This window comes from Sceloporus occidentalis, unplaced genomic scaffold, assembly GCF_023333645.1.
Source record: "Sceloporus occidentalis isolate IW3139 unplaced genomic scaffold, rSceOcc1.0.p SCAF_3, whole genome shotgun sequence".
NCBI classification, from domain to species: Eukaryota; Metazoa; Chordata; class Lepidosauria; order Squamata; family Phrynosomatidae; genus Sceloporus; species Sceloporus occidentalis.
Window position 1 is genome coordinate 69,406,463 of NW_028316983.1, and position 288,358 is coordinate 69,694,820.

The 288,358-nt window shown below is 42.2% G+C and overlaps 4 protein-coding genes across 19 annotated transcripts; 1 reads left to right on the forward strand and 3 right to left on the reverse strand.

Moving 5' to 3' along the window:
• Positions 1-6,737: 6,737 nt before the first annotated feature.
• On the reverse strand, positions 6,738-31,194 carry ELOVL1 (ELOVL fatty acid elongase 1). 8 transcript variants are annotated; one of them, XM_089514929.1, is made up of 9 exons: positions 31,113-31,130; positions 23,491-23,600; positions 20,049-20,116; positions 19,202-19,392; positions 16,939-17,019; positions 16,614-16,670; positions 15,567-15,672; positions 8,121-8,257; positions 6,738-7,824 (listed from the first exon to the last, which is right to left on the reverse strand). In XM_089514929.1, the coding sequence occupies exons 3-9, from the start codon at positions 20,092-20,094 to the stop codon at positions 7,579-7,581; spliced, it is 864 nt and encodes a 287-aa protein (XP_089371055.1). In that variant the 5' UTR covers positions 20,095-20,116; positions 23,491-23,600; positions 31,113-31,130; the 3' UTR covers positions 6,738-7,578. The 8 variants fall into 8 exon arrangements, with proteins under 8 accessions (XP_089371055.1, XP_089371054.1, XP_089371056.1 ...); XM_089514928.1 differs by lacking the exon at positions 31,113-31,130 and adding an exon at positions 30,926-30,976; XM_089514930.1 differs by lacking the exon at positions 23,491-23,600 and having other exon boundaries at positions 31,113-31,194.
• A 36,431-nt stretch (positions 31,195-67,625) lies between these two features.
• On the reverse strand, positions 67,626-83,338 carry MED8 (mediator complex subunit 8). 2 transcript variants are annotated; one of them, XM_089514942.1, is made up of 8 exons: positions 83,025-83,338; positions 80,566-80,629; positions 76,276-76,394; positions 73,745-73,889; positions 70,855-70,995; positions 70,031-70,112; positions 69,576-69,824; positions 67,626-68,268 (listed from the first exon to the last, which is right to left on the reverse strand). In XM_089514942.1, the coding sequence occupies exons 2-8, from the start codon at positions 80,605-80,607 to the stop codon at positions 68,204-68,206; spliced, it is 843 nt and encodes a 280-aa protein (XP_089371068.1). In that variant the 5' UTR covers positions 80,608-80,629; positions 83,025-83,338; the 3' UTR covers positions 67,626-68,203. The 2 variants fall into 2 exon arrangements, with proteins under 2 accessions (XP_089371068.1, XP_089371069.1); XM_089514943.1 differs by lacking the exon at positions 80,566-80,629 and having other exon boundaries at positions 83,025-83,336.
• SZT2 (SZT2 subunit of KICSTOR complex) lies at positions 83,046-189,201 on the forward strand. 7 transcript variants are annotated; one of them, XM_089514936.1, is made up of 72 exons: positions 83,048-83,178; positions 89,738-89,863; positions 91,140-91,313; positions 91,660-91,830; positions 96,212-96,343; positions 98,510-98,669; positions 99,434-99,540; positions 105,488-105,698; positions 107,621-107,791; positions 111,251-111,482; positions 111,859-111,988; positions 123,918-124,060; positions 124,532-124,684; positions 126,753-126,867; positions 127,506-127,711; positions 128,561-128,785; positions 129,298-129,376; positions 130,049-130,140; positions 131,200-131,368; positions 131,810-131,930; positions 132,019-132,132; positions 133,428-133,625; positions 134,103-134,203; positions 135,118-135,250; positions 136,170-136,298; positions 137,702-137,906; positions 138,186-138,298; positions 138,622-138,850; positions 144,831-144,984; positions 145,081-145,173; positions 145,307-145,388; positions 152,667-152,945; positions 153,141-153,276; positions 153,404-153,520; positions 153,615-153,678; positions 153,886-154,071; positions 154,663-154,956; positions 155,095-155,281; positions 155,970-156,044; positions 156,368-156,506; positions 157,002-157,110; positions 158,447-158,570; positions 159,095-159,247; positions 159,976-160,078; positions 160,264-160,378; positions 160,514-160,625; positions 161,456-161,574; positions 161,808-161,972; positions 162,331-162,415; positions 164,712-164,885; positions 165,079-165,261; positions 166,076-166,236; positions 167,111-167,277; positions 167,537-167,634; positions 168,944-169,076; positions 171,291-171,418; positions 171,510-171,619; positions 173,672-173,854; positions 173,931-174,201; positions 174,575-174,654; positions 175,616-175,741; positions 176,046-176,248; positions 176,532-176,625; positions 177,921-178,001; positions 178,343-178,417; positions 181,324-181,537; positions 182,636-182,819; positions 186,487-186,609; positions 186,958-187,447; positions 187,657-187,773; positions 188,198-188,266; positions 188,604-189,201. In XM_089514936.1, exons 1-72 carry the CDS (start codon positions 83,131-83,133, stop codon positions 188,745-188,747), a joined length of 10,686 nt encoding a protein of 3,561 aa, XP_089371062.1. In that variant the 5' UTR covers positions 83,048-83,130; the 3' UTR covers positions 188,748-189,201. The 7 variants fall into 7 exon arrangements, 6 of the variants coding, with proteins under 6 accessions (XP_089371065.1, XP_089371064.1, XP_089371066.1 ...); XM_089514937.1 differs by having other exon boundaries at positions 176,535-176,625; XM_089514939.1 differs by lacking the exons at positions 182,636-182,819; positions 186,958-187,447; positions 188,604-189,201 and having other exon boundaries at positions 83,046-83,178.
• Positions 189,202-190,057: 856 nt separating this feature from the next.
• Positions 190,058-201,145, reverse strand: HYI (hydroxypyruvate isomerase (putative)). Of its 2 annotated transcripts, XM_089514944.1 has the most exons (8): positions 200,869-201,144; positions 198,753-198,864; positions 191,865-191,979; positions 191,409-191,487; positions 191,064-191,113; positions 190,778-190,847; positions 190,411-190,545; positions 190,058-190,190 (listed from the first exon to the last, which is right to left on the reverse strand). In XM_089514944.1, the coding sequence occupies exons 1-8, from the start codon at positions 201,080-201,082 to the stop codon at positions 190,117-190,119; spliced, it is 849 nt and encodes a 282-aa protein (XP_089371070.1). In that variant the 5' UTR covers positions 201,083-201,144; the 3' UTR covers positions 190,058-190,116. The 2 variants fall into 2 exon arrangements, with proteins under 2 accessions (XP_089371070.1, XP_089371072.1); XM_089514946.1 differs by lacking the exons at positions 190,778-190,847; positions 191,064-191,113 and having other exon boundaries at positions 200,869-201,145.
• Positions 201,146-288,358: the final 87,213 nt, after the last annotated feature.

The window sequence follows — 288,358 nt, forward strand, 5'->3', positions numbered from 1 at the left end:
TGGACAAGAGGCCTCTTGGTTGCTGATCATCCAGCTGCTTAGTTGCTGCTCCCAGGGTGACCAGGTGCTAGGGAGAAGATTCTTCCCAGACAGGATGAAAGAAAGCAGGAGCTGTAGCACAACTCCAACTTGTCAGCCAAGTCCCAGCAAAGCTTAAGCATGGTCCCAAATTTGAAAGCTCCTTTTTGCCGCCACTTCTCCCCCGCAACCATGTGCTCTAACTCTTTGCTCCAGTCTGTCCCAAAATGGCACCATTCCAAACCACAGAAGTGATGCCCTGTGCCCAAGCCTCACAAGTTTTCCAGCTGCCACTACTAATGAAAGATGCCAGTAAGGGACTGAGCTCACATGGGCAGACAAAGAGTGGGATATAGCACCACATAAAATGATTGGTAAGTCTCTGGTAGATTTTTGAGGACCCTGAAAAAAGGTTTCATGCAATCCTCATCCCTACCAAGGTCCTAAAGACTGCTGGTTCCCCTTGTCTTTCTTGCACACCAATACTTTGACATAAGGTCCCCCTGCTGCCTCACTTTTCCTTCATCGCCCCACTCCCCGGAAGTACTGTACTTCCCACTTTGGGAATCACTTGCTTTTAGCAAAACAGCATGAGACAACAGAAGATTTTTATACTGGATACATACATGTTGAGGAGATAGCAAGAGAAAAGTATGGAGGCAGCTTGAAGTACTGTTCTTTCCTGAGTGATTCTTTCCATTTCTTATCACGCTATCAAACTGAGCTTCTGATAATAAATTTGCATTTACCTTCAGCCTAAACCTTCTATGAGCAAACTATTGCAGCAGAAAGACTTTCAGGGGATCTGCAATTGAAAATTGCATTACCTTGATTTTGTAGGCACAAAGTCCAGACTGCTTTGTGCACACAACAGTACAGTGGACCCTTGTTATACGCTGGGGTTTGGTTCCAAGATCCCCCATAGATAACAAAATCCGTGGATGCTCAAGTCCTATTAAATATGACATAACAAAATGGTGTTTCTTATAAAAAATGGAAAATCAAGGTTTGATATTTGAAATTTATACCTTTTTTTTAACATTTTCTAACCGTGGATGCTTGAATCTGTGTATAAAAAAAAATCAATGTATAAGAAGGCCGACTGTACTTCTGACCACAGAAAACTTTTGACCTATTGGAGATATTCTGCTTGCTGTTGGGTGCCTTCAAGTTGTTTCCAACTTGACAAACCTATCATGGGGTTTTCTTGGCAGGATTTGTTCAGAGGTTTGCCATTGTCATCTCCTGAGGCTGAGAGCATGTGATTTGCCCAAGGTCACCCAGTGCGTTTCATGGCTGAACTGGGAATCAAATCCTGGTCTCCAGAGTTGCAGTCCAACACTTAAACCACTACACTGGTTCTGCTTATAGAAAGGTCTTTTACTTTGCCCCTTGTCTCAGCTAATCATCATCATCCTTCTATTCTAGAGGGTCCTTCAGCCCTGGAGAATAACTGAATTCTTTTCCTCTAACTGGTAATTTGATTGTGTTGTAGGCTGGACCTTATGCCTAACTAGTATAACATAACCAGACAGAGACACCCTGGATTCCAAGAGGAGTTGCTTCATTGCTGCTAATGAAGTTTAAATTTGACCTTTGTATTTGTCCTCACATGGCCAAGAGAGGAGTGGCCTCTGCCTGCAATGAGAGCCTTCCAAGCCAACTGTGCTACAACAGAAAGATCTGATAAAAAATGTAGGCCTGTGACTCTTTTTAATAGTCACTTTTCTTCTGTATGATTTTTAAAAATCTTTCGCGAGATGAAACAGCCAATGGAGCTTTGAAAGCTTGAATGATGTGTTTTGTGCATTTTGGTTGGCCAATAAAGACAGCACACTTTTGTGGATTTTGTTTTATAATTCAGCAATGTGTTGGTTTCCTGCCTGTCTCTAGGTGGAGAAGGAAGAAAGCCCAAGTTGTGTGGATTCCGTCTCACCAACAAGGAAAATTATACTTTCACAGCATCTACAGTATAGCTTAGAAGACAGGCATTGTCAGAAAAGCAAATAAATGATGAAATTAGCTTCCTTACAATAAGTTAATATTCTTCAAGTGAAGCTCCCCATGAGGTACAATATGTTTGCAATTAAAATTAACATACAAACAAAGACTGTATTTTGTACAGAGCTTCAGGGACAATTTGTTTTGTAGGAAACAGTTATCCTTGCTCTGGGGATTTTCACTATTTCCAGTAGAAAGCAGGCAAAAGAGCAATAATTGCTACAGTTACAGCTTAGAGTACAAGTTAGAATAAACTGTTCCGTGTTCTGCTTTTCTAGAAAGGCTGAAGGTCCAGAGCACTTCATTACTGAAGCAGTAGGTAAATTATAGACATTGTGGCAATGCCGTCACTAGGGTTGGTGTCACTCAGCACAGTAACATGGTGTCACCCCCCCCCCCCCATTGATCTCCTACACCACACCATACAGAATACTTAGGCCCTCTCCAGATGGGCCTTTTAGCACGTACCAAGTACATGCTAGGGTTGCCTTGGAGCATCCTTTACAGACTCTCCCTAATCTTAGCACGTACTCTGTACATCAAAATGGTGGCGCCCTGTACAGATTGGCACTGCCATTTTGACATGACGGCCGCACCATGTCCAAATGGCACAGCACAGCCGTGATGTGCTCACGCCGCTACAGGGTGCATAGGGCGCCCTATTTGTGGCGCCAGAAGGAGCTCTGAAACGGATCTCCTTCCTAGGGAGCACCTCGTTTCTGCAGCCGCCAGACAGCTGCGGGAATGAAGCCGGGGGAAAGGAGCCAAACGGCCCCTTTCTCTCCCGGCAGCGGCTCCCTGGGGTGTCCTGGGGCATGAAGCCGCAAGGACACACCTTTCCAGGCTGGGGGTAAGCGACGTTTTGCTGCTTCCCCGAGGCCTGGAAAAGCGGTGGATCAGGGCCTCCGGGGCTGCCACTGTGGCTGCTCAGGCCCCGATCCGGTGGGGAAAGGGGCAGGTGCTGGCCGCCCCAAAGGGGCGGTCTGTATCCCGCCTTAGTAATGTTTTTGGTACATTTTAAAGGGGCATAGGTGAACACCATAGCTTGTTTCTGCCCAAAAGCGGATGTTTGAGGAGCTATGGTGTCATCCCCCCTCAGGGTGTCATTTGGTGCAGTCTACACACACACCTGCATCCCTCTAGTGATGCCACTAGAGTGTGGTGGGCTTCACTGTATTGCTGATTTTGTCAATATTTCTAGATAAATCCAATCAGTGATTGAAATGTCTCTCTTGGATTTGCTGGACTTGTACAATGGAGAGTTGAATTCTTATACACTCTGTTATAAATACAGGTTGAGTCTCTTTTATCCAAAACCCTTGGGATCAGAAGTAGTGTTTTGGATTTTGGAATACCTGTATTTGCATATATGTACATACTGAGAACTTAGAGATGGGACCCAAGTCTAAACACAAAAGGCATTTATAATACACCTTACACAGTAAAGGTAATTTTATAAAATATTTTAAACAATTTTGTGCAGGAAACAAAGTGTGAACATTGAATCACCAAAAAGTATGTCATATCTCAGCCACCCATGAAAAAAGTTTTGGTTTTTGAATGTTGCAATTCTGGACAAGAGAGACTCAACCTGTACAAACTAGAATAAAGATTGCTTACTGAAAGATGAACACTCTAGTTTCCAGAGTTATGTCTACTATGTTTGGTTGCTCCAGGGGTGTAAACATTTTTTTTGCCCTGAATGCCTTTCAATGTGGGCGTGAGGAGCATTTCCACATTTGGGGGGGGGGGGAATTTAGGCCCAGGATAAGCCTTTTTTTAAAAAGCCTCTTCTGAGTCTAAAATGGTGTAGGTAGGCCCTAAAACATGATGAAAATGCCCCCACCCGCAATCCTCTAAAGGGCATTTCATGACAGATTGTTTTGTTGCTGTTGTAGAAGTGGGGGATACAGCCCTGCAAGGTGTCCCAGGATGCCACTATGGCTTGCTAGTCTTCGAGCCATTTATACTTATGGTGCCCTAAGGCGAACCTATCACAAGGTTATCTTTGCCAGATTTCTTCAGAGGGAGGTTGCCTTAGGGTTGCTACTTGAAGGCACACAACACCTGTGTGTGGACAGAAATGTTCTGGACCAAGCCCACTGGAAAATCTATTAAGCACTGTACCTCTGTTTAATACTTTGCATTGTAAACAGTAGTACCACCCCCACCCCCAAATGTATGTAAACAGTTTTAGTTTAAAATTAGGTAAAAGGTCTTTAAATAATAAATGAGAATGAGGCCAATTGACACTCCTAACTCCTTCTGTCAAGAGTGTCACCTGAAAGTTACCCGAAATAGTGGGTGTACTCACACTGCAGAAATAAAGCAGTTTGACACCACTTTAACAGTCATGGCTCCATCCTGTGGAATCATGGGATCTATAGTTTGGTGAGGTACCAGAGATCTCTGACAGACCAGGCTGACTACCTTACAAAGCTACAAATCTCAGGATTACACAGGATGGAGCCATGACAGTTAAAGTGGTGTCAAACTGCTGTAATTCTACAGTGTGGCAACAGCCAGTTACTATATTAAGCACAGCAGACTGTGGCCCTAGCATAACAGGTTTCATCTATGGATTTATTTATATCATGTATCCCAGCTAGTCCCAACAGAAACCTTCACAGAGTTCTGGACAGCCACATTTTAGGTTTACAGTATTTCACCCTCATTAGGGCATACTGTAAAACTGAGGCATATCCAAACAGAATGTGAAGCCACAGCTGTCCACACTAACAAAATTTGATTTACTATAAGCTACTGTAAGTACTTTTAGTATGATAGACTACTGGTATATAATGAATAAACTAAACAATATGTACATGAGTTCTTGGTCATCCAGGTCCACAAGTAGGAAGGGACAAGACAAAAACAACTCAACAGGAAGCCATACTGATAAAACATCATGTGTTCCTGTTCATTATTCATCCCTGCGTGATGAGTGACCAGATGTTAAGTTATTTAAGGGTGGGGGTGAGGCGAAAGTGACTGGTTGTTGGTTTTTTGGGTTTTTTTTGCAGTTCCCCTTTCTTTTACCTAAAATATTTTTCCAAGGGGGGAAAAAGACCAGTAGTGCCCTCTAAAGCTCCCAAGAAGGTACAATTGGCCCTTTTACCCTCTTTTTTCCCTTTCCAGCCTGTCAAAAGTGTGATAAAATGACTATGGGGTGGAGCTACTGGCCATTTTTGATGGAACTGGGGCGGGGGCGACTCTCTAGAGTGGTAACTCCCTATCCTTTGAAGTTGCCCACCTCTAATTTAAGCAACACCCAGAATTTTGAGAATAGACATGCACAGGAGAACCAGTAAGAATGTTTTTACTACTTCCAAATGCTATCCCTAAGAATACTTCAATTGTTTTTCAGTCAAAACAAGTGTATAAACTTGGAAAACTACTTTAAAACATTCATTTACAGTTTGTCACACTTGGGTTAGGAAAAAATGGAGAAAAGGAGCAGTGGAAAGATTATGTTTGGATTACAAAAACTTGTTTGAATTTCAAAATAAATTTTGATGAAAAATTACTGTATATGTTATTAAAAATATTTAGCATGGACAATCTCCTCAGTAGTGTTCCTACAGTTTTTCATAGCATATAATCCAGGTTGTGTTTCATCTATCCCAGCAGGGACAGAGATCCCTCTACAATATTTATTCTTTCAAAAGGCATCTTCTCTAATGCCTCCAGTTATCACATTCAGCAATACACATTCACAGTTACAGTTGACATTCTAGGCATAGGACACAGTATATTTTGACATGGTGCCAAATAGATTACTTGTTCCATTTATTTTAATGTAATCTTATTTTGTGCACTCAGTGTAATAGTTGCAGCAGTCCCATTAGTCAAACTCAACTAGGCTTACACAAAGAGAACCAAGGAACAGGATCTCTTCAGGCTTAGTAGCTGGATATTGGGTAAGAAAAGGAGTCAGCTCAAGACAGGGCAATAGCTGACATGAAGGAATTTCCATATAAGGACAGACACTTTGTAAATACTCTTCTGCCTGGATTGGGAGGGAAGAAAGGCAAGAGCCTAGTTGTTCTGTTCAACAAATTATATTAGAACTGTTGAACAAAGGCAGCCTGTATGCATGAAGAAGGTATTACTTAAGATTTAACATGCAAATCTGTGGCCTGGTACAGAATGCTGGTTTGAGGTGGCCTCGGGCCAAAATTAGGGCCCAGGAGTGTGGAGTATCTGCACACTCCCAAGCCCTAGTGCGCAACAGCAGCACCATCATTGCAGCCTCCCGTCCACACAGGGGCTGCCATGATGACACAAATGTGGCGGCCGTGTGCAGAAAAAAGAACCTGCTTTTAGCAGGTTCTTTTTGGTGCAGAGGGAGCCTGCACAGTTTGGTTGCTGCGGGCTCTCTCAGAAGCAAAAACAGGCGGTCCAGCTGTCTTTTTGGGGCGGTCTGTCGAGCCCCCTAGATCCTTAGCAGAAGTCATTCAAGGCATTCCATGCTACATTGGGCAAATCGAAATGTGGTTGCCTTGCCTTCTGATTCCTTGTTTTTTCACCTGCTCCTACCCACCTCTTATACTAAACTTAGTCTTGGCATACTGCCAAAACAAGTAACTGGAAATGAAATAAAAACCTGACTAACATAACATAACAGTTTGTGGAACAAGGGAATGTTTGCTCTCCGTCCCAGGAAAGCCTGACTAATCATGGATCCTAAGTCTTGAAATCAAAACCAAGAGCCACAATTCTCTTTCTGTCCATTTATTTCTGTGAATACAAGTGGGAAACTCAGATAGGAGGGAAGCACCTCCCCCTGAGGGGTTCTCCCCAAGGCTTACAATACAGGGAGATTCTGCTCCTTGGAGCAGATTCAATAATAATAATAAAAAAGGCACACAGAGCAACAGCATGCAAGCTGGACAGCAGAGTCCTTTTTTTCTCCCTGGGCCTCAGTGTGGCCAAAGCCTGTGGTCATCAACCCATAGGGAGCAAAGTTCAAAGTTATTGCTAAGGTCCTGGGATCAGAGGAACCAAAAGTTGTGAAGTTATGTGGAGGAATGAACACTGAGGCCAACCAAAGTAACCGGAATGAAACCCTTGACCTATAGCACCCCACCTGCATACAGAGCAGGGAAAAAATTCAGGGAGAGTCAGACCCCACAGGAACAAGGGGCCAGTCACATTCAAATATGAATGGTAGGGCACCTATAGGGCAAAGAAGATGGAGTGAACAAAGGGCAGCACAAACTTGGAGAGTAAGGAACAAACATTCCCACCTGGATCACATGGAGTACATAGAACTAAATGGATAGATGTGCCCCATCTGGCAGGGTTCTGCTTTGGTCCAGCTCTGGAAGGAGCCCAGCCCAGGGCAGATACAGGCACTTTGGAGACCTTGGGCTGGATCCAGCACCGACAGCCCAGGCAGCCTTTCTCCCCTAGGACAGGTGAAGGCCAGGCAACGAGGGATAACAGGGCAGTTGGAAAGGTGGCTTGGAACTGCAAGACAACAGTCTGTAGGCACTTGGTCTGGCTAACAGGCTCAGACGTGGGGCCAGATGATCCGAGTCACCTTGATCCCACCCCCTAGTTGGCTTTGGTTTTGCCATTAGCAATGGCACCGTTCTCATGGAAGCCATTCTGCTGGGTTTCTGGCATGACCTTGGGCAGACGCTTGCCTCTTGTGTACGACTGGTACCAGAAGTTGGAGAAGAGGATGAAGAAGATAACGCCGTAAATCCAGATGAGGTGGATGAAGATTGGGAACTGGTAATCGCATTTGGGCATGAAGTAGTACTGGGAGATGTGAATGGAGACAAGCACAAACTGGAGCTGGGAGCAAAGGCAAGGGAAAGGTTATATATATATATATGAAGATGAAAGCCATATATATCCCTTTCCCCACCCACACAAGAGGACAAACTGAGCTAGAGATAGTCAAACTGGAAGAATAACTAAGACTCTAGCATGAACAAGAAATGCTGAATTTGATCCCTTCATTCTTGGTCATTCAACAGCCAAGAGAAGGGGGGAGGGGTAACACAGTATGGCATACCACTGCCCCAAACTAATTTATTCAGACAAAAAGCCATGGCCTAATTCTCCATGTCCTTTCTTTCATTACTCACCAGCTGAATGGCAGTGATGTGCTTCTTCCACCAAAGGTACTTTTGGAATGCAGGGCCAAGAGCTGAGAGCCCATAGTAAAAGTACATCACCACATGTACCATAGTGTTCACCATAGCATGGAAAGAGCCCATTCCTCCTGTAAGTAAATAAACAGAAAGGAAAATCAAACGTAAACAAGAAATAAGATTTATAATCACCAAAAGATAAGGTCTGTTCATGGGTAATAAGACGTATTACACACATAAAGCAAGAAGAGAGTAACCTGAGGCATCAGAGACCATAAATACAGTAGAATCATAGAGCTGGAAGAGACCACAAGGGCCATCCAGTCCAATTCCCTGCCATGCAGGAATACACAATCAAAGCACCCAACAGATAGCCATGAATCCTTTGTTTAAAAACCTCTACCACACACAAAGGCGGGTTACAGACCGCCGAAAAGCGGTGGTCTGCTGCCGCCGCTGGTTCCAGCATCCAGGAACTGCAGCAGCCAAACGGCGCGGTTCCCGGACGCTGCAAAGAAGGAGCGCGAAATTCGCACTCCTTCCTGCACCCCGGAAGAGACGCCGCAAGTGCCGAAGCGCGAACTCATGGCGTCATTTCCGGGGCGTGACGTGCGGACGCAGCATGTCCGCTATGTCAAGATGGCGGCGGCCGTGTGGAACGGCCGCTGCCATTTCGTATGGACTCAGTCCGTACTAGGGTTAGGGGTGTCTGGAAGAGACACCCCTTTCTAACCCTAGTACGTGCTGAGCACGTACTTTCCTGCCCGTTTGTAACAGGCCAGAGTTAGTGTGTTCCACTGTTAAACAGCTCTTACCATCAGAAAATGTTTCCTAATGTTTCTTCCTGTAATTTGAATCCACTGCCCTGTGTCATAGTTTCTGGAGCAACAGACTACAAGCTTGCTCCTCCTCAATATAATATCTTTTCAAATATTTAAACATGGCTGTCATGTAACCTCTTTCCACCTTGGAAACCTTTAAGAAGGCCATTAAGACGGATCTCTTCCGGCAGGCCTTTCCAGACTAGGTCCACCTCTATTTTCCTGCCTCCCCCCCCCTCCACTTCTCTCTTTTCTCCATCCCTTTTTCCATCCTATCTGGTCCCCGCTATACATTTCTTTTTTACAAATCTTCCATTGATTTTAACTGTGATTTTACACTACTGTTTTAATATCTGTCTGGTTTAATTTCTTTTTAGTATTACTATGTTTTTATACTGGGAGAGGGGGAGGGATACGGGTTTTAGAATTTTAACTGTATCCTTTTTTATTGTTGTAATCCGCTTGGATTCCAAGTGATTAAGCAGAATATAAATATTATTATTATTATTATTATTAACTTATCTTTTCCAGGCTAAATATACTTGGCTCCCTAAGCCGCCCCTCATATGTTATAGTTTCCAGATCTTTTACCATTCTGGTTGCCCTCCTCTGGAAATGTTCCAGCTTGTCAATATTATTTTTGAATTGGACACAGTATTCCAGGTGAAGTCTGACCAAAGCAGAATACAGTGGTACAGTGGATCCTTGTTATACGCTGGGGTTTGGTTCCAAGATCCCCCGTGTATAACAAAATCCGTGTATGCTCAAGTCCCATTGCATATAATGACATAGCAAAATGGTGTCCCTAATAAAAAATGGAACATCAAGGTAAATTTATACTTTTTTGGAACATTTTCAAACCGTGTATGCTTAAATCCGTGTATAAAAAATCCGTGTATAAGAAGGGCCGACTGTACTATTCCTTCCCTCAGTAGACACTATATTCCTATTGATGCAGCCTAGAACTGCACTGGCTTTTTTTGCTGTTGCATCACACTGCTGACTCATGTTCACCTTGTGGTTACTAAGACTCTGAGATCCCTTTCACAAGTACTATTGTCAAAAATGGTGTCACCCATCATGTGTCTGTGCATGTTGTTGTTATTATTATTATTATTATTTGCCTAAGTGTAGAACATTACATTTCTCTCTGTTGAAATTCATTTTGTTAGCTTTAGCCCAGCTCTCTAATCTGTTATGGTCACTTTGAATTCAGATTCCATCCTCAGGGCCATTAGCTACCCTTCCTAATTTGGTGTCATATGCAAATTTGATAAGTACACCCCCTTCCATCATCCAAGTCATTGAGAGATGTTGAATAGCACTGGAGCCAGGATAGAACCCTATGGTACCTCATTATTCACCTCTCTAGGATGAAGTGGAGCTATTGGTGAGTAGCATTTGGGTTCAGTCAGTCAAAGAGTTACAAATCCACCTAACAGTAGCATTGTGTAGTCCAGTGGTTCCCAACCTGTGGGTCGGGACCCCTTTGGGGGTCGCCAGACCCTTTCATAGGGGTCGCCTAGGACCAGCAGTGAGGCGGGGGGGGGGGGGAGCCTAGAGCTGCCTCTCCAGAAGCCTCTCAGTCAGGGCTGAGAGGGAGGCAGAAGGGGCTCTTCAGGGCCAGGAGGAGGAGGAGGTGTTGCCTGGGAGCAGAGCCTCTTGCTGGCCATTTGGCCCTTTGGGGCATGCGGCCACTTCCCTTGGCCCCCTCCCTCCCTCCTCTTCTTCTACTTCCAGAGCAGCCTCAGCCCAGGTGAGCTCCTCATTCACCCTCCCTCGCTTTTCTCTCTCTCTCTCTCTCTCTCTCTCTCACACACACACACACACACTGCACTTTGAGACCCCTTTAACTGCCCTGGCTCAGTGCTCTGGAACTCTGGTGTCTGTGAGGCATTTAACCCTCTCTGTCAGCGAGCTCTAATACCACAATAAACTACAATTCCCAGGATTCCATAGCATTGAGCCCTGGCAGTCAAAGCAGTGTGTTTTGGACACAGATATCCTCCTTTTGTGAGTTAACGAATGAATCCAGTCCCTAGCCTTTATATCTCTATCACACACTGCAGGAATAATAACCCACTTTGAGACTGCTTTAACTCAATGCTAGGGGATCCTGGGAATGCTGGTGTTTGGGAGACATTGAGACTTCTGTCAGAGATGGCTCTGAGGCCACAAAAGACTACAATTCCCAGGATTCCCCAGCACTGAGCAGTCTCAAACTGGACCATTTCCTCAGTGTAGATGCACCTGTTCTGGGGCCACAGTGTACTACAGTTCCCAGCATTCCCCAGCACTAACCCAGGACAGTTAAATCACTCTCGAATGGATTATTTCCTCAGTGGGGATGCAGCTTTAGTGAGCAACTCTGGGCATTTCAGTCCAGCTATGTTTTATTTCTGCAGTGTATTTTGGACCAGAGACAAGGTGACCAGACATCCTCCTCCTTTTCCAGGGTATGTCCTCTTCGGTCAAATTTCAAAATGTGCTCATTTGGATCATGGCTAAGCAGCAAGAATTTATAATTACATGGGTCTTTTTAGCTTTTATTTTTGGTCATGTCCTACATTTTTTGCTTGAGTGCCCTACATTTTGGAGGGCATTGGTCATGGTCACCTTGGTCAGAGAGTTTTACAGGGGTTTAACTGCCATTCTGCTGTGGTGCTGGAACAAACCACCATTCCCAGAATTCCACAGCATTCAGCCGAGGCAGTTAAAGTGGTCTCAAACCAGATTATTTCTTCAGTGTAGATGCAGCCCAAGCCTTTTGCCTCTCTTATGCCTGTATTACTGTATTACTATTACCACCACTTCTGCCAGTTCATTTAATACCCTTGGATGTAATCCATCTTTCCTTGAGACCTGAATTCATTTAGACTGGCCAGGTATTCCTGTACTACCTTTTTACCTGTTCTGTGCTGCATTTCCCCACGGCATCAGCTCCATTTTTCCAAGGCAAAGAAGGTATTGAATAGTTCTGTCTTTTCTCTGTCCCATTAGCATTTTGTCATCTTCTCCACGCAGTGGCCCTACCATTTCCATGTTCTTCCATTTGTTACACACATAACTATAGGAAGCCTAAGCTTGTTCTGTGCTTTAGCTTTTCTGACTTTCTCCCTGCATGTGCTGGCTACTTGTCTGAATTCCTGTTTGGTGATTTCCCCCTTTTTTCATTTCCATTTCCACACAGTAGTAACCACTTAAAAATTATCCAAAGTGTTTCTTACAACTTTCAGATTTCATTTAGTATGGGTTGAATAAAACCTGTAACATCTTGTGACTACAATATGTATATATCCCTCAATAATATATGATATAAATGTGGGATATTTGTTATATAACCAATGTCAGGCCTTATCACCAGATATGCACCAGCACATATAGGGCTAAATTTTATCGCTATCAGCTAGAATACACCCAATAAAATGATTGGTGAATGGTAAACCCACATTTATAAATCTCATTGATTCAATGGGTCTCCTCTACTTAGAATAAACAACTGCAAGTCTAAGAGAATTTGATGTCACACATAATCAAAAGATAGCATGAACATGTCTCTGCTCATGCATATTACAATTTATTCAATTTCTTAATTCTGACCACACTAAAGGTTTGCACTGAGTTCACAAGTTGCGGATTGCTTTTTACTAAATTTAGGTGCCTAGTCACATTTTTATAAACATTTTTATGCCGACAGGCTTTCTGTGTACAATGCATAGCAGGGTGGTTTTATGGAGCAGATGAGTTTTTAGTCTGTTTATAACTTTTGTATATTTTATGTGATTTTATAATTATATTTTATATTGTGTATATTTTATGTGATTTTATATATAGACATTTTAATTGTTTGAATTTTATTGCAATTTTAAAAGTTTTATCTGTGAGCCACCTTGGGGGAGCCGCTGGGGAGAAAGGCGAGATATAAAATAAATAAATAAATAAATACATACATAAATAAATTTCAGCTGTGACAATATACATGTAGTCCTGGAGGTAAGTGTCACTGGCTGCAGTGGGATTTGTATCAGAGTAGATATGCACTTAATTGCAGTTTACCTTTTGCGAATACCAATATGGATGGGTGTAGTTTAGGAAATTCTAGGTCTATTTTATTCTTTTTCTGGAACAGAAACTATTAATCTACTATTTTTAAGTTACAGAAAAGTAACTGTGTGATGAAAATGCAGCTGGCAAACGAGCTTATTCCTGTGCTTTCTGCCTCTTAGGGTACTGTATTGATTTTATTGTGAGTGTTATAATGCAACAGCTAAAATCTTAGTGGATGAGAAATGATGTTTCAGCTCCCACTTTTAGTAGTTAACTAAGATCTGAAAGGTAGCAGAAATTACATTTCCACATTTCTCATAAACTTGATAAATCAAAAAGTGAAAATTTCCATTGCAATTGCCCATAATTTATTCACTTGAAGAAAATTCAAAATTAAGTTTATTTGATATGAAATTAAATGTGTGATTCCTTTTGGTTTAGAATCTATCTTATATTCTTCACACACACATTTTTGAGATTCAAGATGGTAAAGAACATATCTTTGTATAGTTGTGCAATATTTATATATGCTGAACAGAAAATATTTTCTGAAAGATTATTGTCCTTATTTTAATTATTGATGTCCTGGTTACACTCAAACTAGACTACTGTTACAAATTCTAGATGGTGCTGTCTTTGAAGATGTTGTGGAAACTGGTACAAAATGCAACTGACTGAAGGTTCATGAAGGCTAAGCATATAAAACATATTATTCCAATATCCTATTGGCTGCACTGGGTGCCTAATTGCTCCCAAGAGCAATTTAAAGCGCTAGTTTTGATAATAAAGACCCTAAATGGCCTGTGACCAAGTTGTATGATAATGTACATGAATAGGAATCTGCCTACACCCTGAGATCAGTCACAGCTTGAGGTCCTGCTGATGAGAATGGACAGAACCTTTTCTGTGATGGGCTGTTATTTGGGGAGCCCCATTTCCCAGGTTTGTGCTCCTCAATTCCTTTAGGTAGACCCTGATGATGATAAGTCTGCTTTTCCTAACACTGCTTTAATTGTTCTAGGGTATTTTGTGATGGCAACTGGTTGTTATATGCATTATTTTCTAGATTTTTTGTCAATTTGATGTGAAAATAGAATCTATGTAATCATTTTTAAAAAGCAAATACAGCTTTGTATATTTATTGCCTTTTTATATATACTTTATGGAGGATTATACTTTGTTTATAATTGGGGGTCTTTTAGTTTTGAAAAAAATAGTTAAGTTTGCTGAAATACCACTATTTTAGAGCACTATATCAGCTTTATATGTAATTCCCATGCATGTACTCCTTAATATTACTTATTGATATAGGCATACATATTCTAAAATTCTAAAGTTCTGTGTTAAGTTGACTCTCCTAGGCAGTCAGCACCATGGCAAAGTGGGGTAGGAGAAAGAATAATGAGCCTAGCCACTTAGTGGCACCTTGACTGAACAGCTTTCACCCTCTAGGTTTGAACAAAAAATACAGCATTACAGTGGTGGCTGTTACCATTGACTCCCCAGTGATGGGCAGGGCAACCCTGCAGTTGCACTGGCTGTGTTACTGGCCCCATTTTGTAGGGAAAACACTAGGGCTCCAATGCAGCAATTACTCAAGCCTTCTTCCCCCTTCTGCTTTCAATGAAGGAGACATTCCTCATAAGTAGGAATCACAGGATGGGCATAAATCATATCATAACATCACTCCTCAGAACAGTGATAAAAGTGTCCCCCACTTATTCGATAGGTTAGGGAGCAGAGCACATAATGGTTCTACATTTCAATGATTTCTGACAGCAATCTGATCCCTATCCTGTCAAATGAATAGGGGGTTTCCTGTAGCTGTTTGGTGTGAAAGGGCACCAAGAAGCAAAGACTGGCATAGACATTCCAATCCAGGTCAGGAGGAACACATAGAGAGTTCTTAACTCCCTGAAGTATCACAGAGCCTAAAAGTACTGGGCCTAGATTTCCCAATTTCTGTTGGGGAAATACTATATGGAATGCAGGTTTTGCTCCCAAGCAGATGAAGTCAGCAAAAAACTGTTTTATGGTATATGGCAATGGTCCCCAAACTGTGGTCTTTTAAGGGATTTTGGACTTCAGCTCACAGAATCCCAGACTATTGACCAACATGGCTGAGGCATCTGGGAGCTGAAGTCCAAAATCTCTTAAAGGGCACAGTAAGGGGATCACTGGTATATGACTTTGATCACTTCTCTTGAAGCTACTGTTGGGCAGGTATCTTCTGTGTTAATGCCTGCTTTTTGCTTTTGGCAAGTAAGGGGCTGGTTCATGGATAGAGTGTAATACTGTGTGTCCCCCACCCAGAGAAGATCCTAGGAATAGGAGATTCCTATATAAATATCAGACTATGCTTGTAAAGAGAACAAAGGATGCATACTCATCAGAAGAGAAGTGTGCAGTCAGACCATGTAAAGCTATTCAAAGGACGGACCTATGATACGTTACATGCCACATTTGTTCATAACAGGGACAGTGTAAGAGAGCCACAGATTTGGTAATAATTGTACAGATCATGGTTTCTCAGAAGTCAAGCTCCAGATTATGAAGTTTCCCTAGATCTCACCTGGGCCAAACTTGACACCCCACCACCAGCTCCAGGGTAGCACTGAATGATGGAACACATGGAGGAAGGTCACCTGATCATTCTTCTTTCTTAGGATAAAGATCACCTGGAAGTAACAGCGCAGTGTGAGAGACAGGCGTCTGATTCTGATCAATGGTATGACAAAGGTCCAAACACACTGCAGAAATCATCCAGTTCAATCCAGTTCCCTGACTCAATACTAGGTAATCCTCGGAATTGTAGTTTATTGTGGCACCAGAGCTCTGACAGAGAAGGCTAAATAAAAATCTTACAAAACTTACAGTTCTCAGAATTCCCTAGCATTGAGCCAGGGCAATTAAAGTGGTCTCAAACTGGATGATTTCTGCAATGTGTTTTGGACCTAAGACATCACCTTCAACTGATGTTACCACAGGATGTTAAGCAGAAGAAAAGTAGCATCATGGGAGGGGCCCCAAGAAGTGATAGTCAGTTATCACTGGCAGCGTCTTATAATTCAGTTTTGATTACTAGATGGGAAAGAGACACAAAAATTTAGCTTGCTCCCCGCCTCTCAAGAATAACTTCCCATATTAATGAACCAAAATTGGTCACTGTATCTTCATTACTGCTATCCATATCATATGGATAAGACAGGCTGGCTGACCACCACCTTTTCCAATTACAAATAAATTGTTGAGGTTTGGAACAAAAATATTCTATTTGTACTTGAATTAAGACACCAGCTCAGGGGTGGGAAAGCTCTGGGAGTCCAGGGGCCAGTTTTCTACATGGGTCACATCTGCTTCCCAAACAAAACCATAAATAGCCAAAAACTCTACTTCCTGTTTTATAAAACCCCTTTGGAGAAGGGAAGGGGGGGGCTATGCTTGCTTTAAAGAGGAACTATGCTCAGAGGCTTCCAAGAGTGAGTACCTCCCTGTTTTGTCAGAATATACATTTTTTCCCAGTGGGAGACATGTCAGAGGGCTTGGGCTGCATGGGGACCACAGACCTTAGTAGTCTCAGGTATGACAGAAGCAAGCAAGGGGGGTGTGTGTCACTTACTGTGTCCATCAGTTCAATGAACTTTGAGAAGATAAAGAGCCAAGCCACACGGACCATCTGCCAAGAGACAGAATAGAAGTCAGATGTCTCATTGGTCATCAAAACACTACATCTATTTTCTCCCTTGACTCTTCTACCTACTTCCCTCCCTTCTGTACCACCGGCCCACCTCCCTTCTTTGCAAAAGATCTCAAGTGTTCTGATAAATCCCATGCTGATCCTTACATTCCAAAGTAAAATGAAGAAACACACAGAGGGACTAGGGGGGAGACTGGATATTGAAGAGTGGAGTGAGGTGGAGGGAGAGGAAAAGGACAGTGCTTACTCGTAGGGCACTGGGACGCTGGGAAGTGTCCACAGGGTCACACCTCCAAGTGTAACCACTCAACCATGCTGCCGAAAGGAACTGCAAGAAAAAGAAGCAATTAGAGCACACCATCCACGTAGTTTTCCCCATTAATACATTTTCCCAATAATAATAATAATAATAATAATAATAATAATAATTTTTATTTGTATACCACTTTTCCTTCAGATCAAAGCTGTTCACAACATACAAGCTACATGTCACATGCTATAGCAATACAATACATCAACAGTGACATCAGCGATCTCATACAATTCAACAAAATTCCTCAAAAACAATGTACAAAGCAGTCAAAGCCATCAGTTGAGGCCTGTTGTTGCTGGCCTGCCTCTCTCCCCCTCAAGATGGTGGTCGGAAGGAGGGCTCTTCGTCTTCCAGGCGAAATCTGTTGTTGCTGGCCTGCCTCTCTCCCCCTCAAGATGGTGGTCAGAAGGAGGGCTCTTTGTCTTCCAGGCGAGGCCTGTTGTTGCTGGCCTGCCTCTCCCACCCCCTTTCTCTCTCTCTCTCTCTCTCTCTCTCTCTCTCTCTCTCTCTATATATATATATATATATATGTGCTATATTCAGCAGCTATGTTTTAATACTCCTTTTTTTGACAATGTAGATCTCTCTTTCAGGCTCTCACATTATGAACAAACTCACAGCAAGTCTGTGGAATTTTCAGCCAAATAATTGTAACACATTTTGCAAGTGTGTGTGTGTGTGTGTCTTATACCAATATATATTGGTCTTATGGCCTCTAGGATTTCAGATCCCATATAATTTATCCAAGTAGTGCATCTATAAATCCAACTTCTGCTATTATCCCTAACAGTCTTATTTTTTACACCATGATACTAAGGCGCGAGACAGACCGCCCCAAAAGAATGGCCTGCCGGTGGCCTAATTCCCTCCGGAGGGAAGCCACAGCTGCCAAACCACGCAGCTTCCCTCCGAAGGAAAAAGAACCTGGAAAAAAAACAGATTCTTTTAGTGCTGCAGGGCGGATGTTGCAAGTGCGCCAATGGTGCACTCATGATGTAAGCGGCGCACGGTGCTTACGTCACAATGGTGGTGCCCATCACTGTGCTATGCTAGGGTTAGGGACCATGTAGTTGCCTCATGGTCCCTAATCCTAAAATCCGTGCCAGCACAGCACAAAAGGGTGGTCTGTACCGTGCCTATAGCAAAGGCAATCCTTAAAACACACTTCCTTTGATTTATTCTAATTAACTTCACTGAATAACACTATATTATGTCAAGGTTGTTTTTAAAAATGTAATAACATTAACAATACTCCTTCACCCGAATTATGACATCTCAAATGTATTATCTGTACTGGGGAAAAGTTGCACATTTATAACCAGACATTCAAGAACTACTAAATTGCATGTATTATGCCACTCAGCATACCAGGCTATAATGGAGACACAACCTGGTCTTGCAGGATGGCATATTTACATATAATATGGATTGTAGAAACTTACAGAGAACATTGTCATTGTGACTAAGCCTTCTGGTTTGGTTTCATGGCAGGAAAATTGTTTTGCATAGAACATACTAGTATGCCATGTTTTTCAGAGGGAACAATTAAGACTTTTAATTAAGATTTTTGGAAAAGCATTTCTTATTATGTTTGAATTCTGGAAGTGCCCTCTCCAAGTGAATCTTCCAGTCTGAATCAACTAATTTGGTGTCTTAGAGCACCTTTAGATATTTTAAAAAATCAGGAAGAATGAATATAAAGCCCTCACACTCTCATTTCTCTATGCTTGTGAGTCTTTTGCATACAGGTATTCACTCTGTATCTACAAGATGACTTTCTCTCTTTCCCCGACTGTAAGAATATCCCTTAGCAATCCTGGTTGCTGGAATATGCATTAGCTGTCAGTTTTTCATAACACTGGGATATTATTACTCAGGATGCTGCAGAGTTATTTGTGGAATTATTTCTGGAGGCTTATCAGAGATTAATTAAGTGAATATCACAAATCTCATTGAAGACATTTGAGACCTAGGATTATATTGTAAACTAGTTACAGACAGGATGATTTTGGGGAAGTGTAATGCACAACCTTCCTGCCTCTTGCCTGATTTAAGGCAAACAGCTTCTTCTGCACCCAGTGTTTACATTTCCCAGAATAGAAGGAGCCCTAAAACAAACACTGGAAATGTACCCCAAGCAATAATATCCATACCACAGCACTGCAGGCTTGACCTAATACAGCAAGAAGAGACTTACCTCATAGACCATGTAGACTGACAGTGCTACCATGGAGAAATTATAAACAACCATGAACTTCTTGAGGTTCATAGGCTTCCGGTTGGCCATGAGCCGTGGTCCAAGTGACAGGACAAAGTAGACATAGCTCAGCAAGATACCAGTCATGAGCCAAGGGGAGCCCATAAGTGGATACGAGGCAATCCGGGGGTCTGCCAAAAAGGGGGAAAAACGTAGATTATTCAGACACATGAACGCATGTGTGCATGGGAACTGCTTCAGTATCAGCTGCCCAATGCACCTGGAATGGGATTCAAGGGTTTGAAGCAGTGCCACCCCTGCATCGGGTGACAATCAATGAGGGAGGGGGGGACTTCCAGGGTGGGCAGAACTTCTGCCCCCAGGCTTCTGGTGGGGTCTCTGGAAGTCCGGGGCCAGAAGGACGTCCGCAAGGGTTGGAGCCACGCCCTCATGGGGCGGAGCCACACCCCTGTGGACACAAGCAGCACCCACGCACCCAAGGAGCACCAGTGAGCACCCATGTGGCCTGAGGAGGGCCAGCCCAGACTCAAGGAGTGCCGGCGCAGACTCGGGAACCACCCACGGAGGTGGAGCAGCTCCCAGAAGGGATGGGGAGAAAACCGGGTATCACCCCCCATTCTGGGGTGTCACCCCCCTTCTAGGGTGTCACCTGGTACAGCCTGCACCCCTCCACCCCTCCAGTGATGCTACTGGTTTGAAGTGAAAAATATTTCTGGCACAAGGGTGAAAGTAGGTAAGAATCATGGGGCAACTACCCACTGGGGATCCCTAGAGGAAAGGTAGGTAGCATTTCAGTCATTCAGTCCTGTGACTCAGTCAAACTCACCTGCTCCCTTCATGAAGTTTTGATACATATTGACCAGCGAGTCCATGGCCACAGTACTGGCAGCTGTTCTGTACAAGAAGCAAAAGAGTAAGTCAAGTCACTAGGAATGAGACTAATGATGCTTAGTCCAAGCTCAATCAGAGAATGGCACTTATCAGCTATCTTAATGAAATAAGCAATTCCCTCACTTCTCCTTAGTCTTAGCACTCTTGTCACTTTTCTGCACTTTCCAGGGAATCCCCAACTGCAAATTTTCTACTCCTGCTATAACCAGCTAGGGGAGGGGGAGAGCTCATGTGCTCTTGAACACTTTCCCCTACCAGGCCCCTAAATCTGGGACACTTTGCCATGTCATAAGAATCAGTTATAAAAGAAAAGTTTAGCATGGTATGTGCCAGCACAGTAGATATAAACCTGTTAAGTCACAATTTCAGTCTAGACCACAAAGCTCTGTGAGCATAATTTTATTCCTATTTTCAATATGAAGCAGAAAAAGCGATCACTGGCAGCCTATGCTACACAAATAAGCCACATGCTCTTTTCTCAGAATAAACAGGCAGATACAGTTTGCCCATGATCTACCTCAATTTTGTGGAAACTGTCAAATAGAAACAATTAGCACCTGGCCCAGCCCTGGCTTCTCAGTATTACTCTACAGGCACAGTCTCCCCAAGCTGTTCACTCACCAGTAAGTGTAAGATAATCCATCCTTTAAGCACTATTTCAGGGGTGGAAGTCATGTGACCCATCAGATATTGTTGGGCTGCAAATCCCAGCATTCTTCATCAATAACTATGTTGGCTAGCTCTACTGAGAGCTGCAGTTTATCAAAACCTGGAGGGCTGCATAAGCCCCACCCCTGGTCTAGATCAAAGATGGGCAAAAGTGTGGCCCTCCAGATGGTGCCGGACTGTACTTCCGATGAGCCAATACAGCTAATAGTAAGGAATGATTGGAAATGCAGTCCAAAAAAATCTAGAGGACACACATTGTCCACCCTAGCTTAGATAAAAGAGGCAACACAAGTTGCCAATAATACACAAAAGGTGAGGCGAAATAAGCCACCATTTCCGATATGGGAGCCACATTCTCTAAGCCAGAGATAGGGAATGTGTGAATTCCAGTGGTTGAATCAAATGTCCCATCAAACCTATCCATAACAAACAATGGTAACACAATGCAAACTGCAGTCCAGCAAGTTCCACATGGTTTCCATCTCTGTCCAAACGTTAGTATCCCTCTCATTAGGTGGTTGCATTAATTTGCTTCTGGCCCTAGGCTTGGTCTCTACATCCCAAGATTGTTATAGATATCACTGTTGGAAAGAGTACAAGTACTAAGTACAAATTCTTACAAAATCGATAGCACTGTTTCTATAGTATATACCACATGCGTGCGAGGTTTACCTTCCTAAAAGCCAGTAGCAGATTTAAAAACTGCAAGGGAAACTGCTAAACCAGATACTATAGTTCTTAAAGGATGATGGCAGCCTAGAGAAATGCTGTCTCTTTGCAAAGGCTTCATTTTTCCCAATGTAGTCTGCTCATCTATAGTAACAAAAACCAACCCCCTAGAGCTAAAGGAGCTCTAAAATTACTATTAAATATCTATTCAGTAATCAAAATAAAAAAAACAATACCAGGAAGATGAAAAAGTGAACATATCTAGAGAATGTAAAGTCTCCCAACAGAAATTCCACACATTCTTTCACACAAGCAGGAGAATTTGTAAGTCCTCCTTGCATCTTTTCTTTTTCTTTAAGCCATTTAGAAGAATGCATAGAAAGAAAAGGTTTGCCATAACTCCTGCTTTTTCAAACCTTAACACTGTGTAAAAAAAAGTATTAAAATACAGGTAAAAAGTAAAGCTTTTACATCCAAAACAAAAAACACTCTGAAAGAATGAGTTAAGAAAGTTCACAGACAAGAAAGAGGAAGAGACGCCCTAAGCTTAGTGGCAACCTGCCAATTCTGTTCTCGATTTATCTGACATTAGGGAAGCCTGGGACAACAGAACAGCCTTACAGAACAGCACAACCAGAGAGTTTATAATCAACAGAACATGTCCAGTTTGGGTAGTATTCTTTTGGCTCCAATGTGACAGTGAAGTACTGGAAAAAATAGGGAAAAGGAATGGTCTAGTTCTGTCTTCTCCAACCTGACACCTTCCAGATATACTGGATTACAAGTCCTATCATTTCCAGACAATTATGACCATTTTCATTTCCCCCGTTTCTGTGCAAGTTCAGAATGCATAATCTTTAAGCATCTTATAAATAACTAGAGCACAGCTAACAAGAAAGACTACCACAAGAACCATGGTTACAGAGAAAAGACTTCTTCTGATGCTCATAGGTCTTGCGACCTCAGCCACCTGGCCAAGTAGCAAGTACTTTCTCTCAGTATCAGAGTATCAGTCACAAGCGTACCAATACCTAGCTGTAGTACATGGAAAATTTAAATTCTAATGAACTAATTTTCCTAGTCTTATGAACACATGAACTTGCCTACTGAGAAAGTAAGCACCAAGCTTAGCAGGGCTTAAGCACAATTCCTTTCACACAACACATGCATACACATATACACACACTGCCCAGGCTACTTCTTTGCTGAAACAGCACTGCACACAGAGACAAGAGAAACTGTTTCGTCCCATATGGGCCCAACCTGTTCAGCCTGTTTGGAGGCAGGAGACTATTCTACTCAGCATGCTATCACACAGCAGCCCAGCCCAGCCTTTAGATTGTGGAGCAATTCTCTCTTATAAAAATCCAGACCAAGAACATAGTACAATCTCTCTCATCTCTTAAGTAAGTGCAAGGGAGACTTACAATGGCCTCAGAAGCCCACTCCCACACATGACAGATCACACACTATTGCCCAGGTACCACCCTTTCCTGGCACCCATACATAATAAAGATGTCAGACAGGACAGACCAGAATAGCAGCTTAAATAAGAATTTTTACCAGTCACATTCTAGTATGTTACTAGAAGGGCCATGAAAAATGAATCCCAGCCTTGGCCTGAGGGATAGAAGTATTTCAGCTAAGAACTCTGACATGCTCCTAACAAAACAGAAGTAAGGGAAATGACAGGGTGCATAAAATTAATGATTAAAAACATTTAAAATGAGATCTTTTAAAATTTAAATCAAATTTATATTATATATATCATATTAAATTTAACTACTGGCTCCCCGAATTCCCTCCTGTTTCCAAAGACGTTGAATTGATGGATGGAATAGTTCATCTGTCTCCCTGTTGTTCCAGAAAAGAATTAAAAGTAAATTTCATCACAAACACATTAAATGAACCTGTACATCCAGTCTCATAATGAATTAATGGCTATCACAATTGGACTCATGCATGCTGAGCTCCTTACAATAAAAAATGGGCAACCAACAAAAATAGTACTGGTCTGTCCAGCACTGAATGGTAATTACCAGTTCTTGCTTCAAGTCCTGAGTTCTCTGTATCTCTCTCAATCTCAGCAGATGAAACTTGCACAATATACAAAGACACAGGCTGAGTGATGCTGCACTCATGCAAGTGGCTGGATCAAGCAAAACAGAAGAATTAATTAGGACAGAAAGTCAATATAGAAAGAAAGGACAAAATGATCCCTCCACTTTGTCACAGGAAAGAACTGTCATAGCTTCTTCTGAGCGTAAGAGAGATTGTATCTTGGAATATTTTGAATAAATTTCTTTACTGGCTAAGTGTAAACAATGCAAAAAGAAGATGCAAAGTCAGCACCCAGAAACCAAGAAATTATCCCTTCCCCAATACAGCCAAACAGGGACCCACCCACCATGTGCTTCCCAATGTGTACCCAAACAGCTTTTATGTAGACATACATACGGGCATCAAATTCAACTATGACTCTCCTTCTACTGCTGCAGTTTTTCATCTTTGAATTCCAGCTCCACCTACCTCTGCAAATAGGGTCCTGGCATAACTATAACAGGACATATCAGGTTCTTAGCCCTGTTGCATCTCCAACCCACAGATGTTCCAAAGCCAACAAGACAAAGCTCCGCACCCACATTGGAGGCTTGCATAGAAGTGTTGTGCCTGGTACTGCCACCCACATTGGAGCTGGGAGGAATCTCTCAATAGTATATTGATGCATAGAGATGGAGGAGGGGATTGGAATGCTGGTATGACTGGCCTGCTGGGGGGCTGAATAAAATATCCAGAGCAAAAGAGAACAGGCAGCCCTGAAATCGAAAGAAGCATTCTTGCAGAGAAGTGTCAAACCCAAGATTTCTCTCCCGCTATCTCAAAAAGCACATTGCCTTTCAGAGAACTAATGAAACATCAAATTTCTCCTGTTTCACAGCTGTGTCATAAACCATAATACAGAACTGTCTTAATCCACATAAGTTGACAAAAGAGGTCGTAATGGCCCAGGCAGCTATAGAAAAAACAACAACCGAATCCTTGAAGTTAGTGGGAAACTTCAGGACTCATCACATGGATAAAACTGTGAAAAGGAATGAAAGCAAAGAAATCACTTGGAAGGTCTTGAAGGCTGAAAGGCTGGTCTGATTTGCTGGTCTAGCCACATGGTTCTCTGGGACCTAAAATGTCACTGCTTCTTAGCAAGCCATAGTTCCCCATAATGTTGAGAGTGGTGTAGTTAAGTCTTATGGATTTGGAAGGGCCCTAAAAGGCCTATTTGGCTCATAATTTTGGCATCCGGACAGACAGGCTCAGGAACCAGATCCACAAAATGTCTTTGCAAAACAGACAGAAATTCCTCTCCTTGCACAAAGCTGAAGAAAGATTCCAATTTCCCCCTCATCTCATCCTTGTATTTTTCAGACAAAAAATCTCCAGTCCTACAACCCAAGTGCCCAACCTGATCTCCTAAAACATGTAGCACTCCTCATAGAACCCTTGTACTGAAACCAATCTATATAAAATTTCTCCCTATATATTTTAACTTGGTGATAAGTCCCAAAACGGCCAAGCACCTCAGGAGAAAAGCCATGTAAAAACAAATTCTCTATCATTTCCAGGCATGTTGTCTTGCCATTAAAGTGCAACCCAGGCATGATAGTTTTGGTTGGTATTTAAGAATACACTATCCATTTTCTTTTCCAACTCAATGAAAGATTACAGATTCACACTTAACGTCAATTTACACGGCTGTAATTATTAGGGTGATTTCCAAACATGAGAGAAAAGTGTTCTGGGCTCTACTGGCAGAAAACAAACAAAACTTCTTTCATTCTGGTATGGCAGCCACCTATGGCTATACCCTCTCTACTTCCAAGCTGGAACTCATAGAGACCGTATCAATAATGAAAGTCACATGCATTTCCTGAGTAATAATCCTGGCTTGATCTAGATAGGGTTCTTGGCTGAGACAAAACAAGATATTTCACAGTAACTGTACTGTTGCACATGCTGCAATTAAATCCCTTGAAGCTGCAGAAATAAATGTTGTGCATAGAACATTTTGCTCAGCAACGGCTGGATAGGAGGCAATACCCAAAGACTAGTGATATCCCCCAAATTCATACATCCTATTAAAATCTAGAAAGATGATGACCACTACCTAACTACCTAAAATCTAGAAAGATGATGACCACTACCATCTTATCTATCAGTATCAATATCTGTAAGAATGAACCAGTACTACAGTATTCACAGAACCAACTAAAATATTGCATGAAAAGATTGTCGTTCATGGTTTCATACTCTTGTCAGAGCTCCAGGACAAATAAAATAGACCCATGACTCAAGGAGGACAGCCTTTCTCAGGTGAGATGACCCATGAGTCATTTATGAATGGGCCTGATAAGAATACAAGCTCCAGGTAGTGAGAACTACCAGCCACTTTCTTAACAAATGGGGGTGGGATATAGCAGCAAATTAGCATGTTATGTATAGGTCTGCATCCAAACTTAGTACAGGGCAGTATAAGCCACCATTTGTTATGCAGTTGTGGAGTGCCTTCTTCCCACAAACTGAAGTTTGTGTTGACACTTAAAATACCACAAGCATAACTTGTAAATAGTGGTAATGGACATCATCTGAAGCAGTGAGAAGTGATAATTAAAATTATTTAAAATTCAAATATGGTTTACCTTTAGTTTTTTGTGGGTTTTTTGGGCTATGTGGCCATGTTCCTGCTGTTTCGCCAGCATCTGTGGCTGGCATCTTCAGAATGAAGATGCCAGCCACAGATGCTGGCGAAACGTCAGGAATAAACTCTTCTAGACATGGCCACATAGCCCGAAAACCCACAAAAAAATATGAAGGCCGGCCATGAAAGCCTTCGACTTCACATGATTTACCTTTGCTCAGATCTAAGCACTGCCCTTGTTACAGAATCCCAGAGATTCTGTGATATGATTGAAGTGTTAGTCCAATGGGCAATGTTCCAAGAACACCAATCTCCCTCACAAGTACATTTCACATAGCTGTTAGACTCATGTGCTAGACATATAGCTGTTAAACTCACTATAGACTATAGCTGTTGGCCATAGTCTATAATGTTGTACACAAGCCAGGGCAAACTTATATTCTGTTATGAGGGAAAACATTTTATTCTGATTTTCCGAGGGAGTACCTGTTAGTCTGTTGCAGCACAAGAACAAAGAACCTTGATTCACTTTAAAGCTACAGTGCTTCTCTCATAGTAAATTTGTCCAAGGAGGCTCTGTTCTGATTAGCTTCATTTCTACCTGTGCAAAAGGAACCTGGTCATAATGCTGCCACATTACTGGTAATTGTCAGGCCAGAGATGAGCAGAGGCAGAATCTGAAAGGCTCAGCCAAATGTCATATTTTCAGAGTAAGAAGCGGATAAAACAAGAGATGCTCCCCAAAGATTATTCCACACCCAACCACCTCAACATCAAGAAAATGTGAAAGGAAGATGCCAACTGAGGACTGATGAGGCACCAGTCCAGTTAGAGGTCATATATTTAAGTCAATTATGACTCTGGAGAACATGGTTTGAATCCTGCCTTGGCCATGGAAACCCACTGGGTTACCTTGGGCAAGTCACATGCTCTCAGCCTCAGAGGAGGGCAATGGCAAACCCCCTCTGAAGAAACTAGCCAAGAAAGCCCTGTGATGAGTCACCATAAGTCGGAAATAACTGGAAGACACGAAAAACATTTAAGAGTCAATGTAATAAAAATCTTAACCCAGATCTTATAATAATTTATTGTTTAAATTCAAATTCAGTTGCAACACTACACAATGGGTACATATGTAGTGTTAGATTTCTTCCTCCTACCAAGAGTTCCAAATGTGTATTATAAAAGCTAAATAGCTAGGTTGGTTTAATCCTGCATGAGATGAACTCAAGGCTTCAGGGAAGATACTGAATCATATTAATGTAGGTCTACTCTTTGTATGTATCGTATAGATACCTCCCAAATGAAGAGGCTCCTTTTTGGTTGGTCTATCCATTAGCAGTGAGAATCATTAGTGCAGCTTACAGTAGCACTTCAAGGATAAAATTTAAGATCCAGCATCTGCTTTAAAAGTACAGCCAGCCCTCCATATTTGTGAATTCTGCATCCATGGCTTGAAAATATGCCCCCTATTCCAAAAACAAACCTCTATTTTGCCAATTTATAGTTGTTCCTTGCCTTCAAGTCATATTTGATTTATGGTGACCCAAAAATGAACCTATCACATGGTTTTCTTGGCAGTTTTTTCAGAAGAGGTTTGCCATTGCTATCTTCTGAGGCTGAGAGAGTGTGACTTGCCTAAGATTTCTCAATGAAGTTCCATGGCTGAGCAGGGATTCGAACCCTGGTATCCAGAGTCACAGTCCAGTGCTCAAAGCACGACTGGCTCTCTGTTTTATAAAAGAGATACTGTACCATTTTACTATGCCACTGTATATAATAGGACTTAAGCAACCTCAGATTTTGGTATCCATGAGGGGTCCTAGAACCAAACCCAAGGATACCAAGGGCCCCCTGTACAAGCTCATCTCCCAAAGTGTGTTCACTTTGGGAGGCTAAATGTAATCCCCAACCTAGAGGAAAAACTAGAAGCGACATGCTGACATATGCATCATTCCCAGAGTTTTTAATCCCAAACTATCAATGCTTTTTAATCCCTAGAGCTTTCAACTGTTGCCTGCAGGTTTATGTAGATGTGTATACTTAAGGATCTGTAACTCATTCTTCTTTGACTTTTTTCCCCTTCTGAAGATTCTCACACCCACTTAACTGCTTGGTGGCTCTCATCTTCACTATTCCAAAATCTGCAAACACAAGGCCTGACTTTGCAACAAATACTGCCTCTACTGTTTGGATGTAGGGGCTGCTTGGCCCAGGAAAACAGTCAGAAGAGAAAGGGTTAAGCAGTCCATTATTCTTATGCTGGAAAATGATATAAAAACATGAATCATGGGGAAAGATATATTTGTGGACATCTAGTTTAGATCCAAAACCACAGGTTTCACAGGAGCAGCTCTAAACTGCAAGAGAAAGAGCAGACATGCCCATATTTTTGAGATATAAAAGTGACAAGACCACAGAATAGGTTGTTTAAAACCACTGTTGCCACCAATACAAGTTGTATCTCTCTACTCCCACTTCATCTACTCCTTGGAAACAGAGGTCTGGGTGGAGGTTTTCTAGAGGCATTGCAAAACAATGTAGTGTGTGGGTGCTATCAGATGCAACTTGCACCTCACTGCTGTTCCCACTCCCAATTTTACAAAGTTATTTAAGTTTGTGCAACTGGATCACCCCTGGATGATGGCATGGACTTGTGGTATGAGTAGTTACTCCTACAGAAGATACTTTGATTCCTTGCCTGCAGGTACAACAACTCATTCAATGACTTGCTAGAAAAGAGTGGTTCATAAGGTTGAAGCAATGGCCGTGGGGATCAGAAGTAGAATAACAGAATCATAAGAGTTGGAAGCAGAGTGAGCAGATATCCTAACTGCAAATGAGAACAAAAGCACCATAAAATGTAGAGCATTCAAGAAAAAAGTAGGATGTTACAAAATAAAAACTAAACACACTAATGTAAATAGCCCTAAAAGGCATTCAAGAGAAAAACAAGACATTAAAAAACAAAAAATGAAAACACTAATATAAATGTAAATGCATGCTTCCAAGGTCCAAAACAGAAATGATCCATAGTTTTTTGTGGGTTTTTCGGGCTCTGTGGCCATGTTCTAGAAGAGTTTATTCCTGATGTTTCGCCTGCATCTGTGGCTGGCATCTTCAGAGCATTCTCTGAAGATGCCAGATGCCACAGATGCAGACAAAACGTCAGGAATAAACTCTTCTAGACCACGGCCACACTGCCTGAAAGACCCAGAAAAAACTATGGATGCTGGCCATGAAAGCCTTCGGCTCAACATTAGAAATAATCCACTTTGACACTGCTTCAGCTCCCTTGGCTCAGTGCTAGGGAATCCTGGGGACTGTAGTTTATTGTGGCACCAGAACTCTCTGGTACAGCACTTTATAGTAATAATAATAATAATAATAATAATAATAATTCTCTGACAGAGAAGGCTAAATGTCTCACAAAACTATAGTTCCCAGAATTCCCTAGCATTGAGCCAGGACAGTTAAAAGCGGTCTCAAACTGGATTATTTCTGCAGTGTGTTTTGAGCCTGTGTCTATATCCCCCCTCTAGTGTTTGTTAATGCCAGTTAAGGTAATTACAAATATTCTGCTGTGTGTTTTTGGACCTAAGTCATGCTCCCAAAACGGGAGGGCGCTTTGAAATTCCTCCTGGAGGGGGGAATGCCGAAATGTAGGGCGTGCCTTGGGCAAAAAAGGAGGACGCCTGGCCAACCTGTTTGGGAGAGGGCCATCCAGCCTGACTCCATTTTGCCAGCACTCCTGACAGATGGCCATTCAGAGCCTCTGTTTGAAAACCTCCAAAGAAGGAGACTCCAACACTCCTCTGAGGCAGAGGCCTGACAGCTTCTCTTAGCTCTGAAACACAATGCAGAAGTAATCCAGTTTGAGACCGTTTTAACTGCCCTGGCTCAGTGCTATTAGGGAATTCTGGGAGCTGTAGTTTTGTGAGACATTTAGCCTTCTCTGTCAGAGTTGTTGTCGTTGTTGTTATTATTATAAAGTGCTGTAAATTTGTATGGTGCTGCACCAGAAATAGGATATATTTCTCTTTCTCTGTCAGAGAGTTATTATTGTTGTTGTTGTTGTTGTTGTTATTATTTTAAAGGAAATATTTAGCCCTCTCTGTCAGAGGGAGTTTCTGGTGCCATGGCCAAACTACAATTCCCAGGATTCCCAGGGCAGTTAAAGCAATCTCAAACTGGATTATTTCTGCAGTGTGTGTGTGTGTAATATGAAAATAAAGCACAATAATAATAATAACAATAACCCTAATGCTGAGGTGGAAATCTCTCTCCCTGGAGTTCTGGGAGCCAAGGGCACACAGGCCAAGCCCTGTTGCTGGGATTGCCCAACTCCCAGCATCCATGATGACAGAAACCTGACACACACACACACACATATATATATACACACACACACACAAACACACACTTAGGAAGAAGCCATGACACTAGAGCTCCCTCTTTCCTAAACCTGAGGTACTTTTTTAATCAGTCACATGCCAGGAACCGCTTTAACTCTTTTTTCCCCTCAAGGCTATGGAATTCTGGGAGTTGGAGTTTGTACTGCAACTCCAACTCCCAGAATTCCATAGCCTTGAGGGGGAAAAAGAGTTAAAGCGGTTCCAAACTGGATTATTTCTCCAATATGGATGCAACCCGTCTCCCTTTTTGTCCCGCCTCAGCCTTCCTCAGGAGAATATATATCAAACCCCAACGGCCTCAACCTCGAGGCTAATCTTCCCCGCAGTCCGAGGCCTCCTCCTCCTCCTTCCTCCTGCTCCTCTCACCCACAGCGTCGTCCCCGAGAGGCCCACTCGTCAGCTTCCTCCTTCTCCTTCTCCTTCTCCTCCTCCCCGCTTCTTCTGGTGGAGAGAGACCCGCTCGCTCAGGAGGCCTCGGCCCAGAGTTAAAGGGGGCCGCCCCGAGCGCTCAGGCCCCGGCGATTGGCAGAGAGAGGCGCTGACTCCGTGTTACCTCAGCCGACGAGGAGGAGCCTTGTTAGGCCTGGCCTCGTCGTCGCCCGCCCCTCGCTTGCTTGCCTGCCTGGCCTTAGACCCACCCTGGGCCCGCTCCCTCCGTGGGGCAACCGACGCCTCCGCCTTCCTTCCCCGCCACTGCCAGCCCGAGTGTGGGGCGTGTATCGAGGCCCTCTGTGGGGCATTTGTTAAAGCACATCGTGGGGCATTTATAAAGCCTTGTGCCCAGGAGGGGATTCCAGAATGGCCTCCATTTTGAGCACTGCTGGGAAGCTGGGGTTGGCATTTATATGAGGCCCTCCTTTTCCAGGACAGGTCCTCCATTTCATCCTTCAGTCCAGGAGGAATGCCCACAGTGGCCTCCATTTTGAGCATGGCTAAGAAGCATGGATTGATACTCCTCTGAGTGTTTTAAACTTTTCTTTGGTCATGTCCTCCATTATGCTGGAGTGTCCTCCATTTTGCAGTTCCTTGTCCTCCTTTGAGGGAGGAGGACACCTGTTGGGAGGGGTAAGGCGCTGCCTCATGATCAGATCTGGTGAGGAACAGGACAGAGGGGGAAATGCACAGTACCTCCTCATCATATGAAAAGCCAATTGCAATTCCTCTTGTTACTCATAGAAAAGCAGTCATTAGTGCTGGAAGTTGTCTGAAAACAATTATCTAGATAGATTTCAGGCCTTTGGCTGTTTTATTGTATGGCCCACACTGGAAGATGGATAGGTCCTTATTAGTACTGTTGGACCTATTGTAGTTTTTGATGCCACCAACCATGATATTCTTCTGGACCACTTCCCTGGGATAGGACTTGGAGGTGCTGTTTTGTACCTCCTCTCTGGAGGGAAGAGTTTACTTCCCTCAGTGCTTTGTTTTCTCCATTACTCTATTTAATGTTTTCCTGAGACTGTTGGAAGAGGTTTTTCTGCAGTTTTAGGGCTTGGATGCCATCAGTATGCTGCTGACACCCAAGTCTATTTCTCCTTTCCATCTAAACATTAAGAAGCTGTTTTCATTCTTAACCAATGTCTGGTTTCAGTAATGGTCTGGATACAGTTAACCAAATTGAAATTTAATTCAGACGAAACAGAGGTGCTCCTGGTCCATCAAGAGGTAGATCAGGGCATAGAGATTAAACATAGCTAGGATTATATTCCCCTGAATCTGGATTCCCGGATTTTGGTGTTTGGGGATGCATTTGCACAGTAAGTTAGTCTGATATGGTCATGATGACACCTGTCTTAGGGCCCAAACACGCTGCAGAAATAATCCAGTTTGAGGCTGCTTTAACTGCCCTGGCTCAGTACAAAGGAATTCTGGGAACTGTGATTTATTGTGGCACCAAACGTCTCTGACAGATACAGACAGGTTGCTTACCTGTAACTATTTCTTCGAGTGGTCATCTGTGAATATACACAAATGGGTATGTCTTCTCCTGCACAGCTAGTTCAGAAACTTCTAGTATCACTAAGCAGAACTTCAATTGCAACTTTTTGGCGGTAGCTCTACCCACCCCTATAAAGCCCCTAGTGTTCCCACTCTTTCTCCAGTTCCTTTTGTCCGTTGCAATAGCAGCTAGGAAGGAACTTCACTCTGTTAGAGTTGCTTGTTTCACTTTTGAATTGACCTAACGGCTTGAATTTCAACCATTTTTCTGGACTATTCTTTAGGACTTCGGATTTGAGATTGTCACTGATTGCTCGACTTCGGACTGTCTGACTTATGATTTGCCCGCCAATTTTGCTTTTCAACTCATTGAAAATGGTTTCATTCAAGCGATGCGACAAATGTGGTGCCAAGATACCCACTTCTGATCACAATGATCAGTGTGTTTTGTGGTTGGGGGAGGCCCACAATATCAAGACCTGCCCACATTGCAAGGTCATGTCCACCCAGGCCCTCAAAAACTGAGACCTGAAAGTTGTATGGATTTTTTAAAATTGTAAGCCACCTCGATTGTCTTTTTGACAGAGAGGTGGGGTAAAAATAAACCTTTTATTTATTTTATATTATTAAGGTGGCCCTGTGGGAGCAAGCCCTGAGACTGACCTCTGCTCCCGTGGCTCAAGGCTCCTCAGCTGAGGCCTCCTCTACCTCCAGTAAGGAGAAGGAAAAAGACACAGGGAGGTCCTAGAAACAGTCTTCCAAAGACAAGAAAGCTTCCTGGTCTGAGAAGGATCATAGGGGCAAAGGGTCCAAAAAGATCTCCAAGTGGAGGCACCTGGAGCATAAGTCTTCCTACTCAAAAAGGGATAGACCAGCCGACTATTTGGCCTCTAAGAGGGCCCGCTCTGCTTCCCTGCTGGGGAATGCCAGCTGTGAAGAGCCTGTGGCTTCTGCTGAATTGTCACCTGCAGACCTTGGATCCGTTCCAGCCTGAGCAGCTTGTCTTCCCCAGGTTGAAATGCTCCCAACTCCGTTGGGTAGGGCTTCCCAGATTGTTCACCTCAATACCAAGTCGGAGAGAGAGAACCAGAAACTGACCCCGTGTCCTGCCAATCAAGGTGACATCGAGGGTCCTCGGGCTTGAATTCAGGAGAGCCCTCAAGCTCAGGCCTTTGATAGGGCCCCTCATTGGGATCAAGGCGGACAAAGACACTAGGCTGGAGGATGAGCCTTCGTTCCAAGATGACCTCCTACAGCATTATCCAGACTTGGTCTACGACATCAACAGTGGCCGATACCTTCTGCCAGTCGATGCTGACCAACTCCACTGCAATCTCCAGTGCCTGAAAGCTCTGTTGCCTTTTCCACTCCTGACAGTAGCTAGGGTCTCCCCTCTGACCAGACCTCCGATTCCACCTCGGCATGTGTCACTCTACTCTCGGCCTCTCCCGAAGATGCCTAAAGACTCTTTGAGGTCAGCTTGCTCTCTCAGAGGATCTTGCTCTCCAACACCCGAGTCAAATGTGGAAAGACTGTCGACACCAGTGCACCTGGTTGACTTGGGCTCCATCTCCCTTACGGATGATAGGTCTTTGCCGACCAGATAGTCCGTATGGCCAACACCCTCAAGATCTAGGCCACCTGTACCAATAAGGGAGCAGCTGACTCGATTGAGATGAGGGTTCACGGGAAGATTCCAAGTCCTCCTTCCATCAGATACCTCCCATCATTGGAAAAGATCAAGTGTCTTGGGCGACCCCAGCCACAATTGCCTCCACCTCGAGGAAGATTGAGAATCAAATAACAGATCTCCCCCTTGGCTCCGGCATGGTTGTTTGAGCATCCCGAGCCAAACTCAGCGATTGTGGAGGGCTCCCAGCTGGCCTTCACCTGGAAGACTTCTTCCTCTCCTTCTGATAAGGAGAGTAAGAAGATTGACAGACTGGCAAAGTAGTTTTATTCCTTGGCTGTGCTGGACTTGAAGGTGGCCAGCTATGCAGCTTGCATGGCAGCCTATGTCCAGCACTTGATGGAATGTCTGGAACCCCTGCTGGAGTCGTTCCCAGATGATAAGAGGGCCCTGGCCATGGCCATCCGGGCTGAGACGCACGCCTTGGGAGGCCAGCAGATTATCTCAGCATTGCACTCCACCAATTGCGCTGTCAAGGTTCTCTCCAGCTCAGTGACCCTCCAAAGACACCTGGCTCCAGTTGTCGGACGGCCCCACAGGCCCGGGCTGAGATTGAAGACATGCCCTTTGATGACTCCAGTCTCTTTAACAAAGAGACAGACAGGAAGCTCAACTTTCGTTACTGGATCAAGGCAGCTGCCAAGAAGCATGGCATGTCCTCAACCTCCCTTCAGTCTCCTCGTTGTCGCTACAGAGACCAATGCCCTTGGTGCCCAACAGAGGTCTTATCAACCACAGGAGCATTAGTACCACCCAGAAGACCAACCCAGACAGCATCAACCCTCTCAACCTTCCTCCTCCTCTTCTGTCCATCATCAACCATCTCAGTCCCAGTACCAACAAGACTACTGGAGGAAAGATGCTGAACAATGCAAGAGGAGGTTGTGAAATGGGCCAGGGCACTTCAAACCCATCCTATCTGGGGACAGACTGAGGCCCTACCTTTACACCTGGACCTCAATCACTTCCAATTCATCGGTCCTAGACATCGTCTGCAGGGGCTATGCCCTCAAGTTCAGAGAGCTCTCGACCACCGGAGCTATTCTTTTCACTGACCCCTCAGACACTTTACTCAACAAAGTGTGCACTCTGTTGTAAAAGGGCACAATCAAGCCAGTAGACCTCGCTCAGGCCCGTTACTGTTTTTTCTCCTGTTATTTTACTGTCTCTAAAAAGGATTCTGGCCTCAGGCCCATTCTGGACTTGCGGCAACTAAACACCTTTATTGTTTACCGCAGTTTTCACATGGTAACCCTTGCCTATTTTGCTACTCTTACAGAAAGGACACTGGTTTGCAATCCTCGATTTCAAAGATGCCTACTTCCACATTGGAATCTGGCAAGATCACAGGAGGTTCCTCGCCTTTGCCATCGGGACCGAGACCTTCCAGTACAAAGTCCTTCCCTTCGGGCTCTCCACGGCTCTGAGAGTCTTCACTAAGTCGTGGCCTGCCTCCACCAGCACATTTTATTTGGTCTGATCATTTAAAAACAAAAACAAAACAAAATTTTGTTTAAATTATGTTTTTGTTTTTTTAAATGATCAGACCAAATAATTTTTTTTTAAGAATTCACAGAGCCTTTTTGGAAGTGTGACTGAAACACTGGTCTTCCCAGGACTTTCTGCTACAGTTGTAGGCTTCTAATAAGTCTGATGAAATGTGACTAAACAGCAAAGCACAGATAAGGTGTTCTGTCACCATGATCACTCTGTGTTTGAATTATAATTACATGGCACCATGCAACTTTCAACATGCTCCTTTCGACACAAATCCCTGTGGGAAAACCTTGTTTGAAAAGACTTTCAAAACTCACCTATATTGATTTCCTTTTAATATAAGTATTTTATGGGCCATGCTACTGTTTTATTGCCATGGCACTGAGGTTTTTGGTAACACTAATTGATTTATATACATGTATTTTGTTTTTGAAAAGGCTGAACTTTAATTTTATTTGATATTTCTATTTGTTTAACACATTGGACAGACTTGAGCTAGAAAATCAGCTTATGTTTATTTAAATAAATTAATTTTGTTTTTAAGATTTTAAGAACTAGATGAAAGCTTGTTTTTTTTTTAATCTTGATGTATTGTTATGTACTTTTTAACCATCTTTTACTGTTTAATTTTATAGTTGGGAGGGAGAGTTGGGTCGGGGTCTTATGGGGCTTGTTGTTTTTATTGTTGTATATTGTATTAACTTTGCTGTTACCCGTCTCGATCCTCAAAGCGGAAGAGTCGGGATATAAATAAATATTTATTTATTATTATTCATGCCTTAACTTTTAAATTATTTTATAGTCCTTAATGTGGAGATTTTAAATTGGTTTTAACATTTGGCATATAAGAAAATTGAATGCTCCGCTTATGACAAGGCAGCAGAATATTAGATATGAAAGAACCAGCTCACAGTTGTTCCTATAACCATACATTTAATACTGTACAACTTCAGTATGGTTGATTGTTACATATGACTTTCTTTTCAATATTATTATGGTTGTTGGAAATCCTAGACAGGCTGAAACACTTGCTGTCTGAACAATTGCATTCAGAGAGGGGGGAATAAGTTGAATACTTTATGGAGGGCCACGAGTTGCTCACCTCTCCACCGTACAGTTGTCTCTTAATACTTTAGTTAGAAAAATGAGAAAGTCACAACAGCAGTAATCTGTCTCTGGTGGGTGGAGTTAGGAATGCCTATGTAGGGAGGGTTGTAAAACTACACCATTGTTGTTGCCCTTCATTCTTATATATAGAGTAGAAATTCTTGATTAACCATGTAGGAAGTAGTGTAGAAACAGTTGAGGACATTAGCTGAACCAGTTGCCCCTACACAAGAGCTGGGCAACTGCTGTGAACAGTGAATTGCCCTCTCATTCTGCTGCCATCAAAATTCAATAGTAGCTGCTGAACCTGCCAACAAACCTGCCCCTGGAATCCTCCATGCAGCTCTGTGGTACCTTTATTTATTTATTTATGGTATTTATACCCCTCCCTTCAGCCCTAAAGGCTCTCAAAGCAGCTTACAATTATTATTTTTAATTAGACGGTTCCCTGCCCTCAGGCTTGCAATCTAAAAAGACACGACACAATAGGAGAAGGGAATAGTGGTGGGAAAGGGGATCAGATCCAGCAGTTCTTCTCTCCCTCTGAGGCATGGACCAAGGCCTGCATCTCTCCTTCCATGGCCAGATGGCACCAGCTGGACTGGAGGGAGTGCTCTGCTTCTTAGAAGGCACTTGGAAGGCAGAGGTCCAAGTAGCAGTAGAACACTTGAGGGAGATGGCACAATGTCTTGCCCCACCATAGATTTCAATACAGTAGGAATGTTCAGTGCCACAGCTCTTTCAGCTTCTTCAGGGCAAATAGTGTGTGGAGACCTTAAAAGTAGGCAAATGGGTGATATGCCATCTTATCCTATAGCCACTCAGTCCAGCATGAAAGGGGTAGAAAGTACTAAATGTCAACCATACTCGCAGTACCCATGGAAACATTGCCATGCCCAGCCGTCAAACTAAGTTGCTAAAGGTAGAGTGTTGTGCATGGAGGAAGCTAATTAAGTCAGTTAGCTGGGAATATGTCCTCAGCCCCAGGACGTTTCACCTGTACTCCCTGAACCCTAGTGCTGCACAGGCAGCAATTATCCTGCTGTTGTGAGTCCAAAGGCATTCTTATAATATAATAATATTATAATAGGCATTCCTATTATTATTATTATTATTATTATTATTATTATTATTAAGAGAGAGTTTGAACCCCTGTGTGCCACAGTCTGCTCATAAGAATTTTTTTCTTTTTGAAGCACAACACTTGAAGAGAGGGAGGGCAAGAAATTCCACACAGTACAGTATCCAGACACTGCTTTGAAGTAGGAAGGTGGCGACATACTACCCGGCTAGGACAAGTGTTTGAGACTTGGTTAGGAGAGGAAAATACTTCTGCCAAGCAGGATAGACAACAAGGAGAACCACAGCAATGCCTGACACAAGCAATATGCAAGTAGCTCACTGAATTTAGTTTTGGGATTAGGAAGCAGACGGTGCATGTTTACATTCAACTAGCAGGCAAGATGAAATTTAGAAGGAGCCATAGTACCTATAGTTGTGGGATTACTCTTGAATCATAGCCTGCTAGAACATGATGATGTAGGCTGTGAGATTTGCTTGAGATAGCTATTTTTAAAACATTATTTCCCTGTCGGGATTAATTAAATGGAAATCCTTGCTCAAGATCTAAGGTCAGTGGAAAGGCCTTTCACTTTCAAGGGAGTGGCTGTGGCTTAGAGTGTATGTGGCTAGGCTCCTTGCAAGTGCAGTATGTTGTTTTGCCTCAGTGTAGCTGTCCTGCCAGAACATTTTGCCACTTTACTTTTTTATATATATAATCTATAAAACATATTGGGATGGGATATTTCCATCTATATTAAAACAAGCAGTAGTGAAACCCCTTTTGAAAAAACCTTCCCTAGACCCCCTGCTGAGAAACCACTATAGACTGGTCTCCCTCTTACCATTCTTGGACAAAGTGATCACCTTCCAACTTCAAGCTGTCTTGGATGAAACCGATTATCTGGACCCATTTCAAACTGGCTTCAGGGTGGGATAAGGAGTTGAGACTGCCATGGTCAGCTTAGTTGATGATCTCTGTCTGGGCATTGACAGGGGAGGTGTGACCCTGTTGGAGCTCTTGGACATCTCAGCGGCCTTCGATACCATTAACCATGGTATCCTGGAATGCCTGAGAGAGTTAGGCATCAGGGGTACTGTGCTCCAGTGGTTCCGTTCCTACCTCTCGGGCAGATTCCAGATGGTGAGGCTGGGGGATAGCTGCTCCTTTAAGAGAGAGCTGACATCTGATGTCCCTCCGGGCGCCATTCTATCCCCCATGCTATTTAACATTTAAATGAAGCTGCTGGGAGAGACCGTCCGGAAACATGGAGCATGGTGTTATCAGTACGCTGATGACATCCAGATCTATTTGTCTATGTCTCCGACTGATACAGTGACTAAGGACGGCATCTCTCCTCTGGATGCCTGCCTAGGGTCAGTAATGGGTTGGATGAGCGAAAACAAACTCAAGCTGAATCCAGAGAAAATGGAGGTACTTGTAATAGGTACCCCAAGTCCAGGGACGGAGATTTGTCATCCAGTCCTGGACGGGGTCACACTTCCCCTAAAGGACAAAGTTTGCAGTTTGGGAGTACTCCTGGATTCATCTCTACAGTTGTCATCTCAAGTAGATGCAATGGCCAGGATTGGTACCAGCTTCGGCTGATATGCCAACTGCGTCCCTACCGAGACCGAAACAGTGGTACATTCTCTGGTAATCTCTTGCTTGGATTTCTACAATGCACACTACATGCGGCTACCTTTGTACCAGGTTCGGAAGCTTAAATTAGTCCAAAATGCGGCAGCCAGATTGGTCACTGGAACATCCAGGTCAGACCATATAACACCTGTCTTAAAATCTCTACACTGGCTGCCAATTAGCTTTCAGGAGCAATACAAAGTGTTGGTCATCACGTTTAAAACCCTGCATGACTTGGGCCCGAGTTACTTGAGAGAACTCCTCTCCCTACATAATCCGCCCCGCACTCTCAGAATAACTGGGGAGAATTTATTAGATTATTCAAAGGTCAGATTAACAACTACTTCCCAAAAAGCATACATAGCCATGGCCCCCAGGTTATAGAATAACCCGCCGGAAGAGATCCATCTCATTACCACCTTAGATGCCTTTAAGAAGGCACTAAAGACAGATCTCTTCTGGTGGGCATACCTACCTGGCCTTCTATAAAGAACTGAAGAAAATTCCACTTCTGGTCGTAATAGCATATTTTAATTGATGTTTTGCTGTTGTCGTGATGCAAATTTTAGATAACTTGATGTTTTTATATGTTTTTAGAAATGATTGCCATTGTATGGAAATTTCTGGTTGTAATCCCACTTCGATCCATTGGGAGAAGAAGAAAAATACAAATAAAATTATACAATATAGTATCGTTACTATTAACATTTTATTGTTTCTTCTATTTCTTCCTTGTTGTCCTTCCATATCTATCTATTTTCTATATGTTCTTTCTTCTTCTTGGTTCCCGTGATATTTTAACAATTATTGTTATTATATCTATCTACATGTGCATGTACATACACACATATATATACATAGCTGCATTTATACACACACACAAATACACACAAATATATGAGTTTATTAAAAAAAGAATTTATGTTTTCCTTTTAGTGTGATACTTTTTTTGTTACCCCATCCTTCTTTGTTAATCTTGATTTCACCCTGATTGTATTGATCTTTTTAGTTATCCATCCAAATAATAACCTTAATTTTGGCTCAATTCTTCTTTTTCCGTTTATGTTATGTGTGCATGTACGTATGTATATATGTATGTGTGTATCTCGTCTTTTGTTACTTAGTTTCATTCAGTATTTTGCTTTATTACATCAAGTGTCTATCAACTCCCCATTTCTTTTCCCAGTATGTAATTATTGGAAGCCACTCTTCCTCAACTTTATTTAGTGTTTTCATATTAATTATGCTCTGGTGGTCTCCCAACTAGATTACTGTACCCTCCTTCTATCAGGGCTTCCTCTTTCTCATCTTCTCCCTTTAATTTCCGTCCAGCATTCAGCGGCATGCATCATTACATCTGCTTGCCGTTTTGACCATGTTTCTCCTTTATTAACATCCCTTCACTGGCTCCCCTTTCCCTTCTGTATTCAGTATAAGCTTCTGTTGTTAACTTTTAAAGTCCTGCATGGGCTGGCCCATCTTTATTTATCTGAACTTCTTTCTCCTTACATTCTCACTCGTACCCTCCATTCTAGTAGTCAAGGTCTGCTGTCCCAGCCTAGGATCTCCACTGCCCCGTCCCGGATTCGTCCCTTCTCACTTGCTGCTCCTCGCTCCTGGAATCTTCTTGCCCCACGAACACGGGTCACCACTTCATTGACGACTTTTAAATCTGAGTTGAAGACCACCTTGTTCAGGGAAGCGTTCCCAGGCACTGTGTGAATATTTATCTGATTTATTAGATAGTGGATGTTGATGTTTTAATTGTTGCCTGTTTTTTTAACTAATTCTATTTTATATTACTATCTACTGTTTATATGTATTTTGTAGATTGTACGCCATTGGCAGGTTTTATATTTTTATTGACTTGATTATCTGTATGTACAGCGCTGTGTACATTTACAGCGCTATAGAAATAAACTATAATAATAATAATAATAATAATAATAATAATAATTGCTGTCAATTTATCCATTTCTCTTGTTTAATTGAGCTTTAAAAGCCATTCATCTATGCTTAGAGGTTTATCTGATTTACAATTTTTACCTATTATTAACCTTCCTGTTGTTATAATGCAGCCTTTCTCAAATAGTGGGGCGGGCCCCCCAGGGGGGTCGCGAGGCTCCGTAAAGGGGGGCGTGAGGCTCTGTTATGCAGAGGTGTACTTATAACAATTTTATAGACAAATGATACTATTTACAGTCGCGCGGGGGGTGGAAATGTTTTCTTCTTCCTAGGGGGGGCATGACAGAAAATAATTGAGAAGCACTGTTATAATGTATAATATGGTTTGCCAATATTTTTTCTCATCTTCTTTTTTTAATGTCAAGTCACATTTAATAAATAAAGCTCTGGTTTTTGTTTGGGGGGGATTGTATTTTCAAGGCTTGTGTATTACTTTGTGGACTTCTTCCCAAAATTCCTTTATTCTACTGCATTTCTACCACATGTGGATCATTGATCCACTCTCCTCGTGACACCTTCAGCATTCATATCTTTTTTAATCTCAAGGGGATGTAGTACCATCTGTTTCTTATTTTTAAAAAGTTTTCTTTTAAATCCTGAGATCTGGTAAACTTATTTGTTTGGTTCCATGCTTTTTAATAGGCTGCTAAAGGAATTGGGTGTCCAAAAATTTCTCGCCCATCCTGCCATGTAGTCTTTTATTATTTCCTGCTCTAATTCTCTTTTTAATGAATAGTTTATTATGTTTTGATATTTTTTGTGTGTCAGATTTCCATAATATTTCATCTTATTCATTTTGGTTAGTGTCTGTACCCTCTTTTTTCACATCTTCTGTGAATTTCTCTTTTAGTTGTAAATAATTAAACCAATGTATATTCTTATTTTGTTCTATAAGTTCTTCTCTAGTTTTAAATTCTATTTTCTTTGATCATTTATTTTTATTAAATCCTTATCTAGCCATTTTTGTTTTTGTTTCCACCTTCCAAAAAAGGTTTCTTGGATTGAAATCCAGGCCGGAATCTTAGTGAAAATTTTCTTTTTTATTAACATCCATATTTTTAATAATGATTTTCTAATTTGATTATTATTAAAGTCTTTATTCATTGAGGATTTGTTGTACCATAAATATGCGTGCCAACCAAACCACAGGCCAGCAGTTTATAAATTCAAAATTTGTTTATTTTCCAATTTAATCCAGTACTGAATCCATATTGTACTAGTTGCCCATGTATATATTTTAAAGTTGGGCAAAGCACAGCCACCTTGTTCTTTTCTTTCCTTTAAATTAGTCCATTTGATTCTTGTTTTGCTCCCCATCCATATACATTTGCTTAGTTCCTTATCCCATTCCTTTATGATCTTTCCTTTTGTAATGATTGGAATGTTAAGTAACAAAAATAATATTTTTTGGAGTACCACCATTTTTATAAATATTATTCTTCCTAATATGAATAAATTTAATCTGTTCCACTGTTGTTGCTCATCCTTTATCTCTCTCTACACTACTTTATAGTTGTTATAATATAAATTTAGATTATTTTTAGTAAGCTAAATTCCCAGATATTTTATTTTTTCCCCAATTTTGCATCCTGATTTTTTCATTAACATTGTCAAGTTTTTTGTTAGTATCCATGATTATTCCTTATTTATTTTAAATCCTGAAAGTTTTCCAGAACTTTTTAATTCATGTAATAGTTATTCATTGTTGTTTGTGGGATTGTCTAATATTACAACCTTGTCATCTGCATATGCTCTGAACATTATCTCATTTCCTTTTTATCTTTAAACCTTTTATCTTGGTGTTAGCTCTAATTCTATTTAGTAGATGTTCCAGTACAATAATGAATAAGAGAAGGGAGAGTGTGCACCCTTCCCTCGTACCTTTATGGATTTTGAATTCTTTGGTTCTTTTTCCGTTTATTCTCAAACATGCAGATTGTTCGTTATATATTTGTTTTATGTCTTCTATAAAGTTCTCTCCCATATCCATTCTTTTTAATATCTCTCACATAAATTTCCATCTAACATTATCAAACACTTTTTCAGTGTCATTAAATAAAAGTGATAATTTCTTTTCATTATGACTATTATAATAATCAATCATGTTCACCTATGTTCTTATATTATTCCTTATTTGTCTTTCAGGGAAGAACCTATTTTGATTTTCTTTAACGATTTCTGACAAGCATTTTTTTAGTCTTTCAGCAATAACAGAGGCATAGATTTTATAGTCATTGTTGAGCAAAGATACAGGCCTATAATTCCTCATCTGCAATTTGTTTTTCCCCAGGGACGTAGCCAGGGTTTTGGGAAGGGGGGTCCAGACGAAGTGCCGCCATTATAATGGGGCTCGGGTGCGGTGGCGCAGCAGCATGCACCATTCATGTTATCTAACGGAAGGGGGGGTCCAGACCCCAAGGGCCCCTCCCCTTGCCCCCCCCTCCCTTGGCTATGTCCCTGCTTTCCCTTAATCTCTTTTGGGATTAAAGTAATAGTAGCCTTTCCCCATTTTTCAAGTTTCCCTTCTGTAGTAATTTGATTTAATGTTTTCTTTAAATGTCCTGTCAGTTCATTTTCAAAAGTTTTATAATATTTAGCTGTTAATCCATCAATACTTGGTGATTTTCCCTCCTTCAAACTTTGGATTGCTTTGTGTATTTGTTCCCTAGTGATACTAGCATTTAAAAGTTCTTTTTGGGCCGGTGTTAATTTTTGAATTGTATTATTATCCACACACTGCCGTCCCAATCCGGCTTTTTGATGGCCCAAAAAGAAGCGGCAAAAAGCCTGCCACCACTGCAGTTTTGTGGAGCTCCTGCGGTATGCGACATATAAACACTGCACTGTCAGAACACTGCAAAGCTGCCCTCTGGGTGGCTTCACAGCAGCTTCCTGCCAGCTTGGAGGTGTGTGTTGTCTAAATGACATGTCCCCAAACTGCCAGGAAGCCACCGCAAAGGGCCATCTGTTTCGCCCCTTAGATATTCATTCTTCAGTATCTGGACATTACTTCTTTTTCCATTTCTCTGCGTACAACATACAAGCTGCCGTTGTCATGTAAAATATACTGTACGTTTACCATATTTCATTTCCAACTTCTCATTTGTAATCATTCCAAGGAGGTAAAATTTCTCATTAAGTCTTTCTTTACACAATAGGATTCTTAAAACAACATCATGTATCTGCTTCCAATACTGTCTAGTGTAATCACTTTCCCACTATAAGTAGATAAAAGAGCCTACCTCCTTTGAATATTTCCAGCAACTCTTCATTCATCTTTGCCAATTTCACAGGTGTTAAATAACACCTATTTTGTAAAAGTTTCCTCTCAAGTCATAGCTTAAAGTAAATTTAACTCTCTTATTCCAAGATTTCTCCCATTGCTCCAAAGGAATGATTTGTTTAAGGGCCCATTTAGTCATACACTCTTTAATAATAATAATAATAATTGGTTTTATTTATATACCACTATTCCAAAGATCATAGCGGTGAACAGCAAGTAAGCTAATTAGCAAGTAAGCTAATTTGCCCCCAACAGTCTGGGTACTCATTTTAGCGACCTCGGAAGGATGCAAGCCTGAGTCGAGCTTGGGCCCTTTTGCTGGTCTTGAACTCGCAACCTTGTGGTTTTGAGTAAATGGCTGCAGTACAGGCATTTAACCACTGCGCCACCAGGGCTCCTCCCATATCCAATTTAACAATACATGGGGCATAGGGGAGGCTGATCCAGAATTTGAAAAGATTTTGAATTCAGACAATACCTGGACAATGGGCACTATCATACAGAGGAGGCAAGTGTGATGAAAACGTGATTAAAACATGGTAATAGCGCAATCGGGGCAAAGATTATCACACCCCCGCACACTTCTCCCATTCGTGTTCCATGTGTAGACTGTAATAGACGCGTCATTGAGTAATAACAGAAACTCCTGTTATTACCCAAAGAATTTGTTACTTAAGCCAGAGGATCCAACTGATTTCCTGAGGAAAATACAGTCCACCCACAACCTCCCAAGGAACACTGTTGTGGCTACTATAGATGTAGAATCCTTATACACCAAATTCCCACATTATCAAGAATACCATCCTACAGCAGACCAAGACTTCAAACTCTATCACGCATAACTGCTTCACTTTTGGAAACAATATGTTAATCCAGATCAGCGGCACTGTCATGGGCACCCACATAACACCACAATATGCAAACATCATCATAGCTGACATGGAACAACGTTTCCTCTGTACATACACTCAAAAACTTCTCCTCTGCTTGTGTTTTCTTGATGACATCTTTGCAGTTTGGCCACATGGAAAGCAATCAAGATGGTTTAGAATATAGACTGAAGTCACCAGAGGAGTTTAGAGAAGAGGGATTAGAATTATCATGGTTTGGTTACAGACAGCTGAGAGAGTGTTATCTAATGGATAGAAAGCAGCAAGGTATTGGGGAAAATGATACTGAATTAGAGAGAGAAATATTATCAAATAAAGAAGGTCTGTTATCAAGGTTGTATAAGGTGGTATTGAAAATCCATACAGAGGAAGAAGTGGTCAAAGAAAATATGATAAAATGGTCCCAAAATTTTGGTTTTGTTCTTGAGCTGGAGTGATGGGAAATGACATGGGTAAAAAGATTAAGGTATACCTGTTCACAGAATGTTAAAGAAAATTATTATAAAGTCTTTTTCTGTTGGTATTTGACTCTTGAGAAATTGAGTAAAATGTACAAGAATTGTGAAAACTTATGTTGGAAGTGTGGCAAAGAGAGGGGTACCATTTATCATATGTGGTGGACTTGCAAAAAAGCAACTAAATTTTGGAAGCAAATTTATTTTGAAATTAAGAAAATTATAGAGCCATGTAAGTTTAGTTTTTCGCCTGAAGTATGTCTACTTAGAAAACTGTTGAAAGTAAGCATGGGAAAACTCTGTTTTATATGTTGTCAGCAGCAAGGATAAATTATGCCAAGAAATTGAAGCTGAAAGACACACCTTCGGTGGAAGAATGGACTCTTAAACTACTGGACCTATTGGAGATGGGCAAATTGTTGAGAGGAATTAGAAATGAACCTTCAAACAAATACAGAGAAGATTGGGAAGAAATAATAAAGTATATAAAGAACAAATTGGGGGGGGGGGGAACAGTGTATTAGGCACGGATCTAGATTAATTTGATTATGTAAGACCAGGATATAATTAAATACATCCTCAGCGACCAAATAGAGATCAAGGTAGACAACTTGAATAATAAAACTCCCAGTGAAAGTTTTTTTCTTTGGTTTAGGCAAAGTGAATTTTATAGGAGTAAAGAACAAATCAGTAGTATATAGAATAAGTTTTCAATAGGTATAGGAAGGGCTGTGTATATGAATAATTTTTTTAGTAGATGATTTGATAAAGCAATTCGGTTTAAATCCAATACCAATCTGGCAGTAGAAAGTAATGTGAATGCAATGTTGAATATTTATGTGTAGCTATTTTTTAAATGTTGTTTCCCCCCTCCCTTCCTGTGTTGTGTTGTATATAATTTTTGTATTATTATTATTATTATTATTATTATTATTAACCTTTATTTTTGTATATTTCCCTTTGGCTCCCCTTTGCTGTTATGTTTGTCTATGTCTAGATCTATATATGTATTGTTTTAATCTTAATAAAATCATTTTAAATAATAAAAAAGCAATCACTTGATATGCTCCACCATAATTTTAGCAACTTCCATCCTGCCATCAACCTGAGCCTGGAACAATTCACAAAACAAATTCACGTTCTTGATACCATTGTGCAATTGCCTAAGGGACATCTAAACACCACACTCTGTCAAAAACCCACTGATTGCTACATATACTTACATGCCTCCAGTTTCCACACTGCCAAATCTATTGTTTACAGTCAAGCTGTCTGATGCAACAGTATCTGTTCAGTTCTACAAGACAGAGACGCAGAACTCTTGGATTTACAGCAGGCATTTCTCAAACTACAATACTCACCTAAGGAGGTGAATAAACCAATTGGCAAGACAAGATTAATACCTAGGAGCTATTTTATTTACTACAAGAGAAAAGCATAAAATGACAGAATGCTCCTAGTGGTCACCTACAGTCCCCATCTGAGATGACTCAAAACTTACCACTCAAAACATATTTCCATAGTGTTTTAATGCAGTACATTGTGAAGTACTTTTAATTTTACAAATCATGAAAACCCAGACCCTGAAGAGGCTCCTAGGTTGGAGGGTGGTTTGGAAAGACAGAGGAGCTATTGTCTTAACAGATTTCTCTGACCATACAATACAGTGGTTGTTTCTGTGTGAAATCAAATTCTAGCAGCTTGCTCCCTGTTCTAGCTTTGCCCTCATTTTGTCAGCAGACACACAGTTGCCTGCGGCTGTGACTGTGGCCAGGAGTGTTCAGGAACTGACTACTATTGTTTATTACTATGGCATTATGGCAAAGGATGCAGTCACCACTCTGACTGGTACATAGATATTCAAATGTCTAAAAGGGAGAAGTCAGCAGGACAGCATATACATTGCAGGAATTGGCAACTGGAATTGGCAATGACAACTGGAATGGCAAAGGCCAAGGTTGGATCTCCCATATTAAATATACGAGTCTTAAGAGTCAGATGATTTGTGTGTGTAATTAGCATTGATAACTATCTACCATTTGTGGTGATTAAAATGTTTCACATACCGACTTGCAATCATCTGTGCAATAATCCTGTAATAATCTTAATACTGTTCTCATCGTAGCACATAATTCTGTAATAAACATCAATACTCCTGTCCTCATAGTACAGATGTCAAAAAGCATGTGGATAGGGATGATTCAGAAGATTTTACTTGGACTTTCAAAAGAATTTTGACAACGGAGTTTATCAAACGGGAGGAATTTCTCTTAAATTCGAATGAAAAGAAAGTGCGGCCAGAACGCATTCACTTAAAGTCGCTAGTTTAGTGAAATTACATGAATGCTCACTGCATTTGAACTGGCTTCCCATTGCCCAAAAATAGCATGTCATTGCCCGAAATTGTGTGTGGTAGTCTATCACGCAATAACGTGAAACCCCATGATTGCATTCAGATTGCCATTGGATTATACTTCCAATTTCCCTTGTCTGATAAACTCCATAGTGGCTGAGGGACTTTAGCAGCCATGGAATAAGAAAAGTACTCTTATAGACTGGCAACTTTTTAGAGAACAGAAAGCAGAGAGTACAAATCATGGACAGTTCTTGAAATGGAAAGATGTAAAAAGTCAGGTCACCCAGTGACCTCTATATTGAGACCAGTACTCTTTAACATGTTCATCTATGTATTGGAATTAGAAATGATCAGTGAGGTAAGCAACTTTGTTTAGGACACCAGATCAGATAGGATAATTACAACATATGTTTACAACATAACACACCAAAGAATTTAAAAGAAAAACAACCTGTGATTTATGGACTATAACAAAAGACTTTGACTTTAGATCACTCTAAAAATATTTGCATGACACATGATGCAGAGTCATTGATATTTTTACTGCTTGAGGGTTATAACTTGTGTTAATACCAACATAATTTTAATAAAAGCTTTTATAAATAATCTAACTATACTTTAACATTTTTTCTATGTTTTCCATCTCCTGGATCAGAATTGAGATTTAGAATTGGGGTGGGGGGAGGAGAGAAGGGAGAATGAGGTCAGAGATGGTATTCATTCATTCATTCATTCATTTAATATCCTGCCTTTCTACCAATACAGGGATTCAAGGCAGCTGCCACAGATTATGCCGTTGAGTTTCCCACATTTGTGGAAATCGCAGGGACTCAAGGCAGCTAACAACAAATTTACAAAGTTAAAAACATTAAACATTAAAAATATGAAAATGTATTTAAAAACTATATACAAACCTTAAAATCTGAATAGCACAGCAGTAAAAAGCCCAACCCTCATGAGTTTGAAAATGCTTGTTGGCACAAAAATGTTTCTATCTGCCACTGAAAATTGCAGGGAACGCCATCTTGGCTTCTCTAGGGAGGAAGTACAAAGTCTGGGAGCAGTCACTGAGAAGGCCCTCCCCTTTATTCCCATCAAATGAGCCTGAAAAGGTGTGAGACAGAGCGGGACCTCTTCAGACAATCTTAGAACTCTACTGGGCTCATGAAAAGAGATATGGATATATGGACCCAAGCTATATAGGACTTTGTAGATCAAAACCAACACTTTGAATTGTGCCTGGAAATGGACCAGAAGCCAATGGAGCTGTTGCAACAAGGGAGTTGTGTGTTCCCTGTAGCCAGCCCCAATTAACAACCTGTCTGCAGCATTTTGGGCCAAATGAAGTTTTTGAGCACTTTTCAAAGGCAACCAACCCCACATAACATGCATTACAGTAATCCAATCAGGATGTAACCAAGACAAGTTCCACCATGACCAGATCCAACTTCTCCAGGAATGGGCATAGTTGGTGCACTAGCTTTAAGTTTCATCACTAGTGAAAACCTGGGTCTTGAGGCTCAAGAGCTGAATCCAGGAATCCAGACTGTGAGCCTGCATTTTCAGGGGGAGCGTAACTCCATCTAACACAGGCTGAACTCTTACTCCTAGGTCTATATTCTGACTGACCAGAAGCACCTCTGTCTTGTCTGGATTGAGCTTCAATTTATTTGCCAGCATCCAGGCCATTTACAGCTGCCAGACATTGGTTTAGCACAGGAACAGCTTCTTTAGAATGAGGTGGAAAGGAGTGGCAGATCTGGGTATCATCAGCATACTAGTGATACTGATTACCCCTCCCCGCAGTTTCATGTAGACAACTTCTCCCGGCAGTTTCATGTAGATGTTATTGTATATGTAGATTATATTCTAGTGTATATGTAGATTATATGTAGATTATATATCTTTCCATGTTAATTGCCTGCATATTCATAGAGTTTCCTGCCTGTTCTATTCTGGAAAATGGAATAACAAATCAATGGGCCATATAAACCGTAAGTGAAATCAATGAGGGGAGCAGTATCATCCTTCTAAGTGAAATATTGCATATATGTGCAAATGCACATGCAGCTGGCAAAAAAAAGAAGAAGACGAAGAAAGAAGACTGAATCACATCTGCCCAAGAATGGAGAGTTGAAAGACTCTTAGAAGTTTATCACATGGGGGGAAAAACGTTCCCCAATGCGTTCTAACGAGCACGAGCGCGCATGGAGCGTGACGGGAACCCGATGGGTCCCAGAACGCTAGTTTACCACATGGCGGAATGCCGCCGTCGCCGCCGGGTGTTCCCATCGGGTTCCCAATGTGTTCCAGGAGGCACCATTCTGGGAACGCTTTAGCATTTGCACATATATGCAATATTTCACTTAGAAGGCTTTAGCATTCCCAGAATGGCGCCTCCTGGAACACATTGGGAACCCTATGGGAACGCCCGGCGGCGACGGTGGCGTTCCGCCATGCGGTAAACTAGCATTCTGGGACCCATTGGGTTCCCATCACGCTCCATGCACGCCCGCGCTCGTGCTCATTAGAACGCATCAGGGAACGTTTTTCCCCCATGCAATAAACTTCTTAATCTGAGTACTGATACTGAATAAAACAAACCTGTGTGTGCCAAGCAAACAATAATGGTTTAGTAATAAACCAGGATAGCCCCAGGATGGATCGGTGATGACTGGGCCAGAACTGAGCCAGCAGTGGCTGACCAAGAAAGGCACCTTGGGATTGTGGTAGATACCTCAGTTAAAATGTCAATCCAGCATACATCTGTTCTGAAAAAGGCAAAATTCATACAGGGGATCATAAATAAAATAGCTTTGCCATATCATACTCTCTCAATGCAAATTTATGGCACAATCAGACTTCAAATACTGTGTGCAACTCTGTTCAGTACACCACAAAAAGGATATTGTATAGCTAGGAAAAGAACAGAAAAGAAAAGGATAACCCAAATTATCAAAATGGTAGTGTAATCTTCCCTTATGAGAAAATATTAGAAGAGCTGAAGATTTTTGAGCTCAGAAAAGGGCAAAGAAAGATCAAGAGGAAAAATATATACTGTGTTGCATATGAGTGTGTTCAGGGAGAAATACTTACCTAATTAAAGAAAATGAGAGTCATTCCATGAAATTAATTATGGCAGATTAAAGACAGATTAAAAGACACATTTCTTCACACAGGTTATAATTAAATTAAGAATTCACTTAAAGATATAATGATTGCCACCAACCTGGACAGCTTAAATGAAAACTCATGAAGGATTTCAGCAGCTACTAGACATGATGACTATATCTTTCCTTCCACTGCCTGAGACAGTATGCTTCTGAAGGCCAGTTGTTGGAGCACATAATTGAAAGAGTACTATTGCGCTTATCTCCTGCTTTGGGGCTTTCCCCAAACATCTGGTCAGTCACTACACTAACAAAATCCTGGATTATAGCTTGGTAAAATCTACCATGAATTTTCTCCTGACACCTGATACCTTGCCCTTGCCCTTCAATACCAAAACAGTTGTAAGCATATCATAAAAAGACCTAAAGGAATCAAGTAGCATCACTGCGACTTGGAAGAAGAAATTTCTAGCATCAGTTTTCATGGACATAGAGTTAGGGGCGAAGCAGACTGCCCTGAAGGACCAGCTTCTGGCTGCCCTTTTGACCACTGGAATGGGGCTGTGGCAGCCGCATGTCGTGGCCTCAATACTCTGTTTTTCCAGCCCAAAAAGAACATGCAAAAGGCCGCTCCTTTTTGGGACAGAAAAAAGCCACCCCTTTGGCCACACTAGCGGCTCTTCCGCATTTTTGTGGTGTGCAGCATCTAACTGCCGCACCGCAAGAACGTCCCATTGCTGCCCATTATCTGGTCAGGCATGTGGCTTGATGCCAGCTTGGGGGCAGAGTTGGGGTGTGTGACATGTGGACGCCACACCCCCACACTACCCTGAAGCTGGCTCTTTTTGCCGGTCTCTTTAGCCAGTTAGTCCAAAGGTGCTACTGGAGTCCTCTATGGTATTTCTTTTTATGCCAAAACAGAGTAACATCAGTATTTCTTTGAATATTACTGTTAACATATTAGAAATGTGTTAGAATATTGAGCATTAATACATTACACTAATCCTTAGATACAAAACAGGTAATACTGAAAGAACAAAATAGGTAATATTGGAGATGGCTGTTTTATATACTAAAGAAGCCATGAAGTCTAATATATCATAAATATTTAAAGACACAGTTAGAAACCTCAAGCCTAGAAAAGAATATAATACTTGGCAAACACTATCATAACATGATTTAAATTGTGGTGGTAATCTTGACATGAAAAATAAACAATAAAGAGGGCAGTGCAGGAGAAAAAATGCTATATCAAAATGGGTGGCTTCAAAAGTTTAATTAATTAATTATTATATTTATTTTACTTATTAAAATATTTATTAATCACTTTTCTTTCCTCATGCCGCCTTGAAGTCATGCACAATATTTTAAAACGTGATTTAAAAAAAAGACTATAAACAATTTTAAAAACCAGTTTTAAAAACCAAAGTTCAGATTGAATAACCCAGTTGTATACATCTCCTGAAAGCACAATAAGATTGAAGAGAGTTCGACCTCCCTAGGGAGGGAATGACAAGGGTAAAGAAAAAATGAGGCCATAGTGACACAACAGTACATCATTTCACTTTGGAAGAGCTCTAGCATAATCCTATTCTCCGGCCAGGAAGTAATTGTTCCCATATTATTGAAAAGATTTGTCCTTAGAAAATAACCATGCCCTTAGAATAACACCATAATTATAAGCACTCTCTGACCTGATGCTGTATCTCAGTGATTAAGTATGTTTAGATAGGTGACAGGTATCTAAATCTACTACAAAAATATCCCAATTGCATAAGTAAAAGGTGAAACAATTACAAGACGGAAATGACTATTTTGCAACAGCAACAAACAGAGAAAGAAACACAATCATTATAGGAGTTAATCATAGACAAGAATCTGCTGGGAAGGAAGCTGACACTAAAAGAAGGATGAAAGATGGGTGAAATTTGTGCATTGTAAGAAACACTGATTCTCCACATCGTAATTTCCAATTCAATCTCAGTTGATGCAGGAAGTGCAAGCCAAAACATTTTTCTTTTGAAGCCAATAACAATGCTTTGGAATGTAAACAGAACAGCCAACTAAGCGAACAGGCTGCTGCAGAATTATCCAGATCGTTCATGACAAAGAACTGCCAACCAAGAGATGAGTAGCATGTTAACAGAAGGATTTCTGTCCTCATCAAGGGGTCTGTCTTATTATATACCCTCTCCTACTTAAGAAAAGGATTATTTTCTGCAGGTTATGTTGCCCAGTATGATACATTTGGATAGAGAGCTATGGTTCAGTAACAATGTACCAACTGGTTGCAGGATACCCACAATTTCCCATATTTTGAGGATCACTGCTGGGAAGGCCCATTCTCAAATCCCAGTGGTGCCATTAGGTATGCACCGCACAGATGATACCCATCAGAGGGAACTCACTATCCATCACAAGACTTTGCAGCCACCCCTCCACCACTGATTGATTTTTTTTAAAAAAAACTATTTTTATTACAAATAATAAAATAAACTTACATAATCATGTGAAAAGAAAAAGAACAACGACAACACTGGCAACATGAATCAAAACAGATAGAGTCACCCCTCCAAGTCTACGGATTTGAGATGCGCGGACATGAAAATCCGCGGAGGGGCAACTGCCATTAATGCCAATGGGATGCAAGGCCATGGCGTGCACCCCACATGCACGAGCCCCATTTAAGCCTATGGGGCTTGAATATGCACGGGGTTTGGAACTCGTGATGGGGGGGAGTCCGGAACAGATCCCCCATGAATTCCAAAGGCCAACTGTATATCAAAACAGGGGGGAAAGTTTGTTCAAATACATAAAATACCTACTATATACAATAAATATTCATTCAATTAGTTGTATTCCTAAGTTAAATATTGACTTCCTTCCATCTCAGTGTTGGTTATTTCTAGGTCATTGTAGTTCTTCCTAAATCTGAATAGTATTTCTGGTATCCAGAAAAAAAATAATATGTCTCTTATGTTTTTTCCACTTGGTAATGAGATTTTTGTTTATTTGTTATCTATCTAATTAACCCCACCCTTGTGGCAGATCCTGGAACGACTAGGATGTCCCCTCAAATTCCTCCAAATGATTACCCTGCTACCTGAAGGCCAGCAAGCTCAAGTCAGATATGGCGACACTCTCTTGGAGCCCTTTCTAATAACAAATGGTGTGAAAGAAGGTTGTGTTCTCGCTCCAATTCTATTCACAATCTTCTTCAGCATGATGCTCCAAAGGGCTACGGCAGATCTCAAAGAAGAAGACGGCATTTATATACGCTACTGTACTGATGGTAGCCTGTTTAACTTAAGCCGCCTGAGGGCTCACACTAAGACTCTAAACTATCTAGTCCATGAGCTGCTTTTTGGTGACGATGCTGCCCTCGTTGCCCATATGGAAGCAGCTCTGCAGCGCCTAACATCTTGTTTTGATACAGCTGCAGAGCTCTTTGGACTGGAAGTCAGCCTGAAGAAAACGGAAGTTCTCTACCCATGTGCACCACAGGAAGAACACTACCATCCCCACATCACTGTAGGCACATCTGTGCTTAAGTCCGTTCAGCAGTTCACCTACCCGGGAAGCATCATCTCCTCAGATGCCAGGATTGATAAAGAGATTGATCACAGATTAGCAAAGGTATATAGTGCATTTGGAAGGTTTCACAAAAGAGTCTGGAGTAACAAACAATTGAGGTGAAGCACAAAAATCAGTGTGTATAGAGCCATTGTACTGTATTCTCCTTTATGGGTCTGAAACATGGGTCACCTATTGCCAACACCTACGACTCCTTGAATGCTTTCATCAGCGCTGTTTATGCACAATTCTAAATATACACTGGACTGACTATGTGACAAATGTTGCTGTCCTTGAGCAAGCAGGGATCACTAGCATTGAGGCCATGCTATTGAGGCCATGCTATTGAGGACACAGCTGCTCTGGGCAGGACACATTTCTAGGATGGATCATCGCCTCCCAAAAATAGTATTCTACGGTGAACTTGCCACGGGTCAGTGTAAGAGGGGCACTCCAAAGAAGAGATACAAGGACTCCCTGAAACAACATCTCAGGCTTGGCCAAATTGATCACCAGCAATGCTCGGCCCTGGCCTTGCATCGGGAGGCATGGAGACGCACTATCCATGATGCTGCAGCCTTTTTTGAAAGCTTACACTGAATGAGTGTTGAAGAGAAACGACAGTGCAGAAAGAACCACAACCCGGAAACATCACCCAAGGAGACTTTCTGCTGTGCTTTCTGCAACCGGACTTGTTTATCTTGAATCGGCCTTTTTAGTCATCAGCGCGCTTGCAGAAAGCATGGAATGAGTCCTTCTTGAATTTTCGTTCATGAAGAAAAGCCAGAGAGGGAGAGAGAGAATTAACCCCACTATATGTATCTAGATATGCATATACTTGGATATCATATTTAAATGTTAGGTGAGCAACAATAAATATGTGTAACAATAAATATTTCTAGCATAATAGCAACCTCTATACAATAAATATATAAGGAACAACAACAAAACAATTTGTTCTCTATATGATATACAGCGCGCCTGCGCCATACGCAGCCTTGAGCATACGCGCTCAAGCCGCGGGGTGCGTGCGGGGCAGAAGGGGCAGCGCGTCCCATTCAATTGAATGGGCGCCCACGCCCGTTGCGCCGCCGTGCACGGGCCCCATTATTTCCAATGGGGCTCGAGCATAGGCGGAATTCGCCTTACGCGGCGGGATCTGGAACGGATCCCCCACGTTAAGGCAAGGACGGACTGTAATACATTTTATGAAACACAAATTAATGCTAATCCTGCTAGAAATAAAGATATCTGGGCTTAATGTCAGATCACCAATCTTCTTCCATCATTTATAACTATCACTTGCTTATATATTTATGCTTGTACCTCATTGGTTTAAATTAAATATCTTAACCTTAATCTGGAACTAATCTATTGTCAAAACACAAAATAAAACAGAAGCCCCATCTATTTTTCCAGAACCTTATTCTTTCCAGTCTTTTTCATAACTGTTGAGTATCTTGTCTTTCATTTACTTTGTCAGTTTATTTATCTAGAGCTACCAGCTCATGAAGTTTCATAAACTAATCTTCTACAGATGGAATTTACTTAACATTCCACTTTTTTGCATAAACTATTCTTGTCACTATTACCATGTAGATCAATATCCTCCAATACTGTCTTTTGGTTGTATTGTTCAACATGTGAATCATATTGAGAAGGTAGGGTTCAGGTGTTTAATATTTTAGAGATTACACCAGTGATTGATTTTGAAGGCTTTTGTTCTCTCTCTCTGGCTGCCTCACTTGTTTCTCCCTTTCTCCGGAGTTTATTGCTTACTTTTTAAAACCAGTTCAAGCCTCCTGGGCTGGAGCCGAGATGCAAGATGAAGGCGGGGATTATCACTCAATAAATCGCCACTGAACCGCCGGTTGCCATTAGCCCGGGTCCAAGCTGGGTCCCAACCGTGCTTCACCAGCACATTTGAGAAGCCAGAAAGCTTCCAACTTCTAAAAAGTGCTGGAAGAGCATAGCCAGGATCTGGCTTGGACTCGGGCTGATGGCGCCCAGCGGTTTAGCAGCGATTTACTGAGCAATAATCCCCGCCTTTATCCCGCATCCCGGCTCCAGCCTGGGAGGCTTGAACCAGTTTAAAAAGGTGAACGATAAGGTCCTCTATCTCTCTGCATCTACACTGTGGAAATAAAGCACTACTTTAATTGACATGGTTCTATCTTACAAAATCTTGTGATCTGTAGTTCTTCAGTAGAGACAGTGAAAGACTTTGTAAAACTACAAACCCCAGGATTCCATAGGATGGAGTTACAACACTTAGGTGGGGTCAAACTGCATTATTGTTACAGGGTAGATGCACCCTCTGTCAGTGCTTCCCAAAGACAAGCTTAGGAGGAAGCAGCCAGAACCATGGTGTGTGTGTTTGTATTTATTTAGGGCATGTCTGACCTCCCTGTTTGTTGTATAGCACATGATAATTTAGTTGCCATTAGTTCACTATTAATAGCATCTATGTGATAAGTTCTGATCTCACTAGCTCCAAGCTAACCTTTCATTATCCTAATCTCATGTTCACCTTTCTACTTCTGGACATGGCTGCTTTTGGTCAAGTGCAACTAAGAAGCCCTTAAAGCAGCATGTGGAAAGGGAGAGGCAGTCGTATTCTCTGGTAAAAGTTAACATGCTGGAAACACAGGAAGTCCTTGGTTAGCTTAACACTAACAGGAAAAACACACCACAAAGTCCCATGGTGGCTCCCACAAGTGGCCTTCCCCACCTGCTGCCGCTATTGCTTCTTCTGCTGCCCCCTCCCCAGCAGGGAACCCCATTCTTCATGTAGAAGAAATGAACATAATTTTGTAGAAAAGAGGTTATTGTAAACTGAAAAATTGAATTATTTTCTGAGCTACTTTAAACAACAATCAAGCTGTTTTTTTAAGGATGCTTTAAAAAATGTTTCTAGGGACTGGGTTCTAGAAACTGTACTAGCTGAACTCAAAATATGTAGAAAGAAAGCCAGACTGGTGCAGATTTATGAAAACATGGCATAGTATATTCTTTTTCCGCTGGCTTTGTAGGAGATATATTGAGAATCATTCCTCAGTTCTGTCTCCTGAGATTTTATCAGACACTGCCCACGTACTTTCAGTAGTACTTTCCTGAAGAAGCAAAGAAGAACTGAGGTTCTCACTGTCTTGAATGCTATAGTAGATGCCAGAGGGTACTATCTTGTGCAACTGTTCTGATTCTCAGTATGCAAAGAGATCTTGTAGCACCTTTGAGACTAATTGTGTGTACTGTGTGAAACTGTGCAACAGAAGTTGTAGCATAAACTTTTGTAGACTTCAGAGATTATCAGACCGGGGGGGGGGGGAATTGGGGAAGAAAAATGTATACTCCTGGCAAAGTTGCAAAATCATGCCGAAGATTTTCAGAAGACATCACGCTTATCCAGGACTTAACTCTCCCATAAATAGTTTGTTGCTGGAGCATTCCTGGATCTTCATGGGTTAAGTTCTAATGTGTCTGAACATCTTTACCACGGTCATGCGATTGCGGAAGTATGCCTTTTACTCCTGGCTTCCCCGCCCCATCTGATAACCTCCTTGGTCTACTTCCTCAAATACAGCCACCCTGCAGCTCCAGTGAGTGGGTGCCGCTGGCAGAGGAAAAGATCTGGTCTTGGTTGTCTCCCCGCTGCCTCCAGAAGTAGACCACATCTACAAAAGCTTATGCTACAACTTCTTCTGCACAGTTTGACACAGTTAGTATGCACAATTAGTCTTAAAGGTGCTACAAGATCTCGTTGCATACTGATATTCCAAACTAACATGGCTATGTCTGTGTTCTGATTATGTTTGCAGCCTTCTCCAGCTCAGCACTCTCAGTGTGTAGGACTACAGCTTCTAGCATCTCCACCTACCATGGCCAATGGGATGGGGAGGACTGAAGTTGTGGTGCAACATGTTTGGAAGACTACATTTGCAAAGACTGATGTATCTAATACATGAAATCTTACCAAAATCATTTTATGGTAAACAGTGTCACAGTTTTGTTGTTGTTGTTCTTGGTTTGTGATGTTAGCTACACTGTTCACAGAAAAGCTACCCTGGCATAATGCTAAATACATTGGGAATTTTGAATTATCATACATACGTACATACCATTGCTGCAGATAAACTGCTTACACTATAATATGCATATTTACATTTGAGCAAATATGCAAATAGAACATATTGTCATAAGCTTAAGGAGTGTAGTCTTAAGCTAGTTTATTTGAACTCAAACTAATTTAATTGCATTAAACTTGCTCATCACCACTGGCTTGGGCAGCTGTGTTGAAACCTGAGGAGTAACATTAGCACAGTTCTTATGACACAAGACCACACCCATTTTAGCTCTCATGCAGGCCGGCTAAGTAGCAGAAAAGGGACTGAGCAGGGAACCTTTTTACAGTGGTGGAGGACATGGAAAGGCTGATAACTTGACATTTGTGACTGCTGAATGTATTGCTCAGTGGAGGGTTTATCAGATTGGGAGCGTGTCACTTGACGTGCCTCTGAAACCAGCTTGTGTTTGGTCAGGGCTCTCTCCAGAACTGTAATCAGAGAAGCTGGACTGTACAAATCCAAGTGGCGTCTCCATATCAGTACCAATGTGGATGCAGGCCGAAGAACCAAGTGGTCTGAATTTATTATTTTATTTTATTTATTCACTTCATTTTTATGCTGCTTTTTTCCCAGAAAGGGACCCCAAGGCAGCTCACAAATAGGGTTGCCATATCCCGCTTTTAGGCGGGACAATCCCAGTTTTGGGGCCTTGGATTGTCCCGCCCCAGTTTTGGCAAGATGTCCTGGGTGGCGGGCTCCCCCCACTCCCACCCATCTCCGCTGCAGCGCTTGCAGCTCCTCCTCCTTTAGGCTTGGCCACAGGACTGCAGCTTCTCCAACTGCCCACAAGAGGCAGCAACCCAGAGGAGGAGGAGCTGGGCTGTGGGGGAAGGTTGGGACCATCTGCGCCGCCATTTGCCACAGCAGTGTGTGCCCTAGCCGGCTGACTACATCTCCAGACAAGGCCGCTCCCGCGGCAACGACCTTCTCCAGCAGCTCCGAAGCTGCGAGGGGTCTGGCAGGCCGGCTAGTCCCCCGCATGAGGCTGCTCCTGCTGCAAGAACCTTTTCCAGTGGCTCAAAAGCTGCGAGGGGCCTGGCCGGCTGGCTAGGTGACCAAAGAAGGCCGCTCCCGTGGCAACAGCCTTCTCCAGTGGCTCAAAAGCCGCGAGGGGCCTGGCCATCAGAGGAGACCCGGAACATCACAAACCTTGACAGCTTCAAAAGGGCTGTCAAGACAGATCTCTTCCAACAGGCCTTCCCTGAATGATCCACCCGGTCTTGAATGGAAACAGACCATCACAAGGAACACCCAAACTGCCCATCCCTTTGCCTTTCTCTCCGACTGGTTTAACTATTAATCTATTTTAAATGTTTAATTGTTTCAATTTTAATTGATTGTTTAATAATATTTTAGTGTGGCAAGGGTGGGGGGGGGGAATAATCAATGAGATGTATTTTAATTGTATTTTATGTTTTATCTAATGTTGTGAGCCACCTTGATCCTACAGGAAAGGTGGCATATAAATAAACCTTTGTTATTATTATCATCATCCTCATCCTCATCCTCTTAATCCAGTTTATAAAATTTCTCCCAAATTTCATCTCCAAAATTGCAAAAAAGGGGGGCAGTAAGCATCAAACACATTTTCTTCCAATATATCCAATATCTCTTAAATTTTAAGACTTAAAGGAACTCAGTGCAACAAGCTAGACAATGATTTCAAGTCCTGATTTGTACTAGAAGCAACTAAAGAAAGACTTTCATAAATTATAATTGAGTTCCCTCATTGTAGCCCAGCTTTCCCCCCATTGGACCACATATTTTGAGCAAGATCACCCGACTTTGTTGCAGCCCAACATTCTGTAGTCACTGAAGCAGTACAGGTTTATTGAAAGATTTGGACCTTACCCGAGATTATGATATAAGCACAAGGGTATGGAAGTTATGGATTAATTCACTGCAAAGTGTGTGTCATTACTCATATACCAAGAAAGAGCTCAAAGGTTAGGTTGGAGCTGTTCAGATGAAAACTCATCACATAGATGCTATTAATGTTGAACTAATGGAAAATAAATTAGCATGTGCTATACAACAAACAGGAAAGTCAGCTATGCCCATTTTAATTATTAGTTTGTAACTCTCCATACAAACCTACCAGAATCCTCAAATCTATAGGGGAAAGGCTTTGTCTCGGTTCTGCCACCATAACTGGATTGTTTGGTGTCTTCTCAGTAGCTGCTCTCACCCTCTAAAACTCTCTTCCATAGGAGGCTAGGCTGGCCCCTCTCCAATTTCCTTCCACCAACAGGCAAAGATTTTTCAGCTTAAGCAGGCTTTTGATGAGTAATTGCTTTCAAGAAGGCTTGTTATGGGAGGGGAAGAGCTTTACTCTTTTAACTTTTGTATACCTTTTAAGTATTTTATATTGTTTTCAACATGTCATTTTAATGAGGTGATTTTAATTGTGTTTTAAAACTGTATTGTTTTTAGTGAGCTGTCTTGGCTCCTAATCCAGGAGAAAGGCAGCATATAAACAAAGAAATAAAGAGTTAAAATTTTTGATAATTACTACAAAAGCGAAAGGCAAACTCACATACTGTATATACTCATGTACTGTATAAGTCTAGAAATTTCAGTCAAAATATTAACCCCAAAAATTGAGTCAGGTCAATGTAAGTACTCTAATAAAAACTGTACCTTAACGCTCATAAAAATAGAAACCATCTCCTGGTGAAACGCAAGAGTGGAATCTCTCCTGGAAGAACAGACCTCCCTCTACTCATTCATCCATCCATCCATCCTTCAATGTGAACACATGCCTCCTGCAATTTTGTTAGTTCTTTGGCATTGTCTTCCTTTGCTTCATCCTTTAGATCCTTTGTTACATGACCCTAATTCTTACTCTCAATTTATCCACAGGCCACATCAAAATCTTTAATTTTGGTCCCAAAATCTGCCCTCGACTTATACACAAGGTCAACTTATAGTCATATACAGTATTTTCTACCAGTTAGCAGCTGATTGAGAAAGATACTTTCTTCTGTTCTTTGAAATACATGTTGTCCTTTTCGCATAGTTCTTCTGTCGTTCTGTTCTGCTCATTTCTGAGATCCCAGCATCTTCACTGCTCCTGACCATTTTTTTGTTGAAAGCATTTGATAAAATAAAGCTTTCTCAATATAAATCCTAAATTGAAAAATCATTTTTAGAAGCAAAACCCAGGAACTTGCTAACTATTAAAACAGTAAACCTGTCCTGCCAAAAAGTCCCTGTTCTGGTATCCAAAGACCTGATTAACTTGTCCTCCTAAGCTTGCTGAAGATTTTTACCAAATCCCTTTCCCCTTTCTTGCAGCTTTAACCAGAATTTCAACACTCCTCAGTTTATCTCATTAGATCCAAGGAAAGGTACCTCTGAAGCTCTGGAGGTCCGTTCTCTACAAGTTATAACTGCCTTATCTGCTCCCATTTTCTTTTGTGTGTTTTGTATAGGGGGTCTTTTGTATGGATTAATGGAAAGATTAGTTCTGTTAGCTCTCTTTTTAAAATAATTTGCATAGCTGAAAACCAACCACTTAATGCAGTTTTTTCCCTAGTAAAACAATGGAGAGGATTGCAGGCTGGTTAACACTGTTGGTTCCTCTTGTTTCCTTAAGTCTGTATTCCTGTCTTGCCAGGCTTTGAGAGTCTGATGGGATAGATTTTAATAACACTGAAAGGGCAACAGTTTTCGGGGGGGGGGGGGGGAATGCAGGAGCTGGGCAAAATGTACAAAGCTCCTAGCCTTGTATTTAATGTATCTTAGGACGTTTTCATACAGGCAAAAGAGACAGGATCATAGTGCGATGCTCCCGTCATTTCGTGCGATTTGGCAAAGATTTTCAGACAACGTCACAGGCCATCACAATAATCCCTGGGTCCAGTGCTGTTCAACATCTTTATCAACAACTTGATGAAAGAATAGAGGACATGTTTATCAAATTTGTAGATGACACCAAATTAGGAGGAGTAGCTAACACCCCAGAGGAGAGGATCAACATTCAAAATGACCTTAATAGATTAGAAAGCTGGGCCAAATCTAACAAAATGAATTTCAACAAGGAGAAATATAAAGTACTGCACTTAAGCAGAAAAAAAATGAAATACATAGATATAGGATAGGGGACACCTGGTTTAACAACAGTACATGTGAAAGGGATCTAGGAGTCTTAGGCCCCAATACACTGACGCTTTTGCACCAAAGACAATCTAAGTGCCTAACTGACGTAACACCAAATAGAAGTTCCAACTACATTTGCCACGATTGAACCTGTCGGTGGCAATTTAACCTAATTCAAGTGCACATTTACCTTACATTTACTCAGTTTAAAATGGATCCTCCATCAAGGACAAATTCAATCGTAGCCAGCATGTTTTTTTTTAAAATGTCATTCAAATGACATGCACCTTCATCACATTGTTTCTATGACGTTTTGCTGGTCAAGTTCAACATTAATCTGCATTCCCCTCTTGTATAGTATGAAGCAGCTGAGGATATTTAAATTTTAAAGGGGTGGCACTACAGTTTTTGGGTGCAATGCTCTCAAGAAATCCGTCCTGAGAAAATCCTGTGATAGGTTCCCCTTGTGGGGAGGCACACTATCTTGGCCTCAGAGGTTAGCCATGGCAAACGCCTTTGAAAATACCTTACTGAGAAAACCATGTCGTAGGTTCCCCTTGGGGGAAGACACACTATCTCAGCCTCAGAGGTTGGCCATGGCAAACTCATTTGAAGAAACCTTGCAGGGAAAACCCTGTGACAGTTTCCCTTTATGGGGGGAGGCACACTATCTCAGCCTCAAACGTTGACCATGGCAAACTCCTCTGAAGAAACCTTGCTGAGAAAATCAAAGTTAAAGAAATCTAAACAAAAGAGAAAAAAAACAATAAAGAGGAGCGAAGCGCTTCTGAGTGAGGCTAAGAGGAAAGAGGGAAAGGAGCCATGAGACCAGTGTCTAAAAAATTGAAAATAAGTCATGTTTTTGCTTGACTTAAGTGACAGTGGGAGTTATCACTTATGTGGATGGCTGGTGTTCTGCAGTCTGAGAATCATGGTTTTTGTTATCTGTGAGGCAGATGTGATAAGATACCAGACCAAAAAATAGAAAGAACAAGGAAATAGGCTTTCCTATATGAGAACAGATGGAATTCTGAGGAGTGCCCAGAATCTGGCTGAATCTCAATGCCTAAAGTGTGGAAGAAGATAATAACCACCAACAAAGAATATTGCACATGTCACAGGAATATATTAGCCTCACTTCCACCCACAAGTAAAATTACAGGTTATTTATTTTGGATGTCAGTTGTAAAACATTATAGCCTTAATTCTAAACAAATACATTCGTTTAATTTGATGTTTTTACTGTGATATTCAACTCCAAGGACCTCAAGGCATTATTTTAATTAATAACAATCTCTGCACGAAAAAGAAAGAACAAAGAAATAGAAACAAACAAATTAACCCAGAAAAGAACAAAAATAAATCAAACTTAGAAAAAAGTAGCAAAATATGCCCCAAAGCATCTTATTCAATATTGCCTGCCAAATGTATTTCTTTCCAGATTTAACTGGAGTATTCCATCTTGCAGATCAAGTTTAGAGGCAACTGTTGTAGATGATTTAATCATCTGCAACATGCATACTACAGGCAATTTAGCTGTCACACTTTAATACTACATACTTTTGTTTGTTTTAAAATATATCTAGAGGACTTTATTTAGTTATTTGCTAGTGATACTAGTATATGGCAAGAAAGAATTATCACTTTTTAATAGGAAAAAACAGGAAAATATGCAGCATTACAAATCCAAAATGTGCCATTCGGGTGCCTTAAGTACAATTAACATGGCTACATTGTGCAGTCAGCAGGGAATGAGATGTGTAATCTCACATCTCCCTATTAGCTCTTTTGAATGCATATGTGAAGACGTGCCAGACAGGAGCCTCAGCTCCTGTTCAGTACAGTGAATCATACAGCAGGCAAGTAAAAATCAACAACTGGTCAGTAACTACAAGATCAATTTGGGCTGCATCTACACTGCAGAAATAATCCAGGTTGACATCACTTTAACTGTCATGGCTCAGTGTTGGGGAATCCTGGGAACTGTGGTTTCTTGTGGTACCAGCTCTCTGACAGAGAAAGCTAAATGACTCACAAAACTGTAATTCCCAGAATTCCATAGCATTGAGCCATGACAGTTAAAGGGCTATCAACCTAGATTATTTCTGCAGTGTAGATGCTGCCTTAGACTCAGCTACTTCTACCACTGTAAGCAGCTGTCAAAAAGACAAAAAAGCTGGCATATCAAAAGTGGAATGGAAAGATGTTCGAGGGGAAAGAGTGCGTGATACCACCTACAACAGTTCTCCATATTCTGTAGTCAAGGATGGGTGTGTATACAAGGTTAACAGATGCAGGATGGAGAGCACTATGTGAATTAAGGGCAGCTATGTACTAAGATGGTGAATACAGAAGACAAGACTCAAGTCAACTAGGAATGGGGGATGGGGAGCAATATGCCAAACAGTAGGGAGCACCTAGGTATTATGGAGAAAGAATCATAAGAAGTTTCATTCAGGGAATTGTTTTGAAACGATGGAAAATTAGATACAGGAATTAAGTTCACAGAATGTGGTTGAAGAAAAGACTCCTGTCCCCAGTGTCATTACAGGAAGGAACAAAAAAACAGAAAAGAGGAATCTGAATAAAAAGGAGAGGGACAATACAGAACATGATAATAGTTTATTGTTGCTGTTAGCTGCCCTCAGGTTGACCTCGACTCATGGCGGTCCTGCTGATATCTCCAAGCCCTCTTGTTCCACAGTGTTCATCTTAGGTCTCGAAGATTCAGGCCCATCACCTCCCTGATTCAGTCTATCCATCTGGTGTGCAGCCTTCCTCTTTCTGCACAGGTTCTGGCCTCTTAAGATGCATATGTCATTTAAACAGCATACCTCCAAAGTGACCTGAAGCAGCTTTATTCTGGCCTTTCTGTGGGCCCTTGGCTTCCAGGGAGAGTTCAAGCTTGATCTGTCTAGGACCCATTTGTTAGTCTTTTTGGCTGTCCGTTGTATTCTCAGCACTCTTCTCAAGCATCACATCTCAAATAACTTTTCTTTTTATCCATTTTCTTCACTGTTCCGCTCTCATACCAGTACATGGTGATGGGGAATACAATGGATTTGATGAGTCTAACTTTAATTCTCAGTTGTATATTTTTACACTTTAGGATCTTGTCTAGTTTTTTCATGGCTGCCCTTCCCATTCTTAGTTGTCTTCTTATTTCTTGACTGCAATCTCTTTTCTGATCAGTGTGTAATCCATGGTACAGGAAATCTTTATTTCAGTTTCCTTGTTGTCTAGACTGAATTTATGTAGATCCTCCATGGTCATTATTTTTTATGTTCAACAACAAGCCTGTTTTTGCACTTTCTTCCTTGACCTTCCTTAGTAACTGTTCCAAGTCTATGATGTTTTCTGATAATAGTATAGTGTCATCTGCATATCATCTTAAGTCGCTAAATGAATACCCAGCTTGTTGGGGGCAATTAGCTTACACATTATAAACCTCTTGAGGAGTGCTTAAGTGCACTGATAAGAAGTATAGAAATGTGCCTATTTATAAAATCCCGAAACTTATCATTCTCCCCAACTGTTGCATCAATATTTTTATCTCACCCAGTTCCTTGCTGTTGTACATGTTCTCTATTATATATAAGCTTCTTGTCATGTCACACATGTCACTTTTCTTAGTAAGACTTCCTTGTTATTTCCCATCCCTCCAACTCAATTTCAAATATGCAGCTTCATTTTATTATTTCCCAGCTATCTAACACACTGTGCTAATTTCCAATGGGGTTATTCTAACCATTTCTTCCAATTAGCAGACTTCAGTGAAGGATTTTTACTTTAAAAAATGAAAATCAATTGTATTAAAATAATCTATTGGGTAATTCCTCTGGACATGCTTATTGATAGCTTTAAAACATTCTAAATGGCTGATGAAACAAGACTGCCAACCCTTATGTGTGTGATCTGTTACTTGTTAATGAAGGAATTATAGACACAATTTTAGACTGAGTAAGAAACAAAATTAATGAAATATGTAAGTAGCATCAGAGGGTGTGGGAATAACCTGTTTCATCAAAGTGATTCCCTGCCCCACCCTCCACAATAGATAGAAATGAGTATTGGATGCACGAAAGCAGCACAAAGATTTTACATTGCAGAACCAGTGTCCAGGGTCAAATATGCCCGTTTTCCAATAGAATGTATGAGACGAACTATATAATGATTTTAACTTTTCCTTCAAATAAAGGCAGGGCTCATTTGCGTAGAAAATACTTGGTGTTTCCCCCATTACTGTGAATTCTGTCATTAATGCTTCCTGACTTCCTTCTGGATGACATTCTGAGTTTTATTTATTTTAATAATGACTTGGGATCAGTACTACAAAGATCAAACATTATGATTTAATGGCCTATTTCAGTGGCAACAAATTCAACAATCTATGTAAAAGCTTACAGCAATCCAACCTAGAAACACAAAATGATTTTTACAAGGCACAACAACTACTAAAGAAAGATATAAGGGTATTTTAAAAAATATGCAGGAGTACATCTTTTACATTTTCTTCTCCTTCTCCTTTATCATCCAGTGCCAATTCCAAAAGAAATTAACTTGCCAAAATAATAAAGTATCTTATTTATGTAAGAAAAAAGTAAAGATCTTGCTTAACATCTATGACTTATTTTACAGACGTACCCTTCCCAAAGTTTGAACTAGGAAGAAGTGTTCTTCCTCTGCTGCTCTGTATGAAGAATATTCTGTATACTTTTGTTCCTGGATGATCAATGCAACCATGTAAACAAATTAGCTTTCTGAGACCCCAGATAACACAAGAAATCTTATTGCTGAGAAGGAAGAAGTGAAGGCTCAGAAAACATGTCCAGCATCAGCTAGAATACTCTCTACTCATCTCTGATAGGGATGCATTGAAGCAGATTTGATATTGGTTTTTATGCCACTGGGCATCTTTCCTGGAAATGGGAAAAGAGATATGTTTAGTGATGTAATAAAAGAAAAGACCACTACATGTCAGCAAAGAAAGATAGGGAGATTCCCTCCAGTCCATCCCCAGCACATGAATTAGGATTTCCCTCACACACATTTTCTGGGACAGGTAGAATTACCTTTTCAGTATTTTAAGTCCCCCATTTCTGAATTTCTCTCCCATTTGTACTTCCTGCAAGCTCATCTTGTGAAGAATCAGTAAGAATATAAGAAGTGATCGGCTAGATTATCAGTACAGTAGCCTGTTAACACCATGGCTGATTAAATTACCCCTGAAAAGCTTATAGGTAGGACAAGAACACAATAGCCTCCTCTTGCAGTTCTCCAGTAACTGGCATGAAATAGCAGGCAGTACAGTAGATACCAATAATCTTAATGCTATGCAATATATATATATATATATATATATATATATATATATATATGACACTACAACAGCATGTTATGTCTCCAAGATCATAACTTGCCAGAAAATTATGCAAATCTAAAGACCAGAGGTGGCCAATTTCCTGATGGCAAGGACCCACACTGGAAATTGTATTGCCACCCTAGTGGACAAGCAGCATCAAAAACCAAAGTACAGTCTTGTGTGCCAAGGTACCCATCACTTCCAGAGTACCTTTCTGCACCATAAATCCCCAGACACTAGAAGAGCAGAACTTTCCCTTTCCTTCTAGAATGGAAGAAAAGAATGAAAAGGATTTAAAAAAAAAAGAGCAACATCATATTTAGGGAGCAACAGTGCTGGGAACAGGTACAAAAATAGCTAGTGGGGTGTCCTTTTCCTGCAGGCAACATACAATATCTTGTCTTGCAGACCTATAATCCTGTTACAGGCTGACATGCCACCTCCTACACCTGATGCAGCTTGTTTAAGGAGACTCAAATGAAGGAGACTCAGAGCAGTTGTGTTTCTCTGAAATTTGTAAATTTACAATATACAGCTGCCCCTCCGAACTCACAGATCTGAGATCCGCGCTCTTGAAGATCCGTGGAGGAGTTATCTCTGCTATTTCCAATGGCATGCACACCCAGGCCACACGCGCAGGGGTTGCCCCATTCAAGCCTATGAGGCTTGAATATACGTGAGCCTCCACTTTCGCGCGTGTGTGTGTGTGTCTGGAATGGATCCTCCGGGAAAGCCGAGGGCCAACTGTAGATCCTATTCAAAGGTAAGAATTTAACTTATATTGAACTCTAGGTTCTTTTTATTGTATTAGTAGCCTCTACATTCTGCTTTCTCTCACCAATGTGTTTGAGAGCTTTTGTTTACCTGGTTGGCCTGCTTGTGGCATCTGTACTCCTCCAAGCATGGGTTGAGACTGGTTTTGTGCTCCAGGCATTTGTACCTGCTGCATGGCAGAAGCACCTGCCATGATACTGTTGCCCCCTGGCTGACCAGACTGCACAGACCCAGTCACACCTGGTGGCCGCCTGTTTGAGAGTCCCTTCCCAAAGGCCACAGCTGCAACAAGTGCATTGGTATCAGCAGGGTTGAATGTCTGCTTGTTCTGCCGTATGCCTGCAAGAGGAAGAATATTCATATAGTTCATCCTTTATCAAAGTGTCTGAGTGTTTAGTCTTGTTTTATACCATACTCATATTATTCCTTGTTAAATTTTGTTCTTGCTATTCTTCGCTTGGTGCTCTCTTTCTAGGGCCAGTGTATCTAGATTATGCATCCCCATCCAATTCTCTTATAATACTCCTGCTACTCCAATACAATACCTGCACTCTCAGACTCTCGGTCCTCTTTGTTGATTTTCTCCAGCAAGTTTGAACACATTTTGTTTAGGCTCTGGATCTGTTTCTGCAACCATAAAATTGGTAAAATACATTAGAAAATGTATGTCACCTTCCTTGTGTTAGCTCACTGCACAAAGTTTGAGCAAATTTTAGGACAAGAAAGACACCATGTTACAAGTATATTAAAAGTTAGACACCTGATAAATATAAAATCAAAGTACTTCAGATAATCATTTTTATTGCTCTGTGTTCCTCTTTTTCATATCTGCTAGCTGGATTACTAGTGTAAACTTTAATCCTATACTGCTCAATTCTACTTAATCATAAAAAGATTTTACACAAGTGTGCAACTCTAGGTTATGGATTTGTAACTGTCCAACAGGATTCTGTCCATTGTTTCTGAAATGACATTCCCATAAATAATCCAGGAGTAATCTGCATTCTGAAATATCGTTAAGAACAGAAAAATTCACAACACATATAAAGACACATACATATCAACACAACAAAGACAAGTGTTAACAAAGTGTGCAGTATTTCCCTTCTTGGTAAACTTGGGCAAATATTTTTTTTCTTTGCAAATTAAACTGATGACAACCATATGTGTATGTGTTGATTATTCCATATGGCTACTGGGAGCCAGGTAAAATTGCTTTGCACTGCCATGTGGCCATTCTTAATACAAAGATTAAAGGTAAGGGCAGGGAACTGAAAAGTAACATAAAAGGGTATTTACACAAATATTTAGCAAGAGAAGTTAATCAAAATTGAAGAATTCTGAATTGGCTAACCACAGGAAATCTCACCTGTGCTACATCAGCACCAATACGAGCTGCATCTGTGCTCAGCTGCTTCTCTTGCTCCTCTACCTCAGGATCAGGTTTGGTTCGTAGATGATCAGGTACAACCTCATGGCTGAACACTGGGACACGTCCTTCTGTCTGCCGCTGAAACATCAAGACTATCAGTGCTCAAAGTCACACTTTGCAAAAGTGCCAGATAATATAAAGCTGAATTTATAGGCCTGATGTGGACTGCAGAGGATAAATGCTATTGGAAATTAGCTTCAGAATGCCAAGATCACAATTTCTGAAGTACTGTAGGGTTTTTAGTTGTCTAGTGATAGCAAAGATAAGCAGTGAAGAAGTTACTTTCACGGAATAACCATCAGCTACCTCTTAAGGCCATCTGAAGTTCCATCCGCTTCTGTCTATGAACAGAAGAGACTGGTATCTAGACTGTAGCAGCAAATACTAGATACACATGAATATACCGCTCACACACACACACACAATTCATTCACACACACACACACACACACATATATATACGAATTATATATAAGATATATGCAATATAAAATGTGTATTTGTGAGTATTCTAATTATAAATTACTTTGGGAACAATACTGGGTGAATTGTGTGAATAAACAATAAATGAATGAATATTCTGTGGATAATATCACACTTTGATCTCCACGTCTACCTAAGATTTGCAGAATTCTAGTTTTTGGAGAACAGTGGCCACTTTCCAAAGACATGAACTAGAAAACATGTCAGTTTTCAGTATATCAGAGACCAGAAAAAAGTGTTCCGTGCACCTAAAGTGCCAAAAACTGCACTATAGGCTGCAAGTATGAGGTATAATTTTTCAATGCTTCCCCAAATTAAAAAAAAAAGTGTAAAGAGAAAAACAATTATCAGTGGGGAAAAAGGTTCAAGTCCATTCCACCTCTTGCTTGAGGCCTGGTACAGACGGGCCCAAAAGGGCGGGCTGGGGCCACCTTTCGTTGCTGCGCAGCAGTGCCGCAGCAATCATATTGTGCAGTGCTGCTGCGCAGCAAAAAAGGAGCACTAAAAAGCAGCTCCTTTTTGTGTTGCCACAAGCAGCCTGCTGTGGCGGTAACACATCACTGCTGCACTGCTCCATTTGGACACAGCACAGCAGCGACGTCATTGCTGTGCCCGCCGTCTATACGGCGCTATGCAGCCATGTTGCCCTAGTCGCATGCTACAGTTGCGGGGCGTGTGGGCGCTCCGCCCCGAGGCAACCCTAGCATGTGATGAGGGCATCATTCAGGGCCCATCTGTACCGAGCCATAGTAACAGGGAAGTAATAAAAATCCATGATCTCTATTTCTTCAGTATCTTATGGTATCATCTACTATCAAACATCACACCATTGATATTTAGTTACATCCTAGTCTTTTACTAAAGCTACCTATAGAACCATGCAATGTAGTAATTCCAGCTCTCAGGGGCCTACCATCTCTGGGCACCACAGTTCAAGAATACTGGCAAGCTAGAATGTGTCCACAAGATGGTGATCAAGATGGTAGATTATCTAGAAACAAGCCCTATGACAAAAGACTAAGGAAGCTGATATGTTTAGCTTGGAGAAGTGAAAACAGAGAGGTGATAGGATAACCATTTTTAAATCTAGAGGCTGAAGCACGGCTGTTTTCCGCCACATCAGAGACTAGGATGTGACCCAATGAATTCAAATTACAACGTATCACCTAAAGGGAGCCCTGGTGGCACAGTGGTTAAATGCTGGTATTGCAGCCACAACGTTGTGAGTTCAATTCCAGAGGGCTCCAGGTTGACTCATCCTTTCATAGGCCAGTTAAATGAGTACCCAGCTTGTTGGAGGCAATTGGCTTACAGATTGAAAACTGTTTAGAGAATGCCGAGTTCATTATGGGCCAAAGCAGACAGCCTGGAAGGAGCGGCCAGAGGCTGCTTTGGCCCCAGTCAGGCCAGGACTGTGGTGACCACATGGCTTGCTGCCGCAGTCTCAAGCTGCTGCCGGCCAGGAGTCAATCTAAATTGACTCTTTTTTAGGTTGGCTTTTCCTGCCTTGGTGAGGCTTCTGGCCACTTTGGGGGCATGCGTCATCTAAGCTGTTCAACAGTGGAATGGACAGTCTCAGTGGTGGACTCTCCCTCTTTAGAGGCCTTTAAGCAGAGATTGGAGGCCTTTATCTAAGTAGTATTTTATTTGTGCGTTCATGCATGATAGATGGTTGAACTGGATGGCCCTTGTGGTCTCTTCCAACTGTGTTTCTATCATTCTATCTACTCTGATACATTTATAGATCTGACGACATGGCACAAAGGTGTACTGTGGGACAGAGGGGGTAGAGGAAGGAGACTCCGCCCTCCATAACTGCCATCTGCCGGCCTGAGAGGGAGTTTACCAGGCAGGTCCAGCTCCATCAGGACTAGCCTGGAAGAAAGGAAGAGCCCTCCCTCCAATCCATCTGCCTTGGTCCAGGCCTCAGAGGGAGAGAAGAACCACTGGACCTCATCCCCTTTCCCTCCACCATTCCCTTCTCCTTTTGTTTCGTGTCTTTTAGATTGTAAGCCTGAGGGCAGGGAACTGTCTGATTAAAAATAATTGTAAGCCGCCCTGATAGCCATTAGGGCTGAAGGGCAGGGTATAAATACCTAAATAAATAAATAAATAAATAAATAAATAAAATAGGCAACATCCTAGTTTCACAGCTGTTTTATATTTCATCCTTTGAAGAGAAAGCAAAATCTCCCCTATTCCCATCCTCTTCTAAAGACAGCTGTTAGTAAGGCTAAAGAATCATTTTGATTTATGACTGTGCTACTTATATGTATTTTCCCAGTGTTCGCCTTTTACCATGCTCAACCTGTCACCTAATGCAAGCTGTAAGCGAGATCCTTACCATGAGCTCTTCATCACGGTCTGGGGAAAGCACTAAAGGAATTATGACCTGATTGCGCAGCAATGGAGTCTTCTCATGCTTCAGCACTTTATTCAGGGTGTTTAGCTGCCCAGAAAGTAGAGCAAAGTTGTCTAGCACCGAAGGCCTGGAATAGATGGGAAAATGAAAGGACATGAGGCACACACAAAAAAAGCATTACTGTGTGTGGCTGAGGGACATTATAATCATTGTTTTACACATAAGGCCATTGTTTTGCGTGTGAGGTTTGACATCAATAAAGTCAAACCTCTCAGCAGCGACTGATTTCATAAACATCTTTAAGTTTAACAAATGTTTATACCAATAGCATGCACAGACTCTCCTATATAGAGCTTTCTGAAAGGTGCTGGAATTACTACATAGGAGAACAGGCCACATAGACCCAACTTCCATAACAGGATGGGAGATTTGAAACCCTTCCCATTCTACATCATTAGTCCAGTATAAGTGAAGCTTGAATAAATTAACTGTTAACTGTTAGGGAGGATACCGTGCAGCTGCCGACAAAGCTACATAGGGACCACCAAATGCAGCAGTCAAACAGGAATCAAGGAACACAAGAGACACTGCAGATTGGGTCAGCCAGAAAAATCAGCAATAGCAGAACACGTTATAAACCACCCTGGGCATAAAATGCTATTTGATAACACTGAAATTCTGGACCATGCCAACAACTGTCAGGTCAGAATGCACAGGGAAGCCATTGAATCCACAAACATCTGTACAACTTCAACAGGAGAGAAGAAACCCTTGAAGTAAACAAAGTTTGGCTACCAGCCAGCCCTGAAAAGCATCAAAATCAAGACCTAGCACATGCCAATGAAAACCACCCAGGGTTAGGGGGATTTCCCAGCAGACAATGGATCATTAATTATATACACACCCTGAGGCCTTGTCATTCAACAATAGACCATCACAGAGATTAACATGTAAATCACTCCCTCTCAACCAACAGTCACACAGTATATAATACCTCACTCACTCCCATGCCAGCATTCTCTGAAGATGCCAGCCACAGATGCTGGCGAAATGTCAGGAATAGTTGTGGAATAAACTCTTCCACAATACGGCCACATAGTCTGAAAACCCCACACAAAATTATGGATTCTGGCCATTAAAACCTTTGACTTCACAAATTAACTGTTCCTCATGAATTCCTGTATTTACAGCAGTGCTTCTCAATTATTTTCTGTCATGCCCCCCCTAGGAAGAAGAAAACATTTCGCGCGACTGTAAATAGTATCATTTGTCTTGTTGCTAACAAGCCTCAAAGATAATTCCCTAAAATGGAGAGGCGCCTTCTTTCCCTTCAAAGGAGCCCCTCTCAGCCGTTGCCTCCAGCGCAGAGCCTCCTCCTTCCTCCTCCAATGGCCGGGCGGCCCGGGTTCCCGCTCACTCCGCTGCTGGAGAGGCTCCCCTCCATGGCCCACTCGGCCCCTCTGCCACCGCCGCCTCCCGCGGGGCTCTTGCGAGGCGGACCCAGCCCTGCCGGGGCCGCCGCCAGCCCATTCCGGCCCATGGCGCATGGGGCCCTCTTCCAAGTAGGTGGCCCCCCTTTACGGAGCCTTGCGCCCCCCATTACGGAGCCTCGGGGCGCGCCCCACTATTTGAGAAACACTGATTTACAGTAAGGATAAAATAAGACAGAAACTGTTGCACAGATTACAGAACTCCTCAACATCATACCTCAAACAAAGGTAGCTCAAAAAACACTGTTTCATATCTGCACAACAATTTCATCCACTATATATTTACTCAGGAGTAAGCACATTCTCCCAGATAACTATGCAGACATATCCTTTGCTTGTCAGCTTGATATAGAATCAAATCTGAGACTGTGACATTTGTCCACATCTTCTAAAAATGTATGAGTAGGGTGAACTTGTTATGGATTCTGTTTGAAATGCAACATGAAGGCTAGTACACTTTAAATTAGAATCACAGAACTGGAAGAAACTTCAAGAGCCGACAAGTCCAACTCCCTGCCATGAAGGAATGCACAATCAAAGCACCCCCAACAGATGGTCATCCAACCTCTGTTGGAGACCCCACCACCATCCAAGGGAATGTGTTCCACTGTTGAACAGCTCTCACTGTGAGGAAGTTCCTCCTAATGTTTAGGTGGAATCTTTTATCCTGTAGCTTGCATCCATTGCTCCGTTTCCTAGTCTCTGGAGCAGCAGAAAATAAACTCGCCCCATCCTCAATGTCACATCCCCTCAAATATTTAAACTGGGCTATTGTATTACCTCTTAACCTTCTCTTCTCCAGGCTAAACATATGTGGCTCCCTAAGTCGCTCCACATAGGACAGTTTCCAGACCTTTCACCATTTTGGTTGCCCTCCTCTGCACACGCTCTAGCTTGTAAACATCCTTTTTGAACTGGATGCAACTCTTACTATTACTACAGTTACTACATATTGTGCAATGTCTACCTCAGCTCTCCACAGTAAGCAAGAATGTCCCCATAACCTTTGTCATACCCTCTTACCAGGTAAGACGATCATATTCATTCTCCAGCTTGTAAATGAAACTGACTAAGGAATTTTTCAGGTCAGCCACTTGACTGATGAGAGCCTCCAAGGACAGTTCCAGTTGTTTCTCTTCTCTCTAGAAAGGACAAAACGAAAGGTTTAATATACCTGCTCTTCTACTCAAGGGTTGTTATATCTCTCACACACTAAAAATGCCCCTCTCCATACCTTTGGGGGCATGTTTTTGTCCCTCTGACCTATTAAAGGCTTTTTAATTCACACCAGGAAATCCCATCCCATGCCTTAAAACAGTGAATTGTGGTAAGGAACATGGTGAAACTGGGGGTGTGGGCACAGGTGTAGTTGTATAAAAAAGCAAAATCTATATTTAAAAAATGGGAGGAGGATCATGGAAGCCCCCAAAACAGCCTTGGGAGCACAAGCAGCCTGTAGGCCACACTATATGCACTCTTTCAATGCAACGACATCTCTGGAAGTCAATATGTGCTGTAGTGATTTTGAAGGAAATATCTAGACATTTATAGGAATCATCTGTTGCCCTTTTAAGGTCTAAAATATGCTATAGAAATAATCCAGTTCAAGATTTCTTTAACTGCCCTGGCTCAGTGATAGGGAATTCTGGGAATGATACTTTGTTGTGACACCAGAGATTTCTGACAGAGAGGGGTAAATGTTTCAGAAAACTATAGTTCCCACAATTCCCTAGCACTGAGCTAGAGCAGTTAAAGAGATCTCAAACTGGATTATTTCTGCAGTGTGTTTTGGACCTAAATCAGCAATTCTTGTGTTGCTAAGTCCAATATGGGAATGTGGTTTCTCTCTACTTTAAATAGTTATGGAGGAAAGCTAGTCGGAGCAACTTCAGCTTCTTCTTTGCTTGTTGTTTCCTTTTATGCTATTGTTAAAGGTGCAAGGACTTTGTCCTACATTGAATCCAGCAACTTTATAAAATGATCATATCACAGAGTAATACAGGATACTGGACAAACTAAACAAGTCAATATTACTGCCCCAGAAGATTATAATGTTCTCTCATCAGAGCAATCGGAATACAGTTAACAAGCTGGTTGGAAAAGCAGCTGAAACACTTCTGCCTGCATGTTGCAAGAAGAGTGCCTAATATTTGTATCTGGGAATGAATCATGCATCAGTGAAAAAGATTGCAAAAGAATCCCTGAAAAGGGACATTGCTGGAAAAATGTATGTGCCCAATGTGTAAGTTATGCTTCATACGTTATGGTCGTCAAGGCATAAGAGAGATGATCAACTATAATATTTGTTGGGGTGCTTCAAAACACAGATTACATTCCAATGCTGCAAATTGTGCAATAGAATCACAATGCAGATTACACATGGTGTCTGACTGCCTATGGCTGTTTGGACAAACCACTTCCCAAGTAAAACATAGGTGGGCACAATTTGTTGTATTTCCTAATTTTTTTTAGTTACAGTAATTGCATTGCTTTTTGTGTAATCTAATTTCAACTATGGCTCTGGAAATCAGGGTTCAAACTTCCACTCAGACATGAAAACCCACTCGGTGACCTTGACCAAGTCACTCTCTCTCAATCTTGGAGGAATGAAATGGCAAAGCCCTTCTGAACAAGTTTTGCCAGTAAAACCATGATAGGTTAGCCTTAGGGTCGCCATAAATTGGAAAGAACTTGAAGGTACACAACAACAATAATCCTATCCTAATTTAAGTCTTTCCAACTTAATTGCTTCCAAACACTGCCACCTTAAGCAGCTCTGGATTGTAGCAACTATGCTGAAAGAAACTCACTATAAAATTTCTCACTGCCATATAACATCCTCATAAAACATGTCTTTGGTTCAAAATTACACAAGTGACTTTCTCTTTACAGCTATGAATAAACAGCATATACATTTTCTCCACACATAAGGGACCAATAATATGGATGCTTGGTCAATTCTAACCATTCATTATGAAGAACCTTACAATAGCAAAACCGGTATGGCCTACACCCTTAAGAGTTTGTAGTCTGTGGGGAGGAGGGAAGTGTGGCTGTAGGAGATGGTAATTTCAGCAACTAATAGGCTAGAAACTACTGAAGTCATATACAAACCATATGTAGAAAAGCCCTCTTATGAATTAGAAATTAGGAGAGAAGAGTGGGAAGAAAAACAATTCCCACAATAAAGAGAAAAAAGTTATGACAGCCTTCAAGGTTTTAAATCAGGGAACGGATCTGTGAGGCTCTCCAGCTGCTGCTGAATTCCAGTTACTAGTATTCCCCAAAGAACTGCTGGAAGTTTGAGTTCAACAATATTTATGACAGATCTGAAGAGACAGGTGTCTTGGGTCAAACAAGACTGCATATGGCAATATTCAAGACTGTGGAAACCAAAGTGGATTATGAAGCACTTCAAAAGATCCCTTTAAAATCATTAGATCTGGATGACAAACCTCTAAACATTAACAAGTGCAAAGCAATGACTACCGATCCAAACAATCCTAGAGATGTAAAACTTTCAGAAATGTTGAAACTTTAAAATACAAAAACCTATCAGCACCCCTGAAGGTTAACAATCACTCTAATAAGTGAAAATCACCTATTTTACACTTTAAAAATATTGTTTGGAGAATATTTTTCCCATTTGTTTTTCAGGTCTTTGTCTCTTTGAGCAATCCTAAGAATTTATCTTCTCAGAAAAAACATTCCTACAATAGAAAATTCATCGAAACTATAAAATCTACAGTAGTGAAAAATAAAAAAAACTTTGAGGAATTATTTTAACAGAAATATAACAGCAATATGAACTCATTGCCAATGTTCATGCCAAAATACTGTAATCAACATTCTCAGACTAAATTGTCTCAAAGTGACTTGGCAAGGAAACTGGCTCCCACTTCCCACTCTTCCATATTTAGGGTCAAATCACATTTGATGACTACAGGTTAGAATTACATGGAACTACACCTAGAGCTGTTTTTGTCTGTTTCTCTCCCCCCCCCCCCCCCAATCTCTTTTCCTGACAGAAAAAAGATCATTGGTAGGTCTAATTTGCACTACAGAAGTAATTCAGTTTGACACCACTTTAACTGCAATGACTCAACGCTATGGAATGCTGGGGTTTATAGTTTATTCTGGCACCAGAGCCCTTGACAGAGGCTATCTCCCCAAACTACAAATGCCCAAATTCCATAGCACTAAGCAGTGGCAGTTAAAATGCTGTCAAACTGCATTATTTCTACAGCGCAGATACAGCCAATAGAAAGACAAACTATAGTCAGCTCTCCATATTTGCTTTGATTAGGAGCAGAGGACCCCCCCCCAAGTGGGAAAACACCAAATAACTCTAGACACCCCAAACCACAAAAAAGGTTAAGTCCACGGATTCAACCCACTATGGATGCCTGTGAAGCAGTGGGATTCCTTGTAATGCAGAACAGGGCATCTGGCAGGGCTTGCTGCTGTCTCCACTGCTGCTTTAAGCCATTTTAATAGTGACTTACAAGCCCTGCTTCATGTTCTCAGTCCTGTGAGGCTTGCAGTCCCTATAAAAATGGCATAGGGCAGCAATGGAGGCATTAACAAATAATCTGTGAATAATCAAATCTGCAAAAGTTAAACTGACAGACGTGGGTGGAGAGGCGACTGTACTAATGGAAGTTTCCAGGAGCAGTTGCAATTCATCTTTAAAACAAGGCCTTGTTTTGCCCCAGCCCATCCAAGAGGTTTTTTACAAAACCAAAAGTAAATCTTTTGGCCATTCTGGTTTTGATCAGGAGGCTGGTATGGTCTATGATAGTTCCCCAGGATAGTGGAAAGCAGGCCATGTACCCTAACCTAGCTGACACCTGTTGATGATTTATAAGATTGATGGGTGCTATTGCATTACAGTCCACTATGGAAAAATGTGTGTGGAAAATCTAAAGTTATACAAAAAGCAGCTGTAATTCTATACCCACCCACCTAAGAGTAGGCCCCACTGAATTCAATGGGACACACTTCTGAGTAGATGTATAGAATACCTTCTAAAACTACAGAAAATCATCTTGTTAAAAGAAAAAGGTAACTGGGCTAGAAAAAGCAAGAGAAAATAGTTTTAATATTGGGGTTGCTATGAGTTTTGTTTCATTTCACATCTTATGTTGTTCATTTTATGATTTTAAATTGTATTTTATATCTAATTTTTCCACATTTAATTATTGTAAGCACCCAAGAGAAATTTCATTTTGGGTTGGCATAAACATGTAATAAATATATATATATATATACACACACACACACACATAAATATAAGCTAAGGCAGTTACATACCTTCTCAAATACTGCACTGGGACCCAGAGAATAACAGGTCATTTCTGGTTTTATGAATCCATTGCTGTAGTTGAAAGGATTTAACAGTGCCATTTTACAACTGGTGCTTTTCTTGGTTTATGGCAGTGGCATCCCTAGGGTTGGTGTCACCCGGTGCGGTAACTCATGGTGTCACACCCCTCCCTTGACATCCTATTCCACACCATACAGAATCCTTAGTAATGCTTTTTTGCACTAATGTTACTCGTAAATTGTAATTCCCATATATCACTGAATGTAAAGCTAATAGTTGTGACATAAACAACTAGCAAAATTTAAATTATACCTTCAAATTACAATATCATATGCATAACCTAAATGTATTTATATATACATAGTGAATATTTGGTTAAAATGTAATGTTTTTAAAGAAAATTTAAAAAGAATATTTAAAAAAAAGTTTTTTTAAAAAATGTAAAATTTTGAAATTTTAATTTTAAAAATTCCGGGGCCACTCCTTTCTTCTCCGCTGAGCTTCACCTCATTCCCACCAGCTCTTAAGGCATTTTAAAGAGAGACAGGCAAATGCCATAATGTTTAGGCCAAAATACAGGTGTTTGAGCAGCAATGGTGTCACACACACACCCCTAGAGTGTCATCTGGTGTGGTTTTGTTAGCTTTGGTATTGCAAAATGGAAGACGTGATCAAATAAAAGCTAGAACCCCTTAAGATAAATGCTTCTTCATCATGCTCAAAATGGAGGACATTTTGATATTCCTCCTTGACCGAAGGCTGAAATGTAAGACATGTCCTGGAAAAGGAGGACATCTAGTCACCCTGCCCTGAGGTCGTCTAACCAGCACCCTGCCGATAATAGAGGCAAACTGCTGCCACAGATGGCCCTCCTGCCTCTTACTATTACCCTGTTTCTCCAAAAATAAGACATACCCATAAAATAAGCCATAGTAAGATTTCTAAGCACTTGCACAATATAAGCCATACCCTGAAAATAAGACATAGTGATAGGCCCAGTGCAGAATGGAAGGCATCAGGAAGGGAGTCGAAAGATTGGGGCCAATGGTTCGAAAGGAAATGGGAGTTGCAAGAAATTCAGGATGGAATTCCAGGTTTGGAGAGTTATGACGATGTTCAGAAGAAGATGGCTTAACACTATATTTGAATAAATGTAGATTGATGTACCGTACTTAATAAAAATAAGGCATCCCCTGAAAATAAGCCATGCTGTGTCTTCTTGAGTAAAAGTAAATACAAAAGTGTCTTATTTTCGGGGAAGACGGTAGTACAGTTGTCCCTTCCCTCACGCGGGGGATCCATTCCGGACACACACACCCCGCATAAGGGAAAAAATGTGGGTGCTCAAGCCCCATTCAAGTGAATGGGGATTGTGCCTGTGGCAGTGTGCAGTGCGCACGAGCCATTGCCTTTTCTGGTGTGTGGCGCTGCTCCTTCCGGTGCGGTTTCCAGCGTATGCTGGAAGCCACGTATGACTAGTCATGAAGGAAAGATATGCCACCTTCAAAGCCTGTGGGTAAGTCTACACTGTAGAAATTGTGCAGTTTGGCACTGCTTTAATTGCCATGGCACTATCCTACAGAATGCTGGGGTTTGTAGTTTTGTGAGGCACCATCACTCTTTTCCAGAGGAGGCTAAAGGCCCTGCAAAGCTGTAAGCACAGCACTCAAAGTGGCCTCAAGCTGCATGGTTCCTACAGTGTAGATGCAACCTCCTGGGAAACGCTGAGGCCTGAGGGATTTCTTCCTAGCATTTGCTGTGGCTGCATGCCTTCCAATCATTTCCAATGTATGGCAGCCCTGCAGAGACCTTATCACAGGTTTCTCCTGGCAAGACTTGTTCAGAGGAAGTTTGCCACCGTCTTCTTCTGAGGCTGAGAGAGTGGGACCTGCCCAAGGTCACCCAACTGGTTTCATGCTTCAGAGGAGTCACAGCCCAACACTCCAGCCACTGGCCTCGCTGGCTCCCTGAGAAATGCTGTGGAAGCAGGAGGAGGTTCTTCCTGGCCTTTGACTGCTTGACAAAGCGACAAGGCATGAGGAAAGGTTGCTGTGAAGAGAGGAGGCCGCATGCAACAGGGATAGACTCAGCCAGGGGAGACTGGGGACGTCGCACTTCCAAAACACACACTGCAGCAGAAAGAATCCAGCTTTGAGGCCGTTTTAACTGCCTTGGCCTCGATGCTGGGGAATTCGGGGGCTGTAGTTTTGTGTCAGAGAGAACTACAACTCCCAGCATGCACTGAGCCAGGGGCGTCTCAAAAACCGGATCCTTTCTGCGGTGTGTGTTTTGGACCATGAGCCGCCATTGAAGTCGACTCGGAAGCAAGTAATAACAGCAAACTACAACTCCCAGCATGCCCTTCTCTTCTTCTTCTTCTTCTTCTCCTCCTCTCTTTCTCTCTCTGTCAAACAACCCACACCTGCCTCCCTGCTAAATACTTCACCTGCATGGCCACGGAGACCGGAGACGGCAATAAAAAAGCCACCGCTACGGAGGCCTGGAGGGAAGTTCAGCCATCCTACTTCCGCTTCCGGGTCGGAGGAAGTTGAATGCGGGAGGCGCCAGCTATGGCGGCCTCGGAGAGAGCAGAAGCTGAGGTACGTTGCGGACGAGGGAGCCTCGACCGTTTGACCGTCACTCACCCACTCTCCCCTCCCTCCCTCTCTTTCTTTCGCCTGGGGGGTTGCGCATGCGCGGAGGGGGGTTTAAACAGGCGTTGTGCTTGCTTTGCAGAAAAACCTCTTGGGGTTTTGTTTGTGTGTGTAGATCTATGTGCGTGCGCGCGCCTGCCTTAGGTAGCCCAGGGCGCGTGCGCGGAGGGGCGTTCCCAGGTTTTCCTTAGTCAGGGAGGCATCAGGCAGCTGAGGGCGGTTGTGCGCATGCGCGGAGCCCGGTCACGCGCATTCTGTCTGAGAGAGAGTTTCCTCTGCACTAAAAGAGGCTGCATTGAGTGAGGGGTTTTGTTTTGAGAGGGAGCCCCTTCTTTGACAGTCAGGAGGACAAAATGAATGCAGTACACAAACAGCAAATACATAACAGCAACAACAAAATCCTATGAGATTGAAGCAGCTTAACAACAATTAAAAACCTTATGACATAATAAAAATATCCCCCAATCCCTCCCTCGTTAAAACACATCCATGCAATACAGAACTTCCCATATAGCAATAGTTATCATTGTTTATTAAATGTGATTAAAAATCAATTAAGACAGTCAGAGATAGGAAAGAGGACATCTTGGGGTAGTTGCTAGAGTAGTCGACAGTGTTGCCAACAAGCCTGGAAGATATTCCCTGGAATGTTTTCCCAAAATCCCTGGAATTCCCCAACATTTACAGGAATATTCAGTCAAAATCCCCAGAAAGAAAATAATTAAGTTCCCCAGATTCCGGAGAATTCCCTGGAAATTGGCAAGGCTGGTAGGCGATTTAAATCCAAATCAGTGGGAGCGACTGTGACAGTTACTCAGGGAAAGCCTGCCAGAAAAGATCCGTCTCAACAGCCTTTTAAAAGCCATCAATGTTGGTGATACGTCGGATTTCTTGCAACAGGGCCATTCCATAATTTGGGAGCACCTGGTGTAAAACTCCTCTGGGTAACTGCAGCCACCCTAGTCTTTGCTGGCTGTAGAGAAATTATAATAATAATAATAATAATAATAATAAAAAAAACTTATTTATATCCCACCTCTCCAAGCTGATCGAAGTGGCTAACAATAATACAACATTAAAAAACAGTAATACATCACAACCCAGAAACATCCACAATAAAAATACATTTTAATCATAAACTAAGCAGGGGCAACTGATGGGAGGCAGCTGAGAGGCTAGTCTGGGAAAGCCTGCCAGAAAAGGTACGTCTTGACCACCTTTCTAAGGCAGTCAAGACTGACAGTATGTCGGATCTCATCCGGCAGGCTCCTCCATAACTTGGGGGCTGCAGAAGAAAAGGTCCTCTGGCTAACCGCCGCCAGCTTAGTTTTTGCTGGCTGTGGTAAGTTTTTACTAGGGAACCTCAGTGTGTGGGGCAGATTGTTTGGGGAAAGCTGATCCCATAAGTAAGCTGGGCCCAAGCCATGAAGGGATAGATAGGGATGAACTCGGGAACAGGACTGTTTGGGTGATAACAGAACAGGTCAAAGAGATCTCTTCATGGCATTCGGGGCCTGTTTATTGCCCCTAAGTGCTGCCAAAATGTCTGCATTTACCCAAAATAGGAATGACATGCTGGGACAGTGAGGGAAAACAGTCCTGATAAGAGAATTTAAGAGGGGGTTGAAAATGTATACATTTCACATCCAATGATTGAAAAGGGGTGTATGTATTTATCCTATGTGTGTCCAGTCAATGTGTGGTTTGCGAGTTCTTCGTTTGAATTCCTATAAAAAGGTATATCACCTATGTTCGGAGGTTCAGACCTCTGGGAAATACTTCTCTGAAGCTAGCCGGCTAATAAACTTCTGAACTTTCATTCACTTTTGGTCCTTCTGGATTGTCTTTCCTGAAGTATCTGTAATAACTGGGCTGTGTATATATACCAGTGGTCTCCAAAGGATATTGGACTTCAGCTCCCAGAATATTGTCCAAAATCTCTTAAAGGGCACAGTTCACTGGGGTCAGAATCAAGAGTTGGAAGAAACCCCAAGGGCCATCCAGCCCAACCCTCTTGCTGCCGTGCAGGAACTCCCAATCAAAGCATCCCCGACAGATGGCCATGCAGCCTCTGTGTGAAGAACTCTTCTCAAGTCCTTTGTGCCGTGTTAAGGTTCTTTTGCAGGTATGTAGAGAGATCTTGTAGCACCTTTGAGACTAACTGGAAGAAAGAAATTGGCAGTATGAGTTTTATAGACTTCAGTCTACTTCCTCAGATGCATTTCAAGCGCATGCTGCCAATTTCTTTCGGTTAGTCTCAAAGCTGCTACAAGATCTCTTGTACAAGAAATAGATTGCTCCCTCCTTTCTTAATGGTAGCTGTCAGGGTGGAAAAGGACATGGGATTGCACAGGTGGAGTATTACAGCCTGTTTGCTTGATGCAAGCATTAGTTTGTAGAGTGATCTTGTAGCACCTTTGAGGTGAACTGAAAGAAAGAAGTTGGCAGCATGAACTTTCCTAGACATCACTTTACTTCCTCAGATGATAAAGGTGCTACATACTGATTCTACAGACTCATGGCTATATCTTTGAATACTTCGCATTAGTTGCCACTCCATATTCCACTTCCTGAAAATGAACCTCCCTTATCTGGAATTTTGAAATCCGAAATACTCCAAAATCCAAAACTGTCCACATTGATGACTGAGATAGTGACACCTTTGCTTTCTAATGGTTCATTGTATACAGTGGTACCTCCACATTTGCTGGGGTGAGGGTTGAAGGACTCCTGTGAATGTGGGAAAATGCAAAAAAAAACCCCACCCCACTATTCTTTTTACACTGGAGGACCTAGTGATTCTTAAAGAGAACATATTAATCAAAACTGCAAATAATCACATCTGCAAAAGTCAAAGTGGCAAATGTGGAGGGCCAACTGTATACTTATTTAATTTATATGTCACCTTTCTCCCAGAAAGGCACCCAAGGCAGCTCACAGACAAAATAATCCACTGTTAAGGGCGACCAAATATCCTCACTGCTAAAGAGGACAAGGCACTGCAAAATGAAAGACCTTTGAAGAAAATGGAGGATATGACCAAAGAAAAGCTAAAAAAAATAATTCAATCTTAATCAATTCATGCTTCTTAGTTCTGCTGAAAATGGAGGCCTTTCTGAAATTCCTCCTGGGCAGAAGGTTGAAGTGTAGGAAGAGGAGGACCTCTGGTTCAATCTATAAAGTGTACCACACAGGTTGGGGTGGTGGTGATGGGGGCACACATGCAGGGTGCCCAGATGTCCTCCTTTTCCAGGACATGTCCTATGTTTCTATGAGGAATTCCGAAATGTCCTCCATTTTAAGCATGACTAAGAAGCATGAACTGATATTTCTATGACTAGGGTTGCCATAAGTCAGGACCTCCAAACTGGGACAAATGTAGGACAGAATTTTCAAATGTAGGACACATTTTATTAAATGGAGGACACGCAAAAATTTGATGATTTTTAAAAAAAAATTCATATAAATGCATGTTTCTTAGGCATGATCAAAATGGAGGACATTTGGCATTATTCCTACACAGATGGCAGAAATGTGCTTCCCTTTCTGGCCAAAAACCAGAAGAGGAGGAAGAGTGGAAGAAGCAGAGGAGAAGGAAGAGGAGAAGAAGAAAAGGAGGAAGCGGGGAGGAGGAGGAGGAAGAAGAGGAAGTAGAGAGGGAAAAAAGGGGAGGAAGAGGGGAAGGATGAGGTGGAGAAGAAGAGGAGGAGGGAGAAGATGAAGAAGAAGGGGAGGAGGAGGAGAGTAAGAAGAAGAGGAGGAGGAGGAGGAGGAAGATGAAGAAGAAGAGGAGGAGAAAGAAGATAAAAGGCTCTTTCCCGCTGCCAGGCCGCCTCCCTGGCCGGTGGAGGAGGTGGAAAGGCAGCGGAAAAGGGTCCCTGCCTGGCGTCCGTCGCTGGGGGGTCCCGGGGGCGGGGCCAAACCAGGGCGGGACCGTGCGGACCCGCCCCAAACCGGGAAAGTCTCGCCCCCCAGCGGGATATGGCAACCCTATCTATGACTGCTTTTTTAGCTTTTATTTGGTCATGTCCCTACATTTTTCTTTACTGTCCTACATTTTGCTGTGCTTTGTCTTCCTTTATGTGTTCACCCTACACATATAGAATCATAGAATGGGAATTCCTGTTTGGTTTGGGAGGAAAGTGTTCTCTGCTGTGGGAGTCTTCTCTGTACTGAAAGAGGTGGCACCCGCTTTGGGGAGATGCATTGAGTCAGTTTTTGGAAAATAGGTCTTGGCAGGGCTGTGTGTGTGTGTGTATGTTTAATTTATATGCAGCCTTTCTCTCTGAAAGGGGCCCAAGGCTGTTGACAGATAAAATAACCCCACTGGGGCTGTGTCCCCACTGCAGAAATAATTCCATATCACCACTTCAGATTGACCATATGTCATAACTGCAAAGGAGGCCAAGCTTAAAACACTCATATAAATATCAGTTCATGCTTCTTAGTCATGCTCAGAACGGAGGACATTTTGGAATTCTTCCTCGACAAGATTGAAATGTGGGACACATCCTGGAAAAGGAGGACATCTGGTCACCCTGGGCTGCATTCACACTGCAGAATTGATATAGTCTGACGCCGCTTTAACTGCTATGGCTCAATGCTATAGAATTCAAAGAATTGACATTTTCTGAGACATTTAGCCTTCTCTGTGAGAGTGCTCTGGTGTTACAACAAATGATTGCTATGGCAATTAAGTGGTGTCAAACTGGATTAGTTCTGTAGTGCAGGTGCCGCCTGTGTGACACCCCCCATGCCAGACATGAATATTACATCACCATCATGGGTGGGAACACCAGGATTCTGCAGGTTGGAGCCATGGCAGTGAAAGTGGTGTGAAATTGCATAATTTCTAATGTAGATGCACCCAAAGTTTCCCACCGTTTTGCACACTTGAGACAGCAAGAAGTCACCAGCAGAGACGATCTCAGCTATAGGCAGGTGCCTGCAGAACAGCTAGACAAAATTATTTTGTTAATTAAGAAGTGCTTGGCATTGGGTGATGGACAGCTTTTGACAGATATTGTCCCTGTAAAACAGGATTGGGCAACTGTGGGGGGGGGGGGGAAGTAGGGGTGACATTAGGCCCCCAGGGGGCCTTGAAGGGTCACCTCACAAACACCATTCCTGCTCCTGCTAGCTAAATAAATAAATAAATAAATAATATCAGTTGTTTGCTCCCAAATAGCCTTTTAAGGGACACAGGGGCATTCTCGCCATGTTTGGTGGGCTTCTTGGGCCTCTAGAGGACATTTGGGGGCATATGAAAGAAAAAAATATATTTTAAATTACAATTTTTTTAATCTCCCTGGGGGCCACATTCAACCTCCAGGCTGCACTTTACCCACCCCTGCTATAAGTTTTAGATCTTCAAGTGAAGGTGAGCTGTCTATATAGAATTTATAGATAATCAGTGTTTTTGTTACTGATAATTGTGCATGGTGCTTATCCTTTTTACATGCGGCAGCCTGCTTAGTTCAAATTAGCATGCTTCATATCTCATTTACAACAATTTTATGCCTTTTTGTTCAGAATTAAGGTTCCCCAAGTTAAATAATTCATGTTGTTAATTTCCATCAAGTTGACTTCCACTTATGGAAGACCCTACGAAGGAGAAACACCCTTTCAACAATAGCCCTGCTCAGGTCCTGCAAACCCACAGCTATGGCTTCCTAGACTGAGGTCATCCACCTGTAGTTCTGTTTTCCTCTTTTCCTACTGCTTCCCACTTTACCAAGCATCATTGTCTTTTCTAATGTGTCCTGTCATCTTATTTTCCACAAAGTTAAATGATGATTGTCTTATGCCTTCAGATAGCTTCTAACCTAAGGCGAAGGTGTCATGGGGTTTTCTGGAGCTCAGAGTGTGTGACTCACCTCAGGTCACCCAGCGGGTGTTCATGGCCAAGCAGGGAATTAATCTCTGGTCTCCAGATCTGTAGTCCAACACTCAGACCATTACACTGCAGCCAGGTGAATGGATGGCTACCTTAATTTGCCATGAAAAGAAGTACTATAATAGCCTTACTGAAAATGAATAACTATTTGTCAAGGCCAATTCCCTATATATAGAGCTGAACAAGTATTACAGAGAGGAAAGCTGGTTACAATATAGGAAATATAAATGGGCATTGTTTTATCTTGACTTGTTCATAAGAATATGCAAACTTGTCATATTTAGAAAACTCTCAGGCTATTGCTGATCTAGGAATAAATCTATTGGAGCCCATTAGGAATTTTCTTATTAAAAATAGTTCATTTAAGAACAGCTTAGATTATAATGTATGATATTACATAATTTAACGCATTATTTAAATTATTTATTAAATACTTATTTAATTAAACATCAAGCACTTCTTTGCAATAATTTCAGTGGTGCTACATACTTTTAACTCAGTTGTTTACAACAGGTTTGGGAGATGTGCAGTTCTCTTTGTTTTTGTTCATTTGTTTGTTTGTTTTGCTAGTTTTGCAAGATGCCCATTCTCTTTCTCTATTACTTTCAGGTGGAAGAGGCCGGCCAAATCTACCTCTTGATGAAAAAAGATTATCGTATATCACGCAATGTGCGTCTTGCCTGGTTTCTCAACCGTTTACATCAGGTTGTCTGTGCAGTCCCTGAATCAGAATTGGTGAGCAAGCAAAGCTGTGTAAGCATACTGTCACCTGAAAAGATCTGCTTGACTAGCACATGGGAAAAGGCTTTTTCTTCTGTCATTCTTGGATGCCCCTCACAGTTGGAATCAGTTTCCACTCTCACTGCTTACAAAAAGGTTGTGAAGATACATGTTTTCCATCTGATCCTTTGAACTTGGTTCTTTACCATATATACTCTACTATAAGTCTAGAAATTTTTGCCCCAAAATGGCATCCAAAATCCTGGGTATACTTATCTACGGGGCAATAGGTCCTTCAACCAAGCCTCTCCCCAGCTGGGCTGCCTCTGCAAGGGATAGTCCAGCTGGGAAGACGCTGGGAAGGGTGACAGATCGCCCTGCAGCCTGTCCTTGGCTGTGCTTCCTCTAAAGGGAAAAGCCCAGCCAGGGAGATGATTATAAACCCAAAGCTTTCCTCGGCAGGGCTCTTTCCCCATATAAGGAGCCTGGCTGAGGAGGCTGCACGATTACCCTGCAGCCTCTCCCTGGCTGGGCTTCTTCCGTGGGGAAAAGCCCAGTGAGGGAGACGCTGAGGAGGGTGCACAGTTGCCAGCAGCCTCTCCCTAGCTGGGCTGCCCCTCAAGTCTGATCATTGATGTATCTACGGGTCATATAAAAATCCACATTTTTGGCCCCAAAAGTTGACCTTGACTTATACATGAAGTCGACTTGTACACGAGTATATACAGTAGTTATTTTAGTTACTTTAATTATATTGTTATTTTAATTATATGGTTTAATTTGTTTTAGTGAGATTTGTTTGGCTGCCTTGAGCACTTTTTTGTAGAACAATGGAGCAAAATTAAAAATGAAAGCCCTGCTTCTGAATGATGAAGTGCTGTACTGAGAGAAATATGAAAAGTTGGTGGTTGATGCAGTTGCTTGAATATTGCTTGAATATAATAATAATAATAAAAGTTAATTTTAACCCCGCTTTTCCAATGTGATCAAAGCGGCATACAGAATATCAATAAAATACATTACAATCCATAAAACCAATACACAGGATTCAAGCAACTCCCATCAACCCCAAACTTTTCATGCTTCTCTTACTACAGCACTTCATCATTCAGAAGCAGGGCTTTTTTTAAAAAAAAAAAATTTCCATCGTTCTACAAAAAAGTGCTCAAGACAGCTAAACAGCCTTTCAGATGAAATGCTTCATCATTTAGATTGATTTTCTTGCATTTTAGATTGATTTTCTTCCACTTTGATATGTTTTCTTCCTGTTTACATGTTCTTCTTTTTGAAGGTGAAATCAGATGATGAGCTGGATGTTCTCAGCATACTGCCAATTAGCTGGCAACCTGATGAGCGTGTACAGCCCAGGCCATATCTCCTTGTGCCTTCCACGCAAGTCACTTTCCTTGCACGTCAATACCGTTTTGTGATTGAACTGGATCTGAGCCCTTCTACAGGGATTGTAGTAAGTGTATTAGTCCCAGTGGCCCATGCTAACCACAGTGTTTGCCATCTCTGTCTTCTTTGCACATCTTCTTTGCCTGTATGTACCCCTTTTCAAAATCTGTCAAAGAGTATATCCTTTTCTTGGAGAAGAGGATACTGTGGTATATTTCTTCTTTGGATGGTGTTCATGTAGTTGACTTGACTGTTGACTATCTAGATTTACTTTCCAAAAGTGAGATTACTGTACATGTTCTTGTAGTGTCTCCAAAATGTAAGTTAGGGCATGCTTCTAGGGAGATGGTGACTCCTTTCTCTAGGAGAACTTCAGTAGAAGTTTAATAGCCTCTTAATTTTATCTTTTTCAGGATGACTCTACGGGGGAAATAATTTTTGATGAAGTGTTCTATGCCCTCTCCCGGTGTTTAGTGGGGTTGTTAAAACCTTTTCGAATCCCAGGTTCAGGCATCATCTACCAACCTGAGATCTTCATCACTATTCAAGCATATTCTTCAATCATTGGGTTACAGACACACCAGGTAGTACTTATACCTTCTTTTTGTCCGGCCTTTTCATTTGAAAGGATGTTATTCTATTTGATAACAAAAGCCTCATGTAGATAGTGTGGAAAGAACTGTAGTATAAACCTATAATTTCCCATAAAATTCAGTTTCCTATTACTAGAGAATGCAGCACAGTATGGGTCTGTGGGTTGAAGTCTTCCACACTGTAGAGCAGGGATGAGTAACATTTGAGGGGCCCAATGACCAGCTTACTCCATTTTATAGCTCCTTGCCTCCCTGTGTTATTTTCCCAAAACCGGGGAAGTTCTAGTCACTGTTTTTTTTTCTCCCTCCTTTTTTACTGTGTGTATGTAAGGAAGGAGAGGTGAAATACAATTTAATGGAGAATTGTGCACTATGAAGGCATGTGAAGATGCAGTTCTGTTTATTGCCCCCAAATTGGGGACAGGGCAGAAACACAAACACCCCAAAGAGAATTTGCTTGCTAGAACAAGCCATATATTGAAATCTCCTGGTTAATTTTTCTCTTTCTGAAGCCAGATTAATGATGTATTGCTGATATGGTTAGAGATATTTATTTGAAATCTCTTGATTCTGCCAAATTGTACTTTCTGACATCAATGCAGTTAGCCAGAACTGCCCACTTTTCCAGTCCTGTTATACATTTTGGTTTCTTCTCCTGGAAGTCTCTTCATGTTTGGTGTCAGGGAATTTTTTGGTTCCTGTGGCAAAGGAAAAATTGGCAAATGAAGCTGACCTTATAATTGTAGATGGTTCTAATAATATGTGTACAGAAATTGATGCTTAGATTGATGCTCACATGTGACACAAATTAATATGCCACGTTAATGCAAGTGAAGGAGGATATGCTGTCATAAACTACATCTCCAGCTGTGCCAGTTCTGTCTCTAGTTACATCTCCAGTGTCAAAATCATGTTATATAAAATGAAAAATCTCCTTCAACCTCAAATGGTTCAACCTCAAATGGAGCAATGGATGCAAGCTCCAGGAAAAGAGATTCCACCTCAACATTAGGAGGAACTTCCTGACAGTAAGGGCTGTTTGACAGTGGAATACACTCCGTTGGAGTGTAGTGGAGTCTCCTTCCTTAGAGGTCTTTAAACAGAGGCTGGATGGCCATTTGTCGGGGATGCTTTGATTGAGATTTCCTGCATGGCAGGGGGTTGAACTGGATGGCCTTTGCAGTCTCTTCCAACTCTATGATTCTATGATTGTCTTACTTTATTTTATCGAAGCAAATAGAAAGTTGCAAGCTGACCTTCCTTTTCTTCCTACCTGCCATTATGACTTGGCTTTTCACCATGTAAAGACGGTGGCAGAAAAATTAGGAAGAACCATATAAAGAAGAGCCTTCAATTTTAGAAGGTACAGTGGAAGCTGCACTCAGAGCAGAAATAAATCACTAGGAACAGATGGCATGCCAGCAGAGCTGCTTCAGAATACAGAGACAGAATCTACTTTAGTTCCAACTGAAATCTGTCAGCAAATATGGAAAAGTGGCCCACAGAGTGGAATACCTCAATATTCATTTCAGTCCCAGAAAAAAGGAGACACGAGATTGCAGTAACCACAGGGCCATTGCATTAATCTCATGTGCAAGCAAACATCATGCTCAAAAATCTACAACAAAGACTTTTTCCATATATGAAATGCCAGATCTCCAAGCTGGTTTCAGGATAGGAAGTAGCACTTGGAATCATATTGCTAACATATATTGGACAATGGAGCTCACAAAAATATTACAGAAGAAAATCAGTCTGCATTGATTATTGCAAAACTTTATTTGTTTAGATGGTGAAAAACTATTGATTTCTTTAAAAAATTGGTATGCTACAATGTTTAATTGTCCTTATGTATAACCTATATTATGAAAAGGAGGGAACATCATACTACTAGTAGAAAATAGCAAAGATTTGGAATAATTACTGAAGAAAGTGTAAAGTCAGGTTTACAGTTGAACTTTAAGAAAATAAAAATAATGACCACAGATGATTTACATAACTTTAAAGTAGCCAGTGAAGACATTGAAATAATTAAAAGATTTTCTAAACCTTGGCTCAGTCATTAATCAGAATGAAGACTATAGACAAGAAATCAGAAGACGACTAGAACTTGGAAGAGCAGTTATGAAGGAGCTACCGTATATACTCGACTATAAGTCAAATTTGTGCCCCAAAATTGCCCCTAAAATTTTGGGCAGACTTATATAAGGGTCAGTACATCAGTAGTGCTTAGAAAGATCCTAAAGTAAGCAAGCCTGATGCCCCAATCTCAATTGAACACCAATTCTTTCCCCCTTCAGTCCGTTTTGCAAGCCTTTGCTTCCTATCGGAGAACCCCCCCATTTAAATCCACTAGCTTCCTTTCTCAATCAGATGTTAAAACCTCTCCTCCAGCACCTGGGAATCAGTTGGGACAGGTCCAGAGGAGAAGGAGGGACGGAAGTGGTATTTCCCCCTTTCCATCCTTCCTTATAGCCCCTAAGTTTTATCCTTGATTTATCCATAGGTCATATAAGAATTCAGGATTTTGACCCTGAAGCCTTCCCTTGACTTATACATGAGATCAACTTGTACACGTGTATATATGGTAGACAAGATCCTGAAGTGTGAAGATATATCACTAAATATTAAAGTTAGGATTGTCCATGCCATTGTATTTCCAATTTCTGTGTTTGATTGTGAAAGCTGGACAGCAAAGAAAGCTGTTAGGAAGAAAATCAATTTATTTGAAATGTGGTGCTGGAAAAGAGTTTTGTGGATACCATGGACTGCTAAAAAGACAAATATATGGGTCCTAGAGCCAGTGTAGCATAGTGGTTGGACTGCAAATCTGGAGACCAGGGTTCAAATCTCAGTTTTGCCATGAAACCTACTAGGTGAACCTGAGATAGGCACAGTCTCAGCCTCAGGGGAAGGCAATGACAAACCTCCTCTGAACAAATCTTGCCAAGAAAACCCCAAACCTTAGGTCACCATAAATTGGAAATGACTTGAAGGCACATTACAGCAAGAACAAAGAAAATAAAGCCTGAACTCTCCTGAGAAGCCAGATGATTAAAGTGAGACTGTTGTATTCTGGACATGTCATGAGAAGGCATGACTAACTAGAAAAGGCAATAATTCTTTGAAGGATAGATGGCAGTAGGAGAAGAGGGAAACTGCATTACAGATGGATGGACTCAATCAAGAAAGCCACAGAGCTGAGTCTGCAAGACCTGAGCAAGACTTTTGATGAGAGGGTGACGTGGAGATCTCTCATTTATAGGGTCCATAAGTTGAAGTTGACTTGACGGCAGCTAACAACAACAAAGTTCACACAACCTCAGTGCACCAGTAAGGTTTCAATAGCCACAGAAAAATACGATGTCACCAAAGCTGCCATAGGTCAATATTCTTTTTTCCTCCTATGCCACAAGTTTTAGACTAGTCATGACAAGTCAATGACTTCTAGACAAGTCAACAACCTATTTACCTGTGAAATGTAGGAGGGTGACTATTTCTTTCAGTTAAAAGAAGAACATAATTGAGTAGAGGAAGGAATCTTCCTCCATATTTTTCTTGCTCCTTTCCACTGCTTTTCATAGTTTTATCCCAGCCTAGTTCCTTTTCCACAAGAGTGCCAATCTAGAGTAGATCAGTAGCAATACCAACTGTAACATTCTGTTGTAGACCTTGTTATAATGTAATGTTGGAAGGAAGAACTGAAAAGTTGTAATTTATTGGCATAATGTGTCATATGGTGGGGGTGGATTTCGGCTGAAAAGGTTCTTCCCCGAGGGATATATTTTCATGTAGAAGTGGGAATCATACAGCTTTCCTTATTTTGTTGGGCTGCATTCCTCAACATTGGCTATGCTACCTAGGTCTGCTGGGTGAAAGAGCTATTTGACAGTGGAACACACTCTCTCAGAGTATACTGGAGTCTCCTCCTTTGGAGGTTTTTAAACAGACTAGATGCCCATCTGTTGGGGGTGCTTTGATTATGTATTCCTGTATGGCAGAGGTTTGGACTTGATGGCCCTTGAGATCTGTTCCTACTCTGTAATTCTGTGAGGCGCAATTCAACAACATCGGAAGGGCAATCCAATTCCCAACCCTTTTTCAGTGACTTCTCTTGATATGGCTCACTTCATAAGAGTAATTGTCAAAGAGATTGTGCTAAGAGAGGATACTAAAATATATTCCCTTTTAAATAGCATTTTGGATTAAAACATCATGTGCTAAAGTTTAAGAATTTTATTTATTTTTTCCTGCTAATGAATTGGTACAGCTCACAGTGTAGATAATGTGAGGCTTGTGGAGCACTTACTCTGTTTTATGACAAAACACAATAATGGGAATGAGGAAAAGTTTCCCCCTGTCTTTGGCTCAGGTGCTGTTCCAGGGTTGTCTGCTGGATGAGACCAATACAGAGACCTTCCTGCAGCAAGTTTATACACAGTTATGCACATTTGAAAACAAAGTGGCTGAGATGCTCCAACAGCAGTATGAGCCCAAAACTCAGGTGAGAAAACCACTATGGCTTCTTGCTGTTTGAATGGGTAGTAAAAGTTCTCATACTCATTGGTCAGCCTGTCTTGGGCCTATTTTCAAACTCCCACTGTCCATAAGTACATGTCAGGAACCTGTAGCTCAAAAAACCGCATGGATGATGGAAGAGCAAGACTTCAGTTACTCTCATGCAGAGGGGGCCTTCTGAAGAAGATGGTCTTTGGGTAATATCTTTTTTGTATACTTGTGTATACTGTAATAGTAAACTAAGAGTTTCATTAGCCTGTTATGTCCACATGCACATATTTATTATGACAAAGATCTGTCTAAATGAAAGAATGAGACCGTGTTGCAGCTACTGTAGCATAGTGACTCCTGGGATCAAGACACATTTGATTCTAGTCTCGCTTTTACTATAAACTAACTAGATTCATTTTATATAATAAATGTCTCTTAGTCTGTGGTATGATAGTAGTAATAGTCTCCTTCCTTAATTGTTGATGTTAAAGCATACTGAGGTAACATTGAGACAATGCTCTGAACATTATGTGAGCATTATTTATTGCAGTCTTCCACTTTATAACAATAATCTTGTTTGATTTGGTCAGTTGGAGGCAATTCTTAAATCTTCATAATCTGGTCACTTCAATGTTAAATTCAAAGCTTGGAGGTAGCTGGGCAAGTGTTGATGCTGTCGTCCCTTCCAGTTTGGAGCTGAGCAATTATATTTGAAATTTGAATAGCAATATAGCAAAGTCACTTGCTGTAAGGAGCAAGGCATTTGTGCTTATCAGAGGGGACACAATGGATGTGCTGACTGAATCACTCTGGAGAGTATGAAGCTTCTTTAAGCTCCTGTTGAAGATCAGTGCAATTCCAGACTGTGTTGAGAAGTCTTGTGTCTGGCAAGTGCTTGGCTGGTGAAACCAATCACACTTGAGTGAGTTAACATGTATTTATAGAAATGTACTGTACAGGATGGAAAAAAGCAAGAAATCTTAATGTTTCCAATAATATTTTCCTAATATTAGGAAAAAATCTTGTCTTTTGTTCTGGTGGAATGTTAACATTTTTAGCTATTTTATGTTACTGTATAGCTTAGGCCCTTTATGTCCCATATGGGAGAAATGCGGTATATAACAGTAAATTAAATAAATAAGTAAAAGCTACCTTGAATTCTTTCTAGCACCCCATAGCATAAATGCTCTTCTGTTCTCTTGTGCCAGTGAGGATAAATGTCATATTCTATAGCTCCAAAAATGGGAGTGAATAGGGGAAATCTGGATGAGAGAATATTTAGAGCTGATCTGCATGGCATATTTTCTGATATATTCGCTTTCCATCTCCTCTGTTTTGAGTGGTTTTCCCCTGTGGTTTCTTGGCTTTCCCCATGTTGGTTTGCTTATAAATAACGCTTATTCTCCTTAAGCAAAGGGTCATTTGTGCCACAGCTGGTAGAGTAGTTGGAGAGGTGGATCCTTGCTCAGGGCTGTGCCTAAAGCTCTCTGAGCACATGCTTACTGGCAACTAGCAAAAGCTGCTGACTTTAGGGTTTTCCAAATAAACAGGCTATGAGATTTGCTTGTTGGCTTTAATGGATAAAAATAAACTTTTATTTTGGGGGGAAGCAGTAGATTAGAACATCATGGAGGGGGGCCTCAATTTTCTATGCTGCTAACCAAATGTGCTTGCTCCTGTATTCATTTTAGAAGCCCGGATGACTGTAGCTGGGTGTGTTTTACACGTGAAAGAGGAACCAATCAATTGAGTTCATGTGTGTTTAGGAACAGAAGGGGGATAAAGGAATGTAGACTTGAGTGAAGATTTGCAAACAAAGTTCTGTGTTTGCCCAATTGCCCCATGGCCAGAGGAGGAGGGGCCAGCCTGCTAAAGATATCCTCCACATACAATTTTAACTAAGGACAGAAACAATAAAATGCAGGCATCTTACTAACATCTTTAATTTTTCTCCTGTTTGGTATGTAACGTCTTGCCTGATGAAGAAGCCAGTGGAGCTTCAAAAGCTTGCAACAAGTATATTGTGCATTTTGGTTGGCCAATAAAGGTATCACTGTTTGGTGAATTTTTGTTTGAATTTACTAAATGGCCAACACAGCTACCCCTGCATGTTTTCAAAAGGTCTGTGTTTTGCTCATGGAAGCTTTATTTCTTACTGCAGGTGGACTTGCCATCTCTTAACCAAGAGCATCTTTGTGATACCCAGGAATCCTCAGGGAGGAAGCTGGGTGTCTCTATGGTCACTGCTGATGTTGGGCTGGTTAGCATGATTCGGCAGGGAATTCTGGCACTCCAGCTGCTGCCTTCTAACTCCAGTGCAGGTAAGTCACGAGGTCCCTTTCAGGTTAGGATTGCCAGGGTAGCTGCTTCTGTGACAGTTCCAGTGGCCATCTGTTTCACATAGCTGAGCCAAGAGAGTTGGAGCAGGAGGGAAAAGACTGGATCTTTCCAAATGTACTCAAGGCTGAAAAAGTGCCTATCCTTTGTAGAGGAAATAAATCCTGAAGTTAAAAGTCTTGGCCTTTCTCATTCTTGACACAAGGCTTTTCGAATGCAAGAAGCTTTTGCTCAGGTATTTACATCTTGATAGCCATGCTGAGTTTATCTGTAGCTTTCAGTCTACATGGAGAGGGTAGAGGCTCTTTGTTCTTCTGTGCCTCAGTAATTCATGATATAACAAGAAGCCGCACATAGAAAATAGAATGGCTTGAATGCTTTTATTCAGCAGGTCAACAGGAGAAGCAAAACTATATATATATTAAAAATGTACAATTATATTTAAAGTCTGGATTGTGGCAAAGCTTTGAATTTACTATTAAAGGGGTTGAAGGTTGAAAGAGGTTGAAAATTGTTCATTTTTTTAGTGGATTGGGCAGTCAGATCGTGAAAACAATCGTGAAAAAATTCTCACATGCAATGCATGCATTTGAATTTATCTTGTATTTCTCAGAACCACTGCATTTCTTCTTTAGCTTAAAGTAGCTGTTGATGGTAAATCTGTTTCAGAACATAGTTCTTTTTTCTCATAGTGAAGTGCCTTCCCTTTCCCATCTACTACTGATGATAGTTGTTTGTTTGTTTACAGGGATTATTGTGATCACAGATGGCGTCACCAGTGTGCCAGATGTAGCTGTCTGTGAAACTTTGCTCAACCAGTTGCGCAGTGGGACTGTGGCCTGTTCCTTTGTTCAGGTGATGTGAGAGTATTGGTTGTGGAAACAGGTTTGGTTGGCTGAACGTGCACTGTGAGTAGCACTGATTGACCACTTACAGCAGGAATGGACAACTGCAGTGGGTCTGGGGGCTAATTTTTCCCTCTTGGACCATCAAGGGGTCACACAAGATGTCAAAAATACCTCCCCCAACAATTTAAATAGCTTGACCACTTCTGTTTTTTGAAAAGCGGGCTTTATTATGTTAAGCAGTGTGGATGTGGTCTGCAATCTCTTCAGAAAATTAATTGCTCTTCTTGGGTCATGAGTACCCAGGGCCACAGTTTTCCAAAACCTTCATTAGAATGAAACTGGACTGTTTCCAAGGCTGCAAAATTCCAGAGATATCTGCCTCAAGAATCTAACTTTTATCAGAAGAGTTATTGCCTATGCTTCAGATATGTTTGATTTCTCAATTCATGCTTAAAGCTTATTCTGATTGTGTGTGTGTGTGTGTGTGTGTGTGTGTATAAATTTAACTATGGTATTCACAATATTAAAACAGTTTAAAACATGCACTTCACATGATAAAGGGCAATTAAAAACAGTACAGTTTAAAACAACACATCATTCTCTTTCCTTAAAGCCTAGTGGAACTAAAAAAAAGTCTTCATCTCTGACTCTGATGGAAGGACAGCAGGGAGGGAGACCTACTAGCCTTCCTGAGGAGGGTGTTTCAGAGGCTCAGGGCAACTGCTGAAAAGGCCCTATCTCATGTCCCTTTTTGCTGTGTCCGTGAAGGAAGTATGACTGAAAGAAGGGCCACTCCTGAGGATGGGAGGGTCCATATAGACATTTGAGAAGATACAGTTGGTCAGCTAGCCTTACCCTAAACTGTATATGATTTCCTTGTTCATAAGCAGTACAGTCCTCCCTCCAGTCTCACCGATTTGGGATCCTCATCCCTTGGCTATCTGAGGGAGGCGAATGGAGGGGGTTAAAATGGGGCGTGCTCCCGCAGCGCGTGCCTGCATGCCCCTGTGGGGGCACACCTGCATTCACACCTATAGGGCTTGAATATGCACAATTTTCCGTTTTTGCAGGGAGAGTCCGGCTGGGTCCCCCATGAAAATGAAGGGAGGGCTGTACTTTATATTGCACCCAGACCAGCAGCAAGTAGAGCTTATTAAGTTTCCAAACATTCTCCAAAGTCAGCACCACATCAAGCGTGCTGCAATTATCCATGATATATTAAGGCATGTGTCATTGCGGCAAAATCAGCCATGTCCAGGAATGGGTGCAGTTGGTTCATAGAATCATAGAAAAATAGAGTTGGAAGGGACCACAAGGGCCATCCACTCCAACCCCCTGCCATGCAGGAACTCTCAATCAAAGCATCCCCAGCAGATAGCCATCCAGCCTCTTTTTAAAGACCTCCAAAGAAAGAGATTCTACTACATTCCGAGGGAGTGTGTTCCACTGTCAACCAGCCCTTACTGTCAGGAAGTCCCTCCTAATGTTGAGGCGGAATCTCTTTCCCTTTAGCTTGCATCCATTGCTCTGGGTCCTAGTCTCTGGAGCAGCAGAAAACAAGCTAGCTCCCTCCTCAATATCACATCCCTTCAGATATTTAAACAGGGCTATCATATCACCTCTTAGCCTTCTCTTTTCCAGACTAAACATCCCCAGCTCCCTAAGTCTTTCCTCATAGGGCATGGTTTCCAGACCCTTCATCATTTTGGTTGCCCTCCTTTTGGACGCCCTCCAGTTTCTCCACATCCTTTTTAAATTGTGCTGGCCAAAACTGGACACAGTATTCTAGGTGGGGCTAGAGTGGCACTATTACTTCCCTTGATCTAGAATTCTAGATACTATACTTCTATTGATGCAGCCTAAAATTGCATTGGCCTTGTTAGCTGTCACATCGCACTGTTGACTCATGTTCAACTTGTGGTCTACTTGGACTCTCTTTCATACTTAGTCTCATTCAGCCTGGTGTTGCCCATCCTATATTTGTGCGTTTCATTTTTCCACCTTAAGTGCAGTATCTTACATTTCTCCATGTTAAATTCATTTTGTTAGCTTTGGCCCAGCTTTCTAATCTATTAAAGTCATTTTGAATTTTGATCCTGCCCTCAGGGGTATTAGCTACTCCTCCTAGTTTGGTGTCATCTGCAAATTTGATAACTATGCCCCCAATTCTATCATCCAAGTCATTGATAAAGACTGGGTCCAGGACAGAACCCTGTGGGACCCCTATCTTTAAGTGTACAAAAGCATTCCTGGCTACCACAGGAACCTGGGCCTACAGGTTCATGGCAGAGTCCAGTAGAACACCCAAATTTTGAATCTGTATCTTCATGAGATGTGTATAATCCCATCCTTCACAGGCTGAATCCCCATTCCTTGATCCTTGCCAACCCAGGGACACCTCTGTCTTGTTTGGATTGAGTATCAGTTTGCTTGTTCTCATCCAATTCATTACTGATTCCAGACACTAGTTTAAAACTGAAACAGGTTCCCTGGAGTTTTATGGAAAGAAGAACTAAACTTGGCTGCCATATAACGTTTAGTTCAGATGTGGAATTTTATAGTGTGAAACTTTATGACTGAAGGACTATCTGTGCTCATTTACCCAGAAGAAAGTTCCAGTGATTCCACAGGACATCTGAACATGCTGGTTTCTGAAATAATTGTTTTATTATTTACTTTTTTATTATTTCCTCTTATTTAATGTGATGTTAGAATTCAGAGACACAGCTCTTGTAGTCTGGAATATCAGTGTGCAAAGGAATCTTATATCAGTATGCAAAGGGATCTTGTAGCACCTTTGAGACTAACTGTGCAAAATAAATTTTAGCATAAGTGTTCATAGTCTCAGTCTGCTTACTCAGATGCATACAGTGAACTGTTGCCCAGAAAGGACCTTTATAATTAGACTGCATGAATAGCCATAGAAATGCAAAACTTGTGGGTATGGTGATGAGGTGACAGGTTCAGTTTTAACAATGGGTGTTGAGGGACAACAGCAACTGGAGGAGAGATGTTGCCTGAGGCCAGGGTGGGTGGATGACCATATGAATGGAGAAAGTTTTGGAATGTGGTGTGTGCAGGCAAGAAGAGAAAGGAGATATGGTAAACTGGTCAAGAGCATCCTCATGAGGCTGGGGTATTAGGCAGCGTTAAAATATATGTAGTGTGCCAGGAAGCCATTGTCTTTGCTCAACCCACTATTGATGGATTGGAATTTGTGGATATGTTCCAGTTCAGCATTTTCTCTTTTAATCTTCCTTTGTAGTTTATATTTGTTTAAAGACCGCTATGGTGAGGTCAGAGATGGAATGCCCAGGATGATGGAAGTGTTCTGAAACAGGTTTTTGTATATTCTCGTTTATAATATCTGATTTACATCCATTTATTCTCTGGCACAGAGAATGACCTGTTTGCTTAATGTAGCATACTGAAGGACATTGACAGAGGATAGCATATATCACATTAGAGGATGAGCAAGTGACAGTGCGCTTAATATTGTGGGTTATGTGATTAGGTCCTGTGATGACATTTCCTGAGTAGAAGTTTGGTCAGAGTTTGACATCTGAGTTTGTGGCAAGGTTTTGTACCCAACTCCCCATCTGAGCTGTGTGTATTTCTGTAAGTAAAAAAAGATGTTTGGGATTGGGAGACTGTAAAGAAGTAAATCCTGTTACCAAGAATCTTTGAGAGGGTAGTCTTATTATCCAAAATAGATTGTAGTTCAGTCATGACATGCTTAAATGGTCTCAGTTTTGAGCTGTATGTGACCACTAGTGTAGTTCTGTGATTTACTTCAGTCTGTTCTGTAATAGATAGGTCCTGGATACAAGTCTTGCTTGTTGATTTGTTTCTTTACCTAATATGATGAGTGCTGTATCTTAAGGAATCCATGTTGTAATTCCATGAGTTTGGCATTCCTGTCCTGTGGGTCTGAGAAGATACAATTGTATTGACAGACTATGTTTTAACTGTGGGTTTAGTAGCATGTTCAGGGTGGAAACAGGAGGTATATAAGTATGTGTATGGTGAGCAGGTTTGCAGTGAGTATAGGGTGCTGCTCAGATGTTCATTGTGCAGCTGTATAGTGGTGTCCAGAAAGTGGATTTGTTCTGTAGATAGTTCCACTCTGAGATTGATGGTGGGCTGGAAGCTGTTGAAATTCTGCTGGAATGACTTGAGTGATTCCTCTCCACAAGTCCAAATTGAGGGTATCATCAGTGTACTTCAGGGAGAGGAGTGTCTAGGTGCAGAAAGTAAGGAAGCATTCTAGGTCATCTATAAAGACGTTGGCATATTGTGGTGCCATGCCCATTATACACATGGCACTTTTTTGCAGTTAGTTTCTAAGGTGATTCAAGATCCCTTTGAATATTAATATGATGTTATAGTTCTTTGTGTACAATAAGATCTAGGGAAGCAAATTACAGTTTGCTTAAGGTAGCAAAAAGGTTTGGATCAGTAGTGACTTGTAATTAGCCCATGTGTTGTTGCACAATGATTTTTTTAAATTCTTAATATAACATTTCACAATAGCACTTCATCCATATGGATATAAGGATAGTGTACATGGTTAAAATATTAAATTTTCATCATGTGATAAATAAAACAGTCAGCTTGTCTTAAAATGTGTTGGTAAACGAAGTTTTTGATTTGCTTTTAGAATAATTCTAATGTTGGTCCAATTAAACCACCATGGAGAGAATATTCCATAATTACAGTGCCACAATCGAGAAGTAATTCCTTGATACACTGTGTGTTCAGGTTACTTGGAAGAAAGTCTCTTCCAATAAATTTCACTCGTGGAATCATAGAGTTATAACATTCCATCTGGCAGTCGCAGTTTTGACTGCCACATGCTTCATTAGATAAAGCTTCAAGATCATCTTCTAGGACATCCCTAGATAAGGAAGCATTACAGTAGGCCAGTCAGGAGGTTATTAGATCATGGACCACTGCAGCTGGATTATTATCTCTGCGCAGCAGCAGACATCACTGGCAAAGCAGTTGGAGCTGATACTCCTGATCATTGAGGCCATCCAAATCTCAAGTGATAGTGCTGGATCACAGAATAATTACAAGCTATGTACTGTACCTGCTCTTTTGAGGACAGTACAACTCCATCCAATACAACCAATTACTGGACAGAGGAACCACCTATCCAAAAGGCCTCTTTCTTGTTGAGAGGCAGCCTCAGGCAGTTGGCCCTCATTACTGACTCCACACACCAATTCAGCACCTATACTGTCTTGCCTGACTCAGGCTGCATCCGCACTGCAGAAATAATTGTTTGGCACTGCTTTAAGTGCCATGGCTCAATTCTGTGGAATCCTGGGATTTGTAGTTTGTTGTGGTACCAGAGCTCTCTGACAGAGAAGGCTAAATGTCTCACAAAACTACAGTTCCCAGAATTCCCTAGTATTGAGCCATGGCAGTTAAACTGTTGTCAAAATAGATTATTTCTGCAGTGTGGATGTAGGCTTAGATGAGGAGAGCTAAAACTGAATGTCATCACATTTGGATGGTACCTCACTACATAGCCTTAATGATCTTACCCAAGAACTTGATAAAAATCTTAATAAGCAAAAAGAGTAGGAGGAATCCACTGCAGTGAAGCAAAATACCCCCGTGCCACTTTTTATATGAAAGAGAAGTATGTTGTCAGACCAGCCTCAGTGAGGACCTCTACAGAACTTATACCTCCAAAAGGAGAGGCATTAAGCAGGTGATACTAGCTGATTTGCTGAAACACAATATCATTGTGAAGGAAGAACCAAAACAGACTGTGATGTTTAACAATAGGATCTGATTGTTTGTTAATGGCATTGCTTATTTTCTTTTTCTTCCCCTTTCCTTTGGTTTAGAAGCTTTGGTTTCCAGCATCTTTGTCAGCTTTGCTCAAGTATTTTAAGACAATATATTTCTTTGCCAACATAGAGGGTTTTTCTCTCATGCAGGTGGGAGGCATCTATTCCTATGACTGCAGTTTTGGTCATGTCCCCAATGTGGAACTCATGAAGTTCATTGCCATGGCAACATTTGGCACATACCTTTCCACATGCCCTGAGGTCGAGCCTTCTTGTCTGGACTTGAATGTCTATCACAAAGCTTTTCTACTATACTCCTTTCTGCGGAGTGGGGAATCCCTGAACCCAGAATATTATTGTGGTGAGCTTATTTACATGGGATAGGGGGGTGGTTACCTCCACTTTGTTCAACTAGTTTTCACTACCAAAGAAGACAATGATCTTGAATTATTTTGTAATGTGGATGTGTATAATAGGACACTTCTGCAAGTGAGTGGGCATGATGGGATTTTGCATGAGTTGAACAAAACAAAAATGAGGTGAGGTGAAATAGTACTACTATCAGTTGTTTGTTTTTCCTTCTAAAAACTCCAGACTAGCCAAAAGCGAGCAAAAGCAGTGCTGTGGTTGCACAGACATTGAAAGTTAGTAACTTTGTTCTTCAAATTTAATGAGTGTTGTAATGTTCCATTCAGCCATTCGTGCCAGTCAAACTTCTCTAGGAAGGGCATTCCAGAGTCTGGAAGCAGCCACCAAGAAGTCCCTCTCCTGTCTTCCCACCAGGTGTACCTGTGAAGATGGTGGAACAGAGAGGAAGGCCTCCCCAGAAGAGGCCGATCAGATAACTATGAACCTGGAGTGAGATTCATTTAAAATTTTTAGGTGGGGGCCATGTTTTCTTAGCAAAAGATTAACCAGAAATTGTCAGAGATGCAGCAACGATTAATGATACAGTAGGACTTATTCCTGTTGAAACCAGAAGAATTAGAGATGTGAAATATACCTGACACAGCCAATTTGTTAAACTAATTTAATGTGTCCTTATCATACATTCTGGCGGCTGATACTTCTTTCACCATTCAAGCATGTAAATGTAATTGTTTTCATGTCAGAGTGTCAGCAAGCTATCTTTTATTAGAGTCCTTGTCTGCATGGACAAAAAAATCCTAAGCACTGGTGCTGTCTGATCACACAGACACTGGACAACTTCCAGTGAAATAATGCCCATTAACCTGACTTTGCCCTGGAGTTGGCAAATTCACAAGAAACTCCAGCGTTTCCCTTAGGGTTTTGTGGTGTGTGAACAGCTGGATAAGGTCAGGATTGAGCAGACCCACTGACTGCATGCCAAGAGCCATGCCATCCACCTTCCCTGCAATGACCATACAAGGAAAGGGGGTAGTATGTTTTCAAAGCTGCGGCTGCCGCTTTTGTACTTGCAGGAGCTCCAAGAACAGACCGCCTAGTGTGGCTTCCACAAAGGGTGGGTTTGTCCATGTGACCAATGAGGAAAGGGGCCCTGCCATGTGATTGGGGTCTTCCTTTTCCCTCTCTCCTCATTGCTTATGAGGCGAATTCATCCTCAGGAGAAGTGGCAGCATGCCTGGTGTCCATGCAAACAAAGCTGCATTGCTGCACCGGGTGTGGTCTGGTTCATGCAGCTGCCATTGTGTTCAGTCTGGGGCCAGTTCCAGAGCATAATGTTCCTGATGCCCCAGACGTACAGAGCCTGAGAAACTGGTCTCTCTTTACAGCATCAAGGCAAGCCACATTACACATTGCATTAATAGGCTATCTAAATATCATGCTTTGAATTAGCCACACCTCAGACAACAGCAACCACATGGAAGGTTTTGTTTTAACCCTTTCATCCTGTTTACATGCCCAAAAGTTCCTCTGCTGACCTTTAGCTGCTACTTGTCTGCTGAAGTTTCTGTATGGTGGGGGTCATTTAGCAGGAATAAAGCAGAGCAGAAAAAGTTAACTCTCTCATACCTTTACTCTGAATCAGGTCAGGGTTCTTCTTTGGCTGGCTTTTTAATGAATAGTTGAGGCCTTTGCTGGCACACTATTTTAAACATGCTGGTAACACAATGTGTAATTTTGCTCTGAGTTGCTATTTTTGGGTTATATGTTCCAAATTAGGGTGTTCAAGATCTGTGATTTGTTCTTGCTGGGGGCTGAGGTTGATATTCCTAATATGCATGCAAGCCTCTTTGTTAGGAGTAAGAGTAAAGGGTGCGGTAGTGGAGGTTATTTTTCATTATTTGTCTATTGTTGCAGTGTCCCAACACAGACTTTTCAATGAACACCTTGTTTCCGCAAGCAGTAACCCTGCACTGGCTATGAGACGGAAGAAACATACAGAGAAAGAGGTGCATGCTGACCTTATCAGTACAGTCTCTGTCCGGTTGCGAGAAGGTTATAGTATCCGTGAAGTCAGTGTCACAAAAGGTGAGGTGGCTTCAGTCTTCTTATTCTGCTTGGTCAGTATAAGCCAGGATTCATCTGATGATGCTTGTCAGGCCTCTTTGTATGACCCTCTAAGGTCCAAAACACACTGCAGAAATAATCCAGTTTGAGACCACTTTAACTGCCCTGGCTCAGTGCTAGGTAATCCTGGGAATTGTAGTTTATTGTGGCACCAGAGGTCTCGTGATAGAGAAGGCTAAATGCCTCACAGAACTACAGTTCTGAATTCCCTAGCATTGAGCCAGGACAGTTAAAGTAGTCTCAAACTCAATTATTTCTACAGTCTGTTTTGAATCTAAAACTGATTTCTCAACTTGATTTCAGATGCTGGTGGATTTTGAGTTCTCAGAGGCCCCAGCCAACACAGTCTAGCTCAAAGATTATGGGTTCTAGAAGCTATAATACACTAACGTTTGGGACCTAAAGTTGGAAACACTACTCTAAGAGATAGTATGGTAATTACAGAATGGGGCTGAGAGACCTATAGTCAATGAGATGCTTGGACATGACTTCCCATTGGTCCCTGCCATCTTGACCAGCAGTGAGGGGTGATGGGAGTAACACTTTCAACTTCTAGAGGACCACAACTTCCAGAGGACCACAACTTCCCCATTGATGTTATGAAATTGGGTTTGGATGGGGAAAACCCAGTTTCAGATTTCATGTCTGTCAAGATTATCAAATGGAATGGCTATCTTGCCCTCTCTTGTTCTCTCTCTTTATATTTACTGTGCTTGAGAGTTCTTTTGAAATCACAGTTGTTTGTTTCATGAAGGAAAAATGGGAAACAGGTGTGCTAAATGCACTGTCTTTACTTGGGACTCAAATGTATATTTTCCTGTTGGGTTGTTTTAAAAATTAGACCTTAGATGCAGAGCAATATTAATTATTAATTAATTAGTTAGAAGTGCTAATAGTTCTTAGTCCTTATCATTTATTGCTTGGTATTGCTTGAATGGTTAGTACAGAGAGTTGAGCCTCAGTTTGCTTAGATATCTATAATTCTAAAGCGTAAATCTGTCTCCATGTGTAACAAATGCCTAAATGTGGTCTCTTTGTCCTTCACGGGATATGTCTAAAGAGACATCAGTATGATTATAATTTACAATCAGGGTTCTAGATATTGACATCACAAATGTTCTGTTGTATCATTGGCTGTTAGTTGTTTACTCTAATGAGATTTGATTATATTTTGCTTGTTGTATATTTTACTTTTAATGACAGGATTCAGTTATCACTCAGACTGCTAATTAAGACAGAAATACTTAACTAGAAAATTAGAATTTGGCTGCAACATCCTTTTCCACCCATCTCATTAAATATCAAAGCTTTCTCATTAAAAAGAAATCTTACAGGTCAGTATAAATATTGGTACTCCATTATCTGGAGGTAGTTTACACAAAATTGAAACTGGAAATTTACGTAGGGTGAATCAATGCCTTTTCTTTCCACACCCTGCACTGTTAATTCAGGTACAGCTTCTCTTAATAATTTTCAAGTTCTAAAGCCTTTAAAATAATAATAAAAATATTTTAAAAATACTAGAAACTGCCACTTTAAAGAAAAGAGAGAGAGAGAGAGAGAGGAAGATGAGATTTTCACAGTTCTAAATTCTAAACTGGGTGCCAATTTTCAGCCAGCATTTTTCTGTATGACTGTTATGGATTTATTATAGCAAGTGATAAAGAGGTAGAAAATCAGTAAAGGTCCTGCGAACCTGATACTATGATACAATTTCTGTTTCCTTGAAAGTCTATTACATTGATCAGAAGTTGGGAAAATTGTGATTAAGATGTACTGATAATAATGGATTATTAAAAAATATTTCTGGAAGAAGCCTGTGTATGGCTGGAGAAGGGATGTGGCAGAATATAAGTGCAGTGTTATGATGGACGCACATTCCATAGTATGATTGTATAATTTTGAAAAAGTTTATTTTCAAAATCATATAATATTATTGTGGTTAACAATAACACAAAATAAAATGATTGTGTGTATGGCTGCCTTATTTTATTATGGAGAAGCTATCTGGCTTCTTGCAGCTGGGTAATTTCTGCCTTTAAACATACAGGATTCATTTTAACTTGATTGGAAAAAGTGAATATTTGACAAGGGTGAACAAATGGTGGCTAGCTAGACTCACTGTCATTTGTAAAGCAGGATTAGACTCAGAGGAAGGAAGCATGAAAACTGGAGAAAGGAACATCAACAATTTTAAGATATGCAGATTACACCATATTTCAAGCACAAAATAGCAAAGACGTAGAATGATTACTTAAGAGAGTCAAGAAAGAAAGTGCAAAGGCAGGTTTTCTGCTGAAAGTTAAGGAAACAAAAATAAGAACAGATGTTTATAAAACTTTAAAGTAGAAGACAGTAAAGATCTTCCATATCTTGACTGAGTCATTAATCAGAATGGAGACTTCAGTCAGGAAACCAGAAGAAGTTGAGGACTTGTAAGGACAGCTATGACAGAAATTTATGACTCTGTTTGCATAATAAATGCAAGAGTTAGCCCTATAAAGTGGCTGCATAGGCTTGTTTTCACTTGGGTATAGGAAGAAGAGAATCATGGGTAGCTTTCTAATTGCTTTTGTACAAGGATTATTTAGGACAGCACACTAAGTGGAAAGTGGTTTGTGTGTATTGTGCATGAGAGAGAATATGTTAATGCTTACTCTTGGCAAATTGGGAAGCATATCCAAGGAGAAGTCACTGGATCCAGCTGTTCTCTGAAATCATTGGACACAGAAGTGACAACAGAAGGAAATCTCTTAGGGAAGAGACTTGGCAAAAAATAATTCGTTTCTGGAAGTCCCCTTTGAAGCCTAAATGAGAAGGAAGGCACTCTTGATTTTGAGTCCGTTCTGGTACACACTTTAAACTGGGCTTGGGTAGAGATTCAAGTGAGTGGATCCCAGCCTTGACTTCCCAAATTTTGGGGACTTCAGCAACTAAATCTCCAGTGTGATGTAGTAGTTTGAGCATTGGACTAGAACTCTGGAAATCACAGTTCAAATTCCGATTTGGCTATTTAAACTCACTGGGTGACCTTGGGCAAGTCACACCCTCTCAGTCTCAGAGGGTGGCGATGGCAAAACCCCTCTGAAGAAACTTGACAAGAAAACTCCATAACAGATTTGGTTCACGTTAGGGTTACCATAAGTCTGAAATAACTTGAAGGCTAACAGCAACCAAATCTCCACCCTGCATAGCCTATCTTCAGAGATTCTAGAACAAGGAGTAGAAATTGTGTGGCACACCAGAAACTGGACTGTAATTTAGCAGCCCTTGCTAACATAGCCAATATTGCAGATTGGTAGTCCAGCAACATCTGGAGGATTGCACAATTCCCCCTTTTGTTTTAGGAATTGTGATGTAAAAATATCTGGTAAAAAATATAATCCTTTTCCTACAATTCCATTGCCCACATATATACAGGAGGCACTCAGCTTGAAGTGAAGCTTGTCCTGCTGTGGAAGCACAATATGAGAATCGAGTACCTGGCAGTGACCCCGTGGCCCCTGGACCCTTCAAAACGCAGCACATGGGTGGAAGTAACTATGGAGGGCAGCTATGACATTTTGCATGACATCAGCTGCACAATGCGCAAGCCCATCACCAGTCTTTACCGCACAACTGTGATACGCCGTTTCTGGAACACCTTGCAAAGGTGAGTCTGATCTGGCAACATAATTTTCTTGAACTTGCCCCATTAGTGGGATGGTGAAGCTCTTGGATTATTTCCAAAGTTTTGGCTAGTGCATACCTCTTGCTTACCTGAAGGTGCATTTTTATGAGGCTATTAAACTGAGGAATGTATATGTGAATTAGAGAGTGCTGCTGCTGCTGTTCTTAACCATTTTGTTTCCCCATCACCAGTGCTGGAGAGTGACTGAACACAGGAGGCTATTTCATTGCTGAGCAAAAAAGTCAGCACTGCTTGTAAGGCACAAATTGAAGTCAGTACTCCCTTGGGCATAGCTCTCATGTGATATAAAACCTTGTGATTCTTAAGATCATTAATGACAATGACCTTATCTTTTCAGCATCAACCAAACTGACCAGATGCTGGTTCATCTTCAGTCATTTGATAGTGCCCCAGAACACTTCACCATTCCAGAAAGCACCAGAAATGGGGTGCCACTGTTCTACATTCCACCTGGGTCTACTACACCGGTATAGTCTTAACTGTCTTACCATTGCTTTCAAGAGTAGAAATGCAGCTCCTCTGCTAAATTTAGTGGCTGTGTGCCTGGATTGTTCTCTTTCCTATCTTACATGTATTGCATGCTGTACTGCCCTGTATTGATCTGTGTGTTGCTATCGAAGGATTGGAGAGCCAGACATTTAGTTCACCTGAGTAAGACATAATTATTGGTAATGTTTCATAAATAGATCATAGGCTTCAGCCCTATAGCTTCAATTGTACTTTATTTCTTTGACAGGATACTGCATGCAGCAGTCCAGTGTTACTGTGCCTCTTTCAGTGTTCCTTAGGTTGTTCCTATGAATTAACTGAAAGCATATTGAGAAAACATGTGTCCCTTAAGACCTTTCAGTAAGAATGCTGAGGGGTTTTGTTTCATGACTCTCCAGTACCGTTGCTTTTGATGTTCTGATGAGCTTCATTTAAAGGTTTTGTTACACTACTTATTCCTGGTATTACTTGCTCTGTGTGTTGGGGGGACATTTCCTATTTAACTAGATAGTTGTAAATATTGTCTATATGGATATGTTGGTTTTTGAGTATATGAATGCTTACCATGGGTTATGCCCTCACTGGTATCCCAAAGCATGCATAACAGTTTAGTTTTCTGCAAGGATTTCACATGGCCAGTCTGGCCCTTCCTCTGACAAATGGAGGGATGCATGGTGGATGAAGATTTTTGAAGCATTGCCTGAAACCACCCATGCCTCTCATTTGTTAGATATGAAATCAGTAGGTCTTGTAGTGGTCCAAGGAAAGCTGCAAATAATACATTTGTCTTTGGACTCTGTAACTTCTGGTGAAAATGATTCTGAGCTCCTTTGCAGACATATTAATCAACCACATGCTTAATGGCATTGAATGGTTTTTGTTTAGGAGCAGAATATGCAGCCTTCTGCCACAGGCAAAGACAAAAGCGCAGATGAAGGAATTGGATGATGCCTTTCTAGGACAAATGACTACACACTCAGAAAAGAGATGTAGTAGTGATGGGTGACTTCAGCTATCCTGATATTTGCTGGAAGTCAAACTCGGCCAAATCCTCAAGGTCTAGCAAATTCCTCACTTTCCTGGAAGACAATTTCATTGTCCAAAAGGTGGAAGAGGCAACAAGGGGATCAGTTATTTCCCAGTAGATAAGACCCCCACATCCTGTACTTTGGGTTATGCTCCTCCCACTCACTCCAGATAGGCAGGAAGTAAAAAGAGAGAACTTCTGGTGACTTCACGTGGGTGGAGCTAACCCTAGACGGCCAGTCTTGTTCTGCCTATCATTCCAGTAGGATGTGTTTGCCGTTGCTCTCCAGTCCTTTTCCTTCTCTTCATTTCTCTTGCTGCCTTGAAAACATGAAGAAAGATTTAATATAACAAGGGCTCCCAGGATTGGAGAAAGGTCTTGGCTTTGCTAATGACTCTCCCTCTCCTCCAAAGCTGCCCCCTTTCATGGTGAGAGCACAGGGGATTTCTGCAAACAGCTTTACAGCACATAGGAGCTGTGGGGACAGATGGTGAGGGGTATCCTCGCCATGTCTGTTTTTCCACATCACCTCCACCCAGCCTGTTCAGGGCCAGGGATTAGGGAGGCAGCTGGTCAGGTTATGGAAACTTCCCTTCTCAACATCTCTGCCCAGCCCGTTTAGGGCCAGGATTCAAAGGACAGGCCAGCCCAAAGCCATGGGAAAAAATTTTCTCTACAACACCTCTGCCCAGCCTGAAACAGGGCCAAGGTCAGAGAGTCAAGCCAGCCAGAAGACACAGGATAAGGGTGAGTAACAGGGGCCCTCTCTCTCCAGCCACCAATGAACCTTTGCCAGATCTAATGCCCTCACTCAGGGCATGCGTTGCCGGGAGGCCTCTGCCATTGCCATTACAGGCACTATACCTAGCATAAGGTTTGGAACCCTGCCACAAAGGGCAGATGAGGGGATAAGCTCTTGGTCTCCCCCTTTCTTCTCATCTCTGGCCCCAGTAGCACCCTATTGGGTATGGGAGGGCCTATTGCAGCCGGGGAAATACATGGTGGTGTCGCCAGGGCTCCTGAACATTCCCTTTGAATTCTCTCTGTGTCTGCAGAGTCTCGTCCAGCAGAACTGTTCAGGGTGGTCAGAGAGCTGACCCAGCTACCTCCCACCCTGAACTCTATATTGTTACCAACTAAAGCCTGCTGTGACGATTTTAACAACAACTTCGCAGTCAAAATCTCTCGGATAAGGGCTGATCTCGAATCCGGTATTATAACAGAAGCAATAGGAGAAGCATCCAGAGCTTCCGTGGCCCCTATTAAACTGGATCACTTTAAGTTTGTAAATACTGATGAAGTGGACAAGCTCCTTGGGAGTGTAAGGAAGACAACGTGCGCTCTCGATCCCTGCCCTTCTTGGTTGACCGCCCAGGGAGGAGATGCAGTAACCACACTGTTACGATCTATAATAAATGCATCTTTCTGGGAGGCTGAAGGGAGGGCTGGTCCTCTTCGAGGAAGGCAGTTGGAGCTCGCCTGCTTCTCTCTCCCAGATGGTGGCTGAAGGGAGGGCTGGTCCTCTTCGAGGAAGGCAGTTGGAGCTCGCCTGCCTCTCTCTCCCAGATGGTGGCTGAAGGGAGGGCTGGTCCTCTTCGAGGAAGGCAGTTGGAGCTCGCCTGCCTCTCTCTCCCAGATGGTGGCACTTTGGTCGTGTCTCTCCTCGGCTTCCCGAGTGGAACCAGTCCGACCCATACAGTCGACTGCTGCTGTCTCCCTGCAAGTGTGCCCCTTGTTGCCGGTACCGGTAACCACTCAGGCCTTCTCAGCTCGCAGCAAGACAAGGTCAGCTTCTGCTGAATCCGCAGACCACTCCATCTCCAACTACGCTCATGCTCAGCAGTCAGTCTCTCACCTTTCTCAAGGCCTCCTCTCCTTCGGATGACATTTTTTCTTTCTCAGAACAAATGATTTGGATGGGCAAAGCCCTAAATATTGAAGTCCTCCATGCAGACTCTCAAGCTCTTGACCCGGTTGATGAGAGGGTTTGGGACAAGGTCCCAACTCCGACCTCCATTGCATTCCTGCCATCTATGGCCAGGACTGCAAAGAGCTCTTGGCCCACTTTGTCCATGGCCCAACCTTCCATCAAGAAGCTTGACAATCTACTGTATCACACCCTCAGAAGAGATTTGGCTGTTTAAACATCCTCGCCCAAATTCAGCAATTGTGGAAGCCTCCCAAGTCCTCTCGGCCCCAAAGATAATTCTGACCTCCAATGACAAGGAGGGTCATAAGCTTGACACCATGGCATGGAAATCCTACGCCTCCACAGTTCTGGACTTCAGAATCCAGAACTATTCAGCATGTATGGCTGCCTACCAACAGCAGCTTTGGGAGAAAGCTCTTCCCTTGTATGAAGACCTCCCTGAGGATAAGAGATGAACAGCCATGGCCATCCATGCAGAAGCTCATGCACTGACCTCGCACCAGATCTTGGCGGCTTGACACTCGGCTGACTGTGCTTCCTGATAACTCTCGGGCGCCCTGGCCTTCCGACGCCACGCCTAGCTAAGTTCTTCGGATCTAATGTCTCAAGCCAAACAGGCCATCGAAGAGCTCCCCTTCGATACTACGGGACTGTTTCATAAAGAGACTGATGAGAAGCTAGACTTCAAGAACAAAATGAACACAGCCCATAAATACAGTATGTCCTCTTCCTCGACTTCTCGTCCTCCTTTCTCTCAACGCCGGTTGGGATGGCAAAGACCCCTCTACCTCCCCCCAACTACAGTAGATCCAACCAGTCTTTGGACTACCAACAACAGCGCTTCCCTCCCCAACAACAAGGGAAATGCTAACAAAATCAAATACAAGCAGCCCTTCCATAAGAAGGATGCAGAAGAAGGCAAATGCCGCTTCTGAAGCTCCCCTCCGCACTTCCTTCTGTCAACTCCTTTTGGGGATCGCCTGGCCCGCTTCCACCACTCTTGGGCATCCATAACATCCAACTCCTGGGTGCTTTCCATCATCTATAGGGATTATGCCCTGGAGCTGCAATCCTCTCCCCCAAGGGGTAACATTCTCACCACTCAGATGCCCTTCTCGACAAAGTGTACTCCTTGCTTCAAAAAGGGGCCATCGAGCCCATCCCTCTGTCCTGGACCCGACATTACCTCTTCTCTCGATACTTCATTGTTTTCGAAAGCCACAGGCGGCCTCCATCCCATCCTGGACTTGCGTTTTCTCAACACTTTCATTGCCTATAAGTGTTTATATGGTAACCTTGGCCTCCATCTTGCCTCTCCTGCAGGAGTCAGACTGGTTCGCCACCTTGGATCTTCGGGATGCTTATTTCTACATCAGCATCCAAGAGGACCACCAGGACCTTCGTGCCTTCTCCGTCGGCCTCAACTGTTTTTGGTACAGAGTACTGTTTTTGGACTTTCCACTGCACTGAGAGTTTTCACAAAGTGCATGGCAGCCGTAGCTGGATACCTCCACCAACAAAACATAATCATCTTTCCTTACCTCAACGACTGGTTGTTTGTGGCCCCGTCCAGGCAGATGCTCCTCTCCCATCTTGAGTTGGCACTCTCTCTCCTTCACCTTGGGACTCATGATCAACAGAGAAAAGGCCACCAGTGGGTGCGCTTCACACAAGCCACCTTAGACTCCACAACCTGCAGAGCATACCTTCCTCACGACAGGTTCCTCACCCTCAGGTCTGCAATTCATCACTCCCTTGCCTTCTGGCGCATCACTGCGCAAACAGCTCAGGTCACCTTCGGCCATATGGCATCCACGACATATGTCATGCCGTGGACCCATCTCCACATGCGTTCCGTCCAGTCATGGCTCCTCTCAGTCTTCAACCCTGCCTTTAACCATCCATGGAAGTGGATCACCATTCCGAGGCCAGTCACCCACTCTCTCCGCAGGTGGCTCAACCCATGCAGTGTCTTGGTGGGCATCCTGTTTGTACCGCCACAACCTCAGCCATCACTGACCACCGATGCCTCAAACATGGGCTGGGGAGCCCATTTCGACGACCTGTCTGTCCAGGGGAGATGGTCTCCCAAAGAACACCAACGCCACATCAACGCGCTCGAGATGCTAGCAGTACAGAAGACACTGAAGGCGTTCTAACCCTCCCTGCGAAACCAGGTCATCCTCCTCCTCACAGACAACACAACTGTGATGTATTACGTCAACAAACCAGGCAATACCAGGTCAGCCACCCTTCTCGGCCTCACCCTTCAAATTTGAAACTGGTGCATCCAAAAACACATCATCTTGCAAGCCATACATCTCCCTGGAGAGGAGAACAAGCTTGCAGACAAGCTGAGCAGGGCTCTAGACTCTTGTCACGAGTGGCAACTGAACCCTCAGGTTGTCCTCCGCCTCTTTTCTCTGTGGGGGACCCCCAATGTTGACCTTTTCGCCTCTCATCTCAACACTCACTGTGTCCACTTCTGCTCCAGGATCCCTTCACCTCGGTCCCGAGGGGATGCCTTTCTCTTCCAGTGGTCTGGCAAAAAGTTCTATGCCTTCCCCCCATTTTCTCTAATCACCAGCGTGATAGCAAAGTTGCACACCGACAGATCGAATGCGATCCTGAGCACCCCTTGGTGGCCGAGGCACCTGTGGCTCGCCCCCCTGCTCCATCTCTCCAACAACCAATTCTGGCCTCTGCTGCTCCGTCCCGACCTCCTGACCCTTTATAATGGTCACATTCACCATCCCGATGTGGACACTCTGTCTAGTGGCATGGAAGATTCGGCCCTGTCCCGACTCTCGGACCTGGTCTGAGAGATCATCCTTGCTTCTCAAAAGCCCTCCACTCAGCACTCCTACGCCCTTAAATGGGCTAAATTGTTGACTTTCCTGTCCTCAATAGGACTCACCTCTTTGGAGGTCAATGTCTCCATTGTCCTGGACTTCCACCATCACCTCTCAGCATCTGGACTCTCCATTTCGTCATTAAAATGCTACCTTGTGGCCATTTGTGCTTGCTACCAATTCTCCATCCGGCCATCCTTCTTCACTGATCCACTCATGAAGAAATTTTTCAGAGGCCTTGCCAACCTAAGACCACCTGCAGTGATCCCTATCCTTGCTTGGAATCTCCAGCTCGTCTTAGCAACACTCACTACCTCACCTTTTGAACCTCTAGCTTCCTGTCACCTCAGGCTCCTCACCTGGAAGACAGCCTCCTTGGTAGCCATCATCTCAGCACGCCGAACCAATGAACTCTGTGCCCTCCGTATGGACTCTCTGTACTTGAACTTTTTTAATGACAAGGTTGTCCTCCGTCCGGACGTTTCCTTTTTGCCAAAGGTTGTGTCCACCTTTCATCTCAGTCAAAACATCGTTCTCCCAACACTAGCCCCGAACCCGACCACCAACACCGAGTGCTGGCTCCACTTTTTTGATGGCAGGTGGGCGCTAGCCTTCTACCTTGACAGGACTGCATTCTCTCATCGTTCTCCCAGACTTTTCATCGCTATTCCAAGCCCAACGTTTGTCCGAATAGGTGACTACCACAATCCTCCTCTCCAATGAGATTTTTGGGAAGACTCCACCTGCTCGAATTTGAGCCCACTCCACCAGGGCAGTAGCTTCATCTTCACCCTTCCTCTCTGGAATTCCCTTGGAGGACATTTGCAAGGCTGCGGTACTGTCACAACCTCTGACCTTTATCAAGCACTACAGACTTGATACCAGACACCGATGTGAAGCAGCCTTTGGTAGAGCTGTTCTCCTTTCTGGAATGCACTAAGGTTCCTTGGCAGCTGTCAAATAACTGCCAATCACACTGTTTTTCTGGTTTAATTATTTATTTATTGCCAAGACACTCCCTCCTCCACAGAGGACTAAGCTTGCCAGTCTAACCCATTTGTGTGCTTCGCAGAGACCACAAAGGAGGAGGACAGGTTGCTTACCTGTAACTGTAGTTCCTCGAGTGATCATCTGCTAATCCACACAAATCCTGCCCATCCTCCCCTCTCTCGTGTCCTTCTCTCTTTCTTGTCTGCACCTACGGTGGACTTTTTGGAGCTGAGAAAGAGCGGAAAGATGTCCTGCCTATATAGAGGGTGGGCGGAGCTACTGCCAAAAAGTCTTCCCTAGCGATTGCAGTAGGATCCAGAAATGCTGTGCAGGCACAGAATAACCCATTTGTGTGGATTCGCAGATGACCACTCGAAGAACTACAGTTACAGATAAGCAACCTGTCCTTTTTGGCTGCCACAGAGCATCCCACAAAAAAGCAGAAAATGGCTTCATGCCCTCACCAGAGGAAGCATGGCCTCTGCCACCCACTCCTAAACAGAGGCTGGAGGGCCATCTGTCTGGTATGCTTTGACTGATCATGGCATAATGGGGTTTGATTGCATGTCCCTTGGGTTATCTTCCAACTCTAGGATTCTATGATTTTCTGAGAGAACACATAAAAGGGGTGGTGGACACTTCTAAGAAGGATGGGGAGAGAGTTCATTACACCCCCAATTGTGTTAGGCTGCCTCATACTGTGACACTCTTGAGGATAACAATTGGGGCCCTTAGCCTCTCTTTTCATCAGAGATGATCCTTTCTCAGGATCCAGACATACCTCAGATAAATGGGGAGCCATGTCCCACAGCAGCCCCCTCTGCCTCTCCCAGCTACCTATGCAAGTGGGAAGGGAGTTGAGGAGCAAGCCAGCTTCTATAATGCAGCCAGGTTACTATAAAACCTGCCTGAGATTGAAAGGGCTAAGCTTCTAAACCCCAGCTTGAAGTTGGGGCTGTTTCAAACATAAAACAAAATGTCCTGTGAATATCGGCTACAGTACAGGACATATACAGCTATCTACCCATGATTACGAATGGTCTTCAGTCACTGCTTACCCAGGAGCAGTTTCCTCACTGCCTGGAAGAAACTTCTGCCCAGACAGCCTCCCTTGATAGGGCAAATAAATGAGGGGATAGCCCCCACAGCAACAGGGCTGGGGCTCAGATTTACAAGAGATACTGGTTAACTTTTTCTGGTGTTCATTCTATTACTGTTAGCCCATGATTCTCCACTATATTTCTTACTCCTCAGGGTTTTTCTGTTTCTGCTCATCCCCCCTCTCTTTTTTACCAGGACAGAGATGCCTGGAAACTAATTCAGCAGGGGAGGGGGCTAGCCATAAAAGCCACATGGTGGCTTTTCTTCCCTCCTCATGGGCCTCCACCCCTGCCTGCATTAGGGCCAGAGCCTTTTTGCCTTAGCTGGAACAGCCTAAGACACAACCTTCCTTATGCATCCTGGTGTCAGCCTTAGCACTTCTCAATAAGACCATAACCTTTAAGAATACAGATTTGTTTAAAGTCTAATAAACAAGGGGACTCAAACAAGGAGAAAGATACTTCCCTCCTCTGGTCACTCAGTGGATCTTTAATGCTTACACACATTTGAGGATCTTTGAGAAGATATCTCAAATGAGATGATAGATACATATTGGATTAATGTGACCAGCCAAGCTCCACTTTGTGGTCAAAAGTCTGTTAAAGGCAATAAACAAACAAAATACAGTTTCTACTATAACAGGTTCTCACTAATACAGGGGGTTAATAAAAATTCTTAATCGGAAACAAACAGACAGCCTCTTCTCCATCCCAGGAGAAAACTCCCTCCCCCGCTCCATGAGTATTTTAAAACAATAAGATCAGGTTTTTCTGCTAAGGGGTTGCTTCAAATCCCATACAGACATCCTGAGGGGATCTGCCAGAAAGAAGAACACAGTTACCTCTTACCTAGTCTAAATAGTTACATTTTAAATAAGAATGCCTGCTGATGGGCTTGCCATTGAACTGGCCCCTGGCTTGGTAGACCTATTGTGACGAGGTCTATCATGCATATGATGAATTGGGCTCAAGACCATGAAGGTTCATGCTGCCAATCTCTTTCGTTTAGTTTGTCTCAAGGTGCTACAAGATTCCTTTGCATACTTTTGTTATAAGGTTAGCCACTGTCTGGGTGGATGTCTTATCCCTGACTAGGTTTACATGGCAAGGTCTGGTCAAACAACATGATTGTCCTCTGCCTTTTTCTGAAGCTGGAAAAATGGATTTCCTAATGCCTATGCCTTGTTTTCTGCTAGCACACATGCTCGGATGTAATATACCATACAGCTCCATGTAGAGAGTTACAGCCAGCCATCTGTATACCCACAGCTTGTGTGTGTGTGTGTGTATTCCAAAAAACCAAACTCTGATTTTACTATTTTATATAAGGGATATATGATATGTCCATTTCCAGTAGATAAGAGCCCCACATCCTGGCCCATCCTCAGGGGTGCTGGCATAGGGATGGTTCATATCCACATAGTGCTTCCCTATGGGGAGCAAGCTAGATTGACTGGCTGCCTCTGTCACCGTCCAGTTCTGTATAGTTTGATATTCAAATAAATTGTTATGTTTTTTTCTGGAGCATTTGGCTATTATAACCACTGTCCGTCTAGGGTTAGCGCCACCCACGTGGGGTCACCAGAAGGTCTCTCTTTTTACTTCCTGCCTATCTGGAGTGAGTGGGAGGAGCATAACCCAAACTACAGGATGTGGGGCTCTTATCTACTGGAAATGGACATATCACAGGTAAGAGCCAATGTCCTTTTTTAGATCTGATCTTAACCAACAGGGAAGACTTAGTTAATGTGGTGCAAGTGGCGGGATCCTTAGGTGGGAGTGACCATATTCTCCTAGAGTTTGTTATACAATGGAAAGGAGAAGCCAGGCATAATCAGACATGCATTCTAGACTTTAGGAGAGCTGATTTCAATAAACTTAGAGAAACACTGGAGGTGATCCCATGGTCAGGAATATTAAAAGAGAAGGGAGTTCAGGACAGATGGGAATTTCTCAAAAGGTAGATACAGAAGGCACAGTTTCAAACAGTTCCAATGAAGAAGAAAAATGGGAGGTGTCTCAAAAAGCCAGGATGGATGACTAAGGAACTTTCAACTGAGTTAAGTTTTAAACGGAATATGTATAAGAAATGGAAAAATTGGGAAATCACCAAAGAGGAATTCAAAGAAATAGCTAGCATGTGCAGGAGTAAAGTCAGAACTCAGAATGAACTCAGGCTTGCTAGAGAGGTTAAGAACAATAAAAAGGGTTTTTTTGGATATGTCCGCAATAATAATAATAATAATAATAATAATAATAATAATGGAAATGGTAGTGCCACCATGTGGAGAAGATGGCGAAATGTTAATATGGACAGAGAAAAGGCAGAATTATTCAACACCTTCTTTGCTTCAGTCTTCTCAGAAAAGGCAAAGGGTGCTCAACCTGAGGAAAATGGAACAGAGGACAGAATAGGGGAAATTCAGCACAGAATAAGTAAAGAGATACTAGAGGAATACCTTGTTAACCTAAATGAATATAAATCTCCAGGACCTGATGGACTACATCCAAGAGTATTTTAAAGAGCTGACTAATGTAATATCGGAGCCATTAGCAATAATCTTTGAGAACTCCTGGAGAACAGAAGTCCCAGCAGACTGGAGGAGGGCAAACGTTGTCCCTATCTTCAAAAAGGGAAAAAAAGAGGATCCCAACAATTATCATCCAGTTAGTCTGACATCAATACCAGGAAAGATTCTAGAGCAGATCATTGAATATCGAGTCTGTGATCATCTAGAATGCAATTCCATAATCACAAAAAGTCAACATGGGTTTCAGAGAAACAAGCCATACCAGACAAATCTTATCTCTTTTTTTGATAAAATTACCGGCTTGGTAGATGAAAGGAATGCTGTGGATATAGCATATTTTGATTTCAGTAAGGCCTTTGACAAGGTTCCCCATGACATTCTTGCAAACAAGCTTGTAAAATGTGGGCTAGACAATGTAATTTGTAATTGGTTGACTGGCCGAACCCAAATGGTGCTCAACAGTGGTTCTGTTTCATCCTGGAGAGAAGTGACCATTGGGGTCCCACAGGGTTCTGTCCTGGACCCAGTGCTATTCAATATCTTTATCAATTACTTGGATGACAGAATTGGGGGCATACTTATAAAATTTGCAGACAACACTAAATTAGGAGGCGTATATAACACCCCAGAGGACAGGATGAAAATTCAAAGTGACCTTAGCAGATTAGAAATCTGGGCCAAAGCTAACAAAATGAAATTCAACAGGGAGAAAAGTAAGATACTGCACTTAGGGCAGAAAACTAAATGCACAGATATAGGATGTGGGACACCTGGCTGAACGAGACTACATGTGAAAGGGATCTAGGAGTCCAAATAGATCACAAGTTGAACATGAGTCAACAGTGTGATGTGGCAGCTAAAAAGGCCAATGCAATTTTAGGCTACGTCAATAAAAGTATAGTGTCTAGATCAAGGGAAGTAATACTGCCGGTCTATTCTGCTTTGGTCAGACCCCACCTGGAATATTGTGTCCAGTTCTGGGCACCACAGTTCAAAAAGGACATTGAGAAACAAGAGCGTGTCAAAGGAGGGCGACTAAAATGGTGAAGGGTCTGGGTCTGGAAACCATGCCCTATGAGGGAAGACTCAGGGAGCTGGGGATGTTTAACCTGAAGAAGAGAAGGTTAAGAGGTGATATGATAGCCCTGTTTAAATATTTGAAGGGATGTCATATTGAGGAAGGAGCTAGCTTGTTTTCTGCTGCTCCAGAAACTAGGACCCGGAACAATGGATGCAAGCTCCAGGAACAGAGATTCCACCTCAACATTAGGAGGAACTTCCTGAAAGTAAGGGCTGTTCAACAGTGGGACACTCTTCCTTGGAGTGTAGTGGAGTCTCCTTCCTTGGAGGTTTTTAAGCAGAGGCTGGATGGCCATCTGTCAGGGATGCTTTGACTGAGAGTTCCTGCAGGGCAGGGGGTTGGACTGGATGGCCCTTGTGGTCTCTTCCAACTCTGATTCTATGATTCTCTTTCTAGGTGCTATCATTGCAGCATAGCAGCTCAGACTCCTGCCACTCACAGTTTGCAGCCTATTGGAAGCCCATCCTGTCTATGGATGCCAACTTCTGGCAGAGATGGCTACACATGCATCGCATTGTTATCCTTTTGGAGCATGACATGTACGTGCTGGCTGAGTTGCTATGAGTTTCCTGGTTGTGAAAACATTTGCAGATAGAGTATGGTTGTGAAAACATGAGCACCACAGATCCATATCTTAGCTAACAATTAAAGCTATAGGAATAGCATTTATATTTCTGTACCTCTTAATAACTGAATTAAGCAGTCTAAGTTATTTACAACGTGTAAGCCAATTGCCCCAACAATCTGGGTACTCATTTTACCAATCTATGAAAGGCCAAGTCAACTTTGGAGCCTCTCAGGGTCGAATTCACAATGTTCCGGCTGCAGTACTGGCATTTAACCAGAGTGCCACCAGGGCTCCTTGCCTTAGAGCTTGTAACCTTGTTTATTCTGACTAGTAACATTTCAGTGACTAAAAAAGGGCTTATACAGTATATGGTTTTTGCCTGGGATGGAAGATGGCAGAGTTCTATGAATAATGGGTAATAATTGCTTGATATGTTTCACAGGCCAGTCCCAAAGCATTTGCACACACCAGGCAACAATGGCCGGTATAGTACAATTCAGTGCCGCATCTCACACTCAGCACTGACCTCTTTGCTGCGTGACTGGAGTAGTTTTGTGCTGGTGGAAGGCTATTCCTATGTCAAGCTCATGCGCAGGTGAGAGATTTAAACAGAGTATAAATCTGTTATTTTATTTCTTACCCACCTCTCCCTAAGGCTCAAGGTCATGTACAACACAAGAAACCTTCTGGGTAGGCCTCCCTGAAAAGATAGATCTTTAATACTGTTTTAAATTCAGATAGTCTATTCAGCTGTCAGATCTCTCCCAGCAGGTCAGTCCACAATGTAGGGGTGACTGATGATGTCCTCTGGATGACAGTTTCCAGTCTAGTCATGGCTGATTAAAATAAATGGATCCTGAATGTATTGGACAGATTATATGGGAGAAGGCAATCGTATAGGTAATCTGGACCCAAACCATGTAGGGCTTTAAAGGTAATGACCAACACTTTGTACTTTGTCCAGGAGTTAACTGGCAACCAGTGGAGTGATTTTAACATTGGTGTGATATGCTTATTCCTAGACGCACCAATAATCAATCTGGCTGCTATGTTTGAACTAATTGAAGTTTCCAAATTTGATACAAAGATAAGCCAATGTAAAGCAATTGCAAAAGTCCAGCCTTGAGGTTAGTGGCACATGCACAACCACCTTTAGGTCTTCCAGTTCTAGGAAGGTGAGCAGCAGGTATATCAGCCAAAGGTGATAATAAGCTGTCCTGACTGTCACATCTATCTGGACTAGTATTTGGGTAGACATAACCAGGAGCACTTCAAAGCTGTGAACAGTCTTTCAAGGTGAGTGTAACCCCATCCAGACCTGGTTGACATATCTCCAACCCCAGATTAGGACCCTTAATGATAAGCAACTCTGTCTTGTCTCGATTCTGTTTCAGTTTGTTCGGTGTTGTTTTTCAGCCTGTTAACTTCGTCTAGGCATTCATTCAGAGGAGACACGCTATAATAATAATAATAATAATAATAATAATAATAATAATAATAAATTTTATTTTTATACCGCTTTTCCAGAAGATCAAAGCGGTGTATACAAAATTTAAAACCAGTTACAAACACATCATAAAATAGATAAAACCAATAACACAATATACATTATACAAATCTAAAACAATCATTCGAAAGGGTGAGGCAGAAGGTTGATGGTGAATCTTTTAGAGACCGAGTGCCCAAACTCAAAGGCATTCCTGCACTGGGTGTTACAGTACCTGGTGCTGGGGTCCAGGACTTCTGGGAGACAGGACTTCTGCCTTCCGGGGGCAGGACCAGAAACAGCTGAAGGCCTGGGAAGGCAGGAGGAAGAAGGCAGATAAAGGCACAAGAGGGTACAGGAAAAGGACTTTCCCCCCGCTCTCCTGTCTCTCCGCATGCCCTCAAAAATGGCTTTGCATGCCAGAGAGGGCAAGTGTGCCATAGGTTCGCCACCACAGCATCAGTGTACTGATAGCACCCCACCCCATGCCTTCAGGTGATCTCTTCCAATGGTTTTATGTAGATGTTAAAAAGCATTGAGGATAGAATGGCGCTTTGTGGTGTACCATATAACAACAACTCTTAAGGAGCAGCTCAACCATCTGGAACCTGCCTGAGAGGTTAGACCGGAACCACTGCAACACAGTGCCTCTGATTCCCAGTTCTCCCAGGCATTCCAGAAAGATACTATGGTTGATGGTATCCAGTGCCACTGAGAGATCTAAAATCACCAACAGAGACACACTCCCGCTGTCAGTACTAAGCTGGAGATCATCTACTAAAGTTGCTATATCATTTTCAACTCTCTATCCTGCTCTGAAGCTGGTTTGAAATGGGTCAGGGAAGTATGTGCCATCCAAAACTGCATGGAGTTGGAAAGCAACTACCCTTGTAAGAGCTTTACAGTATGGTAGTATTTTGGTCCCACCCTTTCACATTTGACCTCATTGATACTCATATATACAGGAATTCAGTTTCTATATATGCAGTTGGCTATATAAGTTATCATTGAGCTGTCATTGTATGAACACGTAACCTTGCATTTCTCTTTCTTGAGAAGTGTGTAAGGCAGGCAGAGGTCCCCCTCCCAGAACAGTGATTTTGTGAGAACTTATCTTGAGTCTCAGTACCACTGTAAAGTCCTTCTACCTGCTCTCTGATGTCCTTTTATTTTGCAGCTCTGAAGATCAGCCTCCTTTTTCATTTTATGTGGTGCGAATAATTTCCAAAGCTCCCTGTATGGTTCTCCGGCTGGGATTCCCCATTGGGACACTTGCAAAAATTAGGAACAAAGTAAGTAGTAGGTTTCTTTTCTTGGGTCATAATGAGAAGTCAGTAAAACCAATGATAGGGTAATGTATACAGAAAAAATTGGTTTAGTTGGTGTCTGTTACTAGGAATAAACCTTTAGCACTGCAGAGCCAGAAATCTTGCACATGTACTTTTGTGTATGAAATCCAGTTAGGGCCAATAGACTAAAAGCATCTGTTCCAAATATAACTCTAGAGCTGGTAAATAAATTAGCTAGAGGACCCACCCTTTCTCTCCTATTCAATAGAAAATTGGCATTTGAAAACAAATAAAACAGTATTTTAAAGATTGCCGAAGTGATGGTATTTCTTGTTTGGGAAGCTGAAATGAGTGAGGATATGTTTTTTTCTACAGCAGAATTGCACATACACGGGGATTTCAAAAAAAGTTCTCTTGTGATGCTGACTATCGGATTTCAGCAGTATATTCTTAACTGTCTTTGAGGCATTTACTAATATTTTTGGCAAGAGCGGGCTGGTCTGCTTGAGAGATTCTGGGGCTGAGTGCGGGCTGCATTATGGCTTCTACAGAGAGCAGGAACTTAACTCAATTTTATATTGCTCAGCAGCAACAGCTGTTTATGTACATCCCCAACCCCTATTTATCTTGACTTCCAACAGATAGTTGAAGAATTAAGGGAACGTATCCTGCAGCTACGCTTTCCACATAGGGTACAAAGCAAAGAGGCAACTCCCAAAGTGAAGAGGAAGATCATTGGCAGCAGCTCCCCATCAAAATCTCCTCCTGTGGCTGGAGCCCAGCCAACCCTCTCAGACAGGCCTTGCCTGATAGTGCTTCAAAAGCCTCTGGATAAGCTTCTCATCAGGTACTAGGGATGGGATGGTCCTGTATTCATGACTGTATGCAGAACATTCAATTTCATTGAACTAGTCTGGGTTTGGGTCAACCAGGCCATGACATATATGATAGAGAGTGTGTGAGCTGCACACATGGAGACCTGAATTTAAAAACTCAGGCTTCTGGAATATAATATGATATAATATAATAAAAGTCTCCCTACCTAGGGCTGTGTGTGTTGCAAGTAAGCATAGAAAGTCACCCTTACTTTGCTATTTTGGAAATCCATCCTTTCACTTTAAAAAAAATGTCTAGAATAGGTAACTGGTGCCTTCTCAATGCTTCAGTTTAAAATACCTATGGGATCCTCTTCCATGGGAGGCTAGATTGCCCCCCTCCATGTTTTCTTTTTGCCGGCTGGTAAAGAAATTTTTGTTTGAGCAGACTTTTAATACATAATAATCATTGAGGGGGTGGGTTATATGGTGTAAAGTTTTAAACTGTGTGTTATCTGAGCTGCCTAGGGTCCCTTTCCAGGAGAAAGGTGGCATATAAATGAAACAAATAAAACACATAAATAAATAACTTCCATAGGTCCTAGCCAGTGTGACCAGAGATGAAGAATTATTAGAGTTGTAACCAAAGCATCTGGAGAGGAATAAACTGCTTCTCCCCAGTCTAGAAGATAGATAATTTTTCCTGTGCTAATAGGATAGGGTGGTATGTGGGGTAGAATTCCCCCTGAAAATGTACAGTTGTACAAGCCCTTCTGAATGTGATTCACCCTGTAGCCTTAAGGAATCCAACCGTATAGCTGTCTGATTGTTAAACTGACACTTCGCTAACTATTTTCTCTCTTCCTCTATCCATGCTATAGATATGAAAAGCTGCCCTCTGACTACCGTGTTCCATGCATTCTTCCCTTGGAGAATCCCCCAATGTCAGGCCCTCTTACTGTAGTGGCCAACCGCACAGCTTCCTCCACTCTAGCCTCCTTGTCTCGCTACTTCTATCACCAGCGCTGGATCTGGTGTGTGCAGTCAGGGCTGGTACCTGCAGTGCCCATCACAGCTGTAGCACAACTCCTGTCTACTCTCACAGAGTAAGTACCCACCTTGTCCTGAGTGGTGAGTTTGAGCCTACAGAGATGGTAGCTGTAGAGATGGATAGCTGCCATGCTAGAGTAATTTCTTCCAGTATCTGAGGACCAGTAGCCCTTGGCAGTACAGTCCGCCCTTTTCTTACACAGGGGGATCCGTTCTGGACACACACACACACCCCGCGTAAGAGAAGAACGCGGATGCCAAGCCCCATTCAAATGAATGGGGCTTGTGCCCATGGTGGCGGCGCACGCTGCGGGAGCGCACCCCATTAATGTGAATGGGACGTGCCCTGCACGCTCCCACGCGGCTCTGACCATATGCTCAAAGTCGCGTATAGCGCGCCTGCATATAACGCAGGCGCACTGTATAGAATAAATAGATGTAAGAAGGTGGAATTTGAGTTCCCAGTGATGAAAGAGAGCATTGCATCGAGTATATTTTGCAAACATGGAAGTAAGCGGAGGATGTACAGGCCTGGTAACCTCGTATAATTCTCTTCTGGGGTACACAGGGTTCGTCTGTCTGAGGGCTTCCATTTTGCTTCCAGTGGTGATGGGATTATCAACATGGTGCTTGAGTTGCCCATTAAGGTAAACCCTGCTTGCTTTGCCTTTTTGATTTCACAGTCCTGCTCTCTCTGATGCAGTATTATCACACACTCTCAAGCAGAGTTTTAACTCTGTTGTCATCATATAGAAAAATGTATGCCAGACCTAGCATTCATTGAGTTAATGTCCCGGCAGGTCAAAATATATTCCCTTGTACCTTCCCTTCTGGTGGTGGCCATGTTTATGTGCCATCAAGTTGGCTTCACCTTAACAGCAACCTTTTAAATGAGAACCCTTCAGAAGACTGCTATTCACAGCCTTGCTGTGGCTTCTTTGAGCCCTTCCCTAGTGCTAAAGCTCCTGCTAATGATCATTGGTGTAGTTTGCACTATTTCTCTGGTGGAAATAGTACTCCTTCCATCATCCCTGTTGAGGGACGCAGAAGATTAACAAGTCTCCTGTCCAAGTAAATGGAGAGTAAGGGTTGTAAACACTTATTATAAGATGATTACTTGGTAACCATAGTTCCAGTTGTTTTTCTGTCATAAAAACACATTTGACTTTTGCAACTGAGGAATTGCTACATGTGGCTTTGGCGAGGTGCCTCAAGCACTGCTTAGCTGTTCATTCCTTGCATCTGAATCGCAGTGCAGTGTCTCAGAAGAGAGATATTGGAGGAGCCAGACAAACTCATATAATTTGCTTTTTCCACAGAGTGATTTCTCAGGAGTAAATGGCAGTGAGATGCATAGCTGTATTGTCCAATATGTGCTGTTCCCTCCACATTCCACTTCTACTAAAGACAGGTGAGGAGACAGATTCCTCCCATTATAGGCAGCTCCAGAAACAGACTCCTTGGAGCTGAGAGAGTTGTTGTAAGAACTTGGGGCTTTGGGAAACCTTGGACTGGCAAGGCTGCTACTGGTTGGAAGGATATAGATGTCCTTTCTGTGCAGAAATGTTGGAAATTAAATGTTTTTGGAGCTGAAAGATCCAGTTAGAGTGGGTGCTAAATTTATGAACATCTTCATTAATGAAAGCATAAGGACAACACAAATGTTACTGGATGGGCAATAAGCCCAAAGAATATTTATTTATTGAAAACATACTTGATATTATTCTCTTGACATCTGGCCTAAGAGTGTAAAGGCATCCTTTTGTCTCTAGCCAAGGTTTGGGAGACTCCACTAAGTGGAGGTGCTAGGATCCTTTTCATAAACCATCCATGGATACAGTTATCTCAACAATTGTGTCAGAGCTAATTCAAAGTCCCTGCTTTACTCCTTAATATTTGGTGATTTTATCTCCCCTTTGGCTGCCTCAGGAGGAACTTCCTGTCTGTATGTGCGCCTTCACTGGACATGGTTTAAGCTAGTGGTTCTCAGCCTGTGGGTGGAACCCCCATGGGAGGGTGCAAGAGCTGCTCAAGGGTAGAGCAAGTCTTGGAGGCCCTGATCACCCTCCTCCTCCTCCTCCACTTTCCGATTTTTTTTTTCTCCTGGAAGGGAAGAAAAAGTCAAGGAACCTGAGGGAGAAGAAGAAAGCTATTTCCTTATAAAGTGCATAAATATGAATCTACATGAATGTGTGAATGAAAATATGTACACTAAACAAAGAAAGTACTTTTATTCATACACTGTGTCAAGCAGGGTTAAAAGTCTGGGAACCAATAATTTAAGCATATACAGTACCTTATATCACATAACTGGTCTGGCTAGGAAGACAGGTGATGGGAAATTCTGGGTCATTCTAGTTACAGGGCCATTAATGTTTTGGAGAGAAAAATATGCCAAGTTTGAGGACTTTTAAGAGGCATAGAATCTACACATGCTCAGGTCACACTCATTGTTTTGGTTGCCTTGAAGTTTTTCCACAGATGATGACAATGATACAGAGGTGGAGGCCATTGAAGTGGACATGGAGTTGAATGTTGTCACAGAGTGCTGGGTAGAACCACAGAGTGGCTGTGTGGATGGTGCACTGGACATCTGGAAACATTTTGATGGCTTACCTTACCGGAAAATCCCTAAAGCGGTATGTTCCTGTGGCAGGGAGCTGGGGAGACAATGTTTAAGGCCAGTTCTATGACAGGGCAGTGACTGGCAGCTGGTGTTTTTGGTTACTTGCTTGGGAGCAGACTGGGATGGAGTTGTCTATATGTATCTTGGAAGATGTTAGGAAGTCTTTGATCGTCATCTATATAGTGAATGTTAGTATTGCTGTAACAATTAAATGCTGGAACTATTTTAGTTGAATCATAATGTGAAGGAGCAATTTAGATTAGAGTTTTCTAACTGCAGGGTTTTGTGGACTCCAAGAAATTGACAGTATGTGTTTTTATGGCCTGTATTTGCATGGCTGGTCTCTGTTTATTTGTGCAGTCTGTGCTATCTTGAGTAGAGTATCTGTAGCACTAAACCTTTTGAGCCCTTGTAGCCTAGTCACCTGGCCCTGTGTTTGACTTCTGTATTCCAGCTGTACCCTCGAGATTTGATGTGCATCCATACTATGCTTGCTTTTGAGTATATCAGCCAGCTGTGCCAGAACAAGGACTGGGTCTTCCCTGCATGTGATCCACGGCTCACTGCTACTGAAGGTGATCATTCCATCATATGTTTTTGGGGCATGTTTGGTGGAGTCATTCTGATGGGCTTGCTGAAGATTAGTCCTGGTTTTTGTTGCAGGTCATAATGCTGGAAGTGGCACCCGAGTGCATGAAATTCCTTTTCATTTTGACCTCATGAAGTTACTGCCCAGATGTCAGCAGATTGAGATGTTTTTCCTGATGCTGACAGGAGGCAAGTTATCTATCTATTTATTTATTTAACACTAACAGTCTAATTTGCAATCAAAATTGAGATAATATACATTCAGAGAATACATTCAGAAAGTAAAAACAGAAAATAAAGAGACAAAGAGAGGGGGAGAAAAATAAAGGAGAAGAGAAATAATAACAACAACATAGTAGGGCTCTCCCCGCCCCCCATCCTAACTAATGAAAATAAACAAAAAAGAAACATTATTTGACCATGACAGATCCAACTAAATAATTTTGGTAGAATTACTAATAACCATAACCACAAATTATTATATGGTTAGATTTCTTACTGCTCAAGAAGTCCATAAATGATTCCTAGCCTCTCAAAAAGTATCCAGTTGGCTTATCCTCTAAAACTCATGTTAGTTTGGCAGATCAGACTAACTCGGCAACCTTAAAAATCCGTACTTCTTCTTCTTCATGGTCTCTGTGAATCCACACAAATGGGTTATCCTGCACCAGCACAGAACATATTAGAAACTTTCTAGAGCTATTAGAAGTGTTTTGGTGGTAGTCCTACCAACTCTCCAGTTGCGTTATTGGCACCTCAGTTCCTTTTTTCCACTGCAGTAGCAGCATCTCAGGAGCTCTTCAGATTTTCATTTTCCTGACAGTCTTTAAATCTTAAATAACCTGACAGGATCAGTCTGCATTTTGGTGGTAATTTCTTCATTTCTTCTTCGTTTGTACTTTAAGAGGAGCACTGAGATGTCTGAGGAAATAACGGATTTAAACGGCCATTCATCTCGTTGTTGCACTTGGCAAAGGCCGATTGTATTCAATTTTCTTCATTCTTTGTTCATATTTTAAGAGGAGCACTGCAATGTTTGAGGAAATAATGGATTTAAATGGCTGCTTGCCTTGCTGTCACGCTTGGCAAGGTCCCATCGTATTACTGAGGTGAAGTTAACAGGTCTACCATGTGAGCTCAGCCTATCTGAGACTTTGGGGCAATTGGGAGATAACTTCATTTCTTTTGAATAACCACAACCCCCGCCTCCTCACCATGGTCCATGAATTTTGGTGCCTCTTTTATTAAGAACTGTTATCTTACCATGGCTATGAACTATACTTAACTGTAGGGCAATGCTTTTTACAATACATGGAACTCTCCAAAAGCCACTTGTATTCTTTTTTTTCTGGATGGGACGGCTGAGTAGTGTTTTCTACATTAGTTCCATGAAGCTGTCAGAACTGTGCACATGATGGGTTGATATGTTTTGCTAGGACATCTGGAAAAGGCATTGCTCACAATGGTGTTTTTTTCCTCTGTAGCAGAGGATGGGATTGCAAAAGATTCTTCTTTCTTGCCAAATGAAATGCTTCTTGGTCTGTTCCATGGCTGTCTCCAGCATGACCTCAGTGACAGAGAGATTACACTATCAGGCACAGATCATATCAGTTTTATGGAGCAGGTGCTGCAGCGGGATAGAGATGGTCACCCACCCCCATTTGTGCTCTCAGTGTTCCAAGGTAAGGGAGCTATATGCAGCTTGCAGTGCCTTGCACTTTCTCCTGTAACTTCTGACCATCGTATTCATGCATACTCTGCCCATCCAGTAGTATAAATATCTGTTAACAAGTGCTTCCCTCCATGCATCTTATGAAGTACACCTGAGTCTATGAAAGTTTTTGCTACAGACTTCTTTCTCTCATCTATTTTCAAAGGTACTACAAGATCCTATTGTACAGTGCGCCTGTGTCATACGTGGCTTCCAGCATACACTGGAAGCCGCGCCAGAAAAAAGCCTCGCACGCCCCGGAAGAAGTAACGGGGTGTGTGACCGCAGCGCACGCACTGTACTGCACAGCAGGCACAAGCCCAATTACTTCCAATGGGGCTTGAGCTTACACGTTTTTTCTTTTACGTATGTGTGGGGGTCCAGAACGGTTCCCCCATGTAAAGAAAGGGTGCACTGTATTCTGACCACATTGTTTCTTTTCCATCAGGGCCCTCAAAGGCCTCCATGCCCCCTGAAGGTCGGGATCCAGCAAACATTTATCACTCTGTTGGGAACAAAGACACAACTGCCCCTACAAGTATATATCTGGTACAGTAACCTTCTGACTTTGCTATCAATTTGCCAAGAGTTCCCTAAACTTAGGATCTTCCATGTTGATTCTGTATTTAGAAAATTACTGTCTCCTACCTCTTTGGTAATTTACAATGATCTGTTCTCCTGTATAAAATACTATGTGCAGAAGCCTGATTGTTTACTTGCTGATTCTTGGTCATAGAAACGTATCTCTATATTGCCACAAGGGAATCACTGAGTTTTGCTCAGTGCAGCAACTCTGTTTCCATAATACATTGAAACCGATTCTAAGGAAGGATGGGCAACATCTAGAGGTTTAGGGCTGAATTTTTCCCTCCAGAAGCTGCTGGGGGTTGACATCCCTCCACAAAGAATACACATCTTGTTTTCTGGGAAAATATCATTTCAGAAGCCTCCTAGAAATGTTAGTCTTGTAAACAAGATGCCCTTGCCCCATATATCTTGCTTTTAATGAAACTGGCAACACAAGGAGTACAGGTAGTGAAAACAAGACATATAGAACGTAAGCACGTTATTTACAAGGCTTCTGAGAGCAATACTAGCCAGGGAAATGAGGGACATGTACTGTACAAGTGCAAAATTGTTTTAGGCAGTGCTACTAAACTTGGTGGTCCATGGACTGGTTCTGATCCCTGGAAAATTACCAGGAAAAAACACTTGTAACCAATGGACACACACAGCACCTGGCTCATAGAATGAATGGGAGACTAGTCTGGGGTCTTCAGGTATCCCAAGGGCAACATCTTGCTCACTGCGGCGTAACAGGCTATGTAAATGATTGAAAGTACTGCCTATCTTTTGAAACAAAAATGTGCTGGCACAATTATGTTTGCTTGATTTGAATAGGGAACATAGTTGTCATGTCTAACGAAAGTCATACAACAACCAAATTGTCTTAAATCTCTTAGACTCCAGACATTGTAGAGACTTCAAGAAATACCTCACCAGCATCCAGTGCCATTTTCCCACAGTGGCGATGCTATGCCAAGCTGGTAAATCCACAGCATCTTTTTCTCACCTTCCTACCAGCTACATTCGCAGGTAAGGGGAGACTCTCTGCACCTTGAAAATAATTGGACAGCTCCCTTATGAAAGTGATAGTAGTTAAAACTTACTTTTGAAGTCATGTGGAGATGGATCAATATTCTCTTGAGCTGGGCTTGACAGATTTCAGGATTGTGGAATCTTCTTTTTCTTATAGTATATCTTCAAGATCCACCAACTGGAACCTGGTACAAAATGTACTTTAAATTAAAAAAATAATAATCCAAGAACTGAATTGTGCTCCCAAAACTGTCAAATTTTAAAAAATCAACCGTAGATCATTGTCCTGCTTCTTCTGCTTTACTACTTTCTTCATGTTAAATCTGCAGTCGGAAATCCTTGCTGATTTCCTTTAATCATTTAGAAATCTACCAGTAGATCCTGGTGTGTCTTCTTATCACTTGCGGATGTGTGATGGAGAAATAGGACCATGGCAAACAAAGGTATCTGTCACTGGTATAGGTTGTGAAGATACACATCACATATACAGTATTTGCTTGTTTTGCAGTTTTTTCCCTGATCATTTTTTAAAATATCAGGCACTACATCTAAAGCACTCCATCTTTAAGGATTGCTTTTTTTCTTAAATAAGAGAGCAAGATGTTGAATTCTTCTACCAGTGAATTTTCATCCTGTGTAGTGTAGGGAAACTGCTTAGGCATGAAGTTCTGGCTGGACTTATTGTTATGTATCCCATGAATTAGAATGCATTGAAAATGAATTAGCTAATGTATATTTATGTCAGATAATGATTTCCTTGTTCTAGAAGATCTGCAGCTGTTCAGCTGGCTAATTTCCCCACAATGCTTAAGACCATACTATGTCATGCACTGCTCCAGCAGGAGAGAAGTAAAGGATCAGTGACATGCACAAGGCATGCTATAAGGCACCCATGAAATATAACTTCCTTTTACAGACATACAGAGACTGGTGGCTTGTGGATCAGATAAACCTTCAAAAGAGGCAGGAACAACACCATCCCAAGGAGCACTGGAACTGGAGAGTGTAGAATCAGTTCCTACTGTCAGTGTCTCACCAGCCCATGGTACTTACCTTGATTTTGCAGCATGGTTAATCTTTTGTGTTTGATGGGGGTGGTCAAAGTGGTATTAGGATTCTGGTTATACATTTTCATAGGGATATACTTTAAGCCAAGGTAGAAAATTGAGATAGTATATATCTTAATATTTATCATTATATATTTGGGTGTGTATATATGGCAGTCTTCTTTGAATCTTGGTAAAACCTTATTGGAATGGGAGGGCTTAAACTGACACACTCTGGATGATTTTACTGGGGAAGCATAAAATACTTTTACATGATAACTTATTTTCTTCACTTCAAAACAGAATGTGCTTTAATAGATTAGGTAAGAAAGGCAAGATAGAAAACCAGATTTTTCTCACCTAAATAACAAATATAATGAAAATACTTTTATGGATGAGAGAATTTAGCTCTTTCTCCCCACCCTTGATTTTATGGTGGGAGTTGGTGCTTTAAAAAAAAAAAATCAGTGGTCATCTGCTTACCAAATATGATCAAGATAATTTCTTGTCAAAATGAAATAATCTAGTCTTCTGTTCGACATGAGGAGAATCCAAAGTGTGAATGGCTGAACCAGATTTCATTAATAGCTTTGGTACAAAATAATTTCATCTTATTACATTTGTCAGATTTTGCGAATCAGTATTATTTTAATGCTTCCTTTATATCCTGCCTCTACAGCAGAGCTGGGACTAAAGACAGCCTACAAAGGTTAAAACAAATGTAACATATATAAGTTTTAAGAAGTACAGAAGTTAATGTTAAAGTGTAATTAAACTTTCTATACAAGGAATAACTAAAAGCCATTTTAAATGTATTAATAAAAAATTAAACAAGTAACAACAACAACAACAAAACCAGTACAGCATACTATTAAAAGCAACTTCCTTATATAGTAGTTTCCAGAAGCCTGTAAGAATGAAAAGGTAGCCACTTGCTGATGGAAAAATAACAAGGAAGCCAGTCTTGCTTTTTCTAGGAAGAGAATTCAAAGCCTGGGAATAGCCAGTGAGAAGGTCATCACCTGCATTTTTACCAAGTGTACATAAGAAGGTAGTCAAGCACTGAGTTCTCAAAGCCCAGGGAGGCTCATGTGGGAGAATACCGTTATTCAAATAGCCTGAACACTATAGACCTTTGTAGCTCACAAGCAGCACTTTGAATGGTACCCAGAAACAGACCAGTAGCTCCTAGGACTGTTGCTAAATGGGAGTCATGCTCCCTGTAATCTCTGGTCAACAGCACCATTTTGAAATAGCTGCACTTTCCAAACACTGCCTGCAGTACAAAGTGTTGCCTGCAGGGCGTGGGCAAGGTGAAAGTGAGTGCTCAAAAATCTTAAAAGTTCTGTCTTTCTCATTATGAGTTCAAGCAAGTTTCTCATTTCCCCAATCTAATCTGCAGAGATTGGCCAGGATTCACAAGATCCAGATGGTGCACCTAGGAAAGAAGGACACATATCTTTCAGCCGCCAGGCATCTCAGCCAGACCTGAGTGACAGTGGCCGTTCCCGTTGCCCTGTCTTTGTTTATAGTTGCTCTTTGGAGTTGTTACGGGAGCAGGTGATCAACCCCAGGCCAGATAAGCCTCTGCGGGATATATTTTTCAGGTGAGGCCAATGTGCAGTGTACAGAAGTCTTGGCAGCATCTCTTAATGTAGCAGGCAAACATTGGTCTGTGAAATGGAATTGATACAATTGCTACTTATTTGCAGCAATTTTGCAGGGATGTATTTAAGCCCATGTATAGTTGGCTCATCACTAAAGGTGTTGCAGTGGTCATAAATAGGCTAGTGTGAGACTGGGGGAGAGAACTTGTGTGGTAGTCTCAAGAGTGAAAGTCATAAGGAACCTCTTTGTCATACCATTGGATGCATCTGTTTTTGCAGAAGCCAGTCTGTAGAGCGTCCCACCAGTGCTCCCTGGCTAGATCCTAAGCACAAGGATCTGGTGAATTACTGCACCTTGCTGCAAGAACATTCCCACCAGTGCTATGTAAAAGGTAAGGAACAGAAATAGCTTGGAAGGAGGGTTGAGTGGGAAAAGATGTCTAGCTTTTCTCTTCCATCACTGTACTTGGTTTGACTTCATTTTAAGGCACTAGGAGAAGGCTGAATACTACCCAGGGGCTGTGACAAATTTATATTACCCATACTTAAAGTGAGCCTGATCGAAGGGCTTTGTGATGTAGAAATGGACAGAGTCTCAGCCAGTAGAACTTGTGTTGCTTTCTTTTTTAAAACTGTGCTGCTTTTGTTGCTTCCCAAGTGCATCTTCCTAGCTTCATCCATAGGCCACATTATGTATGTGTCTCATTCTCTGTAGGACTGTTCAGGAGCCTGCAACAGGGTCACAATATCGGCTGCCCTGATCTGCTTATAGCCATGGATTACTGTGAGGAGCTTCTGCAGGAGATAGACATCACGAGCTTCCTACTTACCTTGTGTAATCATGTGCGTTCATTCTGTGAGCACCACCAACACTTGCTCATTAACTTGGATGGAGAAGTGGTGCAAACCTCCCAAACCCAAGATGTCTTAGTCTCTGTTTCCAGGTGGGATATATGTATGCTCATATCTAAAGAGATCAGAAAGTGGTTCTGGGATGTCTAGGCAGTGTTAGATGTACCGTACTGTTCATCTTGATGGAATTTCTTCTCTTCTTGACTGTAATCACTTGCTGCCTTCTCTAAATTGGATGACTTTATCTTGGATCATCTGACATAGACCTCACAGATTAGAAGATTTACAGTCTACCTCTCTACATCACTCCAGGTCTCCCTCTGATTTTCAGCAGAGGTCCCCAGCAAAGCATTTATTGCATAGTAACTTGGCATGTTCAGGATTTTGAACAGTAAAGGGAAGAGCATATTCACACCAAATATATTGGGAGTGGTTGTAAAAACTTTGGAAAAGGATTTGAGTCAGACTATTTGGACCTTTTTTCTCTTTCTTTAACATTAGTAATTAAGTGTTTCCTCTTTTAATGGAAATAAACTCTGTGGGGTTAGGAAGTTGCATTGGCCTACTATGAGACCTCGGAAGGCTGTATCCCTCACTGTGCTCTTCAATTATTGGTATTTACTTTTAAAAAACATTCCCATGGGGCAATGTCACCACATTTAGACCTGCCCAAGATGTTTCTGGCCCACCGTAATTACTTCCCTGAGCTGAACTCTATTTTGCCTGTGGATAAGAGGCACTCTCTATATGCAGCAAAGGAGACATCATAAATTATATTACAGTATGTCCTTTTGCCACCCAGGCTAGTTAAGGGTTGTGTGATTAAAAAAATGGAGAAAATCTGCTCCTGTTTCTAGCTCCACCCCCAATGTGTTACCTTGCTTCACTTTGCCCAGATTAAGTCGTCTTTGCTCTCTCATGCTCCATCTCAAGTCATTTTGTTTTATCCAATATTCTTCTGTTATGGCTTTCTTTAACCTTTTTACCTTAAATTTTTATAAAAGGTCCTTTCCATCCTCTTTTGCTTTTTGTCTCCCTTTTCACTCCTGTCCCAATCTAATGTGGGAAAGGCTGTGGGGAATTTGGCAGAGCCTCCTCCAACAGTAAGACCTTGTCCAGGTAAGTTTGCTTAGTCTGCAGCAGCCATATAGTACCATTTGGTTCCATGCAGCAGTCCCTCCTAATCATCTGAGGCCTCTTTACCCCATGTTTCTTTTCATTCTTCCCATAAAGAGGAGTATTACCTTTAGCCCAACCCTGGGAATTTGGTTCAATCTGACCTAGGTTTAAGACACCCAAGATCCTGAATCATCTTTTTCTGTTTATAATGATTCTGGTCCAGAGACCAGTGAATGATCTGGTACTCCACATCAAGATAATGCTGCTATAGACATGCTTTTTGACTAATGACTTCATTCCTCTGTTGCTAAGGCAGTGCAGGCCTTTGGACTCGAGGACCGCTACCTTCTAACAATCAAGCTGCTTCTTCTATGTCTTCTTCTGCCTAGTGGGACATTTTGGAGTTTCCCAAGGCAAAGTCTTCCTCTAAGAAAGCATCATTCCCTTCTTCTGGCCCTCCCTCCCTCCTAGTCGGAGGATGGCTAATCCACTTCCTCCCTCATGGCAAGACTATCATGGATCATTGGGCCCTGAGCACTATCAGTTGAATTCGACAGCACCCTCATCACAGATTCCTCTGCATCCATGTAGAAGCAGTACAGGATAGAATCCCTGCTGAACATTTTGTAGGCTATTGAGAGAGGTGCCTGAGAGATCTGTGGCCCATGGACCAAAATAACTTTGCTAGTTTAAGGTCCTGAAATTGGAGTGGGGATGCCATATGCTGCTCTGCCCCAGGCACCATATGTCTTGGGCTCACCTTGTTGAACAGTATTATTCTTCTGTTGATTTGATTGAAGCTTATCTTCCTATTCCCATCAGCCCTTTCTTTGATTCTTGCCTCATCCTCCAACTATCCAGTTTCCTCTCATCTTCATATCAAGAGGTCCCTCAAGGAGGCATCACTCATTTTGCTCCCTGGGTTTCATAGATTCCCCATCTGTAATCTCCACTTAGTCCTCAACAGCTATCACACCAGTTAGGAAGGTCTTAAAGGTGAGAGTCACCTCCGTCCACCCACCCAAGTGCACTTTCAACAAGGATACAGTCATTTTGTCTCTTGATCCAATTTCCTTTCCAAGATCAATTTGGTCTTCCACTACTCTAGATATGTTTCCCTTTGTTCTGTTCTAATCCTTCGCAACTGTTGGACACCCTGTCACTAGCTTGACCATAAAAAGGCCCTGATGGTCTGTATCCCCCCCCCCCAACTCAGTTTTTCAAACATACAGAGGCCCTCTTTGTTTCCTTCCTTTCCACTTCCTTGAGTGAGAAGTCAAACTTTGGCATGCTGACTAAAAGCATGAATTTTCACAGCCTATGTATTTCTATGCCTCTCAAACTGTGGCATATCTCTGCCCATTCTACAAGCTTGGTGACTACCTTAGCAGCTTTTTCAATTAATGTGCCACTCAAGGAATCCCTCAACATATGCCAAACATTACAAGTTGGATAGGTTCTTCTTTACTGAAGCTGCTTTCAGCAGGCAAGACCATCAGCAAATCCTTTCTTTTTAGATGCCCTGGTCATCCTTAATAGCTTGTTCATATTCCAGTTCAGGATGTCTATATTGCTGCATATAGAGAATGGCATATTGGGTACTTATTATGAAAGTCAATTCTTTTATGTCAGAGAAGGAGATATTGGTCCTACTCTCACAGTAGCATAGTCCTGTCTGTTCTCCTTGTGTCTTCTTCTTTCTGGCTTTTTTCACTCCTGGCTTGGCTGTGATCCCTAACTGGGGATAGAGGAGGAGGAGGATTATGAGAATATTTATTTACTATCTGCCTTGCCCCATGGATCAAGGCTGGGGACATCAGTTAATACACGTGTTAAAACACACATCAAATTACAAGGACAAATAAAATATACACATATTAAAACAATTCACATCTAAAATTCAACATTCAAAATTCCCAATTTAACAATCATCAGGATAAGTCTACCAGAAGAGACTGGTCTTTAATGCTGTTTTAAATTCACACAGTGTATTCAGCTGTTGAATTCCTGGCCAGGTCAGCCTGGGTGGCTAAAGAAAAAATCTTCTGGCTGACAGTTGCCAACCTAGCCCTGGCTGACTGCAGTAAACGTCTGCCAGAGGACCTGAGCATACGGGGCTGATTATACGGGACAAAGTGATCCTGTAGCTAACCTGGACTCAAATCATGTTGGACTTTAAAGGTTATAACTAACACTTTGTACTTTGGAAGGAAACTAATTGGCAGCCAATAGAGTGATTTTATGATCAATGTAATATGTTCACTCCTGGATGTCCCAGTAATCAATCTGGCTGCCGTGTTTTGAATTTACTGAAGCTTCTGAACCTGGTACAGAGGCAGCCCAATATACAGCGCATTGCAGAAGTCCTACTATGAGGTTACCAGTGCATTCACTATGATCTTTTGGTCTTCCAGCTCCAGGTAGGGGCACAGCTGGTGTATTAGCCAAAGCTGATAGTGAAAACTCCTGGCCGTTGCATATATCTGAGCTATCGTTTGGAGCAATGGATCCAGAAGCACCCCCAATCTGTGAACCCACAGGGGGAATGTAATCCCATCCAGGACTGGTTGATATACCTCCATACCTAGGTTAGGACCTTTGACAGTAAGCACCTCTGTCTTGCCTGGTGGTGCAGTATTTAAATGCCTGACCTTCAGCCACTCACTCATAAACCACAAGGTTGTGAATTCAATTTCAATCAGGGACTCGGGGTTGACTCAGCCTAGCATCCTTCCGAGGTCACTAAAATGAGTACACAGCTTGTTGGGGGCAATTAGCTTATACATTGTAAACCGCTTTGGGAGTGCTTAGGCATAGAAATGTACTTGCTGTTGCTATATTCAGCCTCAATTTGGTTTTCCTCATTCAGCCCATTACCTCCTCCAGGCATTCATTCAAAGAGACACACTATCCTTAGCTGAAGCTGAGGAGAAACAGCTTTATTTGTTTCATGTCACATGACCCTTACCCAATCTGGGTGGTGACAGGAGAAAATCCAGTTCAGGATGTGTCCTTCTCCCACATACAAGAATTATTTTTCGTGATGAGCTCCCAACATACCACTTAAAGTACTATCTTCTCTGGTTATATTCTAGAAATGATGTACAATTAATTGAAATCTCTAAATTCTCTCCAGGTTTTCTCTTTGGGAAAACAAAACATTATGGAGCTGTCTGTTTGACTAAATGTATACCAGTTTCATTTAGAAATTCTGTAATTAAACTGTTATGCCATCGGTAGTCCTAGATGGACATGATGTCAATGTATCTTTTGAAAATACAGCCAGCCCTCCACATTTGCAGGGGTCAGGGGTCAGAATACCTCCATGAATGTGGAAAAACCACAAATAACCCATCCCCACTAAAGCCAGTTAAAGGCACGGAACGTGGGGGGAGGAACTGGCATGCGCCTGCTCCTCCTCTTCCTCCGTGGCATGGGAGGGTGGGGGATGAAGAGCAGGTACGCACTGATCTGTATTTAAGGGGCTTATCTATTGATTCTTTTCCTAATCTCTTCATGACATAGAAATTTTTCTAAAAATCAATGAACTAAGTTTCCATCAAATTAGTCTTCAAAAGCTAAAACAATGAGTTTTGCATTTCTATGATTTTTTCAAGCTCCAAGTCTCACAGTGTTGCAATATTTTTAAAAAGTTCTTCATGGTCTCTGTCTCACACAGCTGTGCAGTGTATAATTTGGAACTTTCTTGAGCAGTACAGTATGCTCCACACATGTCTGCCTAGTGCACGTTCCACCTAAACCTTCAGTTCCTTTTCATCTGCTGCAGCAGCAGTGTTGTGGGGACTTGTTTGAGCTTTGTTGGTTGTCTTTTTGACTGATTTTCAGATTTACTCAGATCGGACTTGCCTTATGCACTTCTCTTCTTCTGTGTTGCATGACACCCCCTTCTCCTATAGTTAGTAGCTTACTAGTCTCCAATTTGTGTGAGTGGCAGAGACCACAAAGAATGAGGACAGATTGCTTACCTGTAACTGTAGTTCTTCGAGTGGTCCTCTGTGAACTCACATAACCCTTCCCATCCTTCTCTTGTTGTGTTTTTCTTTTTCTTAGACCTTTGCTGTTGCTTTGGTGTCCAGGGAACTGAGGATTTAGGCAGGAAGCACATTAGTCAGACATTAAGGAAGTAGGTGAGGCTACTGCCAAAACATATATTATGCGCCTGCTTGTGAGAGTTCACAGATGACTTCTCAAAGAACTATAGTTACAGATAAGCAACCTGTCCTTATTTGAAGTAGTCATGTGGGATCAGCTTATATGTAATACTTTGATAGGGAGAGTGGAATACCCCATGCTAGTAAGCCAGGCCTTTGGACCTGTGCTACTTTTCACCCACACCTGGGCTAAAGAAAGCTGATTTTACATTCCTGTGTTTTGATAGAACAGGCTATGCAACTTTTGAGGGATGACTCTGAAATTTATTTGAGGAATCCTAGATTTCAGTAGGATTTTCTTCATGGATCCTGCTCTAGAAGACTCCTGTCCAAATAAAAGTAGTATTGTGAGTTGCCTGTATTTGTATCTAACTATCCTTGATTCCTAACCCATTGATCCATTTGGAAGAATAGAATGCACATGTGAGTTGCTACTAACTGAAGGGAAATAAGATTTGGTGCTTAAGAGATGAGTACAGCGCGCCCGCGCCATACGCGGCTTGAGCATATGCGCTCAAGCCGCGGGGCGCGCGCAGGGCGGAAGGGGCGGCGCATCCCATTCAATTGAATGGGTGCACACGGCCGTTGCGCCCCGCCGCCGCCATGCTGCTGCGGCCACTGTGCACGAGCCCCATTGGAAACAATGGGGCTCGAGCATAGGCGGAATTCGCCTTACGCGGCGGGATCCGGAACGGATCCCCGCGTAAGGCGAGGACACACTGTATTTGAACATATGGGTCTTTGTTGACTGACATGACTTTCTTGCACCTACATTGTATAGTGTTGAGACAGAGGATTTCAGTGAACCAGATTCCCAGATTTCTGCCTGCCCTTCCCAGGAACCTAGCCAGAGTCACTGTCCAGAGTTCCCTCTCTCACTACTAGACAGCAGCCAGCCCTGCCAAGGCCACACTGATTTACACCGGATCATCCAGGTAAGAGAGAAAATGTTTCATTTTGGATGCATTTACAAATGATGGCTATAACAATCAAAACATGCCATCTTCTCCCTTTCCTCCTTTCTCTTCTAGGAGAAGTTCTTGGAGATCGGTAGCTTACATTTTAAACCAGTGCCATCTAATCCTCATTATTTCTTCTATTGTCCTCCTTCTACCAAAAAAGAGGTAGGAACTTATGCTTGTATCTTTGACATCTTGTCTTGGGAGGGGCCCTGAAGGCCATTAAAATATGAGCAAGGAAGGATAGAGTACCTAGACTTTGTATGACTTACACAACTTGTTTGTCATCCCTGCTCAGGAGGAGATCTCACAGGACCATGCAGATAGGAAAGGCAGTGAAGACTTGGAAAGCTCAGAAACTGATCTGGCAGCTGATGAAGGTATGGGATTTGTTCCTCACCCTACACTGTTGTGGGCTGCTATAACGGTTGGTGACGGTACCACATTTATATGTAATGTAGTGATACAGAATTTCTTTTCTTTTTTTCTTTTTTCTTATTCTTGGGGGGACTGAATGTATGCATATAAGTCAGAGTCTTTATAGCTAATGGTGATAAGTCACTTTTTGTCTCAATTCAGGAGACCTAAATATGCAAGAAGAAGAGTCTGTGAAATGGTGCTCTGGAGGAGCCAAAGCAATGGAGTTGCAAGCAAGACTTTGGCACTGTGTAGTTTACACAGAGATAGAGTCAACCAAGATAGATGTGCAGGGTTTTTGTTTTGTTTTGTTTTTTTGTGTTTTTTTTGTGCAGGGTTTTTTCTTTCTTTCTTAGAATTGTTTGTTTCTCTGAATTCTCAACTGATCTATAATTACAAGTTGGTATTAGAAAGATATTGGTGTGGACAAGAGATGGGCAACCTATGGTGCTCCAAATGTCTTTGGACTACAGCTCCCATCAGCCCTCACCAACATCCCCAACAGTGAAGAATACTAGGAATTTCTAAGGGCATGTAAGAAGCCACACTTTGCCCAACACTATTCTGCTGCTAGAGCCACTCCACCATTGTTTCATTTAGATCGTGGGTAGAGAACTAAAGTGTTTCTGATTATGTTGGATCCAGTTGGATCTTTGTATGTGAACTTTATGTAAGTGTTGTCTATTTGTCTGAGTATCTGTTATTTGTAGTTGGGTGGTAATTGTTTTTGTAGTTATATTATGTATTATGTTTAGGACTTGAATGTGGAGGAATTTTATATATGTGTTTTAAAAATGAATAATAATAATAATAATAATAATAATAATAATAATACGATCCAGTTCCAATCATCAATGCCTGTTCGCTATGCTAGCTAGTGGCTGAAGGGATGTGGAGTCCATCTTATCTGTTTTATATTAAAATTGTTTATGAGCCTTGGAATTCAGTTGCAACATTCAAAATGTTGCCATAATCCCGCAGCCCAAAACTTCAAAGCTTGTTGGCATAAGAACTGCTAAAGGTTGATGTCATAACTGAAACAATAGCATCAGAAGACACCCCAGGTGTCTCTCTCATACCCTGCAAATTTAGACCTAGACCCCTTATTTGCTTGCAGGAATGAGGGTTTAGATCCTGAAGCGCAGATCCAACTACTCAAGAAAGTCAAGGCAGGCAGAACAGAGTGCAGGCCTAGCTGGAGGGAAGTTTTGGAAGGACTTTCTTCTGTCGTTAAATCAGAGATAAAGAGCAGTTCAATGCTTGAAATGCTGATGGGGTCCTGGAAGATTTTGCATTGCACAGGAGCTTTCCTTTGCAGATTGGTGATGTTTTGAATGCCTATAAACTCTGGCATAGGGACAAACTGGTAAGGTTTGCCATATATACTTGACTGTAAGCCGAGACATTTATGCCCCAAAAAACTAGGTCAACATATACATGAGTCAATATGGTAATAGGCTTGTCCCTCAAGCTGCTTCTTCAGCCCGGGTGTTGCACAAAGGCTTGGGGGGCAAACGTTTGCCTTCTCTCCTCTTCCTCAGCCTGGGTGTCCTCCGAAGGGACAGCCGGGCTGAAGAAAGGTTGGGGGGAGGCAAACGTTTGCCTTCCCTCCTCTTTCTCAGCCTGCATGTTTCCCGAGGGAGGGAGAGGAAGGGATAGCTTCAACTTATCTTTGGATAATATCAAAATTGCTAATTTTGCCCCCAAAACCTGCCCTCAACCTATACATGGCATCCACTTTTAGTTGAGTATATATGGTACATATAGAATTGCTCCTGCTGGAATGGAGTCTTGAGCTCCTTTTCAATTTAGGCTTGCTGCTATATGGAAGCTAGAGAAATACTCAAAATTTAGGGTAAGGTTGGTTTGTATTATTTTGAAAATATTTACTGGCACTTGGTTGTTTACAGTAAACTAGAATAAAATAATCCTGGATATGACTTTATGATTTTTGTTGTGGAAAAACTGACTGGCTTTTTGCAGCTAGATAGTTTGTATGTTTAAACTGGAACCAGTTTCAATGATTTTGAACAGTGTTAATGTTTTGACACGAGTAAGGATATTGTTGTTATCTTGACTTATTAATCACCCCACTGCTTCTTACAGTGAGCTCAAAAGTATTGAAGTTTCCATTTTGGTGTAATTTTTAATGCAGTTTCAAATCGGATGTGTTTCTTCAGACAATGTTTGAATACGTCCCTGATTTGACAAAATGCATTTGATTACTTCTGTAATTTTGAGCCTTTTAATGGAACCCCTTTATGTAATGTAGTGTAATCTATGAATTCTTAAACATGGTAGGCAGGCAAATCAATAAAAGTTGATCAGGAAAAACGAGTCAAATAGAGAATAAAACTGCAGTGACAGCCTGAAGTTGGAACATGGCACCATGGCTAGAAAGGTTCTCCACCTCTTTAATATTACCTAAGAAGATAAACTAGCCAACTTGCAATCTGAAGGAGAAAAACACAGTGGTTTTAAAAAGGGATGGGAATAAATATTAATGAGAATTTTCGTAATAAAGTACAGTGTGTTGATAAAGAGCATTGATCAAATATTCATACAATGTGCTTATTCAACAGTGTAATCCTTTGTCTCAGTGATCTCACTAATATTACTACTCATGCCCCATTACAATTGTACCTTTCTCATGTGAGAATGACTCACCAGACAAGATGACCCAGCCATGTGTAGACAAGCATACATTAACCAGATAATGTTTACTAGGCAGTTTAAAAGTGCGATACATAAGGAAATGATTTTTCTTTAAGATTACATAAGGCAAATGTTAATGCTCTTTGGACAGTGTACAGTTTGTTAAAAACTTATGTACCAGTTAAGAAAACTTCGGTTTTCTGTAAGTTGATAAGTTTCCTAGACAATCTATTGATTACTTATACTAGGATGGCTTGCTTTTGGTTTGGGCAAAATCATAAGCAAGCTTACCAGTCTTGAAGCACTTTTTTCTAAAATGGTTACAGATTAGAACTGCTATGTAGGCTAATGAGCAAGAAGGTTCTGGTCTTCAGGTCTTCTGATTAGCTAATATTTTGTCTCTTGCTTATTGCTTTATAAATTGCTTTGCAACTTGTCTTGCTTTTACGGACACTGTAGTTTGCACTCTGTGCATACTCTATTCTTATGTTCCTAGATCTTCCTTAGTGACTTGGGAAGTATTGTTACCTTAAGTCTACCTTTGGTTTTTCCCCCCTCCACTGTATCTCCAAAAGTATATTCTGATAGTGTATACTTATCCTTCCTCTCCTTCAATCCCTTGCAAATCAGTCTATCAACTTAATTTGATTGAGAGTGTGTCTTGTTCTGGGAATTGCCTGGTATGAAATCCAGACCTTTGGTCACATGCTGCTGCATAAAACATTTATTTAAGTCTCTAGACAAGAGCATGCCAGTGTCTCTAGACCTGTTTATTCCCTTGACTCTTAGAATCTTAGGAGTTTGGTCTGGCTTCCCCCAGGCTGAATGAATATTTTGAGTGGTGGCAGTGCACCTTATCACCCAACGTGGAGGTATGGGAGTCTTAGGTTGGCCTGGCAGGCATACTCCCAAACCTTTCCTGTCTCGTATATTGCCTTGCATAATATCCCCACAATTTGCCTCTGTAGAATGCAGAATTAAGGAAAGTTCATGTACATGCATGTTTAATTTGTTCCAGTTCTGCCACTGGCATGAATGTTTGTTCTCCCATATTATGTACTGGTATGAAGTTTCTCTAATTTGTTTCAGGCATCACATATTCTCAGCTGGTAGAAAAGAAGCCATCCATGAATGGGTTAACTCCTGTCACCAGCAAATTTAGGCAAAATATCACTCATTTTAAACTTAGCTTTCTATTGGTCATCACCACCTCTTGCTCTGTCTTCTTTTACCTTCAACTTATTCTTCTCCTTTCTCTATAACTGTCTGTTTTTTTTCAAATTCTTTGCCCAAACTCTTTTTTAAAAAAGTTCACGTAGTCTTTTGCACCATAGCTTTTCCCTTCCCATCTCCCAGTCCCCTTTTCTTTCTTTTGCCTTTGCACCTTTTCTTCAACAGGCCCCCTTTGGGATGGGAAAAGCATATTAGTATAGTCAGAGACATGCATGCACTCTTAGCTACCTCCCCTAGGTCTGGCACACAGCAACAACCCCTGTGGCAATGGCTGCCCCTTCAAAGGCTGTTGATGCTGACAAAGCTGCTGATGTGATCCATATTGAAGTGGATCCACCCCATGCCTCTAAAACAAGTGAAGTGGGGCAGTTGGGCAAGACTTTTGAGTCTGAAGCCTCCACTTCTAAAAAAAAAACTCTAGAGAGAATGATAACTCAGAGGCAGACACAGAGGGAAAGGGAGAAGCTGACTCCCAACAGGGCTGCTTCTCTTCTGACTCCACAGATCCTTCTCATAGATACTGCAGCCTCAAATTGTCCTCAAGTCAAAAATAGTGTATTCACACAAGGTAGCCTCTCACAGTGGCCATTTTGAAGCCTAGGTTACTGACACCAGCTATTTTGGGCAGGGCAGCCTTCAATCTCCTCCAGTGACTGTGCCCATGCCACTTTTTGACCATAATACCAGACCCAAGTATATTTCCTCTATGGTAGCAAAGGACCTGAAATGGATGAACCAACCTCATCCTCCTGTACAGCAGCTAAAAGACCTGGGACTTTGTTTACCTCCTCACTTCCATCAGTTCCCCCATTCTCTGCTTCTCTCTGGCTATGGAAGAAAGTGGCCAACAAACATAATAAACATCCTGCAAGCCAGTGCAATTTATATTAGCTGAGAACTCTTCTCAGGGCTGGAACAGACCAGCAATATATGCCAGTTTCCCAAGAGCTTGGGGGTATGGCATATGCAAAACACACACCCCCAAGGCAGCAGGAAGCGGCCATCCATCCACCTGACTATTTAGAGAGCGTGGTGTTTAGATGCCACATACTGCAGGAGTGCCAAAAAGACAGGGTGGTGAAAAGGGCGCCCTTTTTTCTGGTGAAAAAAAGAGCAGCATTTTGCCTCTTCTTTTTGTTCCGGAAAGAGCTGAATCTGTGGCCCTGATCTGTCACTCTGCCCCTTTTGGCCAGTCTGTTTCGGCCCTCAGTCTCATTTGTAGCAAGAGCTCATGGCTCCCATGCTCATCACAATTTAGATGTAGCTTCTCGATATTCAACATCTCTGAAAGACTCAGCTCTTTTAGAGCAGAGGAATGGTCAGACACTGGGGAGCAGGAGGAACAATAGAGGGACATTTTAATTTAGGTGATTTTGCCAGTCTTTTATTAGAAGCAGTTGCAGCTCTTGGATTACAAAATGCCCATACAAGCTGCCTCCATCTCAGGCTCTATGCCTGCTGATACCACCTCATGAGGCAATGCTATGTTCCGTAAACCTGTAACTTGTTTATAAGCAACTTTCTTCCACTCCAAATTAAAAGAGCTCATTAAATCACAGTGGAATTCACCTACTCAAGGCAGGAAATGAGTAAGGCGCCAAATTAAAAAAAAGGCAGATGTAACACTTAAATGCTCCACTGAGGCGTCTGACCCTCTCCATCAGAGCTTTTTTTCACAGCCTCTCCCTGATATCCAGAGCTCTGAGTTCAGGATATTTTATCAACCAAAAGCTAGATCTAAAATATCTGTACAGGTCCCTTCTAAAAAAAATCTACGAAGCCTACACCTTTGTAGCAGATACCACTAGAGACTCATTATTATTCTCACATTGCTCAATCTACAGTAGTGAGAACATCAGTCTGGCTCAAACACTAGAATGCAGACATGCAATCCTGAGCAAATCTAGCTACAGTCCCTTTCATGAGTAATCTGCTCTTTGACAAAGAGGCTCTTAAAGATCTTCATAGAGACCATGCATAAAAAGAAATCTATGCCTTCTCTACAAAAGATGGAGGTGAAAAGAAAGATTAAGTTGCCATTGCAGTCTTTTAGCCCTTCTCTTTCCCTAGCAACCTAAGGGATCCACCCATGCCCCTCAGTCAGGAAACCAACCACCAAGGAATAAAAACACCTTGTGACTGTCAGGCCAATCAGATAGGAGGAAGGCTACCCTCCTCCTGCCATGCCTCCACATCGGATCAGTGAGAGGCCTCCACAGTAGATCAGTGGGTGTTATGGACAATAAACAAAAGATATACCATAGAGTTTCACCAAACTTCAGGGCACTGCTTCTTACAGTATCTAAAATCAAAGTATTACACAAAAGTTCTAGCATTTCAGCAGGCCATATCCTGTCTCATAGATCTGGGAGCTATAGAACATGTACCTCCCACTGATTGCTTCACCAAAGTCTATGCTATCTTCTTTATTGTATACAAAAAAGGGGATGGCATCCACATAGTTCTAGATCTCAAATTCATAAACAAATTCATAACAAGGAAGTTCTGGACAGAAAGCCTCCAGATCATCTAGGAACATCACAGCCCCTTTATGTCTCATTTCCTCCCACAACCTTGGGAATAAAGACATATTTTGCCACACTAATCAGATGGATTAAAACATGCATCTTTTTGACCTGCAAGACCTTTGGTCTTCTAAAACCTCAATGTAATAGCACACTGTACTAGATCAACATTCACAACTGCTTCCTTTTCTGCCAGTGCATCCTTAGAGGAAATTTGCGGAGCAGCCACAAATGGGGTACTCCAGCCACATTTACTAAACACTATACAAGTTTACATGAGCCAGAGTCTCCTTCAGTAGAAGGGTTCTTCAACAAAGCATATCTCCCTGAAACACCTAATTGCCACCTCCCACCCAAATGTGCTTGGCTAGATCTAATTCCTGGATGGCAGATCAGAGTACTTAGCGTGAAGGTCCATTTTGGTCAAAGAAAAGGAGCCATCCAGTCCCACCCATGATGGCAAAATCTTAATTCTTTTCTTGAGGTGTGGGTCTTTTCTATACTTTCCTGTGTCTTGGCTTGTGAAGAAACTAAAGCAGGAGAAGATGAGGACCAATAGAAAACTAGGTTTTAACGATATTTTGCCTAGCTTGAGACTAGAATGGACCTTCATGCTATGTTGTTCAATATCCCAATCTCTCCCAACCTTACAAATCTGTCTGACAGTGCTTCTTGGAATATGTGAAGTGAATGTTCCACTTTGCCAACAAGTTAACCATTTCTGAGGCCTCCAGATCCATTTTTCCCACAGACCCATGATGCCCTGAAGGAAGTATCTTCCTTTATTTCAGCTTTTTAACACTAAGGCTCTGCTTTCTTCTGATATAGGAAATACATCTGCCTGCGGCATCTGCACTGAAAGTGACCCAGAACTGGAGGTGGAATACCGGGAGCGGTTGGACCATGAATTACTAGAAACGGACTCCCTGTCAGACTCCAACACTGTTAACCAGGATGAGGACTCCTTCAGCATTCTGGGAGATTCTCTGGCAGAGCAGGAGATGCTAGAACAAGATATGCCACCTCTCTTTATGCATCTGACCTGCTCTGTGAAGCTTCGTAGCCAGCATGGTTCCATGCCTGTTCGCTCACTGCCTACCTGCCTGGGTAAATGGAAACAAATGGGTTTGGGATTTGATATGGGAGGGAGCACATGGCTGGGCTACAGGCTGTTGGCAATTGCAAGACTGAAATTTCCAAAGGAAGGGGAGGGAGCAGGAGCCTGTAGTCTTAACTTCCTCTTTAGGCATTTGGGTATACATAGTATTCTCTTACCTTAATGATATCTGTTGGTTCTTCTAGGAGAGGTGCTGGCCTGCCTTGAGAGCTGTAGGGCACTGCATACTATTGATCTCTCTGACCTCTGTGTGACCCTGGACATTTTTGTCCTGACCCTTCCATTAGAGATTGAAATGGTGAACGATTTGCATCACAATAGGTGGGACTGCAGCATTGAAAGTGGGGGGTTGTGGTGGGGGGAACTTTGAAGCCTTCTAAAGCCACAATTTGTAAAAATAGACTAAAGAGCAGGGAGGCAGACCAGTGATTCTTCCCTCTCCTTACAGGTATACCTCTGAGAGCAGTGTCTCTTTCACCCGTTCCCCAGGGCGCCCTTCCTCCTTCCGCTCTGATGAAGAGCTTATGCATACCTTGGACAGGCTCCCTTCAGTTGTGGATGATGGGTATTGATCCACTTTATTTTTCACTTTTTAATGCTGGCTTAAACAAATAACAGGCCACTGTGCCTGATGATCTCATTCTTGCCTTCTTTTCAAGGCACCCGGCACTCTCTAATCTTCCTGGAGTACACAGACAAGCTGTTGAAGCTACAATGATAGAGGTGAGTCCATCTGCCCCATTCAGTTGGATTTTTGTAAGACAAAGAAGACAGTCAAGCTGCATGAAGCCTCTCTTATGTCTTATCACACCCTAAAGTGTTGCCTGGCCAAGGATGAGGCTTGGAATACAGGTGCTAGAAGCAAACCCACAATAGAATCTGTGCTCTATGCTTTTCTATCTGACATTTGCTGTGTTATTGGTATTTCAGATCCGCTGGCTCTTGGATGATGAGATTGTATCAGCATTGCGCCATTCACATCCAGTTTCTACTGACATCTTGAGCCGTGTGGCTACCCATGTCTACAGTTCTCAAGGCCGCCCAAGTTGCCACTGTGAGGCTGTTCCTTTGCAGTTTGTGTTTGGGCCTGAGAGCTCACTGGAAAGGTTTCGGGAAGTAAGTGAGGCTTTATTCTTTACCATTCTTCCTTCTTTCCCTTTTATAAACGTGTGCTTTTTATTGCCCATAGTCCTTAGATCAGGGGTAGGCAATCTTTTTGAGCCGGGGGCCAGGTTGCTGTCCTTCAGACAACTGGGGGGCCGAAGCCAAAAAACAAATAATTAAATAATTTTTTAAAAAAATTAAATATATAAATAAACCAGGACAAATGTAGGACAAAATTTTCAAATGGAAGACACTTTTTTTAAAAAAATGGAGGACACATGAAAAAATTTGCTGATTTTTAAAAAAATGTTAATATAAATGCATGTTTCTGAGGCTTCTATAGACAATTGCCCCCCAAAGGCCCCGGTGGCAATCGGCAGCAGGACCGGGCTGGGGCTGGTCCCAAGGCCTCGCCGGGCCGCATCCGGCCCGCGGGCCACAGGTTGCCTACCCCTGCCTTAGATCTTCAGTTCCTGGCTCATGAACAACACCCTCTGTAGTTAGTTTCCTACCTCAAGACTTCCACTCTAGCTTGACTTGCATCTATAAAATACACACTTTTTGCGTTTTTTCTGTCACTGAGAATCTTTTGTTCGGTTGCAGGAGTTCCAGAGAATGACCCTACCTGGCTATGTGCTTAATGCTGAGGGGAATGATTTCTACTATGTTTCTGTCAGCCGTCTACATGCTCCAATAGGTGGGCCCAGTCCTTCAGTAACACTTGAGAGCACCATGACAGGAGGAAGGTGTGATGGCAGCAGCAAAACAGAAAGCTGCTTGCCCTGTTCTGTTCCCTCTGAGGAAGCTCATGGTCTCTGGGCATGGCCAACAAGTGAGACGAAGGCTGGGCTGGATACTGTTGAATTCCTTGGTACAAGTAGCTGTGTGCATGATGAGGTAGGTGACTAGAAGCATCTGTCTCAAATGAGAAATACCAGCTGTTTAGTTTGTATTCTTGGAGATGCAAGGAAAATTGTTAGAAGGGTGAATCATGAATCATGAAATAAGATTTACCCCCTCTTTGTTGTGATGCAGGTGTTAGGTGAAGTTCCACGTCTGGATCAAGTCAGTACTTCGGCACGTAGTTCTATGGAGGAAGAGCCTCCTGTAACCCATCCACAAGCTCTGCCTTATTCCTCAGATAAATGGAATAGTGAGAAATCTCCCTCAGCAACACCATCTGTAACAAGCCTGACAGATTCTGTGATCCCTGGGAAGGAAGGTGAGGTGTTATTCTAAGCCAGCCTCTCAGAAATGGAAGGATTATACTAAAAGTGGCAAACACTTGGTGTCCATATTGCTTTTAAATTCTCAAATCCTTTTTTGATAAAAGTGTTTTGGTTTCACCTACTGCATAGTTTCTTCAGGTGACTTTTGGTGGATTTTGTTATGTGTTGTTATGTTATGCTTTTATTACATTGCTGTACTTTCCTGTCTTCATTACTCTCTAGTATTTTAAATTGCTTATTCGGAATGTTTCAACAAAAATAAGCTACTCCATACTCGAGAGAACTGTAAGTCAGCAAATTTACTCCAAGCCTGGTTATAAAAGTAAAGGTTCTTCTTCCTCTAAGGGTGGTTGTTAGAGTTATGTCTTTACACAAATATTGATTTTTCTGTAATCAAAACAACTTCAGTGTTGTGAGACTCATGAAATCATAAGCTCTAAAAGGCTGGCATATGTCTTGCCTTTGGGTTTCTTTATGAAGTCCATCTGACTTACTTTCTTGCATCAAACAATCTATGCAGCACTCAGGATAAATACGACAGCTTTGTTGTGTCGTGTCACATTGACATCCTTTTCTTTTAAGTCTTGTTTCTTAATTACTGTAATGAAGATTCCCAGTTGAGTTGGATCCAACTGACACATAGAAAAGAATCTCAGAAACCTCTGACTTCTTTCCCTACAGGTTGTGGGAAGCAGCACCCCAGTCGTGTTCAAAGCCTGGTGTCAAGCCAAGGTAGTATGGATTCTGATTTGCTCGGTGAGTGGGTATCCTTTTGTGGAAGGGAAGATTCAAAATGAATCCGGGGAGTTATATAGTGATTTACACCAGACTTTTCCAACTTGACAGCATCCATAGATATTGCATTATGTCTTCCACCATGCCTAGTGACCTGAGCTAAAGCTAATGGTGATTAGAGTTAAATGCACATAGATGCTACCAGGGTGAGGAAAGCCTTTGACTGAGTTGTGGCACTTCATAGACAAAGAGAACAACCAGGCACTCCCAAGAGCCCAGTTGTACAGTTAGCATTTTGTTGAACGGGCCACTCACCAAAGTCAGAATGCATTTTCATTTTCCAGGATATGATGGTGGCAGCAGTGATTCTGAATGTGAAGAGGTAGCAATCAGTGACATGGAACCCAAATGTCCCCTCATGCCTGACTTCTGGCTGATTATAAGAATCCACCAGGACCGAGTGGAAATCTATTCCCACACACGGTAACATCCTTTTTTCAAAGCCTCTCCTCCACCCTCCCAGCCCACTGCCATCCCCCAGAGTTCTGATTCCTGAGAGTGTAGATGCGACTTTTATCGTGCAATCTTCCTACTCCCTTGATTTTAGAGTTGCAACTGATTGCTCCTGGCTTGGCTCGTATTCCCACTTGTTCCTTCCATCATGGAGCTGGCAGAGCCATGCTTGTTAGATTTGTGCTCAGGTGGGGATGGGGCAGGGGAAGAGAAGGAAACAAAGATATTAAATCCTTGACCTAAGCTTAGGTCCTACTATCTCCTCCAAACCCCACTTTCACTTCCCAAGGCATATATGTTTCTAGCACCTTTCAGCTCTCTAACTCTAACCTACCATATCCCACTGCTTTTGTTATTAATTTATGTTCAGGCAGTTAATCATGCAACAAGTAAATACTGTCCATTTAACATATTGCTCCCAGTGGTGGGAGAGCCTCTGAGATCTTTCCTTTCCTTTCTGTGCAGGAGCAGCATGAGTGCAATGAAAGTAACACAGAATGAGGAAGGGGAATGTATGCGTCTTCACCATACTGTAGTGAAGAAGGTTGGCGAGATCTGCCGCATTGTAAACCAAGTATGTAGGACTCTTGTATGCTAAACACACTGACTTTTATCTGGTAGGAGTATCTTCCCCAGCTGGAAGAGTGATTAAACAGCAGAGTTCTGTAAATAGGAAAGTGAATTTCTGCAAGTTGGCTGAAAGCAAATTTTAAGTGTTTCTGCAAATATTGAGTAAATTCAAAATGCAGCACCTATGGCCACTGGAATCATCACCCTGATATTTTCTAATCTTAGAGCATTTATATGAGTCTGAAGAAGTCTTATGAAGACCTGGGGCCATTCTCACTCTTTTCCAAACTTCAGAAGGCTTTATGCCCCCAACCCTGCATGTGAGAAAAAGAGAATCAAAAATAATAAATAATATCCTCGGTGTGCCATCTTTTTGTGTGCCTTCAAGACATTTCTGACTTAGGGTGACCCTTTTCTTGGGAAGATTTATTCAGAGGGAATTTGTCTTTGCCTTTCTCTGAGGCTGAGAGGGTATGACCTGTGGAAGGTCACCCAGGGAGTTTCCATGACTGAGCAGAGATTTGAACCCTGGTCTCCACAATTGTAGTCTTAACACTCAAACCACTGTGCTATGATGACTCTCTGCAAGGCTCTACATGGTGCAGTTCAGCAATTTTATACAGTATCACCCATTCCCAATCTGCTCTCTCTTACAGCAGATGAAGAAGTTTTTATTCAAGCAGGCCATTGAATTTTAATCATGGAGCAGTAGTATGTGTATTAAGTTAAGGTTGCTGAGTTTTTAATATTTTTACTTTTTTACCAGAAAGTATGTTTGAAATATGTTTCAAGTGTTTTTAACTGTTTTCAATCAAATTTTTAAAAATTGTTGTTTAATTCTTTTTTAACTTTGATAAAATGTTTTACCTTCATCTTTTTTCAATTATAGTAAACCACCTTCAATGCCATCTTGAGAGAATGTCGGGATATAAATTCCATACATAAATAAATAAAATTTTGCGCCAACCCCTATCCCCCCAAAAGTTGCAGTTATAGGAAGTAACTCTAGTTTACCACCCCTGCTTTTAAGTGGGTACATGGTGACTAAAATTCTGTATAGTTATCTCTTTTCACCTTAATTTTGAGAGCTGGACATTGGACATTTTTAATAAGGAAGTTTGGATTTTCATGTGCTGGATAAATGCACCCGATTCTATAAATCTTGCTATGATCGCCCATGTAGGCAAGTTGCTTTTCTTGAACATACAGCATGTACAAATTCCAAGACATTAGCTGTTTTTATCAGCTGTGACCAAGAGTGAGAAAATTGCATCTAAGTCTACATGAAATAGTGAGTCTATATTGAGCCCCTCTTTGTTGTCCTGTTTCTCTGTCTTCAGCGGTTGCTGTTACAAGATCTACATGACAGCCACATTTGCAATTCTCTGCTGGTTGCTGAGAGTGAGGAAGATATCTGGAAAAGTGAAACCCCATATACCTACCGGCAGCGCACTGGGACTGATGGTAGGTCTTCAAATAGTATGTGTGCATGATCTTTCTTTCCCACATATTGGATCTTACAGCTTAGATTTTCTGTCTTTCCATCACTGATATAAGAATCTTACAGGAATTTTCCAGTGCCTTGCTTCTATTAGATATGCAGATTTCCCACAATGTACAGAAAGATATTCCTTTTCAATTCCACTAGCACCTTGCAAGTGGATAAATAATTTTCTGCACTTAGCTTTTTTTATTTACTTCATTTTGGTGATTTACTGCCGTGCTTTTCAGCCCAAGATCAATAGATTCTCTTTTTAAAGCTTTTTTATTTTATTTGGAGGCATGGGTATTTTAATAAGAGAAAAAAGAGAGATTACAGTCAGTAGTTTTTTGTGGGTATTTCGAGCTATGTGGCCATGTTCTAGAAGAGTTTAAGCCACGAAAGCCTTAGACTTCACATTACAGTCAGTTTTTATCCTGGGTAGTTGGGCTGGCTGTGGAACAACTCAAGTGAGCTTGCTAGCTGAATAGCCTTGTCCCCTATGCAGACTACCCTGTAGATGAGAGTTACCAGCCCCGTGACTATCTTGCTGCCACAATGCAATTCATGCCTGGACACTTCGCTTGCGATGCAGTCTGGAGCACCACCATCCATGTACATTCACGACTCAAGATGGGGCCCAATATGGGTGTTGCACGTGGTAAGTATCTCAGTGTAGAACAGCACTAACTAGTGGGGAGGTCTGCAGTGATTCCACATGTTATTTATGTATGTAGCTATCCCCAGATCTTCCACTTCTGTTGGAGTAGGGTCTTTTGTCATAATGCGCCTTTATAGTTAGCAATCCACTGGCAATAGCATATAAATGTTAGAATTGGGATGAGGATAGGGTTAGTGAAAGGGACAGAGCGGATAGATATGAAGAGAATCTGAGACAAAGATACAGACAGGCACTGCTGCCCCATTGTCTTAGAAAAAGGGGTAGGCTGCAAATCTGGGGGTTATAATGTTAAGACTAGACAAAAAGATAGATTTGTGTGATCAGAAATTTCAAGAAGAGACGTTTCTAGCATAAAAATCAAAGTAACAAAAAAGTATTTTTCCTTCCAGTTATTCCCTTAGAAAAAGCACGTTAACTTGAAAATCATTGGTAGTGGACACTTCTTTCCCAGTAGGGATACTTAATGCTTCTCAGCATAATCCAAACTAGTGATATTTTCAAAAAAATAAAAAAAATAAAAAATAAATAAAAAAATTCAAGAAGGAGTAGGAATTATGAAGGCTGAATTAATATCTCAGATCTAACACTGAGAGGGAGAGGGGCTTGGTTGGTATATAAAGATAGCCATGGGTGAAGCACTTGGTGAAATCTTGCACTTTGTACACCATCTCTCTCACACCCTCATTCTCTCTTGTTTTCTCCACCAGCCATCCAAGCCCTGCGCTCTGTACTCACTGCCTTCTCTGTTGTTAATAGAAAGAATATGTTTGTTTATCAGGAGCGTTCAACCAAGTCTGTTTTCTACTTGCGGTAAGTTTACAAATCTTTGCTGTGAAATCTCCAGACTCATACTTGTTTCAGGATTCACTCTACAAGCAGAGGAGCCAATCTGAGCTGTGGTTTCCATTTGGCTACTGTCTCTGCTTCAGCCTTTGGAACCCTCTTCATTGCCATTCTTCTTGGTCTAACATATCTTCTTTGTTCCTCACCTACAGACTCTCTGAAATTACTTCTAGTGGGAAGAGTGGGGAAGGTGAAATCCAGAGCCTTGTATACCGTTCACTGGCACTTTCACGCAGCCAGGAGCCCATATACGCTGAGGACCTGAGTGTGAGTTTTTTTTATTTGATAGGGAATCCCCTACCCCCTTGAGTGCAAGTATTATATACCATGGGTTCTGCTGTCATTTGGGAAGAGCTAGTGTGCCACTGCATCTTCTCAGGTTTTTTTGCCTCTCCTTGATAGGCATCTCGCTCATCCTTGGACACCGCCTCTTGTCGCAGTGTGGATTCCCCCCGCCCTCTGAGCCAAATGGACAGACACATCCAGCTAGTAGTTCATGGAGTGGCCCAGGCAGGTAGGCTGTATACTATTCCAGAATAATGTCAGAAGGTGGAAGGGACAGTAGTGAGGGAGATTTGCAGGGGCTCTGCTGCTACTAGCAAGAAAATTGGTCCCCATTTATATTGAAGTCAAGGCAGACATTACGTTTAGTAGCGTGTTCCCCTTGAAATATATGTTGACACTCTTCATTATAGTTCAAAATGAAACAGCTTGCTTTGATTTTATTACCATTAGTAGTCCATCATTGCCCCCACATCTGTTTAATGTTTTGTTTCATCTGCAGTCCAGTAACAAAATCTATATTCAAGGATTTTTCTTGGGAGCCAGCTTGGCTGCTTTTGGGGAGAGGGATCCCTTCTAAGGATGGAGTGATTTTGTTGTTGTTGTTCTGTTCTTTACTTTCCCTGCTTCATACATTTCCTGTACACTGCACTACCTGGGATTCTGGAGCTGCCCATGGGGTGGGCATTCTTGGACTGCCTGAGGCTCAATTTTTCACCTCTCATCTCATGTCTTGCTGGCAGCACCACAACTCCCTCTCATGTCTCCCCAGTGCTACCCATGGCAAAGCCTGGCCGTATTGTTGTCAAACAGTTCCCCCTAGCACACATGTTTCTTTGCTCTGGAATTGCAACTAACATGGTACTTGCAAACTCAAGAACTGGCAGGTGAAAGCTGTGAAGGAAAGGGTGGGTAAGCAGAAAGGCAAACTTCATTTTTTTGACAGCAGGTGGCATAAGATAGCAAGACTACCTTGTTGGTTCACTTTTAAGAGGGGCATAACTCCTATCTCAGCTACTCTTAGAAGACAAAGCAACCTTATTACAACCCTTTTTGTTGTAGGACCTGAAATTACAGATGAGCTAGTAAAAGTTCTACGTAGACGTCTGGATGAAGCCACCTTGGATATCATCACAGTTATGCTTGTGAGGACTTGTAAGCTCACACCAGCCGATGTAGAGGTAATAGCTGTTCCCTAAATTGGACTACAGGGAACTTGCCCTGCTCTCACAATCAGTCTGATTGATCCAGAGCTTGGGGGAGGGGGCAAACCAGGAAATCTGACAACAATGTAACTTTTCCAAACTCTGGTCTATTCTGTTGTCCTGGACAAGTTTTGATTACTAAAATCTCCAGGCTTCTGGACTGTGTGTGCTCATAAGGTCAGACCAGTGACAGATTAATCTTCTTGCAGTTCATACAACCCCCTGGCAGCCCACCCACTGAAGTGCTGCAGTTCACTCTTCCGCCCTCCTGCCTACCTTGGCTCCCAGCTGTGGCTTGCTATCTACGTCAGAACCTGCTGATCTTTCTACACACGCCTAAGTACACAGACAGCAATGTGGGAAACCATTTCAAGGTAAGTGCGGCTTCCTATGGCCATTGCTGCATACTGAGGAGTGTTGTGGACAGTTCTGAAGAACTGTCCTATGTGCAAAGGGCTATGGGATAAATATCCAGAAATGTCATGTTAGCTTGATCCTAGATACTGAAAGGCTAGGAACTATTTTTATGGTCATGATTTGTTCTGCTGCTATGTGAACCTTTTATTGGACTGAAGAACAAGCCAGAGCCTAGCAATGTTACTAAATGCTCAATCAAAAGAAGGATCATATATAGTTACTGTATTTTATACCCCACTTTTGATACCAAGGCACCCCAAGATTCACTTTCTGTTAACAGAAGGGCATCTGAATAATTCTTACCTTGCTTTTCAGCACTATTTCCACCAGAGCAGTAGCAGCCCTGACCTTGATCTCTACCTCTATAACAAGCCTGGAGGCCAGGGCACTGGTGGAAAAGGTAATGAGCAACACTTTTTTCTACACCCTGAGCCTGTTATTCTGATGGACCAGTCTGTCAAGGAAAAGAGCCATAGGTGTCCTCTCCAAGGGATGTGGCAGTCTGAGGTGTGTGTATGTGTGTGTGTGTGGATTAGATTGCCTATACAAGAACTAGAAGATCAAGCTTTCTCCTTGATCCTCGTGGGTTAAACCCTGATAGCTTGTATATTCCTTGTGTTGTGTCCCCAGTAGGATGGGTGATTATTTATAGAATTAAGAATGATCCACGAACCATTCATGACTCAGAAAGACCTTGAGAGTAGATGATAATTATCAAAGAGTGTTAAACACACCTTTGTTGGAAATGATATAGTGCATTAGGAACTAAAATAGATTGTAAGGATGGATTTGTGATGCTGAACATAGAAGCAGTGTTCAGGCAGCAATTGCGATAGTTTGAGTTGCAGTGGGGTGTTTTAGTTAGTAATCTGTGGGCTGTTAAAAGCTGTCACTGACTGGTACTTCCAATTGGTGGTTGTTTTGTGTTACATCAGTGTGTTTGTGTACTTGTATGTCTGTATATATACTTTGGCATACACTTGCCTCACTTTCCACCTGCACCATGGTCTGGTTGTGCAGGTAACACACCACTTCAAAGTGCGTCTGAACATTCTTCTGTCATGTAGGTTCCATGCTGGATCTTGTGCAGCACCTGTTTCCACCTTCCCAGTTTCAAGGTAGCTTCCTGTAGATTCCAGTGGTCCACTGAATTCTTTCAGTGCTGATCCCATTTTCATCCAGATCTAGTGCCTGCTATGGTTTTGGCTTCTGCTCTGTATTGCCTACTTTTCCACTTTTGTTCTTTTCCAGATCTTTTCCAATAGATTGTTCCTAACCGGCAATCCCCATTTCTGGCCTCAAACAGAACCTAGCTAAGCTAGAATTAATTGTTTAGGTTAAAAAAAAGAAGTCAATATAGAAATTAATGACTACATATTTACTGTTAGATTTTGGATGAAAAATACAAAAGTCTCAGAACAGCTGTAGGTGTAAAGATCTCTGTAGACCTCAAAAGAGCTTCATAAATATGTAGAGTGAAATCTATTCTGGTGCCTTATTTTTGGTTTAGATTCCATGTGAAATTTTTCTCCCACCTGGTTTGGGGTTGTAGAAAAATTACATGGAGCTCTATTGTATCAGATAGGGACTGCTGTAACTAGTGACAAGTTGATGAACTGAAATAGCTTACCATTCCCGGCTGTTCGGTGGACTCAGGCATACAAAATCCTACATAAATCCCCCCAAATCAGAGCAGATTGCAAATTTACCATCAGGCTGAACATTTCCCCCAAGTGATATTTGCTGAGAACCTTAGGTTGATGGACATGGAGGATGGTAGTTTGCTTTCTTCTGTAGCATGTTGGTTGGCTCACTTGAGCTGTTTAGTGTTGCCTGTTGATCAAAGAGCCCTTTCAAGCAGGCTCTTCCCTTGTGGTTTATATTTGAAGTGTGGATTAATCTGTAGTTCCTTAGACAGGAAAACACAGTGATCTCTTGGTCCCTTCAGCTTTATTACTCTGCAGTTTACAGTGAGACAGCTGCCACTGCTAGCAGTTCTTTTGTCTTTGTTTTCATCTGGCCACTGAATTGAAAAGGTAATGCTGGACCTGATTCAATTCTAGTAGTATCCATTTACTAAGGAGGATTTCTGGGGCTTGTATCTGCAAGTCTAAAGTAGGCTTCTTTTCCATTTCCCAGACACATGGGCATTTTCTTCCATTGGAAGTCTACATCATGCAAAGGTCAAACTGATAGGAAGGCAGTAAGATGTTTTGAGTCCTACTGAAGATAGAGGCTCAGTTTTCACTTATCACTTTGCTCAGCAATGCAAACTGGAACCACCTCTTGGCAAAACTTGAGGGATGAGCTGCTTGCTTGCTGCTGTTGGCTGGACTTAGGCAATGATGCCCAGAGATGGGTAATTTGTTTCCTGTGTCCTTGATGCCTTTGCTGAGCTTGTGATGAATGCCTCCTTCTTGCAGGTGAAAGCTTGCAGCCAGTTTCTAGCGGGTGCAGGTCTCTTCTTTCTTTTACCTTATGTGTGTGCTGACTTCCTTGGCTGTTTCTTTCTATCCCTCATTCCTGCCTGCCATCTTGGTTAGATATATGTTTAGTTATTTACCGCCCTCAGTTGCACCCCAAGGATGGCTATGTGTCTGTAACAAGTTCTCCAATGCTGCTGTCTCCTAGGTACTTATTACTCATGGTGGACTGGGACTTTTGGATCTCAAACAGACTTTCACTTCTCCCTGCAGGCATTGCGTGTATTGCTCTGTCCTTTGTGGATGATCATGGAAACCCCATCTCCTTGGCTCACTGGGTGAGGCCACCCACTGCACTGTTGAACACATCATTCCTTCAGGAAGCAGATTTTGAGAGCTTGACTGCTGTTAGCAAGCACCAGACTGAGCCTGGCACTTCACAGCCAGGTGGGAAAGCAGGATTTCAATCTTTTACCTCTCTCTCTGGGAAAAGTAGCAACTTAGGGGCTGAGTAATGACGCTGGGGATATCTGGAAGTTGAGGTGGTCTCCAGGATTTTAATGGAGAAGTTGGCTAAAGGCCAGTATTTATCACACCTGTTCTAAGGTCCATCTTCTTGATACTTGCTTTCACTCCACAGCTCTCTGTCCTCTGGTACGCTTGGATATCTGGGAAAAGGGTAACATCAGCTTGTTGCAGTTGTCTGAGAAGCTGCGTAGTGCTCTGCGCCATGCACTCTGTGATGCACTCATGGAATTCCGTGTGCTGCCCAATCCATTGTGTGTTGAACTGTCCTCTGAACTAGAGGATCCAGGGAGCATTGGTAAGAGTCTAGTGTAGAACTGATGCCCTTTCCTGCTTCTGAATCACCAGAATCTTGATCCTGTATCAAGTCTTATGCTAGCCCACAGGTAATGTGTTGCAGTCTACAATGTTGCTTTATATCAGTGCTTCTCAATTATTTTCTGTCAAGCCCCCCCTAGGAAGAAGAAAACATTTCGCGCCCCCCACGCGACTGTAAATAGTATCATTTGTCTATAAAATTGTTATAAGTACACCTCTGTATAACAGAGCCTCGTGCCCCCCTTTACGGAGCCTCGCACCCCCCCTGGGGGGCCCGCCCCACTATTTGAGAAAGGCTGCTTTATATCCAGTTTTAATATTAATCTCTCTAGCTCATTATCTACAGTAGCCCTCCCCAACCTGGTGCCCTCCACGTGTGTTGGACTGCAAGTCCTCTGGTTGAGAGGATGATTGCAATGGCATTTCAGGGTCTCAGAGGACATTTATTTATTCTAGTCTTACCTGGCAATGCCAGCATTGATATCTGTATTGTGTAATGAATTTATCCAAAGCTGTGGCCTTTTTGAATAGGAGTAGAGGTCTTTTACTCAGAGCCCCATCTTTCTGGGTATTACATGAAGCCCACTGAAGTCAATGCAGCTTCCCAGAGATGCTATATTATTTCCAGTCCTATGAAAGCAAGGAAGGCAAAAAGATAGGAGACAATTCATCCTGTGGAAAGGCCTGTCATGAGTTTTGTCTTTTCTGGGGCTTCAGAGATGGACAAGGCATGTGTCTCTGGAGTAATTTTGACTAATGAAGTATGGTTTTAACAGAGGTTCTGGTGTTTTCAGGAAGCCTGCGGCGGACGATGTCTGAAAGTAAGGGACTGACTCGGCCTACTGGAGGCAGAGCATGTCCACCCTCCTTGAATTTCCCTGTGCCTGCCACAGTTGCTGGTGAGCCAGCCACACCCTCCAACAGAATGGGGCGGCGCAGTTTTTGGGATATGCTGGTAATTACTTTATGAGAATATGATGGTGGGCCATGTAGAATCATAGAGTTAGAAGAAATCTCAAAAGCCTTCCGGTCCAACCTCCTGCCATGCAGGAACACACAAAGCACCCATAACAGATGGCTATCCAGCATCTGTTTAAAAACCTCCAGAGAAAAGAGACTCCACCACTCTCCTAGGGAGTGTGTTCCACCGTCAAACAGCTCTTACTGTCCTGAAGTTTTTCCTTACGTATAGATGGAATCTAATTAAGGGCATGTGTTAAGGATGTATTAAAGGCATGGTGAGAGATGAGAAACAAAGAGTAGTAGATTAAAGAAGCAATATAGAAGAGTGGAGAACTGTTCTAGCTTACAACCACACAAACCAAATGTACTTCACTAAATGCTTAGCAACCCATTGCCTCCTTGTTTTTTTACCATCCCAGACAAGTGTGGTTTTCAACTTACTGACTCTCAAATTCTTGAAGTTTTGGCATTCTGGCTGCAGATCAGTAAAGTAGTTTTAGATGAGTTTCGTTATCTTACAGTACAATCCCAATATGTCTTTGTTTAAGTTGCACCCACTTTCTCCAAAGTGGCTTTCTGCCTCCTTAAGTTGGTTTAGAATTGTAGTCACAAAATTTGCGCCCCCCCCCCCAATTAAATGCATTAGAAGAGCACTAATTTAACCTGCAAGGTAAAGTTTATTGAAAATGCATACACGTTATTGAAAATGCATACACATTAAAAGTGCTACATAAATGCTAAGGGTAGTAATAATGTTGATACAGTAACTTGCTAGGAACTAAGGCCTGAAGCATTCCATTCCAAAGTAATGGGAAGTAGGTATGTCATATGCAAGCCTCTCTTTATTGTGTTGCCTTGATTCTCAGAGCAAGCCAGAGACGGTGGAGCAAGGAAGCCCCAAGACCACAGATGATATTGTGCTGGAACGTCCTGAAGAGAGTCGCACCCGCCGTCGCCACAAGACTGAGAGTGTGAAGCAGCCTTCCAGCCAGGAACGTGTTGCTGCAGCTGCTGAACAGGGGCAGACTCAGAGGTAAGATTCATAACCTTGTTTCTCCCACCCCCTTCTTCCATGTAAAATCCAGCCTCTTCTTTAGTTGGAGAGAAGAGCTTATGTCTGCAAAGCTCAGACTCTCTCTCCTTCCTCAAACCAGCTCCTGAAATGAAACATAACTTAGATTCTAAGAAAAGTCTAAGCAGAGGGGACTGCTTTATTGGCTTTATGTTCCTTCTGTGGTCCTCCTTACTATCCCCAAGATTTTGACATTAAATATTGGATGTTCTTTTCACAGGCGTCGAGCCTTCCAACTAGAGGAAGGGGATGTTGGAATCCTGCACTCCATTTTCAGTCAAACTTGCCAGTCCTGGATGGCATTCATGAATCGTTTGGGTATGTAGTGAAATTTTATGGCCTGTTCTTTCATAGTTTGAGTCAGTCTCAGCTGAACCAAACAGAAAGACAACTTGATGTTACTTTCCTGTTCGTGAAGAGTTTTAAATTCTGAGCTTAAAGTAAAGAAAGAACCATGATCATTATGCAAATAGGGATCTTGTAGTACTTTTGAGACTAACTGAAAGAAAGAAGTTGGTAGCATGTGCTTTTGTAGACTTGAGCCTACTTCCTCAGAAGAAGAAGGCTCAAGTCTAGGAAAGCTCATCTACCAATTTATTTCTTTCAGTTAGTCTCAAAAGTACTACAAGATCCCTATTTGCATAATGATCATGGTTCTTTCTTTACTTTAAGCTCAGAATTTAAAACTCTTCACGAACAAGGTCCCTTTGCGTACTGGTTTTTCAGACGAGCATGGCTATGTCTTTGAAAAGAATCATGATGTTCCACTTCTCTGGAAGAGAAGCTTGCAAATACGTGGATGATGTTAAAGGCTCAGAAACCAGAATAAGGTCAAGCCCATATGGTCATGGGGGGATATACCCCTTTTGAGCCTGCTGTCAATACCCCCTTCCCTTATCTGCTTCCATGTTTCCCACTATTATTATGTGGACACACACCCTGTATATTTGAAGAAGATGGTAGATGTGTCAAATATATGATCAATATGTCTTTCAAATACATCAGTTGGATACTGTGACCCAAAAAAATTCTATGTACATGTTTTTAATAATTGTTCTCATAACTCTGACCATAGAGCCTGGGGCTTTTGATGCAGAATGAGAGAAAGTGACAGCCTACAAAACAGATGATAAACCATAACACACCTAGCTCTGTCAGTGCAGGTTTCGTATGTGCAAAAACACAATTACACAGAGGACTGCTTTTTATTTCTTTTGTCTCAGGACAGCAGGCTGTTCTTAGTGTCTGTCCAAAAGACAGTGTCTTTTTAACTTAATTTACTTCATATTGCTTCTTTTTCCTAATATGGACTCCAAGACAGCTGACAACACAGTTAAAACAGAACACAGATAAAATAATTTATAATGCAAAGGGATTTAATAATAATAATAATAATAATAATAATAGCAGCACCAACTTAAAACAGTTTTAAAAGTATTTTAGCATGGTAATGAATGTAAAAATACAACACCCCATTAAAAGATCTTTCTGTAACAGCCAGTTAACAGCCAAAAACCTATCTATCTCTCAAAGCTTACTGCTGGTATCAGGTTTTTCAGCTCCTACCTTTTAAAATAAATGTTTTTCAGTTACTTGTTGCTTGCTTGGTGTTTCCTTCCTGCCACAGGGTGTCCTTCGGTGCAACAATGTGCCACGGAGAGTGTGTCCCGCTTCCTGCTTCCCTCCATCATGCTTGAGATAGTGAACCTGGTCACCACTATGGCAAATGACACCACTGTCAAAGTATTTGAAAAAGTCAGGTAGATACTGAGGTTGGACTTCTTTGACAATTGGCTTGGTGGATTATCTGAGGTGGTGCCATGTACTATGCTTGGGTACATCCTTACAAGGGAAGAATAACGCAAGGGGTTTAGAAATTGTAGAAATTGGTGTATGAGAAACTTGGATTAAGAAACAGGAGAAATAATACTTAAAAAATCCAAAATTGGGACAGGTGTTCATAAGTGCAGGAGAGAAGAAGAAAAGTGGAGTGGCAATTTTTGTTAAAAACGAAATTAAAGCAAAAAAAAAAAAAAAAATGACAAAGAGGTAAGATTTGTGGGAGTAGAAATATGTATGAATGATAAGAAAACTTTAATTCAAGGAGAATACGGTCCTATGGAAAGAAAAGGAAAATTCAAAAGAAAGTTAAATATTTAGGTATAAATTTAACCAAAGAAATTCCGAACTGTTTGATAATAATTATAAAAGTATTTGGCAAGAGATAAAAAAGAAACTAGGAATATGAGCGAAAATACAATTATCTTTGATGAGGAAAATCGCACTTATAAAAATGAGAATATTACCAAGAATGCTATTTGTTTTTCAAAACCTACCCATTGTCCTAAAAGATTCAATATTCAATAATTGGGGGAAAAAACTAGCAAAATTTATCTGGGCCAGGAGGAAAGCAAGAATAAAATGGAGTTCACTAACAGATACTAAAGAAAGAGGTGGGTTATTGTTACCAGAGCCAAAGATTTATTACAATGCTTGTTGTTTAGATTGGCTCAGAGAATGGATTCAGTTGAGAGATGAACATTTACTAAATCTGGAAGGATTTCATACAGTATTTGGCTGGCATGCATACTTATGGTATAGTAAAATAGAACAAAATAAACAATTCAATGATCATATTATAAGGAAAGCTTTATGGAGAGTATGGAAAAAATATAAAGAAAAAAACATAGACAAATTCCAGTTTGGGCAACCCCACATGAAGCTTTTTTAAAAAGAGATAAATCACCAATGAAAGAATGGTTGAAGTATAAAGATATACTAAAAAAGGAAAATGGGAAACTAATAATGAAAAGTTGGGAAGAATTAAATGCAAATTCGTTTCAATACCGACAGTTGAGAGAAAGGTATTCAAATGATATGGAAAATGTGGGGATAACTGATGTTATGAAGAGTTGGATGATATCATAAATAGTAACAATAAAAAAGGAGCAATGTCAAGATTATATAAATACTGTTAGAAGTTACATTTAGAAGCTGAAGCAATCAAACCATGCATGGTGGAATGGGCTAAAAATGTCAGACACAGTATCTTGTTGGAAAAATGGGAAAGCGCTTGGGGGAAGGATTTAAAATTAACTTTTGTATGAATGTAAAAGAAAACCTTATTAAAATGATACATAGGTGGTATCTACCCCCATCAAGAATAGCAAATATTTATATAAAGAAAGATGACTTATGTTGGAGATGTCAAAAGCAACCTGGCACTTTTTATCACATGTGGTGAAATGGTCCGAAAATTTTAAAAATATTGGAGGGATGTGCATAAAATAATTCAAGAAATATATCAAATAAAAATAAAATAAAATTAGAACCTGAAATGTGTTTGTTAAATATGATAGAGGATGACAATGTGAGGAAATATCTGAAGCAAATATTATATTTAATAACTACGGCAAGAATGACGATAGCAAGGTATTGGAAGGAAGGAAATGCACCTGATACCGATGTCTGGTTAGTTAAATCATATTATTGATATGGACAAACTAACAACGTATATGAGAGATGATGATATAAATGAGGACCAAACTTGGGAACCGTTATATAAGTTTTGTGAAAAGAGATGATTGGGACTGAATAGTTAGTAATGTTTGGGTCTTCTTTAGTCTAACTAGTAATTTGTAATGTTATGGAAATATATGATTAAAACATACCTATGATACATATAAAGCTATACTCTTTTATGTAAGATAAACATTATATATGATGAGAGATGAGGCTGGAAAATAGGAAAAGAAAGGAGGGAAAACAAAGGATTGCTATATGTATAATGTAATTAGAACCGAATTAATCCTAGGAGGAGGGGGAGGGGTGGGAGGGAAATTACCTTTTTTTACTTTAAACTGTGACAAGATTCTGTAAATATGACATATCTATGTATTATGCATTTTTTAAAAACTATCAATAAAGCATAATTTTTTAAAAAAGAAATTGTTGTATGTTCTCCTCTGCTGCAGTGGTCCTCAAGGTGTGTCCTTTGAACCATATGCTCTCACACCAGGCTCTAGTGCTCGACCAGCTGTCATTCGACACTTCATCCTGTTGGGGCGTAGCTTCCATCAGTGGCGTTGCAGCACTGAACCAGGTGAGTAACAGTCCAGGAAGTTCCATCTTTGCTTCTGTTAGGCCTGGGCAAGAATCTCAAGAGCTAAACTCCACTTTGCAATCACTTCTAGCTCTCAAAGGTTTCCAACGTTTTGAGGCCACAGAGCTTGGTTCTGCAGAGAAGAATTCAGATGTAGCTCCCCGGCAAAGGTTCTTTTTCATGGAAATTGTGGACAAAAAGGTATGTTTCATACTGGGTTTAATAATAATAATAATAATAATAATAATAATAATAATTTATATTTCCCGCCTCTCCGTATGGATCGAGGCAGGATTACAACAGTAAAAACAACAATTACAAGATTAAAACTACAATGTCATATAAAATACACTCAATAAAACAATATACCATTACCAATACAATGTATTGACTAAATCATCATTTAAAATACATATCGTTACAAACAGAGGTGGAGTATTTCTAACTCTCCTGTAACAGATTGGGTGGATAGGCTTGCCGGAAGAGATCTGTCTTAAGTGCTTTATTAAAGGCATCTAAGGTGATAATAAAACGGATCTCCTCTGGCAAGTCGTTCCAAAGCTTGGGGGCTACGGCAGTAAACGCTCTGTGGGAAATTGTTATTAACCTGGTTTTAGCATATTCCAATAATTTCTCATATGTTCTGAGAGTGCAGGGCAGATTGTGTAGGGAGAAGTGTTCCCTCAAGTAACTTGGGCCCAAGCCGTGTAGAGAGGAGAGATGCCATCCTTAGTCACTGCAGCAGTCGGAGACATAGAGAAATAAATTTGGGTGTCATCAGCATACTGATAACACCACACCCCATGTCTTCAGATGATCTCGCCCAAAGGCTTCATGTAAATGTTAAACAGCATGGGGGACAGAATGGCGCCCTGAGGGACGCCAGATGCCAGCTCTCTTTTAGAAAAGCAGCCCAGATGCCCCCAGCATCACCATCTGGAATCTGCCTGAGAGGTAGGAATGGAGCCACTGGAGTGCAGTGCCTCCAATACCTAACTCCCTCAGACGTTTCAGAAGGATACCATGGTCTATGGTATCGAATGCCGCTGAGATGTCCAAGAGCACCAACAGGGTCACACTTCCCCTGTTATGCCCAGACGGAGATCATTGACTAAGGCAACCAAGGAAACTCAGTATCCTACCCTGAAGCCAGTTTGAAATGGGTCCAGATAATCGGCTTCCTCCAAGACAACTTGGAGTTGGAGAGCAATTGCCCTCTCGATCACCTTGCCCAAGAATGGTAAAAGAGAGACCGGTCTGTAATTATTTCTTACTAAGAGATCTAGGAAGGATTTTTTCAAAAGTGATTTGACCACCACTTATTTTAGTTGGTCTGGAAATTTACCCTCCCTAAAGGATGCATTAATTATAGATCGTAGTAGATTCTTCACTGCATCACTTCCCTGGGCGGTCAACCATGATGGGCAGGGATCGAGGGAGCATGTTGTCCTGCTTCCACTTCCAAGAAGCTTGTCTGCTTCATTGGTATTTACAAACTCAAAGTGATCCAGTTTGACATAGTCCACAGAGTCACTGGACACTTCTCTTACTGTCTCTGTTTTAATGCCCACGTCCAGATCAAGTCTTATCATAGAGATTTTATCTGTGAAAAAGTAATTAAATGCATCACAGCAGGCTTTAGTTGGTTCCAAAAGCAGGTTCAGGGTGGGAGGCAGTGTAGTTAGTGCTTTAACCACCCTGAACAACTCTGCTGGACGAGACCTTGCAGATGCAGTGCATACAGCATAGAAAGAGTTCTTTGCTGTATCCATTGCCATTCCATAGGACTTCAGGAAGTCTCTATGGCGTGTCTTATCAGATAAAAGTTGATGTTTCTGCCAACAGTGCTCTAGTCATTGCGCAGTCCGCTTCATTTTACGAAGATCTTGAGTGTACCATGGTTTCGTATTTGAAGCGGACTGGAAAGGACACTTGGGAGCGATAGTGTCTATGGCCTTGGTAAGGTTGTCATTCCAGATATCAACCAAGGCTTCAACCTTCACAACCCTCTAGGGCTTCCTGGAACTTAACGGATTCCATCAGCCTTTGAGAGCGGGCCATTCTAATAGGTCCTCCACCCCTGAGGGGGATGTGGGTGGTAGCCTTCAGTCTCACTTTGACCAAGAAATGGTCCGTCCAGTTTAATGCCTGGCCCTTGCAAAATCTCTGAACTTGGTTAGAACCTGGAAGCTTTTGCAGGCTGGGCCAAAAACCTACATGTGTTGGGCTTACTACTCTCCCTTTCCTTTTCAGCTGGTGCTCTACACCTACAATTGGTCTGTGGACCTGGGCAGTGCCCTGAGCAGCTCTCTCACTCGCTTACTGCAGTGGCAAAATGCCCGTTCCCATGTGGTTCACTGCCTGCTGAACCAGAAGCTTGGACTCTTCCACCACTACTGTTACATGGACACTCCATGGCATGAAGATAGCAAACAGGTAACTTTGATTTTTGTGAATTCTCATGTCAGTTCTGTGGCTGTAAGTGATACTCACTGGGTGTCTCTGTGTCTAGGAGCAAAATCCCTTCCTGAATTCCACTCTGGAGGTGGATACCCTGATCCGGAGCTCTAGTGTTCCCCCTAGCAAGGAGCAAGGTCGACTCATTGGTTCTACTCGCATCATGCAACCTCTCCACTTCCCTCCTGACATGGTGCCCTTCGATGAAGCTCTTCGTGATGTCTCCATCAATAGGCCTATCTTTCACAGCCCTGAGCTGGGTGCACTTGACCGTGTGGCCCAACATGGAGCTCAGTTCCTAGAGATCAAGAACATGGAGAGGAAAGGTAAGCTGAAGGACAGGACTAAGGGAGAAAGCTTGCAGCCATGAGATGGAGCAGGATTACTGATATTTTGGGGATATCATGACAAGTGATTGACTGCAAAACAAGAGTGGACAATTTTGGTTCTCCAGATTTGGTTGGATTGCAGCTTGTGTCACTATCAGCTAAGCCTGAGTTGGCAGTATCTGGAGAGTAATTGTTGCACTTGGTGTAAGCGATACACTATGGGTGGGGTGGCATAGAATACAGACATTTTAGAGAAATTGAATCTCTAGCCCTGAGAAGCTTTTCAGCAGGGAAAGCTCATCCAAAAAGGAGGTTCTGGTTGAGGAAGGCTCTGGACCTGCTGTCCTCAGCTCCTACTCCTGTTTCACAGAGCTGGAGAAACAGATGAAGATTGAGAACCTCTTCGTGACATGGCAACAACGGTCTGCGCAGTCCAACATGCCAATCAGTGTGAGTTGGTGGGGGTGAGTGGAGCCAAGATTATGGGCACTGCTTAGATTTGAGAGATATGTACCAGTTCTGCAAGCTATGGATGACCTTGTTCTTAGAGATAACAGAAAGACATAGGTGAAGCAAGTTTCTTCCCTAAGAAGACTTTTAATTCTAAACAGAAGACCTGTAGGGTCTGGTAAATAACCATCTGAAAATTATGTCATCTCCTACTACTTTCACCCCAGTGAGAAGTATGCACTTGATAAGGAGCATAAACTAATTTTTTTTCAGGACAAATTGGTACACTTTATGGTTCATACCTTATGAATGTTCTTCACACATTCCCTCTTTCCTCATTCCTCTGTTAGCAGATGATAAGTGTTGTGTGGAGTTGCGTATTATGCATTTCTGCTGTGAATCCCTTGAACTCAGCAGCTCCAGAAAGAGACCGTAATATAATGGAAACTGCAGTGCAGATAAAGTAGGGGGTTAGTTCAATCAACACACTACCTTGTGATTCATGAGATGTTCAGGTGAAATTGGTCTTTGGTCATAAGTGATCTTGCCAAATGGTTATTGCTGTTGTGTGCCTTCAAGTTATTTTTGATGCATCCTTTGTAAATAGCTGTTCATTAAAACTGTGCATGCAGTAAATGATGAATGTGACATACAGTGCCCCAAATGTTCTAACATGTATGCTCATGTGATAGGACTATCTAGACTTGGATGAGTAATAAAATGTTCCTTAGCATTGGAGCAAGAATGTTGTTTAATAGAATATATGGCACTCACTGAGCAAAACATTTGGTGACTGCCCTTGCAGTGATTGTGTCTATAGCAGCTCCCTTTTGATTTTCTTAATGTTCTTCATAGCTGGCAGTGATTCTCTTGGATAATTTGTAGCTGTTTGGAAGAGGTCTAGAGGTATGTGAAGGGTACTACAATATATGGTGATTACCTCTTTAATGTGTGTTTGTAGCTTGCAGATTTGGAAACTCTGAAGCAGTCATCACGCCTGGTCCATTACTGTGCCACACCTCTACTCTTTGATCCTACTTTCCGACAGCAGATTCAGGCTGATCAACAGAGCAAGCCAGAGGGGAAGGTGAAGTGCAGGAAGCAGGGAAAGAGTCTTTATAATACCACTATGTGTTTCTTCCATTTTCTTTTCTCCCAAGAGGAGGCAAATAAGCAGCCTTTCTCTGCTTAATTGAGTCTCTCCACCAGTTGGTTAGAACTGGTTGGTTGAACTAGGTGAAAGATATAGGAGTAATATTGGCTGGATAAGCCCATTCCTTTCTACTACCTAGTCATCAAAAATTGTGTCCTTGGGTGTCATGCAAAACAAAAGCCCATATGTCTCTCTAAAGCAGTTTCTCATGACTTCTTATTACTCACTTACGATTTAGAAGCGACATCGTTCAAATGATTCCACAGCATCCAGTAGAGACCGCAGCCACAGTTGCGATTCTGCAGAGGGACTGCCATGTAGGGCCAAAGATGAGGCCTGGCTCCTGGAGTTGTGTCACACTTTCCTACAACAATATATCCAGTACCTGCAAAGCATGGGCTTCATTCTGGTGCAGGTGCGCCCAGCTTCACCCACCCGGAGGTTAGTGGGAATTAGTAGGCTGATGGTGGCCTAGGATTATGAGCACAGGGAATTTAGGGAGCATTAGCAGAGGGCATGGCATAGACCTGCTTTTTTACATAAGGATCTCCTGGAGAGTATGGCTTCAAAAAGATGTTTGGGAAATACCTGACAGCTTTGTTGACTTTTTCCAAAGAAGATGCTGTGAGGAATCTGCTCAAGTCTGCTTAATGCTTCATGCATCATGATGTGGATATAGGACATTTTTGATTCCCCTCTCCACCCCCCCCCCTCTGATTTTCAGCAGCACCAGCCGAATCAGAGCTCTGGCAACAATGGGCAATGAAGGACGCAGCTCCTTCTCATATACCAAGCCAAAGGCTGATGGGAGTCCAAAGGTGAGCAACTCTGCTTTGGGTTCAAATAGAAAGAGAGATGAAAATTTGGTGGCATAGGTAATTTATCAGGTATGAGGAATCTTTGGCCCTCCAGATGTTCTGGATTTTCAAAATCTCAGCCTGCACAACCAATAGTAGAGTGGTATTATCTGTAATTCAGTATATTTGGAGGGCCAAAAGTTCTCCATCCCTGATATATTGACAGTGTCTCAAATTTAGAAACTGTTCAGAACTTATTTTTAAGATCCCTGTTGGCTGTCCCTAAGTGTACCTCTGTCTCTTTTCTGAGAGCAGCAACAGGCCAAACTACTCTTCAACCTGGTACACATACCACTATTGCCTTCTACTGACTCAAGTTGTTATCCATTAGTGATTCCAGGCTCCCCAAAAAATGTTTTTTAGAACAAATATCTGTTAACTCTCCAAGCTCCTGGATATCTATAGTTAGAACAATATTGCAGAGCTATGATATTAATGTGGACTCCCAAATTATGCCACCCGTAGAGTCAAGCAACTGATTATAGAGAAAATTCATCTTGCTTCCAAATGGGCCGATCTTCATTCACTCTCGAACTCTTCTTTTTCTTTTTGGTACCCATTGTGCAAGACATTGTTTGGGTTAGAGCATTACTTTATTAATCTTACTCTGGCCCCTGCTAGAAAAGCATTTACAGCTCTAAGGTACCAATGTATGACGGGCAGATATAATAACACTCCTGTCCATCTAACGTTATGTATCTGAAAAACTGGGGAAGTGGAGAATATCAAACATTACCTTTTACATTGTCCTCTGTATATATCTCCTAGACAAAGGTGTCTTGAATGTATTTTACATTCCCTTTCCGATTTGTGTCCTTTTGGCCAGCAATAATGTATTTATTACTTCTAAGGTAGCAAAATTTGGTTTAGCTGATAGCAAGATTAGAATGTTTTCTCGATCGGAATGACAGCTAGAACCATTCTAGTTTTATGTTTCTGTTATTTTATCATTAATGATGTATTATTGTTTTTTGTTGATGGGCCTCTCTTACTAATTTTACTATGTTGTTTTATTTGTGGTTTTTGTGCCTTGATTTTTTTATACTGTTTTTGTATTTACTGTTTGGATCTATTTTATATTGTGATGGCTTTTAGCTTTTAACATTAAACTTCTGTTTTGTTCTGTTGACTGTTTGGGAAGGAGGATGGGCAGTTTGAGAGAGGGATGGAACACATTTCTTAAGTATTTCCAAATGGACTCTTTCATATCGGAATTCTGTTCCTACACTGTAACAGTGCATATTTTTCTCTTCCAGACCACCAGCCCTCCTGTCACCACATACCATTTGCAAAGAGCTCTGCCTGGGGGCATTGTGTTGATGGAGCTGGCTTTTCAGGTAAGTGGAAACTGTCTTCTGCCATGCTTTCCTGCTGTGCTACCAGAGCAGACCAGATACAGTCCATATGCTTAAGTGGGAATAGCCACTGTAGATTTTTTGTAGATTTGTGGGTTTGCATGCATCAGAGGATTGTAATAATATGGTCAACTGTAACTGAGCACCAGTTACAGCCTAGCGGGAAAAGTGCAAGATGAGATTATTCAGTTCAGCTGGAGGTAGTGATACAACCTTTAAACTAGCTGTGCTGTGTAATAATGAATTTTGGTGCTTGCACAAAAGTGGGGCAGTATTGGGGAAAAGATGGGATCCAGGATTTCAACTGTTGTTCTTCTGTTTAGGGCTGCTATTTCTGCGTAAAGCAATATGCACTGGAGTGCTCAAGACTCCCCATGGGCCAGACTGTCAATTCACAGGTAAAATTGCAGTGTTCTGACTTGTCCTCAAGTGGCTATAGATGCTGTTGAAATAAATATGGAATAAGGCCTGAAGGTAGTAGTGGCTGAGATCCAAAACCTACTGCAGAAATAATCCATCTTCACTGCCCAGGCTCAATGCTAGGGAATTCTGGGGACTGTTTTGGGAGACATTTAGCCTTCACTGTCAGAGAGCTCCGGTGCCACAATAAACTACAATTCCCAGGATTCCCTAGCACTAACCCAAAGCAGTTAAAGTGGTCTCAAACTGGATTATTTCTGCAATGTGTTTTGGACCTAGGTTTTAAGACTTGATGAGGCCAGGTGTTCCATTGACTATCGATCAAGATAGCATCAAAATTATACTCATCATGTCAGTTTGCTTTGTGTTGAGGTAGCATTACGCGTCCATCCAGATGGTATTGGACTATGGCTCATAGCATTCCTTACCAATTGGTTGTACTGGGTAGAATTAACAGGAGTTGCAGTCCGATAACATCTGGACAGTTCCCATCCCTGCTTGTCTTGAGAAAGAGGGAAATTATAATCACCAATGTCTTGTTTATACTTCATCTTGAAAGTCTTCAGCCTTTCAGGCCTTGGACATGGCCTGTGAAATTGCTGAATAACAGAAGGCGCAGTCTTCTCCTGAAGAACAAGGCAATCTTACTATTTCTGGCTGGAAGCTTCCTTTACTGTAGTGTGTATGTGAAGATAGGAAATGCCAGTCTACACTTTCCCCTGCAATTTAGTATGTGGTAACCTTTTCACCTGAAACAGTACTTTGCTTTTGAAACAATATATTTGTAGTGTATCTTGATTCCTGAAGTAGGCTGTAATTTATGCTCAGCAACTTTCTGGGATTATTGAGCTACAGGCAACCTTTATTGTCCCACTAGATGGAGTTTTGGACCGAAGAGAGCACCTCATCTTGTTTTGGGGTTTGTTCAGTGTTTTGATTATGTGTGGTCTATTCAGTCTCTTGACTGCACTATGGAGAAGCTAGTACATGACACTGGGTACAAAGCAACACAGAAAACTAATATTCTTGAGTGTCATTACTCCTTAAATGCCGAATCAGTTAGCCTTCTCCTTGTGCAAACTTTTAAGACTTCCAAAGATACCTTGAGGATTCTAGAACTGAAAATGCTCTGGAGACAGTAGTGATTCAAAATGAAGCCTAATCTTTAGATCAGCCTTTATTCAGTTGCAAGTCAAAAACCAGTATCCTGCAACTGAAAAAACTAAATGCAGCAACTTCACTGGAAATGGAATAAACAGTAAATGATAGATTATTTAATGCAGGCAATTGCATTTTCATTCATGAGGCAGTCTGTCAGCAGAAGTTAATCACATGGAAACTCATGCTGGGTTGAAATATTCTGTCTTAATTGCAACAGTAAAATTCTAGCAGCAAAAGATGAGGAGGAATGACACTCATGGGATATTGGCAGGTGATGGAATTGTGGGCTGGGATCCACAGGGGTGAATGGGGAATTATTGAAGAATGTGAAGAAGCTACTTAAATGCTGTATACTCAGTTTCTTCAATACCCTCATTTTCTGAACATTTAGGGGGTGCTGATGAATTTTCAAATTCATCATTCTAGTTTCAAGAACTTAAAAGATTGTTCTTTCCTTTATAAAAAGGAAAGGGGGGGAGAGAAAAGAGAAAAAAAGAAAAGAAAATCTGGAATTCCTATGAAATGGATAAAAAACATTCATTGGATTTTTTAAAAAAAGTTTGCATTTGGCAATATCATTGTCACTGTGTGAAACCTCTGTGCTCCTTTTTGTAATTTTGTGAATGGCATTAATTGAATCTGTTTACAAACACCCATTTCTCTTTTTCATAACTTTATCACCTTGTGAAAAGCAAATTTCTCTAGATTCCTTCTGTTTGTTCTCATGTGGGCATATGCCACCAACAGCATTTCCTTCCCAAATTAAACTGAGACAGCACCTCCTACATTCCTTTTTCTCTTCATTCACAGAGCACCCTCATGTAAATCGGCTGCAAGTTCTTTAGAGGATGGTTTAGACATATAGAGAATAACAAACAAATGTACAATTTCACCACTTCAGTTTTAAATGTCTTCTACTAGTTACTATTTTAGTTTTAAGTGTCTTCTATCAGTTCCCTTCTGACTGGTTAAAACATTTTATGTTTGTATATTAAATGGTAATATCTCAAAAGTCATATATGTAAACCCGGAGGCCACCCAGGAGTGATACTCATACTGGAAAGGAGCCATCTTAGCTTATACATTCATTGGTTTTATGAATCATGTCACGTATGTATGATGTTTATTCCATTTCTCACAGCCACAATGCCCTCCCCACCAGGTTAAGCCCTTAGGAAGAGAAAGAGCTCATTTCTTGGGTTTATGTATTTTTCCTGACAGAGGTCTACAAGATATTAGCATCCCAGTTTCCCCTGGATTATTTGATTTATGATGCCGAGTAAGTTGGTGTTTGGGTTTAAGTTCTGTTTTCAAACCAAAATTCACCCCTGTTGATTTTGTGAGCCCACTTTTGCCTATTCTTGGAGGAGGCACAATAGGCACTTACCAACAGCACGAGAACTACTTTGATGAGGACTATGCCAGGTAAGGTATGATGCTTTCTATTGAAAACTGAATGAAAGACCACAAGATCAAATCTTCAGCACTAAGGCTCAGTGCCTAGGGACTGCTGCCCAAGCTTTTTACTGCTGAAGGACTTTAATTTTTTATATAGCAATGACATGCCTACTTAGGCTGAATGTCAGTAATAAGAATGAATATGCAATCACGCTCCTTCTGTCATGACCCATTTTTCTTACCTTCCTACCTCCTTCCAACATCATAAAACATCATTTTAGCATTGCTAGATCATCACTCCAGCTCTTCTCCCCTTTCTCCTTAGCTTTCCATGCTCTTCACAGAAGAGTGCGACAAAGTACGTGATCTCATGCATGTGCACTCATTCAGCTATGACTTCCACCTACGTGTTGTGCACCAGTACCTGCTTGGATCCCACATGGCACTGAGGCAAGGTTATCATCTCACCAGTTTCCTGGAAGACTTCATTGCCCAGCATCCTGACATCCCCAAGTTTGGCCGTAATCATATCTTCCAAGGTGAGGACTCTTGGGGTCTTTGGGGAATTATTTTTTAAAAGTTACAGGTCTATGGGTTCATCTTGGCCTGTCCTGTGATGAAACACAAGCACCCTGACCATATTTTTAGAATGGCATTATTGGTGTGTATGGCACTTCAGAGTTACAGAAGCAAACCCACAAGACAGTTCTCTGTCACCAAGAGCTAATAACAACAAATTGACAGTAAAGAATTGGGCTTTACTGTGATTCCAAATCCCAAGGTAGCCACTTCTTTGTCATATATGTCATACCAGATTGGTAAGTGTACCAAGTTACAAAACCACAGAATATGTTAGAATCATAAAAGATTTATACATCTTGCCTCAATCTCATCATCCGGCTCTCATAATAAAACATTCTAAAGACTATTAGCTAAGAGCTGGCTGAGAGGAGGCTGTGGGTTTAATGTCAGAGCTAATTAAAGTAAGTGGCACTTAAACAAGCAAAAGGTTTTAAGGGAAGACATAAAAAGCATAAAATCTGGCAAAAAGGAAAATAAACATAAAACAATAAGCTTGCTTAATTAGTCAAAAACAAAAGTCAGAACAGTGATTAGAGGAACAAAGAATTATATGTTCATTGATTGTAACAAACAATAGTATCCCTCCCTTAATCTCTTCTCCTCCAAAGAGCAAATAGGCTTCCATGTCTGATCATAGAAATTCCCACACAGTCCAGTAGTCTTATGGCATATAGAAAGGGTGAAGAAATACGGCCTCCAAGACCATTTAAGAAGCTCCCAGCGTGCCCCCTGCTGTCATTTTTAATTTTTTTACTCTAAGTAACATGGGGGCCAGTGTAACCATACCCCCTCCAGGGCAATTTTAGCCCAAGGAGAGACTTTTTAAAAAACAGGAACTAAATCAGAACTGTTTGTATCCTGGCTTTTAAAAGGTCTCTCCTGTCCTTAATACATGACAGAATTCCTTGCTCCTTCCCCCAAGATTGCAGAGGGAAATGGGGAAGGAGCCATCCAAAGTCATTGAGAGTGCGTGTAACTCCTGAATCTTGGCTAGTTTCCCTCCCATGACCTACAGAAAACAGGAGAAAATAGTATGCTGCCTCTTCCCTCAACAGGTGCCCTGGCCTTGCCTACCAATACTATCATGGCCCATCATCTGTACAACTATATAACTGACCATGCTAGCACCTACCATATGAAGCCATTACGCATGGCCAGGCCAGGAACTAGCACTGATGGCAAGAAGGGGACCCCTGGGCCCGAGCCAAATGAATATGCTCTAGTGTCCATCTGGAATAGGTGAGTGATTTCTGGAAATCATGAGATGCTGAAGTTCTAGTAACAATTATCCACAGTTGTGAACTCCAAAACCTCAACATGCTGTCAACTACCTTTCCACCTTCATTAATCAAAAGGTAGTCAAGTTTAGAACCTTTCTGGTCTTGAGGTGGAGGGATTATTTAACTTGCAACTAATGTTAAGTGCTGCACAGACCTTAAATATCACATGGGTCCTTATTTCAGTCTAAAGTCATAACTTGTGTTTTTCCTGGATTAATTGGCAAGGACAAAGTTTTATGTGTTTTGTTGTTGTTTGCCTCCAAATAATTTTTGACGTATGGCAATCCTAAGGTGAACCTATCATAGGGTTTTCTTGGCAGGTTTTTCAGAGGGGGGTTGCCACTGCCATCATCTGAGGCTGAGAGACTATGACTTGCCCAAAGTCAGCCAATAGGTTTTCATGCTTGATTGGAGATTTGAATCCTGATCTCCAGAGTCATAATCCTCACTGACTCTCCTTAATTTTGAATTATTGCAAATGGACCATAGTTTTAATTACCTTTATTCATGCAATTGTATAAGAAACCTGTTGAGGCAGATGTAGTCAGCATAGAAAAAGTTTTACACTCATAATTGTTCAGGTCTAGTTTCTTTTGTATAGCACTTCAGAACTGAGAGCAGTTCTTGTAAATTGCATAAATTATTTTATTTATTTATTTATTTATTTATTTATTTATTTATTTATTTATTTAATAAACAAAACAGTTAGACATTTAAACCACAGTCAAGGTACAAAATATACAAGTACACACATATATACAATAATACATAATAAAACAAAACCATCTTGTTGAATTATCTGTTATAAAGGCTTCCACAAAGTTAAGATGGAAGAGAGAGAGAAAGAATGGGAATGTTTGAAAAGATATAAAGAATTTAATTGAGATATAGAATTATAAAGAGCTACAAATGAACTATTTTCTTCAAGAAATAAATCTTGTAATTCAAGTATATATTTAAAAATTGCATAAATTATTTTAATGTGGTTTTAGTTTGTCCCTGGCTACATTTTACCTATCAAATCTTGTATGTTGTTTCAGTACTAGCCCAAAGAAACCAAGGTCTATCCTAGCACTATGTGTTACTGCCGCAAACAGTTCAGGCACTGAGAGGGATAAAATATTAATCTCTTAGTGAATGATCCTGGGTTTGAAATCAAAGGCTTTCACAGCCGGCATTCATAGTTTTTTGTGGGTTTTTCGGGCTACAAGGTCATGTTCTAGAAGAGTTTATTCCTGACATTTCACCAGCAGCTGTGGTTGGCATCTTCAGAGAATGCTGGTATGAAAGAGAGTGGGCCATATATACTGTTGTTTGAGAGGAGGTGATTTGCATGTTAATCTGTGTATTGGCCTGTTGTTTTCAGTGCTTCTCAACCTTTGGTCCTCTAGTTTTGAGACCTCAACTCCCAGAATTCCTGAACAATGAACAGAAGACTGGGACTTCTGGGAATTGAAGTCCAAAACATCTGGAGGCCCAAAGATTCAAAACCACTGTCCTACAATTTGTCCATTTACTTAATGATCCATGGTCTGCTGCAAATCCCCCTCACCCTGGATGGTTTTCATTTGCATTTGCTGGGTCCTGGTTTTGGTGTTTTTTCAGGACTAGTAGCCAAATTTTGTTTACTTTAAGAGTTTTTTCTTTCCTGTTGAAATTGTCCAGGTGTTTATGGATTTCTATGGTTTCTCTGTGCATTCTGACTTAATAGTTGTTGGCATGGTCCAGAATTTCAGTGTTTTCAAACAGCATTTTATGCCCAGGATGGTTTATAACATGTTCTGCTACAGCTGATTTTTCTGGCTAACCCAGTCTGCAGTGTCTCTCATGTTCCTTGATTCATGTTTGAACACTGCGTTTGGTGGACCACAAGAGAAAAGTAAACAAAGTTTAGCTACCAGTTGTGAAAAACACCAAAATCAGGACCCAGCAAATGCAAATGAAAACAACCTAGGATGAAGGTGATTCGCAGCAGACAATGGATTGTTAAGTAAATGGACATCCTGTAGGCCTTGCCATTCAGCATCAGGACAATATACAGATTAACATGCAAACCATCTCTCAACCAACAGTATATATACCCCACTCTTCCATTCCAGCATTCTCTGAAGATGCCAGCCAAAGCTGTTTGCGAAATGTCAGGAATAAACTCTTCTAGAACTGGCCTCATAGCCCGAAAAACCCACAAAAAATATCCTGGCTTTGTTTGATTTTTCTAACACAGTATTACAGTGATCCTTTTAAGAATCTCATGTGAGCAACTTGACTTTCAGATTACCTAGAACTATTGTGTTTACCTCCACACATTCTGCCTCATCTTGTCTCTCTTAATATTTCTTTATTACTTCTGTGTGAATCGGATACCCACAGGATGCTTTATCAACCTAAAAAGAAATATAGTTTGTCATCTTCTTTACCCCTATTGGTTCTGGCCCAAGTAAGGTCAGCTTTTACCTGCTTATAGAGCAATCATAAATTCTTGATTCAAAGAATTAAGAAGGCCCATTGAGGCTGTTACTAGCTTTGGCTCTCACATAGATAAGCCACAATTCTTGTTGTAACCCTTCAATGCCCACACCTTATTATACAACACCCACAGAATTCCCAGATTTGCTCTTTAACAAGTCAGAACATGTAGCTTCTTCTTGTCAGTCTAGCAAAGATTTGTACCCTTGTAAAATATCTGTTACTTCATTACCCCTTCTCTACATTTACAATACAGGTATGTATTTAGCAAAACAACATACAAATACACAGGAAAAAACACATGTAAATTTGATTATGCTACACAGATGGTACAGGATGGGGACAACAGTGCTGCAGTACACAGTTTTATTCTTCTTATTATTATTATTATTAGCTTTATTTATAGAGCGCCATAAATCTACACGGTGCTGTACAAAACCAAGTAAAATCAAGAATATAAAAGCCTGCCTATGGCGTACAATCTAAAAGTTAAAGCAACAAATTAAAAACATCATATAAAACAAGTTAAAACAGCAATATCCACTAATTGTTTTGTGTTGAGATACATAAAATGGCCATTATCAGCCCTGGAAACCCACTGAGTAGCAAGTTACATAGTCTCAGGAAAGCAAAGGCAAACTCCCTATGAACAAATCTTGCCAAGAAATCCCACAGTAGGTTGGACTTAGAGACACCATAAATTGGAAACAACTCAAAGGCATACAACAACAAATCTGACAGAAGGATTTTCAGATTTGTGGCATATCCTTGAATCCCAGTCCTGTAGCCCTCTTATGCCTTCCCTTTCAATTTTTTTATTCCAGTGGTACAATTATACCAAGTATGCATATCATTCCCTTCTTTTTGTGTGTAACCAAATTATATAGTGCATTTGTGATGTGTTTCTGACACTGCCAGAAGCACACTACAATTAGATAGGAATGGTAAGTCAAATCATGGACAAAACACTACAGTTGCCGGGCTCATTTACTTACAAGAGTCAACAGTGTCTTTATATGTTTAGTTCAACTGACATATCTGCTGTGGTACAAACCCACTTGGCTGCAGGCCAGGTAGTGGTCAAATAGGTTAAGCCTGCTTTCTTCCCTTAGCACTCATTTATTCCATAGAGAATCTCTGACACCATTCTCTGCTTACAGCTCAGGTTCCTATAAGGATTCAGAAGGGTTACGTCACCATGATGACTTTGATGTGTCCATGCTTGTATGTCACAGTGCTCCACCCTTTGAGGAGCAGAATGAGGCAGACAGACTCATGCTACGGTAAGAGTAAAGACAGGTAAAGTTGCAAGCAGGAGCATCCCTGTTCAGGGAGTGGTAAAAGATTGGACTATGTTTGCTTTTTATACAAATACTGTAGCAAATAAGGTAACAGAGACAGTACAGAGTTACCGGGTCAAGACGTATGCACCTAGGAGCAGCATAACAGTCTGTGCTGGGCTGACAGGTATGGAGGCCCATAGGATTATTGTAACAAAGTGTCTGCATGTGAGCAAAAGTGGAGAACAGGTTTTGGTTTAGATGTTGCAAGGGCAGAAGAGACTTAATTATTAAGTTGGCTTTATCTGGGGGAGACATGAGCTGCAGTGGCTACTGTCCACTTCTTCCCAGGTTACACTTCTACGTGATCATGACAAGCCAACGGGAGCTGTTCCCACGACTCACTGTAGACATGCGACGCTTCAAGAAGCTGCCACGCCTGCAGCGGGAGGCACTGGAACCGGTTCTGGGACGTGGAGCCTGGGAGACAGCAGAGGGTGGCTGGCAGCGCAAAGAAATAATGGAGCCCTGGGAGGAAGTGGAGGACAGTGGCGAGTTTTATGCAGGTGGCCCTCAAGTCAAAGTGGGTCCTGGGCTCTTCTATACATCTCCACTGTTCCCATTGCTTGCCTCAGAGGTGGCTGCTGCCCAGAGACAGCTGACTAACATGGTGCAGCTTGCCAAGTGTCACTGCCGCCGAGACAACCTCTGGAAGCGGCTCTTCCTGCTTGAGCCCCTTGCCTCTGACAAACTGAAGCTGGGCAAACTCTCCATTGGTGAGCTGGAAGAATTGCTGGATGCAGTGCACAAGAAATCCATTGCTGACATTGACCCCCAGTTGGTGAGTGGCTGAGCCGAGTCAGGACATGTGAATATGTATGTGCACCTAGACTCACATGCACATCTGACATTCAGCAGATATTCAGTGGTCTGCAAAAGGCAGTAGGGGCACATGCTCAGATAAACCTGTTGTGGAATAGTCTCATGTCCAGGTATCATATGCTGCAAGGGACTCCATCTCCTTAACTTCTTCCCTTTCTCCCTCAACAGAGCTGCTTCCTCACTATGACAGTCTCTTGGTACCAGAGTCTTATCAAGGTGTTACTGAGTCGTTTCCCCCAGAGCTGCCGCCATTTTCAGAATGCTGATGCTGGCACTCAGTATTTGGTAAGACTCTTCTAGAACTATGACCTGCTGAGCTGTGCTTTCCAATCAATTTGGCATGGGTTAATCAAGAATGATCTGTGTTCATCCCACCTGGCCAGGTTCGGCATTTCCATTTGTCAGTGCCAGCATCCTTTGGCAAGTTATTTGTGGGGGGAGGGTGTGTGTCACATGCAGCTCTTTGAAATGAGGATTTTTCCTCACTCAGAAAGCTTTGATCCAGGGCTTTTTGGGGGGTGGGATTGTGTCTTTCTAGTCATTGCTCCCGACCATTGCTTTCCCATTGTAGTGTTCTCCTTCCTAGCTCCCACCCTTGCAAAGGCATCTGATCCTCTCAGTGAGTAGGTGACATTGCTGTGTTGTTTTTGCTCAGCACAGTAATGTGATGGATACTTTTCTGATGCAGCCCTTTACTCTTTCTATGCAGGTCGTTCTGAACCAGAAATTTACGGATTGTTTTGTGCTTGTATTTCTTGATTCTCATTCAGGAAAAACGGTGAGAACCTTTCCTTTGGTAATTTAAGGGGAAAGATGACTGCCATGTTGGAGCCCTGTTGACTCAGAGAAATTTCTGCTCCCTGGGGCTGAGTGTAAGCAAGAGGTTGCTCATGTTCTGCTTTGGGGTTGATGTACTGTTCCTGTGTATTACAGTGGTTCAGTCTTTGGTACTCTGCTGATAGCATGATGTTGATGACAATGGGTGTTGGCCTGCAGATTGCTAACCTAATTGCGATTGGAAAGCAATCTTATGGGGAGTTGGTAAGAACACTGTTGGTCAGCATGTGGACAGATTGCTGGCAGCTGTACTGATTGTTTGTTTGTTTGTTTGGCAGAGTCTGACAGTGGTTTTTCGGGAGTCTTTCCCAGTACAACCCCAGAACAATGAGAGCCCCTTGCCACAACTTGTGTCTACATACCACCATCTGGAATCTGTCATAAACACAGCTTGCTTCAACCTCTGGACAGGGCTACTATAGTAGTGACTGGTTCTTCCCATTTGGAGCACACTGCATGGACCCAGCAGTTGTAATTGGCTGGAACAAAGGAAAGACCACTTCATGTGGTAGGAACACTGGGTGATATGAGGGTACAGCTGGCTGGATAAGAAGTCAGAACACTTTCAAGGATTCGGACTGTGCTGAATAGAACCACAGGAGAAGTAGGTCTGTGTCTGGTGCACAGCAATGGCAACCTGACTGAAAGGGAAAAGGCACCTTCCCAAGTACCCACTGAGGTCTTTGGGTGGACATGCCTCCTTGAAATTCAGGGCCGAAAGACTTCTGGATTCGCAGACTTAGCCAGGCCTTTTTAGAGCAAATCACTGGATGGGCTTTAGTGGGAGGGTATTGCACAATGATGGAAATGTTTTCTATGAAGTGAATGTACAGTATATTAAATAAAATGGATCATTAATTATAACAATAAAATACTTTGTCACAAATTTCTCCAGAAAATGTTACATTTGTCCTACAGGAGAAGCAGAATAGATTCCCCAACAAATGTCCAAATGACATCTCTGTCAAGGTGAATGGTGCCACTGCTAGATTCTTAAAGCAGGCATTTAGGGGGGGGGGAACTAATTTGTTTCCTAATGCATTTGGTTCATGCTCAAATGGATCATGTTGTTGTATATATTCCCTGGGTTCTATGCTGTACTATAAGGGCTTTTAACTATGAAGCAGTAAGTCCTAGACTGGGGCATGTTTTTCTGTGACTGTAAGTAGTTCAAGTGGTAGTTTATTGTGCAAGGAAAAAGCAGATGAATACTAGAAATGTCCCTTAGAAGGAAGTTCAGCAATCTTATCTGGAGCCACTAAGTGGTACTATAGAGCTGCATTTGGTGAGCCCAGACTTTATTCCTTTGCAGTAAATTACTTCCCATTCTTTGATAGCAGGAGGAGAAAGGCATGCCAACACCATTATTTAGCATGATAACATTATTTCTCTCTCCTTTGGAGGGTCAGCTCTTACAATTGTAGTGAGAGGGCAGCAGAGAAGTTGTGCTGGGGAAAAAGAACATTTTTCACAGGGAAAAGTGCAGCCAGGAATGGCATCTATTCAGGAATACAAGTGGTACATTCTGGGGCTGGAGTGAAGTAACAACAGCCACTTAAGTAATGTCACTTTGTTAGGAGAACACATCTATGTGTTCTATGCTATGCTATGAGTGTGCACCCAGAGGGAGACATAAGAAAGTGACATTTTAGTTGATTGTGTCAGTGCCAAAAGAGTGGCCTTTCCAAGCTTTCTTTTCCCCTCTGCGATACCCAGTAATAGACCACCACAGTTGTTCAAATCCACCTCTGATGCTTTTATTTCTGTTTTGACATTACAAAGCTTAACTCTTCAGCTTCCCCCATGCAGCAAACCATGACTCTCCCAATACGAATGGGCCCAGCCCAGCCCCTTCAGCGTATCTCCTGCAAGAAAAGCAATATGCATCCTCATCAAACATGAATCCAGGGCTCTTGCAAGCTCCTAAGAGTACATGGAAGCAGAGCCTGGATTGCTGGCTCTCTGGAATGAACACCACAGAAGATCTTCTGCTTCTATGTTGTAAGAGCTACCTATTGCCACATACCAGGGGCTTCACATTGGAAGACCCTACCTCCATTTTGCTTGACCTTAGAAAAAACTTGCCTTTTGGTTTATACTCGCATCCTATGTAGCCACTGTAATCCATTGACTCTAGCAGCTGGAACAGGTATGGGTAGTTCAGTTCTCCAGGGCTATCAGGCTCATGTCGTCCTGGTACCTGGGCAATCTGAATGTGTCCTGCACAGAAATGAATAAAAGATTGGACATAAGGTCCTGCTTCATTAATTACTCTCCTGGGCATTATCTCTACACTATGATTGTAGCATCAATGTTTTCATTATGCCAAGTTGCAAGGGATCTAAGTTTTTAAGACGACTTTGAACAGAGACAAAGGAAATTAAAAACCAGAGACTGGTAGAAAAATATTAAAATGCTGAAAAACAACTGAACGCCACCTATAATGTCTTACCAATAACTGGAAAGTATGTTTCTAAGTTCTGAGTCAGGTTACCATCCATGATCTGGCAGTGAAAAATATCCTGTGGAACAAACATTATTTACAGCCTTTAAACCAAGCCTGAGGAGATTAACAGAGATTTTGCTATCTTCTTTCTCCCCAAGTACAAAGGCTGGTAATTCAGCCTCTTCCCTGGACCAAGGAAAGAGGATCAACCAAAGAATGCTAACCTCGGCATGCTGCTGCACCCAAAGGATGGGACCAGATTCTTCTTAGGGAAACATGAAATGAGACTTACCAGCTGTAGCTTCAGGCTGGGGTGTCCCACCTTCTTCAAAATGGCAACAGCTGAAGAAATAGATGTTCACAGTAGCACAAAGTGTCTGGCTGTGACTGGAAAAGGAGCTAACTCCATTCTCTATGCATTTCAACATTCCAATGCCCATTCTTCAGCAATGGAGCAGCCTTTGTGGCCTTATACATATTGCCGGACTATACCTCTCAGCATTCCCAACCACTGGTTCTGGCGGCTAGAGTTGATGAGAGTTGCCCATCAACACCTGGAAGGCCAAAACCTCCCCTTTCCTTTATTATAAAAGGACTATTGCTGCCTATAAAGGGGAGGCTTTATGCCTTGGCTTACCTTGCTGTGGGGTGGTCAAGAAGTACTTGGAATCAGTAATCCGGCTGTTAATAGGCTCCAATAATCCAGTCAGATTTTCCTGCAATATCAGACCAAAAAACAGAAGCTAGCAGCCCAATGGCTTGCATGTTAAACTTGATGGTAAGTTTTGCAGTTCCCTCTTGTCTGTCAGCTCTAACCACATAGAACAACTAGCCAGTTGGCTAATTTCTAATCAATGACTACCACAGTGTTTGATATACAAGTGCCAAGTCCCTGCCCAAAACTAAGCAGCATCCTTGTTGTCCACCCTCCTGGAGTTGCTTGCCCATATATGACCCCACCTTGCTATGGGCTTTTTGTTGCTCCATCAGGCTGTAGTTTGGGAAGAGGCCTCTTAGTACCCTAAGGAATTAACAGTGAATAGGTACCTGACTTGAAGCAGCATACTCTACTAACAAGGGACCACACACACACCTGAGCCAGAATGTCAGCAGCATATCTGAGGTTTTCAATGAAGGTAGCTTCCATCTCAGCTGACACTGCCTCCCGCTCAGCATCTACTGGGATTCGTCCAGCCATAATATGGATCCTATAAGCATAAGGCTGCATCAGGGAAGAGTAGGAGTGAGCCAAATACCTCTGGCATAAACTAAGAGAGACAGATGCAGTGTTGCTGCTGATTTCATTTTGCTCTCAGATCAAGCATCTAGGCTGCTGTGGTGCAACTGCAGTGAAGTCTGTATCATGCTCAGTTTAATCCTGCCCAGAGGTGATGCTCTGACCCATGAGGTGATCTTCAGCACTGAACAGTCAACACACATCACTGCACAAGCCTTTCTGTGGGCAAAGGGTACCACCTTCAATCTAATGTAGCTATGACAAGAGCATCTAGAATTCTCCAGTAAGAACTATAAAAATTACAGCCAGTTGATTTCATATGAGTTCGCCTAGCTTGACTTAAGTTATTTACTCTTCAACATTCACAGGCCATATGTGAAAGATCACTGCAGGCAGATTTATAGACTTTTGATATCCTTGGACTTGTACAGTCAGCGAGTTTCCCCCCTACCATTTCCAAGGACTTACTGCCTATATCAAGGCTAGGTGACTTGTGGTTCTCCAGGTGTTGGACTCTAGTTCTCATAAGCCAGTGATGGTGAACCTTTTGGAGGCCAAGTGCCCAAACTGCAACCCAAAAGCCGTGTCCCTCTGGGTTTCTAGTAAAATTCTGGCAAACTCTGTGCTGGGGCGACGGCACATGTGCCCACAGAGAGGGCTCTGAGTGCCACCTCTGGCACACGTGCCAGAGGTTTGCCATCACTGCACTTGCTAACCTGGTTAGTGGTCGGGGAGCCACAAGGTCTTCAGCCTTGTAAAGGACTAAAGTAAGATTTTAGTCATAATTGCTACATGAGGTTAACAGAAACCTCATGGGGGTCATTTTTGTTATGGCTTAAAGAAGTGTGTTTTTTATGTGTGTGGCAACAAACAGATAACACCAATTTGTTCTGTTTTTCTCTTCAGGAAGCCTACACGTTGGACTGGCCTAGTGAGGAGGTGCAAAACTGGTATCATTGATGGGCTTCTGGCACTGTCTTATGCATGTATCATTAACAGTGATTTGGCCTACCAGTGACAGATGCCATAGTCACACTACAGCAAGAATCCATAGTTATACTCCCAAGAGTTATGGCAGATATTCTGCTTTTCTAGCATATGATACGTATTTTAAATGATGATTTAATCAGTACATTGTATTGGTAATGGTTATATTGTTTTATTAAGTGTATTTTATATTACATTGTAGTTTTAATCTTGTAACTGTTGTTTTTACTGTTGTAATCCTGCCTTGATCTGCAGGGAGAGGCGGGAAATATAAATACAAATTATTATTATTATTATTATTATTATTATTATTATTATTATTTAATAAAAGGAGCTTTGTTAGTTGAAAATTCAATTATAAAATACAGACATCTAAAACTAACAACCACTGGCATTTCATTACTGTGTTTACAGGACAAAACAATTATTCTATTGAACTAAACTTAACCTACTTAATTCTTACTACATAGGTTCAATTTGTTAAATACTCTGATATTCAATAAATAATTGTCAACCAACTGTAATGCTTCAGTTTTTAATCCTGCAAGCAATCTTGAAGGGAAGTGTTGCCATTTAAACTGCTAGTGTGAAGGAGGAACTCCATCAAAAGAAAGGCATGAAGTAACCAAATTCAGTTTGATTATTTTCCTCATTCTCTTGACTTCCTCTATCCAAGAGGTGGAAACATGTGGCTCTCTGGATTTTGTTGAGCTGCAATTCCCAGCATTCTTTCATCAGCAGCTATGCTGCCTAGACTGCTGGGAACTGCAGTCAGACAACATGTGGAAAACTGCAAGATTATCCCTGCTGTAAGCTGATCTGTGAAATACAAAAGCTTTGTTTTCATCTCATTCCCTTGCACGGCTGGGGATGCTATGTTAATTACGCTGGAGCTGCAGCAGATGACATTATTATTCTTGCTCTGAAAAAAGTCTTGAGCTGCATACACACAGAGAGCCAGTGTTGTCCTTCCATTACTATTTCTTGCATCTCAACTTTTTTCAGTTCTGACACCACACCTGATTTCTCTTCTAGGCAACAGCAACTGTAGCATAATTTTCAGGCTTAGTGGGGTATGAGGTCAACCTTGACTGGGGTTGGCAACTGGAGCCTTCCAAGGATGGGTTGAATTGGATTGGATCGGATCAGATCTCTACAACTCTGGTAAACCCTAGCTTGCATATGGTGAGGGGTTATGGGAATGAAAGTCCAGAAATGTCAGAAGGACCACAGCTGTTCGTGACTAAGCTGCTTTATTCTGATTGTGCTGTGATTGCTCATTCAGAGTGATGCTACTGGTTGCACAGCACCCTGTTCAGCAATACCAGTTGCTCATGGCCATTTGGAGTGGATACCATGACAAGCAGGCTTTTTCATATATGAAGAAGCCACAATGTTTCCTCCAGGCAACCACTCTTTTTGGGAAAGTTAATTTTATCTACTGTTACTTCTCAAAAGGTACTGTTCCCATCACCTAGACTAGGAAAGCAACTGATCTGGACTAGCAGCAAATGCCTGGCACCCTGTTGGTTAGTCCCAACTGGGGGAGACTCATTAAATGGTAAATCAACAGATTTTACTTTAATCAGGACTAATAATAAGATTTATGCCAATGTGTATATTCATTATATGAAAAAATTCAGATCTCCACTGTTATCTCCAGCATTAGCCTAAGGTAAAGTTTCTCTTGCCCCCTGTATTGCCATATTCCATTTTTTCTAGTTTACTGCAGGCTTATCTGCTACTGCAGGAGAAACGTGCCCAAGAGTCGCATGTCACAAAGTCCTCAGATCTCTCGTCCCAAAATTTTGAATCTCTCTGGCCAGGGGAAAAAAACACCAAATCCAAAATAGAAAAGAGAAACTGCCACAAAACATGACAATTTGGCTCTTCAACCATTCCAGTGCCCCCACAAAAAAACCTGTGCAAATGAGCTATATTTCTGCTCATTCCTGGAAACACTGTTTCCAGAGAAGGCAGAGGCCCTGCTGCTATTTGCTGCTGCCTGTTCTTCCTGCTGCCTCTCTCCCTGGTGGACAGCTTCCTGTGTCATCTATCCTTTCCAGGGCTGTACCCCTCAGGTACTGCACCAGGTGCTAATATACTGCCAAACAGACTCTCTCTTGTCCCATTTCTCTAAGGAGATAAAAGCATAAGTTATGCCACATCTCTTCTGGTCATGCCAAGACAAGAAAAAATGTCCTCACTTGCCATGCCACCAAAGTTGCCAACCCTTGTGCTACTGCCCTTCCCTTTTTCTTTCCCTAACTTAGGTTTTCCTGCACATGAACCAAACTGCCACTTTTCTGCCCTTCAAGCCATCTAATTTCAACCTTTCTCAAAACCGATTCCCCTCCCTCCTGAAATAGTATGTGTTGATGCAGGAAAACTCGATCTTCTTGCAATTTCTCCCTCCCTTTCACCCTTGCCTTCTTATCTTGCCTATCCAAAGTGTGTCCTCCCACAAGCTGTATCCTGAAGATTTAATACCAGGAGAAACTACCTTGAACGAGGGAGGCTTTACAACAATATTTGTACTGGCTCTGGTAAATCAGAGGTATTTAATGTGGAAAAGTCCTGCAGTACCAATGATAAGATCACAATACAAACACATTTATATTTCCCTCACTTGTGTCAGGAAAAGCTGGTCCTATGCTTTCTGTGAATTAAGGAAAGGACTTTCCCCTATCTAAGAATACAAATATGTGCCTCTCCAAATGTTGTTGGCCCTCACTTCTCATATTCCTACAGTGATGGCTGCACTGGTAAGGACTGATGGGAGTTTCAATCCAACAGAATTTGAAGTACCATACATCTCCCACCTTTAGTTTACTTTGGGACTTCTGAGAGTACAAGACTACAGAGCCCCCTAGCGCCATTGGCAAAGCTTCAATGGGCACATTCGTTTTATGCTGTTTTTATGTCCTAGCTGTATGTTTGTCACCTTCTCTCTCAGACTGAACATGTACAAGATGTTCAGGCAGGCAAAATGATACTCCCTCAAAGTTTTGATCTAACCTTGGTTATGATGATTGGGGCTGATGGGCATTATAGTCAAATAGATCTTTACAGCTGGGGAAGTATGGACTAGCCACTGTACTGGCTTCCTTAGCTAATGTAAAATATTCTATCTCCTGCACTCAACAATGGAAACCCCAATTTCTACATGTGAGGGGAAAGTACCAGAATCTCCCTGCCTCACCCCCCCCCCAAAAAAAACCCTATGGCAAGAGTAGGAGTGGGCAACTCTTAAGAGGTTGCAATGAGGAGAGTACACCAAGGGAGAAGAAGCAACACCGTTTCCAGAGAAGGCAGAGGCCCTGCTGCTATTTGCTGCTGCCTGTTCTTCCTGCTGCCTCTCTCCCTGGTGGACAGCTGCCTGTGTCATCTATCCCTTCCAGGGCTGTGCCCCTCAGGTACTGCACCAGGTGCTAATATACTGCCAAACATACTCTCTCTTGTCCCATTTCTCTAAAGAGATAAAAGCTGTCTGTCTGAAGCAATGGGATCACCACTGAAGGGACAACACCAAAAGGGGTCACCTCTTTGGGGGAGCTACTTTGGGGATAGACTCCAAGGGCCAGTCCCCCTGTTGGGAAGGCTCGAGAGACTGTTTTAACCTAATGTTTTAATGTTTGTTTTGAATGTAAAACTTTTTATTTACTTTTTTATATTTCAGAATGTTTTTAGCTGTATTGTTTCAATGTAGGGTATGAGCTGCTTTGGGTTCCCTATGGGAGAAAAATGAGATATAAATTAAATAAATGAATAACTAAACAAAATGGGGAAGGGACTGGGGACCTTGGAGGACTCACAGCACTCCTCCCAAATAAAAATACCTCAAAAGGCCCATTACACTTGCTAGAGGATATGTGGGCAATTTCACCATGTTTTGAACCCCTCTGGGCCATTTAAGGTCCAAGGGAAGCCTTTCCTGCCCTCAAGAGGAACTGATCCAGAGGTCAACTTGTGGGTTATTTTTTCTGTTGGAAAAAATAAGAATAAAACAGGGCCCAAAATGTGCAGGGTGTCTCCCACACTTCTTAGTAGGCACTTAGTGGCAAAAAACAAACAAAAAAACCCCCACATTTTTTTTCCAGCCAAAAAATGTGGGGCCCACAGAGGGGACCTTTTGCAGACATCCTTAACATATCATCGCAGACATCTATTATTAGTCCCAACCTTTGGACAGTTTGCTCACCCCTAGACTAGGTGCAATTTGTTCACTTTCTCTTGGGCTTTCTCTGTTAATATAGCTGTCAAGGTTGCTACAAAATAAGGCAAGAAATAGGCAGATGCATCCATGTAGTCTTTTCTTCCCCTTCCTAGTTAAGAGGATCTGCTTTTACAAGGATCTGTGAGGAGTCCATCTAAACTGCTATCATCCTAGCCTTGAAGAGATAGAAGAGGCAGGCATAGCTCCACCATTGCCTAGCCCAAAGGCAGATGAAAGGCCCTCTCTCCAAACGTGTGAAACGGATCTAGGAGTCCTGGTAGACTACAAGTTGAACATGAGTCAACAGTGTGATGCAGCAGCTAAAAAGGCCAATGCTATTTTAGACTGCATCAGTAGAAGCATAGTGTCTAGATCAAGGGAAATAATAATGCCACTCTATTCTGCCTTGGTCAGGCCTCTCCTGGAACACTGTGTCCAGTTCTGGGCACCACAAATCAAAAAGGATGTTGACAAATTGAAGTGTATTCAAAGGAGAGCCACCAAAATGGTGCAGGGCTTAGACACCATGCCTTATGAGGAAAGACCTAGGGAGCTGGGTATGTTTAGCCTGGAGAAGAAATGGTTAAGAGGTGATATGATAGCCCTGTTTAGATATTTGAAGAGTTGTCATATTGAGGATGGAGCAAGCTTGTTTCCTGCTGCTCCAGAGACTAGAACACGGAACAATGGATGCAAAATGCAGGAAAAGAGATTCCACCTCAACATTAGGAGGAACTTCCTGACGGTTAAGAGCTGTTCGACAGTGGGACACACTCCCTCGGAGTATGGTGGAGTCTCCTTCTTTGGAGGTTTTTAAGCAGAGGCTGGATGGGCATCTGTCAGGGTGCTTTGACTGTGAGTTCCTGCATGGTAGAATGGAGCTGGACTGGATGGCCCTTGTGGTCTTTCAACTCTATGATTCTATGATTCTATTAACTGCTACCACCCTGGCCTCAGAGGGACAGAAGAACCAGCAGTATCTGCTGGATTTAATCCCCTTCCCTACTGCTATTCCCTGCTCGTTTTGTGTCATGTCTTTTTAGATTATAAACCTCAGAGCAGGGAACTATCAGATTATCAATCTGTAAACAGCTCTGAAAGCCTTTGTGGCTGAAGAGCGGGGTATAAATACTGTAAATAAGTAACACAGGACCGAGCCATAGCCCTCACTTCCACTAGGCAGGAGACAGGAGATTTGTTAAAGATCTGTCAAGAACACAACAACCACAGGGGAAATTATATGTGCCTATGCAACTAAGCAACTAATATGGGCTAGGCATGATACTGCCTTCTATACAAGACTTAGTCACTAACATTGTTTGATATTTTATATGCTCTATATATTACACCTCTGAAGAAGCAAAGAGCAGCCAGGACCTAGTCCTCCCCCCTCCCCTTTTATTTATGTGTCATGTCTTATTAGACTGTAACCCTGAGGGCAGGAAACTATCTACTAGTACACTGCTCTGGATCCATTTTTGCTGGAGGGTGGGGTATACGTGATCTAAAGAAATTAAGGAATGAATGAATGCAAATACTACCTTGGGCATTTCAATTCCTTGGCATATTGCACAGCCAAATCCAGGGCCTCCCGAAATTCAGGTTGGCGTCCAGGCACTGCGGCTAAGCCCATGTCTCCATTGTCTCGGTTTCCTGAGAAAAGAGCAGCGCATATTCTTTTGCAACATACGTACAGTGGGCCTCCACATTCGCTGAGGTTAGGGGCACAGGACCATCATGGAAGTGGGGAAACCGTGAATAAAAAAACTACTTTTTACCTGTGAGATCACCTTTCAGTGCAACTCTATGGTCAGCATCTGCTGGAAGCTGACCATAGAATTGCGCTGGAGGACCTACAAATGCCTAGAGAAGTGTTTTCTTTAAGAATTTCTAGGTCCTCCAGAAGGACTCTATGGTCAACATCTGCCAGAGTTGCACTGGAGGACTTAGAGAGAATGTATTCATCGAATCCATGAATAAATGTGCAAAAGTCGAAGTCGCGAGTGTGGAGTGCTTACTATATTTAGGAATAGGTGGAAACAAGTTTGCTTCCAGAGTTTTCAGCAAGTTAAGAGGGCACTGCATCCTCAACGAGATGCTGAATTATAACTCTTACAGTCTGTAAGTCTGTATTGCTTTGCCATAGTTTATAGCTTTAGAGCTATTTTAATGAAAAAATTGTTTATTTTTAAATTGTGTGCTTTGTGATTTTAGATGATGATGATGATTATATTTATTTATATCCTGCCCTTCTCTCAAAACTGGGACTCAATACGTTAAAATAGGATTAAATTGCTACAATAATTTAAAACAAAAGATTGTACGCTGTAGGCAGGTCTTACCTTGTTTCTGATGATTATGTAAAGCGCTCTGCAAAATTTACAGCGCTATATAAACAAACTTTAATAATAATAATAATAATAATAAAATATATTTATATGCAGAGTAGTCAGACTTGGTCCTCCTTTTGCAGGGCACTTCCTACATTTCAGCCTTCTGTCCAGGAAGCATTCCAAAACATCCTTCATAATAATAATAATAATAATAATAATAATAATAATAATAATAAATTATTATTATTATTATTATTATTATTACCAACATAGATTATTTTGACAAAGTGATAGGTGTAGCAAAAGTCCTGGAGGGGCCACTTTGCAGCAAAGAGTAAGAGGCAGTTTGAAGCAGAGCTTGGAACAGTTACTGTTATTTGGCGACAATGTTCAGAATCCATACTGGCCATGCTAACAGGGATGCTGGGAACCGCAGTCCATAGGTAACTTCTCCAAGCTCTGCTTGGATGTGTATTAACCGAAAGAAAATTTTGTCTTCATCTTTAGGCCTTTAGGCTTGTGGATGACCTACTTACTATGGTGGGACAGGCCAAAGGAACGTCTAATCCAGCATCTGCTAATGGAGGACACTCAAGCGCAGAGGTTGGATACGTCACTAAGTCTGGAGATCCCCAAAAGGTCTCACAACCACAATGGCCTGTGGCTGAGGAATATGGGAAACGGTAGGTGCACAAAGTTCATAGCGAAAGCGTTGCAGGGAAGTGGTTTGAGAGTGGGGCCTCAACTCTGGAGGCCAGGGTTCGATTCCCAGCTCAGCCTCGAGACCCACCTTGGACAGGTCACACTCTCTCAGCCTCAGGGGAAGGCCATGGCAAGCCTGCTCTGAACAAACCTTGCCAAGAGAGGGCCGCCTTCTGGAACGCCTCCTGAACAGAAGGTCGAAATGTAAAGACAAGCCTGGTCACGGGCATATAAATGTAAAGCCATGCTTCTCAGCCCTGCCCAAAATGGAGGGCGTTTTGGAAGTCCTCCTGGGCAGAGGCTGAAATGTAGGACATGTCCTGGACAAGGAGAACCAGGCCTGACCGCCTTGCATATAAACGTATATTCGGGTTTCTTAGCCCTGGGAAGTCCTCCTGGACAGAGGCTGAAATGTAGGAAGTGCCCTGCAAAAGGAGGACCAAGTTTGGTTACCCTGCCTATAAATATGAAGGCATGCCTCTTAGCCCTTCTCAAAATGGAGGGCGTTCTGGAATTCCTCCTGGAGAAGAGGGAGCGCTGGGAAAGGAGCCCCAGAGCCAGCCCAGGCCTGCCTCTGAGGGAGCGCGGCCATTCCAGGCCTAGGCCCACTACTACGACGCACCTGGCGGGGTGTTGAGGAGGACCAGCTCCAGGCCTGCCCTCTGGGCGGCGGCGCTGACTTCCCCCGGGGCGCCCTCGGCGTAAGGGAAGGCCAGCTCCGCCGCCCGGAAGCCCGCCCTGGCCGCCGCCTGCATCCGCGCCGCCAGCCCGCCCTCCTCCTCCTGGAAGAGCCACGAGAGGTTGGCCGCCAGGCGCAGCGCCGCCGACGGAGCCATGGCCCAGGCCTCGGAACAAGGCTGCCAGGCCCAGGCCGCCCCCGGGAAGGAAATAGGGGCAGCAGCAGCAGCAGCAGCAGCAGCAGCCGGACCAGGCCGCGCCCTCCGCCGGAGGAGGAGCCCGCAGGGGTCCGCCCTACTATTCCCGGACGCGTCCTACATTCCCCGCCCCTTCTGGGAAGAAGCCCAAAGTGTCCTCCGGAAGCGTGGGCTTGTACTTGTACGCAGGGCGAGCAATGGGGATGGCCCTCCTTTTTCCGGACGCGTCCTACATTCTCCTGTCCAGGGGGAAATCACCAAGCGTCCTCCAGAAGCATGGGTTTACATTTACAAGCAGAGGGACCTGGCTCGGTCCTCCTTTTCCTGGAGACGTCCTACATTTTAAAGCCTCCTGTCCAGGGAGGAATTCCAAAGCGTCCTCCAGAAGAAGCATGGATTTACTTTTTATATGCAGGTCCACCAGGCTTGGTCCTCCTTTTCCCTGGACATGTCCTACATTTCCACCTTCTGTCCGGGAGGACTTCCAACCCGTCCTCCATTTTGAGCATTGATTCAGAAACAGGGACTTCCATTTATACACAGGGTGACCAGACTTGGTTTTCTTTTTCGCGGACCAAGTCTGGAAGCATTTCCAGTGTCCTCTATTTTGAGCACCATTCTGGGGCTAATTTTGGCATTAAAGAGAGATTAAAGCGCATTTAAAGCATCTCACAAATAAAGCAAAAATGGCGAGTAATGGCGCACAGAACAGCGCAAATGAAGTGATATCGGAAATGCATGGCTGCTGAAATCCCAAAAGTAAAAAGACTCCAATTAGTACAGAACATGGCAGCCAAGCTGGTCGCGGGTACATCTAGAAAAGACCATATAACACCTGTTTTGAAATCTCTTCACTGGCTGCCAATTAGTTTCCAGGCGCAGTGCAAGGTGTTGGTTATAACCTTGAAAGCCCTGCATGGTCTGGGTCCAGTAGACTCCCTGCGGGAGTGCCTTCTCCCACATAATCCATGCGGCACAGTAAGGTCCTCTGGGAAGAATTTGCTGCAGCCTAGAAAGACCGGATTGGCTGCAGTGACCCAGAGAGCCTTTACATCTGCCCTCCTAGGCTATGGGACAACCTGACGGATCACTTTGGGCAGGCCTTTCCAGATTAGCCTCCCCTTTCCTGATTCGGATAGCCCCCATTTACCGCATGAAGATAGGGGCCCAGGCCTCAATTTTTCTACCTTTAATTTTAGCTGATTTTTGTTAAAATTTTTATTGTACTTTGTAAGCTATGTTATAGTATTATGGTTTTTTATGATTGGGATGGGGGTTAGGGCATGGGGTTACTTTTCATTGTATATTTATGCTTATTGTATTTGATTGCTTGCTTTGTCTTGTAACCCGCCTTGATTCCTTCGGGAAAAGGCGGGATATAAATAAATTATATTATTTTTAACTTTCATTATTATTATTATACATGCTGTCTCAAAAAATTTCCCCGTTTTCTCTCTGGCAGCCATAGTGGGATGCATCAAGCAACCACACCGCAAGGTCCTTCCAGGTGTGTTTGCAAGCACATAAAAGACTCCCCTCTCAAGATGGTGAGTGAAGGCTGATCCTGTTCTTGAAACCTTTCTGTAGTTAGCCAAGGCTTAACTACAGCTTTTTAGCTATGAAATATGCATACTTTGCTAGAACTAGTTTCAGGGAAACCCAGGAGATTCAGCGCTTCCACTTGTGAACTTTGCTAAAGGAGGCTGAGCCTTAATTGAACCAGTCTTCATCTTCCCCCGAAAAGAGCTGGGTTAGAATCCGCTTCTAACCCAACATTTTCAGTTAACTGTTGCATACTGTATATATAGATTTTACTGATGTTGCTTTTGACTTTTTTCAAGCTGTACTGGTGTTAATAATTTGTAAACTGCTTTGAGTCCCATCATTGGGGAAAACGCAGGATCTAAATGAATGAAATAACAAAACAACAATAATAAACCAGATCAGTACATGCTCTCCTATATCAGTCTGGACAGTTTAGATAACTGTGCACTCCCAGCAGGAAGGAAGCACACAGCAGCAAGACCCAGCTAGGTCACGCAAGCCAGCCTAGCCGCAAGCACTACAAGAAAAGGTCACACACACGCAGAGAGTATTTTCTCAAATAATTATGCTGTGTCAAGGACATCTCAGAGGCATATAACTGGAGGCTGAGCCTTTGGCTTTTTGCTCAGTATCCTGCAAGATTACACACCCTCCTAACTGTGCACTTTGCAATTCTTAGCTGCTCTGCGGCATTGCTATGCCCAGCCTCTGCTTTGCATTTTGCACACGACTCCTCTGTGGCCCGATGCATGCTGTTTGTTTGCTTTGAAGTGATGTATAATCTGTGCTGATAATTAAAGAACGTCATTCCAGGGTTAGTATTTATTGATACCAATTTAACTCGCCTCGTACATCAAACACCAACCATCCATCGAAATCCCTGGTGAATTTCAGCATCCCAGAGACCTTGTTTTTATTACCCAGTGCTGACAAAAATGGCTTTTGGGGCACTGGCTTTTAAGCTTTTCTTGAGATTTCATAGCCTTTTCTTCCTTTAGCTAAGAGAAGGAAGTATGGGGGTGGCGGCTGGTATTGGTAAAAGGGGACCTGAGGTACACTTCGTGTACATCCTTCTGTGCCAACAAATGACCTGTCATAGCAGGCTCCTTAGAAGTCTGGGAGTGTCTCAGGATTCTTCCAGACTGAGGATTTTTCAAGTGTAATGTTTGTCCATTTGGAGAACCTGATTTTGGGGTGATCATACAAGGACTGTGTCACCTATGATAGTCAAAATAGCAGACCATGAATTCAATGGCACCAGCATAAGGTGGTAATCCAAAAACAGAATCACCTTAAAACTGTGCACAAACTCTACACACACCTTCATACTTTTTCCATCACCACTATTCTGCTTCTGATAATTCTGCTTCCTCTGCTTCTGATGACCACTTGTTCAAGCTGTTCCCATTTCAGTCAGCTACAATGGTGCGTGCTACTATTCATGGCAATGCAACTTCACTGGCTTTCTGTACATGGAGGAGAGTCTTTGGACCATGGGCCTAATCTGTCCACAGATAATCTAAATCTGTCCTGCAGAGGGTCTAGATGAGGCCCTACCCCAAAGTCAAAAGTTGGGAAGGTGGGGGGGGGGGGGGGAAGAGAAAGGATGTTGGGAATTCCTTGTGTTATCTCCAAACAGTGACTCTTTAAGGCTGCCCACCATTTGAGCCTGGTTACATCAGCCAAATCCCTCTATTTTCCCATCATATATGATAATGGCAGTTTGATTCCTAAGAAGAGGAGGGGTTCTGCTAGGTCAGACCAAAAATCCATCCAGCCCAGCATACTGTTTTGCACAGCAAAACCTGATAGAAAGGCCCCAAGCGGAGCAACAGAAAGCAACATCCCTCTCACTCTCCTGGGTACTTTTTTTTCTTTCTGTACACAACATCTGGTTTGAACATGGAATCAAAACGTGCTTTATTTTTGAGTTGTCCCTTCCTCAGCATTTCCCCCCTCCCAAAAGATATTTGAGACCATTTGTGTCTTTTGCACACTGCTGAAACTAGTTTATCATCTGTTATTTCTCTTTCTCCAAAGTGCCCTTTGGATCCTGTGTTTGTGCAGTTGGTGAGGGCATCTGAGTTTAAACTTTTCTCTTTGAGCTCTCTTTTCCCTCAAGCCCTTTGTTGACAGTTTTCTCAGATACAAGACCTGTCTATACATGGCTACACAAGCTTTCCTTTATGACTTTTATTTGTATTTTAAAATTAATATTCTCTCTTCCATATATTTCTGAGGTTCGCTGAGTGAACCTAATGGCTTGAGACATGTAATTAAGTGATTTTCCATTCCAGAAACACCATTTCACAGGTTTGTACATTCATTTCATACATCAAGTCATATAAAGCATCACATGTGCCTGAAATTTCACATGCATAACAGTCACTTTCCATAGCCTAGGCAAGTGTTGCTTTAAATTTATATCTTGGATAAACTGATATCTTTGGGTATGAATATCTATATTGTTATTATTGGACTGTTACTAAAAAGAAAATCTGACGGGGGGAACACAGGAGGTGCACCTTACTGAGGTTTTAACATTTATCGCTTAGAGGAGACTTTTGGAATATCTTATTTACTAGTGAAGGTTCAGTGCAATTGTATGTAGGTTGTATTAATTAGCTTTCCTTTGTTGCATTAATTAACCATAACAGGGAACTGTGTGTCTGTGGTTGACAACTGACTATCCCAAAGCACTTAGCAATGGTGCTTTACATTTCTATACCGCTTCATAGTGAACTAAGCACTCTCTAAGCAGTTTCCAATGTGTTAGCCAATTGCACCCAACAAGCTGGGTACTGATTTTACCAACCTATGAAAGGATGGAATGCTGAGTCAACCTGGACCCTTGCGGGTCTGAACTCACATTTTGGCTTTGGTACAGGCATTTAACCCCTGTGCCACCAGGGCTCTGCTATCACCAGGTATCCCAAAGGTTAGTTCATGTCAGAGATGAATGCTCGCAAGCCAATTATCCTCCCTTTCAAAGTTACCTTTTTTAAAAAAACAACACTACAGCATCCAGTACTGGCTGGTGGCTCTGATACCACTGTGGAAGTAAATCTACTCAATAGTTTAAAGGAGTCTCCAAAGTGCTGATTTGTCACCCCAGTGTCATCAGAGCCACAAGCCTCCCCTAAAATCCAATTATACCTTTATTGGACCAACCAAAATGCACAATTACATGTTGCAAGCTTTCGAAGTCACACTGGTTTCTTCATCAGGCAAACAGGAGGAAGAAATTGAAGATGTTAGTCATAGGCCTGCATTTTCTGTTTCTGCTCTTGGTTCAGATGGTAGGGAGGGCTATCTGCAAGCTGGCACCTCCCCCTTTGGCCATGCGGTCACTGGTAGATTTTTAAATTCAAGGAAATTTAGTGTCTATTTCCACTTCAAAGAAGATGTTTCCTTGGAATCCAGCATATCTCCTTCCTTTGTGAAGCCACACACTCCAATGTAGGTAGAGAACACTGAAGCCTCCCCTGGCAGAAATCCCAGCCAGCATGGCAAGTGGCAATTGTGCAGGCTGTTGCTTGGTTCCTTCCTTCAACATCTTGCAGCAAGTTTTATGCTAGCTAGCATGGAGGCAGTTGGCATTTCACCCATACATAAGGCAGCAGAGGAAGGCCAGAGTACATTTGTGTCAATTGCAAGGGCGAGAGCATGGTTTCTACCACGAGGGCATTGTGCATTGTTTGCAGGTTAATGTCTCTTTCAGTAGCACCACATGATCTGTCAGCCCAGCACTTGGCCCTAGGCAGCCCCATTGGCTAATTAAACTCCTGGCTTTTGCCATCTGGCCAGCCCCTGTTTTCTCTGCACTTTCTATCTGTCTGATGCTTTGGGGAATAGAGACCTTAAATTACTCCAGCGATCCGCCCTCCTTTTTTCTCAGGACATTGTTTCCTCTTACTCTAAGCTGAGTAAGCATTGACAAAGGAGTAATCAGGCCTTCTTTTGTTTGTGCTACCCTCAGAGAGGCTAACACAATTTCTTTCTTGACATGGGGAGGTTCATTACAATACTGTATGAGACCCCCTGCCGTGATGGGATAACGGCTGTATAATTATGCAACTAGCATAAAAGCTTGACGCACGATTAAAATATATTGTTTGAACTGATTTAGTAGGACTGATATGTTGCTCTCAGCACCACAAAAGGTTGTACCATTGTTCTCTGATAGTGGGAGAAAGCTTGTAATTTACTGCCAATGAAATAACTCAGAAGCTGTAAAAGGAAAGTGTTCCCTCAAATACACTCTAAGGAGGAATGCAACAGCAAGAGAAAAAAGACAGACAAAATGCTAGAGTACTAAATGAAACAAAGCCATTAAGAAAAGCTGAAAGCCAACTGGGAAGCAGTGGGGTGAAGGACAGCAATTTGGAAGGAATGCATGGTGGAAAAAAGTACAGAAATCTAGAGTCAAAATAAGGAAAGACTGAAGCTGTGAAAAGCAAGAGCTCAGTATAACTGGAATGAACAGGGACCTTCAGGGAGAGAAAATGGGAGCTTGTTTCCTCTGAAAGCCCTTGAGGAATAAGCCCTTGATGAATTGTAACCAAACAGGTGCATAAAAAGCAAGAGTTTGGAAATGTTACTCTTTCTTATACCACATCTTCCAGGATCCCCTCTAGCCAGTGTGACTAATTCTAGCAGAAAGGCATTAACCTTTGGTACCCCCCCCCCCCCAAGTGGCCATCCCAGACTAAAGGTAAAGGTTTCCCTTGATGTCAATGTCTAGTCGTTACTGACTGTAAGGGACGGTGCTCATCTCCATTACTAAGCCAAAGAGCCACTGATGTCCGAAGATGACTCTGGTGATCATGCGGCCAGCATGACTGCACCAAACGCTGTTACCTTCCCACCAAAGTGGTACCTATCTATCTACTTGCACTTTTACATGCTTTTGAACTGATAGGTTGTCAGAAGCTGGGACTAGTGATGGAAGCTCACCCCGTCCTGCAGCACTCAGGCCTCAAACTGCTGACCTTCCAACCTTATGATAATCAGAATTGGCATGTTAACCACTTAGCCACCGCATCCCAGACTACCTGCTTCTATTTTATGGATATATATCTGTTACAAAGATTTGCATAGTACGATCTTATTACAGGAGTTTGGAACAGATCATGTTCTGCTTTTTGTATTTCTTTTTTGCATTCAGCATCTTCCCACAAAACTGCCACAAAATCTCTCTCTCTCTCTCTCATACACCACTAGCCCGGCCCTGCATTCAAGCTATCCATCTTCATGCACCCGGATCCCAGGATCTGGAAAGAAATGAAAGGGCCTGAGGCTCCGCTCATTAGTAGGGTTAGCTAGACCATCGTCTCAGACGCCCCTGGCACTAATTATGGCTATGTGTGTGCTAGGAGATGTTGTAGCTCAGCCGTACCCATCTGAGATGAGGAGAGATTGAAAGAGGCCCAATGTGCCCTCTCCCCTGCTCATTACAGCAACACCATGACAGCTAAGCAAGGAGGGAGTGGGAAACAGCACAATGCTCAACTGGGTCTCCAGGGCAGCTGGCTAATCCATGGCATCTCGCTCTGTCTGTAGTAATAGGCAGCAGCCCGTAAATGCCAGCACTCCAATTAGTCCTGCCCCCTGGCCCCATCACTGTGGAGGATGTCCTTCGAAACAAGAGGAGATGAAGAACCCTTGGTACAGAGGAAGTCTCACAAGAGAGATGACAAGAGATTACCACTGTGGTGGGGGTGGAGGCCTGACTTTGTCAGGGGTCAAGTCCCATCACCAAGTAGATCTAGACTCCTTGACAGGTATTTCAGTCCTGCAAGGAGTGTTCCTCAATAGCCAGAAGGGGCTATGGTGTCCATTATTTTTTAAAGATGACCTCCCAGGTAGCATCTACATCTAAATATGTACATGTGTGTGAAATGAGAGAGAAGGAATACAAATCATGTATCTATGATTTGGAGAGAAGGCAGTTCTGCTTTTCACAAATCTGGCATCTGAAAAAGGTGCTTTGTGCAGGTTTTTCAGTTTAGACTTGTGGAAGAAAATGTTCCACAACTTCATAATCTTTTTGCCCTTTGTTTCACAACTTTATAGTCTTTCTGCCCTTATCATTCCTGGCCCATTACAGACTGGAGTATGTACCCCTCCTGTCCATAGCCCTGTTCCTTTGGCATGTCCTTGATCTTCTGAACAACTACCAGCTCACTTGTTTATTTCACTTAAACAGTAGCACCATGTAAGGTCTCCTGTCCTTTAAAGTGTCTTCTTATACCACATGTGTGTGATTCGCCCCTTGCTCCTAATTTTTTTGCCTATCTAATTGTTTTCTCAGGGTCCTCCTTCTTTTTACTCATCTGGCCTTCTTTCTTCCACCTCCTGGCCTCATACCAATTTCCTTAGTCATATCCACTATCACTCTGTGGGCTCCCCAGTGTCTTTAGTTCCTTAGACATCTTTTTTACTTTACAAAGGATCCCAGATTAATTTAGTCTGTCTATCTAGCTTCCTGGGAAGGTGATAAAACAGAAAAACAGAAGAAAAAAAAAGAGCTAGCTTTTCATGTAACAGGTACCCTGGTGGCAGCTAATACGTTCTGCAACGAATGATAGAGATGGAAGAGATTCTTGAACTGATAATAACATGGGAGAGGGCCTTTCCTGCTGGGGCATCCCAGTTATGAAATACCCTTCCCTAAGAGGTCCAATTGATACCAGTGCTGGTGTAATGCTCGTGCCAAGTCAAAACATGGCATTTTATTAAAGCCTTCAGAGCCAAATTGATATTATCCTATTTATCCATGTGTTACTGCTGGTGTTATTTTAATTTTTTTGAACTGGTTTTAAATTCTCTTGTTTCAAATGATACTTGATTTAACATATTGTTAGTCTTTTAAAATTATTGTTATTGTTATTTATTGTCCTAAAATGACTTTATTGTGCACTGCCCTAAAATCCTTAGCTATAGGATGGACCATAAATATTTGAATAAATAATTAAATAGGATAACAGAGACAAAAAAAGATTTCTGCTGATTCTGATATTCTAATGCATTTCTGATGACTTCCTGTCCTTTCCTCTAAATCCTCTGTGGCAGTGCAAAAGAATTTGTGTGCAGAATTTAAAAACTGGTCAAAAAACTTGAGCTGCATCTAAGCATCTTAGAGGCTATGTGTATAGTGACAAAGGCTGAGCGTTTGGTTTGGTGGCTCATTGAATGCCATCTTGACGACGCCCTGATGTTGCCTGGCAGGTGTCCTGGGTTTCATCTGTGAAATGTTGGAGGGTGTGTGGAAGATGGTCCCTTGTGATGTCACAGGAAACAGGATCATGGTGATAGCTCACTTTTCCACCCACTATAGTTCTATCTAGAACTAATTGCCAGAGGCAAATTCCTATCTGGCTGGGATCCTGTTAGTCAGTTATAATGTCATAAGTTAGATCTATGACTGCATAACTGTTTCCTATTTACTTTTATGATTGTGGTACCATTGCCATAATAGTATGTGCTCTCCAAACCCACCTTAAAAGCCAGTCAACTTCCTGAGTAATGGAGTTCTGAGGTGCTGGACAGTGGGGCACTGCAAGATGGTGTGACTAGTACCTTCCCACTAGTGAGCAACAATGCAAGAAACAGAAGCAAGGACCCCTGTTGTGACTCTTCAGTGCACTGTCACTTGCTGGTGGGAAGGGGTTGGTCACATCAGCCAACAGCACCCCAGTGCTAGTGAGTGTTACAGAACTCCATAGGTCAGGTGGAATTCAGGAGTTGGATCAGGAGGTGTCTACAATATGGATTAACTATTATATTGTAGCTACACCTCTGCTGCAAGATCTTGATCTGTGTTTATATTGTAGGAAAATAGTTTGTTCCATTAAGAGGCAATGGAGGAGTGGATCACATTGCAAGGAACTGTGTTTCCACAAAAGGTATGTTTGGCCAGGTGTTCGCCATATGCATCCAAAGAGATGTTTTAATTAGTTTCCTAGGGAGCTAGTCCATAACAACAACTCATTAATGGAGAAAATGTTTGCTCTTTTCATTTAGGTATAGCATATTTTATCATAAATGAAATGTCTCAAATGATACAGACATAAAGAAAGTTATGCATATGGATGTACTGTATGTGTGTTTTTAAAATGTGATAAAGTCAATTGCTGTTTGGGATTGTACCAGCATGGAAAAAGAGCAAATGACTAGCAAATACTCCTGATGTAATTGTTCTATATTGTTATTCATCCCCATGACTGGAGGAAAATAAATTTTATACCTTCAAAATGTTTTGTTCTTTTTTGAAATACAGATTTCAGAAAGTCCACCAAGTTGCAGGATATTGCAGGAGAGGCCGAGATGAAAGGGGCAGCAAGATGAGCATGTACTGTCTGTTTGGAATGAAGCAGGGCAAAAAGAAAAAGACAAAGAAAGGAGTAACAGCATGATCTTATTCAAGTCTAACTAGAGGGAAGCCATACTCAATTTAGTGCAACTAACTCCTGTTTAAATATGTATAGGTTTGCAGCCTAAGTGTCTTTAAGCTTTTCTGTAATGTTTTACAGGTTGACTGTTAACTTGCCCACATGGGGAAAGGGAAGGAGGAACAAATAATTTTCATCCAGTGCTAGGAAACTCCAGTGGACAGGGCTTGGCTTAGGAGAAAACGTCAGAAGATAGAGCAGCTTCTGCACTTATTCTCACTGCTCCCTTGTCCAATAGGTATAAAATGGTTCCAGTGGTTTCCAAACTTTAGTCCTCCAGATGTTTTGGATTTCATCTCCAAGAATTCCTGACTGCTGGCCAAGGTGGATAGAGCTTCTAGGAAATGAAATCTAAAACACCAGGAGGACCAAGGTTTAAGAATCACTGGTTAGACAGAGAGGAATTAGGAACTTAGCTTTCCTGTCCTGCCTGTTTGCTTCCTCTGTCAGCCATCTATTCCAAAAGCATCATAGACAGATTACATCATCTAGGTCAACCAGGGTTATTTAAGTGGCTGCCCGCTGTTGTGAAGAAAAGGAACTAACCCAGAATGAACTCTCTCCCTCTTGTGTTTCTAGCCTGTGCACTCTGTTTTCTACCTCCTCATGAGGGAAGACATATGCTTGCCATCCCTATCTTTTTCTGAGTAGTTTAGAAAGGATCGGTCTGTTTCTAGTTTAAGAATATGTTTCTGTAATAACTGTTCCCCCTGTTGAGGATTCTAAACTTATTTTTGGCCTCCATTTAGTTCTTGTAAATTCATCCTCCCAAGATGAGCACTTCTGCTGTTGTTGTAAAGGCTCTAGAAGGCTTTCCCTTCCCATAATAATTGCTCTGCATCCATCTCTCTAATAGAAAAGAGCACTCACCTAGTACTTGCAGGCACCATCTCAGACCCTGCAAATGCCAGCTGAGACCATGGGGGTCACGTTGGGGAAGGAGCCTCTAGGTGAATTCTGCTTCTCCTGAGAATAAATGAAGCCCATCGGCTGGAGTGGAGATGCGGAAAGTGTCCACAGATGACATGAGGCCCAATCTTTTTTTTATGAAACCCCCAAACTCCCCAGGTCACTTTCAGACCCCCTGGGCAGTAAACTAAAAATGTTTAGGTGAAAAATCAGTCTCAAATACAGCACTTTTGTGAAATTCTTTTCCACAACCTCCAAACAGTCAAAATTGGACAAAACAGAAACCAAATGTGATGTCACAGCATTTCTGGCTAAAACGCAACAGTGTGACCCTCAACTGGGGCACAGAACACAAATAGGCCTGTGATCGAACTGCTCACCATTGGGCTAAAGGTTCCTTTGCTCTACACTTTATGTCTTTCTTTCAGTTTCCAATTGGATGCCCTTTGTTCTAGGTAAAACCAGGGAAACAGGACTTTACTTTGAGGCAACATTATGAAGCAGGACTACAAATGTCATAAACACTATAAAGACAAGACGTTAGCAATAAAAAAAAATGTTTGGCTCAAGGTATTATTTATCCTCCAAATCAGGGACAGAGCACTGAGGAGTAAGACTGCTTGCAAGTTGGATCCCAAATTGGGAGAAAGGCGGGATATATATATATATATATATATATATATATATATATATATATATCAACAGTGAGCCTTTCTGAAACTGGTACCCTACAGCTCTTTATAGTAGCAGCTCCTATCTTCCTTGACCATTGGTCACACTGGCTGATCGGAGAAGCAGCACAAAGCATGTGGAGGGCAACATGTGGAGGAATAGCTTTGGAATCAAGCTGTGTGTCTTGAGTCAGATTCCAGGGGCCAAATTAGCCATGTTAGTCTTGTAGCTAGGTGTTGTGTGACTGGTTTTTAATTTTTTTTTTAATGATAAAGGAAGGGGTCTTGGGTAGAATGGGACTTTTGACTGGGGGACTTTAAGGCACCTCCCTTAGTCCTGATTATCTTCACATGCCCCCAACACACTCTATGCTGCTCCTCTTAAAGAAAGAAAGCTTATAGTACAGGAGAGAGGAAATAAGTTTCCATCCGGAGTGCCTTTTCTACAAAGACAGAACAGCAGGAACAATTGATTCTGTCTTGGAAGACAAAGGCGAAAAGAAGATCCATGGGTTTGTTAGGAAGGATCGAATTAGGGGAATTTACGAGAGGCGTGTCCTAACAACACACTCAGTGGGGTCGGGTCCCTGTGCGTATACCAGAGGTCATCTAGTCTACCCCCAGAGAAAAAGAGACTCAAAATGTCAATGAGTTGCAATAAAAATATAAAACATTTATTAAAGCCACACAACAAAGGGGATCACACATGCACACACACATTCAATGCTAAAGCAAGGGAGGGATGAGTTCGGGAGTAAAGGGAAAGAATAGAGGCACCATTGGGATATTTGCCTTAGGAGTCTTCTCCAAAGTGACAGATGTGAGGGATGGTGAATGGTGAGACACGGCCGCAGGAACGGGAAAGCAAGCGGCGACCGCGGTGGCTAGGAGCTGAGTTCCAGCGGGCAAAACTAACTAGAGGCCTGAAAGACAGTGAGCTTGGCTTCATTCAAGTGATTTCAGCAGAGCCCAAGGCTAAAGGATCGCAAGCTTGGAGCAGGCTGCTCGACAAGAAAGGTATCAGGTTTGGAACTCAACAATCCCGGCTTGGAATCAGGCTCGGAACTTCTGCTCTACCAGCCCACTGGAGGGTTGGAAGTGGGGTCCTTATATACCCCTAAACATAACCTCAGGCTATGGCAGCCTGGCAAACAAAGGCTTTATGACTATCTTTCTCTGCTGTTGCCCCCAAACTCTGGAATGACCTGCCGAATGAGATCCGTCAGATAACATCATTAGACAGCTTTAAAAAAGCGGTCAAGACGGATATCTTCCGGCAGGCCTTTCCAGATTAACCATCCCGGCCCAGGTTCCCTGATTCCCTCATTCCTCCCGTGGCCCCATCTTAGTGATGGTCGAGGATCAACAGAGGGATATCAGGGTTTTTAGTTTTAATTGCTGTTTTTATGCTTGATATTGTGTTTTTAATATGTTATACTGTTTAATATTGTCTTAAGGGGGGGAGGGATAAAGTGTTTTTAATTGTTATATTTTATATTTTACTGTTGTCAACCACCCAGATTGGTTTGCCATAGGGCGGTATATAAATAAATATTATTATTATTATTATTATTATTATTATTATTATTAAGCTGAAACTTATACAATGGATACACAAAGAGGAGGTCTGGCACTTTTCAGGGGGAGACAAATATCTAGATGGCAGAACTGTTAAGTTAATCACTCTCTCATTGAGAAGGAGGCTACCTCTATTGTCCTCTCTTCTTTGGGCAGCCTGCGAAACTAGTAGGGCAACTCCCAAAACTGCCTGATGAAAGGTTTAAATTCTACCTTTTTCTGGGACCAAGCCTAGCAAGACAGCTGGCTACGTGGTCAGCTTGCTTTTAGGGTAATGGCGGCTAACAATGGTGTCAGTCAGGGGTCATAGATTTAGATCGCATGGCATCCAAAATTTATATAAAACCAAACTTGGTAACAGGTTGAAGAACTTAGGGTAGTGATCCTCTTGTGGGGTCACTCTACACAGATATTTTTGCACCATGGGTTAACTGGAGTTGACCAATGTCAATTGTATTACCTATGATGTTATGTTGTATTCATTAGCATTACAGTAAGTAACAAAGGCTTGAAAATCATGATGACATCTAATGGCATCCTCAATGAAACAGGGTTGTGAAAATCCTTGTGAAACCAGGTTTGTCCTTGGTTTTGATGGGACAAGGAACATCACAGTAAAATCTTGAATTTATTCATGGCTGGCATTCATAGTTTTTTGTGGGTTTTCAGGCTATGTGGCTGGGTTCTGGAAGTGTTTATTCCTGACCTTTTACCAGCATTTGTGGCTGGCGTCTCTGAAGATGCCAGCCACAGATACTATTGAAACATCAGGAATACAGTATTCCAGAAAACGGCCACATAGCTCGAAAAACCCACAAAAAATATGTTCTTTTTTCTGTTCCAGTCTTTTCTACTCTGTTAACTCATCATGAGTCTAACCTTGTACTCTGGGTCATTTCCCACTACACAGTTATAGCACTATATTCCACTTTAATAGCCATAGCAACATCCTATGGAATCCTATGATATTTAATGTAATAAGACAATGATTGAGATTTCTAAACACTCTTCCCAAAACTACAGATCCAAGGATTCCATAGAATGTTCCCATGGTAGTTCAAGTGGAATATAGTGCTATCATTGTGCAAGGTGAAAGGGCCCTCTGTGTGAGATATCAGTAATGAAACAATACAGAAATGTTCCTGGTCAGCTGAAAGGCACATCAGAAAATATGGATTCAATTGAACTGGATATGGGTACAATTACCCTCAAGTTTCCAGTTTAGGAATGTATCTGGATTCAGCCCTGAATTTGAATGTCCATGTTTTAGTGGTAGTGAGGAGTGCATGCACACAACTGAAGCCAATTGTGCTCCACCCTGGAGATGTCAGATGTGGTCTGGAAATTTCAGCTATTCAGAACGCTTCAGCCAGACTATTGACTGACATAAAGAGCATATGATTTCCGTATTCAAACAGTTTCACTAGCCTATTTCCAGGCACCATTCAAAGTGCTGGCTATAAAGCCCTACAGGACTTATGAACAGGGTACTTGAGAGACTGCATTTTCACATAGGAGCCTGAGTACGGTTTAAGAGCTTTAATATTTCGTGTGAATGTGAGAACAGGTGGTTTTGGCTGTTGCTGCTTCCAGACTCACTCTCAAGGGAAGCCAAGCCATTTCAATCCCTGATGTTCTTCTGTATCAGGCAAATAACTTTTTGTTCAGACAAACACTTTGCATTTGCACTAGGGATGGGAATTATGTGGCTCTCCAGATGTTTTTGGACTGCAACTAGCAAGCATAACCATTTGTGATCTTACAGTCTAACAACACCTTTAGGGCCACATGATTCCCACCCCTGTTTAAACTGATTTGCTGTTGAAATGTGTTTTCTTCTGGTGGGTGCTGTTATTTCCTTCTTATTGATATGTTTTCCCCCTTTGGTGTCTTTTTAATGTTTGGTTATACTTTTATTAGTTTGCACCTTGATCATTATTTTTAGTGGAAAGACAATATATCTGTGTAATTTGTTGTTCTTATGTATCTTCAAGTCGTATCATGGCATTTTCTTAGCAGGTTTCTTCAGAAGAGGTTTATCCTCACCATCCACTGAAGATGAGAAAGTGTGACTTGCCCAAGGTCATCCAGTGGGTTTCATGGCTGAGTGGGGAGTTGAACTCTGTTCTTCAGATTCATTGTCTATCCAGCCTGAATTTGTACAAGATCTTGGTTGCTGCCACACTGTGTAATTAATGTAATTTGACACAACTTTAACAGTCATGGTTCCATCCTAAAGAATCCTGGGATTTGTAGGTTGTTGTGGCACCAGGGCTCTCTAAGAAAAAAGGCTAAATATCTCACAAAACTACCAATCCTGAAATTCCATAACTTGAACTATGGCAATCAAAATGCTTTGTTTGCATTTGAGGGGGGGGGGGGTTAAGTACAGATTGGATGGACCTCAACCCACACTATTCCTCCTTAAACCAGTTATTTTACACTCTCTTTCTCTCTCTGCCATAATCTCCCTTTCCAGCAACTGTATCTGTGCCTTGAACTTGGGCTTGGGCCAACAGCTGACCTTCATAATCCTGGCGGCCTGTTCCACTGCATAAGCAGTTTTCTGCAGGTGAGTGACTTGGGTCAATGTGTGCAGGGGGATTAAAAAACAAGAGCCAGTGGGCTATCCATTAAAGAGTTGCAACTCAATTAAGGCTATTGATTAATCAATGAGAGCAAGCATGACTCTGCTCCTCAGTAATAATAAAAAATCTTGCCCAGTGATGGACAGCCTAGATTTTAGGGCAGGCTGCAAGTGGTGGTGAAGGGGGTCTGCTGAAGATCATCAAAGATGAAGCTAGTGGGATAGGTATGTGCTTGCCAATCCTGAATAACTGACATATAGATAGATATAGCAGTTTGACACAACTTTAAGTGCTGTAGCTCCATTCTCTTAATAAAGCTGGTGCCCAGAATTTTCACTTTGTTCCCCCAGTGATGCTAAACTCCTCAAAAGTATGCAAACTGCAGCATGGAATAAGGCAACATATTCCTGTGTTCTTGAATGAATATTGTTGCCAGGTGCAGACTCTGAAATGGTTCGTGTAATTTTAAGGTTTCACAAGTATGGTCTGTGGCATTACAGCCTTGCAGTAATGGGAAAAGCGAGCTAAGGCGATTAAAAATATTGGAACCCTCTCTGGGTCTAAACATGGCAATTCTGTTGATAAAGTAGATCCTGTAGAAAAAGCTGCACTGAGTGTCAGGCTATCCAGGTCAGTCTTGCTAAATTTCACTTACAACAATCATATGGTGATTAATGGTCTTTCCCACAATCACTGAACTGTTTAGGGATTGGAAAGGTTGAGTATACATTAACTAGTACAATATTTGTTTTAATTTAATCAAATTAACTTCTGGACTGTACTTTACCCTCCATAATAGTCTAAGAAAACAAGCAAATTCACCACACTTTTGCAAAGGGGTTATATTATGACAGAAAGCCAGTGATTGGATCTGATGCTGTTCCTTCTGAAAGAGTTCTTGAAATTTTAACTTTGAAATCTTAATTTCTTTACAACTTGGAAAGCACATTTTTGCATACAGATGTCTTGTGCTCACACATTCTGGGTGACATATGGTGTACAGATGCATGTGGCTCTTTTAGGATGGGGTGCAGGGAGCTATTCTCTAGCCCTTTGTGCCTTGTCCAATTCCTTTTGCAGGTGTCAAACTCCAGAAGGGATTGTTGCTTCTTGCAACTGGGGAAGGGAGGGAAGGCAACTAAGAGGAGGAAGATACCCCTAGTTTTGGCTTCAAAGGGGAAAGAAATAGATTGTACCTTCCTTTCTGTTTTCAAGGGTAGCTGCCAGGATGAAAAAGGACATGGGATTGCACAGGTGTAGTACTGTATTACAGCCTGTTTGCTTGATGCAAGATCTTAGCATTAGTTGTCACTCCATATCCCACTACCTGAAAATGAACCTCCCTTACCTGGAATTTCGAAATCCAAAATACTCCAAAATCTGAAATTGTACACACTAATGACTAAGATAGTTACACCTTTGCTTTCTGATGTTTCAGTGTATACAGTGGTACCTCCACATCCGCTGGGTGAGGGGTGAAGGACCCCTGTGAATGTGGAAAAAATGCAACTAAGAAAACATTATTCTTTTTACCTAAGAGAACTCGTCTCTGCAAATCTCCAGGTCCTCCAGTGCAACTCTGTGATCAACATCTACCAGAGGTTGATCATAGAATCATGCTGAAGGACCTACAAATGACTAGAGAAGTGTTTTCTCTAGGAACTTCTAGGTTCTCCAGCACAACTCTATGGTCAACTTCTGGCAGATGTGCTGGAGGAACTAGTGATTTCTAGAGAGAACCTATTAATCAAACCTGCAAATAATCAAATCCACAAAAGTCAAAGCCACAAATGTGCACAAAATTATATTAAAAATATTATGTATAAAATTACCTTCAGGCTATGTGCATAAGGTGTATAAGAATCATAAACGAATTTTGAGTTTAGACATGGATCCCCTCGCCAAGATATCTCATTATCTATGTGAAAATATTCCAAAATCCAAAATACTTCTGTTCTCAAGTATTTTGGATAAGGAAGACTCAACCAGTATTCAGAATTACATGTACTTCACAGTAGCAAATCTGTGAGAGCCACTACCAGAGCTATTATACCATTTCCCCACCAGCACCACCTTTGTGAGAATCAGTTTGGAATCAGTTAATAGTGACCACTCTTTCTCGTATTTATTTCTTGTTTCATCTCTCAGCAAATATATCAATTTGTTTGATTCTATTATATCATATAATTTTATTAACCATTCATTTATGGTTGGTTCTTCTTTATTTTTCCATTTTTTTTTTTTTTTTTTTTTTTTTTTTTTTTTTTTGGCCAGAACAGTTCATGCTGCTATTATTATAGAAAAGATAATCTTCCCATACTTTCTTTCTGTCTCTTCATTATCATCCCCAAAATATATGAGGTTGGGTCCATGTTCATCTTAAAAAAGTAAAGGCATTCCCCGTTGACAAGGTTGTCAAGTCATGTCTGACCATAGGGGATGAAGCTCACCTCCTTTTTCTATTTCATTGTGTATTTGTTTCCAGTAATTTTTAGCTCTTTTACGCTCCCACCACACATGAATTAGTGTACCTTGTTTTTCGGAACAATTCCAACATTCACTTTTATTATTCTTATATATTTTTGATACTTTTTCCATCTATATTGTATTTTGCAATAGTTTTCTTTTATATCGGAGCTCAACATATATTTCAGGGTCCCCCCCCCCCCAATTTTTGTCCCATTTCTCTGAAAGTATGGGTTTTACTATATATTGTGCCCAATTAATCATATATTGCTTCACTGTTTCTACCTCCAATTCTATATTTAGTAAGAATGTATAAAGTTTTGAAATTACATGTTGGGTGTCATAGAGCATCAGTTTCCTATGTGCGCCAGATCGGGGCTGCAGCAACCACACACCGCAGCCCTGATCTGTCCTTTTCCTGGTGCAAAAAGGAGTGGCACAAAGCTGCTCCTTTTTGCACTGGGGAAAGGGCACCCCTTCCATCACTGCCGCAGCTCTTCTTTGCTCTTGCAGCGTGCGGCATCTAATCGCTGCATCACAGAAATGTTCCCATGCTGCCTGCTGTCTGGTCAGGCAGGTAGCATGACTCCAGCTTGGGAACATTGTATTTAAAGGGACTTGAGCATCCATGGATTTTGGTACCATGGGGGGGGGGTGTCCTGGAATCAAAGCCCAGCGGATACCAAGAGCTTGCTGTACATTTTAAAAACAATACAAAAATGTTAGAAAAGTATAAATATAACATTGAAAACAGTTAAACAATTTATAAAGTTAAAACAGTAAACTTTAAAATAGTAAAATGTATTTCAAAAACTATATTCAAAGCTTAAAACCTGAATCACACAGCAGATTAAAGTCCTAAACAGCAGCAGCAGACTAATTGTATTGCATTTACAACTTCATACATTCATTCATTCAGCATTCCAGCTTTTGTTCTCAGGTATGAAGTGTGAGGTTGTACTGGAAGTGTGCCTGTAAAGGCAGCTGAATGAGCTATTGGACTTGCTCTCTCTTTTAACTTAGTGGGAGATAGTAAGATCTCCGCCAGCCTTTTTGTGCTGTGAGGGGCTGGTTTCTGAGAGTTGATGCCTGCCCATTTCTGCCTACCAGGATTTCCCTTCAAAATTAGATGTTGCTTATGGATAAGAGGAGCTAAGTGCGTTATTTCCCTAGTGCTGATGATTTAATCAGAAAATTCCCTATAGAAATATCAAAATAAGGCATTGGTTCAATCTAGTCCAGTAGCTTTCTGAGTCATGGACACTGTTCCTTAGTGTTTACCTCAATTCCTGACAGGTGCCAATGAGTCCCGAGAGCTGGAAATGATATGTACAGAATTATCCTCACCAGATTGGTTCAGAGGAATATTCTGCCTCTCTCTCATTAATTCCAATTTACTTCCATTTTCAAGTAATTATGTTTCGGATTGCAGCCCAAGTCTGAATTGTGATTTGGAAATGTGGCCTCCCCAGTGTAGCAAGAACATGACTGTCACTAACAAGAGCAGTTTCTGATTAAAGAGGACAAGGGAATGAAGAGCCAAGGAGTCAGGATTGCCAAGTTTGCAACTAGAGGCAGAGTCTAGACCCTCAAATGTTGTGAGGCACCAAAACAGGAGTCAGGCTCTGCTGCTCTTCCTGTTCTGTTCTGTTCTTCCACTGCCTCACCTTCTCGCCTTGCTCCTACATTTTTATTTATTATAGATTTCTACCATGCCTTTTAGGATATATCTATTTCAACAGCCATCAACTTCTGTGGGGCTGGGTGCCATTATTCAGTTGGGTGTTTGATTGCTCCATATCATTGAGTATATGGAAGAGAGACACAGTAGCCATTTAAAATACATACAAGGAAAAGTAGTCCATTTTTTAATCTTGTATATTATTTTTATTTTTAAATTTCATTTATAAAATAGCCCCCCCCCAAATTATTTATGTATAAAATCCCTCATTCATACCTAATTAATTCTTATTTAAATTTGCATATGAGTGAACTTTAAATTGATCTTAATATATTGATTATGATGTTGCCTATTTAATGTAATACAATGGGCCCTGAGGCGGGTTACAAACCGCCATTAAAGTACGGACTCAGTCCGTACTAGGGTTAGGAAGGTGCGGTGCTTTCGAAACCCTCTAACCCTAGTATGGACTGAGTCCATACAAAATGGCAGCCCCCCTTCCACATGGGGGCCGCCATGACGACGTCACGACCGCGCCGCCTCTACACGGGGCGGCGCAGACGTGACATCGTCGGTCCGCGCCAGGGCGCCTAAGGCGCCCTTTCCGCGGACCAGGAAGGAGCTCCATTTCGGAGCTCCTTCCTGGTTTGCGGCGCTGCTTTGCTTCGCTGGGCACAGCCTTCAGACGGCTGCGCCCAGCGAAGCAATGGAGAAAGGGGCCAAGCGGCCCCTTTCTCCTTCTCCCTGCCGCTGCGGGGTGTCCTTGGGGCTTGAAGCCCCAGGGACACCCCTTTTCAGGCTGCGGGGAAGCGGTGTTTTGCTGCTTCCCCGCAGCCTGAAAAGCGGCAGATCGGGGCCTCAGCGGCTGCCGCTCTGCTCACTAAAGCCCCGATACACCAGGGAAAGGGGCGGGTGCAGACCGCCCCAAATGGGCGGTCTATAACCCGCCTGAGTGTCTGGTAGTTTTGTTCCAGGACACCCTGTGGATACCAAAATCTGTGGATGCTCAAGTCCCATTAAATACATTGGAGTAGTAAAATGGTGTCCCTTATATAAAATGGCAAAATCAAGGCTTACTTATTGGAATTTATATTTTTAAAAAATATTTTCAAGCTGTGGAGGCTTGAATCTGTGGATAAAAAATCTGTGGATACAGAGGGATGACTATACTGACTATCTCAATGACTATACTCAATGGGATAGTCAATATCATAGCCAAATTGATAATTATGGTGGCTGACATCCTGATAGGCAGTTACAATGTTGTAAGCTAGACATATGACCTCATAACAGTTTTGTATCACATTCATTATCATGGAACCATTGCCCCTAAAATCCATCTTAAAAGTCAGGCAGCCATACTGAGGTACTGACAAACGGGGCACTGAAAGATGGCGTGTCCAGCCCCCTTCTGTCAGTGAACCACAATGTGATGAGGAGGTGGGACACAATCTCACAGGGGTCCCTACTTCTGTTTGGCTTGATGGTGGGATGGGGATGAATGCATCATCCTTTATCACCCTGCTCCCTAGCACTGCAGAACTGCTTTGCTTAGTATTTTTGCCTGGCTTTTAAGGTGGATTTTAGTGGGGTCAGATCAGGAGGTGGAACATCACTACAACATTGTAGCTACACCTCCCATGCAGGATGTTTGATGATATATCAAGCCAGAAGTCTCCCTAGAAGCCAAGATGACAAAACTCAGGTTGTCGTACTTTAAACACATCATAAGAAGGCATGATTCATTGGAAAAAACAGTAATGCTAGGAAAGGTAGAGGGAAGTAGAAAGAGAGGAAGGCTGCGTGCAAGATGGATGGATTCTATCAAAGAGATCATGAGTATGAGTTGGCAGGAGGACAGAGGATCTTGGAGATGTCTCATCACAGGGTTGCCATGGGTCGAGATTAACTCAAGGGCAGTTAACAACAACAAATAGTAGCCATTCATTGGTGAATTTTGATGGCGAACAGCAATATTTTTTTTTTTTTGAGAAAAAGAAATCTGGCAGCACTGTGGAGACTAGAAGTCTTCAAAAAGGTGGCATGTGGCTGCATGCAGCAAAGACTTTGTCCTGCCAAATCAACTCTCACAAAGCTATTTACATATACAGCAACAAGATGTAATGGCAAATTATCTGAATAATTAATATAAGAGATTGTTGTTGTTGTTGTTGTGTGTCTTCAAGCAGTTTCTGACTTATACGACCCTAGGGCAAGCCTATCACAGGGTTTTCTTGGCAAGATTTGTTCAGAGGGGGCTTGCCATTGCCTCCCTCTGAGGCTGAGAGTGTGTGACTTGTCCAAGATCACCCAGTGAGTTTTCATAGCTGAGTGGGAAATTGAACCTTGGTCTCTAGAGCTGTAATCCAATGCTCAAACCACTATGTTAAAATAGCATAAAGACATCTCTTTCACTCACAGTGCAAATTGTGCATTTATCTGTATATGATTGGCTCAAAATAGTCAGTCTGGATCTTTCTTTCTTTGCCATCTGGTACCTAGGCTTGACAGCTCATCTGCCGCATTTCCTTTCCTAATACTACAGCCACCTGTTACAGACAGGAAAACTCTCTCAAAATGCTTATCCTTCCAGAATAAGCCTTGTGATCTGTAGTCTTAAATAAGTCTCTAAAATGATGAGAGTGTAGAAAAAAGAAAGCGGGGGGGGGGGGGGGGAACAGGTCCATGAACCAAATGGAATACTTTGCAGTGGACAAAGTCAACCAGGAACAGAGCTTGGAAATGTTCCATCATGATAGGAGGATTCTGGGAACTGCTGACCAAACCAGGAGCTTTTCCAAGTGCTGCCCAAGAACTTGAAGACTGGCAGAATCAGATAGGTCTACATGGACTGAACACGAAGGGCTTCAGCATTCCTAATTCTGCCTAGGATTAGACTGCAAAGTTCTGGGAACAACAACAGGCAATCCTCAGCTTTAGTGGAAGTTTGAGGGGCCCACTAGTCCAAGTGAAGGAGTGGGCCAAGAGGTTTCTTCTGCAGCAGTTGATTGGTCTTCCTTGCCATAACCCCTGCACCTGCCCATTTTGCCATTTACATCAACATCATCATCATCAGCAGCAGCAGCAGCAGCAATAGCATTTACATTTCTATACCACTTCATAGTGAACCCAACACTCTCTAAGTGGTTTACACTCTGTAAACCAATTGCCCCCAACAAGCTGGGTACTCATTTTACTAACCTACGAAAGGATGGAAGGCTGAGTCAACCTGGAGCCCTCTGGGATGGAACTTGCAATGTTGTGGCTGCAGTACTGGCATTTAACCACTGCTCTATCAGAGCTATCATCATTATTATTATCTTACTCGCCTCTCCCCATGGATCAAGGCAGGGGACAACAATAGACCAACAAATACACAACATCAGTTAGAAACACATCTCAGCTTAAAATAACAAACAAGGGCCCATTACAAACGGGCCTTTGCAGCGCCCCTGTCACATGCTAGGGGTTGGCCGAGGACCTAGCGTCCACACCGGCCTCACCCCTAGCATATGCCGGACGCATAGTGTCCGCACATCGTGGCCCGGATATGACGCCACGAGTGCGCGAGTAGCGCCTCACGGCGTCCCATCCAGGGCACAAGACGCGCCATTTTGGGGCTTCTTTTTGCTCCGTGAGGGAGCCACGCGGTTTGGCTGCTGCAGCTCCCTCGCAGAGCAACCAGCAGTGGCGCAAGACCGCCCATTTTGGGCGGTCTGTAACATGCCAAGATATATACATACTAAAACAATCCACATATAAAATACATCATTTAAAATTTACCATTTAAAAATCAGCTGGATAGGCCTGCTGGAAGAGACTGATCTTTAATGTTGTTTTAAATTCAGACAACACATCCAGCTGTTGAATCTCTTCCAGCAAGTTGTTCCACAGGCTAGGGGCAGTGGAAGTAAAGGTACTCTGGCTGACAGTTGCCAACCTAATCTAGGCTGACTGGAGTATATGGGGTGGTTTATACAGGAGGAGGAGATTAGCCTCCTTTTGGGTGATTAGCCCAAAAAGGCCTGCCATAGAACGGGGATGCAGTGTGGAGACATAACAAATGGGTCCACTCCAGTCTCATTTATTTTAGCAGTTCAGTGACATTTCTCCCATTGTTTCCATCTGGTTCTACTCTCTATAACAGGAGTAACAGAAGGAGAAGCCACTGACCGTCTTGGGCTGTCATTTGCAGTGGCCATGACAGCCGGAAGCTTCCACATAAGGGATGCAATGAACTGTAACTATCCAAGGTCCTGAATGTATTTTAGGGATAGGGTTCAGTACCTTGTATAGCTTGAATAACACCAAAAGCAGATTCACTGCACCATTGAGATGGAAGTCACCTGCCACCACTGAAGGATGAAACCTAACAAGCCTTTGCAGTAAAGACCAGTCCTAGAGTGACTGAACATTCTGAAGCCCTCTGTTTGAAGGTTTGCTCTTTTTGAAGGGCCTATCCAGTCCAAATCATGGTGAAGTATAAATAACCAGGGCGCTTAAACTTCTTATCAGTAGTTAGTACTTGGACAGTAGAGTGAGCAGACACACAGATGACAAGATCTTATATTGGATTTTGTTTTTGTTTGCATTCAAAGGGAATTTCAGTTACATACACAGAGGCAAGAAAATAAAAACACAAAAGGAGGGAAAATAACCATATTAGCTGTTTCTATTAAAAACTGAACAAATGCCCCAATATAAATCAATTTGTAAATTTCATCTATACATAATTCTCTCAAATGCTGCAAGCATTGTTAGATTGTCTATCTATTGGATCACAGGTGAAGAAAAATGATCTTTCCAATAATGAAGTATCAGCTCAAAAGGGTATGAAAAATCCACTTCCATAGGCCATTTGTCAATTTCCAAGAAACAGATAATTAATTTTTAAAAATATGCATGTCCCTGAATATCAAGGAACTTTCCAAAACCAAATTTACTCATGTGATTACATCTTCCTATAATGTATCTATTATATGACAAATCCAAATCATATGCATTAAGGAAATACTAGCATTATTGCATATCCAACCATTTCCTGATTTAGAAAGCCCTTTCTTGACTAGATGCTGTGGTGACCAATATTTTCCAATTCTTGCTTTAAACATCACATGTCATATGTATTTATAGATAACAGAAATTTACAAGTAAAAGATAAAGGTATTCCCCACTGACAAGGTTGTCACGTTGTGCCCAACCGTAGGGGGTGGAGCTCATCTCAACTAAGCCAAAGAACCAGCATTGTCAGAGACTACTCTGTGGGTCATGTGGCCAGCATGACTGCACAATATTAAGGGAACCTCAAATGCACTTAAAGCTGCAGGGTCAAATCTGCATTGTAGCCAATGTTTCAGTTGTTAGACATTGCCATTTAGCTGATAAAGATGTTTTAAACTGCTCTTGTAAAATTGAAAAGGGCTCAAAACCAACTCATAATCGACACCAAGTATCTGATTTAAAGTATCCATCCCATTGTTGGCCTATACCATCCATAAATATGGCTCCTTACCAAATTGCTAATCTTGATTCCCCATAAAATCAGCTTGGCATGAATGTATGGATCAAATTGCAATTGACCAGTCAATATTTGCCACACAATTCTAACTGCTGAAATTGTTGGCAGAACACTGCCTTTTTAAAATAAAATGAGAACCAAGCAGTGTCCAGTTGAAACAAAGGTGCCAGCAATGAAGATTTCTTGGCTAACCATAATGGATAACTTACTTTAAGCAAATATGTCAAAAAATTACAAGATTTCAGAGGCCAAACACTCTCTCTTTAGCAAGAATTTGTATCTTTCTCATTGAAATTCCAGGAGGATATGAACCCCCAAGAAATCTCCTAAACAATGTATTTAGGTTTTGAAAATATTTGCAAAGTCTAAGTAGAGGAATTTCAAGAATAACATAAATAATTCTAAGTACAACATTCAATACCTTACCCCACACTATCTTTAAGTTCGACGATCTCTTTATATCTTGTGAAATATCTTTCATCAAATTAGGTCTATTAATAGTTTTTTGTGGGGTTTTTTGGCTATGTGGCCATATTCTAGAAGAGTTTCTTCCTGACGTTTCACCAGCATCTGTGGCTGGCATCTTCAGAGAATGCTTTGCCTGGAAAAAGTGGGTCTATATATACTGTGTGAGCCTGGGAATGCAGGAGTGATTTGTATGTATATTGTTCTGTGCTGATGGCTGGCCTCAGCCTGGGAGGCTAATGCAAAAGAGGATTAATGTCTGCTAATTGGTGATCATTATCTGCTGGGAAAGCCCCTGACTCTGAGTGGTTTACCATTTGCTGAGTCCTCGTTTTGCTATTCTTCCAGGCAAGCATTCTCTGAAGATGCCAGCCACAAATGCTGGTGAAACATCAGGAAGAAACTCTTCTAGAACATGGCCACATAGCCCAAAACCCCCACAAAAAACTATGGATGTTGGCCATGATTAATCATCATTTTTTATATCAACACTAACTAGGAGGGTAGTTAGCACAGCAAATATTATCTTTATCAGGTTTAGGTATCAGGGTACTAGAGCCATCATTTAATAATAACAAAGGAAACTTTCCAGTTCTCATACTTGCTGTGATGCTGATAATTTCCTCTACGTGTAAAAGTTCCAAAATAAATTACTGCTGTGGTACGCTAAGACAAGGTAAATATAAAAAAAGAAAGTCTCAATATCCTGTTGGTTAATATCGTTACTGAAGTTGTGTAAATCTGCATAAAACTTCTAAAACTGTAGCCACTGTATATAAATTACTGCTTTTACCTTTGACAGCTGAAATAATATTGCATTGCCATTGATGCTTAAGGTGATGCACCAGACTCTTGTTAGGACATTCCCCATTTTTCCAATGCTTGCCATAGTCATGTAAAAAAAAAGTTCAGTTTGTTGTGAGAGAATGTTATTCAATTGATATTTAACATTTTACAATTCTTGATAAAGTTGATCAGATCGATAAACAGCAAATTCAGATATAAGACTTTTCTGCTGCTTGTTATATAATTCCTTTTTTTATTTTTAAGTCTTTTTTAATGAGAAGATGTAGGCTTTACATACTTCTCATTCAATAGTGTATGAACTCACAGCGTCTTCATTCATTTAAAAATATTCCATTAGCTCTGCTGACATTTGAGCCTTAAACTGTTCATCATTGAGAAGTGAGACATTAACTCGCCAGAGACTAAAGTTTAGGAACATTGGAAAAGTGTAATTCTAGACAAACTGGCATATGGCCTGATATTATCAAGGATTCAATTTTGCATCTATTTATATTTCTGACCAAAGAGGTAGAAATTAAGAAATAATCTGATCTGAAACAATTATGGTGGACCAGAATGATAAAAGTATACTCCATATCTCCTGGGTGTACAATTTTTGATGCATCAATTAAATCATATTCATTCATATATGCCTGTAAAATAGCTCTCACCATAGATTGTTTCCTTGGTGGAAGTGTATTTCTGTCTAACAAACGGTCCCAAAAATTATTAAAATCACCAACAATAATCAAGTCTAGGTCATTCTAAGTCAACAATGTCTCAACATTATCTCAGCATAGCATAAACATCCTCCAGTGGAGATATGGTAGTACTTGCTATACTGAATACTACCATAAGATAATGTTTGAGAAACAAAGAATGTCAACTCATTGTGCCATGCACAGTGGCAATACACAATGTGCAAAGTGCAATGTGCACAGACAATCCACGATACACATTAACACAGTATTCCAGGGTCATAATTATGCATCTGCAATAGTTCCACATGTTCCCACCACTATCAGCTGGATACATCTGCTCCTCATTGGCCAAAAAAAGTAATTCTCCATGTGTAACATAATTTATGTTGCTAAAGGGATTCAGGGCAGCATCTATAGCAAGTTGTATTGTATTTCACCACTATAGAGAGCTGTATTTTATTTCTATTTAAATTAGAAAATTATTTTTGTTTTCCATGGTTACATATAAATTTAGCATATGCAAATCTCTGCCTGCTTTAGTCTTTTGTGGGGACTGATTTGCCATCCTAAAGACAAATCCATCATACACTTCTAGTATCTTGGCAAAAAAAGAAGGACACCACAGGGAGATCAATCTCATGTCCCTCAGTTTTATTAGCTAACTTTTATCTCTTGCTTTGATATCTTCCTGTTGTTGTTGTTTTTTTCCTTTCATGCAACGTGATTCAATTTAAATGGGATTTTCTGTGGACCTCGACCACATGTTCAGTAAAGAGTTGATTCCAGCACATTGATTAAGGAGGCCAGTGGAGCCAGTTTACAAGCAGGCGCAGAGTCTTGCTAAATTGAGGAAGGAAGGGGTACCTAAAATATTAGTAGCCCCTTGTTTGCACATCACAAGGATGGCTGCCTCCTTTCCCTACATAACGTGGGACCAAAGCATAATTTAGGCATTCCTACTCAGTCTGGGTGTCACACTCTACCTAGCCTCCTCAGACAAAAGGAAGAGGAGAGCCAAGATAACAGGCTCCAATCAGAGCCAGAAAAAGCTGGCAGCCCTACCCCGGAACTATTGGAATTGGAATCTGGACCATCTCATCTTGCTCATTAACACTGAGAGACAAATGCTGAATAACTTCATCCCTCTGAATAACATCATCCCTTTAAAAGCAAGAGGGAGGCCCCAACAGACACTATATTTTCACCCCAGCCATTAGGTTTGGCAGTGACCACATGGAGCCAAACTAAAGAGTACTCACAGGAGTCTGTTGGGGTTGATCTATTCAACCAAAAGCTTAAGGGAGGCAGCTGCATCAGACTCATGGATCACTGAACACCAAAATGAACTGGAGTTAAAAGTTGTGGTGTGGTGTGGTGTAAGGGGGATATGATTTATGTACCCCTCAGCGTCAGAACCAAGATATGAGAACTGTGCCGCAAAAGTAAACCAGCTGGACATTTTAGCTTCATAAAAATGTGGCATCTCCTGCAAAAATGTTATTCATGGCAAGGGGTATGCGAAGATGTAGAAATCTATGCCAAAGGGTGTCCTACTTGTGCCATGTCCAAAAGGATAAGGAGAAAGCCCAAAGGGCTGCTGCAGCCACTTCCCGCCACACCCTGGTCACACATTGCTATGGATTTTATCCCAGATCTCCGAGAGAGTCAGGGGGGTAGTACGATCTGGATGATCATAGATTTGTTTTCAGAAATGAAAGTGCATGGCAGCTAATGAAGCAAACTACTATATGGGCAAGTATATCTGAATTAATAAAACAAGGTAATGCCCAAGAAACTAGAGGGCAGGTCATTGCTAACTATAGACTGGTATCAGTGGATGATGGTAATTCTGTCTGCATATGTCTAACTGTGAACTGCTCCAGCTACTGAAATAAAAAGTTTACTGTCTGAATACAGAAGACTGATTTTCTGAACTGTGGGGAATAAGTAGTTTCTGACAGCCTTAAATAGGATGTTCACTAAGTTACTATTTGAAATCTTGCAGAAATCTGGAGTTCCACACTGGAAAGAAGGCAAAGCAAAAGAGGCATGACACACGATGGATGGCAAAGCATTCTCGGCCCCTTGTCTTGGTCAAACTGCCTTGTATGCAGGAGAGAAAGAAGTCAGCAAAGCTGTCTCTGTCATTGTCATTTCCACCAGGAACTGAACTGTTCCTTCTCCTCCTGGAAGCTATTAGAATCAAGGGTCCTGTGAGTGGGAGAGAAAGAAGAAGCCAGCAAGACATAGTGCTATCATTTGCCACTTCTTTTTAAACAGGCAATTTAAAAGCATACAGGGTTTTCATGATTTGTTATTGTTTTTATTGACCTTATATAAATCATTCTGGGAGCTCTGTCAGCAGAGGAAAAGTGTGAAAATGTATACAATAAACTAATGATGGGCAAGATTCATCACACAGAATCTCTTTTATCTCCTGTGCGGGGGTACTTTGTCTGGGGCATCATGCTGGCATTAAAAGGTGAGCAAAGCCAAAATCAGCCAAGGCTATTTTTTTCTTTCTATTGGTCCTTCTCCCCTGCTTCTCTTCCTCTCCCCCATCCTTTCCCAGCAGGATTTTGGGAGATGAACAGAGTGTTTTTGTCAGAGGTTTGTACTGATCCAGGGGCCTTTTGAAATTGGGACAAGAGCCATATGGTTCTCTAATCCTGCAGACTGTTTGGTGCTGATCGGGAACACTGGCCACATCTCTTGTGTCTCATTGTTGCCCTGTTTGAACTGATAATCTGTCCTAAAACATACCCAATACTGTCTGTATGATGTAGTGGGAAATGAATAGTGAACACAGTATAAGAATTGCCCTGCTGGATCTAATCAAAAGGTTACCTAGTCCAGTATTTTCTTCCCACAGTGACCAACAATATGAGCAGGACATGAACATAACTGCACCCTCCTCAACAAGTGATATCCAGGTGCGTACTACCTCTACTACTAGAGCCATTATATAATCCATCGAGACTAGTTGCCACCAATAGACACCTATAATGCCATCTGTGTACAGCCATCTTTTACAGCTTTTTCTATTAGTGGGCATCTCTATATGATGTAGTAGCAATTTCTACAGTTTAACTATGTCCTGTGTGGAGAAGAGACTATGAAAGCAGTTTTTTTTTAAAAAAAGTTTCATTTGCCATTTCTGATCATCTGTTCAGTTAGTGGAGAACCCCAGGCTTCCTTGGAACACAAGATGAAAAACCATTGCTCTATGGCAGGACAAATGAGACAGCTGGTGCCTCTCAGTGCCAGGGTATTATGAATTTAAGGACATAAGAAGATGCCTAATATACTCCTGTCAGGGCATTGTTCCATCTAGCCCTGTATTATCTACTTTGACTGGCAGTAGAAGAAAGTAAATAAAATCAAGAGTCCTGTGGTGATGGTTGAAAGAAGCAAAAGTTGCATTTCTGCCATCAACTAAGATCCCAAAAGATGCTCTGACTATAAAAGGCAGCAATTACTTATATTCAGCTGAGTATCAACCATAGTTGGGTTTCAATTCTTAGAATCCTCCAGGGAGTTTTGGACCTCTATCTATCTATCTATCTATCTATCTATCTATCTATCTATCTATCTATCTATCTATCTATCATGTCTAAGCTCTATTATAATCTCATGCAGCAAGAGAATCCTGGCTCATTGCCCTCCAGAATCCACAGCAAATATATGCTGTACCCAGGCTTTGCTCCCTTTGAACTTGTATTAAAAATGCTTAGGAAATATTTGACCTTGTATAGTAGACTTACTTAACCTAGATCTATTTGCATTTTTAAATGCAATTGAGTTTTGAAAAGCCAGCTCCCATCAGCCTCAGCATGGATAGTAGGGTTTGTCTAATACATCTGGAGGGACAGAGGTTGAAGAAGACTGCAGCTATTTAAAAAGACCTGAAATCATACACAACTTAATATGTACATGCTTCACTAAATAAGAAGGGTCAAGAATAGAAAAAAAATACAGGAAAAGACAAGCAATATTGGTTACAAATAAAATATAAAATTCAAATGGAAACAGCCATATGTAAGCAATAGCATTGTTCAAGCTGCATTAATTAAGCATGTTTAGGAATCAAATTTTATGGATATAAATTTTAGGAGTGAATACTGGCTAAACAGTAAAGCAGTTGTTTCATCCCATTTGTGAGTGTGTATGTCTTCAAGTCACCTATCGACTTATGGTGGTCCCATGAATTCTATATGGTGTGCTTAGGGAAGGAATAATCAGAGAGGGGTTGGCAGTTCCTTCTTCTGAAATAAATCTGACAGCACCTGGTATTTGTTGGCAGCCTCACATTCAAGTACAATCAGACCTCAGTTTTGGCAGGCTAGCTAGCCATGGTTGGGAACATCCACAGCTAGCCCCACTGCATGTAAGTCAATGGTGGGGGTGTGCACACAGCCGCACTGACGTAGACATGTTGCCTTCCATAGACTTATATGGATTTGTGATTCTGCAATATTTCATATCTGCCAGGGGTAGGGGAGAATAACTACACCCCTGCCGATACAGAGGACCAACTGTACTAATCAGGGCTGACCCTACCTAGCTTCCAAGATCAGATGTTATCTGGTAGCTTAGGGGTATACAGATGGTGAAATTCCTTTGGGATAAGAAAAGTGACATTGAATGGTTGTGTTATCTATAGGATCCTAACAAGTAATAAAGAGGATTTTGCCATGCCTCAGATGCAAATATGAAGTAGAACATATAGTAAACTGGTCCTCTGTACAGGCTTTTCTTTGATGAAGAGAGTTTTATCTCATAACTATACCTGGTGAGAAATCTGGGCAAGCAAAGGAATGGAAGTAATCCCCCTCACAATGAATTCTAGTATTGCCATTTCTTTTACATCTCCCGAGAGGATGTCTTTCGCCCTCAGAGTTTATAATACCACATTACTTGTAGAGTTAGGAAGTAACTCAGTTTAATGGGTTTCTTTGCTAACCAATTACTTTCTGGAGTAACAAGCTGGAATTGTGTTACTTCTTTGCCCTGCATTGGTCAGGGCTGTGACTCATTACTTTTGAGTGGAACATAATGAGGTTTCTGCCTATTACTCATTATTGAGCATTTTCTGGCTCAGTCTGGGCAATGGGAAGAGTGAGGGAAAGAGAAGGGTGACATGAATTAGTGCCTTGTGTTTGTTCTTTGTGAGATGTGGGGTTGCTAGAGAGGAGCAGAGGAGCTGGCTACAAGCAGTGAATTGTAGAGAGGAGATGGAGGAGATGGCAACATCTTGAAAACATGACTCGCATTACGGACTCAGAGACATGACCATGTTTGTCTAGAACAGTGATGGCGAACCTATGGCACGTGTGCCAGAGGTGGCACTCAGAGCCCTCTCTGTGGGCACACGTGCTGTCGCCCCTGCATAGAATTTGCCAGAGCTGGTTACTAGAAAGCCAGAGGAACATGGCACTTTGCAATAAATAAGTGGGTTTTGGGTTGCAGTTTGGGCACTCGGCCTCTAAAAGGTTCATCTTCACTGGTCTAGGATATCAGTACGCAAAGGGATCTTGTAGCATTTTTGAGACTAAGTGAGCAAAAGAAGTTGTATAAGCTTTCGTAAACTCAGGGGCTTGACAGACTGCTCCAAAAGGGCAGTCTGGAGCCACCCATTTTTCCTCTGGAGGTAGCCTGCAGCAACCAAACCACGCAGGCTCCCTCCGCACCAAAAAGAACCCGCTAAAAGTGTGTTCTTTTTGGCGCACAAGGCACCGCCATCAGTGCGCCATTAGCACACTGTGCCATGTCAATGATAGAAGCGCGGCACCACAACATGTGGACACGGTGCCACACTTGTATCATCATGGCGGCCCCCCCTGTGGATTGCAGGCCCCTCCATATTTGGGTTCGGGAGCATGTGGTTGCTGCATGCCCCCGAACCCTAATTTTGGTTCGAGGACGGCGCTTCCCATTCATCTGTCTTGGGGCTTAGAATCATAGAATCATAAAGTTGGAAGAGACCCCAAGGGCCATCCAGTCCAATCCCCTGCCATGCAGGAACTCACAATCAAAGCATCGCTGACTGATGGTCATCCAGCCTCTGTCCAAAGAAGAAGGACTTGGTCTACTTCAGCTTAGCTGGAAATTTGAAGAAATACATTTAAAAAGCCAACTTTTCTGGCTTCCTTTCTTCTGCTCTTATAAGATAGAGTTTTAGCGCTTCCAGAATGACAAAGAGAATGGTATCCTTTATAGCAGTTTCATACCACTTTAACTGCCATGACTCCATCCTTAGGTTTAGGTCCAGAATGCATCTCCCTATAAGAATCTTCCAAAGCCTAAAGCTCCTTGTTTGAGAGCTTTCTTTCAGCCCCACCACGATGACAGGCCCGTCTGGTGAGAATCCAGATTTTTTGAGGCTGTTCAAGTGCTGTGGTGTCCCTTTCCATGGGAGGCTAGGCTGGCTGCCTCTCTCCTCTCCTTTTGCAATGAAGACAAGACCTTTTCATCCAAACATGCACTTAATGATTAACTAGTTTCAAGGAGCCCTTTTATGGGGTATTTATGTGCTATGTTTTAAAGTGTTATCATTATTTTAGATGATTTTTTTTTAAAAAAATAATGATGTTTAAATATGACAACTTGTTCAATTATGCTTGAATTTGTCTATTATAAGGTTTTTAGCCTATCCTGTTTTAGCCTTTTTAAAGACAACTTTAAACATGCTGGGAGAAAATAGATGTGTTAAATAAATGAATAAATAAATTCTTATGGATTGATGGGATTTGTAGTTTTGTGAGGTGTTTAGAATTCTTTGCCAGAGAACTCCCCCCCCCCCCAATACAAATCCCAGATATCTATAGGATATAGCCATGGCTGTTAAAGTGGGATCAAACTTCTATAATGGGGAGCGGTGTAAAAGAAACCAAAGAGACTGAGATTGCTTGTGTGTGGGGGGGGGGGGGGGGGAGCTGCCTTGCCAGACTGGCTGCTCAAAATAGGTCGTTCAAAATCATATTAACCCTGAAATTGCAGTAGCAATTGTACTTTTTAGAAAGATGGAAATCCCATTTCCTGTTCGATTGGGTGAAGGAGACATCTGGTGGGAAGAAAGTGCTAAGAAAAGCTTATTTTGTAATAATATTTTGTAATCTTTTGCACACACACACCCCATCCCTGAATTTCTAAGCTGCAATATCTTGGGTGAACCAGAGAGCATTTACCTCTATTTCTTGTGTTTTTCAGTGGCAGAACAGTATTGGTAACAGTAGCTAATTAGGAATTCTGTATTTTGAAAGTTACCCTTCTGGATTGTAGTGACAGTCAAATGACCTGTAAAATAATGAAAAATGCTTTGGTCAGGCCTCACCTGGAATACTGTGTCCAATTCTGGGCACCACAATTCAAAAAGGATGTTGACAAGGTGGAGCATGTCCAGAGGAGAGCGACCAAAATGGTGAAGGGTTTTGAAACCATGTGCTATGAGAAGAGACTTAAGGAGATGGGTATGTTTAGCCTGAAGAAGAGATGGTTAACCGGTGATAGCCCTGTTTATATATTTAAAGGGGTGGCATATTGAGGACGGAGCAAGCTTGTTTTCTGATGCTCCAGAGAGTAGAATTCATAACAATTAATTTAAATAAGAGGAAAAGACATTCCACCTAAACATTAGGAAGAACTTCCTGACAATTAGGGCTGTTTGACAGTGGAACACACCCCTTCAGAGTATGGTGGAGTCTCCTTCTTTGGAGGTCTTTAAGAAGAGGCTGGATGACCATCTGTCAGAGGTGCTTTGATTGAGAGTTTCTGCATGGCAGGGGGCTGGACTGGATGGCACTTGAGGTCTCTTCCAATTCTATGATTCTATGATTCTCTGAATATCTACCCTTTGTAACTTCAAACTTTAGATTTGGTTTTACCCTCTGGGGCAGCAGGGAACAGGCCTGCCCCCTCTGTTCTTTGATACTGACATTGCTCTTCAGTACAGTCAGCCCTTCTTATACACGGATTTTTTATACACAGATTCAAGCATACACGGATTGAAAATGTTCCAAAAAAGTATAAATTTACCTTGATTTTCCATTTTTCATAAGGGACACCATTTTGCTATGTCATTATATGTAATGAGACTTGAGCATACACGGATTTTGTTATACACGGGGGATCTTGGAACCAAACCCCAGCGTATAACAAGGGTCCACTGTATTTAAAGAGGGCTATGATGTTACTCTTCATCTTCTCTTCACCAGGCAGAACATGCCCAGCTTGTTCAACATTTTCTCATATGTTTCGATCTCCTTACCTTTTTCGATCCTTGTTGCTCTTCTCTAAACCTGCTCCAACTTGTCTAGAACCTTCTTAATCTGGAATAGACAGCTGTGCACCGACAAAGAGACTATCATAGCATGTACATGTCTGGCTCAGGGAGATATATTAAATAGGTGAGACATACATACCTATACATGTATATATGTCTCTCCTAATTACCCCATTTAATCAAGTAATTTTAATTAAAAGGTGACTATATAGCTAATAAATCGAGTCTGTTGGACATAATAGCAGCTCTCATTTACAACCTCAAGGCACACTCTTTAGATTTTGGGAAATCACCTTGCTCACATTGCCTGAATCAAAATGTATGCAGAAATTGTTTCAGATTACGCTGCTAGCAATGAAATTCTTTCAAAGGGGACAGTTCCAATTTGTATTTGATATTTTAAAATCCACATCTTTAAACCATGGCTAATGCATTTAATTAATCACACCAGTTAATGAATAATGCTTTCAGCTCTGCTTTCAAGTTGTATGTTTTGTTTTGTTTTGTTTTTGATAACATTGGAAATGTAATTTCTAAACCACATTAGTAATTTAAAAATGAATATCAACTGTAGTTTATGTTGTGGCTGTGCTGAAATCAGTGTTTCACATCTGGCAGCAGTAAACTTTTGTTTTATTACTGTAGCAAGCCACTTTTTTAAAAAAGTAGCTTAACATGTAGAATAAGTTGTGCTTCAGTGAGCCAATTTAAATATATGCAAATTTGCCTTTTATTCAGAAAAGCCTGCTGACCTTCAGTGTTGCAATGGAAAGACAGTGAATGAGGAGCCCTCCAGGTTATGGGGCATTCAATCCAATGGAAGATATAACAGTTTTTCACTGACTGCATAAGCATAGGAGAGGGTGGGAAAACAGCTGTCCTGAAAAGAGGATCTTCCATTCTGGTCCACTCCCTCATAACTCATCATTCTTTCCCTTAAAGCTCAAAGTGGTTTTGCCATGTATTGGAATATTTCATAAGCAGCTTTGTCAGACCATTTAGCTAATACAGTACAGTCAATGTTTGTAATTCACTTCAGTTCAAGAGGTGCCAACAGCATCGTGGTGTGGGCATAAACAGATCTGGGTAGTCAAAGCTGGCATTATGACTGCATTTCTCTTAGAGCAAACTTGCATTCTCATTATGCTGGATATGGGACAGAGGAAGGATGTTCTCCTGAACATCATGCCAGGCAGTTGCTGTATTTCTGCGTGCTCAGTCTGGGAGGGAAGAGGACTAAACACAGCCAGAAAATACCAAAGAATGGCATGAAACCAGCACGCAGTCCCGTTTTGTCCCTAGAAAGTCTGCCAATGTTCACCCACATTCCACCCATTCATGGAGGGAGGTAAAGGACACATGCATCACAGGCAAGATGACATAATAACATTCTCCAACTTAACCCATCCTTCCCAGTAGCACAGATAGATTGGTATTACCAGTCCTGAGACATCCCAAGAGGTAGGGATCCAAATCTCTATATGGTCCACACAACTATTGTTTGGGAGCAAAAGGACAGGAAGGAAACGACACATTATACACCTGGGCATAAAACATGCAACAGATCACACATTGCCCTCCTGGGACAAAAGTTCAAGATCCACACCACACTCTCCAATATTTCACAGATGAAAACAGGGACATGTGTGGCCAGGCATCAGAGTCTGGTCAAGATGAATGAGAAAGGACACACAAGATAGGGAAGGTGCCAGCAGTTAGCTTTTGCCTGAGCCTCCTGGAAAGAGCAAGATTCTGCCTCCCCCTCCTCTTCCCTCTCCCCTGCTGAGTTACTTGAGTGCAAGCTACTTCTGAACTTTGAACTCAGCTTCCACAAAGTGAGGGCAAAGGGGTAAAGTCGGACATTTTAACAGCAACTGAAAATATGGGACAACACAGAATTAATCAGAACTGTCCCTGCCAAATCAGAAGAGCTGAAAGATATGCCACTCGGGGAAGGAATATCTCTTCTGACAAGGAATCAGAAGGAAGAAATGAGAACAAATGATGGACAGTACTCAGGCTTGACCAAGGGAAAAGGGGAAGCTAGTACACATTACTAGGACGCAGATGTCTGGGCCTGGGGCCTGACTATGCTGTTGTTGTTGTTGTTGTTGTTGTTGTTAACCTTTATTTATAAAGCGCTGTAAATTTACACAGCACTGTACATACAATCTTTTTAATTAGATGGTTCCTTGCCCTCAGGCTTACAATCTGAAAAGACATGACACAAAAGGAGAAGGGAGTGGAAGGGGGAAGGGGATGAGATCCAGCAGTTTTTGTCTTCCTCTGTAGTATGACTATTTGTTGATTGTTTTTGATGTCCATTATGAAATTGGTGAATTTCAATAACAATAAAAATTATATACAGAATTTGAAATCCTGTGTAAAAATTGTGAGCCAGTCTGCCTTGTGCTCAGAATGGCCACTGGATGGGCTAGGAAGGGAAGCTGGACTGCTCAGGAGACAGTCATGCAGGAGTCAATTCTGCAGTCAAACAAAGTGGCTTAACCAAAGAACCAAAGAAGGAAAGTCCTCCTGTCTCCCTCCAAGCCAGGCTCCAACCTGTTCTAAGAACCAGAAATCGTATCTCATTGCTCACCCACCACACCAAATAGCTGTCTCACTCTTCCACCCACCTGCTTGACTGCCTACCTGCCTTCCCTGAAGTCTGGAATGCCAAAGACATGCCCACTAGGAAGCCTCCTGGGTGGCAGGTTTCCATGGTTTCTTCCTGGACTGCAAGGTCAAGGAGGGAGGGAGGGAAACAGGAGAAGAGCTCCTTCCTTGGGCACAACTGGGATCTTCCCAGATCCCAATTTATCTGGCCAGATGATCAACTGTCACTCAAAGGCAGCCCCACCTTTGCGGGAGATCTGTTGCTTGCAAACAATTGGAAGGCTCACCTGGAAAAAAAATCACCTGAGCCCAAACTTGCTGCCAGAGGTCCTGATAGCACCCACCTCCTGTGGCTCACTGAACAGGGCAAAGAGTTGGGAAGCAGTGGATGGGGTTTCAAACCCCAACATGGTGAGTGGGTATGTTCCTATGCATCTTTTCCATAACTGCAAAAAGCAAATGTCATGTCAAGAGCAAGGAAGAGGGAGGTCCTGGGATCCATTTCAAACACTAGAAAGCAATCCCCAAGCACCCAGCCACCTCAGTAATATGTTGGAAGGGGGCAAAGTACTGGATCTGCCATGGGGCATTTGCTGTTCCTCCATACAAATGACATAAATGGATATCATAAGATTGCATGAGTGGCTTTAGCCATGAGGAACAGCTAACACTTAACATGCTTGTTTTGAGTCCAGAGCACATTAGCAAAAGGAATAAGATTCCATCCCTCAGTCAGCAGGAATTCCCATATTGACTTTCCACACTCTCAGATCTTCTTCTTTGCAGGGGGTCCTCTTATTGAAGAACTTGTGATGGGCAGACATCACAGTTTCAGCCACTTGGGACCCTTCTCTTTAGCCTAGGGTTGCTCAGTTGTATCTAGGATGGGCCTTCTATAATTTTAATCCTCAAATCCATCATGTTGGATAGAGACATCTATTCTACCACTGGCCTTCCAATTCCTCTTTCAACTGCAGCTGCCCCCTTCCAACATAGCTATTGCCTCTCTAATGGAGTTGGAGAAGGGGGCATGGATCGACACCCAACTCTGTTCTTGTCATTACACTCTATTCTTGTTGACAGATGCTGCTCTGTGCTCCTGCCCCCTGCCACCATCTTCAAGGCAATGGCTATGCTTGAAGGGAACAATCTTCTTCTAAAATGATTTCTGAATTATTTAGGAAGCCTAACTCTGAGAGACTACTTGAACATAGGTGGTTTCTTACTGTGTACATTCATCAGCAAGGTGCATAGACTGGTTACAGAGAGCACAGTCCTATGAGAGATGGGTCAGAGCTAATCTTCTCATGAGCAGTCTCCCTTCTCATGCCTTCTCCTTCCTAACTTTATACATCACAGCTGCACTTGTCTAACATCTCAATGCATGGTTAGATTTGATCTGCTTTTCTTTTTACTCCCTGGGAATATGTATGCTGAAATGTAGATATTCTAGGAATCTAGCGGGTATTGTTGAGATACACCAGAATACAAGAGTTTATCACAAAGGGGTTTATTCCCATGTTTCTTTTACTATTAGGCTCCCTTTATTGCCTTTCCCCATAGTTTTCTATGACTAGTGTTCCCTGCTTATGTATAACACAAAGGTAGGGAGATGTAGCCCAACACCACATGCTATCCTCTGAGTTATGGTCTTACTGCTTGGGGATTATAGCCTTTTGGTGTGCTTTTTTAGGGTGCTGAATTGTACTCAGTTGTGTCCCTGAGGTTCATATCACCTGATGTGGGGGGGCTGTCTTGCTCGCCCGTTTAGGGTCCTGTGCATTTGCTGGGTGAATGGGAAAGCACCCTTTCTCGCTTGCACAGTAGTGTACCAGTTCCTCCGGGTGTAGATCTGGTGTGGTCCACACACCCCACACCTTGTAGCAATACCACTGATTGTACCATAGCTTGTCGTGGGGATGTGAGAAAATGGTTGCTGACACAGACACAACTACATATATATCTTAGTAAACAATGTCTCTGACAAAGATGTTCCATTTTACATATCCAGTCCTTTTTTCTTCCATGTCCTCTATCTAGCTGAAAGCTTTTTAGCACCATTGACAGTGGGAGGATAGTGAAGGAGGGCTAGGTCAATTCAAACTTTCAATGTTTGATTGCAGCAGTGTGTCTGCAGTAAACATGCAGTAAATCAATAATTCTCAAACTTTGGTCCTCTGGGTGTTTTGAACTTCACATCCCAGAAACCCCAGCCTGCTTGGCCAACAGTCAGGGATTCTGGGAGCTGAAGTCCAAAACCTCTGGGGAGGCAAAGCTTGGGAATCACAATCTTGAGCTGGGAAAGAATGGGATTCTCCATTAACAGATCATAATGCTGTTTTATGTGCCCGCCTACAACAGGAAAGATAAACAGCAGCTGCCTCCACAATCCCTTACTGAGAATGCATGGGAGTTTATCAGACACGAGTTTTTGGCGATTTTTCCTGCCTATCGCGCAATGTTAGCGTCACCAACGTTGCGCAATAACGTGAAAGCGCGATGTTCTTCCAGACACCATTCATTTCTATGGGAGCCCGTTGCACAATGCTCCCGTAGTTTAAGCATCATTCCTCCCCTTTTGGGGCATTGCGGGCAAAAAGGAAAGCCAGGCCATGGTCTCCCGTTATCCTTGCGAAATATGTTGCGAAATGGTTTGGTGTGGTAAGCAGCAGCGCAACGCAACGCTAAAGTTACTGATTGCAAAGTTCTCATGATGCTGGGCTGCTTTTTGACCCCATTCCCTTCCGGTGGCCTTCCTTTTTCAGGACAACCCCTTGGAGGCGGGGTTGCCTTGTCTTGCATGTAAGGAAACCCTTGGGGTCATCCATCCTTGCCCCATTCCTCTGTCCTGCATGGACACCTGGGGGGCTGCACATGCAAGGGGCCCCTAGAGGTCATCCATCCCAGCCCCATTCCTCGGTCCTGCATGGACACCTGGGGGGGTTGCAAATGAAAGGGGTCCCTAGGGGGTCATCCATTCCAGCCCCATTCCTCCATCCTGCAATGACACCTAGGAGGCGGCAAATGAAAGGGGCCCCTAGGGGTCATCCATTCCAGCCCCATTCCACTACCCTGCATGAACACCTAGGAGGCTGCAAATGTCAGGGACCCCAAAGGGTCATCCAAAGAGCGGCAGCGCTGAGAGAAAAAGGGAACCTCCAAGCCGCGAGGTTATTTATTTGAAAAAATAACTAAAAATCAAGACAGGGGTGTATATATTTATTAATAAAAATAATGAAAAAATAACTAAAAATCAAGACAGGGATGTATATATTTAATAATAAAAATAATGAAAAAATAAATAAAAATCAAGGCAGGGGTGTATATATTTAATAATAAAAATAATGGAAAAAAATAAAAATAAAGACAGAGGTGTATATATTTAATAATAAAAATAATGTATCCTGTATCCCCCACTCATTGCCACCCCAGAATGCCTCTTGCACATATAATAATAATAATAATAATAATAATAATAATAAATTCATCCCCATAAATGCCAGAAAAGGATGTGATTGTCATACATTCTTTTATGACTTTTAAAATCAATTCAGAGCTGTCCCTGAATTCCTTGCAAAAGCATGTATCGTTTTGCCAATTGCCTAATTGACAAAAGCAACAAATGTAACATTCGATTGTAACATTCGCATTTTAGCACAGATTTATAAATTTGGCCATCAAAAAGGAAATGACAGTGGACCCTTGCCTTATGTGGGGGACCTGTTCCGGACCCCCCTGCATAAAGCGAATAATGTGTATGCTCAAAACCAATTGAATATAATGGGGCTCAGGTATGGCGGTTCGCCATTTTTGTATTCCGGCGCGGCTTCAGCGTATGGTGCAGGCACACTGTATAAGAAAATTGGAGGCTGGTGAAATTTTAAAAAAACTTTAGAAGAAGTTTTCAGCTGGTTTCTAGGAAGTTCAAAATGTTTTTGTTTTATATATTCAAGGCTTAGCTGACCTGGTTGTTTTATTTCATAAGTGTATATTATTAGTTTTGCATAAAATGTTTGCTGAAACATGTTCAACTGCTATTCTTTCTTGTGGTGCTTATCCCTATTCTTTTTATGTTATTTCACCTTCTGGTACCACATTTTTATGAAAGAAATAATGTCCAGGAATACATCTACTTTGTTAGATGATGTACAGCTGTATTTTTAATCCCCCCCTCCATTGACTCCAATGGGATGGAATTCTTTGCACCAGACTTGCAACTAGTGTAGAAATGTACCACTGATGGCAACATAACCAAGGGCTTAAGATATTTAAAATACTGTGTAACAATGACCTTTTCTCTACCTCTCACGCCCCCCCCCCCTCGATTCCACCTGTGGCATATCTGGTGAATTCAGCTGGTGACATGCAGGTTTTGGTTTGTGAGTTCAGGATTGTGCTGTCATTCATTAAATTAAAATTGAACTCTCTGAGCACAATGTGAATATTATCTGTTGCAAAGAAATTCTCCTGATACACGGCAGCAGAAACGGCAACAGCTGAGAAACACATAGAGGGAAGAGAAAAAGAAATAAAAGGGAAAGGTAGTTATTTTTAAAGATCTATGGTTTGAGCTTTGGGTTTGAATAGCTGGGCCTTGGTGACCTTGCAGTTATTAAAGGGCACAGATGCATAACAAATTATACCTCCTACGTTATTCCCACACAGAGCCAAGCATTTTGATCTCTGCAAGAGGATGTGCACAAGGGTGGGATTCTTTACCTATAAAGCAACTAGGGTATATATGACAGGCCCTGTTTTCAGGCTGCAGAGAGGAGCCCTGCATTTGGGCATGCTACATTGAAACAAAACTGCTCTCTTGCTTTCTCTCGCTGTGTATTTGTGTTGGGAGGGGGGGCATTATATAATATTGGTTCTCACTCTAGAAGCATGGCAGATATATCCGACAACCCGCCCTACACTCTGGTTTGTAAATATATATTACACTTGGGAGCTGGGAAGGGAGGCATATTCTCTGTGGATGTAATGAACTCCCAAAAGTCAAAGAGTCTGGTATACACAGCATGGCAGAGCACAGAACTCATTAGGTGTCTTTAAAGGGGTCCCAAAAGCCTCTGGCTTTTGCTATAAACCACTGGCTCATTAAAAAACAATAACTGATCAGCAGGGAATTAGACACAACCCTGTCTTCCTTCTGGCCTGCCTTCCTGCTTCTGCTTGGTCTTGTTTGCAAACTCAAGTACCCTGGGATTTTCTCATATGTTTAAAGCAAATGATGCTCACTGACGAGCTATCAGACCAATGGAACTGCATTATGTTCACCCAAAAGTAGCCATCCTGATTTCTTGATCACTTGATAACACTATGGGGCCCTCTTTTTTGTTATAGTGCTTTTACAACCATCACTAAAGAGCTTTAAGAGCAGAATGTGTGACCAGAGTGCATGGAGGCTGAAGAACGTATGAAGGTTTATTGACCCCACTTCACCCTCTTTCTTATTTACTTGACAACACTATGTTGGTAGTGATATGTGTCTTCAAACCCTATCGTAGGCCTGGAACAGATGGGCCTTTGAGGCGCCCTCGTCACGTGCGAGGGCTGCCTGGTGGGTGGAGCGCCCACATGCCTGGCAGTCCTCACACATGACGAGGGCACCGCAGCTGCAGCGCGCCCAACAGACGTGGCACATACTGGTGACCTCACAGCTGCGCCACCTCCAAATGGGGCGGCGCAGTTACGACATCACCATGGTGTCACTGGCGCTTTAGGGCGTGGAAGTGCACCACAAAAAAGGAGCCGCTTCCCGGTGCTCCTTTTTTGCTCCACAAGAGCATCGTGCAATTTGGTTGCTGCAGCGCTCCTGCGGAGCAAAGAGAGGTGCCGGGGATGCGCCTCTTTCTGGCGGTTTGTACCCTGCCATAGGGTTTTCTTGGCAAGATTTATTCACAGGAGTTTTGCCATTGCCTCCCTTTTACACTGAGAGAGTGCAACTTGTTCAGGGTCTCACAGAAGATTTCCGTGGCTGAGTAGGAATTCAAACCCTGGTCTCCTGGAGTCTTACACCACACTGCCTATCTAATATCCTTCTCTAAATTTGCTGGCTTCTTTACCCACCAGATCTCCTTACCTTACCTTTAAAATCCACAGTGGTCTCCACAACCTCCATCTTACCTCTCTGACATTCCAATACATCCTTGTTCATGATGTTCATTTCATCAACACCATTATTCTCTATCACCCAAAGAACATCTACTCTTTCTTCCCCTTGCCCCCATACTTCAAACTGCCTCCCAGAACTCATATGTCATGCCATCCACATCTCTTCCTTCAAACACATTCTTAAATGCCTCTACTTCCATGAAGGCTTTCGATTCAGCTCCTCAATCCTTTGCCCCACTATAACTCAGGATCAAACTAGACAATACTTTAAAGATGTAGCTAGCAGGACATCTGCCTGTCTCTGCCATAGCCACACAAACATGAAAGCTAAATCTCAGAATCATAGCATAGTTGGAGAGGGCTGCAAGGGCCATCCTGCCACATAGGAATACAGCACTTCTGACAGATAACCATCTAGTCTCTGTTTAAAAACCTCCAAAGGAGACTCCATCTCCCTGCAAAGCAATCTGTCCTACTATCCCACTGTCAAACAGCTCTTACAGTAAATAAGTTCTTCTTAATGTTTAAGTGGAATTTCATTTCTTGTAATTTGAATCCACTGGCTTGTGTTCTAGTTTGGAGCAGCAGAAAACAAACTCACTCCCATATAACATCCCTTCAGATATTTAAAGATTGCTATCATGCCATCTCTCAGTCTTCTCTTCTCCAGACTAAACATATTCAGTTCCCACATAAGGCTTAGTTTCCAGAGCTTTGATCATCTTGGTCATCCTCCTCCTCTGAACACATTCTAGCTTTCAATACCATTCTTGAATGGTGTGCCGAGAACTGGACATAATATTCCAGTTAAGTCTGACCAAACCAGAATAGAATGGCACTATGACTTCCATTGATCTGGGCACTATATACTTGTTCATACAGTCTAGAATTGTATTGACATCCCAGTTCAATTTATGCTTAGTTTCTGGTTTACTAAAAACCCAGATCTTTTTCACATGTACTGCTTGCTGAAGGTCAAGGTGGTAGCTTATGACTGGGGTAATCTAAAGGTGCATGTCACAGGATTTTTGTTAATTATTTTTAATCAATTTACATCTGTTCATAGCCAGCAGCACTACCTTTAGTCACAGGTGGCAGAATTCCCTAACCACCACATAGCTATTATTCAGGGAAATGGCTTCTGTTAAAAGAAGATAGGCCATTCTATAAGAAGCTAGTTTGTCAAACAACATCAACAACAACAACAACTAGCTAAGCTGTAGCATGCATGAGTGAGACCTAAGAGAAACAAGTTGCAAGATATGCCACAGAGTGGGAAGAGTTGTGTCTAGAGCAGTTGAGATTCCAAAACAGCAACTTGCATATCAGGAAGCAAACAAAGCCACTATGAGTCTGTTTGAGAGTAACTGAACGTCCAGAGCAGAAATTTACAAGATAAAAAGCAAAGAGTACTGATGAGTAGAGCAAAAAAACAAAACAAACAAACAAACAAAAAACCCAAACCAAAAAAAACCACCAACCTTGAGGGAAGGAAGAAGTGTCATTCACATGCAGCCCAACCATAAATTATGGTTCATTAATTACAATAGGCTGAATGTCAAATTCTTGCAGTCATTGCTATGTAACACAATGGAAAAGAGAATTTCCAGGCACATATTGCAATGGTGCCCATGCTCAGTTTCCCCAGATCATTGACCCTCTGCCCACATATCTTCATACACTATTGCACATGGATCAATGAGAGCACTTAGCTGCATAGAAGAGAAAGGGCACCAGGGCAGGTGGGTGTGTGAGGGGAGTGAAAGACCACCAGGTTGGAATGGGGGTCTACTGGACTTCTAACCTGTGTTAAAGTTGGGTACTTCTGCTAGAAAATAATTGCCCTCATATTGTAACTAAACATCATATTACTAATTGTGCTGTGGAGATACAGTCGGCCCTCCATATGCACAGATTCTTTATGCATGGATGCACACATCCACAGCTTGAAAATATTCCAAAAAGATATAAATTCCAAAAAGCAAGCCTTGATTTTGCCATGTTATATAAGGGGCACCATTTCACTGCACCATTGTATTTAATGGGACTTGAGTAAACATTTATTTTGGTATCCATGAGGAGGGGGGGTCCTAGAACCAAACTCCAGTGGATACCAAGGGCCCACTGTATTACATTTTCTGGTGCTGAACAAGTGATTAGATCATGTGCAATTAATAATTAGTGCTATATTGTATGTTACTAAAGCCAATAGCTAAAATAGTAAAACCAGAATAAATCCTCAGTGAATGTTGGCCAGAGAGAGGAATTCTAGTGAAAGATTGACTCTGAAGATGTACAGTCAGAAGCCTGCAACATTAAAATGGAAAACAAATAGGAAAAGCTCCTTGCATAGGACCAATTGGGCACCTATAAGCTATTTCCCTGTTAAAATAGGGATATTGGCATAAGATTACATTCATCTGTCCTAACAGTCTGGATGGGTCCATATTTTTATTATAAAAAACATTTTCAGTCATAAAGAATGGTTTCTGCTTATAGTCAATAGCCTGAGGTACCATTTGGAAAAATTACTTTTTACAGGATTTTTAGTCCAAAAAGGCAACTTTTTTAGCCTCTGGTATGAAGACTCTCATTGGAAATTAAGAGGTTGGCAGATATACACAATACAATAGCTTGCCCATAACAAGACTAGTAAAAGGACCGAGGCTCTCAGAGCTTACAAACTCTGGGTTTTCACAGTGACTACACTATGAACTCTTGACAGACCTTTGGTTCTCCAAGACCTACATGATTCTGAGTTCCACGGGTTCATTATTAACTGTCTGACAGCAACTTGAACTTTTGGGAAATGTAATCAATAGCAGGAAAGCATATGAAATATTTGGAAGCATGTGATATTCTGTTTCATCCGCCCACTTAGGGAGTGACACAGTTCAGCATCTTCACTCTGCAACCTCTCAGTGGGCATGCAGATACTGCAGAACATGTCAGGTAACAGAAAGCAAGAAAGAGTGAGGCTATCACTCAAGATCAGGAGGAGAAATAAATGTAGCAGTTTCATGAAATCAATTGCTGGTGTCTCCAGGGGGTGAATACAGCAACAAATTAACAGAAGTTTCACAACCAAGCACACATGGGTTGCTCCATGGGAGCTCTTGAAAGCAGTAGTATGCCAGAGGGAAAGCAACAAACTCCTTTTCCTCCTCCCTGTGTGTACATGATGCTTGCCCACATGTGTTCAGTGCAAACATTTGTGTCTAGTTATGCATGTTGCTCCAGTTAAATATCCTAGTTCCCTGATTGTTCATTGACAATTCATGAGCCATGGAATGCCCAACAACTATCAGATAACAGCTTCCTTCTTCCCGTCCTGTGACCATTAATCCTGTACTGCTGCCAATGTGGTCTAGAGTCATCCTGGACCCAGGCACCAGATGCTACTGCACAGATGCTTGGCAGATACAGATGCAAAGAAGATGTTCCAATGGTCCTGAGAATGGCTTGGCAGGTCGACCCCACCCATAGTGGAACCGGCAAATTGTGTTAATAATCCCTACATAGGGACCACCAAACTCAGTGTGCGAACAAGAATCAAGGAACACGAGAGACACTGCAGACTGGGCAAGCCAGAAAAATCAGCAGTAGCAGAACATGCCACAAACCATCCTGGGCATAAAATACTGTTTGAAAACACTGAAGTTCTGGACCATGCCAACCACTACCATGTCAGGATGCACAGGGAAGCCATTGAAATCCACAAACACCTGGACAATTTCAACAGAAAAGAGGAAACCCTTAAAGTGAACAAAATTTGGCTACCAGTCCTGAGTAATAGCAAAATAAGGACTCAGCAAATGCAAATGGGAAACCATTCAGAGTCAGGGGCTTTCCCAGCAGATAATGATCACCAATTAGCAGACATTAACCCTCCTTTGCATTAGCCTCCCAGGCTGAGGCCAGCCATCAACACAGAACAATACACAGGCAAATCACTCCTGCCTTCCCAGGCTCACACAGTATATATACACCCAACTTTTTCCAGGCAAAGCATTCTCTGAAGATGCCAGCCACAGATGCTGGCGAAACGTCAGAAAGAAACTCTGCTAGAACATGGCCACATAGCCCGAAAAACCCACAAAAAACCAATCCTTGCATCCCAAACCATGACATTTTGGGTGTAAGACTAGCAAAGAGATGAGTTGGGGGGCATCTGGCAGTAAGCATAACTATTTCCAAAAATACCATAAGGGGGTGGTTGACCATAAAATTGGTGGATAAGATCCAGCACTAGCAGTTACTCCTTAAGCAAACTGGGCTGTGACTATCCATGACCTTTTTCTTTGCTTTTGTATTCTCACAGAGACTTCTTGCATGTTGTCCTGATCCAATGTCGCAACAGCTGCCCATGGAAACTTGTCATCCCATCAGCCACCTTCTCCAGATGCCAATAGTTTATGTTTTTTGTGCCCATAGCTTAAAATGTTCTGCCAGCCTTAATCTAGGGCAGTTCCCCACTTAAAGAACATAGGAGGTGAAACCCAAGGCTTTTGAACTGCATATGTGAATATGGGTTCATCTACATGAGGAACCTGTGTACTGTGAAATGATACATCACTGGTGCAGGTTAGTTTGGAAGTTTCAGTGCCTTTGAGTAAAAATGAACAGACTGCATGCCAATTGCTTATGCATGTGGGCTGGTGGTACAGGGGAGACAGCACATGAGTAGCACATAAGATGAAGTGGTGGATCAAATAGCAGTCGTCATACAGATAAGTAGCAGTAAGAGCCATCCCTGGAGCACTGTGAAAACAAAGGCTTTGCTGTAGATTTTTCCTAGATAGCTTCACCAAGACAATGTATTCCCTTTAGAGATGACCCATGCTTGAAACAAAACTCAAATGGAATGATGTTCTTGGTGGAGGAGCACTGAACCACCAAGTGAGGTGAAGAAACTGCTGATAAGGATAAAATAGATAACACTGTTTCTGATCTTAAACCCTGAATCATGCTTTTGAATACTGGTTAAGCATTTTGGTCTTAGGAACAGGACACAAAGTATAGGGTAAGTGTGGCCTTTTAATATCTTTGTTTTCTTTGAAGCAACATTTTCTCTTTCATCTAAATATAGCCAAAGAAATTTTGGTGTCTGGTTTTTATTGGCGATACACACACACACACACACACACACACACACACATCCAAGAGAGATATCACCACTATATATATTTCTGCAGAGAAAGATAATTCATTAGTGGACTGCAACTGAAGAAGTTTCTTCACCAGAGTCCATGAAACCCATTTTGGAGATGGAAGGAAAGCATGAAGCATGTATTATCTACCGTGTCTGCTCACTTACTGCTTTCACGTGTCAACCCAGCACCAATGGGCCCCATAGAGGTTCGGAGCTTAAATACTATGTATACTATATAGCCTATCATCTCTCCTGCTGAGTTAGTTCCAAAACTCTTGTTCCAGTTTCTGTATGGTGCAGGTCCTTCCCACTGTATTTCTTCAGGGCTTTAATGTGGGGAGATGGTCTGCATTACCCTCAGTGAGCAGGAGAGGGCAGTCGCAACAAACACAAGGCACATGGTTGTAAGAGTGGGAAAGCAGCTAGTAGTAAGTGTTTGTCCTCCTCCTCTGTTCATAGGTGGGGGACAAGGCTAACTCCCGCACAGTACCCACACAGCTGGTAATGGTATCTCAGGGAGTTCTGGGCCACTGCACCTCATCTCTTGCTTAAGCTTCACATCAAAATCCAGCCCCAGTGAGTTCCAGGAAGGTTGACCATGTGTCCTACTTTACAGAAAGCAGTCCTCTATTTAGGTCGGGCGGTCCTCTCTTTGAAGGCTTCTTTTTCTTTATCCAAGGCAGCCCAGTCCAAATCTAGTTTGAAAACAAAGTACCCTAAACAGAGAGGAGAGCCAAGGTCCTTGAAGTTGTCCATCCACATATGGCATCTAAACAGCAAACTGAGCAGGCCCATAGCTCATCTAGCCATACCTTTTCCCTTACAGTGAATTGCAACTGATGAGTTGCTCTACTCCTCACAAGATCAAAGAGCAGCTCCTTGTTTTGCACACTTCAACATGCCCACTGAGAACAAACATTAGCAAGATCCTGATTCTGGGATCTGCATCATATGGGAAATATTAGGTACCTGTGCCCTTCTGCCCTCATTCATGTTGCCACCTGCAAAGGTTATTCTTGGTGACTTTATGAATCTGAAAACATGTGCTGCAACGCAGGTGGCATGTAACTTGTAAACAGAGCTTGGAGAAGTTATGTTTTTAGACTACCACTCCCAGTCCAGCCCATAATCTTAACATTAACCGACCACAGTGGGTGGGGATTCTGGGGGCTGAAATCTAAAAATGCATCCCCCACCCCCAATCTCTGAACCTGGGGAGGAGAACACAATAGACTATTAAATAATAGACAATAGTCACAATAGGATGGATTATGAACAGCTTCTGAACCCATAATCACTATCTGAGACTGTGAGCTGGGTCTACAACTGAGGGGATGTGGACTGTTACATTGCTCTGGAAGGCTATCCACTCATGTCCTACTCAGTTTAGGTTCAAACAATCAATTGAAGTAAAACTAAGGATGCACTGAAGTAAAACTAAGCCACCGAGAGTACAAATCATAACTTTATTGATGAGACATAGATGGGAAAAGATGCAGAACAGAAATAGAAAAGATTGTGTTCTCATGTGCCTTGGGCTGAATGCTGATATAACCTCCAGCACAGGGGGTCCCTGGGTCTCACTACTGCATGCTTCATTGCTCTAATCCCAGGTGGGTGTCCAAGATGCCCACATTTCTCCTTCCCAAAACTCAGACAAAAGAAATCTCTCCCAGGTGGGATTATATGCCTTGACAAAGTAAGCTTTCTAGAAGCTATGGAGGACACTCACAGGTTCAGGAGGAGTTTAGCCTCCCCTCCTCCTTCTCTCCTGAGAGAGAGTGGGAAATTCCTACTCCAAGAGAGAGAGAGCTTTTTATTAGCACCGTTTCTCACACTGGTTGCATCTCTATTTGCCTTTAAGCTTAAGGCCTCCTTACAGAGTACACGAAACTCAAGCAGAATACAATGGAACAATGAAACATGAGCTTTAAGGCAAACGAGTATGTGTATGTGCGTATGGAGGGATAAAAAGCCCAATTACTAAACTCACCAATCGTTTGTGTCACTTTTATTGGTCACTTTTGTAATACAGCTATTTATCAGCCCACAGTATTGTGTTATGATCCTCTTGCAGTCACAGGTTACCCCACTACAGCTTAAACTGGCATGAGAGGAGGGAGGGAGGGAAGGAAGGAAGGAAGGAAGGAAGGAAGGAGAGATAAAAAGAAAGAGAAAGGTTGCTACATATGTGAAACCAGCAGCTGCAGTGACCCTGCAGTCTACCAAAAATAATACATGTTAATGAAGTAGATCTGTTATTGGACTTTAACAGACACTTTGGTACCACAGGTAGAAATAACATGGAAAAAACAGGTATAGGTTCCTACCCCACAAAAAAGAAGAGCAGTTCAACATGTTTCAGCAATTATTTTATTCAATACAGTACTAACATTGTGCACATGTGAAATGTAACAACTGGGTCATGAAAGCCTTGTGTAAGAAAACAAAAACATTTTGAATCTTCTAGAAAACAGTTAACGCTTAATCATTTTGATACCTTGTTTTTGTCCTTCCCCCAGAAGTAAAGATATTCTGGTTCAGCACATATCACAGTTCTTCTGCTCCAATACTAAAAAAATATGTAACACATACATTCATTGAATTTTGGGGATGTGGCAGTACCATTTCGTTTGTTGAGTAGCAGTATCTCTTGGGTTTGAGAAACTTTCAGACTAGAATAAGAGATTCACAAATTTTGCTAGGAGCTCTCATTCAGGATTCCCAGGAATTGTCCTTCAGCATTTCTGGCACACTCCAGATATGTTCTGGTTTCAAAAAGCCCTAGTGACCTCCATCCCACTAACATCCTAAGTGAACTGGAAAAGGGGATCCAAATATTAGGTATCCCACTCCTTCCTGCATTTGGGCAGAGGGATGAGTCGTGAAGATCCTGAAATCTTTCTGTGGCCCTTTGAGGTCTCCTTTCATTTTCTGGAAGCCCTCTGAGGTCAATTGTAGGAGAATGACTGGAGCACCGTACTGGAGGGAGGTTTGAAATATAGATTTAAATTGATTTATGGACCCATAGCATTTTAATGGGAGGAGCTCTTTAAATAAGAACAGGTATTACTTCACTTACTACAAAGTGTGGTAAACTAGCCCCAGAACTCAGGAGGTTACTTTTTAAAAATAATTAAAAGTAATTTTAAAAGCAATCAGTTGTAGTTTTAAGACCTCTATAAAGTAGAGTTACAAATTTTAAAGCAGAGCCCAGCCCAAGACCCCATACATTCATTTAAATCAGGATGTAAGTGAAACATTGGCTGAAAATGACAAAAAGAGCTGAATTACCACTCTTGCTCTCCCCCCTCCAGAGTAGTATAATAACTGTAAACCGATATACACACTCACAGACACACCAAAGCTCAGAACTACCTTGATACAACTAAAAGTCACCACCAGAACTGATTTCTGGTTGTTATATCCAGCAACTCCACGGTTGACCATCAGGTAGTACAGCCCATCCCAAGATGCAGGAACAAAAACGGATTGCTCACTCTATTTTTAAAGTAACTCTGCCTACATTACTTTTCCAAAAGTAAGCAAAATAGGCGCGCGCACACACATGGGGAGGAACAGAGGGATTGGGACAGTTTGTGTTTGTATTTTTGCAAATAGACAAAGAAATAGAACAATAGTTGGATATTTGCTTTAAACTTAAGTTCATTTGTTCAAGGTTAAGCAATGGAAACCAAAGGCTGGAATCTCGATGGTGTACTACTCAACCAAAACCATGCTAACATAAACCATGGTAGAAGAAGGAAATGCTTACTAGCAGAAAGGCCATAAAGGCAGCAATGCAGCTGGAAGGTGGCAGATTTCCTCTTCCTTCCCTTGCCACCAGGGCACAATCCTAGAAAAAGTAAAACTGTTAGTTTAGTACACCAACAGCATCCCAGCCAAAGAAACAAAACTAACAGGAGGCTTAAACAAGAGGCCCTATATACTACCATAGAAAGAACTAATTGCCACATTGGTTATATTACAGATTGCTCAATTTGAGTGTCAAGAGTTACTTGATATTTCTATTGGAATAAATTTACCCACATTTTTCTGTGAGCTGGAAGCACTTGCTTCTGATTGTATTCATTAATCTCACTATATATAGTTTAGTCGTTTTTGAAACAAACCTGAATGCTACAAGCCACTGGCCTATTGTACAAAGCATGTTCTCCTTCTGTTCACATCATCAGCATTTTGACACAAGAGAACACCATAGCAGCTTGAGGTAACACTTGGACCATATGATTTTCTTCCTCCACCCTTTTGTGAAGAAGTCACACCCCTGTAATTATAAGTGTTAACTAAAATGTTACGGTCACATCAAAAAAAGAAGTAAAATTATCCCTTGTTAAATTATAATCATGGTGGAATGAAGCTATGCCTTTGTCATTGGGGAAACAAACTAATTACACACAATTTGTTGTTGTTAACTGCCTACAAGTCAACACTGACTCAGGGTGACCCTGTGAATGAGACATCTCCAAGATCCCCGTCGTCGTCTTCTTCTTCTTCTTCTTCTTCTTCTTATTATTATTATTATTAAATTTATTTATATCCCGCCTCTCTACGAAATGCAATTGGGGTGGCTTACAACATTAAAATATATATACCCAAACCATCATTCCCATCCCCTTAAAATACAATTAAACAGATTAAAATTAAAACGTACTTAAAATTCACAAATCCTCTACCCTCTGCTCAGGTCCTGCAGGCTCAGGCTCATGACCTCCATAATTGAGTCTAGTCATCTAAGCACTTGGTCTTCTTTTCTTTCTACTGCCTTCCACTTTTCCTAGCATCATTGCATTTTCTAATGAGTCATGCCTTCTCATGATGCAGCTAAAGTACAACAGCTTCAATTTAGTCATCTTGGCTTCCAGGGATTGTTCGGGTTTGATCAATTCTAGGACCCATTTCTTTGTCTTTTTGGCCATTCATGGTATCCTCACCACTCTTCTTCAGCACCACATTTCAAATGAATTGATTTTCTTCTATATGTTTTCTTCTCTGTTTAGCTATCACATCCATACATGGTAATGGGGAATACAATGGTTTGGATGATCCTAACTTTAGTATTCGCTGTTATGTCTTTTGAACATCAATTTGCTTGCATGGAAAATTAATGCAACATCCCTGTAACAGCACTATTTTGTGTCTCCTTTTTTGTGGATGGGAATGTACCCTCGTTGCTTCCAATCTGTGGATATAAAGAATTGGAACGACAGATATCGAGACACTAGACAAGATCCTCCAGTTTAACGATATATTTTAAATACCAAGTCAGGCTCATCCATGCTACAGTATTTGTAATATCTATGTATGGTTGTGAAAGCTGGATACTAAGGAAGAAAGCTGAGAGGCAAATGAACTCTTTAGAAACGGGGGAATGAAAGATAGTTCTATGGAGACTATGGACCACCAGAAAAACAAATGGGTTTGAGGGCAAATCAAACATCTCACTAGAAGCCAAAACAACAAACCTGAGACTATCATACTTTGGCCATATCCTGAGATCCCATGACTCATTAGAAAAGTTGAAAATTCTGCACAAAGTGGAGAGCAGTATGAAATTGTCTCAGCCAGAGTCCTGAATTCATAGAATCATAGAATCATAGAGTTGGAATAGACCACAAGGTCCATGCAGTCCAACCCCCTGCCATGCAGGAAATCTAAATCAAAGCATCCCCGACAGATGGCCATCCAACCTCTGTTCAAAGACCTCTAAGGAAGGAGACTCCACTACACTTTGATGGAGAGTATTCCACTGTCGGACAGCCCTTAATTTCGGGAAGTTCCTCCTAATGTTGAGGCAAAATCTCTTTTCCTGTAGCCTGCATCCATTGCTCCGGGTCCTAGTCTCTGGAGCAGAAGAAAACAAGCTTGCTCCCTCTTCAATATGACATCCCTTCAAGTATTTAAACAGGGCTATTATATCACCTTGTAACCTTCTCTTCTCCAGGCTAAACACCCCCAGCTCCCTAAGTCGTTCCTCATAGGACATGGTTTCCAGACCCTTCACCATTTTCGTTGCCCTCCTTTGGACACGCTCCAGTTTCTCAACATCCTTTTTAAATAGTGGTGCTGAACACAATATTCCAGCTGGGGCCTGACCAGAGCAGAATAGAGTGGCACCATTACTTCCATTGATTTAGACACTATATTCTATTAATGCAGCCTAAAATTGCATTGGCCTTGTTAACTGCCACATCACACTGTTGACTCATGTTCAATTTGTGGTCTACTTGGACTCCCAGATCCCTTTCACATGTAGTCTCATTCAGCCAGGTGTCCCCCATCCTATATCTGGGCATTTCATTTTTACGCCCTAAGTGCAGTACCTTACATTTTTCTGTGTTGAAATTCATTTTGTTAGCTTTGGCCCACCTTATATTAAGGTCAATATATTAAGGTCATTCTGAAGTTTGATCCTGTCCTCAGGGGTATTACTTCTCCTAATTTGGTGTCATCTGCAAATTTGATAAGTATACCCCCAATTCTGTCATCCAAGTCATTGATAAAGATGTTGAACAGCACTGGGCCCAGGACAGAGCCCTGTGGGACCCCACTGGTCACTTCTTTCCAGGATGAAAAGGAGCCATTATTGAGCACTCTTTGGGTTCGGACAGTCAACCAGTTACAAATCCACGTAACAGTTACGTTGTCTAGCCCATATTTCACTAGCTTGTTTGCAAGAATGTCATTGTGGTGTAGTGGTTTGAGCATTGGACTGTAATCCTGAAGGTACAGGGTTTGAATTCGGGTTCAGTGATATAAACCCACTGGGTGACTTTAGGCACGTCACATTCTCTCAGCGTCAGAATTTGCAGGATCTGAGCAGGGCTGTTAATAATGGGGAGTCTTGGAGGACTCTCATTCATAGGATTGACAGAGGTTGAAGCTGAATTAATAGCAATTAGCACCAAACAACATTAATCTATGCAACCAGCTGTATTTTTAACACCATTCCTTGGGGGTGTGACTATTGTCTTGAGGAGGGCCTGAATTTCAAAAATTCTATAGTTGATAAGTACTGAATACCCATCCCCATCTCTGTCTTCCCTTTAATTCCACCCACCCAGTATTTTTAGTAGGGATTCCATAACCATCAAGTCTGATTGCCTAGGTGAACCTAGCCAGCTGATTTGCTATCTAAACTCCTATTCCAAGCACCCCCACATCACATGCTTTCTTCTAGAGCCAGGTTAATCACTCATTGCCACCCAAGTGCTACTTGAGAAGGGACATGTCAACCTTCATCATAGGAAGGAATGACAGAAGTGGAGGCACTGCCTTATCTGTAGCATCAGGAGTTTGCTGTCACTACCAGAGCAATTAGCATCTCATTTAGAGTCTTTAGCTGCTATAATCTGCCTCTCATGCTGATTTACTCAGAACAGGGATAAGAAGGAGTTAGTAATGACCCCAGGGGATAAGAAGGACTAATATGGGTTTTGGAATTTTTCTTATGTCCAGCATGGCTAGCTTTGTTTTTCCTTGGGGCTTTCAACGGTCCCAGTGAAGAGTTTTTGGGTGTGGGGAGACAATAATATCAGTTTCTGGTTGTATAGTCCATAGCTAGAGGTACTAACTATACAGGATCTGTGCTGCTGGACCCAGACTGCTTCTATCTGTGGAGCACCGTAAAATCCAGTTTCCACAAGGGACCCATGTAACCAGTGTCTCTTCCCTCCCTTCCAACCAACTTAGCCATCCCCCTGTTTATGCTGAAGAAGATGGCCATCTTTTGTGGCTTTCAGTGCAGTTTGTTTCCTATATTTTCAGGATTTACCGCACAAACTTCCTATGGGTCAGGCAGTATAATTTTGGAGAGCTCTGCACTATGTTAGTTAATTGTCCTTCTACGCAAGCAGCAAGGTCCTCTGCAGCCTATTTAAGCACAGCATTGAGGTGGGGAGCAAGCCTGTCACTCCAGCTCCCCTCAGGAGATTCAGTAGGAACATGGATGTGGGCTGTAGGAGACCATCTGTTTGCAACAGCAGCCTCCAGCACCCAGACTGCTGCCATATGCTCTCTGGGCAATGCTACTTTTAGCTTTGCCATAGGGAACACAACCCATTCCCCATGTGGATGCAACCAGCTATCCACACCAGCACTTATGAGGAACAGGGAAAGAGACTGAGGCCTGTGCAGAGCTGGAAGGTTACTTTTTGGAATCATAACTTTCTTGATTCCCCATTAGCCACACTGGCTGAGGGACTCTGGGAGGTGTAGTCTTTAAAATAGATTTTTCCAAGCTCTCTTTCCTTTCAGTCCCTAGAGAAACTGTTTAGTTTCCTTCTGGGACCTCTTCATGTTTTCATGCCACTGCAAGCCACTTTATCCACGTTTTATAGGTCAGGGATTAGCCACTCAAGTGGCTTTCCCAAACTTTCTGACTGTCCCAGTTTGGCAGGGACAATCCCAATTAATCCTCTATCATATACAGTCAGCCCTCCCCTTATGCGGGGGATCTGTTCCAGACCCCCCCCCCCCGGTGTAACAGGAAAACCGCATATGCTCACACTCCATTGAAAACAGTGGGGTACATGCACCATTCCTTTAATTGTACTGCAGCTTCAGTGTAAACTGAAAACCGCATAAGGGAAGCCGGCATATGGCATGGGCTGACTACTTTTTTTAAAATGCCTTTAAAATGTTCCCATTAAAAAAAAAATTCCAGTTTCTCTCTCCTCTTCCCACTTTCACCATTTGTCCTCATTTTACTTCAGTTGGATTCAACTGAATTCATAGTTGAAAAGTAGTTTGCATTCAATTAACTCAGTAGGAGGAAATAGTGGCATCCCTAGGGTTGGTGTCACCTGGAGCGGTAACTCATGGTATCACCCCCCCCCCAGTTGATCTCCTCCCATTTCACACGATAGAGAATCCTTAGTAATGCTTTTTTGCATTAATGGGGCAGTACAGACGGGTGGCTCCATGTCACGCATCTTTGCCCTGTGCCTGTGCTGCAGCATCCGCATTCTGCAGCACAGATGCACTGTGTAAAAGGAGCCACTCTAGGTGGCTCCTTTTTTGCACCATCATAAGGGCTGCAATGCAGCCCTATGACAGCTCTTCTGTCCAGAGCCGTTTGGGTGCTTGGGTGCCCTTACGTCACAAGGCTGCGTCCCGTGTGGACGGGATCGCAGCATTGTGATGTAATGGTGCTGATAGTAGGGCTCAGCGCATATGGATGCTGCACCGTATCAAGCCCTACTATCTCCACAAACGGCCCATCTGTACTGGGCCAATGTTACCCATAAATCGTAATTCCCATATAGCACTGAGTGTAATGCTAATAGTTGTGACATAAACAACTAGCAAAATTAAAATTATACCTTCAAATTACAGTAACATATGTACAACCTAAATGTATTTACATATGCATAGTGAAGGTTTGATTAAAATGTAATGTTTTTAAATAAAATTTTAAAAATTATAAAATTTCAATTTTTTTAAAAAATAAAATTTTGAAATTTGAACTTTTTAAAGTTCTGGGGCCCCTCCCTTCTCCTCCCCCTCCCTTTCCGTATTCAGTACAAGCTCCTGCTGTCGACGTTTAAAGCCCTCCATGGGCTGGCCCCTCCTTACTTATCAGACCTTCTTTCTCCTCACCTTCCCACTCAGGCCCTCCGTTCTGGTAGTCAAGGTCTGCTGTCCCAGCCCAGGATTTCCTCTGCCCCATCTCGGATTCGCCCCTTTTCACTTGCTGCCCTTCACTCCTGGAACCTTCTTCCCCCGTGAGCAAGGGCCATCACTTCTTTAACCAGCTTCAAAACAGAGTTGAAGACCATCCTGTTCAGAGATGCGTTCCCAGGCATTGCATAATTGTCACTTGCTATTTGATGTTCTTTTGATGCCTGTTTTATCGAACCATTTCCTGTATTGCTATGTACTTTATTTGTATTAGCCTACTAGCCCCATCACCTTTCCCTTCTCCTTTTATGTCATGTCTTTTTAGATTGTAAGACTGAGGGCAGGGAACCGTCTAATTAAAAAGATTGTATGTACAGCGCTGTGTAAATTTACAGCGCTTTATAAATAAAGGTTAATAATAATAATAATAATAATAATAATAATAATAATAACTGAGCTTCAGCCACTCCCACCAGCCTTTGAAGCACTTTAAAGGGAAGCAGATGAATGCCACAGCCCATTTCTGCCAAAATGTAGGTGTTTGAGGAGCAGTGGTGCCCCCCTTAGGGTGTCACCTGGTGTAGTCTGCACCCCCTGAAATCCCCCAGTGATGCCACTAGGAGGAAGAGGAGATGAAAGGTGGAATCTTCCTCTTCCCAGTAGTCTGTGGCAAAAGCAAACTGCTGCAGCATCTCCTACGTTGTGTGTTCTTCCTCCTCAATAATTTCTGCCATCTTGACCACACTCTGATGTTGCTTGGCCACAAACATCTCATTTTTATCTGTGAAATGTTGTACAGTATGTTCCAGATGTACATAACAAATCCCTCTTTCCACAGTCCCAGATGCCAGGAGAACTGTTTGTCTCATTGCGATGTTAGACCACTTGACCATAGGGAAATGTTGCCCTCTCCAGCATCTTGTTATTAAGGTTGTCCTGAGTAGGAAAAGTGGCCTCCCTAGACTTGTTCCTGACTGAGAATCTGTCCTAATGTAAGGAACCATCCCTTTGATCTCTCCTTGAATGAATGATTCCTTTCTCTGAAAATCAGTGTCATTTGACCACTGACATTCCTTGAACCAATTTTCTGTTGAAAAGCACATTGTGGAAGCCCTTTTATGAGCAGTAACAAAGTGTAATTTGTGAAGTCAGCCATTTTGTATTTTGTAGAAGGCTTCTAATTGTGTTTAGAAATCAGGTTTATGGCGAGATTTCCATTAATGATCATGTGTGGAGCATTTCCATGACCTGGGGCATTTCCAAATTGTAGGAAGGCAGTATATAAGAGAAGAAGAGAAAGGCCTCATTCTAACAGTGTAAGAAGAATGCCTGAAAAGGCCTTTGCTCATCTTGCTAATGTGCAGAATGTACTTCCAAGCACTGTATTTCTCACTCCCAGAAACTCAGTTTCACCATTCTAAGCCAATTTATTTTGAGAAAGCCAGAGGCATGCAGACTTCTTGTTGGCGTAGATGAAAGCTGTCTCTGGGCAATTCACACATGGATGTACTGCCTCTCTATCACTTGATGACCACTTGAATTCTGTCAATAGTATGCACACACATCTCTTTTTTGAATGTTGTGGAAGGAGGTATTAAATACCTACTTGCATAACATCCCCATCACAGAGGACTTCCAGGGGGAGAACTGCATCTGATCCTAGGGCCTGAGGTTTCTCACCCTCAGTAGCACAAGTTTAAATGATTGTATTTAATATAGCCATTTGCAGCTGGTGAACTTCCTTGTCAGTGGGGGTGCTGAATCAACTCTGGGTTTTAGCCAAACATTTAAAGGACCTGTCCAAGGTGTTGAAGTTCATCTTCCAGTTAGGTTCAAAATGTTGGCTAGCTTTGTTACACTTCAAATGAAAACATGGAGTGGATTCACTGCCCCATTTACACAGAAGCCACCAACCACCATTGCTCAGAACCATAGCATGACCAAGATCTTCTTTCTACCTAAATGAAAAACTCAAACCTGTTGTCCTTCAGTTGACACCCAAAATCAGCTGTTAGGGGCAATTGCTTTACTTTGTCTAATGGCAGGACCAGGGACGTTGCCAGGATTTTAGGAAGGGGGGGTCCAGACTAAGTGCCACCATTATAATGGGGCTTGGGTGTGGCAGCGCAGCAGCACGCACCATTCATTTTTCTAATGGAAGGGGGGGTCCGGACCCCAAGAACCCCCCCCCCTTGGCTACATCCCTGGCAGGACTTGTGGGACCTGTTAGAGTGGTGTAATGCTTTGAGTTTTGGACTAGGATTCTGAGACAAGATTTTAACAAGAGTTAAAATCCTTGCTCAGCCATGGAATCCCATTGGGTGGCCTTGGGCAAGTCATGCTCTCTCAGTCTTAGGGAGGCAATGGCAAAACACTTCTGAATAAATCTTGCCAAGAAAACCCTAGGATGGGATTACCATAAATCAGACACAACCTGAAGGCATACAACAATTGTTGGGAAATTCTTGCATTATCTCTCACCCTCCTTTATTGCTGTTTGAGCAACTGGGGCTTAAATAGGACAGAATTTCCTGCATATGAAATCCTGTTTTGTTTTGTTTTTTTCTTCCTCCCTATTTGCTCTTCTTATCCTTTAAATGGTCATAACTATCTTTTGGGAATCCAAGTAACTAGGAAACTTCCTGGAGTCATTGGTCATATAAGGATTCTCCCTTCTCAGTCTCTCTCTTCACCATTATTATCCTTTTTCCACGCTCTTCCTCACCTTCACCTCTCCATCAACAAGATGGTGAGTTGAAGATTGAAGCTCTTTCTTTTACTTAATCTTTTCATTAGTTCTAATTGGAATGTTGACTTTCCAAATGCATAGGTAAATATAAAAAACATTAGTAAACTTTTCTATGGCCCTATACAGACAGGCCAAAATAAAGCTGCTTCAGGTCACTTTGGAGGTATGCTGTTTACATGATGCATGTGTCCTAAGAGTCCAGAGGCTGCACCAAAGCTGTGCACCAGTCCTTAGGACTGGATCGTGGTTTTGGTGCGGCTTCTAGGCTCTTAGTACACATGCATTATTTAAAGAGCACACCTCCAAAGTGACCCAAAGCAGCTTTATTTTGGCCTGTCTGTATGGGGCCTAAGTTTGTAACCTGAAACTGACTCAAGACATATTTTATTTATATAGCGCTGTAGATTTGCAGGTATATACCCACTTTTCAAGACAGTGCATGCACCCTGAGATTCGCGTCACAAAGGACAGAGGCTAGGCCTTAAACCCTGGGAACTCCAATCCCATCCCTTGCATGCTGCCCTCAGACTGAAAGACATTGCCTGACCATGATTCAAACAGATTAGGTAATAGGAAATGTCTGAGACCCTGGAAAGTATGGGTCAGTCACAGTAGACCATATTAGGCTAGATGGACAAGTAATCTCTGGCATGACATAAGGCAACTTTTTGTGTTCTTGTCCTACACAATAACTGCACAGAAGGAGGCCACCTTGAAAAATATTCATTACTAGGAAGGCAGTATGTTCTGCAGAATTCAGAACTGTAAAGGATATAAAATTATGTGGCTACACAGGCGAGGGACTTGTGAAAAAAATAGATCATTCACCTATGTCGCATGCTGTTTTGCATTGCACAAGAAACACTGTTGTCCAGGAACCACAGTAACGGTGTAGCTGCTGGGAAATGGAGATGATCTCCTTTAACAGGAGCAGCTGCAGGGCAACACTGCCTGGCCTGTTGAACTTACAGCTCTGACATCCCTCTAGAAAAGCCACACTGCATCGGAAAATGCCCAACGATACAAAACAAAGCCCTGGTTGGATGTCAGGAGTAGGATGTGAAACTATGTACCCCTCTACAACAGAGCCTGGAAAAATTACTTTTTAGACGACAGGATTCCTCAGGGAGATTCTGAGAGTTATTGTCCAAAAGAAAAAAAGAAAGAAAGAAGAAGAAAAAGTGTCATCCAAAAAGGCAACTCCTCTGAAAGTTATGCCTCTGGGAGATGCTGGGTGTTGTAGTTCAACAGCTCCAGATGTGGCTGGATTGCATCTTCCTTCATTTCTCACCACTAGCCATGCTGGCTAGGGCTGCTGGGAGTTGCAGTCTGACAACATTTGGAGAGCCACACTTTGCCCGGCCCATTTCTAGAAATTAAGTGGTAGGCAGACTTCCAAGGTGCTTAGACTTTTAGGATTGTCATTCTCTCAACAATTCCTATTTGCTTTACGGGTGGCAAATAAGGAAATGGCCTATATACATTTTACATTGTTTTATAACAGCCTGCTAATGCAGGAGCTATGGTTTCATCCCAAACCATAGCACTCCTCCTTCTCTACCCATCAAAAGGGCACCTCCATGCCTTGACATTGAACCAACCTGCGGTTCCCCCTTTGGTACACAGATGCTGTCACCCCACATCCATGACAGAGAACCCAATTTAGTCATTTATATGCAGGGACTCAAGGAAAAGCCAGTAATTAATGAAGCCCTTTTCATGACTATTATGCAAATGTGATTAATTTCAGCTGTTATGAATATGCAAATATTACAATTATGATCTAATTACCAGCGCTTGTGACGGGGAACAGGCAAATGATAAAAAGCAGCCAAAGCACCCCAGCAGTGCCAGATGGGCACAGGGGTGTGAGGTCAGGGGGGCATTTGATCACTGGCAATGAACAAGAGCAGAAGCAGGACATCCAGGCAGGAAGGGGAATGAAGGAACAGGACAAACACCACAGGCCCAGGGGGAGGGAAATGTGGCCCTTAGCCTTTTTGTCACCTCTGTGCCCTTCCCTACATTTGTCATCCTGCCAGGACACATAAAATGCCATGACAATTTCAAGGAAGGAACATAATGGCAGAAAGGTTGGTTGGAAAGACTGAGTTGCATTCAAAGGAGGAGGCATGAGGACATACACAAAGTCCCCCCCCCCCCCCGCACCAGCACAGCCCGTCTTGCTTTAGACTGAGCATGCTCTGCTTTAACAAGCCCTCCTGAAATGCAGAAATTGCAATGCTTGGATATGTTACTCTTTTTAATCAAAGCTACCAGAATCCTCCGGTCATCATGGGGATTTCTGTGAGTTGTAGTCTACTGATCCTATTCTCTTCTCTGGTTCTCAGGGTGAGAGCATTGTTTTGGAAAAAACGACAAACGGTTGTATGTCCTTGGAGTGCTACTGCTGCTGCAGGCTGCTTTAGAGCAGCTTCTGTAGACTGTTTTCAACAACAGAGGTTGGAAAACTTTCTTGGGTGGGACTACAACTCCTATGTGCTTTGAAAAGTGGTGCTTGCAGATCTGGGAACAGCTGGGATCTTAAATTTCCAACTAGAGAAATATTTGCACATTTTCCAGATGTGCAAATTATTATTTGAACTACATGCTTTATGCAGTTGTGGTTGATGCTTAAGGTATCATGCTTAAATACATCAACAGTTGATGTCCCTAGGTCTCGTTTTTTGTCCCTGAAATCTCAGGACTTGGGCTGTTCTTCATCTGGGAACCCTCCCCTAGACTATGTTTCACCTTAAGCATGGCACCTTGGGTCCCCAGCTCTGTGGTGCACCACAGCTTCTCCAGAACTGCTTCTGAGGTGTTCTGCCTCAGCCATTGGCTTCATCTTCCCAAAGGACTGCTTTCCAACCCCCCTGGCACTGCACGTGAGCCGGCTGTAGCAGCGCAATCGTTTGCCTTCATCAAGTTGCCTGGTGCGTGTGCCACATGTGGCTTTAGTAGTAGCAGCAGCAGCAGCCCATATTTTATTTATAGATGCATAATTAGTGTTTTCCCTGGGAGAGGCAGAAGCTAAACATTGCTCATTAGAAGGGCTGAGTCTGGCACAGGCAGAGTGCAGCTCCATGCAGACAGAGCAGTTAGGGGCCAATCAGAAAGCTACTCCCAGAAGGGACCAGGCTGGGCAGCCACAGGATGAGTATGGGTGAGAGAGAGATGCTTATGACCTGGATGAGCCCTGGGCTATATTTCCTCCCCTTGCTACCAAGCAACGCAAAAGCATTCCCTCCTTAAGATATAGTGTTCTGCACTGATGAGATAAGGAGCAAAAGGAACTCCTGGAGAGATCCATTCGTCCCTTTATCCTTGACAACACTTTAGGCTGTCTCACACATATTACACAAATGCAAGTGCCGGCAAAGAACCGCAATCAATTATGGCTCCCTGATGAATAGATTTATAGGATACGCATACATTTTGTCGCAATCTTCCTTCTTCCTTCTTTTTTTAGTGTACATCTAGCTCAGGTTTTGTGTCTACCCTATGAGCATGGCAGAGCATAGGAAAAGTTATCTTTTTGGACCTCTACTTACAGAATTCTCCAGCCAGAATGGCTATGTGTCATGATGGCTGGTGGATGCTTGGAGTTTTAGTCCAATAATGTAACTTTTTTGAGCTCTGGACCATGGCATCAGGACATTTGCAGCACTGTTTTCATATGGCATACATCTACCTGGCTGGTCAAGATGCAGGGGTGTAATTACAGCAAGAGATCAATGCCTCCCCAAATAAGAATTCTGCCCCTACCCCATGAAATTTCCCTTTAGTCTCCAAATTTCTAGTGGTGCAGTGACTGAGATATTGAAAACCGTCCACACCCAGAACTCTTATATTTGTTCTGTTTGCATATCCTTGGTAATATTGCCTGCCTGCTTGCTTTGGATGCCTAAAATGTATTTCGAAATGCTCAACTGAAGCTTTAAGTGACTGCAATACTAGAAATTTGGAGACTGAAGTCAAATTTTAGGGAGGGGGAATGAATGTTTATTTGGGGAGCAATATCTGCATTCCCCCCCATCCCAGCTACATGCCTGTCGAGACAGATCACAATACTAGAACTATGAGACTTCCAATCTGGAAAAATGTCTGGACACATGGCATGATCATGATCTGCACACAATTGGATTGTGGACAGGGATGCTATATTTTGTTGTTGTTGTTGTTGTTGTTGTTTTTGGAGCTTCAAGCAAAGAAACAGGAGTGCCTATTATTATTGCCTGGCAAGACAGAGCACAATACTAGAACAATGAGACTTCCAATCTGGAGCATACATGAAGAATGTCTGGACACATGACATGAGCATGATCTGGATACAACTGGATTGTGGACAGGGAGGCTATATGGAGCTTCTAGCAAAGAAACAGGAGTGCCTATTATTATTGTTGCCACATTTCTCATTCATCTTTCTCCTTAAAATAGTACTCAAGGTGGCTGATCCCATCATTTATTTTGCATGTCTGCCAATCCTTTCCCTAGGCTCAGTAACCTATTTCATCCTTGTTTATGGACATGCTTAACATTGGTTGTTGCATCACTTTTCTTCTTTCCAAAGCACCATATTGAGAAACACCCAAAGTACTCATTCAAACATGGCAATAAAATTTCAAATTTTATGAAACTCCAGATTTTGCAGACAGATGGAGGTAGGAGAAATTAATAAATGTGTGTAATGTTTTATGAAGTATCTGATCTCAGAATTTGGATTTTATGATTCCAGAATTTGGAATTACATAGCCGGCTTGTAAATAGATGATATCCCAAAATAATATTTGATACTATGCCATATACACATTTATCTTCACCCAACAGGGCAGATCCATGCATGGGAACAGACTTTTGTAGGCACAACAGTTTTGGCAGCAAATGTACACAGTACAAAATACACATTGGCACTCATACCATTGGATTCATCAAGGCCCCACTGAAATAAGTGGATAGTTTTCTGATGTGGATGTGAATCCTCATCTGGGAACACTGGTTGTTGTCCAATTACAATTATATAGAGAACCTGAATGAATTGCTATTTCCTTTTCCAATCAAATGCCAGGGTCATAACAGCAGCCATGCTCAGAAAATCCTGCCTCTGCATCCTTAAAAGTCCTCATGACATTTTAGTCTTCATGACATCTGCTTCTATGGTGGTTTAGAGTCAATAACTGGAGGAAAGTCAAAATATAGGTAGTGGCACCTTCACACAAGAGGCTACCTAGAAATCTTAAGATGCAGTTGCCCTGGAGAATCAGTAGGTGGTGCCCTTGCTTCAGTCACCAAAGACGGGTGTTTAAGGGGTGCTTGTCACCCTCCAGATCTTGGCACAGCATGCAGTAGGCTTGTTCTTTTCCCAAGGGGGAAACCAAATCCCCATGGCTCAGACACATACCTCAATTCATTTAAAGTGTGGATTGTAAAACTGCCCTCCCATCTTTGCCTGAGTGACACAAATTTTCAGCAGTTTCATCATTGGGAAGCTTCAACAGTGCCATGGAAGATTCTGGGGGACATCTTAGGCACATATTCAGGTAAACAGGGCACTGGCCAGGCCTCAGGGCCCCATTGTTGCTCTACATAAATTGAGAGTGCCATAGAGTAGTGGTTCTCAAACTCTGATCTCCCAGGGGTTTGGAACAACTTCCAGAAGTCCTGGCCAGTTTGGCCAGTGATTTCAGATTTTGGTACCTGAAGTCCAAAATATCTGAAGGACCAAAGGTGGAGAACCCCTGCTCTGGAGAACCCAACCAAATACTTCTCCCAGCTCTGTACTGCAGGCAAAGATAAGTAATGGCCAAGACATGGTAAGTTTTTAAAGGGAAATTTGTCCAGTTTCTCTTATTCTCACTGAGGGTTCTTCCATGTCAATAGGGTGGTGAAGCTACTCTGGGATTTAGTCCAAAGCAGTAATCCAAGGTTTGTTGAACCCTAGTCCCAATGAAATCATTACCCTACCGACATGGGAGCCACCAGCCCCCATAACAAGGAACCCAGGTATGCTTCAAAGGAATACAATGGACTTTATTGGCATGCACAAGGACAGAGTGGCAGCTTCACAAGTTCCTGGAAAATATGTTAACATGAAATTTGGTGATCTGAGCATCTGCCATCCTTGCCGCCACCTCAGCTCTTTTCCCCGATAGATACTCATATCGGCAGCAGCATCTCAGCTCAAAACAAGACCAGTAAAGAAGCTACAAGGGGCATGCTCGCACCTCCATTGTAGTGGGAGGAAGATATATAGGTATCACCCCTTCTCTGGGGTGTCACCTGGTGTGGTCCATCCCCCCCCCCCCCCGGCACCTGCACAATGACGCCACTGAGTATAAGTATAACACAGATCAAGAAAGCTCAGTGTGAATTCAGTCTTATCAGTGTTCATGGTCACATTGAGCTTTGCAATCAGTTTTATTCAAATGGACAGGGAGGTTACCAGTGGAGCAGCTGGGACTCTCATGCACACATCCACTCTTCCTCCACACTTATAAGCCCCAAACATCTGAACAGGCTGGAGCTTCATAACTGAGAAGTGAATTGAACCCAGGGTCTCTTCACTTCCAAACCACTGCACCATACTGCCCCCTCTGCCTCTAACGTTATACCCCATGTAAGCTGTGATATTAAGGTACAGCAGGGCCGGCTCTAAGTATTTTGCCACCCTAGGAGAGAAATATTTTGGCACCCCTGTCGCCCCTCATAATTATTTTCACTTCTTGATTTCTGCTGTTTCGTTTGTTAAAGCTAAACATGGCATAAAATTTAGGTTCCAGTCTTTCGTCAGTATGGAGAATTAGTCAAAAAAAACAATTAGATTTTTACAGGTTAAAGACTTATTTACTGCTGTGATATTTGGAATGGAGACTAATGCACACATATTCCTTTTGCACGCTGAAAGCATTATTCATTCTAATGATGTGGAAAAATCTGGATACTATCCCCATGAATTTATGGGATAGTAGTGGTCCATATATGACCCCTAAAAACTAAGAATCTTCACCCAAGAGACAGAAAAGGGTGTCACAAGAAAAAGAAGAAAACCAGTAGGGTCACCAGGTGAGAGGCCCAGGGCTGCTGCCACACTGCGGAATTAATGCAGTTTGACACCACTTTAGCTGCCCTTGGCTCCCATGATGACCAGCTGCCCTAACCGCAAAGGAGGAGAAGGCACCGCAAAATGTAGGGCTTTCAAGTAAAGTGGAGGGCATGACCAAGGAAAAGCTGAAACCCTTCATATAAATATAAATTCATGCTTATTAGTGATGCTCAAAAGGGAGGACATTTTTGAAATTCCTCCTGGACAGAAGACTGAAATGTAAGAAATACCTCAGAAAAAGAGGACATCTGGTCATCTCGCTGGTTCCATGCTATAGAACCCTGGGATTTGTAGTTTGTTGTGGCTCCACTGCTCTCTGACTGAAAAGTCGAATTCTCCTCCAAAAATCCAAATCCCAGGATTCCATAGCATGGAGCCAGGGCAGTTAAAGCGGTGTCAAATCACATTACTTCTGCAGTGTAGAAGCAGCCTATGAAAAAAGGATGGGAATGGCTCCAGGACAAGAAAGAAAAGACACATGGTAGGCACAGCCACCTAGAGTAGGCAAGCCACACTCTCTCAGGAAGGCCATGGCAAAGCTTCTCTGAACTCATATTGCCAAGAAAACCCTATGGTAGATTAGTCTCAGGGCAGGGCAGACATCCTCCTTTTCCAGGACATGTCCTCCATTCTAACCTTCTGTCCAGGAGGTAATCTAAACCATCCTCCATTTTGAGCATGACTAAAAAGCATGCATTTACATTTCTAGGAGTGTTTTGAGCTTTTCTTGAGTCCTGTCCTCCCTTTTTCTTGAATGTCTTCCATTTTGTGGTGCCTTCCTTTGTGGTGAAGCATATTGTTTTAAAAGCGTATTGTTGGAGCCAGTGTGGAGTAGTTGTTGGAGCATTGGACCATGATTCCGGGTTCAAATCCCAGCTCAGCCATGGAAACCCACTGGGTGGGAGCATTCATACTCTCTCAGCCTCAGAGGAAGGCCATGGTGAGCCTCCTCTGAACAAACCTTGTCAAGGAAACCCATGAGAGGGTGGCCAGGAGGCAGAAAGGCCTAGAGGACACACAACAACAAACAACAACAACAAGGGGGTCTAGAAATCTGAGAAAAGGGTGAGTGATGGAAGGAAGGCAAAGGTGGGTGGACAGGGAAGGAATAGGGCCAAAGTCTGGGAAGGAGGGAGTTATCGGGGGGAGGGAGAAATGGGGCCATAGAAACCCACTGGGTGACTTTGGGGCAGTGACACTCTCTCAGCCTCAGGGTAAAGCCATGGCAAGCCTTCCCTGAAAGTCTCACTCTTGGCAAGAAATAGAGGGAGAGAGGAAGGAGGGAAAAGGGAAAGAAGGAAGGAAGAAAAAAAGGAAGGAAGGAAGGAAGGAAAAGGAGAGAAGGAAACAAGGGGGAAGGAAAGAAGATAGAGGGAAGGAAGGAAGGAAGGAAGGAAGGAAGGAAGGAAGGAAGGAAGGCACTCTGGACTCCACAACAAACTCCAGCTCCCAGAATTCCATAGCCTTGAGCCAGAAAGAGTTAAAGCAGTGCCAAACCGGGTTAATTCTCCAGTGTGGATGCAGCCCAGGAGTTGCAGAGCGCAGCAAACTTCTTCCCTCCTTCCAGCCTCAGCAACAGCTCTCTCTCCCTGCTACTCGGAGGATGGCAGGGCTGCTGGCTGCTCTGCTTGCCTGATTCTATGATCCTCCAGCTTCAGCCATTCTCTCTCTATGGCGCCCCCTAGAGGTTGGCACCCCTAGGCAGCCGCCTACCTCACCTATATGGACGAGCCAGCCCTGAGGTACAAGATTAGGAGAAATCCCCATGCAGGGAGGCAGCCGGGGGGGGGGGATATCTTGGGGTCTGGACCCCCCTTCCGTTAGAAAAATGAATGGTGTGTGCTGCTGCGCTGCTGCACCCAAGCCCCATTATAATGGTGGCACTTTGTCTGGACCCCCCCTTCCTAAAATCCTGGCTACGTCCCTGCCCTATGGCTGGAACCAATGCACTAACATGCAGAGCTTGGAAATTTTCTTTTCTGAACTAAAGCTCCCAGAATTCCCCATCTAATATGGACACTGAGCAAGCTGTCTGGGGAGATTCCCGGAACCATAGTCCATTTTTCTCCCAGTTCTGGTCACACCCCGCATGCCATTTGCACTGTAGCACATGCCTACAGATTTAAAAAAAACAAAACAGAAGGAAGTGGAGACATGTCTCAAGATGAAGGCCCTCTATATGCACAGATTCTTTATCCACAGATTCAAACATCCACAGCTTGAAAATATTCAAAAATATATAAATTCCCAAAAGCAAATCTTGCTTTTGCCATTTTATGTAAGGGATGCCATTTTACTATCCATTGTATTCAATGGTACTTGAACATCCATGGATATTGTCATACACGGGGGTTCCTGGAATCAAACCTCAGTGGATACCAGGGGCCCAATGTACTAAGAAAACAACCATCTTCTGAGCATCTTGAGATGTGTCTCCCATTTCTTCTGCTGATTTCATTGGATGGTCCTCAATTTCAGGACTTAAAAAGCAGTGAAGAAAGACCTCTGTCTCATGGCACCATGAAGGAGAGGCAAAAGGGAGCCCCAAAGCTTGTCTAAATGATGCAGATTCCAGAACCAGGACCTTGCAGACATTTGTTCTGAGTTGATACTCTGATACTCCTTGACCTTTAACTTTCCATATCTGCTCAATTGGAGGGTGCTCAATTGTTGCCTGGCAAACACATAGGTGGGGCAAAGATGGCTGTTCCTTGGACTGGCACAATTTAAGCCACACTCCCACCATTCCCACCCTATACATTCTCTTCCCCCATTCTCTTCCTGACCTGGGTCTGCCCTCGCTTTGTCTTTTCAGCTATGCAGCTGCCTAATCCTAGCCAAGAGGCAGCGGCTCCATTTCACTGCTGCCGGGTCCAAGCCGTCTCAGCTCTAATGCAAACCATCCATCTCCATTCCAATTAGACATTACAGGGGAGTCACACGAGACACTCCTATCGGCAGCAGCATCTCAGCTCAAGCAGCTCTGCTGCTTTGCAGAGCTGGGGAATTAGGTAACCAGGCAACAGAGGAAGATGCAGCACCACTGTGACACGGAGTTAAACCCAGCTGCATAAGGCACTGCGCAGCCCTCCATGCCCACCCCTGCCTGTGCCCAATGCACGCCAGCCCAGGCAAACAGTTGGGCTTGGCGCAGCAACAAAGCTTGCCTGCACATTGTTTCATGGCAGCATGGGTACAATAAATTTGCTGCACATAAACACACCCACCCACCACACCAAGAACTGACTTTTCTAACGCCAGAATTTTAGCTTGGGAAATATGGAGGAAACGAGTATATTTGGGTGTGTGCTTCTTCATATAAGGGAGAGACGATACTTCTGAGCATATGCAGAGTACCTGGAACTGTTTTCCTATCATAAGGGAGAGAGGGTTATCTGGGCATCTGCAGAGTATGTGGAAATGTGCTTTCTACAGCAAGGGAACGAGAAGTTGTGGATAGGCACAAAAGGGAAGAAGCAAGAAACGCCTATGTGCCTTCTCTCCTGTTGCATCTTGAGATGTAGAGGTGTGCATTTACATTTGGTGTCTGAGTTGAGAGCTGGCAATCCCACAGACAGTGATTAAAGTCAGAATGGGTGAGGGAATGGCAGTGCCTGTCTTGCTGACAGAGAACTTCTTAATTCTTAGATCTCCATAGTTCAGGAATCCTTTGTGCCCAGATGCCTCAGCAGCTCTTGTGTACTTTGTCAGACCTATGACATCTCTTTGACTTAACAACTGAATGGTCTGGAACACAGGAGCTCTGCAAAAATCTCACAACTTTTTCCATTTGAGGGAGATGCTCACATTACTCAGGCCAGCACTTGTTCAGATCAGCCTTCTCCAGCCTGAGGCCCTCAAGATGGGATGAATGACATTGCTTTTCATCTCAGGCAGCAGGAGCATACTGGTTGAGATGATGGGAGTTGCAATTCCTTTCAATTCAAGAGAGCTACCAGGCTGGGAAAGATTGCAGTAGACCAATGCTTATCAAACTGTGGTGTGGGATGGCTGGGAGGCAGGGATGCAAGAGTTGCTCAAGAGGGACATGAGGCATGGCCGTCCTCACTCCGCCTCTGCTATCCAAACCTTTTCTGTCCTGGAGGGAAGGAGAAAGGCAAGAAGCGTACTTGGAGCAACCCCCTGTGTCTGAGAGAGGAGAAGGAGCAAGAAGAGAGCAGGGAAGCTTGCTGGATCATGGCCTCTGCTGGGCCCCATCCTGAGCCACCACCCATTTCTTTCCCCACACATCTCATAACTTATTCTTGGGATGAGACACTGCTGCATGAATATATTTATGTATATTTATAAATGAAAATACACACACTAAACAAACACAATACTTTTATTCATATACAGTACTACATTGAGCAGGGAGGCACAATGTCTGCATGTAGATGTATAAAAGGAGTCACAAAGGTAAAAAGTTTGAGAACCATTGTCATAGACAGAATGACCCTGGAACCAGTTGACTCAGGACCTCAGAAGGTTAGAGTCAGTTACTATTTAGTTACTATGCTGCCTTTCTCTTGGCATGAGATCCAAGGCAGCTTACAAGAGCTAAAGAACAAGATAAGCTTTATAAAAAAACAAAACCCCAAAGTGCCACAAACTGATAATAAAAAAGTTAAAAGAAAATTAAATACTTATCACATTAAAACACCATTTCATTTTGATAAGCATAAACAATCATGCTAAGAATCCCTGTCCTGTTGCATGCTGTGGATCATAAATGTCTCACCTAGGTTTATCACATCACTGGAGCAGGTGGAGGGAGGGAGGGCACATTTCAGTTCCAAAACTGAAGATACACATGCAAATTATATGTAGTTTAAAATATTGTGGCTGGAGTAGCCAGAGGGGCAGCCCTTTTCATTAGGCCACCCCTTCTGCCAGCCCCACAGATCCTCTTTGCTCCCCTTTGGATTTTCTGTAGCAGCTATAGACTGAGCCCCCCTCCTTTGCTGCTGCCTGCCACTTTCATTCAGTTCCAATTTGTGCTAATTATTGTCTGCTCTTCTCCCTTCAGGGGGCAGGATGAGAGGATAAATACAACCATGCAGGTGGGAATTAACTGCCACACACACTCACTGATTCCCACCCTACATTAATAGCTCCAGGCTTGCTTACATGCAAAGTAGGCCTACCTTGCCACGGCTGCCCTTGCAAGTTGCAGTGAAAACAGCAGCTGAACATAGGCAGAAATTCAGATCCCCAAGGAGGAGGCTTGGCCCATGCACCATAGCTGTGAAAGACAGCTCTGGAAAATACACAGGTTTATACAAACTGGCTTCTGCAAAAACAAGCCATGCTAACTGAACTAGCGGTGAGAAAGACATCATTACTGTTCCAGTGTCAGAGTGGTTTACATTCATTCCTTGACACTCTCTTTCTCCTTTCCTTTGTAGTTCTGTTTTCACTATGTTAAGGAAAACAGTAATAGGGGAAAACCCTCAGCTGTGAATATGAAAACCCAGCAAATGCACCTTTGCGTCATGACCCCGGATTATAGAGATGAAGGATCCATTACAATGGGCTTTGCTCAAATTGCTTAGATGGACTGATAATCATGCCATTAATATAATGTATGAATCAGCCGAAAGGGCTGCTAAAGATGCAGTACAACACATTCTTACTGGAAAGTAAATCCAGTTAAACTCAATAGGATGTATTTCTAAATAAGGATAGAGCTGCAAGTCTATCACATTCACACCATTATTTCATTTTTGTTGTTGTTCACTCAGAAACAAATCCCAGTTTTGTTCAATGAAGCTTATTCACAGGCACACATGTAGAGCACTGTAACCTCAGATACACATTTGCGAACCTTGCCATCTGGGAACATACTGTCTTCAGAATTGTTGCTCTTGAGTAGAATGTGGGGGGGAGATTAGGAGAGGCAAATTATACTCACTGAAATGTATCCTCTTAAAATCATTAAAAGTGCAGTAGAGGCCCTTTTCTCTTCTTCAGCCGGCCACCCTATTCAAGACATCATTTTCTCAAACACCAGTGTCCATTATGCACAGCTCCACACTCTTACAGATCCTCCAACATTTCACAAATGAAAATCTGGACACAAGTGTGCAAGCAACATCACTGTGTGGTGAAGATGGCAAACGTTATTAATGAGGAAGAACATACAAGCTAGGAGTTGCTGTAGCAGTTTGCTTTTGTCAAAGCCTCACCTCCTCTCCCCATTGCTGAGTTAGTTGGGTACAAATGGCTTTTGTGCTCCCAACTCAGTTTGCATCAATTGAAGAAAGCTGAGGACAAAGTGGGGGAAATGGGAGGTGGAGAGACTGGGACACTTTTAAGCAGGTGAAAAAGTAGGGCAACAAAAAATTTAACAGGACTGGCCTGTCAAATTGGGACAGTTGGAGAGTATGCACTTAGGTCGAGATCCAACATCAAGGAGACACGGTGTAATTTGAAGCCCACAGAGTTATGCCTGAATTGTGCTATACCACCTTGTGACAGAATGATGATATACAGACAATGCACATTCTACAGTGATGTGCTATCAAGTGTGGTTTGCAATGAATGCACAACAATATGAAATCCATGACATGCAATGCTCAATAAACAATGATGCACAATGGCACTAGAGGCATAACTGTCTTTGTAACCTTCAGCCAAATACATCTGTTACACATCAGCCAAAAATATCCACACACTTGCAGAAGGGAATGTATACATGTATAAGTAATGAACAGGATGCCATCCTTACAGTTTCAAACTAAAACAGCAAAACTCATCCACTGGCTTGAAGGGGTTCTGAAAAATCATGCTAGCTAGGAGACTCTGGGAATTGTGTCTCTAAAAGTAATTCTTCTAAACCCCACCATTACATGCAGGAGAGCTTTTTAGTTATGAGCATTAAGTCCTGCGATGAGAAGCACTTTCCTATTTTTGTGCCAAAGCCAAAGATATTATATTCCACTGAAATGAAATACAGGTTTGATACAATCTACAGGGAAAGGGAACAACTTTTTTTTCTCCCTGGATGTTTCCTACTGGAGGCAAGAAAGACTTTCCAGCCCCCTTCATCTCATTCGATATAAGGCAAGGATGAGCAATTCATTGCCCTCCAAATGGTTTTAGATTTTAACACCTATAATTCCTCACTATTTGTTGTTGTTGTTTTGTACCTTCAGGTTGTTGTTTTTTTTTTACTTATGGCAACTTTAAGATGGAATAATCTCCAGAATCATAGTCCAATGCTCAAACCACTACACCACATTGGCCCTCACCATTTACCAAGATGGTAAAAGGAATGGAAACCAAACTCTTTAAAAATTATGGAGGGAGCTGGGTATGTTTAACTTGCAGAAGAGAAGACTGAAATGTGATATAAAAGTCATCTTCAAATATCTGTAGGGCTGTCACGTAAATAATTGAAGGTGCATGTTTGCTGCAGCTCCAGAGCGCAAAACCTGAAAAAATGCAGTCAAATTACAGGGAAAAACGAGTGCAACTAAACATTAGGAAGAACTTGCTCCTGTTAAGGGCTGCCTGATAATGCAACAAAAAGTGGTGACCTGCTTTTGGTTTGAAGTTTTTAAATAGAGGCTAAATAGTCATTTGTCAGGGATGCTTTAGTTGAGAATTCTTGCATTGAAAGGGTGGGACTAAATTACCCTTGGGTTCCCTTCCACCTCCACCCTCCTATGATCCTATCATAAACTATGGGGGAATACAGACCAGCAGTTTCCACCGGCCTCTGTGCGTAGTAGGACTGAAGAAGGGCTGGGCGTCCACACGAGCCCAGCCCTTCTTTCTTTGCCAGGGCGCCTTTTCGGGGCTTCTTTTTGAGCTGTGTGCAGGCTACGGCATTTGGTTGCTGGATGCCCTAGCCCCACCCCAGGGCACCATTTTGGCGTGCACTGGTCTGCACATTGCATGCGTCTTGCCACCCCTTTCTGCCAGTCTGTTGAGCCCCTATGTTGTCTAAGGCAGAGAATTGTAGGCTAGGAAATCATCTGGGCAGTCATAGTTGATCTATGCTTTAATGGCTGGGACCCAGAGAATAATCAGCTTTTCCAGGCAGTGCTCCCGAGCTTTGGATCAGTGATGTAGCCACTTAAAGGTGGTATGCCCACCCCCATTAGACTGTGATGTACATTACTTCAGCAGCAAAGCCCATGACTGCATTTCTTTTTCCTGCCATTTTACGCTTTAAGAATGACTTCTGCATTCTTGATATACCGCAAAAGTGACAACAGCAAAGTTTGTCACCTCGGATTAAAAACAAAAATCCAAGTATGTGCAGTTTGATATTGTGCATTTAAATCATAGCATTATTGTGATTACAAGAATAAAATTTAGTGTCTACTCCCCTGATGCCCCCACCACCTGTTGCTTTGAGAGTTTGGGGACAGGCCTGGGCTGTTGGCTTTGGACCAAACTGCACCACTGCATTCAACAACCGCCAGGCAGGTAGAGATGCAGTAGTTAATACTGACCATCATTTTATTCTGCTAAATTTCTGTTTGTTGTGCAGTTATTAAAGGTGCAAATATTCTGCCAGACAAAACATAAACATTGGCAGCCCAGTTTGCAATGGAATATTATTTCTGAAACCCAAGAATCTGAAGGATCATCATTCTGGATAATGGATGAAAGGTTTATTAATAAAAACCTCAAAATGTTTCAGCCTGTACATGCTCTCCAAGGCCTTCTTCAGGAGCTGTTTTTGTTTCCATACTTCCACTGGTACAAACTGAGTTTGAAGTCCAAAAGTAGTTTGTACTCAACTAAGGGGCTCTACAGACCGGGAGAGAGGGGTAGCGAGACGCCATGACAGAGGCCGCAGCAACCAAACGGCGTGGCCTCCAGGAGCCCTAAAAAGAACCCGCTCCTAGCGGGTTCTTTTTAGAGTGTGCGTGGGATGCCATTGGCACACTCGTGCACACTGATGACTTCTATGCAGTGCAGCGCTGTTTGGGCACTGCGCCACATGGACGTCATCACTGCATGCCCTGTCTGTATGGGGACATGCCAAGATGGCACTGGAGGCACAAGGTTGGGCTTAGGAGCGTGAGGACACTTCGCTCTCCCAAGCCCTAAAATCGGCCCCAGGTCAGCACAAACCACCAGTCTGTTCCGGGCCAAATTCAGCAAGGGAGAAAATAGAGGAGGGGTGGAATCTTGCTCTTGTAGACTCAGGCAAAAGCCAATTGCTGCAGCTTCTTGTAGCTTGTGTGTTATTCCTTATTAATATCATCTGTCATCTTGACCACACTCTGATGTTGCTTGGCCACATGTGTCCTGGTTTTCAACTGTGAAATGCTGGTGAATAGGGGAGTAGAGGGGAAAAGACTCCCATGAAGATGTAGGTTCTTTAACAGGGACAAAGTTCATTATCTATTCTAAAGTGTTGCAGGATCTGTCATGTGGCTGTCCTTGGCAGAGAAGAAAGGGGACACATGTGAATTCTCAGACCTCCTAAGGCCAGCTAAATAAGCAAGTGAATCTGCAGCCATTTCTGTTGGGACATAATTCTCACCTGTGTGCTTGATTCATGACCACCTCTCTTGGGGTTAGCTGTCAGGATTTATCACAGTGAACTGGTTGATAGCTGGTGTCTGGCATTCCTCATATAGTAACTCAGAGGAAGTGTAGGGCTAGAGTTTCCACCTTCATTCTGGGCAAACCATATTTTAATGGGGATTTCACAGCAAAATTATAAAACCAATGACCTTTTTAGACTGCAGCAGGCTGCTCTTTAAGCACAAGCCATGGCAACTGTACAATTCTTTTTGTCAGAGCTTGGCGATAACAGTTACTTGTAATTCTTTTTTGCAGTAACTAAGGCATACCTAGGTTCTGATCTAGGTTTAACAAGGTGTGATACAATTGTAATTTTTTATTTATTTCCATATTTATGGGGTGAGGTTTGATAAAAGGTGAAAGACGCATATCACATGGTTCAGCTTCTAATGCGTGCTGTGCTTCATAATGCTGTCTAATGCTCCTTTGTGGTGATGATACAGAAGCAAGGAGAATGTGTTTTTGTGCCGTGGACAAGTGGATTGTAGCATCAATGTGCTCTCTCTCTCTCTTATTTATTGCTATCCCACCTTAGTCTCACATTGGGACTCAAAATGGCTTACCATGATTTTTAAAGAAGTTTAAAATCCACAAAATACAAAAGTTAAAACACAATTAAACAATCCAAAAAAAATTAAAACTAGGTTAAAACATATATTAATTAAAACATATACACATAGCAGCACAACAATGGGCAATATCCAGCTCATTGTGTAAGATGGGCTTTATATAACCACACAACAATTTTCCTGTTGGAACAGAAAAATCTTTGCTTGTCTGAGAAAAGAAAATAGGGAGGGAGCCAGTCTAACTTCTCTGGGAAGGGAGTTCCAGAGCCTGGGGACAGCCAGTAATAAAACCCTCTCTCATGTTCCAACCAGATGAAACTGTAAAAGAGGTGAGGCAAAGAGAAGGGCCTCCCCAACAGATGTCAGAGCATGGGCTGGTTTGCAAGGAAAAATATGGTCCTTCGAATTACCTGGATTTGAGCTGTATAGGACTTTAAAGGTCAAAGCCTTTGAACTGTGTCGAGAAATGGATTGGCAGTTGGTAGAGCTGCTACGACAAGTGGGTTGTGTGCTCACTACAGGCAGCACCCATTAATAAGTTGGCTGCAGCTCTTGGGACTAGTTGAAGTCTCCAAATACAATTCAAGGCAGGTCCATGTAGAGTGCATTACAGTAATCCAACAGGGATGTAACTAAGGCATGTGTCACCATGGCCAGATCTGACATCTCACACAAAACCACATCTGGCATGTAAACTTCAACCACTACTGAAACTTGGGTTTCCAGGCTCAGAGTTGAATCCAGGAGCACATCCAAGCTGCATACCTGCATCTTCAGGGGGATTTAACCTCATTCAGCACAGACTGAATCTCTGTTCCCTGGTCTGCCTTTCTACTGACCAGGAGCACCTCCATCTTCTCTGGATTAAGTTTCAAATTGTTTGCTCTCAACCAATTCCTTACTGATGACAGGCACCAACATAGGACCAAAAAAGCTTCCTTAGCTTGTGGTGGAAAGGAGCAATAGAATTGAGTGTCATCCAAATACTAATGGCACCAAATCCCAAAGTCTGGGTGACTTCATGTAGATGTTAAATAGTATGGGGGACAGAACAAAACCCTGAGGGGCCCCAAAGGCCAATGGAGTGTCCATGCACCACCATCTGGGTTTATACCTCCAGGAAGGAACAAAGCCACTGTAAAACTTTGCCCCCAAGTTCCATCCCAGCAATGCAACCCAGAAGAATATCATGGCTGATGGTATCAAAAGGCACTGAGAGGCCCAGCAGAACCAACAGGGACACACTTCCCTGTCTAGCTCTCAGTGTAGGTCATCCACTAAGGCAACCAAAAACGTATCTTTCCTATAATCAGGCATAGAAACAGATTGAAATGAACTAGATAATGTGTTTCATCCAGAAACCCCTGGAGCTGAGAGGCTACCACATACTTCAGAACGTTGCCTAAAAATGGAATGTTAGAGACTGGCTGATAATTATCCAGAATGGTGGGATCAAGGAATGGCTTTTTCAGTAATGGTTTTACAACAGCCTCCTTCTGGCAAGCTAGAACTCTGCTTTGTTTTAGCAAGACAGTAACCATTCTCTGTATCCACTCAGCCAGTCCCCTTCTAGCTTTTTTAATAAACCAGGAAGGACAATGATATAAACCACATGTGGTGGCTTTCACCTTTCCAAAAATCCTGTCCACATCCTCAGGTTGCACAGATCGAAAAGAATCCATTGTCACTGGACAAACAGGAGCCAGGAATCTGTATTAATTTTAGCATTCAAATCAGACAAGATCTGAGTGACTGAATCTGCAAAGCACTGGGCAAGCTTTTTCACATTGGGCTGTCAGGTGATCTGGATTTTTCTCTCTTGGGTTTTCTCTCTTGGGCTGAGAAAAAGAATACATATCCTTTTTCTCAGTTTGGAACTCAGAGTGGCTTATAACTGTTGAAACAGGCATCATTTTTTTAATCACAGTATACAAAAGTTAAAAAGCAATTAAACTATCAGAAAATTAAAACCAGTGGAAACATAAACCATTTAAAAATGGTACTAATAAGATCCAGCACGTTATACAAAGTCTATTTCCCCTAAAACATTAATTTTCTAAGACCTGCTGGAATTAAAGACAGCAAGGAGGGTGCCGGTCTAATCTGTATGGGAAGGGAGTTCCAGAGTCTGAGAGCAGCAAAGAAAGCCTTCTCCCTTGTTCTCACCAGGTGCATATGTGAGGGTAATGGGACAGAGAGAAGGGCTTCCCCGGTAGATCTCACAGCAGGTTCATATGGAAGAATATGGTCCTTCGAATAACTTGGTACTGAACCACATAGGGTTTTACAAGTCATGACTAGATCTTTGAATTTTGTCCAAAAACAGATTGGCAGTTGCAACAAGGAGGTTGTGTGCTCTTTGTAGATAGTGTCAGTTATTTATCCCGCTGCAGATCTTTAGGCATGGTGAAGTTTCTGAACACTTTCCAAAGGCCACCCGATGTAGAGCATATTACAGTTTTCCAAATGGGATGTAACTAAGGCATGTGCCACCGTGGCACAACCAAAGAAGTAACACAGCTGGTGCACAAGCCTTAACTGTGCAAATGCATTCCTGGACACAACTAAAACCTGAGCTTCCAGGCTCAGGGTCAAATCCAAACTTGCAAACCTGTGTCTTCAGGACAGTGTAATCCCACCCTGGACAGGATGAATCTCTATTCCTTGATCTGCCTTTTGACTCACTAGGAGCAGCTCTGTCTTTGTCTAGATTAAGTTTCATTTTTCCCTCTTCACCCAGTCCGGAAAGGAATAATAGAACTGGGTGTCAAATGCATACTATGGCACTGAACTTCAACAGTCCAGATGGCCTCTTCTAACAGTTTCACATTTATGGGTAAATATCATGGGTGACAGAAGTGAGCACTGAGGGACAACACAGGATAGTGGCCAGGGTGTTGAACATATATCCTCCACCACCACATTCAGGGTTCATCCCTCCAGGCAGGAAGGAAAACTATGCCTACAGATTCCATCCCAGAAAGGCTGCTGAGAAAGATAACATGGTTGATGGTATCAAAAGTTGCTGAAAAGTACAGCAGAACCTGCAGGGCCATATTCCCTCTGTCCAATTCCCATCATGGGTCAGCAGCCATCTAAAATAATAATAATAATAAACCTCCACATTTTTAATAGTTATATTTCTATTGTACCAGTTTCCAATTAGGTCAGCAACTTCCAGGCTTCTCCAGTTTATCATCACAGCAACCCTGTGAGGCAGAGGAAAAAGTGATTGTCCAAGATTATCTGGTGGCTTTCATGGCTCAGTGGAAACTAGAACCTGCTTCTTACAAGTCCCATTCCAATACTCTCCACTATACTGCACAACCTCTCTGAAATACATGAAAATTATTGGTACTTTTGAAAAATGGGAAAGTAAATACAGTAGTTACTTTTAAAAAATGTAACTATGGTGGCAACTTACTACCTGCTTGGACATCTAACTTTCACTGATTAATTTGGAACATAACTTTCCAAGTTCTGCTTTTCTGCCTGCTATGCTTAAGATGGCCATACCATATTTTCTTACTTTTTATTTCTTTTCTTTTCTTTACTATCCCTTTCCCTTTAATAGCATCCTGACATATATATAGGTGATGAAACAAAAAACCACCAACCAATAACATCAAAAACCACCATACAGTGATACCTTTAGTGGGCCAACCCAACCAAAATTCACAATATACATGTTGCAAGTTTTCAAAGCTCCACTGGCTTCATTAGGCAAGGTGTTAAAATCATATAGGAGGAAAACAATTGAAGACGTTTGTTGTAGGCCTGCATTTTGCTATTTTAGTTCTCAGTTCGGATAGTATAGAGAGGTATTTCTGGCACTCCCACCTTCTGGCTATGTGGCTACTTGGAGATTCTCAAAGTCCAGGAAAATTAGCATCTATTTGCAACACAACAAGATACTTCCTTTGCAATCCAGAATGTCTCCATCCTTTGTGAGACCACAGGCCTCTTTGTTAGGCAAAGACACTGAATTTCTAAAGAAATTGCAACATGTATATTGTGCATTTTGGGTTGGTCCCATAAAGGTATCACTGTTCTGTGTTTTTTGATGTTATTGGATTTACTATATGGGCAACAGGCTCCTCCTTGATGTTTTCTGGGTAGCTGATGAAGTTTTACTCATGTTTCATGTTGGTCCTGGAAAAGCTTTTCTTTCTAAATCTTGGTGTGTCAGGCTGCTCTTAAAGATACAAGGACATATAAAAGATAGCAGTCCTAGCCATGAGGTCAGCATTTTTCTTAAAGAGAGAATACCTATCTGATATTATAACAGCTTGATCTTCAACTTTCCCAAGGCCCTGTTTTACACCTTCCCTGGCCTGGTACCCACCAAGTATGTACAACTACAACTAGCACCATCTCTAGACAGCCATGCTCATTGGGAACAATAAGAATTGTAATCTACCTCATCTGTAGGGAACTGGTTTTAGCAAGGCTGGCCTATTTGTTCTTTCCTATCTGCAGCTGAAATCATCTTCTGGGTTATTATTACATTTTTTCAGGGCCAAAGAGACACAGGCTGAGCCCATGGGATCTGTGACATAATAGGAATAGCCAGAACTCTGTCGCCTCTGTGAAGAAACAACAACTATGCATCTCTTTCACACTTCACAAATATAGCATTTAGACACCACTTTAACTGCCATGGCAGTTGAATAATTCTCTGTCCTATAGAATTATGAGATCTATAATTCAGTGATGCAGTTAGTATTTTCCTCCAGCAAGCCCTTTCACAATACACATTGGTAGTACTAGGTTTTCACTTTAACGGCTGTGGCTCCATCCTATGGAATCTTGGTATTAATTTTTTTGAAGAGGTACCACTGTGCTCTGACTGAGAATTCTAATTACCTCATTGAACTACAGATCCCAGGATTCCATAGGATAGAACCATGGGAGTTAAAATTGAACCATAATTATAGCATGAAAGGGCTCCTAGTGTCTCATCTAACTGCAAATCCCAGGATTCCACAGGATGCAGCCAGATCAGTTAAAATAGTGTCAAAGTAGAATAATTGTGTATTATGAAAGTTAAAATAGCTTAAAAATAGCACAGAAACAGGCACAAGCTTACTAAACTCACTATACATCACAGATGAATCAAGAAATACTACAGCTGGATGCAGTCCCTTCTTTTGGCTTGACTTCACCTGAGTGAGTCCTGACTGACTGGATGTGGAGCAATCCTCTGCTACAATTACCATCTCCCTACAGATTGCAGGAAAAGCTGAAATTGAGATACTGCAGGCTCCTTCCAAAGCTACCCTGGGAGCTCATGAACAAGGTTTTATTGCCCTGATATTTCTTGTCCAGAGAAATCTGTCCATAAATCTGCCACTTTTTCTCATTGGTCCTCTTTGCGTGCCAGCCTACTGGGTCAGGAAGTACTAACAGCAAGTATAATTTAGGCTGACATCCCCCACAGACACACACACCAGTATGACCGCTTGCTTCGCTGAAGAACCTGCTCAGAGCTAGAGTCAGGAGAACCAGCACACGGGCAATACAGCAAGACAAATATTCTTGCAGCCACCTCCCACACAGTTCAGTCAGCAATATTATGGAAGTACAGGGAGTCATCATTGCAGTGATGTCTGAAATGAAAAAGGAGCTGCACATCCTCTGCCTCAGGAGAAGGCCTTGCCGCCGCGGGTTCTCTTTAGGACCCAACCGGCTGGCAAGGACTTGTTTTGCCCCAACTTATAAGACGATCCCTGACTTTGGGGAAGATTTTCCTGGGCTAAAAAGTCGTCTTAACACGACGGAAAATAGATTTGTTGTCACTTCTACTTGACATATTTTTAAGGTATGTTCCAACAAAACAATGGCTCAGAGAGGCACACACAGTCATTTTTTTTTCTTTTCTACTGCTGTGTGTATTGCTGTTATGGTATTTTAGCAAACATACAGTGTGTATGTGTACATGTTTGTACAATTTGACATTTTCACTGGAATATGGAACAATATGGAAATTGTTAACCATCCCAAGCTTCAGTGAGAAAACATAGATTATAAATAAAATAAATAATCAACTGCAGATTCTCAGGATGTTAGCTACTTTTCTGGGAAAGATGAGGATTGATTGAATTAAGACTCAGCCTCCTTTAGCAGAGTTCACAAGTAAAAGCACTGAATCTCTTGGGTGTCTCTGACACTAGATTTAGCAATGTAAGCCAAACAGGCTATATGCAGGTTACATAGCTAAATAATTTTTACTAATAACATTTAAAGGTACATTCAAACATATATAAATCCTGTGCTTAAGCCCAGGCTAGCTACAGGAAAGTTGCAAGAAGAGGAGCAGCTCAGCAGAGCTTTCATTCACCATCTTGATGGATACTGGAGAGAGACTGAGAGCAGGAATGGAAGGAGGCTTTTATGTGCCTGCAAACACACCTGGAAGGTTTTCTGTTCACATGGTGTGGTTGCTTAGATACATCCCCACAATGTGTGACTGACCAAATGGGAAAAGGTCTAGAGACAGCATGTATTGGGTAGAGGCATGCAGGAAACCCTTACAGTCCAAAGCCACGTTGCTCTAATAGCAAATGGGTGAAGGAGGTTAAAAAAAAATGCTTGGTTGAGAAGCATTTTCCAACACTATCATCATTGGAACTCCAGGGCATTTATGTGTAACCTACTCCTCTATGGACTTGGTAATGTTGGTGAAAATGTGCTTATGACTGCAGTAATGGGACTTTCAAAATAATGAAACCCTGGATTTTTCTCTTACCATAATTCTCTACTTGTTTCAGTTCCAGTTGAAGGCTAGTAGTGTAATAGTTATTCCCTAATAATAATAATAATAATAATAAGAAGAAGAAGAAGAAGAAGAAGAAGTTTATTTGTATTTTTCCGCTTCTCCCAACAGATCGAAGCGGGATTACAACCAGAAATCTCCATACAATGGCAATCATATCTAAAATACACATCATAAAAACATCAAACAGTATAAAATCTCATTACAGCAATCACAGGGCAGCGGTCAGGTTATGCCATTTTAACCGGAAGTGGGGTTTTCTATAGTTCTTTATAGAAGGTCAGATGGGTAGGCCTGCCGGAAGAGATCTGTCTTCAGTTTCTTTTTAAAGGCATCTAAGGTCATAATGAGACGGATCTCTTCCAGCAGATTGTTCCATAACCTGGGGGACAAAGCTGTGTATGCTCTTTTAGAAGTAGCTGATAATCTGATCTTTGGGTAGTCTAGTAAGTTCTTTCCTGTTGTCCTGAGGGTGCGGGATGGATTGTGTAGGGAGAGGCATTCCCTCAAGTAACTTGGGCCCAAGCCATGTAGGGCTTTAAAGGTAATAACCAACATTTTGTATTGCACCCGGAAGCTGATTGACAGCCAGTCTAAGGATTTTAAGACAGGTGTTATATGGTCTAACCTGGAAGTTTCAGTAATCAATCTGGCTGCTGCATTTTGAATTAGTTGAAGCTTCCAAACCTGGTACAAAGGTAGCCCCATGTAGAGCGCATTACAGAAACCTAAACGAGAGATTACCAGTGCATGTACCACCGTTTCAAGGTCCTTTCGGTCCAGGTAGGGACGCAGCTGGCGTATCAGTTTAAGCTGGTACCAAGCACTCCTGGCCATCGCATCCACTTGAGAGGATAACTGTAGAGATGGATCCAGGAGTACTCCCAAACTGCAAACTTTGTCCTTAAGGGCAAGTATGACCCCATCCAGGACTGGGTGACAAATCTCTGTCCCTGGACTTGGGGTACCTATTACAAGTATCTCCGTTTTCTCTGGATTCAGCCTGAGTTTGTTTTCCCTCATCCAGCCCATTACTGACCCCAAGCAGGCATCCAGTGGAGAGATGCCATCCTTAGTCACTGCCTCAGTCGGAGACATAGAGAGGTAGATCTGGGTGTCATCAGCGTACTGATAGCACCATGCTCCATGTCTCTGGATGATCTCTCCCAGCAGCTTCATGTGAATAGGTAAATAGCATGGGGGACAGAATGGCGCCTTGAGGGACACCAGATGTCAGCTCTCTCTTAGAGGAGCAACTATCCCCCAGCCTCACCATCTGGAATCTGCCTGAGAGGTAGGACCGGAACCACTGGAGCGCAGT

Bases quoted from the DNA above. Each gene is read 5' to 3' on its own strand.
- ELOVL1 (XM_089514930.1), bottom strand. From the start codon at position 20,094: ATGGACTCGCTGGTCAATATGTATCAAAACTTCATGAAGGGAGCAG. The intron at 19,393-20,048 runs GTGAGTTTGACT...CCTTTTTGGCAG, and splicing joins AAACTTCATGAAGGGAGCAG to ACCCCCGGATTGCCTCGTAT. The intron at 17,020-19,201 runs GTAAGTCTCTTC...TTTTTCTTGCAG, and splicing joins CAGTCTACATGGTCTATGAG to TTCCTTTCGGCAGCATGGTT.
- MED8 (XM_089514942.1), bottom strand. From the start codon at position 80,607: ATGACCTGTTATTCTCTGGGTCCCAGTGCAGTATTTGAGAAG. The intron at 76,395-80,565 runs GTATGTAACTGC...TGTCCTTTCTAG, and splicing joins CCAGTGCAGTATTTGAGAAG to AGAGAAGAGAAACAACTGGA. The intron at 70,113-70,854 runs GTGAGATTTCCT...TTATGGTTGCAG, and splicing joins TTGGTGCTGATGTAGCACAG to AAACAGATCCAGAGCCTAAA.
- SZT2 (XM_089514936.1), top strand. From the start codon at position 83,131: ATGCGGGAGGCGCCAGCTATGGCGGCCTCGGAGAGAGCAGAAGCTGAG. The intron at 154,957-155,094 runs GTAGGTGACTAG...GTTGTGATGCAG, and splicing joins GTAGCTGTGTGCATGATGAG to GTGTTAGGTGAAGTTCCACG. The intron at 181,538-182,635 runs GTGAGGACTCTT...TTCCCTCAACAG, and splicing joins CCGTAATCATATCTTCCAAG to GTGCCCTGGCCTTGCCTACC.
- HYI (XM_089514944.1), bottom strand. From the start codon at position 201,082: ATGGCTCCGTCGGCGGCGCTGCGCCTGGCGGCCAACCTCTCGTGGCTC. The intron at 191,980-198,752 runs GTAGTATTTGCA...TTATGCTTATAG, and splicing joins AAGGAATTGAAATGCCCAAG to GATCCATATTATGGCTGGAC. The intron at 191,114-191,408 runs GTAAGCCAAGGC...CTATTTCTTCAG, and splicing joins CTTGACCACCCCACAGCAAG to CTGTTGCCATTTTGAAGAAG.